Below are 243,998 nucleotides of genomic sequence, written 5' to 3'. Positions count from 1 at the left end.
GCCCCTGGGCGCAAACAATTTGTTTGTAGGACATGAAAGCGCTGAATAACACTGGAAATTACGCGGATATGAGTACCAGTTGTGATGCTTGTGAAACGTCTTTCACCTTAAAGTGCTCATATTATGCATTTTGGCTTGTTCCCTTTCCTTTATTGTGTTATATATCTTTTTGTGCATGTAATCGGTTTACAAAGTGAAAAAGCCCAAAGTCCACCCCAAAGGGACTTACCATCTCCAACAGAAAACACTGTTCACCAACTGCTCCAGACAGCTCTATTGTAGTCCAGCCTTTACTTCTGAGACAAACATGCGTCACCTTATAACATGTTATAATGCTAGCCTAGCTGCTAGCGTGGCACGCCCTCATACTTTGCTTCTGACTGACTGGTAGTCCTTACCTAGCTACTGCGCATGTGCGACTCCCAAAAAAGATGGAACAGAAGTGAGATGCCTCACTCTATAGCTAAAACAGAGAGCTCAACACACAGTGTGAAAAGAGGAGCTGCAGCAATGCGCAGTACAACAAAAACATGGTGTGTTTTTTTGAAAATTAAACCACGTAAACCTATTCTGATAAAACCTCTAAATACAATTATGAACCTGAAAATGGGCATAAAATATGAGCACTTTAAAAAGTAACGGTCTTAAGTTATTAACTATGAAAGGTCTTTTAAATTTTGAGATGATGTCGAATGTACATTGACACACACAATTTAAAGTGACCTATTAAATTATCAAGTGTTTTTCATATTTTGTTGTAGCCAACTGTTTGTTTGGCCCGGATCTCCACATGCCACCACCTGCTCTCGCAATTTCCCTGAAGGTAACAGGAAGTAAACAAATAATTACCGATAATGCTGAGCTGAAGACAGCCCCAGCGGTCTTCAGGAAAGATGCAAATTGTTCTATTGGTTATTTGTGGTGGTTTTGACAACCCTTACAGGGTTCATGTGCACCAGGACTGTGCAATGATATTGTATTGCTTATCATTTTACAAATATCTGTTGTCCAAATGGGGATTCCAAGCAAACTGCAATTAAAGCTAAAGGAATTAGAGAAAGAATTTTAAGGGTTTTTGTTTTATAACAGTGGAACACAGTTCAATGCATTAAGCATTTTGACTTCTACACTTGCTTTTTAGACTACACTTTTATTATAATATCAGAAGATGTTGCTTTAGTACTAAATCTAAAGCACTATTTCCCTTTGCCCAGACACTTTATGAAACTTCACTCTTGGTTAAAAAAAAAACTGAATATACATAGTTTTTTAAATCTTATTTTATATAGCTGAGCCTTATCCTTAGAATGAGGCACTAATAAGCTTTTGAGAACTATATTTTGGGTTTAAATTAATCTCAATGTCTTGATACAGCACTACGATACATCACTAGTCTGATTCAGGAAGGTAAGCTCATTTCCAGTAGCAAACAATGACTGTGAATCACGCGTAATATTAGGCAGGGGCTTTGGACATGAACGAAGTCACCACACCCTCATGTCCTGATTGTCCTTGGTTAACACATGCCGCTGTGATGCAACATCCGTGTATTATGAAGCAGAATAACTGTGCTGGTGACTCATTAACGAATCTTGTCGGATTCCACAAAGCTGAGTTTTAAATCGTCCACTGCATGTCTGAGGTGAGATTGACTCACTGAAACGTGCTGCTTTAAACTGCTTCAATAATGAGTCTCAAAGGATGATAACAGTATCAGAACTGTGCATGAGAGAGAACGTAAAACGTTAGATGGTTGGACCAGTGATTCATAGCAAGGATGAAATGGATGGACAGTCGGTTGTAAACCTCGACTATGACTACTCCGATAGTAGTGACACATCACTGTCTTCCCTTTAAAGTTGTATGTCAGTAAATTTTCCTCCGCAAAGAAAAAGGGAAATCCACTGCTCACAGTTCAGCTGTAGCAAAAGTCAGTTTTGACCAAAACTCGGCTCTACCTGTTGCTCTGCTGAAACACGCGGAATATTTTAGATTAAGGCTCTGTAACTTTGACTTGAACTCTGGTACCATGGTGTTACTTACTGGTGTGGGTGTTATTGGACAAATATTGCCTTGACTGTCTATAAATCTGTGACACATCCTTCCGGTTTTGTTGCCACTTTCATATTCAACTGAAGAAAATCCTGTGTTGTGTTGTGCTGGCATTTTATACTTTCCATATTGTCAACAAATCGCATGAAAATGCCTTAGTCCATCTCTCAGTACTTTCTGACTTCCTGTGGATCACAGCCCAAAGCTCATTTGTTCCTACTGTAGATGTACATTTTCAAAAATGGGTCACAAATATACAGTTTCATGTTTTTCAAAAGGCTTCACAACTTTCTAAAATAGCTGGGCACTGTAGATTTTAATGCCTAGTCAAACTGGAGTAAATAGTGCATTTTGGGGACTATTTTCAGCTGCAGATTAATACACGAGCGTTTACAGCTAGTTCTAGTATTGATGTGTTTGTAATGCTTTTGGACAACAGTGGAGCTCTATGGCACAAAGGAATAAGATATATCAATCTTTGGCTACAGACAGCACTTCTTATGTATGTTAAGTAGGATGCATACGCACGTTTTGGTCTTTTCATGGGATTCATTGAGAAGGAAAATGTATTGTTTTATCCTTTTTAAGAAGTTAATTTTTTGATGTCCGTATGGGATTTGAAAATACTTTCATTGTCTGAAAAAACTCTTTGTAGCTACAGAAAGCAGCAGGATGATTAAAAATAAAAATGTCCTCACCACCTCATTACACCTCTATTCCTGCTTGCGCTCTCGTCACAGTCCTGAGTGCCAAATTTACACTTTAGGCTTCACACTTTTTTAAATAGCATTCATTTGAAACCCTGATGTCATGCTAGACCAGAACCCCAGCTGTGGTTTAGCTGTGGCACTGGAGAGTAGTGGCTGCTGGTGGGTAGCAGTTGTTTCGGTGGAAAACGCACGCTATGCTCATCTCTGATTCAGTTATTGATATTGCACAAGCCCAGTGTGAGCCAGCTCTTGGGAAACTGTCTTGTGATGGCGTTGGTCTTGTGTGAGGATGGAGCGTAAGGTTCAGTGACTCAGCTCACCTGCCGGCACAATGACCCTCTTCTCCTCTGTGGCGCTGCTGGGCGGGGTGACCGTTGGTGGGCTGACGCGAGGCTCCGGGTACGAGGCCTGGTAGGGCATTGGGGGCCCGTCGTTGCTCATGTGTCTGGAGCGCTTTGTGACGCTGCAGTCCACAGGGGACTCGCGGCTAGAACAGGCAAAGGAGAAAGCAGGAGCATTTATTTTTTTTATTAGTTTATTTGTCAGGCACCATGCACGGTTTAGGCCCTGTACCAGAGTTAGCTATACAGCAAATTTACATCTGTGGTCCCTGTGTAAGCAAAGTGTAATTTGATCATTAAATATCTTATTGATGTATATATTCTTCAGTGTCTGTACACTTCCATTTATCCAGCTGTAAGTACTGCTATGATTTCAAATAATGAGACATTTACTATGGCGGCTGTTCTGGCAATAGATTTCACAGTTTCTACTGGGTGCAAGTTTATTTCCTCTTGCAGTGTTTGCTAATATCTTGTAGCTGACGGGAGATAAAATGAGTCCAAGACTGTTTTACACCAACACGATTCCAGTGAAAAGGTCTATAAAGAATAGACTGGTGCTAACCTGGAGCCCACTGCACCAGCTAAATAGAAGTTCAAACTTAGCCTAGTTAAAAGACCGTGTTTACTAAGTGTATCACTAAATTTTAAAAGGGTTGCATCACTCACACTAGATTTTACCTAGAGATTAGTTGTTGTAAATATTTACACACAGCAACTGCCAGTGGGCTATTTCACAAAACCAAGATAAGGGATTAAGCCGGGATTTCCCAGTTATCTTGGATGAATTTAGCCTTAACTTGGTTTCACAAAAGCAGAGGCAACTAAGTTACCATGGAGATTTATTCTGTACAGCTAGCCTGGTCCAGACCAGTCTAACAGCCAGGATTTATTTAATCCTGGAGCCTTTTCTGTTCACTCAGCAGTGGTTTTACCTTATTGTTATCAGCCTGCATTAAAATACAACCGCTGCATATTGCTGTTCAGTTAACTACTGTTATTATTTAAAGTTGTGACCATTAATTTTTATAATTATTCATGTGACATTGTTACTGTTATATTGCTGAATGAAGACTGCTGTTCATATTGTTGTTAGAAGTTTGATGAATATATTACGGCAGTTGTTGAGATAATTAGAAAAGGCTGATCAAATTTCAAATGTGTTTTAAATGAAGTCTGTTACTAAGGGCAATACATACAATGCTGTACATGTGTGTTTCTATAGTGGACCAATGCACCTTGAATTATTTTAGTTGATTCATTTTTTTAAATATTATTCTTTAACAATAAAGGATCATGTTTGTTCCTCTTCCGTTTGCATTGTATTTGGCATTCTTAGCACACAATTTGTGTTTTCCAATAAACTGGGACTATAATTTGGGAGGATTGTACAATTTTAAGAACATATCCTAATTGTACAATCCTCCCAAAATGTAGACTTAGTTCACTGGACCAGTAACTATCTAGTGTTGTATGCTACACTGTACAGTCATGTCATGTCACCTTATATTTTGCTGGGGGGAAATAACTGATGAATAGTCATGTTTACAGTGTGCATGGAATTTATCACATAATTATCTTTATAGTTTCTAGATTTTAGAGTCCAATTTCTTCAGTGTCTTTCTTTCCTAGGTCTATATACGAGGAAGCAAAGCATATAATATGTAAAGAAGGAAACTCGGCCTCTGTAAAAAAAAAAAAGAGAAAAAGCGTGGCAGATAATAGCGGACCGACTGAATGATAGGCTATATCTAAAAATATACATTTACGAACTACTGCTCTTAACTGAAAGCATTCAATGAGTCACTTGTCATTTGCAAAAACGAACAGTTGTACACTTTGCATTAAAAGCGAGCAGTGGAAGTTGATATGACTCAGGTAATTTATATTTTAGCCCATGAGAGAGAGGGAGAAAATGTTTGCGCATCATATTCTAGCGTTGTAGAAAATTGAGTAACATTATCTTCTGCTTACTTTTAAGCACCAAAGAGTACAACTGTTAATTTGTGCAAATGATTAATAGCCTAATCCTTGAATGGTATGATTATGACGGTTTCCATTCAGAGCAGTGGTCAGTTAATGTGTATATTTCGGCTACTTACGCATTCAGTCGGTTTGCGATCCACGCTTTCTCTCGCTGTTTCCTTACAGCGGCCGTGTTTAGTTTTTTTGTTTTTTTTTTGTTTCACGTTATACTTCAATAAGAAGCTGCTGCTCACTCTGTGTAAAGTATGTACAACGCGATTCAATAAATCTGTGATCGACCTCGCGGTCTGTTAAAGAAAGCCGTGAACGCGCATCTATCCAAATGTCTTCATCCTGGCTCGACCTAGTCGCTCCTCCTCAGCCTGACTTGACCTTTGTGAAACGCACCAAGCCAGGCTGCACAGACTAGACTAGGTCAAGCCTCGCTTTATCGGTTATCCTGGATTTATATATTCTGCTTTTGTGAAACAGCCCCCAGGTGGAACTGGTTGATCCCACCACTAAGTTTTTATACCTCAGTAAAACACTGAAAAAATCTTCCATGTAGCGGCGGTGGAAGAAGTACTCAGATCCTTGACTTAAGTAAAAGTTCTACCAAGTACAGAACTATTATGGCCAAAAGTAATTAAAGAAAAAAGTGCTCATTCTGCAGAAATATGGCCCCTGTTCCTGTTACATATGAGATGATTAGATTGCATGTAGCGTTTTACTGCTGAGGTGGAGATGGTTTTATCTACTTTAAATACAATTTGGTAGTTTGGTGCAGTGGTTCCCAATCTAGGGGTCGGGCCCCTCCTATGGGTCATCAGATAAATCTGAAGGGTTGTGAGATAATTAATAAGGGAGAAGACAAAACAAAGTTATGAAGACAAAACAAAGTTATGACACACTTCTACTTTGTTTTTTTGTGAAACATTGGACCATTTGAATGTTTTAACAACTCATAGAAATCTTAACATGACAAGGGACAGTGTTTTTTTTTTTGTCAGAAATGTTAGAAACCACTGGTCTTTAAGCAATCTGTGGTATTTTATAAGATCATGTTTTTGAGGTAAAATTTACTCCGAAAACGTACTAGTAACTTTGGCTCTCACACAAATGTAGTGCCATTAAAAGCACAGCATTTCTCTTTTGAAATGTAGTGGCATAGAAGTATAAAGTAGCAGAAGATGGAAATACTCAAAGTGCAATTAGCTCAAAATAAGTAAATGTACTCGGTTACTTTCCATCACTGGCGATATGTAATGTGTTGAGTTAAAGTTAAAACAGCAAAATTACCATATTTGGAATTCAAACATTTCCACCTATGATGGATGGTCATGTAAGCAACACGGTTGCATTTGGTAAGAGAACAATAAACAAACATTTTTAGTGTTTGGAAAAGCCCCAAATGTTGACACGGACCGTAAATCTACAGTCAGATAATGCGGGAACCCGTGCTCCCCTGTGGCCTCGGCCTGTTCTGACTCACCTGGTTCCGTTGACGTGTTCGCCTCTTTTCCCAGGGTTTTGCGCCGCTGACCCCACCCACTCCGGCTCGGTGGGCTCGGGACTCTGCTTGGAGGCCTGGCTGAACCCACCGGGCGACGTCATCTCGGCCTTCATGTGCACTGCGGTGTAGGGCGGCTCGAATATGGGCTGATCCTCACTCACCACGGACAGCGCTTCCTGTCCAACAGAGCCACAGCGGTCAGTGTCTAGCATTAATGTGCCGGGTCACAACCTGTGGAAACTCTTTTTCCACATACAGACTCTGCTTATTCCACCTAAGATGCTTCAGTGAACAGAAGTAAACCCTCATTAGCTATAAGAGCTGTAGGAGTGATAACAGCACAACAGACTTTAAAGATTGAAAGATTTAACTTTTATCTAGAGTTTTAAGTTGTTGTTTTTTTACAGTGGCTATAAACAAATCTCATTTTTAAAAGGAACACATCATCCAAAATTTCTATTGAAGGACTACATTTTTCCCCTTTTTAGTTGTGAATCAACAAAATCAGTAACCAGTTAGCAGAGGATGTACTAAAAGAAATGACAGCAAATCATATCTGCTTAAAATAGAGATGGAAAAAGAAAAAACATTTATAAATTGTTACAGAATGATTCACCAACAAAAGATAAAGGGCTTGTTAAAAAGACTGCCTTTAATACTTTGAGTGAGAAAATATATATGCAGTATTATATGCATATGTAGAATGCTGATTTATACCTTTCAATTCATAAATGAGTTCTATTTGCTTTTCTTTTTTTTTCTATTTGTTACTGGATGCTCTGACTTCTTTTTAGCAGTGCTCTTGAATTGAACCAGTGACTTGCTCAGACCTCATTTTTAGAGTTGGGACCATTTAGTGTTCACTTTTCTTAGTTTTCCCTAGCTTTGTCAAGATTCAAACAGGCAGTCTTCTAATCACATGCTTTCTTTTCTAGTCTCCAAACTACCGCTGCCACAAATAAATGTTTTAAGATTCAGTGGAATTGCCCTGTGGTTGATTTAAAACTTTAAAGGTATATGTTGAATTTGGACAACCAGAGATATGAAGTTATCAAAGCACTAACAAGACGTAAACTGTTCAGGTAGTCAGGTGACTGTCTAATCTCGAAGATCAGTAACCTTAACCACGGTTTTATTTTGTCGTTAGGATTGGGGTTGCAGGGGGGAGGGGTGTCAGCTCAAGGTGGAGTGTAATCAAGATTTTAAGTCAGCCTTCCTGTGTTCAGCACCTACAGTGAGGCCCCAAAACCACCCCAAGATGGCACTTTCATCCCACGCACTTGGGAGGGCAAACACCGGACCTGTTGATCTGTCTGCTGCTCCCATTAAGAGAGTGTGCCTGTGTGATGCGACCACGGCAATCTAAGTGGGTGCAAGTGCGTGTTTGTTTAGAGGAGTTGAGCATTGTCTTTGGGCCTTGTACGTCAGTGCCGTGCTTTTTCAGTGGCCTACAGGAAACCTGGCCGCCATGTGCAGAGGAACCTTTTGGCACAGGCCAAGGGAGAGGAAATGGTGGAGGAGGGGGGCACAGTGTAAAAATGTGTGTCATTTTAAAGCTGGAAAACAACCCTAAACGCTTGTGGTCAGGGGAGGAGAGGGGGTCGGGTTCATTGGACAGCAAGAAGACTATAGCCTTGATTGAAGTGCCGCCTTCGCATTGTGTTTTTCTTTTCTATTTTTTTTTTTTTGCCTGTGTTTTTTTTTAGCTCAATTGTTGCCTGAGCATTGTAAACCACATCTTAATGCATGCCACACAGTTTGGCATTTCCTCGAAGCTGCAAACAAACTGATAGAGAAGTCAGCAGTGTGAGGGATTTTAGCAACCTGCTGCCGCTGCTGCATAAAGCATTGCTGCTGTGTAAGGGATAAGCCCTTTTTTAAAACAAAACGTTTTAGTTTAAAAAAAAAGTTTCATAACAAATATAATCTGATATTAGTTGCTCAAAATTTAAAGACACAGATGTTAAAAAACATAAAATGTTGTATATCAACATTATTGGAAATATTTCAAAAGATTTAGCATTGTGCTCCACAGGTTGGAGCGTTAAAAAAAAGATATTGTCTGTTATTCTATGCATTTTTCTTCTTTGTTAAAACTTGGCACCTACATTACCCAGAATGCAACTTGATTGCCACCAGTTAATTCCGAGATCCGGGTATGTTATGCTAGAAGCAGTTAAAGTAGCCTCCAGCAGAAATGAGGAGCGCTGGTGACGTCACTTCTTTGTAACTCCACTCCCTCAAATTTTATTTCATTTTCAAACTTGTAGTCTTCAGCCCCAACCGACGCTGACTCCAGTGACATCACTTGAGGCAATTTATCAGATTTCGCGCAGCTTCCTCTGGAGTCATAAAACACCTAAAACACCTTTTGTAACATATGCAGTACTCCCCAAGACCTGTAAACAGACTTTTGTGTGTAAAACTGTTGTAGTTCCGCTTAAATGTTAAATATTGTAAATAAAAACGTAAAATGGAAGTAGATGTCACATTCTTAGACTATAAATATCTAATTTTGCTTGCTAACTAAAAGCTAGAATTTTTGTTACAAAAGTCTTTCAAAGGGCTTTCATATTGTCCTGCTCAGCTTTCTGTTGACCGCACTCCCTGTTTTCTTCTTCTTCAGCTGATTGCGTCGTTTTACTTGTGTCGTGACCTCTTTCCCTTCTTTTCCTCTGACACACTGAATGCCTTCAGAGGCCCTGTTCTCTGTGCAGAAGTGAAACAGTTGGCTTGTGAAAAAGGCTACCAACAGCAGATTATCATAAGAAGACATGATTGTGAATAGTTTTATGTCGTGGTAAAAGTGCTCAACACTCAAACTGATGATATTATCGTGACTTGCAGCCGCTCATCACATTCGGTTTTGTACATTCAGTGACAAGCTAATGCTTTCACAACCACAAACTCCCTCTCCCGCTCTTTCTTTATCTTCCCTTTGCTCTCTCTCTCTCTCTCTCTCTCTCTCTCTCTCTCTCTCTCTCTCTCTCTCTCTCTCTCTCTCTCTCTCTCTCTGCACACTGATACAAATATACCAAAATGTGGCCTGACCGCTAATGCCACGACTGACTTCCTGTTCAATGTGTTTCAGCCTGTTGCTCAGTGACACAAAACAACTTAAAAACATGACCTTCTTGACGCTGCCTCGATGTCCTTAAATTTACTCCGGTCGTTTTAAGTTTGATAGTAAACACTTTTCACTTGCTGTGAGAGCCCAAACAACAAGTCCTGCATGGCAACCTTCAGACATGGCTTTAAGTCAACAGCTTTGCAGGTTGCATCATGCAGTCTTGCCAGTCAAACCTAGAGTGTTATGTTTATGACGTGGACGTTCATACTTCTTATATCTTTAGGAAATAACTTTTTAAATAAGATAACACGGTAACTTTAACTCCAGGAAAAGACAACATCTAAGTACAACAGCCCCATGTTTGACTCAGAGCTGTTAAACTGCATATGGAGATAATCCAAAATGTACTTTTTTCCAAATAGATTTTCTACTGTATTTTGTTTTTGTAAAATATCAAAAGGGATATTGTAATACAGCCTGTACAAGATAATATAAGTTGGCAGTCATGTTATGTTTTAAAGCCCAAAGGTTCTTACTTTTGAATGCCAGGGACTTTGAATTGAATGGAATAATAACATTTGCTCAGAAAAAAAAATGGAGTGACTTGTTTTTGCTGTTAGATATGATTTTACAGTTAATGTGTATGTGGAGCAGCAGCTCGAGTGACCTATTTCTGCCTGGCCGGAGCCTATTTTGGGAACCACATAGGGCTGACACTAACTGATTATTTTTTGTTTTAACTAATCTGCTGATTATTTTCTTGATTAATCTGGTCAGTAAAACAACAGAAAACGGTTAAAAAAAAAATCTAATAGGGCCCAAGCTGAGATCATGAAATGTTTTGTTTTGTCTAACCACAACAGTCAAAAAAAAAAAAAAGACCAGATAATTTTTCTATTGGATGGAAAAGAAATTAATTCTCTTATTTGAGAAGCTGGAACCTGGAGTTTTTTTGCTTGGAAAAATGACCAATTGATTAATCAACTAAACATTTCAGCTCTACTGGTAATTTAAAACCAGTGATTCTCAAATGGGTTGCAGAATAAAGCTGAGGGATAAGAAAATAGGATAAGGTTAAAAAAAGAGCCCATTCCACCTAAATTTGGCTTTTTTCTTGTGAATTAAAACAAATGGAAACTTTGGTTCACCTGGTTCCAACATACAGCCTACCTGTGCATCTGACCTGTGACAAGGGAACTTGCTTTGTTTACAGGGGCCACAAGCCAGAAAGATTGGGAACCACTGCCCTAATCTGCAACCAAGGATGTGGTTAACATCTTTCTTGCATGCACCAATTCATTTATATTTAAAGTCTGTTTTGTGAACACCAATATATTTCTTATTTGTAGGTGTTAAAGAGGCTGATTTGGTGACTTATGTTGGTGTCATATCATCCCTCCTACAGTTGAAGTGCACCGCAGCCTTATAAATTAAACTCATTTCATTCATGCTCTTTTGTTCATCCTAAAAAAAAATTCCCGCCGTGGACTGATGGAGATTTTATTCGAGATCAATGTTTAAACTTGAACTTCTCTGACTTAACAACTTCTCATGTTTCTAGCAAATAAAATGAGCTCCTGCTTACATTTGTATTTACCATAAATTGCTTCCAGATACTTGAAGAATATCTTAATAAACATGTCAAATGGGTGTCAACTCCCATCAGGGCTATGGAAGAATATTAAAATGGATTGAAAAAAACACTAAACTCACACAAAACAAGGTGTAGCCTACAATAACAGGCCAGAGATCAAGTATTGCAAAGGCACAGCCCTCTATATACTCTCCCATGTCTGAGGCAAGTGACAGAAAGCAGAAGTAAAAGTTAAGGCAAGCTGATTTTGCAAAGGCCCGCGCAGCTGCGCCTTCTGCTACACAAACAACGGTGCGGTTTTCACAGCTCGGAGCCGGCGGTCCGCGGACCTCTGCAGGCCGGGCCCGCTTCCCCTCACCTCCCAGCCTGCGTGAGCGGACAATGGCGAATTAAAACAATGCAACGCCTCAGTTTGTCCACTTTGTTTCTTTCTAGAGAGGTTTTGTTGCCTTTCGACATTTTTCTTTTTTTTTTCTAGTCCACGGAGCGGAAGTGTGTGCGGAAAGTCTGAGGTTTGAGACAGGAAGCCTGCCGAGCTCAGATAACGACACCTGACAAGTGCTCCCGTTTGCAGCCATAAATTATACTTAAAATAACCTCAAACCCAATCTGCTGCGACACAGAACCTAGCCTAGCCTACTAGAGAATAACTATCTGAAGAATTGCGTTTAATCAACATAGAATCCCGTATGGGAGGACTGACACAGCCTACTAGGCCTACTATAGCCTATAGGCCTACGTATGTAGGCTATTGTGCGTTTTAACGGAATAAATTAGTGATTGAAGTTTTCGTTTCAGGATGTTCTCATTTTTCTGCACTGGCCCTTTAATTACTCACTCCTTTCTATGTAGGCCTACACTTATTAGTATTATAATGTAACTGGTTGTCTTTAAGCCCATCAGTATAGGCTAATAGCCATCATTTAAATATTATTTCGAAACGAAACAAGAGACATTTAGTACAAGTTCCTCAATCCACCGAGGCCCCCTTTTTCAAATGGCCTTTTTTTCTAGTCTTACAATTGGCTGAAAATACCTTTTTATTTTGGTTGAAATGTCAAGTTTTTCGTTATAATAAATCGAATCGAGAAATTAAGAATGTCGGTACTAATATTTCGTCGAAGTTAGGTGACATTCTTCAGCAGGTTGCAAGAATATTTTCATGCAGAAATCAAAAAAATAAATAAAAGCCTGCAGGCCAATGTTGCACATTAGTATTAGATGAGATTCGTTATAACGTGAATTTGTATCTTTGTGGCCGACATTATCCGATACAGATGTTTGCCTTTCGTTGCGCAAGAACCAGTTTTGAGTGTAAACTTGATTAAAAAGTATGGCTACTTTATGATTAGAAGTCCTGACATGAAGGCCTTTTATTTCTGCATTTCTTAAGAAATGAAATTGAAACAATGGCTTCTTTTTGGTCATCCGGAGAAGATAAACCGATGTAGCTGCGATAGTATGAAATGTGAAATACCAGTCATCTGATGGAAATAGATCCTCCTGATGTTTTAAAAAGGGGCTCTCGCTGTATCCAAGTCGATCCATGGCGCCTTCAGGGACACCTGCCTTGTGCGCAGCAATAAAACCCTCCAGCATCCCTTCATTAACTTATTCTTCGTTAAAGTTTGTCAACCTAAATGTTCCGAAATTTCGCTTTTTGTGCGTTCTTTTTGTTATGTTGCGATTCCGTGGATAGTGCGAGGTGATGCTCCCATTAAACACAGCAATTAGAAGAAGAAAAAACGAAACGCGTTTGGAAATCCTCGTTCGCGCCTATAACCGGCCACCAATTAGTCTTTTTATCTGAGTGTAAAGATGTAGTGGTTAGTTGTGTTATTATAGAGCCGACATACAACCACGAACGGGAAGGAAGAGGAAATTTTGTACAAGAAGGAAAGAGTGGGGAGCTCGCATCACCGCCTTGACTCTCTCACTCAGCAGTCTCTGGTGTGGGTGGCCGCCTGTCATTTTCACCAGCAGCGTTAAAAACTCAATTCTACACGTACCTTTATCGTACAGTCCATTGCAGCAGCTTCGCAGTCTTTGTCATTTAGTCGTTATTGTAAATGTTGCAGCTTATTCCTTCTAACCTCACTTCAATACATGCAGGCGTGCATTGGCTCTATGGCGCAAACCATTGCAGTAACAATTTTTTGCTCAGAGACCATAACCGGATGACAAGTTTTTTCTCTCTCTCTCTCTCTCTCTCTCTCTCTCTCTCTCTCTCTCTCTCTCTCTCTCTCTCTAAATTGGGAAGTGAAGTCACTCTTTAACACTGAAACCACCACTCACTGCACAGAAGGAAAAACAAAAAAGCTCTTAATAAACTCACAATCTTTCATTTAAAACCACAGATTCTTAGAGTTTTGCAGTATAGTTTAATAACCACAGTGAAAATGAAAGGGGTCACTGAATGCCTCTAAAGTGTCAGAACAAGAATAGCTTTGGTGAGAGAAAAAAAAGAACAAATCCCTATACAAGATTTTGGAGACATGACATGCCATGTATAGGCTATACATGTGCCTACATTAGAAACCAGCATATATGTAGCCTATTATAAGGTCACAATTCTGTGGTACTTTAGGATCTAAATCCTTTTACTGGAACAGCTTCGATAACAATAGGCCTACTGGGAGTACAGTTTTTCAAAACCTGTATAAAAACTTGAGTATGAAATATTATACTAAAAACACTTGATTTGTCTAACTCAGACATATTAATATCAGATACCCTTTTGAATACATTTGTGCACAAAACGAGATTGGTAGATTTTTGCCCCCCATCACTCTCATTGTAAACTCATTATGCATGTATCTGTTTTAGGGGCCAGTAGGAACAGAGGAACGATTACAGCAAGTTCAACCTGTTTTAATGCTCATGTGGGCACCTGACTGTTTCCTTCAACTTCCTGAATGTTATATTTACCACTGTCAAAGATAATTTTTATTTCAGTTTTGAGACAAGCTGCCTTAAAATGAACGTAAATAGATCCATTTAGTTCTTCTCCTTTCACTCCATGGAATCCTTTTAATAACAAGTGCATCAGCATTCAAAGCCACTTTTACAATTAGATTTTCAGCCACACTTCCTGTTTCATTCAGTGCTCAAGCCAGTGGTGGAAAGAATAGTCAAGTACCAGTATGGCACTTAAATAGTTACATTTTCAATGCTTGAGCTAATGATTAAAGTATCGATCGACTTTAAATTAATTCTGCTAAATATAAATAATTCAAGCCTTGGGAACAACTGTTGTGAGTGACGTAAACTCCTTCACAACTTCAAATGACCAAAGTTGAAGTCAAATTAAATCAGCGGTGTCAAACTCAGTTTCACTAAGGGCCACACTGGAAAAAGAGAATCGCACCAAGGGCCAGATAGTTTGACATGCTTTTATTTCATCGAAAAAGTAAAATATCTTTGACTCAATTATTGCATGTATCATATAGTCTTCTCACTTACAATTTGGTCCACATAAAGCCCTGAAAAAGTGAGCAAAAAAGTTCCAAAGCCATTCTAGAATTTAGCAAATCGAGCAAAACGATTACATTTTCTAAGTAGGCTACCACCCAGCTGACTCACAACAATCTCTTTCACAGCCTGAATATGCTAACTCTCTGCTTCTGTGGGAATTTCTGAGTCTCAAAGTCAGCCAATTTGCCAAATTCTGCTTTGAGTGTTGCATAATTGCAAGTTGAAAAACTGTTTCCCATGTTTTTGGTTTGGCGCACAACTAGGTGGGCCAAAATTGATCGTGAACTTAAATTGATATGCGGGCTGGATCAGAGTGTGCAAGGGGCTGGATTTGGCCCGTGGGCCTTGAGTTTGACACATGTGGACTAAATAGTCCTCACTTATCAAGACTTTCATCAGTTACCTTCCAACCTGTGGACACGGGCAGTGATCAAATGTAACTAAGTACTAACTCAAGTTGAGGTCTAATTGAGTATTTTCTTTTCATGCAGCTTTGTACTCCAATACATTTCAGAGGGAAATGTGTTTACTTCATTAGGCTACATTTAGCCTTATCTGACCGCTTAGTTAACATTTAGCATACAAAACATATGAGGAGCTAATAAAATATGTCTGATTACAAATCAAACTACACAAAACAACTATACAAGCACAGTTGAAAACTTTAGTTGATTAAAATGAATTGGCAACTATTTGATAATTGTCATTGTAAGTTTAGCACTTCATGGTTCCAGCTTCACAAATGTGAAAATTTGCTAGGCCTAATTTTAAATTATTCAATGTTTATATTTTTTAATATTTTTGAGGTTTGGACTTTTGGAATTTTTATAAACAAATCAATCAACCCATAATGAAAGCAGTCATGAATTACAGTGATGCGAGGCTTTTAGGCCTACAAAATAAAGCTCCACCTCAACCAACTACAACAGTAAAAATCCTGCTTTAACAATAATCTAATGATAGGCTATAATACTATAATAGTATAACAATCACAGGGGACCTTTTTTGTTGTTGCATTGAGTACTTTGATTACTTCAAGTGACTTTTCCTGATTAACTTACATTTTCAATGCAAGACTTTTGCTTGTAAGTATATTTTACAGTGTGATATTAGTAGGCTACTTTTACTTATTCAAGTAAGGATCTGAATGCTTCCTCCACCACAAGGTGTCTGCCGCACTGCATATTAGGTTACAGTAGGCTACTGCATGTTCAATCTGGAGACTTAAGTTTTTTTTGTTTTTAGAAAACATGTTTTCATGAAGCGTTTAGGCTATACTCTATTAAAACTTATTTAAATTTCCGGCAGATTTAGGGCTTTTGTTTTGCTCCGTGACGGTTTACTTGTAGCTGTGACCCACAGTGTAATTACCCCAGGTGGATGCTGATAGTTGGCTGCAGACGGTTGTTAATCACCTCGTGTTGTGTAACTTCATCCCCGTTGTGTCCTTGGCTTGAGGTCTTGAGGTGGGGCTCCCAATCACGACTCCCGTCTCCCACCGACGCGCACGATTTCACCCAGCTCCACTTTTCCAGATGTGTGTGTGTGTGTGTGTGTGTGTGTGTGTGTGTGTGTGTGTGTGTGTGTGTGTCAGTTGTTTGTTTATACAAGGCCCTGGGCTCGGCCTTATCTGCTGCAGCCACTCACGCCGTGATTTCAGACTTTCTTCAGCGAGCAGTCTACTTGTGTGTTTTTTTTTCTTCAGTTTTTTTTTTGTTTTTTTTTACGGCCCATTGTTTAGTCGAATGGTTTCTGAAGATACAGAAATTTCTTTTTCTTCCTCCCACCTCATTAGAAAACCGCCTGCACTTCATCCCCACCCAAACAGTGGCTCAGTTATTTAGTCCAGACAATCAGAGTGACCGCAGCTTTGAAATCTGTTGAAGCCATTCAATGATAGAATAAAAATAACACTGCTGTTGTTTTTATTCCGCCATCTTAGAAATACAGGCTTAAAATAGGTTGAAATATGCTGTTAACGTCCTATTATGCGTCCCCCTACCCAATAATAGTAAAACAATAGTTGTATGGAGATAGTAGCCTAATAACGCATTGGCTAACTTCCATGTGTAACAGCCTGCTGTGGCAGTGTGTATGCCTACACTGAACTATCTAGTGGAAATTGTTTTATATGTTGTATTACAGAAATGTAATGAGATGTGGTGTTTTTAGGGTTGCAATTAAAGATTATTTTCATGATTAGTTAATCCGCTGATTATTTTCTCTTTTAATCAGTTAATCGTTTGATCTATAAAAGTCAGGAAATAGTGAGACAAGTTGGTTTTACAAATGTCTTGTTTTGTCCGACTAACTGTCCAGTCTTTGCATAAGACACGACTTTAACATTTAATTAATTATCAAAAGTGTTGCCTGTTGATCAACTGATCGGTTTATCTTATCGACTATAGTTCCAGCTCTAATTGTTTTATTGTTTCTTAGGTGCCTTTTTAACATTGGCGTGGGACAAAAAAATACAAAATAGCCTTATTTACAGTTTTTTGTAATTATTATTATCAGTGAGCATTGTCCCTGACAAATTAACAAAACTGATCAGAAATATTATAAGGTATCGTTTTATTTGGGGGCCTGTATACAGTGGGACTCAGTGACATTATTGTGCTGTTTGGGATAAGATTCATCTACAGTATCCACATTGTTCTAAAAGAGATTATTAGAATAGGTCAGCTTTAACAGTGAATTGATTTTCCTTTTTTAATTTCCAATTTTATTAATAGCCTAAATAATACAATTTATGACATATGCCGCTTTATGAGCTATACAACATATCTGTTACACTCCTAGGGTGGAAAGTAACTAAGTAGCCTAGGCCTACATTTACCCAAGTGCTATAGGCTACTTAAAGTACAATTAGACCTACTTGTACTTGAGTATTTCCATTTTAAGATGCTTTACTGCATTGCATTTCACAGGGAAGTATTGTACTTACTCCACTACATTTATCTGACAGATTAAAAGTTTACACACAAAACATGAAGTTTTAAAATGTTATATTCTACCAAGTAGTAAGTGGTCGTTTGAAGTAGCTCCAGACAGGCTACATGTGACACTAACGTGATAGCAATAATAATCTGATAATATTATACAGCAGCATTAATATAACAGGGGACATTCTGAGAAACAAGTCAAAAGAAGACTTCTTTTTCTCAGAATTCTATTCAGATTTTTTTCCTCAGAATTCTGACTTTATTCTCAGAATTTAAATACTTTTTTACATGTGGCCCTAATCCATATCCTACTTTTACTTTTAACTCAAAGTTCTACATTCTTCTTCCACCACTAATCGATTCAAGCTCGTCGTGATGCGTCTTACTCGACAATTACGGTGTTACTGTGTTTTATGAATGAATGTTTAGTTGCTTGTTGCTAGGGGAAGAAAGGGAGGGTGCGCCTGACGTCACTTTCTGTTAAACAAACCTGCGGGTCACGACGCCGAGCTGGCACGCGCCCCTCCCACCTCTTATAAAGGGACCGGTCCGAGCGGAGACTGACCACTCGTTGTTGTACGTGTAACCGGTAAATAAAGCGTGTAAATCTCGGAGAGAAAGAGAGAGATGTACTGGGACACTATCATCAAACCTGGAGAGAGAAACACAGACGGCAAAGACTCGAAAATAAAGGTAGGTTTTCACTTTTAATTTGGACAGAAAACCATGTCATGCATTCATGACGTCGAGCCTATAACCGTTAGGCCTATCTGTAATCATTCATCCCAATTAATAAAGGCAAATATTGGGTTTCATGTGACCAGAAATGGCTGGGTTTTTAATTTTTTTTTTTTAATAGTTTCTCACATTTTATAAACTAAACTAAACAATATATATATATATATATATATATATATATATATATATATATATATATATATATATATATATATATATATATATATATAGTTTATAGTTTATAGTTTATATATATATATATATATATATATATATATATATGTATAGATATTGAAAATAATGATAAGTCACTTTTATCTGTGTGTATCTCATTGGTGGTGCATTCCTTGACTAAAGGAATGCCCTCACAAGTTAAGTTGTAAGAAATAACACTAAAAGACACTAAACAGAGGAATGGTAATCATCCTAAAAAAGATGTGAAGAATGAATTAAATGCATTATTTAAAAAAAAAGGTTGCTTTGCAGCAGCTGACCTGTGTATCTCATGTCTGACTTTTCTCCACAGCACAGCACCTAAATGCATCATAGGTGCATTAGTTGGATAACAATCTATCTAATCTATAAAAGTATATTCTAATGCATGAAAAGATATTATAATAATATGAAGTGCAAGTGCAGGCTTTTAGGGCCTCTTGATATTGATCAACAATTTTGAGTTACAACGATGATGAAAGTTGTAATCTTTCGACACAGATGGAGATTTGCCAGACTGGATTTTACACAGAAGACTTCAGGACACAGGAAGTGCCAGCTGGCTTTGACTTTGCATCTTATGGTGAGTTTTGAGAATTACTGGCACTAGATGTTGTCTCCATCACAAGTTAAACATCACTGCTTTTGATGGTACAAGGTTTAAACTCTCGGTGATGCCCAGACAGGTTTTTTTTTTCTCTGATGTTTGCTCGATCTGTTTCCTCTGAACCTGAGCAGCTGAAGGACAGAGGAAATATTTGCGCAGACTGTAGCATCACATCTGTCAGAGCTTTTTCAATGAGACCTTGACACCCGGGGGCTCTCGCTCATACTCAGGATAAAGGGGGTCTCTGTGTGTGTGTGTGTGTGTTTGTGAGTGTGCGAGGATTAGTGCTTGAATGGGCTGAGGTAGGCAAAGACAGACAGAAACAGGGTGGTCAGGTTAAAGACACTCCCCTCTCTCTCTTCCCTAATCCTTTCCTCCAGACTTCCTCCTCCAACAGATTTAGAGTCACCCCCTCCCCAGACCTCCATCACTACTCTGTCACACTCCCTCCGCTGGCGTTTCCTCCTCTCTCTTCCTCCCCCTCCCTCCCTTGTTTCCTCCTAGCTGCCTCCATCAATTGAGCTGAACAAAAAAAAAAAAAAAAAAAGAGTGCCTGCTGCTGATTTGACAGTAAACAAACTGCTTGTTCTTGTGTCAACATCCACTGTCAAGATAAAAACCCACAAACTTTAAACTTCACCCCATCTTTCCCCTTTTAAAGACTCTTTCGCTGCGCTGAGATTTAATCAACCTCCTGCTGCAAGGACCATACCATACATTTTACTACACAGTAGACATTTGTAGATCTCTGGCATAATTTATTTTAGCATGGTAAGAAAATTCACTTGCAGAGACTTGCAGAGACTCTGAAAACAGCTTGAGTTATCTTAATGTTTTAATTTAAGCAGGACAAGGTCTTCCCTGGTGGTGCATTCAATGATGTTCCAACATCTAAAAGTTGACAATCGGCTGCCAAAAAGCAATGCACTTACAGTTGTAAGAAAATCACACTAAAAAGACAAATGGTAATCATCCTGAAAAACAATAATGTACATTTATTGCATTCAAAATAAAATACTGCTTAGCAGGTGACTATCATGTCTCTCATGTCTGACTTTCCCAGCAGCACATAATGCATCAGAAATATAGAGATTTCAAAATAGGCCCTCCTCACATCTGTGCTACTGTATTGAAACATGCACCAAAATAAAACAGATTAAAAAGAAAAAAACAAGTGTCTCTGCAAGTGAATTTTCACACCATGCTGAAATAAATGGAAACAAATAGCTGCCCAGTAGGGAGGAAATCGTTAGGCGTTTTCTTTTTACAAGCATGAACTGTGCCTCTATCCTGCCGTCATCATCACTTACTGACTCCATCTGTCTGTATTGTGTTTAACCTTCAGACTACCCTGGTGAAGACCTGTCTTTTCTGTTAGACAGTAAATCGCCCGGACAGCAGCAGTACGTGGCAGAAAGCAGCTACCCAGAGCCACCTAAAGCTTCTCACACATACGACACTAAAGGTGAAACCTCAAAATACAATATAAACATACCCTTATGGTTCCTATAATGAGTCGTATGTTGGTGTTTTTGACTTATCTCACATTCTTTGCTCTTTTTTTTCCCCCTGCAGTGAGCACCAGTGACAATTCCCTCTTCAACCTGGACTCATACCAGGAGATCAACTGGTGGGCCTCATATCCACATGGTGAGCTCACAACTCATACCGTATTGAAAATAAGTTTTGTTTTTAAAAGGAGTTTCTTTTAGTGACTTTCTTTAGAACTTTCTTTTTGGACATGCAGGTGGGCTGACAGTAGACCAGTCACCAACTGGATACCAGGAGTCTCCACAGGCGTACCAGAGCCTGGTGCCCCAGAACGGACAGTTCAGCCCGGCAATGGAGGGCAGCCACAGCCCCTTCCTAACTGCAAAAGGATCCAATGCATTACAAAGTAAGACATTTCATCTGTGGATGTTAAAAAAAAAAAAAACACCCCATCAGTGGTCTAATTTGTGCAGTTCAGTGGATGTAATCCTTCTCTTTGTTCCAGGTGAGACAGACCAGAGCTACTCGTGTCACTCGGCTGACCTGTACGACTCTGACGGACAGAGGCAGCCGTCCTCTTTCTGGCCTGAATACTCCTCTCCCAGCTTCACTGCCCCCACACCACACCCGCCCCCGGCCTCCTGCCCCTCCAACCACGGCCCTCACTCCTCAGAGCAATACTGCGCCCGTGTGGTCAAACGCAAAAACACACACCCCCAGAGGCCAGACAGGGAGGGCCAGATGACGGGAATGTCAGCTTATCCAGGTTTGCTTTCTTTTCTCTTCTGAGCTAATCTTTAACTCTGATAACTCTGATTGCTGTTTACAAGATCAGAGAACTTGTCATGATTTCATGATGGGCCTAATGCTACTCACACATTATACTAATTCACTAGTATTACTAGTAGACACTCACAGGGGCTATTTAGTACTTTTACTTTTGATCATTTAGGTACATTTTTGCTAATAATACTTATGTACTTTTACAGTACAATTTTGAATTGCACTTGTTTTTTTTACGCAGCTGTATTGCTGCTTTTACTGAAGTATAGGATCTCAATACTTCTTCAACCACTGGTTATTGCCATTATAAACTCCTTCTATAAACCAATTAATATTCATTGATTCATTGATTCATTGATTCATTCAGGTTCTGGTCCAATCCAGCTGTGGCAGTTTTTACTGGAGCTACTTCTGGACTCTGCCTGCCGTACCTTCATCTCCTGGACGGGAGACGGCTGGGAGTTTAAGATGTCCGACCCCACAGAGGTGAGGAAATATCTTGTTTTGGAGTACTACATGGCAGTACAGGGCAGTAATGTAGTACATTTAAGTGTTGTAAGTGCAATTTTGACTTGGTTGTACTTGAGTATTTCCATTTTATGCTATTTTATGCTTGTACTTCACTACATTTCAGAGGGAATATTAAATAGTGATTGGTCTAACAGTCCAAAATATATTTTTAAACGTGAACAACTCTCTCCCAAAGTGCTAAAACTCAAATGTGTGATGTTGTCAAGTATAAAGTCTGGAACTGCTTCATACACAATGAGTTGGGAAAGATGTTATAGATGACACTGAGAGCACCCAGGGGATGTTCTGAGTATATGGGTACATTTTCTGTTTCAGAACTAAGCACACTAAAATAGAATGAAGCTCATTTGGGTATAAAAAAAGAAAGAAAACAAACATTCTGTGGCTCCACAAAATCAGTCTCCCAGTCATTGTCTATGGAGCAGCTACATACTTTATACTTGATGACATCACAAGTTACTTCTCAGATTTTTGGCTTTGAGAGGGAGTAGCTCACGTTCAAAAATATTGATTGAACTTTCCTCTTGTGTCTTGGAAAGGATATATTGGAATTCTGAATTTAGGTGGTGTTACCTTTTAGTGACTCTTTATTCCTCTCACATTCCCTCACATGTATCTTGTGACTTTTTGGAGGGGCCTGACCCCTAGATTGGGGAACCACTGGACTAAACTACCAAACTGTATAAAAAGTAGTTCAAACTAGCTCCACCTCGAGTGGCTACAACAGTAAAATGCTGCTTATTACATATGTTTGGTACTCACAGTACATTTTGCTGACGCTACTTCTCTTTTTAAAGGACTTTTGATTGTAATGGAGTATTTTATTATATATTTTTTTGTTTACATTTTTGTATCAGCACTTTTACTTAAAGAGGATAAGACGCACCTAAGTCCAACTCTGTGTTTTCTGTTGATCCCACAGGTAGCCAAGCGCTGGGGCCAGTGCAAGAACAAACCCAAGATGAACTACGAGAAGTTGAGCCGCGGCCTGCGTTACTACTACCACAAGAACATCATCCACAAGACGGCGGGCAAGCGCTACGTCTACCGCTTTGTCTGTGACATACAGGGCATGCTGGGAAAGACGGCGCAGGAGGTCCTGACCAGTCTGAATGTTTTGCCCACAAACACAGAGTCGTGGCAGTCGTGCCCCGGGGTACCTGCAGCGGCAGCGACGTCAGAGCACACAAGTGAGACTTGGGCGTCACATTAAGGACTCTTGGGACTCTTGGTGCTGCTGGCTGAGAGCGACCAGCTACATGTTGATGGAGTACTCCAACCTACAAAGTAAACACTGCCTCTTAAAGCCCTGGCCGAAACCACAGTATCCTCACTGGGTCATGTTGTCGCCGACAGCCAATTCGTAGATGCTGCATTTCAGGGAATAAAATAACCCAAAAACTCTCAATTCATGCAGTCAGTCAATATGTTACTTTTTCTTATCATAACTAAATGAAAGTCTTCCAATATCTGAACCATAAACAGAAAAGCAGGGCTAAATAACTGCAGCACAAGTGCATTTTAAGCACTATAAATAGATACTTGTTTTCCAACGTCAGGGCCCATATTTTCATTTGATGTTTCTAAGAAGGAATTGCTATGTAGAGTTTTGTGCATTTATATTATCATTGTTAAATACAAAACTCATGTCTACCTCTGTTGCTAATGAGAATAACAAACTGAGATTACTTTCAGGCACTCACTGTGAAAGTTTTTTTTTGTGTGTGATTGTTTTGTGTAAATAAACCATGAATGTGTAATAAAAGAAATACTCCATATATAAACATAGATTTGTGAGACGAGTTTAATTACAAAAACATTAAGAAGTGTGTTCCTGGTACTCAATACAGCAGTTTTTGTTAAATTGTTTTTTATTGCTATAGTAGCTATAGCATAATGCATATAGGCCACAGGCTTTACTTCCTATCTAACTTCCTATCTTCCTTCACGTGCTGCTCGTAAGTATCTATATCCGAGGTGGTACAGGGTGTTTACAACCCATTGAGACCTGGCTCACCTCACCAGATTTCCAAATATTTAACTTTTCACATGGTTTGCATTTTAAGTAGAGAATGAGGTTGTTACACAAAATGTTGTTCAACAAAATTCTCCCATTTATAAATCCATTGCTTCTGAGTTTGTAAAAACGTTTCCTGTTTTACCGTGTGGGACTCAAGTAGCATAGAAGCTGAGGTGATCAGTAGAGATTGATGGTATGCATACCATTTTATTCTCTGGAAAACAGTCTATGCACACCGTCGATTTTCAACTAATGGAGACAGTACAAATAGGGTATTGCATATTTGGATGTATTACATCATCCAAATAAAAATACATATCGGTTGGTCGACACAATGAAATTAATATATTAATACACTGAATTATTATCCATTAAGTATGCTGAGCATTATACATTCAAGTCCAATTCTGTGAATAGGCTTTCTATAGGCCTACTATTACTCTTATTATAATAAATGTTTGCACTAAATTTACATCTTTATTATTAATGGTTTATTGCTGGTGACAGGTGGACTGTTAAGTCAGACGTGACACCTGGGATCTTACAATTTCGATATTTTCCATCGGCCCTGAATGCCTCCTTCCTGGATGTCTATTGGTCTCAGCCTTCAGTCGGTGGAGGCAATTTACGAGTTATTCTTCTTCTCATCGAGGGGAAATACGACCGCGTTCAACCCGAACAGCAATTTAACATCCCTCCTCAGTTACGGTAATAGTTTAAGAAATGCCTCCCAAAACTATAAAAATGGCTTTGGCCGAGATGTTGGAGGACCTGAAAAAACAGGACTTTGAAAAGTTCTGTCACAGGCTTGTGGATCGCAGAGAGGAGCCGCGCGTCAGACGCAACAGAGTGGCGGATAAAAACTTTTTAGAAATCGCAGACGTGCTGGTTTCAACTTTTACAGAGCCCGGAGCTCTTCAAGTTGCTCTGGAGATATTGAGAGAAATTGACTGCAACGAGGATGCGTCGGGACTTGGTGAGATTAGCTACTGTAATTCTGTAGCCTATATTTCCGCGCATAATTGCAAAAGTGGATTATAGACTGTAGCTTTATTATAATAGGCTAACTTTTTATATCATGCTGTTTGTAAACCATAACAGTTGGCTGTAACGCAAAAAAGCCAATGATTTTTGCTCATTAACATAAAAGATAGGCTACTGTATAGGCTACTCACATTTTACTTTCATTTTAAACAATATGTCTGCTCTTACGTAAACCCTATGTGAAGAGATTACATAACAGAATAGCCTACACTTTATTTTCCCCGAGGGGAAATTTGTCTTAGATATATTGCAATCTGTTGCTTCACAACATAAACATGTAACAGAAAAAGACATTCTAAAATCAACATACAAAATTAAAAATAAAAACAACTTAAAAATGAGCGTCCAAAAACACAAAAGGACAGACATGACAGCACAAACAACACAACATCATAATAATTAACTGTAATTAATATATAATATAAATAAGAGCCAATTACTGGATAGTTTTTTTTTATTTAAAGATTATTTTTTGGGGCTTTTCCCTTTATTCGATAGTGACAGTGGATAGACAGGAAAGGTGGAGAGAAAGAGAGGGGATGGCACGCAGCAAAGGGCCGCAGGTGGGATTCGAAGCCAAGGACCTATAGAGGCCGCCCAATACTGGATTGTTAAGGCAGATATTTGTGTTTGAGAGTTTGAAAGATCGAATAACAATGTATCAGCAATATTGCATTAAACATAATCATTTTTAAGTTTGGCATCGATCTTCTTTGTCATCGAACTCTCGGCAATCCAACATGTCAAACTCAAACTGTGTCCACATGATCCCTTAAATTAGGTTGGAGAAGAATTTCCATTGCTCCTCGGTGGACTATGTAATGGTAACACTGTTTCTAATTTACCTCAGTCATGTCTTTGAGAATGACATCTATGGCATAAATTAGTTTTTTTTATTCAGCTCTCAGATAGACCAGTAGGCCATAATGTAGCCTATACGGTATGTGTGACGAGCTGATATTGACCAATTCATTGGCCTGTCTTATTTTGTCTTTTTCTAACCATGTTTGTTCATCATCCATCCTTAAAACACAGCAGGTTATTTTGATTTAAACACATCACACTAAAACAGTGGCAGCAACAATATTCATATGTGATGAAAATATTTAATTTAATCTTGTTATCTGTGCTGGTTAGAATACTTTGTTTCTGGCTCTTCTATGTGCTGTCTCTATTTGTACAGCAGGTTTATTCAGTTCCCCTGGAAATTACTTAAAGGTCCCATGACATGGTGCTCTTTGGATGCTTTTATATAGACCTTAGTGGTCCCCTAATACTGTATCTGAAGTATCTTTTATATAGGCCTTAGTGGTCCCCTAATACTGTATCTGAAGTCTCTTTTATATAGACCTTAGTGGTCCCCTAATACTGTATCTGAAGTCTCTTTTATATAGACCTTAGTGGTCCTCTAATACTGTATCTGAAGTCTCTTTTATATAGACCTTAGTGGTCTCCTAATACTGTATCTGAAGTCTCTTTCCCGAAATTCAGCCTTGGTGCAGAATTACAGCCACTAGAGCCAGTCCCACAATGAGCTTTCCTTAGGATGTGCCATTTCTGTCTATAGCTATTGAGGAGGAGAGAGGGGGGGCAAGGTGGAGGGTGGGGGTGTGCCACTGGGGACCATAGGCGGGCTGGGGGAAAGCATATTAATGTTAAAAAACCTCATAAAGTGAAAATGTTCATGCCATGGGACCTTTAATGCCAGAGTAGGCTATACCTGCCTGTTTTTCTTCTTTTTTTTTAATGAAAAGGAATGACATAAACAATCTAAGAGTATGCAGAAAATCTGTCAGTGCTAACAAATGTTTTTGTTTTTACAGTAAGGGCAACACGAGGACAATAGACATCTCGTTCTGAGAGTGAGTTGATCTGAACTGTTTTTACTACATGCACTGAAGTTCTTAACATGTACATAAAGCATTGGGAAAAGAATATAGAGTTACTATACAGTTTAAGTTTTTTCTTAAATGTTTTACAGCTGCAAGACCCTCAGCAGGAGCCATCATGGTATGCATTGATTGATTATGCAATATCTCAGAACATTTTCAGTGCTGCAGACTGTTTACGTTCCGAACAAGAACAATAAGAACAAAATGACATATGGCTTATGGCAAAAGCGTCCTTCTCAGTTGAGACATCTACCTTATAGACAAACAAGATTCAACTGAAACTTATCTCTATCATTCATCTAACATTCAACTGTTAACTCTTACGATTTTCATGAAATCAAACCCATTGTTGATATTGTTATCTTTTGTCTGAACATTTACTGTTTTTACATTCATTAATTACCACAGTGTAGTAGTGTTGTTTGTTTATGGTGGGGGGCCACCATTTCCTTGTTGGATTTAAATTGCCTTCAGACACATAAGGTGTTCACAGGGAACGATGCAACACGTAATCCATCGTATTACAGTTACAAAGGTTAAATGATCAGTTTTTTACGTCTTGCATATCTTTCACAAAGCAACATTTTTGGATGAAGTGAATTGCTGTATAATACTGGCATAAATGAATGACACTTTTCATTCATGAGTCAATGTTTTTCCTCTTTCTCCTCAGGGAAGCACCCGATGTATCGACGACGCCTACGTGCTCTCATCCAGGAAGTGAACATCTTTGTACTATATGGGATAAACTGGCCAGCAAGAATATTATCACACAAGGGTTATGTGCATAAACCAACCGGAAAGACTAATCAATGTTTTGTATTTTTTCATCACAATAAACAGTCTTTCTTGGCATCTTCTCTTTGGCTCACAGTCTTTGTAAAGCATTGGCATTTATCAATATTGGTCCTGTATGTTTCCACAGCACATGCCCCTTTAACTAACTGAAAAAACAAACAAGTATTTATATAGATGAGGGTCTCTGTGAACATTTAGCTGTATCCAGGCTATAATCAGGCCTTGCCACATTCCTGTTTTTATGCATTTTTACATAATCTTTCTATAAAGAGGCCTGCATTACAGAAAATGGTCTTTCATTATATAGCTTTATACGTGTACATACCAATAAAAGAAAAATGAATAATTTACACCATAAGAGTTGTAATAAAAGGGTTTATTAATGTTGATAAATGTATTAGTCGAGTCAATTTTATTTATAGACCAATATGACAAATTTGCATCAAGGTGTTTTACAATCTGCAAAGCATACATCATCCGTTATCTTTAGGACCCCCCCCAAAAAAACAAAAACAAAACAAAACAAAACACAACAACTTTAAATTAATGCTTAATTAGAGAAAACTACTTGTTCAAACTACTTTTGGCTCCTTTGTTATTTTTGTCCGAATAGTCTGTAGGCTATACGCCATCGGCCGCAGGATGACAGGCCTCTGACTTCCGAAGAGAAAGAGCGTTGGTCACAGCGGGTGGAATGATGTCCTCCAGTTACTTTTTTCAGCTCCCTCCGTATAGGCCTGGAGGGGAGGCAGAGTGAGCTAGGCCAATGTATGCATCACCACATTTTCTACAAGTGACACTACCGTTTGTTCACATTAAGTTCAGTTTAATTGTCATGAGTCATCAAGGTTCGGAGATGACACATTTTTAAAGAACACATTTTCCCATTCTTCTGCTATGGATGGACGGCAGCGGCACAAGGATATTTAAGCTGCCTAAAAAAGGGCCGCTTACAAAAAAAAAAATCTATATTAGCTCAAGTGTACTCCATATTTAGAAAATTTTCTCCACTTTATCTTGCCGTCAGACAGAACCTTATTTCCACAGAAGATTCCCCTTGCTCTCTTTTGGCCCATTCAGTCTCCCACTGGAAAAGTTCTTCTTCTGTACACTCTGGCTCATAAAGGTTTCCTCTTGTCTCTACGGTGACGGCCATTTCGTTGTTGCTGTCATAATCACTCATTTTTATATTCTTGTATTTTTTGTCTCTTCCGTAAACCGCTGAATGTCTGACCCAAACAGCTGATCTTGGGTGTAAAACTTGTTAACTGTTATTTTTAGGTGGCTAAAATACATGTAGCTGCAGAACATTGCTTAGCTTTTGTGTCAATACTCCTGTCTGCTTCTCCAAACTGGGGTTAAATACACTGACTACCTCATACAATGCCACTTTAAAATATCCAAACTATCCCTTTAGTAGGGATTTTCTTACCTAAATGGGGGTGTTTAAAATTGGTACATTTAAAAGCACTGTTGCATTGTGGACAAGCGCCGCATCTGCTAAGTGAGGGCTTTTGGAGGAGGCAGGACTAAAGCAGCTCTAAGATTTATACCTTGTGGGAAAACATCTTGAAAGATTTCATTGAAATTTGACATAAATGAGGCTCAGATATTAAAATGTGTCTATACCATAGCTGTAACTAATCAATTAAGTCTTTTGAGTGGTAAGTTGGAACAAAAGCAAGTCGCTTAATTAGCAAGCTCAAGCGATTGAGAGGCCTACTCACTTGGGAGGTTTAATATATTCAGTTCCGTTGTTTCCTGGTGTAGGTCATCGGTCCCCATGGCTACCAACCGCCTCTCCCTCCAACGCCGGGTCGGCCACCTCTTTTGGCTGCAACTTTGGGAGGGGCTCCGGTGCGTGTGTCGCTGAATAAAAAAAACACACAGGAGTTTACAAGAAGAAAATATTGGATAGTTAGGTTAGACAGCACATTAAATAAAGCACTATTTGGGGAATGTTAAGGACCTAATGTGAGGTGGTGAGATGGATTAGAGCTAAAGGGACAACATGCCTAAGAAATTTGAGACAAAAACAGTTACTTTAGCAAACCTGCAGTAGATATTTATAATAAAACATGCAGGATCAAAGAAGTCTTTAACAACATATAGTGCACTGCATACATAAATGGTAATCGTTGAACACAGACCTTGAGGCACGTCTCTTTCTGGATGCTGCTGCCTGCTTTTTGTCACGCTGTAAAATGTATCTGACAGCGATGTCCATTTTGGACCCTTGGTCACACGTTGACTTCTTGTTCCGGAGGAAGTTGATATAGCTGTGTACCAGAGGTGGAAGAAGTATTCAGATCCTTTACTTAAGTAAAAGTACTAATACCACACTGTAAAAATACTCTGTTACAAGTAAAAGTCCTGCATTGAAAATGTTTCTTAAGTAAAAGTATCATCAGGGAAATGTACTTAAAGTATTAAAAGCAAAAGTACTCAATGCAGAAAAATCCTCACATTTTAGGAACGATCAAAACTGTTCTATCAACCTCAAACATGTCAACAATGTCAACTAAGTGTAACTATGTGTAATTAAGTGTAACTAAGGGTAGTTGAATTTATAATAACACATTGATTGATTCATTCATTCATTTTATGAACTACATGTGTTTTGTGAGCAGACATTTTAATTCGTAAAGTAAATAGTAACTAAAGCTGCCAGATTAATGTAGTGGAGTAGAATTAGAAAGTGGCATGAAAAGAAAAGACTCATGTAAAGTACAAGTACCTCAAATTTGTACATAAGGACAGTACTTGAGTAAATGTACTTAGTTACATCCCACCATTGCTATATACAAAAGGAACAGTGGTGGCCTTCAATGTCTGCTATTGTTACTAACGTCAAGATCTACCGCAACTACGTACCTGATTTTGTCCCGGTCCTTGGACTCGTACAGATCCTCCAGTGTCTCTGATCGGTGTTTACCAAAGCCAACCAGGGCCTTTCCTTCCTGGCCTGACTGAAGGGATCTCTCGTACCCACGATGAAATCGGACTTCTTGCAAAACCTCAGGGTAAGCAATCGCATATCGGGTCAAGGAATCCTTCAAATGAAAAGAAATGTTGTGTTATGATTAATGCTACACTATTCATATTGAATTCACTTGAATTAAAAACACTTAAAAGTGATCCCTCGGGGGGCAAATTGAGACCAATACACATAAACAATTCCTTAAAACACGTACACTGTATTTAAGTGAACCAGCGTGTTAAAATGCTTACAATTACAGTTATGAAGTTGTTAATAATCTTTGATCTACTTGACTTTATAACATCTGTCCAGGGACTACAGATGAAAAACGGCCTTTTGGATAACTGTGGGACAATGACAGCAACATTTTTATGTGCACACTGTCCCTCTTAAATAAACCATTAAATAAATTAACAAAGAAGTTTAGTTTACATAGTCAGTGGAGATGCTTTGCCTTTTTGTGTGTGTGTGTGTGTGTGTGTGTGTGTGTGTGGTGGTGGTGGTGGGGGGCATTTCTTCCTTAATTAGAGAGGAAAGCTGAGATATGAAAGGGGAGAGAGAGAGGGGGGAAGACATGCAGGAAAACCGTCACAGGTCGGACTCGAGGAACAAACCTCTGCATATTTGCGCCTGCTCTACCAACTGAGCTAACCGGCCACATGCTTGTCTGTATGTACACTGGAATTAGCAAGCTCCCAAAAGTTTATATTAATGACACATAATATTAACGTCAACAACAGCAAGTATGCAACTGCCTGGATGTTTTGGAGACACAAAACAGACCACAAGGGAAGCCAAAGCGGTCTAGGACCTGAGTGGTGCTGCAGCTGACCCCACATTGTAGTCCTACGTATGTTGCAGCCTGGGTGAAGGCACACCGGGCTCAGCTACCTCATCTGTAGATTGCTGCAGGGAGACTGAGGATATCTGAGTGTGGACAATGTCAGCTTTGACGGGAAGACCTTAAAACTAAGAACTTTTGGGAGTTAGCAGATTTCAGAGTACGGACAGTATCTCCTTTTTGTTTGCCGTACCTTATTGGCCATCAGCGAGCTCTGGCACTTTGTGTTCTGGCGCTGCTTCTCATGGCAAGCCACCATTTTGGCGGCGTAGCTCAAATCATTCTCCAACAGCCATTTGAAGGTTTGATCTTTGTACTGGCCAAACTGAATCATAAACCTGCTCAGAACGAGCCTTTCGTTACGAGGGTCGCCACCCTCAGAGAGAACGCGGGCCTCGGCCTCGGCCTCCACCTCCTGTGGCGTCTTCCCCGTCACAGGAGACGAAAAAGGCCAGCGGCCGGCCTTATGGTTCAGAGCCTCCTGTGAGGGCTTTGTATCCAACTCCCCGCTCGAGGTCTTACGGAAGGTAGGGTCACCTTTCTAAAGAGGAGGAAGACAAATAGAAAACATCAATGTGAGTATCATTTATAATGACCAAAGTGTAAAACAGAATATCTGAATTGCATTGTGTAAAGTTGAACTTACTACGTCCACACAGGCTCTGGTTTCTGAATCTGTAGAAAAAAGATATCAGGAGGGAGGGTGAAAGGTCGATATATGACAGGTCATCCTAAAATGTTAACTGTTTCCATGATTGTGCCTAGGGCTGGGCGATATGGAGAAAATCAAATATAACGATATTTTTGACCAAATACCTCGATATCGATACCGCAAAGATATTGTAGTGTTGACTATTGGTGCTTTCACAAAGTATTTACACAGTGAGATTGTTGATGAATAATCATCAGTAATATGGATATAATAACTAAGTGGGCAAAGGCAAATAATCGAACAGCTAGAACAGTCTGGTAAGTTCATAAAATGACATCACTTTACTGTAATGCAGCCTTCAAAACCAGTAAGAGACAACACTTATGCTATATTACCATATTACGATATCCAAAATCTAAGACGATATCTAGTCTCATATCACAATATCGATATAATATCGATATATTGCCCAGCTCTCATTGTGCCACATAAAGTGTGAGACAGACTTCACCAGTAGCCTACTGACCTGCAGTAATGATTTACTAGAGTTTTAACCTATTAATACAGTCTCAAGAATGACATTTCATTTTTTTCAAGTTTAATTCTTTTTCTTTTCCAAAATTTTTATGTTGTTAAAAATATGTTTTGGTGTAGGCTACTGTGCTACAATTTTAGGGGTGGAGTCAAAAATATAAATAACAAAATAAAATACAAGATTTCATTACAAAAATCGTATCCAAAGCAATACATGATTACATTATATTGTTTATACCTTCCTGAGTTTATGTCTTATTTGTAAATATTATTACAGTTAGGGATCACAATGGTGGTTCTGCCAAAAACAGTAAAGCTAAATGAGTTGAAACTGAAAGTTGAATCTCTGTAAAGCTAAGGGAAGCTGCATTGCGTTTAATAGGCTACATTGTTATTAGAAATGTATCGATTTCTACAGCCGCTTTAAGGATTCCAGTAGAGTGAATTAGGATGTGGAACAGTTGGGGCTTTTAATAACCATGCATGCCAGTGCTGTTACGGTCTATGTATCTATGGTGTTTACTCACACAGCGTCTCAGCCTCCTGGTTGCAGTTTATCAGCTTGAGTATACTCAAAGCCACTGGAAGAGCTCCGCGCTCGGTGAAGGTTGAAACCAAGAGGTCTGTGATCTGCAATACGCTTTTATTCTCCACATCCCTGTAGCGGACCCGCGGCTCTTCCCTGCGGTCTTTCAGCTGGTGACAAAACTCAAGGAAGTCCTCCCGACGCAGATCCTGCAGAGTGTTCTTTAAAGCCTTTTTAATGGTTGTGTGGACCATTTTTCTTCCGCAATCAGCGGCTTGTTTTGGGAATAGTGGCGACCCAGCAGTGTAGGCCTAGTTAGCTTTACCCAGGCCGTTACGCGCCTAATAGTGCTGCGTTCACGCCTGTCGGAAATACTAAGGTTACCTGTTTGCAAAACCCCTCTCAGAAGGCTTTGGTTTCTGATATAACTTTATGGTGCTATATATATATATAGCACCATAAAGTTATTTGAATTTTAACGATGGCACTAAAAGAGTCATGTTGAGATAATATCTCTCTCAGTAGGCTACACGAACTGGCACGGCAGACCAACCTTTGGATTTGTCCTAATGTTGACTCAGGCAGTCTTCTTCCCTATAGCCTTTCGAAACCAAAAACACATCAACAAACCTAGCCTATAAAGTATTAATTAAACAGTGGGTTTTAACTTTCTAATAGGGGTGGGCGATACTGGGAATTTTGGTATCGATCCGATACAAAGTAAATACAGATACCGATTCCGATACTTTTTACTTGTAACTCACGATCATTGAATAATTTTGTGATTTTGCCTTTAGTTAGTTGATTATGATTATGACAAAACACAGGCAAATCTAAATGTTTTTATTTACTATCTAGAACAATATAAAACCATATAGAAATAATAAAATAATTTATAACAAAATATAAATATAACAAAGTCAACAACACAACCAAAAATACCTTCCATTAGACACAGATATCTGTGAAAAATAAAGTCAGTTGTGCAAAATAAGTAAACAAAAGCCACAATGTATAAATATGAATGTAACAATATAAAAAACACAACAAAAAATACACTGCACACAGATATTTGTGAAAAATAAAGTCAGTAGTAAAGTAACAAAGTCAGTTGTGCAAAAAATCTCCTCCTCTGGCAGAGCAGGGAGGGGGCAGAGAGGAAGAAAAAAAAAAAAAAAAAAAAAAAGAGAGAGAGAGAGAGAGAGAAAAAAAAAAAAAAAAAAAAAAAAAAAAAAAAAAAAAGTGCGCTGTTTGCACACTGCGCACAGAAATGGAGAGACGCTGTGCTCGCATGAACTCGTGAAACTGCAACAAAAGTATCGATCTCATCACGACAGTATCGATCCGATACCAATGGCTACTCATCTTGGTATCGATACTATCGATATTTAGATCTATACGCCCAGCCCTACTATCTAACGCAGTAACCGGGTAAGGAGCCGATTTTATTGAGACTAACATTTCCCAAACAGAGCCTTCCACCAGCCCAATCGTCATAAAAGTAGCCCATTATATGAAAATATTTTTTGCAAAAGACAACAAATGCCAAATGTAAACCATGCTTTGGTGTTTCGTCTCTTTTTATTAACTTTTTTATATATATGAGCATAAATAGGCTATGAAATAAAATTAAAATCACTCCAAACCTCTCTGATTTTTGATAGATGATAGTTCCCAGGAAGCGGATTGTGGAGTCACAGAGGGTGATGGGTTGCCTGGTTGACACCAGACCCTTCTCAGTTGTAACTGAGAGTGGCAAATCTCAAATTTGCCGGAAGTTCGTCAGGGTTTACCCAGGCTAGGTGATGGGGGCAGGTGGGGCTGAATTCTTCCTGAAGTCCACAACCATCTCCACTGTCTTTAGAGCGTTGAGCTCAAGGTTGTTTTGGTTGCACCACTTCACCAGGTGGTCAGCCTCCGACCTGTAGGCGGACTCGTCACCATCAGAGATGAGTCCGATGAGGGAGGTGTCATCCGCGAACTTCAGAAGCTTGATGGACTGGTGACTGGAGGTGCAACTGTTGGTGTACAGGGAGAAGAGCAGAGGAGAAAGTACACAGCCCTGAGTGGATCCGGTGCTGATGGTCTGTGAGTCAGAGAGGTCTTTCCCCAGCTTCACATGCTGCTTCCTGTCAGACAGGAAGTCAGTGATCCACCTGCAGGTGGAGTCAGGCACACCAAGCTGGGAGAGCTCCTCCTGAAGCAGAGCCGGGATGATGGTATTAAAGGCAGAGCTGAAGTCTACAAACAGGATCCTGGCGTAGGTTCCTGCGGAGTCCAGGTGCTGGAGGATGTAGTGAAGGGCCAGGTTGACTGCATCGTCTACAGACCTATTGGCTCTGTAGGCAAACTGCAGGGGGTCCAGGAGGGGGTCAGTGACGGCTTTGAAGTGTAAAAGCACAAGGCGCTCAAAGGATCTGACGGGTCTGAAGTCGTTAAGTCCTGTGGTCCTTGGCTTTTTAGGAGCAGGGATGATGGTTGAGGTCTTGAAGCAGGCTCGCCCGTGACATGTCTCCAGTGAGGTGTGAAAATGTCTGTGAACACTGGAGACAGCTGGTTAGCGCAGTGCTTCAAGTTGGATGGGGAGACACCATCCGGTCCAGCAGCTTTCCTGGGGTTCTGTCGCCTGAACAGTGTTGATGTCTTATTGTTTGAGAGAGTCGTCACTGAGGTGGGTGGGGAGGTGGAAGCGGAGACCTTTAAGGTGGGGGAGGTGGAGGTGATGCACTGTAGCTGGAGCTGTTGGGAGGTGTCGCAGGGGATGGTGTCAGGGAAGACCCTTTGTTGGGAGGTGTTGAGGGGGATGGTTACAGGACTGACCCATCGTCTATCAAAGCGATAGTTAGCTAGGGGTCGGTCGTTGGTGGAGTGGGGGGGCTATGGGCTTGTAGCTGGTGATCTGTTTGAGCCCTCTCCAGACAGAAGCAGAGTTGTTTGCTGAGAACTGGTTTTGGAGTTTCTCAGAGTACCGTTGTTTAGCCTCTTTCACCACCTTGCTAAACTTGTACTTCGCTAAGTCTGTCTTTGTCCCCACTCCTGAACGCCTCTGCCTTGTCCAACCTTAGCCTTCTGGGTTTGGCTGAAAACTAGGGTTTGTCATTGTTGAAACTCACCCTTGTGCATGATGGAACACAGCAGTCCTCACAGAAGCTGATCTATGACATCACATCCTCTGTGTACTCATACAGACTGTTGGTAGCAGTCCTGGGGCCTGTTGCACAAAACTAGGATAAGGGATTAAGCCAGGATATCTTGGTGATCCTGGCTCAATTGATCCGTAATCCGGTTGCACTAAAGCTGGATAGGGGGCAGGAGGATATGTTATGGTATAAATTACCATGGAGATTTATTCTGTGGAGCTAGCCTGCTCCAGACCAGGCTAAATTCCAGGATCTATTTAATCTCATCCCTAATGTCAGTCAGCAGTCACCACAAATGGAAACCAATAGTTATTTCACTGCTCACTATACATTGTTATCACATATAACTAGACCCACTGTCATTATTTAAACGTTTGTGATCATTAATTTCAATGATTTTGGATAAATAATGATTTTTAGATGATGTTGTTATCATTAGATAATTTACAGTTTCCCATAGACTATAAGGCTATATATAAAATGATAGAATATTAGGGCCACAGAGGGAAAAAAAAGACAAGTCATACTATTGTAACCAGTTGTTTTAAAGGACAGTTGCTAAAATGACAGATGTGGGGCATTTCGTGAAATTGTACTTTAGTATGGTTTCATAAACAAAGACATGCTGATGTGCCAGAATATTAAGTATCACATTGTCATAAGTATCAAAACTGTAAAAACAATATGTAGCTTTACTGCAGAAAGAACCAGCCTCATAAATTTATGACTTTATCCTTTTTCTTCAGTGTGGCCCTAGTACTCTGTCATATAAACAAATACACAAATACACATTCCATATGAATATAAAAACACAATGTGTAACATTATGTTCCTTTATTGAATAAGGACAAAACAAAGCAGGTAAACCATCAGCTCCTTTCGAAACTGAAGTCAGAGTGACTCTACAAGATGGAAAGCACAGAATCAAAAGCATATTATACAAAATGATACATACACATTCAAAGGTCTGTATATAACACACCCTGCATGTCTGCACACTAAAATAAATGCAGGACAAATCCATACACATCAACTGAACAGACAAATGAATGGATGCAGTAGCCTCCTGCAGCCTTGTATTACACACAGTATACCGCACAAACATCATAAGAGGCCAAATTCGTAAAAAAACGAACCCAAAAAACCCAAATTCCTCTGCCACCGCAGGACATATTTTACCAAAATTGAAAGCACACATACTAACTAAAATAATTCAACACATATTGGTCCCTCAGCAGCCGACCACTGTCGTCATCAGGGAAGATTGCCGGATTGTCCCAGTCCATGGCTGGTGGCACTCTGGGGGCCCTCTCCTTCCTCAGGCAGGCCACATTGTGGAGGACAGCACAAGCCACAGTAATATCACATGCCCTAACAGGGCTGACCCTTAATTTGTGAAGGCAGTGAAAGCGTGCCTTCAGGAGGCCAAAGGTCATTTCAACTCTGGCCCTGGTCCTGGCATGGGCATGGTTGTAGGCCTGCTGTGCTTCCTGGGGGTCTGTGAAAGGTGTCAGGAGAAAAGGCTGGCAGCCATACCCCCTGTCTCCCAGCAACACACCAGAGAATTCACCTGTCAACACAAAATCTCATCATTACTACCTCATAAACACAGTTATATTCTTGACACAGCCATGATGGTTATAAATAGGGGTTGTGTGGCTTACCTTGTGATAGGCACTGATAGATTTCAGAGGCCCGAAAGATTCTGGAGTCATGGACTGAGCCAGGCCATTTTGCCACAACATTGCTGATCACACAGTCAGCATTGCAGACCATCTGAAATCATAAGATGAGGAATATTACACCAATCAATGCACATCACTGGCAATGCAGAGTGTTCGTCAATGGACAATATCAAAAAGTTATGTTCACCTGAACATTAATGCTGTGAAAGGATTTCCTATTCACAAAATCGGCCTCATGGGCACCTGAGGGGGCTTTTATCCTTATGTGTGTGCAGTCCACTGCACCAATGACATTGGGGAAACCTGTCACACAAAGTAATGAGTATCCTACTATGTGTTAACAGTTGTCCTGTAATTTGTAGATCCTCTTACCTGCAATCCTATAGAACTCCTCTTTGATGTCACAGAGTCTTCTGTGGCCAGGGAAGGAGATGAAGACATCTGCTAATGCTTTGATAGCCAGACACACACTCCTTATTGTGCGGCAAATTGTGGCCTTGTTCAGCTGTTCTGCATCCCCCACTGAGTACAGGAAGGCTCCACTAGCAAAAAGGCCAAGGGCCACACAAACCATTTGCTCCACACTCAGTGCATGGCTCCGTGCAGTGCGGTGCTTAATCCTGGGACCCAGTAGTCTGCATAGATACCTGATGCCATCTGCAGAAAACCTGTATCTTTCATATAGATGGTCATCAGGGAAGGCCAGTGGGTCCAACCGGTCCCTGAAGACCCTTTCTCGCCTGAAGGCTCTCCTCAGCACAAGTGCTTCTTCATCCACCACATCTCGCAAGAATGGGCATGCCATTGTCAGAGCAGAAAGGAACACACAATTTTGGGCCTTCATATAGGCTAGTGGCCACACCTGGTGCTGGGGGGGTGGGCAAAAGAGGGCGATGCCTTATAACGATGACTTGGTTGTACTGATTGCTGGGAAAATAAAAATAAAACTTATAAAGATGCCACCGTCCTGTGTGCTCACAATAAGAGCTCATATGTCATGGCTCACTTGACTTTACGAGAATATACCTAATTCTTATTTTGAGCTGTGTCATCTTCTTGGAGCTGGGGGAGGAAAGAAAAATAATGATTAATACATTTGTGTTACAGTTAGCATACAGTGTACATTGAAGGCATATCTCACCTCCCTCTCAAGTTTTTTTATTTCAAGGTCCAGTTTCCTAATTGTCCTCTTTTTTATTTTGGACTCCAGTGCAAGATTTTCAATCTTTTTCTTCTTGTACTGAATGTCTATGTCTGCCAGTTCTATTTGGCGCCGGAGGTGGTTGCCATACAACTTTCTGATAGCTTGTGAGCTCTGTGAACACAACACAATTAGCGCAGCTGGAATTTGGCAGGATGTGGTGTCCTTTTATTTATACACACTATGTTGCCAGGCTGGTTTTCCCACTGTATAGCATCTGGGTCCTGTAAAAGAAATTTTTTGATTTTTGATGAGGACTCCTCACCATTGTAGAGTAAATAGTACTTTCACAGTCTTAACATGATACCTCATGCCTTCCGGAATCCAGAGAGATGGTCTCCTCCTCATCACGTCTCCATCATGTGCTGTTGCTGCTGCACTGGGGCCTTCACCCTATCACATTTAATCGGAATCATATTGAAGCTAGTAGACAAGACATGCCAGGCCTACAGTATGCCTTTGATGGAGTACTCACTGGATCAGCATCGCCGGGTGCTTGTGCGGGTGGCTCTAACAGGAACACAGTGCTGCCAGACCCTGCAAGGCAATAGGTAAAACCAAAGTCAGACAGTCCAAATTGATTCAATATGAATGTGGTTGTATCCCATGTAGAGATGGAAGGACATACCTTGAATGAAGCGGGTGGCATCTTGGGAGGAACCTATGCTCGTCTCTTTCCCCCAGGGATCCCCTCTAAGACGGGCCTGCCTTTTTTAGCTCCAAAGGCCATGTCCTCTGCTGGGGTGAGGTCAGCCTTTGGTGACCCACCACCCGTGCCTTGTCTGTGGGTATTCTTTTTCACTGCTAAAACAGTACAGACAATGTGTGAGCAGGCACCTTCTGGGTACAATATATGCTTGTGCTTTGTTAAATATCAGTCAGGGACCATACCATTCTGCAGAATGTTCTTGTATTTGATTTTGACCTGCTGCCATGTCCGTTTTGGCCCGTTCATGTTTAATCTACATCACACGCACACACACACATTCTTTATCACAAGAACATTTAATGGAGTGACACTGCAAAAAATGACTTAGTATTTTTGTCTTGTTTTCAGTAAAAATATCAAAAAAAAAAAAACTTAAATAAAGATGTATTTTCTTGATTTGCTAAATGACCTAGCAAAATAAGTATAGTTTAGACAAAAAATATAAACTTTAAGTAAATGTGTGCTTAAAACAAGCAAAAAAATAAAAAAAATCTGTCAATATAATAAGAAAAATTCTCTTGAAATAAGTTTACTTTTTCCATAAACACTTAATTTTAGAAAAGTTCTCTTGTTTCACTGGCAGATTATTTTGCTTATTGGTAATTTTGCTCAAGAAAATATTTAAGATTTTTTTGAGATATTTTGTTTTTACTGAAAACAAGACAAAAATACTAAGTAAGAAAGACATTTTTGCAGTGCAGTGAGCAACCGACCTTGGGTCCTTTGAAAGGCGCTATATAAATTAAAGTGATTATTATTATAGCTCATCTATTTATTCAATTAAAATTTATTTATATAGCACTTTTCACAATTGTTTCATTCTGTCAAAGCAGCTTTACATTAATAAAAGCAGGAGAAACACAAAAACAAACGGTGGACAACATAAGAAGCAGAGTACAACGGCTAAGATTAAACCGTACTGAGCGTAGTAATGTTAAATAATAATGTAAGGCTTTAATAATAATTTATCATAGCTTTATACAGTGTGATGGAGTTACTTTACACAATTTCACTCATATCTGCAGTGCATTTCAATTAAAAATGTAACCGTGTCATAATTACAGTACAACTGCGTTTTTGGAGATGTGAATTAAATATTTGAATTGTAATTGTGATGTTTGAGCGGAGCGGTGAGTGTGTAATTGTGCACTACTTACGCATTCAGGCGGTCTGCAATACTTTGCCACGCTTTTTCTCTTTGCTTTATCACTGTGGCGGTGTTGCCTTTCTTCTTAATTATATCTTTTACCTCCTCGTATGCCTCCATGAGGATTTGTGCTTCCGACGGGGAAAAGTACGCGGCTCTAGTTGCCATGGTAAATCAGTTAATCTGTGATCTGTGGCGGGGTCTATTTGAGTGAGCCGTGAGCGCGCACCTATCCAGGATTGGTTTCACCTGGCTTAATGAATCCGTGTCTGCTCATCCTGGCTTGGTCTTTGTGCAACCAATTAAGCCTGGACGCACATGTTTTGGCTTCATTGAGCTCAGCTGAGTCATTTATCCCGGATGTCTTAATTCTACTTTTGTGCAACAGGCCCCTGAATATGTCCCAGTCAGTAGAGTCCAAGCACATCTGGAGATCCTCCAGAGCTACACTGGTCCACCCCCTTGATGTCCGCACTACAGGTTTGCAGAGCTTTAATTTCTGCCTGTACGCGGGGATCAGGTGGACCATGACGTGGTCAGAAAGTCCCAATGCAGCACGGGGGACGGCGTGATAAGCATCCCTGACTGTGGTCTAACAGTGACGAAAATCCCAAACACCATACAGTGCAAGAATACATATTTATAAATGCATATGGGTTCATAAGTAGCCTAAATGCTGGAACAAATGTTGTATAAATAGTGTAATAAGTTACAATAAATATGAATAGGCCTGCTTATAATAGGCTATACGCGTTATACAGACCTTAAACACTTGACACCAAATGTAGACCTACTACATGCTGTGTTTGTTGTGTTGGGACAGGTGAGGTGAGGGATGTGAATGTGAATGTGGGCTTATCAACCCAGTGAACCCCTTTAAGTCACTCTGACTTCCTTCAGTGTGTTTCTGGCCTGGTTGTACATTGTGTCAACACATCTACACTTCCTCCAGCCTGAGTTAACCCATAAACTGCTCATACGTTACAGCAGTCTCAAAAACACTCAATTCACTCTTGCAGTCAAGCTTTGTCTCATCTCATCATAGTTTTGCAAGCTTTGCAGATTTCAGTTTCTGTCTGCAGGTCGGAAAACGATGAAACAGATTAACATCTGGATGAACTAATGGTATTAACATTTCCGAAAGCACCTGAAGGCACCATTGGTCTCGATCACCTTTTTTTTCACACGCGGCAGTCATATTCCGCTTCTGGCCGTCTTCCTTCCTTCTTCGATCTCAGGTAAAAGTTAAAGCACTCCCGGATTTCTTGGTAAGAAATGGCCCCTAAAACCGTAAAAAGGGCTATATCCGACATATTGGAGGACCTGTCAGCGGAGAACCTCGAAAAGTTCCGCGTCCAGCTTATTGACCGCAGAGAGGAGCCGCGCGTAAGACGCAACAGGGTTGCGGGTAAAAACTTTTTAGAAATCGCCGACGTCCTGGTTACACATTTCACCGAGGCTGGAGCTCCTGCAGTGGTTGTGGAGATACTGAAGGACATTGGGTGCGCCGAGGATGCAGTCTGTCTAGGTAAATATCTTAAGTCTACATGGTGGGATGCAGAATGAGAACGACCAGTCGGGTATTCGGCTGCAGAATATTTAAGTGTGCTTGGTAAACGAGAGACAACTGACAATGTTTAATGGAACGTGTTGTGCTTTTCTTAATTTTCGATAAGTTAGGCTATTTATAAAGCTGAAAATAAAAGAGAAAATAATTGAAACTAGCCCGCTTCATTTGCTTTCGCTTTCGAACATATGCTGCCTGATGCAATATAGCAGGGCGGGAACAATGCACCAAATGAATGTTGGGTCATATGTAGGGCAGCCTACACTGTATATCAGTGGTTCTCAAACTTTTTTCAATAATGTAGGCTACCCCTTTTGAATTGTTTCTTTAAGCCAAGTACCCCCTGACCCGTGCTAATCATTTTCGGTAGAAAACAAAGTGTATATAAATAGGGAACAGTACAGCAATGTTAGCGATATATTTACTAAATAACAGCCTTGTAATTTAAAAAAACAAACATTTAAATGCTAATGAGAAAAAGAGACAAAAACTGTAAAAAAAAAGACAAAAACTTGAAAAAAGACGGTAGAAAGAAGGAAGGAAGTAAGGCAAGAATAGGTCAAAATAGTTTAAAAAACTTCAAAAACAGTGACATAAGAAGAAAAAAGTGAGAAACTTAGAAAAAAAAGTAGAAGGACAGTATAGGAAGGAAGGCAAGATTAGGTCCAAAGAAGGCGACACAAATGTCACACTTTTGGTAGGAAAAAAAAATTCTACATAAAGAGGAACAATGTTCTGGACAACAGCCTTGTAACTGTTAAACATTTTGTTAAATATCTCACATACCCCCTGCCGTCCTGCAAAGTACCCCTAGGGGTACACGTACCCCCATTTGAGAAACACTGCTGTAAATGGTAGCTACTGCATCATTTTTTCTGTCTATTTCTTTTCATGCAAACATTAATAGGCCTAGGCTACTGTTTCTTCATCAGAGTCAAAATGGACAAAAACATACGGTACCCGCATCAAACTAGAACAGGTTTCCAATAGTCGTTGGAAAACTGGTTGAACAGGATTTAAAATCTATTACCAAGAATGGGAAGAATGCCAAACTGTCAAATCACAGCAGGGACAAAACGTGTATATCTTAAAGTTACAAAGATAGAAGTACAAAAAGTACCCTATACTGCATCCACCCAGTGCCTTATTTTGTTCTTTGTAAATATGTGTGCATTAAGTCATTATTAATTGCAATTTGAAATACAGGATTTATGTTTCTTTTATTTATATTATCTAATGAGTATTCTTTCTATTTTTGCAGAGCAAGAGACGGGTGGACAGTGCTCAAAACCTGGTTCCAGTGGCAGTAAGTCATCCTGTTGATGTTTTTTACCTACATTACTGAATAGCTTTTGTAGAAAATGAGTTGCATTGGTTTTGAATTTCACATAAAAGGAATACTTTCGTACTTTCCGTATCCTCAAAATGACCATTCGTGTTTCAATTACTCACCGAGTGTTGTGTTGAATTCATGAAGAAAACATTGTTATTGTTGCATGCCTCCACGGTGAAGGGTGAATCAAAAAATGGAGTAAAGTCTTGATACGTTGAAGTATTATAGGGGTCTGCCTTTAACAGCAGCAACACTATATCAAGACATTAGTTTACAAACTCTCACACAATCCATGCAGTATAATCCATAATCCATACTAAGAACTTTCCAAACACACGCATTCTCGCTAAAATCTTACTATTTGAACCAGTGGTGTAAATAGTAAGGTCTTTGCGAAAATCCATGTGTTTGGGAAATACTGAGCATACAACTGGAAAAACAAGACTTATACTGCACGAGTTAGACAAAGTCTGTACCTATTTTAGTCTTCTATTTTTACAGTGAAAGAAAGCTTTTTGTTTGCAGTAGTAGTATTATGGTATACAGTGGTGTGCATAAACACCATACCGGTCCATTATTATGCAATTTTAATTTTCCCTATGTTTGTTTCATCCTCAGCTGGAGCAACTGGTGTGAATACCGGGGCCGATGGTAGGTGCAGGTTGTGTTGGATGATTACAATAGACCAAACTTGTTCTTAACAGAGCACAGGCTCAGGAGTAATGAATAGATAAGTGCTGCATGGTGTTACGGAATTTCAATAAATAGTTTGACACTTCAATCGATACCACTCTAATGTCTGTGCATTAAGAATAGAGAGCCAGCCAGCTAGGTTAGTGTAGCTTAGCTTAGCATAAAGACGGAAAACAAAGGGACCACAGCCTGGCTCTTTCCAAAGTAAAAACAACCTGCCTCATAACGCTAGAGCACGCTAATTAATACGTTATATCTTGTTTGGTTAATTGGTACAAAAAAAACAACTTTGGGAAGGCTAACTTTTCTCATGTGCTTCTAGTCATTATGCTAAACTAAGCTGAATGTCTCCTAACGTCTTATTTTAAGTGTATCTCCAGAAATGTCGTCATAAAAAGTTAAGATGTATGAACATTTGGAGAATACCTCATTTCATAACTGTAAGTTAAATGTAGTTTGAATCTAAAATTATAAATCCACTAATTGAAAATGTTTTCTTCTGTCTAAAACACAGCTGTTTGGGTTTCATTTTACCTTAATTAGCTGTAACAACATTATGTAGCCTACTCATTCTTACCCTACTGTGAACTATGAAATCAGTGTTACAGAATGTTAAGTCCTCATTGTAGAGTCATGTTTTCCCTTTTTCCTCAGGCAAACACTTTGTGGATAAACACAGAATCAAGCTGATCGAGAGAGTGAGCAACATTGCAATCATTTTGGATGAGCTTCTCGACGAGGATGTCATCCAACAAGAGACGTATGATAAAATCAAGGTTCTGCCTACCTCTCAGGAGAAGATGAGGGAGCTCTACTCTGGTCCCCTGAAAGCTGGTGGAATACGGTGCAAAGATAAATTCTACAACATCCTTGAGAAAAGGGAGCGGTATCTAGTTGATGAGCTCAAGGAAATGAAGTGACTGTTATAATGAAATCCATTTTTAACATACCATCTACCTGAAGACACGTTTTATACAATAACAATGGGGCATTAATAATGTTAAAGCTATGTCTCTGGGGGCTTTCTAAAAAGATTTTTCCACATATGTTTAATCAGAGCTTTTGCCCTTAATTTGACTCTTAAGTTAGTAAGAAATCATTTTTAATGACATGAGATCTTATGTAAAATTTTACATTCGCAGAATCAGATTCTGCAAATATTTATCAGACAATCATGTAAGAAATGAATTCATGTTCTCACCAGACATCAAATGAGAGTATGTAATGAGTCTGTTTTAACATAGTCATTTTGTGTAAATGAAAACATGCTAGATCATAAATGATTAGCCATAAGTTTTGCATGTAAATCCCATTTGACCTTTCATATATGCCAACTTATGTTTTATCTTGTTTAATCACCTTTATTATGCCCAATATGAATAACTTTACTTTTGTTCTATTCTATTTTCTATTCTTTTTATACATTTATATAAATGTATAAAACATCTTCTGTTGCTATGTGTAGTTCTTACATTTGAAGTGATTGAGTGTCTTACAACTATGGTGACAATATACTGATCTAGGCTAATAGTGTTCAAATGCGTGCCCATCATTCCCTCCTTTTAAAAATGTGCACATAGATCTTAATATCTATTTAGTTCTGTAATTGTTCAGAGGGATCCTTACTGATATGTTTCACAAATTTGTGCTTAATGAGCCTAACCCTTACTCAAAACCTTTTCTTCACACATGCCAATAAGAACTTAGTTCTGAATGTTTCTTGCAAACGCCGTCCTCAATTTTTATGAATGAACTCTGTATTGAAAGCCGTTCCTTGACATTTGGATAAAGAACTGGGCTGGATCTCTGAAATGTTATGAATGTTAATGTGAGGAGAGGCGTGAAAACACTTCTTTCCTCTTGTCTGACAGCAACTGCGGTGAGTTTTGCCGTTTTCAGCGTTTTAGCCTACTCATAACATATGTTACTTATCTGTATCTGGTATCTTTATTTTAAATGAGAGCTGCAGCGATTTTACTCATCAAGTGAATGAGTGAGTGCTGAGTAGACTACTGAAAACTAGACTATAAAGCCTTGTGTGGCTCTAGAGGGAGCTGTCTGATAAATTATGTCGGTTGGGGGTGAAGAGATTAAAGTTTAAAAATGTAATTTTGGGTTATTTTGCTGTGTGTGTATTGTGTTGGATTTCCATATTTCAGATGCAGGGTAGGCCGTGAATAAAACATTTTTTAACTCCGCCTTCTTATTTTAAATCCTCATATTTCAGTAGAATAAATATTGTGGATGCATTTTATAAAAATGAATTAAAAAAGAATATGAGTTTGACAGTAAAATGGGCGTAGGTAGGTTTGAGGAGGATGTGCCCCTCGCTTCCTCCCCTACACGACTTCAGACCGCTTCAGACTAGAGGACCATCTGAAACTTCAGCTTGAGGGTACTGGGAGCCAACGATAGAAATGTGAATGCATTTGAAACTTTCTCTGTTTCCAAAAGTGCACAGATACTGAAGCAGAATTACTAAAGAAAGCAGAGCGAGACACTCGGTGAGTAATATTTCCGCTTCCAGCACGAACAACACCAGGACATCGGAGCACTGCTTTAAGCTCGTTTAACGGGTAATTCTTCAACTATGGTAGGCTAGGCTACTCTTTGAGCTAGACGGTTTCAGAAAATAAAAACATTTCTACAAACAGTTTTTTAGTCTCATTTGGTTTCTCAATATGTCTTGAAACCTTCCCTGAAGTTGGCTGTGATGATTTGTATTAAATAATATATTTTTTTTACCATTTTTATCTGACAGTCCAAGAAAACGGTCATTTCCATCACATAACAAAACGTGTAAGAGAAAATAATTAAATATCTTCTGTTATAAATATATTTGATTAAATAGCACACACATCTCTGTTCAAATTTGTAATTTATTTATTTTTCAGAAATGTAACTGTAAAGATTTTACAATGTTTACACTAAAAAACACCTAAAACTAGGTCACTGGAACATTTCATTTACTTATCATAGCTCAAAATCATGTATTTCTCAACGTGTATACACATATCTTACCCCTAAGTGCACAATTGTCAACACCACTGAATATAGTTGGTTTGATTGTATGTTTTTTATCTGTTTTACTTTAAAATATGTGTTGTGGTGGAAATGACATGGCGTGGCGGAAGAGACAGTGTATGGCAGAAATGACATAGATAGGCAACTTCCAATTAAAACCTATTTTTCTACTACTCTATGTGGTGAACCAAAGCAAATCAATAAGCAACAGCATTAGTGAACAACAACATAACACCAATATTTTTAAATTAAAAGCAATCCAAAAAATTAAAAAACATGAATTTGTGTTAAAAATCAGCAAATAATTTATTCACTGTTTTCTACATGCTGAACTAAAGCAAACTATATGAACTAGCGCAAACTAGAGCAAATATAACCAGTTGAATATAATGTTGAATAACAGATAAAATAGCCAATATATTTTGAAAACTGCAAACTTATATGCTATATGCCTACGCTGAACCAGAGTTCAGTACTTGGGTGATAGAATGCAAAATCAATTTTACCTTGTCATAGTTGAATAACAACAGTTTGGAGGGTAAATAGGACATACGTAGAACCTCTAAATCCCATTGACACCTCTTTCCTCTGCAAATCTCACAATTTGAAACTGCTGCTGAAAACAGGCAAATCTCAACAAAGCTCATAGTTGACATCAACTATGTGGCTCCTCCTTATTTGGCTCTAGTCTGTAGTCTTTGTCACGCCCCAACATTTACATAGGATACACAACTGACCTGAGGTCAGCTTAGTCTTCTGAATCTAGGTCACGTAGATCTCAGAAATGTTATACATTGTTCGTCTGCTATTTAATTACTAAATTCACTTCTGCGACTTCTTTATGTAGAGGTCCAATATGTGCTGTTTTACGAAAATTGATGGCTAATGGCAAATTTTGTCCGACTGTGTCGGAGTTCAGCAGGAGCTTAGCAGGTTAACGTGACAACCACCGGTGCTGCCCTGCCGCCCGGCGTGTCTTCCTTCACAGATGGATCTCTGTCACGTCCGGCAGCCTGTGGTGCGCCATACCAGCTCAAAGTCACCGTTTCTGGGTTACTGGACTACCAAATGCAGAGGCTCTGACGGAGCTCCAGGGTCTGCAGCTAGCCGCGATTTTTACCCATAGGATTGAAGGGACACTAGCAGCTAACGAAACACCTCAAATTCACAAAAAAGCATTAAATTGAAATCGGACACAAGCGTTAGCTTTGTAAGACCGTAGGGTATCTGTGATATACATGCTGTGACGAAATACATTTTCTGGTTTTTAATTATTTGATGCATTATAGTTTTGCTGCACTTTTTATGAGATATATCATGATGCATATTTTCTCTGAACAAACAACTTTGGCTTACATTTCTCTCCCTCTTTCCTCAGAGCTCTTTGTAGATAAACATTGAGTCAAACTAATCCAGAGAGTGACAAACATTGCACCAATTCTGGATGGACTCCTTTTATATAATGTTATCGATAGAGAAAGTTATGATGAAATTACATTACATTACATTACATTACATGTCATTTAGCTGACGCTTTTATCCAAAGCGACTTACAATTAAGAGCCTTCAACTGTGAAAGTTCAAACTCGAGACAACAAGTAGTAAGTGCAAGTACATTAGCTTTAAATAAGCAAAGCTACAAAGAGACATGAAAGTGCAGATTCTTTTTTTTTGTTTATCCAAGATGTAGTCGGAAGAGATGTGTTTTTAGCCTTCGGCGGAAGATGTGTAGGCTTTCAGCCATCCTGATGTCGATGGGGAGCTCGTTCCACCATTTGGGAGCCAGGACAGTGAACAGTCTGGATTTCGTTGAGTGATTAGTTCTCCCTCGCTGTGAGGGGGCAGCAAGCAATTTGGCTGATGCAGAGCGAAGTGGGCGGGTTGGGTTATATGGTTTGACCATGTCCTGAATGTAAGCTGGGGCTGATCCGTTGCTGATCCGTTCGGGGTAAGTACTAGTGTCTTGAAGCGGATGCGGGCAGCAATTGGTAGCCAGTGAAGAGAGCGGAGGAGCGGTGTGGTGTGAGAGAACTTGGGGAGGTTGAAGACAAGTCGAGCTGCTGCGTTCTGAATGAGCTGCAGGGGTCGGATGGCACATGCAGGCAGGCCAATCAGGAGGGAGTTGCAGTAGTCTAGACGTGAGATGACTAGAGCCTGAACCAGAACCTGAGCCGCCTTCTGCGTTAGAAGGGGACGTATCCTTCTGATGTTATGCAGCATGTATCTGCACGATCGGGTGGATGCAGCAATGTTAGCAGTGAAGGAGAGTTGGTTGTCAAGTGTCACACCCAGGTTTTTAGCAGTCTGGGTGGGGACTACCACAGAGTTGTCACTTGTTATTTTCCTGGAAGGAAAAGGAGCTCAGTCTTATCAAGGTTGAGTTTCAGATGGTGTGCGGACATCCACGAGGAGATGTCAGTCAGACAGGCCGAGATACGTGCTGCTACTTGAGTTTCAGACTCAGGAAAGGAGAGAATTAGTTGGGTGTCATCCGCGTAGCTGTGATAAGAAAAGCCGTGCGACTGAATGACAGACCCGAGAGAGTTGGTGTACAGAGAAAAGACGAGGGGACCCAGGACTGATCCCTGAGGAACCCCAGTTTTGAGTGGGCAAGGTTCTGAGCTAGATCCTCTCCAAGTTACCCGGTAGGTTCGGTCTGCCAGGTAAGATGTCAGCAAAGAGAGCGCAGAGCCTGTGACACCCATATTCTGGAGTGTCGAAATGAGGATCTGGTGGTTCACTGTGTCAAAGGCAGCAGAAAGGTCCAGAAAGATGATGATGGAGGAGAGAGAATTTGATTTGGAGATAGAGGGGTGAAAGAGGAAAGAGTACTGGATGTGAGGGATGGTAAGGTGATTTTAGGAGGTGTGGTGGAGAATGAAGAGCGTATGTCATCTATCTTTTTTACAAAGTAGTTGACAAAGTGGGTTGGTAGGAGGGAGGAGGTGGACTGGGGGAATCTAGCAGGTTAGAGAAGATGGAAAAAAGTTTTTGGGGGTTTGAGAAAGAGGATTCAATTTTGGTTTGATAAAAAGAGCTTTTTGCTGCAGAAATAGAGGCAGCGAAGGAGGAAAGAAGAGACTGGTAGGTAAGCAGATCATCTGGGTGTTTAGCTTTCCGCCATTTCCTTTCCGCTGCCCGTATAGTTGATCTTTCAGCACGTACTGAGTCAGATAACCACGGCGCTGGGGAGGACTATGAAAATGAAATCATATCAATCCCTGATTCTCAGGAGAAGATGAGGGCGCTCTATCGTGTGCCTTTTGAAAAGAGTTCAAGGAAAAGAAATCTTCTACAAAATCCTGAAAGAAAATGAGCCACATCTAATCCGTGACATTGATGAGAACATCATGGAAAAAGTGCAAGTAAGTAAATCTTTAGTAAAATAAAGCAATTTAAAGTAAGTGTGGATATCGCAGGTTCAACCTCTCATATAATCACTGTTTCTGAGACTCAATTGGTAAATACAATTGAGAATGAACACTTTAAGTGAATGATATTCAGTTTATAAATATATTTTGAATAAAAGTCAAACTTTTAAAAACCCAACAGATCATACAACTACATTTTGTAAAACATTTCTAAAATCCACAAAAAGAATCCTTTACTTAATTATGATATTCTATATTCTGGTCATTGTGAAAGCCATAGCTTATATATTTACATTCAGTGAACCATCATGCTCTGTATGGAAGAATTCAACTCTTTCCTTAACGGAATAAATATTTAATTTTTTTAAATATTCAATCACAGTGTATGTTAATCTTGGCAATAAAAACAAGAAAGCCACATGTCAATAACTCTGGTATTAATGAAATACAAATACATCAGTTTCCAATCATGTTAGTAGGTCACACAAACAACATACATCCTATCCTGCATATACTATATCATACTGTATGTCCTTTTTAATCTTCCAGGTAGAACCAATGACGGCTAAGAAGCTGCTTTTTGAAACATTGAATGATTTGAGTTCAGAGGAGCTTCACACATTCAAGTCACTCTTTGAATCGGAGAAAGGTTTCCCACTCTCACCAAGGAGTCTACAGGACACAGTGGAGCTGATGGTGGAGACGTACAGCCATGAGTGTGTGGAGTTGACCAAAAAGGTTTTAAAGAAGATGAACAGGACTGATCTGGTGCAGAGATTATCAGACATCAGCTCAGGGACCAAAGGTAAGGCAAAGAAAATGGACATATAATATGGAATTATGTATATTATTATGTAAAAATAGGAAAGTACATCAGTTGGGCTAAACATTTTTTTATCAGATCTTGTGCGTATTGCAATAACCAAACTGTTATTAATTCATTATTATTATGTTACTGTTATAGGGGGTTTAAGTGTCACTTTGGGATTAAATCTTTTGTAATATAAATGTTAAGAGAATAAATTACTAATAGGTTGTTTTCTATTTATTTTCTCTTCAGAGAAACAGCAGCCTTCACTGATCCAGAGAGTGAGTAATGTCACATCACTCTGACTTTAAACACACACACTGGGTTATTTTTTCAACCCAGTTTCTGGGTTATTTGTGTTGGGTTAAAATTATGGGTTATTTTTTCAGAGAGTAACCATTTTCTGGGTTATAGGGCTAATATTTTGACCCATTTCCAGGGTTGTTTGGGTTTCTGGGTTATTTTTCAAAGAGTAAACCATGTTCTGGGTTATAGGGTTGGCTTTTTTTTTTTTTTTTTTTTTTTTTTTTTTTTTCTTTCTTATTTATGTATATACAGTACAGGCCAAAAGTTTGGACACACCTTCTCATTCAATGCGTTTTCTTTATTTTCATGACTATTTACATTGTAGATTCTCACTGAAGGCATCAAAACTATGAATGAACACATATGGAATTATGTACTTAACAAAAAAGTGTGAAATAACTGAAAACATGTCTTATATTTTAGATTCCTCAAAGTAGCCTCATGAGGTAGTCACCTGAAATGGTTTTCACTTCACAGGTGTGCTTTGTCAGGGTTAATTAGTGGAATTTTTTTCCTTATTAATGGGGTTGGGACCATCAGTTGTGTTGTGCAGAAGTCAGGTTGATACACAGCCGACAGACCTATTGGACAACTGTTAGAATTCATATTATGGCAAGAACCAATGAGCTAAGTAAAGAGAAACAAGTGACCATACTTTAACAAATGAAGGTCAGTAAGTCCGGTAAAATTGCAAAAACTTTGAATGTGTCCCCAAGTGCAGTCGCAAAAACCATCAAGCGCTACAACGAAACTGGCTCACATGAGGACCGCCCCAGGAAAGGAAGACCAAGAGTCACCTCTGCTGCTGAGGATAAGTTCATCTGAGTCACCAGCCTCAGAAATCGCAAGTTAACAGCAGCTCAGATTAGAGACCAGGGGTCCATTCCTGGAAGGAGGTTTAACAAACTCTGAGTCTAACCCTGATCTCTGAGTTGATTTACCCTGAGATGGGAAACTTTGAGTTTTCGGTTCCAGAACAGCTGATTTGAGTTGGTTCAATCAACTCGGAGTAGGTTCACTCAGGGTTACGCGCGTGCACAACCACTATAAAAAGGCAGTATGAACGGAGCCATGATTCTACGATTCACCATGGTAACAACCACAAAGAAACGGGTTGGCGGAAATACTCATGCGCGCAAACAGCGAGTTTGAACATGCGTTTCGTTAAAAAAGCAAGACAGCGGCTGCTGCTGCAAAAGAGAGAGAATTGGCGTGGGAGAAAATTGCTGCTCGAGTCGATGCGTACGCATTAACAGTGTATTAATTTAATATTTAATCACAGTTAACTTGTGATATTACTGGTGAAAACTGGAATTGTATTATACCTTTAATTTAATATAGGTGCAATCCTGCGGGCGAAAAAGTAAACTATAGGCTACTAATCCCATTCTGAGGCTGCAGCACCATGATCATTAACAGAACTATAATGTATAATCATTCATTTATTTTTAATGGCTCTCACTGGTTTGTGTCCAGGGAACACTACAAAACATAAACCAATACGTTTTTTTTATTCATGCAGATAACAAACTGCATTAAAATGCACCTGATACAGACTGAATGAATGAATGAGGAAATGAGTTTCTCCTCCCTCTGAGAGGGAGGAGACTGAGAGAAACTCGAGGTTTCTTGAAGAAAACCTGCTCCCAACCAGGTTAGATTCACAGGCTCAGTTACCATAGTAACTGACTCTGAGGTTAAGTTACCTCTCTTTCTGAAACGGAAAACCCAGAGTTTCCCTCATCTCAGGGTTAACCAACTCAGAGTTTTCACTAAACCTGCTTTCTGGAACGGGACTCTGATGAATGCCACACAGAGTTCTAGCAGCAGACACATCTCTAGAACAACTGTTAAGAGGAGACTGCAAGAATCAGGCCTTCATGGTCAAGTAGCTGCTAGGAAACCACTGCCAAGGAGAGGCAACAAGCAGAAGAGATTTGTTTGGGCCAAGAAACACAAGGAATGGACATTAGACCATTGGAAATCTGTGCTTTGGTCTGATGAGTCCAAATTTGAGATCTTTGGTTCTAGCCGCCGTGTCTTTGTGGGACGCAGAAAAGGTGAACGGATGGATTCTACATGCCTGGGTCCCACCGTGAAGCATGGAAGAGGAAATGTGATGGTGTGGGGGTGCTTTGCTGGTGACACTGTTGGGGATTTATTCAAAATTGAAGGCATACTGCAATCAGCATGGCTACCACAGCATCCTGCAGCGACATGCCATCCCATCCGGTTTGCGTGTAGTTGGACCATCATTTATTTTTCAACAGGACAATGACCCCAAACACACCTCCAGGCTGTGTAAGGGCTATTTGACCAAGAAGGAGAGTGATGGAGTGCTGCGCCAGATGACCTAGCCTCCACAGTCACCGGACCTGAACCCAATCGAGATAGTTTGGGGTGAGCTGGACCGCAGAGTGAAGGCAAAAGGGCCAACAAGTGCTAAGCATCTCTGGGAACTCCTTCAAGACTGTTTGAAACCCATTTCAGGTGACCTCTTGAAGCTCATCAAGAGCTAGAATGCCAAGAGTGTGTAAAGCAGTAATCGGAGCAAAGGGTGGCTACTTTGAGGAAACTAGAATATAAGACATGTTTTCAGTTATTTCACACTTTTTTGTTAAGAACATAATTCCATATGTGTTCATTCATAGTTTTGATGCCTTCAGTGAGAATCTACAATGTAAATAGTCATGAAAATAAAGGAAGCGCATTGAATGAGGTGTGTCCAAATGTTTGGCCTGTACTGTATATATAATGTGTTTTTTGTATTATATTATCATGTCAACATAGTTTATAATATGAACAATCACACTTATGATTACATTATGATAAAACAGTATCACCAGTATTTGTAGGAGAAATAAAGTGACACACCCTCTAAACATGGATATATGTCACGCCCCTACTCTGAGAGACCACACCATAACAGAGGAGTGTGATGCGTCAGATGAGAATGCAGAGGTTTAGTCGCATATTTCATGGCTGTAAAAAAAACAATGTCCATCTGTATGTCTTTGCCAAATGCAAACCAGTACAATACATTGTTGAGGAGAGTCATCCCTTTTCTCCCATTCATTTTGTGAGGGTCATCCAAAATGTATTGCTGGTGAAGGGAGGGTCAGGTCTATTTTGACTTAAGGTCCCAAAACTTCCCCGGTGGCCCCCTAAATAAATAACAGTCCCTAAAACAAAGTTTTATTTTCTGAAATAAGGCATACTGGCATAGTAACCCAAGTTCTTTTTGACCCAACTCCTGGGTTAAAATGGGACCAACTCATTTCTGGGTTATTTCAACCCAGAAAATGGGGTTGTTCTTTTGACCGAGAAGTTGGGTTCTAGTAACTACACTGTTGGCCAACATTTGGGTCAAGTATTTAACCCAGAAGTTGGGTCAAAAAGAATAACCCAATTTTCTGGGTTGAAATAACTCAGAAATTAGTTGGTCCCTTTTTAACCCAGGAGTTTTTAATGTGCACTTTTATATAGTAGATGAAGACTGAAAATCTTCATCCTGAAATTATTGTTGATGATACAAATCAAATATAAATTTTAGTTTTCTCACATAAATAAACGGATCAAGCCACATAATGAACACGAGGTCTTAAGCATGAATGTTATTTACCAACATTAATAATTTTTGTTATATCGACCTGTACAAAAGACCGTCTATCAGGATTGATTGTGGGTGCATGTCGGAGGGTAGTCCGAACACGCGCCTTACACCGCAAGCGGGCGCGCGCGCCACACGGAGAAAAAAGTGGGAGAAAGAAAAAGGTCACTGTGTGCGTCCGGAGGATAATCAATTGAGCTCGCGTGTGTGCGTCTTTGAGAACTGTAAGTCCCATAACTTATGTTGTTAGTTCATTTAAGCTTGTTGTTGCATTGGTCTATAGTTCTTGTAAATTTAAGTAAGTTAGCTGGTAAGTTTGATGTTTGTGTTATTCACCTGTTAGCTAGTTTGCACGTGGCTGTTGATTTATAATGCAGATTGTTGGAAGCCTTTGCTCACGTTTGTATTTAGCTACATTATTGTATTATAATTGTATTATGCTGCAGTAGTTGCATTGCATTGATATCGTGTGATTAATAGTGGTTGTTATTGTCTGCTAGCCTATATGTATACTTCATATGCATTGTGTATGGTAGCCTTCACAATGTTATTTGTTTCTTTGCAGAACCACACACACAAACACACAGCCATAGCAGCGCTACCCACGCCCATGTTTCTACTGTTGCTTTCTGCAATAAAGCGTCAAAGAGATAAGTTGTCTCCGTCCGTGTTTTAACAGACACACCAGGGGCGAAGCTGGAAACCAGAATCAGCTCAAATACAGTCCTAAACTAGTCCTCAACAACACAACCTCTAGGGGAATAATATTTGTTCTCTTGATTTGTTTTCTAAAATTCACAATATTTTAAAAACAGAACAATAATAATAATAATAATAATTGGTGTGTTTATTTTTATATTAGATATCAAATATGTGCTATATATACAGTATATAGAAAATGTGCAACTGGTTAAACAGAATCTCTGTTGTAAAATTAAGAGGCTCATTACAATTTTTGTAGTAGTAGTCTCTGAAAGAGATACACCCAGGAAGTAAAATTATAGTCACAATCCTGTTTATAAAAATAAAATATTTAAGATTAAAGAGAATCCCCTTGATGTTATACACAAATACACATGATGTACTTAAGATCAATTGGACAAATATTATTAATTACGTCATCACCTTGTGCACTTTTGCCCGATTAACATTTCCTCTGAATTTACCAGGTGGAAATGCTGACGTCTGTTATAGAGATGCTTTTGGAAACACTGAAAGAGTTGAGAGACGGACAGCTCCAGAAGTTCAAGAAGGTCCTCTGTGACTTCCACAGATATTTCTCAGTCCCCCTATGGATGCTGTGGGAGTCAACCGACAGGCAGGACATAGTGTTTTCAGTGGTGCTGATCTACGGCCAACAGTCTGTGGAGACGACCAGGGAGGCTTTAATGGAGATGGAGAGGACTGATCTGGTGCAGAAGTTGTCAGACAGCAGCTCAGCTCCCAAAAGTAAGAAAATAAAGTAAAAGCCAAAACATCTCTCATATGTTTATCTTGTTCTCTTTACATCAGTATTGATTTATAATTACTTAAAATTTAGAGAAAAAAATACATTTTAAAAGACATAATTTGGTGTACAAAATATATTTAATGACTAAAATATCTGAAATGATACTGCTGATTAGATTTAAGTGTAATTCTGTGTTGACATCTTTGTAGTGTGTGTTTTTTTCTAAAAAACAGTAATGCCACATGACGTTTACTTGTTTCTATTTCTTTTCTTTCTCCTCAGAAAAACACTCTGTGGATGAATACCTGTCTGTTCTGATCCACAAAGTGAGCAAAGTCATATCTGCAGAGGGTAGCTTTTATTCAATAAGATTCAGGTTTAAAATCCTATCAAACAGAACCAAAACTGAGATACCACCTTCATTTGTACAGTAATACACAGCCTGGAAATAATTGGACGTTTTCTCTATGAACATACTTGTAATTTTCCAGGTGGCAACAATGAGTGCTGTTAAAGAGCTGCTTTTGGAAACACTCAGTGGTTTGAGTTCAGAGGAGCTAAAGACATTCAGGTGGTTGCTGCAGTTCATGTTCTTCCAGAGGGGCGTTCCAAACATCTCATGGAGACGACTACAGTGGACTAACGGGGCAGATGAACTGGTGGTTGTGATGCTGGAGAACTACAGTCAACAGGCTGTGGAGATGACCAGGGAGGTTTTAATGGAGATGAACAGGAGAGATCTGGTGCAGAGGCTGTCAGAGACCATCTCAGGAACCAAAGGTAAGATATAAAAGACAACTGTCACATTAATACATCATGAATATATGGTTAGAAAATCAGCAGCTTATTGCATAAAGCAATGCAACGCCACCATTTAGGGGGGCCATGACAGCAAACATACCAAAGGGTTGAATCAACACCTCTCAAACAGTCTCAACAAAAACGTAACAATGTAAACTTCAGAGAGTTAGTTGTCCTTTGTCTTAAAAATAAAGGAATTTGAATTAATATAACATTTTTGAAGTGGCTAATTTAAACAAATTCCATTTACTGGTGCATGATAAAAAATAAAATAAAACCTATATATGAACTTAAAGGTCCCATGGCATGACAATTTCACTTTATGAGGTTTTTTAACATTAATATGAGTTCCCCCAGCCTGTCTATGGTCCCCCCAGTGGCTAGAAATGGTGATAGGTGTAAACCGAGCCCTGGGTAGCCTGCTCTGCCTTTGAGAAAATGAAAGCTCAGATGAGCCGTTTTGGAATCTGCTTGTTATGAGGTCATAACAAGCAAGGTTACCTCCCCTTTCTCTGCTTTGCCCGCCCAGAGAATTTGGCCCACCCATGAGAGAGAGACATCATGGCTTTCAAACGAGAAAGGTGACATTTGGTCAAGGCCACACCCCCACCATCCACCTTGCCACTCCCACTCTCCTCCTCAATAGCTTCAGACACAGAAATGGCACATATTAAGGAAAGCTCATTGTAGGACTATCTCTAGTGGCTGTGGTTCTGCACCAAAGCTGAATTTCGGGAAAGAGACTTCAGATACAGTATTAGGGGACCACTAAGGTCTATATAAAAGCATCCAAAGAGCACCATGTCATGGGACCTTTAAGGCTGGGACACACAGGGCCGAAAATCGGCCATTGGACAGTCTGGCGAGGTCAGTGACTCGAATCTGTTCGGTGTGTCCCGTGCCGTCGTCAGTCTGAGGGGCTGTCGGCCTTCATTTTGGCCGACCTGACATGTTCAGTCGGAGACAGGGTAGTCGGGACTCACCTGGAAACGGGGAGTGGAATGAGCGTGACTAGAGTCTCTCAAAATCGGACAAAAATCTTTTAAACTGACCTTTGTCGATCTGAAATGAAGACAGATTCAGCAACTGCATGGCCTATTTCTCGCTTAAAATGTTTTCAGAAACATGTTTCAGTGAACTATTTTAGTACAATATGAGATCGTATTCTGAACGAGCCGCCATGACAGTCTGGCTTTGAATTTCCGGAGAAAACAATACGTGACGCGTTTGTCCAATCAGCTGCCGGTTTTCATTTTTACAGAGTAGTGCCGCCTGCTGCTATGGAGACGTATTACGTTTCTCAAGTCGGTGTCGCCTCAGTGTGTCCCGGGGCAGTTTTTTGGACCTCGGGGAGCCGACTGATCATCTTGACTGGCTTTTCTGTCGACGGTCGGCCGTCTGGCTGGTGTGTCCCGGCTATTAGACAAAGATTACTTCAGAGGTGAAAGTTTTGGATTTCAAATTCCAAGTAAAGCTGTTCTGAGGGGTTAATGAATCTGCTGACTTTGGTCCTTTTTTGTAAATGTGTTTTTTAAAAGTCTCTAAACATCTTTTCTTTAAAATCATTCTTTTTATTGGGCCACATGTTCTTGTTTGTTTATTGATCCACTGAATTTGTGCATTTGGAGCTCATTATTATCTGTCTTGTATTGTATATGGCCAGATAGGAATTTGGCTAATGTTGTCTACATAATTTCACAACATCAGTTGAAATGCCTTTTGTAAAGCTTTGATTTGACGTATACTACGCTCCACTGAGGAGTCAGATAGACAATGTATGAGGTAGATTATGACAGTGTTTTCTCACAGATTCCCTCTGTGATCTCTGTAACCATGGCTTCCTCCTGCCTTCAGTCCACAAAGCTGAAATTGAATTTGTAAAAACTACTGAAAAACTGGTAAACTGGAAACTGGCCAGCAGCAGGGTGTCTGAATGTCTGACTTTGAGGAATATTACAATTTACAATTAATCTTTATTCATTCATTCATTCATTCATAACATGCATGAATGAAAAAAAAGGAACAGGAAGAAGAAAAAATCTTATGGCACCTGTCACTTATTTGTGCACATCAAAAAAACAAAACAAAACAAAAAAACAAAAACAAAAAAAACAAAACAGCTACTTCAAGAGTGGATCAACCCCAATCCTCACCCCAAACACCAAAAATTATCAGTACTACCTATCTTTACATGTAATTATCATCATTTTAAGCATATTAGTCATCTTTTTTCTTGTAACATTCCTGTATTTTTTTCTTATACAAATTCTTAAATTTACAAACAGTATCACAGCACTTCAGTTCATAGTCCAATGTGTTCCACAGTTTAACTCCATATATGGACAAACACCTCTGTTTTTGTGTAGTACGTGCGAAAAAAGTTTTAAAATGATATTGCCTTCTATGGCCATCTTCCTCTGATACAGGAGTAAATACATTTTGTAAAACCATAGGCAAAACTCTTTGCTTAGCTTTCCACATAAAAATCTAAATCTTCAAATCAACCAAGTCTTTGAATTTTAGAAGTCCAGATTTTATAAATAAACTATTAGTGTGTTCTCTGTAGCCTGTTTTATTGATAATCCTTAATATTTTTTTCTGTAACAAAAACAGAGGTTTTGTGTTAGTAGGGTATGTATTACCCCAAACTTCTATGCAGTATCCAAAATATGGGAGTATTAGGGAATTGTACAACATAAGCAACGTTGAATAATCTAAAACATCTTTAACTTTATACAAAACCCCAATGCTTTTACAAACTTTACTCTTAATATAAACTATGTGTTCTTTCCAATTCAATTTATCGTCCAAAATAACACCTAAAAACTTTATCTCATTAACTCTTTCAATATCAATTCCTTCAATTGCTATTCTTACATTTTCATTCTTTTTACAATTACCAAAAATCATGTATTTTGTTTTTTCCCAATTTAAACATAATTTATTTTTGTCAAACCATTTCTTAATTTTTCCCATTTCTGAACTTATCTTTTCTATAATTTCTGACAGATTATTTCCAGAATAAAAAATGTTGGTATCATCGGCAAACATCAAAAACTGTACTACCTTAGACACTTCGCAGAGGTCATTAATGAACAAAATAAAAAGTAATGGGCCTAAAACGGACCCTTGTGGTACTCCACATATTATGTCTTTTAACTCAGATTTTTGACCATTAATTTGAACAAACTGTTGTCGATTGCTGAGATAACTTTTGAGCCATTTAAGAGCTAGACCCCTAATGCCATAATTGTATGATTTTGACAATAACAGACTATGATTTATGGTGTCAAATGCTTTGCTTAAGTCGATAAAGACCCCCACTGTGTGTTGCTTATTCTCAGTTGCAGATGTAATTTTTTCTATGAGTTCAATTAATGCCAAAGCTGTTGATCTTTTTGCTCTAAAGCCATATTGTTTTTCAGTAATTAATTTATGTTTTTCTAAGAAAATATTTAGTTTTTGAGAAAACCACTTTTCGAGGATTTTAGAAAACTGAGAGAGCAATGACACTGGTCTATAATTTTTAAAGTGATGTACATCTCCCTTTTTGAAAAGTGGAAAAACTTTGGTGACCTTCATTTTCTCAGGAAAAACACCCGAATGTATAGACAAATTAAAAATAAAAGTCAGAGGATTAATAATGCAGTCAATGGTCCTTTTTACAATGGTCATGTCCAGTCCATCACTATCAGTAGATGTTTTATTTTCACATTTGCTAACAATAGACACAATTTCATTTTCCTTAACCTCACCCAGGAACATGGACTGCATTATTCTACTTTCCATTCTACAGGTAGTATTTTGCCTTTGGTTAGATATATCAATTGATTTGGCAATGTTCTCCCCAATATTAATAAAAAATGAGTTAAATTCATTGGCCACATCTATGCTATTGTTCATAACAGTTTCATTGTACACAAAATATTCAGGAAACTTAATATGTTGTGAGTTTGGTTTTATTATATTATTTAATATTTTCCATGTTGTTTTCATATTACCTTTTTTATCTTTCAATTGTTTATTGTAATAATCCCTTTTGGTTTCTCTTAAAATTGTCGTCAATTTATTTTTGTATGCTTTATATTTGGCTTCACAATTAGGTGTCCCACTTTTTACAAAGTCTTTATACAATCTGTTTTTCTTTTTACATGCTTTAATTAATCCTAATGTCATCCAAGGTTTATCATTTTTATGGGATTTCTTTGACAGCTTTAGTGGGCAACATTTACCATAACTAGATATATACATATTTAAAAAAGTTTCATATGCTATATTCACATCGGTCACATAAACACCTGACCAGTTCTGTTGTGAAAGCTCACTCCTAAAGTCATTTATTGTTTTCTCGGTTCTTACTCTAAAATATGAAGGCTGATGTGAGCTCTTGTATGTCTCAGGTTGCATATCACATATGGTAAAAACAGGCAAATGATCGCTTAAGTCATTTATCAATAATCCACTTTGAGCAATTTTTTGAACATCATTTGTGACAATATTATCAATTAATGTGGCACACGAGCTAGTAATTCTGCTAGGCTGTCTAATTAAAGAAAAAAGAGATCTTGTATGCAATGCATCTAAGAAATCTGAAGTAAACTTACATTTAGATTGATTAAGAAAATCAATATTGAAATCACCACTTATTAAAAGTGTTTTCTGGTTATTCTGTGTATCAAGTAATTGCTCAAATTTGTCCTGAAAAACATCTATTTTGGATCCTTGAGCTCTATAAATGCAAGCAACAATCACATTCCTGTTTTTTCCCATATCAATTTCAACAGCTACACATTCAAAGATTCCCTCGATTGCAATAGACATTTTTTCAACAAGTTTGCATTTCAAATGACTGTCAACATACAATGCCACACCTCCTCCTCTTTTTTCTGATCTATTTACATAATATAACTTGTATCCTTCTAGTTCAAAGTCTACTCCCTTTTCATTACTAATCCATGTTTCAGAAAGTGCTATTATATTGAATCGACTTGTAAATTTAGTGATATAAAATTTGCATAAAGACTTCTGATGTTGAAATGAACAAGCGACAGACTGTCCCTTAAATTAACATTTAAATTAAATTCATAGTCAGTAAAATATTTAGAGGTGTCACCTGTTTCATTCAACCCATGGCTATCAGGGTCCAGGTCTTTATCAAAATCATGCATGCTTTGCTCTCTAGTATCAAATCTTGTCAGTGTTATACTTATCTAGTTTTAAATAATAACAACTAAAAATCTCCATATATCCAAAGATGTATTCAAAAGATAGGTAGAAAACAAAATATTGGTGATTGATGATTCCCTTCCCCCTCTTCCCCCACTCATCCCACCCCCCTCCCAGCTTCCACCGCCCCCCCATACATAAAATAAGTCAGTTTTTAGTTGTCTTTAGTTGTATGTTGTTCTGAAATAACCAATAATTAAAACATTTGATAAATAATACATTTTATTCTCAGGATTCAGTATTATATTCAGGACAATTCTATTATTACAATAACAGTTGTCATTTAATGTGTTGCAGCTGCAGGATCATCAGCTCTGGCATTGGGTGTGAGTACCACAGAGAAAGGTATGTGCCCTATAACAAAAAATAAGTTAAAATACTAATATATAACAATAAACATTATTCCTTCAACTAAGAATAACGTTTTCTCAAAGCCCTGTAGTTATTTAAATTTACATTTTAGTGTATGAACCTTTAACATTGTTTAATAGCAAGTAAGACAGTTTCATCAAGTGAAACCAATTTTTATGATATTAGATTTTATGTACATTTTTGCAATTAATCCTTTACATTATAATTGTTATAGTCTGACAGTATAGGATTATTAAGCCTAATGTTAAATCAATCATTTATATTTCCTTTCTCCTCAGAGAAACACTCTGTAGATGAACATTTGCCTGCACTGATCCCGAAGGTGAGAATGTCACACCTGTCTGACTGGTAACTAAAGCTGAAACAAACAAAAACAATAAGCTGATTAATTGATAAATTGATAATTGATTAATCGTTAAAGCACTATCTTCTACCACAAATACTGTTAGGATCTTCTGCTTTTCTCTGTTTTTGTATCATAGTAAACTTAAAGGGGTGATAGAATGCAAAACAAATTTTACCTTGACATAGTTGAATAATGACAGTTTAGTGGGTAACTAGGACATACATAGAACCTCTAAATCCCATTGACACCTCTTTCCTCTGCAAATCTCACAATTTGAAACTGCCTCTGAAAACGGGCAAATCTCAACAAGCCGCCTAGTTGACGTCAACTCGGCGGCTCCTCCTCATTTGGCTCTAGTCTCTCTCATTGTCACGCCCCAACATTTACATAGGCTACACAACTGACCTGAGATCAGTGATAGCCGGGACACACTTAGCCTATTATCGGCCGTTAGACAGTCTGGCGAGGTCAGTGATGCGAATCTGTTCGGTGTGTCTTGTGCTGTCGTCAGTCTGGGGGGCTGTTGGCGTTAATTTTGGCCGACCTGACATGTTCAGTCGCCGGCAGGGCAGTCAGGACTCACCCGGAAATGGCGAGCGGAATGAGGTGACTAGAGTCTCTCAAAATCTGACGAAAATCTTTTAAACTGACCTTTGTTGAGCTGAAATGAAGACAGATTCAGCAACTGCATGGCCTATTTCTCACTTAAAATGTTTTCAGAAACATGTTTCAGTGAACTATTTTACTCCAATATGAGATTGTATTCTGAACGGCCGCCATGACAGTCTGGCTTTGAATTTCCGGAGAAAACAAACCCATGTGACGCGTTCATCCAATCAGCTGCCGGGTTTTCATTTCTTGGGCAACAATACAGATTAGCGCCGCCTGCTGTTATAGACATGTATTACCTCTCGTCTTGTCTCGTCTTTTTGGTGTGTTCTGTGGCACTTTTTGGACCAACACGGGGAAACTGATCATTTCGACTATATGTGTAAGCAGCTTTAGTCTTCTGAATCTAGGTTTGTGCAGATCTCAGAAATTGTATACATTGTTCATCTGCTATTTTACCATTAAATTCACTTCTGAGACTTTTTTATGCGAGAAATCAACTATGTAGAGGTCAAATATGGGCCGTTTTACGAAAATGTATGTCTAATTGCAAATTTAGTCCAACTGTGTGTTGGAGTTCAGCGGCTGGTGCTGCCTGTGTTGCTGCCTCGCTGCCTGGCCTGCCTTCCTTCACAGACCCCGGCCTGCTGTGAGGTAGATTGAGCTCTGTCACGGCCGGCAGCCCACGGCACTCCGTACCCGCGCAAAGTCACAGTTTTTTGGGTGAATGGACTACCAAACGCCGCTGCCTGGACAGAGCTCCAGGGCCTGCAGCTCCCATCTTCCTGCTAAATGCCCCATGTGTGTGAGTGAGAGCGCGGTCAGCGAGCTTGTTACACCAGCAATCTCTTAACCACAGGTTCCAGTTAATCTTATAATGTTTGTAATTATAATGTGTTGAGTTATTTAAACAAACGATCGGTGAAATAAACGCCTCTTGTCCGTGAGTCTCATTGATAGAGCCTGCGGCTGGATGGAGCTAGATCTATCAATGAGAGCTAGCTAGCCTCCTCTTAGAATTCCTCTGAAATTCACAAAAATTTATAAAATTGAAATCGGACACCATTGTTAGCTTTATAAGACCTTTTTTTTTTTTTTTTTAGCTTTATAAGACCTCGGGGTAGAGGTTGTATAAGTGGCGTGACGAAATTTTAACTGTAAATATACTCTAATTACGCAATCTGTACACATAGGATTGAAGGGACAGTCGCAGCTAACGAAACCCCAAATGTTCAAAAAAATTTATTAAATTGAAATCTGACACCATTGTTAGCTTTATAAGACCTTGGGGTAGATGTTACATAATTGGCGTGACGAAATTCAAACTGTAAATATACTTTAATTACGCCGAAAATGAAGTTAACTATCCACGATTTGTAGCTACACAAAGCTAGGATTGAAGGGACAGTCGCAGCTAACGAAACCCCTAGCTAGTGTTCACCCAAATTCATTAAATTGAAATCTGACACCATTGTTAGCTTTATAAGACATTGGGGTAGATGTTATATAAGTGGGGTGACGAAATTCAAACTGTAAATATACTATAATTATGCCGAAAGTGTAGCTAGATAGCTGCGATATTTTCCCATTGTATTGAGTGGGACACATAGCTAGCTAGCTGTTCCTCCTAACAAGACCCTTCACGTTCATAAAAATGCCTTAAATTCAAATCGGATTGTTAGCTTTTGTTAGCTTTGTAAGAGCTTGGGGTAGCTGTGATATAAGTGTCGTGACGAAATTCAAACTGTAAATATATTATAGTTATGCCGGCAGCCGGCCGAGCTCCGGTAATGCAGTAATCCACAAAGGGTGACTTTGCCCTGGGTATGGAACCCAGCAGGCTGCCTCTTTCTCATCAGACTATGTGGAGCTCCTAAAGTCCGACACGTCTTACCAAATTTGCAATTAGCCATCAATTTTCATAAAAGGCCCATATTTGAGCTTTATATAGTTGATTTCTCGTATAAAAAAGTCTCATGAGTGAATTTGGTAACGAAACATTGCAGTGTCTGGAATATGAGATTCTGTCGCGTCTCTAATGTGTGTGTATGGGGTTTCGCTCAACCAATCAGCGTGCAGCTCATCTAAATATTCATGAGCATACCATATTTGGAAGAGAAGCTCTTGTTACAAATAGGGCCAAAACACAGGGATGCATAAGGGCCAATAAAATATCAACCAGGCCATTTTCAGCCCAACCAATGTTACATACCCCATAGACCTTTTTCACGGCAGACATGTTGACATTATAGGAAAAGCACAGGTGTATTCAAAACCATTAATGATGGCTGGCCTCCACTTAAGAGAGGCCCTGGTGTTGTGCATGCTGACTCACTGAAATAGCTTACTGGGACACTTGATGGAATTGAGCCATGATTATCAATTTTAGCTGTGCTTTTCCTACTATGACAAGTCAAAATGTCTGCTGTGAAAAAGGTCCATTAGGAGACCTTAAGGAACAGTGTGAAATACCCTATATAATCATTCTATCACCCCTTTAATATTTTTGGGTTTTGGGCTGTTAGCCAGACAAACCAAGACATTAGAAGATGTCACCTTGGACTTGAGGAAATTGGGATGGGTATTTTAACAATTTTCTTTATTTAATAGACCAAATGATTAATTGAAAAAATTATCATCAAATTAAATCATTAGTGTACATGTATAAATTAAGATGTGTATATTCGTACAAGCAGTTTGTAAAAACCCTTAGTATGTGATCCATTGGACAAATATTATTACTTGTATCTTCACCTTGTGTGATATAACTGATGCACTCTGACCTCATCCATATTTCTAAAACACAGGCATTGGTGAGATCTGAACAGAAAAATCATCCCAGCTGAGAAATTGCACTTTTGCCCGATTAATATTTCCTCTGAATTTACCAGGTGGAAACGATGGCATCTGTTATAGAGCTGCTTTTGGAAACACTGAAAGAGTTGAGAGACGGAGAGCTCCAGAAGTTCAAGAAGGTCCTCTGTGACTTCCACAGATATTTCTCAGTCCCCCTATGGATGCTGTGGGAGTCAACAGACAGGCAGGACATAGTGTTTTCAGTGGTGCTGATCTACAACCAACAGTCTGTGGAGAAGACCAGGGAGGCTTTAATGGAGATGAAGAGGACTGATCTGGTGCAGAAGTTGTCAGACAGCAGCTCAGCACCCAAAAGTAAGACAATAAAAAAAAAAACTTTCTGCTTGTCTCATAATTTTCCTAAGCTACGTAATAATAATGATTCTCTTTACATTATAAGTAATAAGATTTATAATGTAGAGAAAAGAAGACACATCATCTGGTGTAGAAAATATATTTTATGATGATAATTGTCAGATGTTAGATCACTCACTCATGACTTTTACCACTTTTCTCCTGAGAGAAACAATCAGATGAACACCGACCTGCACTGATCCAGAGAGTGAGTAATGTTACATCTGTCACACTTTAAACAACACAGTTTTCATGGTGAACAGATGCACGTGAAAAACTATCATCCTAAACATTTTAAATAATGATACGAAAAAAACTTATAATGTATTCATTTATTGTCACAGAACTGACGCTGCATTCAGGTCGAGCCCTTTAGCAGTAATTTTATCCATAATTAATGATAGAATTCCATTACCACTGACGATGAGATGAGGAAATAATAGCATTTATTTTTCTTTTTGAGTTCTGAGTTGAAAGTCCGAATTCTGTGATTAAAGTCAGACTTCTGAGAAAAAGTCAGAAGTCAGAATTCTGACTTAGAACTCAATACATGTTTCACATGTGGCCCTAATCCTCTTCCATATTTCTGACTTTTTTAACGGTAAAGAGAACTTTAGAAGTTGAAACCTCAAATAAACATATATTTATAATAAAGAGTTGCATCCTGTAAATTAAAAGAAAGCAATAACCAGTTTATAAGAAATAAAGGGAAGTCATCTTTTGTTTTTTACGCTGTGTTTCTAAAAAACTAAAAACCTACTAATCAGTAGAAAAAGTGAACAAACAGTAATCAATATAAGGACAATTACCAAATGAATCTAGCAGGAACACCCAAGTCTACACTAAAATTGATGAGATGCAAAGAGACACATTTGTAATTGTCCCAGTGGATTAAATATATGTCCCATTATTTCATTGTTTATTTCAGGTAGCAACAATAGCAGCTGTTAAACAGCTGCTTTTGGAAACTCTGAATGATTTGAATAACGAGGAGCTCTGGGAATTCAAGCAGTCCCTGAAGTGGATTTCCTTCCAGAAGAACCTCCCAAACATCTCATGGATGTTGAGTGACCCAGAATACAGAGCAGAGATAGTGGATCTGATGTTGGAGACTTACGGCCAGCATTCTGTGGAGGTGATCAGGGATGTGTTCATGAAAATGAACCGGACTGATCTGGTGCAGAGGCTGTCAAAGCCCAGCTCAGGACTCAAAGGTAAGACAGAGAAGACAAAACAACTGTAGCATTACATAATCTCACATGTCTCATACATGTCTAATAAATACATTTTATAATTCATAAAATAAAAAACTAAATCTGCTTGAGTACAAACCTCACCAATGTTAAATATAAAAACACTGGGAGCAGGGATCACTAAATCATTAATTAAGTCAATAACAGTCACAAAGTCTCAACAAAATCTGAACGTAATGAGTTCAATATTTGTTACAAGGCTTTTGTGTTGTAAATGCTTTAGACTGTGAATGCGTTTAAGATTTGATGGGAATTTCTTTTATTTTATTTCCTTTTTAAAGCAGCTGAGCCTTATTAAAGTCGATTATACTCTCTTGGTTAAAGTAGATTATAACCCTCTGAGTCATTTTAAATGTCTTTTCTCCTCAGAGAAACACTATGTGGATGGACATCGACCTGAACTGTCAGAGAGAGTGAGTCTGACTTTACACATTACAACTTTCATTCAATAGATGCAGGTTGAAAAACCATCCTCATGTTGATCATTATAAATGATGATTAAAAACCAACCACGTGGTTTAAATTGGATGATTCTCACAGTGTTAAGTTTGAGCTCTTTAGTAATAATGTTATCCACCACTGATGCTATGATAGAATTATTGCTCCACTGCTCCACTACTGAAGTTGAGATGAGAAAATGTCTATGAAAATGAAATGCTGAATGTCAAGTAGAATAAAAAGTTTCTTTGAGCCACTGTTACAGAAACAAGAATATGTTATGTTAGATCAGGTGGTAGTAATCAGTTTACAGGGATCAAACACTAAAAAGGTGAAGGGTCATCGTTTGCTATGATCTTGCTAAAGAAATGAAAACAAATACAATACTGAGGTAAAACATAATAAATATAACAGATATTAGTGTACTGTTGTCTTCATCATGCAGAAGAAAAACAACTCATATCTTTCAAATTTTTCAGGCAGCAGCAATGGCAGCTGGGAAACAGGTTCTTTTGGAAACACTGAAGGATTTAAGTATCGAGGAGCTCCAGAAGTTCATGTTTTTGCTGCGGTTCACGCTGTTCCAGAAGAGCCTTCCACTAATCTCATGGAGCCTACTGGATCGGAAAGACAGTGCAGACACACTTGTGGCTCTGATGTTAAAGACCTGTGGCCAGCAGTCTGTGGAGGTGACCAGGGAGGTTTTCATGGACATGAACAGGAGAGATCTGGTGCAGAGGCTGTCAGTCATCAGCTCAGGACTCAAAGGTAAGAGAAAATGACAAAAACTATCGCATTACACAATCCTGTTTCTCATAAATGTCTAATAAATAGAATTTTTAGTGAAACTGGGTTCAAACTTTATTTAATCTCCAATGACAAATGTGAAAAGATGAGGGGGCATTGTGGTGGAAGTGTTTTCGTGAAGCAGCAGGGTTTAGTGATATCAATGAAAAAAATGAAAACGAATAAAAACTGTTTGAGAATTAAACCAAAGTCTGATCTTTGAGCATTTATTATATTTTTCAAAATAGAGGAACACAGTTTCAAAGGTACAATCAGCACGTCTGAAAATGTATTTCTGACTCCTAGTCACAACATCACACATAGAGAATATAGAGAAGAAAGGAACATCGTAGAGCCTCCCTCTTTCATCCTCGGAGCTAACCATTTGGTTATGGAGTTATATTCCTATCTTTAATCAAGAGCGCATTCTTTCAATTTGAGAGCATTTCTCACTGATATTATGTTCAGATTTTGTAATAATTTCCCTCAAAACCTTGCTCTCACACTCAAATAGTCACTGCTCGCGCTTGGATTTGCTCTGCTTGTGCTCAAAGTTTGTGCTCGCGCTTGGATTTTCTCTGCTTGTGCTCAAAGTTTGTGCTCGCGCTTGGATTTACTCTGCTTGCACTCAAACTTTCTGCTTGGACTCAGATATGTTGTTGTTTGGACAGATTTCCTGCTCTCAGCTTTGAACCTTTGCGCACTCAGGCTGATTCTGCTCACTTGCAAAGTTTCTGCTCGGATTTCTCCTGGGCGCTTGGATTTTTTGTGTGTTATAACCCTATCAAAAGTCAACAACCAATAGAATGCCAGCTGTAGTGTTGACCAATGAAATGATCCCAACCCCGTTGAGGGTGGTGCGTCACTTTACTTTAGAACGTCTGTTGAGGGCGGCTGCACTGTAACCTGACTGTAACCAAGTTTATACATCCCCGCGCCGTTTATAGCTTTATTATAAGTATATGTCAACAATGTGCACAGAATGGTCGACGCACTTTCACCTGCACCGGCCAGGAAACGGGAGAAAGCTTTGAAGTGGGACGTATGAAGTTATGTCCACAACTACGAGGGTGAGTAACATAACTTAAGCACCTAGCTAGCTAGCTAGCATATGGCGCTAGCATATAGCCTAGCTTGATGTCCAGAAACAAATATATGTTCTTTATTGTATAGCTAGCTAGATTGAACGACATATGACGGACAGTGTGTGTATATGTTATGACCCTACTTTGTATTTTTTCCTCGTTTGGTTAACCATGTTCCTGGGATTTGGCTAATTTCATGTTAGAGCCAGTAGTAAAACATAAACTGTAATATAACTGAAAGAACACAAGAAACTGGATTGTTTGTGTCAGTTTTTGCATCATTGTTGTGTGTTGTTCATCAGAATTTAGTCTTCATTCCTTCATATAACATTAGTTTGAAAATAGATTCATAGCAATCTGTATAAAACATAATGTTAAGTTCAATTTTATCACTATAATAAAAACAGATCTAGAAATGATATGGTTTCTTATTTGCTCCTTAAATAGCAGTTATTTGTTTAATTAATACAAAGCAAACTGAACTGAAAAAACAAGTATTTTGTTTTACTTTCTTTTCATCCAGGTGGGGCTGAGGGGTTTGACCCCTGTTGATCTGTGTGTCATATCACCAACCCATGATAGCTAAAATTCACCCTGCTACTCCAGATCTACCTACTGTATGGCTGGCTACAGACTACAACCATCTGCTCCAGATCTACCTACTGTATGGCTGGCTACAGACTACAACCATCTGCTCCAGATCTACCTACTGTATGGCTGGCTACAGACTAAAACCATCTGCTCCAGATCTACCTACTGTATGACTGGCTACAGACTACAACCATCTGCAAGTTTTGTTTGTAGTGAACATCATCAACAGCTGCACTTAAAGTCTCCTGGGTTCATATGGGACTTGGTTGTTCTCCATACTGCATCAAACACTGTATTATTTTTTTGTTTTATATTAGTACAGACAACAGTAAGTATCATTACTTAATCACAGTATATATTATTCTGGTGTACACTGTTGACTTGACTCCATGCTATTGACTATACTTTAGCTTGCCACCTCAAAACTTTACCTTAATTGCTCTTGTATAGTTAATTTATCTTCTACTAGTTGTACATACCTCCTATTTAATTGAATTATTCTTAATTTGTGTTGCCATACCTGAATCATCCCTCTTGTGAACACTAGGCCTATCTTATCTTTATTCATAACCCTGCTCACAAACTCACCTGAACCTGGGTCATCTGTTTGCCAATATCAATGTTCCTGCTACAGTAAATCCTATAGGCACATTGTACTGCTTCACCGTAGTATGAACCATACACTTTTAAGGTTTTGTGTCAAATATTGTGCAATTTGTTATGAATTACTCATTGTTTTGACAAGGTAAATTAAAGCTATTTACCAAGTGTCAGCTCTGGTAAATTTAATTGTACTGTTTTTTTTTATAAAATGTTATGGAACATGAAAAACAATTTGCCTTGATCAGGGTTTTAATTTGTTGCAAATGTGAACATGGTTTTAATAATCTGTATCTTATTGCTCTGAAAAACTACAATGATTTAAGAAATAGCAGTGATACTTATCAACATTTATTGAATTGATTGAATATATGGACAGACATTACAGGCACCTATTTATGTCAACAGAGAAAACAATAATTTGTTCTCTCTTTTATCACTTTGATTATACGCTGATGGTGCAGAAAAGGGTGAAGTCCTTGTAGATCTCTGGCACTTTGAGGACAGACCGATCCAGGAACTCTCCACTGTTGTCTTTGTATAGTATGCTCCTATTAAAGACAGATTCATAGACATCAACACGTAATATATTAGGTGTACATAGCTTGCTTTAACATCATTACTATCTTACCTTACCTTCTCTGATTTGGTTTTGTGGACATCAGTAATTTTCTCTCCCAGGCCTGGTTGTGCACCCTGTGAATTTAAGCAAGAAACATAAGTGTATGTAACATGATTTTACTATTATATTATTATTATTTTTACAATTGCATTATTATCAGACTTGCCAACCTTCTTGGTTTGTTCTACTGCTGCCTGTCCTCTGCACACAGGTGAGTGATGTGCTGACTGGCACAGGTCCATGCACATAGTGCAGCTGTGATGCAGCTCAACGGGTACTTCAGTCACACCTGGAAGAAGAGAAACAAACCAACAAAATACTTGTTCTTTCTGCTCAGTTTGCTTTGTATTAATTAAAAAAATTACATTTAAGTTGCAAATAAAGCATATCATCTCTAGATCTGTTTTATTAGTGGTGAAATTATACTTAACAGACTGGGTCCGTGTACTTTTCGTTCATTTGATTTTCATTTCATAAACAGGTATTAAAAAACAAATGGTTATTTGATTTTCGTTTTAAATCCTGGGGATCAGACCTCCGGTGCTGGGTCTAATATTCTAATATTAGCTGCTGCAGCTAGCTAGCAGTTAGCTACCAGCCCTGTGAGCTTGGTCCCCACGGTTCGCTTCCCCGGTGCTGACTGACTCTGGTCCGTCTGCAGAGCTGCGTTACCAGCTCTCCCTGACCTGGGAATCGCCCCGCTACCGTTTATTTTTTTCATATTTTATTTACTTTGCAGTGATATGCTATGCACTGATGTCAGGCAGGCTTGCTGCTGCTTTTAGTCTGAGCCTGTGAGATAACTAAACTTCCTTTGAATATAACGTGCATATAAATAGACCGGAATAAATAAAAGTCCCTGAAATAAATATAAGTAAAACATATGTATTTAGGCTATTGAACTATAATGACTAATGCCTATATATGTATTGCCTCATTTATGTATTTCATGTTCCATTTCATAGCCATATTTATTATGTAAAGGGGGCAAAATGGACGATCAGTCGCTAGGAAGTTATAGACTACAGTTTCCCTCAACAGCAGCCGGGACATTCTAACGCTTAACGGGAAAAAGCTTAACGTGGTAACTTAATGTACCTAAACAATGATCAATCAGATATCAATCAGTTATCAGTCACATAACGTCCATAATAATTGGACTTTGGGTTAGATTTTTGACAGTTTTCAGTGGTTATGAGGAGCAATATGAGAGAGAAATTTGGTAATCATTGATCATTGTTTAGGTACATTAAACCACCTCTATTTGTTTCTGGACATCAAGCTAGGCCATATGCTAGCTAGCTAGCTAGGTGCTTAAGTTATGTTACTCACCCTCGTAGTTGTGGACATAACTTCATACGTCCCACTTCAAAGCTTTCTCCCGTTTCCTGACGGGTGCAGGTGAAAGTACGTCGACCATTCTGTGCACATTGTTGACATATACTTATAATAAATCTATAAACGGCGCGGGGATATATAAACTTGGTTACAGTCAGGTTACAGAGCAGCCGCCCTCAACAGACGTTCTAAAGTAAAGTGAACGCACCCTCAACGGGGTTGGGATCATTTCATTGGTCAACACTACAGCTGGCATTCTATTGGTTGTTGACTTTTGATAGGGTTATAACACACAAAAAATCCAAGCGCGCAGGAGAAAATCCGGAGCAGAAACTTTGCAAGTGAGCAGAATCAGCCTGAGTGCGAGGAGAAGGTTCAAAGCTGAGAGCAGGAAATCTGTCCAAACAACAACATATCTGAGTCCAAGCAGAAAGTTTGAGTGCAAGCAGAGCAAATCCAAGCGCGCGAGCACAAACTTTGAGCACAAGCAGAGAAAATCCAAGCGCGAGCACAAACTTTGAGCACAAGCAGAGCAAATCCAAGCGCGAGCAGTGACTATTTGAGTGTGAGAGCAAGGTTTTGAGGGAAATTATTACAAAATCTGAACGTAATATCAGTGAGAAATGCTCTCAAATTGAAAGAATGCGCTCTTGATTAAAGATAGGAATATAACTCCATATTTGGTCACATATCATAAACAATTAAAGTTAGTTTACAACCCCCCTTGCTACTGTTCTGACTTTAGCCAAAACACTTGGTTTCCTTGGGAGACAGGAACAGACAAAGTTCTCACTTGTCATAAACAGTCATCGGCCTTCTTCACATTTATCTCAAGAACAAAGATATCAACGTGAGGAAGCTTCAGGCTAGTTAAAGCAATATAACTTCTACTAGGCTAATCAGGTCATGGCTGCAGCTGTTCCCCTCTTGTGCTTTAAGAGTCTAATTGAAGAAACAGGATATTGTGGAAGTTTAAAACAATCTTTAAACAAATGGTTAACATCATTAATCAAAATGGTTAAAATAAAATTTGCCATCACAGCATGTAGCGATGCAAGAACACCACATTCATTACTTTAACTGCAGAAATAATTGACTTTGATTTTCATGATGTCACTACTGAGTAGATTTTAGTGTCATTTGCAGCAGTGGATTCTTTGTATTTTATTTAAAACTAACTGAACCTTATTTAGGAGGAGCAAAATATTATGCAGTTTGTAGAAGAGTTTATATGTATTAAGATTCCTATCCCCTGATTGATTTTTGTCACACTCAAGCACACTTTCATGTTATTTTGTAATTAATCCTTTATGTTTTATTCAAAGGCCACTAAATCTGACTAAAGCTGTTTATAGTCTATTTTAAATCAGTAAAAAATGATTTTCTGTTGTCCTTCTCCTCAGAGACACATCAGTCTAAACCGCTCCACAAAGTGAGTAATGTTACATCAGACACACTTTACACTACACAGCTTTCATTGAATTGTTACAGATTCAAAATGATCCTTATGTTGACAGTAAAGAGGTGGAAAAGGTTTCAGAAGCATCACATTTGCTGTAGAAGCAATGAGAACATGTGATCAGGTGGCTCTGTCACTGTTGAGTCGAGCAGGAGACTGCAGACAACAGGAATTTGAAGACATCTCTTTACTACAGGTTTAGGTCAGGCAAGGCAAACATGGTCTCAGCATAACAAAACCAAGGATCCAACAAAGACTGAACTAAAAGTCCTGACTTACAAGCACAAATACAAACTACTCTAACGAGGGGATAAAGTCGAGCTGGAGAGATGGGCGGAGAAACTCGGGTGATGGGAATGTGGGAATGATGCATGAACACAGGTGTGGAGGTAAACGGGCATGAAAATGCAAAGACAGGATGTAAAACAAGACATGACACATAAGGAGAGTGACGTTACAAAATAATACAGGAAACCGACTAAAGCAACACCCCCAAACCAGGCTGATTGCTGATTTTGGTGGCACAGAGTCAGAAAGAATTAGAAACAGTCAATTAAAGGGGTGATAGAATGCAAAACCGATTTTACCTTGTCATAGTTGAATATCTAGATCTCTGCTATTCCATTACAAAATTCACTACTGAAACTTTTTTATGCGAGAAATCAACTATGTAAAGCTCAAATATGGGCCTTTTTTTATGAAAATGGATGGCTAATTGCAAATTTTGTCCAGTGCTGCCTGGGTTGCTACATCGCCGCTCTGCCTGTCCTCCTTCACAGACCCCGGCCTGCTGTGAGCTCGATTGAGCTCTGTCAGGCCGGCAGCCTGCGGTGCTCAATACCCGCGCAAACTCACCCTGGGTGAGTTTGCCTTTTCTGCAATTAGCCATAAATTTTCGTAAAACGGCCCATATTTCAGCTTTATGTAGTTGATTTCTCGCATAAAAAAGTCTCAGAAGTGAATTTGGTAATGAAACATTGCAGTGTCTGGAAAATGAGATTCTGTTGTGTCTCTATTGTGTGTGTGTGTGTATGGGGATTCGCTCAACCAATCAGTAGTAGAAGTATTTCATAAATTCATGACATGCTCCTATCATACCAAATGTGCCTAATTTGGATAATATCAGCTATAACAAACTCACATGACTTAAATGTTTACATTGATGCAAATAAATGTATGTTTCATAACTACAGTGGAGATATTAGATTAATGCTCTCTGATTACTTTGAATCCATCAGAAAGTAACTATGACATCAGTTGAGGTCAAGCTTTTGGAAATGCTGGAAGATTTAAGTTACGGGGAACTCGAGCAATTCAAGCATGTCCTGCAGTACACCAGAAAGAAGAAAGGCCTCCCAAGAATCTCAGGACAGAGAATGGAAACAGCAGACAGAGATGAAATGGTGGAGCTGATGGTGGAGATCTACGGCCAGCAGTCTGTGGAGGTGACCAGGGAGGTTTTACTGGAGATACACAGGAGAGATCTGGTGCAGAGGTTGTCGGACATCAGCTTAGGATCTAAAGGTGTGAAAACCCCAGCATTATTCTAATATCAAAACTTTATATGCTAAGCATATTAAAGGGGTGATAGAATGTAAACCTGATTATACCTTGTCATAGTTGAATAATGACAACTATAGTGGGTAACTAAGACATACATAGAACCTCTAAATCCCATTGACACCTCTTTCCTCTGCAAATTTCACAATTTGAAACTGCCTCTGAAAACGGGCAAATCTCAATAAGCCGCCTAGTTGACGTCAACTCGGCGGCTCCTCCTCATTTGGCTCTAGTCTCTCTCTTTGTCATTATGTTTTTAGATTTTGCCTTCCAGTTGGAACCTGTTTCAGTAACATTACAACATCAACGGACATTACTTTCTTTACATGTGTGATGATGTTGGCTACTGTAATCTATATACAGTAATAATGCATAACAAAACAAATTCAAACAAAATGTGGCTAGTCTGTTCTTTAGTAGAATTTACAGAGTAGACTTCACGCAATAGTTTGTCCTGCACAACATATTGATCTCATATTAGAGAAGCGCTATGTAGCACATATTAGTGCTGAAGCATCTAAACATATGGAACGTTACAATATGAATCTTTATATGAAAAATAACATTTTAAAATAAGTTCATATGTTTCTTCACAAGGGCCTTCAACAAGAGGCGAGCTTGAGGGATGTGGAAGCACTATGGTAATCCCTTACATTCATATATTTGTTCAGTTTATGTGATGTTGCAAAAAGACAAAACATCTCCACTCATTTGCATAATGATTGTCCTCAGCAGCAGGTCTCCAGTGACTGGACTAAACTTGAACCGGAAGTTACCCTTACAGATGCAGATGAAGCTCCAACTTACAGGTAAAAATAGCATCCTAAATACTGTGTGACAGCAAGCGAACTACAGGAAACACTAACCCTTGGTATTGGGGATTTTTTTCACAGAAGATAGAAGATCTTGTAATGCAATATAATAAAAATAGTGTTCATTTTACTTTTGGCACCAAATAATATCAAGGCTCTCCAAGGTCAAGGCCATAGTAACTGACTCTGAGGTTAAGTTACCTCTCTTTCTGAAACAGAAAATCCAGAGTTTTCCTCATCTCAGGGTTAACAAACTCAGAGTTTTCACTTAACCTGCTTTCTGAAACAGGCCCCTGTATTCAGCCAACTGTTATTTTGCTGTGAACTTAAAGCAACACTAGAGAACTTTTCACGCTTCTGTCCCCCTACAGGTTGGAAGCGGAATTGTCCATTACATTACATCATGCAAGTTTGCCAGATCGGGTAGTGGAACTGTAGTTCGAATGAGACATAACAACAGCGGTAATGGACAATTCCGCTTCCAATTTGTAGGGGGACCAAAGCGGGAAATGTTCTCTAGTGTTGCTTTAAATGACCTCAGGTTCTTTTCGGCTCTGAGATAACGTTTTTTTCAACTCAAGGCCATGGTGGTTCTCCGCAATGCAAAAGCAGCGAGCAAAACGCTACACTCCTGAGCTGATGGTGGAGATCTACGGCCAGCAGTCTGTGGAGGTGACCAGGGAGGTTTTACTGGAGATACACAGGAGAGATCTGGTGCAGAGGTTGTCGGACATCAGCTTAGGATCTAAAGGTGTGAAAACCCCAGCATTATTCTAATATCAAAACTTTATATGCTAATATTAGTGCTGAAGCATCTAAACATATGGAACGTTACAATATGAATCTTTATATGAAAAATAACATTTTAAAATAAGTTCATATGTTTCTTCACAAGGGCCTTCAACAAGAGGCGAGCTTGAGGGATGTGGAAGCACTATGGTAATCCCTTACATTCATATATTTGTTCAGTTTATGTGATTTTGCAAAAAGACAAAACATCTCCACTCATTTGCATAATGATTGTCCTCAGCAGCAGGTCTCCAGTGACTGGACTAAACTTGAACCGGAAGTTACCCTTACAGATGCAGATGAAGCTCCAAATTACAGGTAAAAATAGCATCCTAAATACTGTGTGACAGCAAGCGAACTACAGGAAACACTAACCCTTGGTATTGGGGATTTTTTTCACAGAAGGTAGAAGATCTTGTAATGCAATATAATAAAAATAGTGTTCATTTTACTTTTGGCACCAAATAATATCAAGGCTCTCCAAGGTCAAGGCCATAGTAACTGACTCTGAGGTTAAGTTACCTCTCTTTCTGAAACAGAAAATCCAGAGTTTCCCTCATCTCAGGGTTAACAAACTCAGAGTTTTCACTTAACCTGCTTTCTGAAACAGGCCCCTGTATTCAGCCAACTGTTATTTTGCTGTGAACTTAAAGCATCACTAGAGAACTTTTCACGCTTCTGTCCCCCTACAGGTTGGAAGCGGAATTGTCCATTACATTACATCATGCAAGTTTGCCAGATCGGGTAGTGGAACTGTAGTTCGAATGAGACATAACAACAGCGGTAATGGACAATTCCGCTTCCAACTTGTAGGGGGACCAAAGCGGGAAATGTTCTCTAGTGTTGCTTTAAATGACCTCAGGTTCTTTTCGGCTCTGAGATAACGTTTTTTTCAACTCAAGGCCATGGTGGTTCTCCGCAATGCAATAGCAGCGAGCAAAACGCTACACTCCCATTAAAAACAAATCCAAAATGCCACCCCAGGCTGCTAAAACACTCTGTCTTTTTTTTTTTTTTTAAGATACTTTTTCTTGGCATTTTAGGCCTTTATTTGATAGGAAAGCTTAGACATTAAAGGAGAGAGAGAGAGAGAGAGAGGGGGAATGACATGCAGCTATGGGCCGCAGGTCGGAATTGAACCTGCAGCCACTGCAGCAAGGACTGAGCCTCTGTACATGGGGTGTACCCAACAGGTGAGCTACCCAGGTGCCCCAAAAACACACTGTCTGATCGGGGCCCAAGTTTACTTTTACTTTGCTGTGTTCCTTTAAGTTCATATACATGAACTCACTTTTTCCATTTACATTTTAGCCTACAGTCTGAAGCAGGAAACTTTGAATGCAGTGTCTCTGCCTTGCGCTGGGTCTGTAAGGAGAAGGTCAGCTTTAAGTACCAGTTTTGCTCTTTGGAAAGACATATGGAGAGGATGGAAAGCCTACAATACATGCCTGCAGGTCCCCTTATGGACATCACAGTCATTGCTGGGAAGTTAGATGAAGTGTACCTGCCGCACTGGATCTGCGTAGGTAAGTGGCCATGAAGAAAATAATAAAATAATAACTTAAATATATAATAGCATGTATACAAAAACTGATGCAATCCTTTTCTCCTCACTAATTGTGTGTGCCTGTCTTTTTTTGCAGATGGCAACCCTGAAATATTAGACAAGTTTGCAGTCCTGCACATAGATGACTGTGGAGATTCTGTGGAAAAAGTGTCTGAGGTCACATCGTCCCATGTCAAGCTGTCTGAACCCGTTTTCTCTCTAAAAATGGTCTTGGTTAAAGTCGGCTTTTCAGTGGGAATACACTGTAAAGTGTTAATATACAAGACCAACATACCATTCCTCACACTCCATGTTTACCTGATCCCACCTGATCCCGCTGTGCAACAGGTTATTTCACGTCTTACTGTCACCCAAAGCAATCATGATCAGATACAGAATGGCACCACAAATAACTCGATAAATACACAACACAGACAACAATATTGTTTTTTTCTACAGGAATTGGACAAGACTGAAGTATCCTGTGGATACCAAAGAATCCTAAAGCAACATCCAAAGAAGCCCCTGAAAATGAATGATCGGTTCATCCTTACAGCAGATCTGGACAGTGGAGAACTGTATCGTGATGTATGTTTTGAACTGCTTCAAAATCAAAATCTATCACAATCGATTAACAATTGCTCTAGTTTTTTTATATTTTAAACGAGAAAATGTGACAAAATGATCCAGCTTCACTTTTTTTTTTACTTTAAGTAACACGCTGTGCAGTAAGTCCCATGCAAAAGTCCCTCTGAAACAGTCTAAAGACATCAACATTTCCTAAAACATTTTCAGAGGGCTTCAAAGTTACAGGCAATAAAAAATAAATTTAAATATATCTGCAATTACGACCACGCGTGACTCCATATAATCCTACATTTGAGCCTAACATTTTACCAATATCTGGCAATATACAGCAGATATATTCATCTTTTTGTCCCTGTTACTAGATGTCTTTGATGTAAGTGAAAATGCTATGCCAATTCTCTAAACCTCATTTGAAAACCTATAAAAAAATGTGTATATATATATATAGTGCACTCACTTGTTTCACTTTTTATTTGTTCTTTTACAGGACTTAATGCTCATATATGAAAGCTCAGACCCAAATTTCTTTGAATTGTTCATGAAAAATCCAGACACAGATATTGTGCTCAAGCTTACACAAGAAAATGATCTTCAACCAGTATGGACCTGTGTAATTCAAAAAGGTCAGTTTTATCTTCACTGCCGATGTAGCTTTACATTTATTGGATATGCATCATCAGTGAAGCAGATGTCCACTGTTAGATAAAGGTAGTAAATAGCTACATGTACATATTTTCTTTACCTCTGCATTTTTGTTTTCAGATGAGTACCAAAGCAGCACTGGTCCTGTACAAGGTAAGACATTTGAAATGATTCGTTTTTAGAAGAATTGCTCTTTTGATTTCAGTGTTTAATCGTTTTCCTCATCTTACATTCATTATTCACCATTCACAACACAAAATTGCTATTTATCATTTAAGAAAAGTGGACTTAAGGGTGGAAGTAACAGACTTAATTGATCATTTATCTATTTTATTGATTTATAGCAGTGTTGCTTTGATAATCAACTGGGCTGTGTTGCTGTTTACCGTTCATCATTCACTACACCCAGCTGACATTTATCGTTTACAGCAAGCCATTTTTGTTACTTCTGCCCAAAATGTCAATCAAAAACTCTATTTTATCACTCTATTTTTAAAGTCACATGTTTTTTTTTTATCTTCTCCATTTTTATCAATTCAGTTTTGTTACTTCCACTCCTTATACTTACACACTTATTACCTGACTGTAACGAAACCACGTCGACGGATCATGTACTAATTTCTTGTCAACATTTTTTATTTTAAAATGGGCGAGACAATACAAACGACAACAGCGCCGTTCACAGCATAGTGGAGCGGCTAAGTGCTTATGTTTGGCAGAATCGTTCAGTTTATGATACAAGCGTGAAAATTGGCATGAGCAGTCTCCATTAAGGCATGGATACCCGACCTGAGGCCGACGGGTCCCGACGGTACCTGACGGGCCGGGCCGGGTTCGGACAGATATTTAGAAATTATGGTCGGGGTCGGGTCGGGCTCGGTCACATCAGCGCGATAAGGAATTTGTTGTAAAATGGTGCTGTGGCTCCTTTAAGAGAGCTCAGTGCGTGTGGGTTTGTGTGTGTGTGTGGTAAGTGGGCAGAAAAGAGATAGAGAAAGAGGAAGCAGACATGTTGTAGATGCAACCGGAGCAGAGTTAGTGGTTATTCATGTTATAACGTGGGCCCTGGAGGTAACGAGTCGCCCCTGGTTTTCTGATCACGGTCGGAAACGAAGCGATCAAGAAAGGTTAACACACTGAACATTTTAACAGCTTATTAACGTGCGCTTGTTGCCCCGTATGCGCTGATGCGCTCATCTGTTGACATTTCCGAATGCCTTCCTACAGTTGCTTAATAAAAAAGGGCTTTCCACACAAACAAACGTAGCCTACATGTGTCATTAGTATGAGAGGGAAAAAAATGAGATTTTAACTGTGTCGGGCTCGGACATAAATTTCTTAATGCCTGTCGGGCTCGGGCCGTGTTCGGACACGGCTCTGTCGGACGCGGGCCCAGAAAAATCCGGCCCAATCCGGACTCTAGTCTCCATGGGTCACTTGACAAGAAAATTGTCCGAGCCACTTGAAATTTCAAGATGGCGGCCATTTTTCAAGATGGCCGACACCTTAGTGGAGCAGTTAAGTGATATAGTGGCTTATTTGGTGATACAAGCATGAACATTGGTATGAGCAGTCTCTGATGGCCACTAGACAATAAGCCACCCACAGCTACTTGAAATTTCAAGATGGCGACCATTTTTCAAGATGGCCACCACCTTAGTTGAGCAATTAGGCTTAAGAAATCATTTAGTTGGTGATACAAGCATGAAAATTGCCATGTGCTGTCTCAAAAGGTCATTTGACAAGAAACCGCCCACAGCAACATAAATTTTCAAGATGGCGGCTGCCGCCCGCCATGTGGATCTTTAAATGATACATTTTCTCATAGAAATGTATTGGGTTCCTCAAAAGACTCTGTCAAGAGAGGTAGTTTGACTGTGTTTTGTCTGACTCCTCACCCATGACCTGTCCAGTTTGGTAAAGCCTGTCAGGAGTTGCCTCCCACCGGCATAGCTCTCAGGGTTCATTGAGGTACACAAGCTCCCTTACCACGACAAGGTAACAGTCACAAGGGAGTTATTAAACATGTCAAATTAATACTGAGAGGTAACATCTGGTGATTCGACACCAAGTTGCTGCAGTCGTTGCTTGTAGAGAGAGGCTAGATCTGCAAGCTTAAATATAACTGGATCCGTGCCGTCACTTGTGGTCTTCATGTCCGTGATGTAGATGACAAGTTCTGAACAAATAGAGGGATACCAGTCAAAAGCTGAGCTTTTGAGGCTCTGCTCTTGCTCGATGGCATTGAGATGGTCTTGCTCTCTGTTGTACAGTCCAACGAGACAGGCAGGGTGGTATTTAAATTCCTGTGCAACAACATCACCAACAATAAGCTTTGCAAGGAGCTTCATGTCGCTTAGATTCCTGGCACATTCATTGACTCTTTCATTAAGTTTCATCGTCATTGCTTCTCGTAAGGGGGACATTGCACTCTCATCTTCACATATAAAGCACAAAGCTTTCGAGGGCTGGGATCCTCTTGGCCTCTTGACATGGATATCTTTGGTATCTTCAGTGTCTTTCGCAGCAGTAGATGCTCTCTTTTGGGCCCTTTCCAGCTTTGTGTTATTGAACATAAGTTTACAGCTTGAATGATATTTTGCTCTGTTTCTTGTCAATGTGTTTTCTATGCCATCATCTTCATCTAGTCGGGTTGGATTAAGTAAGATAGGCAGAGCATTAATCTTATGAAATAATGGAACATTTCTTGCAATGGTATCATAACCAGTATGATCGTGCTCTCTGTTGAATAAACTCGGATGAATGAGTTTTTCCTTGGTGTCCTGCTGACAAATGAAACATCTGTCCCAGTTAGTTTTCTCAACTGTTATGATGGCTTCTGCCATGTCTGCAGCAAATGTATAGGCAGAGACCGAGGGTTTGTCCTTTTACCAAGCACTTTGATGTATGGGATACAACTAAGTTCATGCCTTAACCCTACACTTAGTCCGATCGTTCATCCAATGCCATTTATATCCCATGCGATCTGTACACCATCCGGTTAACTAAAACCCCATTAACCTTGGCTCGGCTCTCCCGCGCTGGCACAACCTGTCAATTCAGGTGCGGCTATCTAACTGCTTAGCTGCTCACAGCTTCACAGTTAGCAACATAAGTTAAGCTGGAGATGCCGGGGATTGAACCCGGGGCCTCATACATGCAAAGCACGCGCTCTACCACTGAGCTACATCCCCTGGCTGACAAAATCTGAAGACAGCAGACATCAAACAACACGTACAAGAACATGCTACCAGTAACCGTATCACTACTACTAGTAACAGTATCACTCAACTTACTCATTACTTGGTCATAAATTCAGCACAAGTCAAGGGAGTCATTAGAGTGACAAAACTTGAGGTGTAACGATTGCCTGGCAAAGCTTTATACCTACAAAGACAGAAATGTACTTGTACCACAAATTCTTTGAAAAGAAAATGTTTGCAATGGCCGGGAATCGAACCCGGGTCAACTGCTTGGAAGGCAGCTATGCTCACCACTATACCACCATCGCAGTACAAATAAACACATTCCACTGCAGGCTCAACATGACATGACGAAGGGATTGGGGGGGGGGAAAGGAGGAGTGGAGGAGAGGAAGGGGGAGGTGCATCAAAAACTCTGCTTGCCTTTGAGATTCAGAATCTGACATTATTCAGTATTATATTATATTACTGGTTGGTTAAATCAGCCATCCTAGGGCATCCGGTTAACTAAAACCCCATTAGCCTTGGCTCGGCTCTCCCGCGCTGGTACAACCTTTCAATTCAGGTGCGGCTATCTAACTGTTTTGGGGTAGATTAGACAGCATTTTGGATACTAACTTTACAATTAGCTGACATTGAACCCCACTCTGAGTTTAACAGCAGTGATATATCACCAGTGTGCCCTGGTAGTGCAGATATTCACTCTTGTCTAATCTATCTATAATCAACAAATCAACACAACTGTATTTTGATGATTTTGAAAAGTTGTTCTTTAGAATAATCTAAAACATATAAAATAAAATGACACCAAATCGTCCTTAATGAAAAAAAAACAATACATTTCTATCGGAAAATTTATCTTTTGAGGATCCAGGGGTCGGCCATCTTGAAAATAGAAATTTCAAGTGGCTGAGAGTGTTTTCTTGTCAAGCAACCCTTAGAGACTGCTCATACCAATTTGCATGCTTATGTCACTAACTAAACAATTATATCGCTTAACTGCTCCATTTAGGTGGTGGTAATCTTGAAAAAAAAGGCCGCCATCTTGAAATTTCAAGTGGCTCGGACAATGTTTTTGTCAAGTGACCCATGGAGACTGCTCATGCCAGTTTTCACGCTTGTATCATAAACTGAACGATTATATCACTTAGCCGCTCCACTACAATGGAAACAGGAAAAACTATTTTTTAATGGGGTAAGATACATTAGCAGTAATAAATGTTATAAAGCCTAACTGTCCCCCGAGAGCACCGCCCCGAAGTACACCTCAATAACGTGAGATTTAAACTAAATCAAACCAATAAAAGATTGAATGTTCGACTGCCCAACTCAATAAGCTCGACAGGTGTTTGTCATTTTTAAAATAATTTTTTTGTCATCTCCTCTGCCCTCAGGTCAACACTTTGTAGATAAACATAGAACCAAGCTGATCGAGAGAGTGAGCAACATTGCAGCTATTTTGGATGAGCTCCTCTACAAAGATGTCATCCAACAAGAGACGTATGATAAAATCAGGGTTCTGCCTACCTGTCAGGAGAAGATGAGGGAGCTCTACTCCGGTCCCCTGAAAGCTGGTGGAATTAGGTGCAAAGATAAATTCTACAACATCCTTGAGATAAAGGAGCAGTATCTAGTTGATGAGCTCAAGGAAATAAAGTGATTATTATAATGAAATACATTTTTAGACCAAACATACCGTCTACCTGAACAGGAATGTTTTTTGGTAACACTTGAAGGTATCTACATAAGAGTGACATGACACATGAACCCTAACCATAACCATAACTTGTCATGACAAAAACCGAATGACACTTACTAAAATAAGTGAGATGTCATAAAGGTTTATGACTTTTTTTATAATGACACGTTCATCACCATCCTTTAAGTAAAGTGTTACCAGTTTTTTTATACAATCACTGTAATTGTATAGCAATAGCAAGCAGACATTAACATTAATATTTCCCCTTTGTTAAATAACAATAGGTTAATGTTAATGCTATATGTATAATCAGAGCTCTTGTCTTTTATTTTACACTTAAATGAGTTGAAACTGGTATGGCGTGTGGTGCCTTTCCTGCCCTGATCAGTGAGGCTCATTTTTCATGAGATGAGATATCATGTCATGTTTTAAACCAGATTTGGCAAATGTTTATCAAACAATCATGTAACAAATGAATGAAAGTTCCCATCATACATGTAATGTTTTTATCAAGCAAACACCAAATGAGTGTATGTAAGGAGTCTGTTTTTAATGTAATTTATGAAAATGTTTAAATGTGCTTGATCATAAATGATTATCCATAAGTTTAGCATGTAAAGCAGGTTTGACCTCATATTTATGTTAAAAGATGGTTTTATCTTGTTTCTTGTCTTTTTTATGCACAATAAGAATAGCTTTACTGTTAGAGGGTCATCCAAAATGTTTTGTATTTTGAAATTTATATAAATCTGAGAAAATGTTCTGTTGCTATGTGCAGTTCTTACATATGGAGTGAATGGAGTGTCTTAAAACCATTACCAGTATATGGTATAATGTATATAAATATAATGTATAATGTAATAAATAATAATGTAATAGTTTTAGAAATGGGTGCTTGTCTTTACCTCCAGGTTTCTAAAAACCTGCACATTGATTTTATGTTTGTTTGATTTTATTGTTTAAATGGATCCTTATATTTTTCACTATATATTGTGAACTTTTTTTCACAATATATATATATTTTGCCTAGGAGAACATTGGTTCTAAATGGTTCGATAACAGTATTCTTGTTGGTCAACTACTCGAATGATAGGAAACTAGACCGCTCAGATTTTTTGAAGAAATGTACAATTCTTATAACAGTTAAGGATTAGCCAATCATTTTCAATGCAATTCCTTTCGGAATCATAACAATGCTGAGGGCTATAGCCTACATATCCATGGCTGCTTACTCAGTGTCAGTGTATCTGTCAATGTATCTGCTACTGCTGGCAGTGGCTTGTGCTTTTCAGCAGAACAACATAATACCAGAACAATTAGGGCTTTAAAAATTTGTTTCTAAAATTAAGCATTGCATGAGGACATGGAAGTCATAAGCCCACTAATTAAATTATCATTCCAGCCAGTACTGTGCAAAAGTTTTAGGCAGGTATGAAAAAATGCTGTAAACTAAGAATACTTTCAAAAATGGAAGTGTTAATAGTTTATTTTCATCAATTAACAAAATGCAGTGAATGAACAGAAGATAAATCTAAATCAAATCAATATTTAATATACCACCCTTTGCCTTCAAGACAGCATCAATTCTTCTAGGTACACTTGCACACAGTTTTTGAAGGAACTCGGCTGGTAGATTGTTCCAAACATCTTGGAGAACTAACCACAGATCTTCTGTGGATGTAGGCTTCCTCAAATCCTTCTGTATCTTCCTGTTATATCAGACAGACTGGATGATGCTGAGATCAGGGCTCTGTGGGGGCCATGCCATCACTTCCAGGACTTCTTGTTATTCTTTACCCTGAAGATAGTTCTTTATTACCTTGGCTGTATGTTTGGGGTCGTTGTCCTGCTGCAGAATAAATTTGGGGCCAATCATACGCCTCCCTGATGGTATTGCATGATGGATAAGTATCTGCCTGTATTTCTCAGCATTGAGGACACAATTAATCCTGACCAAGTGTGTTGAGGGTAGACGCGGTGAATAGTCGTGAGCAGATATGGACACTCAGGATGAGTCAAAAGATGGAGTTGAAAATAATAGGCTTATATTATGGTTGACCCAATTAAGGCCAGATAGGCAAAAATGCTAACATAAAAATGTATAAACTTAAGGAAAGTAACAAAAAGCACTTTCAAGAACATAAAATAAAAACTGACTTGAGAGTCAACACAAGTAGCCTAAGTTAAATATACGACCGTTCAGTAATTGACCTTAATTCAAGTCATTCACGCTGAGGACATCCAACAGACTTATGTCCTACTTCCCCTGTGTACACTCACGCCCTGTCTCCCGAGCAAATACTATGGCCACTCTATATAGCCTGACGCCGGCCCCTCAAATTCCCAGATAGCAATGAGTCGGCGGACCACCGGCGGTGCTCCAGAGGCAGTATTAGCGTCAGAATGGCGTAATCGCAAACACGTTTGCCGGCGCACCGCCGGCGCACCGCTTTTTAAAAGCGGCTGCCGCCTTCCTACCGCCTTCGTTCCGAGGCCGGCCCGCGGGCCAACCGCCGTTCCGCCGCCGTTATACCAAAGGTGGCCCGTCGGAGGCAAACGCTATTTTCGAGCGATCTGCCGCCACTTATTGTGTGTATATATATATATACATATATATATTCATTTATATATATATATATATATATATATATATATATATATATATATATATATATATATATATATATATATATATATATATATTCATTTATTTATATTTAATATTTATAGCATGCAGTTTATCAAGAATAATGATTGATCATGGAACATACCAACATACACAATACAGGGGTATTTCAGGTGAGTACACCAATAAGGCTTAATACAGCCAAAATACAGATAAGATCTAGACTGAATGATACAGCATATAATGTATACAATGGTCATTACAATTAACCACAGCCACAAGACATCTTGTTGGCTGTAAAATATAATAGGCTACATAAAATACAGGTCAACTTCCTGTTACCCCGGAAGTCACAGACCAATTTACACAGAAGGATAGCAGCAAACTTTACCCTATAACAAAGAGCACATGCTGGTAAGCCCACATAATTTGACCCTCTGTATACTTTTACACTCAATAAACTAACATCAATTACCAAAGACTTAAGTGTTGTGATGGTTCTTATAACGGGTGATGTTTGTGGCAATCTCTACGGTTTTAAACAATAAACAATGATGTATAGATGAATATAACTAGGCCTATAGCAAATCACCGCAGTATTAGATGTTATCTAATGTACACAAAACTACGGGATTAATATGGGGAATTTGATGAATGACAGATGATATACAACCAATATACAAACCGAACATATAGACTCGTCAAACAAACATATTCAGGCAACCTCTTCACTCAGTCTTCTGCAAAGTCTAAACTCAGAGAATTAAAATAGGTAGCGTATCGCTACCGTGACGGCAGCCATGCGCCCCGTCACAAAGTGCTTTATTTAAGATATCAAATGGTTTAAAAAAACTATACAGTTTAACTATAAAAGAAAATACAGTAAAAAAACTATAAAAAAACATCAATGATTTTAAATGGAAAAATAAAAATGTACATAAAGGCATATCCATATACTATGTAATTTATCCACAAAAATAATCAAGGATGTATCTCTTTGAATCTCAAACATGTGAGGCAAGTATTTGCATTTTTTTTACCCCAATAACCTCAGAGTTAATGCGTACACTACATCAGATGTTTTGAGAACCATTGGGGTAGATTTCTTTTGTTCCATTTCTGTAGTGTAGCTGAAATACTGATATGTGCTTACATTTAAACAAGATGATTCCCTGTATCCCTTTACATTCTGTAAACTGTAAACACTGTGCTGCTAAAAAACCCTGGAATGAGCCACCTGATCTGTTGCTATAAGGGAAGCTAAAAGAACTCATGATCTGTTTTCATGCTTTAAAATAGTTACAATCATTTTAAAAGTTGTTTTAAAAACTTGCAATATTCAGCTCAAGTTGATTTTCAACCATGCATGCATTGAATAAAAGCTGTGTGTAGAGTCAGACACAGATGCGCCTCTGCTCACTCTGGATCCGTGCAGACAGCTGTTCATCCACAGAGTTTCTCTGAGGAGAGAGAATATTTCAAAAATCTGATCAAAATCAGTTGCTTTTAAGTCAAACACTTCATTGCATAAAGAGTGAAGTCTACAGTCATGCTAGTGACTCTGTGAGGCTTTATGTTGGCATGATAATGCTAAGAGAGCGTTGCCATGGTAACCATCTCAGTTTAGCATCATGACATTTGCTAACTAGAAGTTCACTCAGAGTGCAGACCTCGGCAAAGGCATGCCCTATCTCGCAGCGTTAATGTCACAGTCAGAAACTCATTCATCTGATTATTCTGACACCACATGAATGTAGCACAAATGCCCCATCTTGTAATTATTTTGTTAACCAAAATAAAACATAATTAATAAAAATGATGTGCTCTTCCTTGGCAAATGCTACACTCTTTCACCAAGTTTCATGAAAATCAAGCCAGTAGCCCTCTGCCTGTATATTTGCTCTTTTCTTTTGCGGTGTTCGGGACGTTTCTGGGCGTCAGCCTTTGGGCCCTGGGTGTGTAGCGCCCAGCCAATAACAGCATGCAGGGTGTGAGGGCTGGACTCTATAAAAATGTAGCGCCAGATTATTAGCATGCATCCAAGAGGAACCTACGAAGATGGCGGACACAGCGCTGAAAAAAACGCAAGTGGACAAAGCTTGTTCCCAAAACGAGAGTGAATGAGCATGTTTACATGCACACTAAAATTACACTTTTATTCATATTTGGATTATTACCAATTTGATACGGGTCATGCAAACAGCATATTCCGTTGGGATATTGGAGATGTGTACAGCGCATTCGTTATGTGCATCCCAATTGTTTTTTTTACTGTAGTTTGCAACAGTTTACAGCCAGTTTACGGCTTCTTGCCTGTTTACGGCTTACGGTCAGCTCTGTGCGTTGCTACACAAACCAATTAGCCAACAGTTTGCAGAGAGGTACATACCAGAAGAAAAGAAGGTGAAACACACCTACTTTAAACATAATGAAAGACTTGGAAGTCTAGTAGTTAGTAGGAATATTGTCTTTTTCTAAATAAGGGCAAAACACGGAATATTGTGTGCATGTAAACGTAGTCCGTCTGAGAGCTGGCGAGCAGAGCAGGATGGGGTCAGGGCGTGTGCTCTTCTGGTGTCGTTGAGCCGGGGAGGAGGGGACAAGTTTGAATGTTGCATTTACAAACCGCAACAGACAGATCTTACTCATTCTGCCTTTAATGACCAACATGAATTTTCATCACAGTGAATGCACTAATAAATGTTATCAATTTGATCATTTATAAAATGCCTATTTTATAGTTTCTACCAGTGCACAAAGCATAAAATGAAAACATAATACAATAATGTACAGTGTTTAAAATAAAGAAATTCAAAAGCTACATGACTGACTGTCAAACTGTATTTTTGATGAAGAGATACAGTGCATAAAAAGTTTCTGATTTATAATTTAAGTATTTATGGTATAAATGGTGCCACTAAATATGCCACTACTATGTTTTTAACGCTTGTGTTGTCCTCGGATCAAATTTGACCCGTTTTTGCAAGTTTTCATATCAGAAATATGGCTTTCTTTGAACCAAAATGGCCAAAAATAACATGGACAATCTTTGCATTTAAAATTAATGATTACTTTTATTGAACTTTGGGTGTTTTATTCAAACGCTGGAAAAAGCACACAAAATTTGAATTCCCTTTTGACCTGGATGGACAACATGTTCATGGTCGACGGGAAGACAACACAAGGGTTAACAGTTTGTTTGTTCCACAACTTACCTTTGGATCATGAGCTGGTGACTGACAATATCTGCACCAGATCATTCCTGTCTATTTGCTTTAAAACCTTCATGGTCACCTCCACAGACTGCTGGATGTAGGTCTTCCACATCTGATTCACCAGGTCAAACATGTCACTGTTCTCCAGTTTGCTGCTTGGGATGCGTTCACGGTCCTCCCCGATGTCACTGTTCTCCGGTTTCCATATGAATGCTTTGAACTCGCAGCATAATCAAAATCTTGTCTCTATCCGTTGTGACTGTGGCTGCCTGATGAATACAAAGCAATAAAACAAAGGGATGTGATCTTTACCAGACATGTATAAAGTACTAGAGACCCAGACTTGAGTAAAAGTACAAGTGCTCTATCAAAAAAGTGACTTGAGTAGAAGTTGAAGTGCTCTTTAAGCACCACACTTAAGTGGAAGTACTAAAGTATTAAAAAAAATGTGTACTTAAGTATTGCAAGTAGTTTATTTAAAAATGTACTACTCAAGTAGTGAAAGTAAAAGTACAAGTATTGTGTTATGTAGTTATTAAAGAAAGCAGTCAAAAGTTTGAATATCATATTGTTTATATAATTTCAGATGTTTAGCCTAACGAGTAACGATGCAGCACATAAAAAATGTATCAGCGTAAAAGTATTAAACTCATCGAAAATATGTACTGAAGTAAAAATGGAAGTAGGAGAAAAAAATAATACTCCAGTAGAGTACAGATACAGCCTTTTAATAAGGCTGTATAAAAATTTAAATTTTGATAAATATAAATTTTAATAATTTAAGTACGGTAGTGAAGTAGTTCTACTTCGTTACTATTATACATCTCTGATCTTTACTATAGCTGAAGAGATTACTTCAATGCATCTGTTGTGCAAGAACCGTCCACTTAAAGTCATGAGTTTGGTTTGAATCATCATTTAAAATACTGGATTTTCAACCTGCTTCTTATTGAATGAAAGCTGTGTTCAGACTGATGTGATATTACTCACCTTCTCATCAGTGCAGCTAGGCGGCCATCCAGAGAGGGTTTCTCTGAGGACAAAGGAAATAGAAAGTGTTGCGTAAGTGATTGATCGCTACACCTGACTGTAAACATTTTGTATCAGACTCTTGGGTTTTATAACAGGTCATATTAGCTGCCGCTAATTCCATGAATAACTTGATAAAAGGCCCAAATTAAACTTGTCAGGTTTGTGTACTATTTCCAGTCTGTGTTTGAGACCCAGCCAATAGATCTTTTGTGAGGGTTTTGAAGATTTCTATAGTGGTTCTGTAGTTTCAGCAACTCCAACAGAGTGATACGTCTCTTCTTTATTGCCGTTGACACGGCAAAGAAGCTGCTACTATAGATCCTGACTGTCTCTCAGAAGCTCTTGCTTTGATTGATTTGTCCGTGACTTGCCCGTCCTGGTTTTGAGTCACTCAGAGCATTGGTGTCTGCTTCTAAGGTGAACTAAGACATAGTATAGTATAGTATAGCATAAAATTTACATTAAATGGTAAAAATGAAACCACCAGGCTACAGTTTCAAATGTTCAGGTAATACGGATTAAAGGTGCAGTAGGTAAGACTTATAAAACTTTCTATCATATGCTGAAACCATAGACAGTATAAAATGGACCAACAGATCCCGTTGCTCTGGACGGAGACCAGTGAAGGATATTAGAAGCACTTTTCCGGTGATAGCTGAGTGTTACTGCGCAGCCTCCAACTGAGCTTGCCGACGTAGATGTGACGTGAACAACCTGTCTGAAAGTTGGAAGTCTTCTGGTAGCTGTGCCAAGAGAAATCTCAATCATTCCAAATCTTGCAGAGACAGAGAGCGTAGGTATATGTAAGGAGATAACATAGGCACAGGCTAATTATTGCTAACTAAAATGCTAGTTAACATTAGTAATTAAACTGAAACAGCTAATGTAAGTCAAAACTGCCTGCAAGCTTCTCCTGTACTATCTGTGTACTATACGGCAAACGCGTGGTTATGACACAATTGTTAGCCTATTTTTACAAAAACGTCTGTTACGGAGCCATGACGTGAGATACAAGATAATGGAGCCTTTTACATTGTTGTGTTTCTTTAGAAATAAACAATGGACAAATAAAGTCTTTAAACGCTTCAGATGTAAAGTTATTCGCTGTCAAAATGACTTCAAAATGAATGGCAGTCAATGGAATGCTAACGGCGGGTGAGAGCTAGGTAGCATCAAAATGGTGCCATAGGATCTACAGGTTGTGAAGAGAAGCTTACCCCCTTGGTCTCTCTCTGCTTTCTTTAGTAATTCTGCTTCATTATCTGTGCACTCATTCATTAGAGTTATGATTTGTATATTTATGGTATTTTTATTAGTTTTTATTATTGATATTGTATTGTCATTATTGATATTATTACTATTTTGCTTAATATTGGCTTAGCAACTTTAAAAACAGTTTACTGTTAATTTTTAACAATTTTTAACTATTGTAAGATTCATATTTTGTCACTTTGGACATAAGTGTCTGCTAAATACTACAACCATAACTATAGCCCTTCCCAAAAGCTACAATAAAGCTGAAAGTAGTACAGTATATGCCCTGGAAAAGAGCACCAATGCAAGAGAAGCTAATTAAGCTATTCAAGGAACACTGATGCTTGTATCAACACTGATTTTATAGATCCCACAGACTTTTCAGCTAGCCAACACACACACACACACACACACACACACACACACACACACACACACACACACACACACACACACACACACACACACACACAGCCTCTCTTCCTTCTTCTCCTCACTCGCTCCCATGGCCCTGTCATGGTCACTCGGCTTCTTCATGATCATGTTGTTTCTGCTTCTCTGTATAGCCAGCCATCTCTCCTCCTCCTCCTCCTCCTCCTCCCTCTATTTCAGGTAATGCTGAAGAAGCTACTACAGCCCCAAACATGTCCGACATTTTTTAGGAATCCGCCTGTAGATTCTTAATCTTTTTCTCCTGTAATTTCTCTGCACCTCCCTTGCACTTTGGTGGTCGTTTGTCCATTTTAACGTGAATGCTAAACTTCCAGCATAATATTACAGCTTCGTGTCTCAGGGCCGGGAGGCGTGGCCATAGTGGGATTCGTAAATTTGCGGCCCGGAATGGGGAAGGGGGTTCCTGGATTTGATTGGGTCAGGCCAGTGCCAATAAAGAAAATTAACCAATGGGCCGCAGTGAGTTCTTTATGGGCCGGCTCGGCCAAAAAATAAAAAAAAGGCCTATTTATATCGGCGGTTCGGCCCAAAAGTCCGTCGGCCCACCGGGAAAATGCCCGGTATGCCAGATGGCCAGTCCAGCCCTGCCAACCGACATAATTTATCAGACAGCTCCCTCTAGAGCAGGGGTCACCAACAGGGTGCCCACGGGCACCAGATAGCCCCCAAGGACCACATGAGTAGCCCCCAGGCCTGTTCTAAAAATGAAAATTGAATATTCATATTATCTGTTTCCCACCTTGTTAAGTCATTGTTGAGAATTATTGTGAGAAATCATTAACATGATCATTGTCTTCACATAGATGAGTATCATTAATCATTAATAATCATATATAACTAAAGGCAAACTGAGCACATTTGTTATTTCAGAATATTATATCAAAATGGTAGCCCTTCGTATGACTCAATACCCATGAAGTAGCTCTCAGTTTAGAAAAGGTTGGTGACCCCTGCTCTAGAGCCACACAAGGCTTTATAATCTACAGTTTTCAGTAGTCTACTCAGCACTCACTCATTCACTTGATGAGTAAAATCGCTGCAGTTACCTTTTAAAATAAAGATAGATACAGATATTTTATGAGTAAAATGCTGAGAACAGCAAACTCACCGCAGTTGCTGTCAGACAAGAGGAAAGATACAAGTGTTTTCATGCCTCTCCTCACATTAACATTCATAACATTTCAGAGATCCCGTAGGCAGCACAGTTCTTCATCACAATGTCAGAGAACGAGAAGGAACAGCTTTCAATACAGTTCAACCATAGAAATTGAGGACGGCGTTTGCAGGAAACATTCGTTCTTATTTGCATGTGTGAAGAAAAGGTTTTGAGAAAGGGTTAGGCTCATTAAGCACAAAGTTGTGAAACATATCAGTACGGATCCCTCTGAACAATTACAGAACTAAATAGATGTTAAGATCTACTATGTTTTTTAAAAGCTGGAGGGAATGATGGGCACGCATTTGAACACTATTAGCCTAGATCAGTATATTGTCACCATAGTTTTAAGACACTCAATCACAAATTTCAAAATATCTTGTTCAAAACATTTTAGTAAAGTAAAGTTATTCCTATTGGGCATAATAAAGGTGATTAAAAAAGATAAAACATATGTTGGCATATATGAAAGGTCAAATGGGCTTTACATGCAAAACTTATGGATAATTATTTATGATCTAGCATGTTTTCATTTACATAAAATGATTATGTTATAAAACAGACTCATTACATACTCTCATTTGATGTCTGGTGAGAACATTAATTAATTTCTTACATGATTGTCTGATAAATATTTGCAGAATCTGATTCTGCAAATGATAAATTTTACATAAGATATGTCATTAAAAATTATTTCTTACCAGCTTAAGAGTAAAATTAAGGGCAAGAGCTCTGATTAAACATACAGTGGACACAACTTTTTAGAAAGCCCCCACAGAGACATAGCATTACATTATTAATGCCCCATTGTTATTGTATAAAAACATTGTTCAGGTAGATGGTATGTTTGGTCAAAAAATGGATTTCATTATAACAGTCACTCCTTTTTTTTGAGCTCATCAACTAGATATCGCTCCTTTTCCTCAATGATTTTGTAGAAGATATCTTTGCAGTCTCCAGCGGCATTCAGGGGACCAGAGTAGAGCTCCCTCATCTTCTCCTGAGAGGTAGGCAGAACCCTGATTTTATTATACGTCTCTTGTTGGATGACATCCTTGTAGAGGAGCTCATCCAAAATGATTGCAATGTTGCTCACTCTCTCGATCAGCTTGATTCTATGTTTATCCACAAAGTGTTTGCCTGAGGAAAAAGGGAAAACATGACTCTACAATGAGGACTTAACATTCTGTAACACTGATTTCATAGTTCACAGTAGGGTAAGAATGAGTAGGCTACATAATGTTGTTACAGCTAATTAAGGTAAAATGAAACCCAAACAGCTGTGTTTTAGACAGAAGAAAACATTTTCAATTAGCTGATTTATAATTTTAGATTCTAACTACATCTAAAAGAGTAAAGTCTTCATCTTACAGTTACAAAATGACGTGTTCTCCAAATGCCATTCGGTAAAGCTCATACATCTTAACTTTTTATGACGACATTTCTGGAGATACACTTATTGGCTTTCTTGCCAAAAGTGAGATGAGAAAATCAATACCACTCTCATGTCTGTACGCTAAATAAGACGTTAGGAGACATTCAGCTTAGTTTAGCATAATGACCAGAAGCACATGAGAAAAGTTAGCCTGCCCAAAGTTGTTTTTGTTGTTGTACCAATTAAACAAACAAGATATAACGTATTAATTAGCGTGCTCTAGCGTTATGAGGCAGGTTGTTTTTACTTTGGAAAGAGCCAGGCTGTCTCCCTTTGTTTTCCGTCTTTATGCTAAGCTAAGCTACACTAACCTAGCTGGCTGGCTCTCTATTCTTAATGCACAGACATTAGAGTGGTATCGATTGAAGTGTCAAACAATTTATTGAAATTCCATAACACCATGCAGCACTTATCTATTCATTACTCCTGAGCCTGTGCTCTGTTAAGAACAAGTTTGGTCTATTGTAATCATCCAACACAACCTGCACCTACCGTCGGCCCCGGTATTCACACCAGTTGCTCCAGCTGAGGGTGTTGCAGCTGAAACAAATATAGGGAAAATTAAAATTGCATAATAATGGACCGGTATGGTGTTTATGCACACCACTGTATACCATAATACTACTACTGCAAACAAAAAGCTTTCTTTCACTGTAAAAATAGAAGACTAAAATAGGTACAGACTTTGTCTACCTCATGCAGTATAAGTCTCGTTTTCCAGTCGTATGCTCAGTATTTCCCAAACACATGGATTTTCGCTAAGACCTTACTATTTACATCAATGGGTCTGCACAAGCTTCTCAGACCAGTAGTGGACAAGTAGCGGAAGTGTTATAAATAGTAAGATTTTAGCGAGAATGCATGTGTTTGGAAAGTTCTCAGCATGGATTATGGATTATACTGCATGGATTGTGTGAGAGTTTGTAAACTAATGTTTTGATATAGTGTTGTGTTCAAAATAATAGCAGTCCAACATCACTAACCTCATAAATCAAATTTTTTGGTAGAAGTGATATTTCTACATGGCAAATAATTTACTAGTAAGTGTTGTAGAGTCATAGAAAACCAACAGACTCAACAGTCATGACATGCATGCTGCTCATTTTGTGTAATTGAATCTGTAAATGAAAGGGGCATGTTCAAAATAATAGCAGTGTTGTGTTCACTTAGTGAGGTGATTGATCAGGCATCAATTATGGCCCATATTTAAGGAAGGAAGGAAGCAAATGTTGTGCATGTGCAGTTCATTTCACACTGAAATACTTAGCAAAATGGGTCATTCCAGACATTGCTCTGAGGAACAGCAGACTTTGATTAAAAAGTTGATTGGAGAGGGGAAAACATATAAAGAAGTGCAGAAGATTATAGGCTGCTCAGCCAAAATGATTTCAAATGCCTTGAAATGGCATCCAAAGCCTGAACGACGTGGGAAAAAACGGTCAACTACCATTCGAATGGATCGAAAAATAGCCAAAATGGCAAAGGCTCAACCAATGATCAGCTCCAGGAAAATCAAAGAAGACTTAAAGTTACCTGTGAGTACCGTTACAATCAGAAGAAGGCTATGTGAAGCAAAGATATCAGCTAGAAGCCCCCGCAAAGTCCCATTGCTGAAAAAAAGACATGTACTGAATAGGTTGAAATTTGCCAAAGGACACATTGACTGGCCAAAGGAGAATTCTGTGGACTGATGAGAGCAAAATTGTTCTTATTGGGTCTAGGGGCCGCAGACAGTTTGTCCGACGACCCCCATGCACTGAATTCAAGCCACAGTACTGTGAAGACAGTAAAGCATGGTGGTGCAAAAATCATGTTATGGGGATGTTTCTCATACTGTGGTGTTTTGCCTATTTATCGCATACCAGGGATTATGGATCAGTTTCAATACATAAAAATACTTGAAGAGGTCATGTTGCCTTATGCTGAAGAGGAAATGCCTTTGAAATGGGTCTTTCAACAAGACAATGACCCATAACACACCAGTAAGCGAGCAAAGTCTTGATAGATTGATGTTATGCAGTGGCCAGCCCAATCCCCAGACCTCAATCCCATAGGTGACATCAAAAATGCTGTTTCTGAGGCAAACCCAGTAATGCAGAGAAATTGTGGAATACCTGTTCACAGGTGCCAAAAGTTGGTCGACTCCATGCAATACAGATGTGAAGCAGTTCTCACAAATAATGGTTATGCAACTAAATATTAGTGCAGTGATTCAAAGTAAAGTAAACCTTGAGACATTTTTCAGTTTATACAGCAAATGTTTGCGTTTGTAAAGAAAAATCCAAATACTGCTATTTTTTTGAACAGCCTAATATTCCTTTTTCTTCACTTTCTGTAAACACAAACTTGATCAATTTTGGTCATGTTTTGATTTAGAATTGAATGTGCAGTGTTACCAATGCATTGATATTATGGAATTAAAAGGATTTTGAGCATTTGTCACTGCAATCAGTGCAATTCTTAAAAAGACTTATTATATGCAACATCTTACCTTGTGAATCGGCAGAGTTTTGATAGTCAACTGAAATAAAATACAGAACAAAAAAAGATTGCTGATATTGTGGTTTAATGTTGTATTCACAACAAAAGGTTCAATAACAAGACACTTTAGATGAATAAAACAATTGTAGTGCATACACTGGTTTCTCATTTTCTTTAATGTAATAATTTTCATTTATATTTGAATTATAAGAGCCAGTAGGTGCCATTAGTGAGACAAGGTGGAGCCCACGTAAACGCCATTCATATAACTGTTGTCGTATTTTGTTGTGTGTTTTAATTGTTTTAATCCGTTCCAATACCCATAAATTGCCTAGAGCCCCTTTATGGGCTTCTATTCATGGAATTAAGTAAACTGGAAGTTCCCCTCATTATCATGAAATCAATGACATGTAAACACATACATCAAATACAGCCAAATTATTTCATGTACAGAGCAGCAAGTCCATATTGAGTATGCATTGGAATTGGACCTAAAAATGTGATTCGGCTCTCTTTCATTTACATATATCTTTCTTTTATGCATTATGTATAATAATAATGCATTATATTTCACATATAGTGAAGGTAATATTGTTGTTTTTGTAATTGGTATTTTATTGAGTTTTTGTACATTGACATTGTTAAATTTTAGTCTACAGCTCAAGTGACATACTGTATGTACATGTATGAAGGTAATATTGTTTAATAACCACTGACCTTTTTGAATTTCACAGATCCATACTGGTTCACACTGTGGTTCACCCTTCTTGTTGTTAAAGGGTGAGAGTGTAAGCTGGAAGTTTGTGTCTGGATTCTCAATGTTCACTTCATAGAAATTTGGATCTTGGCTATCGTATCTGAGGGTTATTTTCTGTGTAAAAAAATAACATGAAAGCAGGAGTAGTTAGACTTTGACAAAGTTTGAGTCAATGTAAATCTTATACAGGAGTAAAGGAGTTCTCTGGCCAAACTAAATTGTTTAGGGATAGTGGTTTGTCTGGCTGATGTGTGGTCAACTGAACGTGCCTCTGCTCTCTGGCACACACTGAACGCAGCAAGCAAGGCCCACTCCAAACAAAGCTGCAGTATTTCCATTGACATATATATTAATGGACCAATAGACCCCGTTGCTCTGGACGGAGACCAGTGAAGGCTATTAGAAGCACTTTTCCGGTGATGGCCAGCTTTACTGCGCAGCCTCCAACTGACAGAGACAGCGTAAATGTGACGTGAGCAACGTGTCTGAAAGTGTGAAGTCTTCTGGTAGCTGTGCCAAGAGAAATCTCAATCATTCCCAACCTTACAGAGACGGAGAGTGTAGGTATATGTAAGGAGATAACATAAGCACAGGCTAATTATTGCTAACTAACATGCTAGTTAACATTAGTAATTAAACCTAAACAGCTAACGTAAGTCGAAACTGCCTGTGAGCTTCTCCTGTACTATACGGTAATTCCTCTACTGTGCGACAGTAAGTCACTTGGTTATGACACAATCGTTAGCCTATTTTTACAAAAACGTCTGCTACGGAGCCATAACGTGAGATACAAGGTAATGGAGCCTTTTATACGTTGTTGTGTTTCTTTAGAACTAAACAATGGACAAATCGAGTCTTTAAACGCTTCGGATGTAAAGTTATTCTCAGTCAAGTGACGTAAAAAAAAAATGGCGGTAAGCGGAATGCTAACAGGAGGTGATGGCCAGTTAGCAACAAAATGGCGCCATGATGGCTCGAGTTCTGAAGCGAAGCTTACCCCCTTGAGTATTTCCGACTCTCTTGAAGTAGCTAATGTGTGGCCAAAATGTCAATAGATTTGTAACTAGTCTCATTTTTGGGGCCTTAGTAATGAGAATGTTGTATTATTGTCGTGATGTGCCTTGTTTTATGCGATATTACGAGACTATAACTGCAGCATTGCTCTCATAGACCGTTTACACGTCTGTGTTCAGTCTGCTTAGTATTATTTATTTATCCAGGGCTCCCTTGTAAAAGAGATTTGACTATCTCAATGGGACATCACCTGGTAAAATAAAGGATAAATAAAAAAAAACTGATATGCCACTGTGATGTCATATATGTAACACTAGTCAGCGCACAATTTTAAATACTTTCAGAACAGCTAGTGTTGGTAAACAAACTTCTGGGTTTTACCTTTTACAGAAACTGATGATTACCTTTGTGACTTGAATGTAACACTAATACTATACTATACTATGTAATACATGACAGACACAAACTGGGGCTAGGTCTCCCCATCTGTTAATGAGTGAGTTCACTGTTCTGAGCCAATTAACTTGAGTAGAAACAGGTGTTCCAGCCTTTGCTTCAAAAAGGGACCCGAGGGTACATGTGAGTTCCCTTAATTGTATCTGTTTTTCACTTGTGTCTTTTGGCAGGTTATACTTCTAATTGCAGCAGTTAGAAAAAATTGAATCGCAACACATCAGCTGCCTGGTTGCAATTCAAAATCAGAGATGTCATGAAATGTCTGATTCCTACTACATCTCCCACTTGACAAACAGAACTATGACAGTGTCAAAAAACCAATTGCTATGACCCTACAGTATATTATATGTCTGAACCAGTATTCACTATGTACACAGATTTAATTGCTGACTGACGTTGCAAACTGTACCTCTGGGAGAATTTTTGCCATGTTTATGGTTGCTGCGAGTTTGAAACCCTGCTGCATTTTCAGGTACTTGTCTGGGCGTGGCTTTTCGATTCTTTTGTATCCTTGTTTCTCCTTCTTTTTGTCCACTGTCTGGAAATAAAATCAATATAAGCACAAAGCTGCTTCAAGGTTACAGTGGCAAATATTGCTATCAGTAATTTAAATTACATTCATGAACAAACAGTGTGATTTTAACAATAGAGTATTTGGGTCACTATTGGGAAAAAATAAAATAAATGGTCATTATTATAAAGTCGTACATCTGAGACGAAATTATCACAACAAATCCACATCAGCAAAGTGTGAGAACACACACTGCTGCATTGTTTGACCATTACCACCAGTTCAGTTAGAGTCACTTACGTTAAGGAATTGACTATTTATATCAACTTGTTAAGAAGTTAAATTTGACAGAAAAAGGTCTGCTGTTTGAGGTAGATTTTTTTCATCTCAACATACAATATAATGACTTCATTCTCATAATGTTTTTTTTTTTAATATTTTTATTCCCTCAAGTATGACCTTATTCCCATAGTTGTACAACTTTTAAAATATTAAAACATTAGAATCGCATTTCACGTTTGTTTTCATTTTAAACACTGGCCTTAATACTCCATTGTAGGCTTTGGTATGGAATCTCATTATGTTACGCATTTGTGACTAGCAGTAAGTAATTAGTAAGATATTCAGTAACCTGTTGTAGACCATGATCATGTGGGATCAGGTAAACATGCAGTCTGAGGAATGATGATTTGGATATGTAGTATATTAACACTTGACAGCCTATTTTCACAGGCAAGCCCATTTTCATCAGAGCCGCTCTTGGAGAGAAAAAGGGTTCAGACAGCTTGACATGGGACGATGTGACTTCAGACACTTTTTCCACAACATCTCCACAGTCACCTATGTGTAGGACTGCAAACTTGTCTAATATTTTAGGGTTGTCATCTGCACAAAATACAAACACAATTAGTGAGGAGAAAAGGATTGCATTGGGTTTTGTACATATACTATCAGATATTTCAAAAGTTATTTTCTTATTTTCTTCATGGCCACTTACCTATGCAGATCCAGTGCGGCAGGTACGCTTCATCTAACTTCCCAGCAATGACTGTGATGTCCATAAGGGGACCTGCAGGCATGTATTGTAGGCTTTCCATCCTTTCCATAATTCCCTCCCAAGAGCAAAACTGGTACTTAAAGCTGACCTTCTCCTTACAGACCCAGCGCAAGCCAGAGACACTGCATTCAAAGTTCCCTGCTTCAGAGTGTAGGCTATGTTGCAGAAAATAAAATAAGTGAGTTTGTGAATATGCACAAATATACTGTATTATGGGCACAATATTATTGTATTGCCACTATAAATGTCAAATTGCAGAGAAAGATTTCCTTCTGTGAAACCCCCCCAAAACCAAGCTTATGTGTTTCCTATAGTTCCAGTTTGCTGTTACACAGTATTTAGGATGTTATTATTTTTATTAATTTTTATTTTTACTTGTAAGTTGGAGCCTCATCTGCATCTGGACTGTTTACTTCAGGTTCAAGTTTAGTCCAGTCATGTAGAGGACAATCATCTATGCCAGGGGTAGAGTCCCTCCCCAGTGGATCCCAGTTCAGTGCCTCTCCAGTGGCTCCCTGTGCCTTTGATAGAAAAATTATATGGAGATGAATTGTTTTACATTTTAAAATTAATTTATTATTGTTGAAGGCCTAAAGTAATTCTTACACTCTCCATTCAGGCTACATAACATTTCAGTCAACTAAAATGTTCATCATAGCCTATGTAGGCTACGGCATAAAGAATAGCGGCCTATATAACAAATATAGAAAAGTCTTGGAGGAAAATTGAGATATTAAAGTGTGAGACAAATTAATTTGATTTCACCGCCAATGCTGCCGGTTACCATTATTGCTTGATCTGTGGCGAGAAATTAGCCAACAACAAAAAAGTAATATGAAAAGACATTTCCAGAATAAGCATACTGCATTTGCTGAAAAATATCCAGCTAGGGATGAGAGAAAGAGAGAAATTTCGGAACAGTTGTAGAAAACACAGCAGATTATTACTTTTAAGAATTGGATCAAATCTCCAAACTCGACTGCTGCTAGCTTTGTGGCAGCTCAGGTAATAGTGAGGCGTGGAAAGCCATTCATGGACGGTGAATACACGAAAGAATCGTTCACTAAAATATCAAAGCATCCATTCTTAGACTTAAAAAACAAACTGAGTAAGTTCAGAAAACATATGCACCTCTTCACAAAGGCCGTCAAAGACAAGGCCATAAATATGGCAACAAACATAACTATATTAATGAATGCTCATTTAGACCAATTAGTAATGTTTATAGGCTAATAAGACTTATTAGACGGTGTTACCTGCATGTTGTATACCCTAGTGCCACCCATAAGCTTCAAGATTTCTGAAGGCCCTTGTGGAGACACAAATGAATTTGTTTTAAATTATGTTATTTTGATATATAAAATCATACGGTAACTTTCCAAATGTTTATGTCTTACATAGCGCTGCTCTAATATGAGATCAATATGTTGTGCAAGACAAACTGTTGAGTGAAGTCTACTCTGTAAAGTCTACTAAAGAACAGACTAGCCAGAGGTGGGGACTCAGGTCTGAGACTGAGGTGGGGGTCTCGAGTCTGAGACTCGGACTCAAGTTGCACTTAAGTCGCACAAACAGCTGATTTCAGACTTGACTTGCACCTCGACCCAAAAGACTTAAGACTTGACACGGACTCGAGCTTTGAGACTCGAACAACCTGTTTTCATGCAATTATTGCTTTTTAAATCTAAATTCATTCATCTATTTCTATTTTTCTTTTATTGGCGCATATACGTTGGGGAAACGTATGATGAGCTCAGGGCCGGCGATTGCCATAGGCGACCTAGGCAATTGCCTAGGGCGTCAAATGTGTTGGGGGCGCCGTGTCGCCCTTAGGTCTACTTCCCATTAATAATATGCCAGGCGAAATAAAACGTGTTTATTAAACATGATCATCCTAGGGCGCCCCCTCAGCCACACGTTTACTTGTCAACCTTTCATTACGCGACGTTTCCAGTCTCTGTGTCAGACTCAAACACACGGAGCTCTGAAGCAGACCTGTGTGTCGCTTATGTCCACTCTCTCTGTAGAAATAGAGACGAGCAGCGGCACAGACACGGAGCTGCTGCAGCGCGCCTTCCGTGGACGTGCTCTGCTGTGGGCATGCTGCGGCAGATGTGTCCCTATTTCTGCGTAGTTTTGTGTTTCCACCGCCGATGTAGAGCAGCGTACAGCCACTTCCCTAAACTGTCTCATTCAGAGACCAGCGTCCCAAACGGGGCTCTGTGTCTGTCAGGAGGTGAGATCTACCATATCAGCAGAGATATCACGTAATGCACAGCAGACTATGGTGCAGGTGGATTATTTTCTGAAATATAGTGACTTTATTCTTGTAATAGCTTATTGTATTATCATATGGTGACTCCATTATGCATGCCTTTTGGTACTGCAAAGGTATAAAGAAGACCTGGGAGGGTATAGAGACTTGGTTATCTAAGTATACTAATAGAGAAATTATATTCTCCCCAAAAATATGTATTTTTCAAGATATAGAGGGAATAAGATATCCAACTAGTTGGCAGATACTTTTTTCCTCTCTTATCTTTAAAAAATTGATCTTGCAAAACTGGAAAAATAAGGAAGCACCTTCAATAGAGAATTGGAAGGCCCTAATGAAGTATTATCTGAGTATTGAAAGATCAATGTCAGAGGACAAAAATAAAAAGAAACAATTTGATAGCCAATGGAGACAAATTTATGATGCCCTCTAGAACCTGTCTTTAGAACCCCGTTCATTTATTTTAATTTACTTTACGTGTGTGTGGATGTGTGGGTGTGGGTGTGTGTGTGTGTGGGTGGGTGGGGGTGGGTCGATAAAATCAATAAGAATTGAGGGAAGTATACTATATAAAAAATAGAAATGAAATTTTGACAAAACTGTTTTGATGACATTTTGAAATCTGTCCTTTATTGATTTATTTTTTATTTATTTTTTTATTGTTTCGCCTTGTTTGATGTATTTCCTGGAACCGGATTATGGTGACCCACAGAAATAAAAAAAAAATAAATAAAAAAAAAAGCTTATTGTATTATCACTATATTTTTCTCAAAATATCAAGACTCCTCAAAACCTCAGAACACAGATGAATACTGTATTTTGAATGTGCACAAATTTTTGAACATGAGCAGAAATCTTGCTCAAATACATCTGAAATATTACAGTCGTGAAATATTACAATTCATTAAAATAAATTCATGTATCATTCAGGTGAATAATTTTAATATGCACATTTAAGGAGGTTACTTCCTCAACAAAAGAAGCAAAAGTGGGAAAAGTAAATGTTGCCTAGGCTACATGTGTATATATCATATATATACATATATCTGTGTCACAATTGTGACTCAGATATAATTAGCAAGGTCGATCTACATAATAGATGAAAGCAATACAGAATGCCTGAGAGCCTTACTGCAATATATTCCATTATGTTTTTATATTTGGATTGTAATCTATGTTTTAGAGAATGTGTGATGTGCACCAACAACACCAAAATAAATTCCTTTTAGATAGATATTTACAGTATAAATTGATTCAGAAAAAGGTAAACAAAAATAAGTGCATACAAATTCACCAGAAGGCAGGAAATTAAGTATTTAATGCTCATAATTTTCTGGGGGTGGACCCCCAGGCCCCCCCCCCATCATAAGTCACCATGCACACAAATCTGGAAACAAAACACTGGCCTCTGGGTTGCCAGACCAGTTATGATTAGACCAAATGTTGGTGCCATGTAACTTACATGGAAGCTAGAAACTAAAATGTACATACATTGCTGCTCTATCGCTGACACAGCGCTGTGGATATCTGGCAATGCAAGACAAGGGGGGGGGGGGCCCAAAACTCAATCTCGCCTAGGGCAACCAAAGGGCTAGAACCGGCCCTGCACGGATCCATCTCCCCAGGAACAAACACTGTGTCGGGTGGGCAAACTCATGTGATGCGTAATTGATCCCGTGGATGATTTGCAGGCTATTAAGTGAACAAGGTGTACTTGGTCCACCAAACACTGGGCCGTCTGGACTGTCTTAATTCTGCACATATTTCTGTTACTGTTGTCCTATTTACTATTTCATTATTTCATCCATGCGTGGCGCAGCGGATCCGTGCGCACTGTCACCTGCTGTGGAGACGCTGGCCTCACTAACCTCTCCTCCTCGGAGTCAGGTCTCCCTCGCGCTGGACTCACTTTGACATTAGACATTTTTATGAGTGAAAGAGACATTACATTTAGCATATATCGTCACAGGTAACAAGCTAACCATCACAAAGTGTTGTGCTAATGCTGGGAACAGGCAAATTGTATCTTTAAAGTTGTATCCATATGATGTGACAGACTTAGGTTAATATTTCACGAGGTCCGAGGGCTAGAGGGCTGTGTTAAGTAGACCCCATAAAGTTATCCTACAGCTGGTTATATACGGTATTTCATGCTGTTCCTTAAGGTCTCCTAATAGGGTATGTAACATTGGTTGGGCTGAAAATGACTCTTTTGCTGTTTTATTTTGCCCCCCCCCCAACACACACACACACACACACACACACGTTCCCCTCTTTCTCTTACTTTTGAGTCCTGAGTTGATGACTGACGATGGTAAACCTGGCCACTCCATCATGCCTTTCAATAGACCTGTCCAAAAAGATAAAGCTAACTTGATCAATGACTTCCTTTAAATCACTTCTTAAAACTAACTTTTTTATAAACTTGAAAATAAAATAAAATAAAATAAAAAATTAAATAATAAAATAGAAAATAAAATAAGTGAGTTTGTGAATATGCACAAATATACTGTATTAGGGGCACAATATTATTGTATTGCCACTATAAATGTCAAATTGCATGTGTGTAACCAGTAACAGCAGAGAGAAAGATTTCCTTCTGTGAAAAAAACCCAAAACCAAGCTTACGTGTTTCCTATAGTTCCAGTTTGCTGTGACACAGTATTTAGGATGTTATTGTTTTACCTGTAAGTTGGAGCCTCATCTGCATGTGGACTGTTTACTTCAGGTTCAAGTTTAGTCCAGTCATGTAGAGAACAATCATTTATGCCATGAAAACATACCCTCGGCTGTGGAACACTGGGATGTCCCACCACAGAAAATCCCAGTCCAGTGCCTCTGCAGTGTCTTCCTGTGATAGAAAAATTAGATGGAAAGGATTTTTTTTACATTTTAAAATTAATTTATTATTGTTGAAGGCCTAAAGTAATTCTTACAGATTCTTACGACATAAAGAATAGTGGCCTATATAACAAATAGAGAAAAGTCTTGGAGGAAAAATTGAGAATTTAAAGTGCGGTACAAATTAATTTGCTTTCACCGCCAAAGCTGTTGGTTACCATGATTGCTTGATCTGGGGCGAGAAATTAGCAAACAACAAAAAAAAGTAATATGAAAATACATTTCCAGATAAGCACACTGCATCTGCTGAAAAGTATCCAGCTAGGGATGAGAGAAAGAGAGAAATTTTGGAACTGCTGTAGAAAACAGCAGATCAAATCTCCAAACTCCACTGCTGCTAGCTTTGTGGCAGCTCAGGTAATAGTGAGGCGTGGAAAGCCATTCACGGACGGTGAATACATGAAAGAATCGTTCACTAAAATATCAAAGCATCCATTCTTAGTCTTAAAAAACAAACTGAGTAAGTTCAGAAAACGTATGCACCTCTTCGCAAAGACAGTCAAAGACAGGGCCATAAATATGGCAACAAACATCACTATATTAATGAATGCTCATTTTGACCAATTAGTAATGTTTATAGGCTAATAAGACTTATTAGACTGTGTTACCTTAATGTAAGGGTATCTACATACCCTAGTGTCACCCCTAATCTTGAAGATTACTGGAGGCCCTTGTGAAGACACAAATGAATTTGTTTTAAATTATGTTATTTTGATATATAAAATCATACGGTAACTTTCCAAATGTTTATGCGTTACATAGCACTGCTCTAATATGAGATCCATATGTTGTGCAGGACAAACTGTTGAGTGACATCTACTCTGTAAAGTCTACTAAAGAACAGACTAGCTGTTTAACGATCGAAACAAAAAAGTCCTGCCCTATGTTGTAATGTTACTGAAACAGGTTCCAAATGGAAGGTAAAATCTAATAACTTATTGACAGTGTAACAGGAGATGTGATTAGACAGCATATAGTTTATGCTTCTAATTTAACATTCAAACAAACATATATTAAATAGTTGCCTCAGTGTTCACATTTAAGAAAAAAAAGCAACATTAAAGTGAAATAATTATAAATAATAAACAAGCGGTATAAACCCTTGTTTCTCTGAGGAGAAAGAAAACAGAAAAGTATTTATAACTGATTCAAAATCAGTACACAAATAACACATTATATGAAGGATTACAATAACAAAATAACACTCAAGTTTGCACTAGTCTGAGATAAAAATCAATCACAGAGAGAGAGGTTGGAAATCTTAATACATATTATCTCCCCTTCTAACCCACGCCTCATATTTTGCTCCTCCTTGCTTTTAAATAAAAGACAAAGAATTTACTGCTGCAAAACCACATTAGAATCTACTCAGTAGTGACATCATGAAAATCAAAGAGGCTCAAAGAGAGATGAAAAAGGCAACTCAATGATTTCTGCAGTTAAAGTAATGAATGTGGTGTTCTTGCATCGCTGCATGCCCCCGCATCTTTTCACATTTCTCATTGGAGATTAAATAAAGTTTGAACTCAGTTTCACTAGGAATTCTATTTATTAGACATTTATGAGAAACATGATTGTGATTTGTGATAGTTTTTGTCTTCTTTCTCTTACTTTTGAGTCCTGAGCTGATGACTGACGATGGCAAACCTGGCCCCTCCATCACGGTGACTTGGCTTTCAATAGACCTGTCCGAGAAGATAAAGCTAACTTGATCAATGACTTCCTTTAAATCACTTCTTAAAACACACTTTTTTATAGACTCTTTTATGTGATGTTGTCTTTTTACCGTCTTTTATCCCTATCACCTGTTGATTCGTGATTCTCTCTGTCCTTTAGAGCTTCCCCATCTTTCCTTTTTCACTATTACAATATTGTGTAATTGTATGTGTATTGATGTGTAAATAAATATGTGTATTGATTTGTATTTGCTTTTATTTCCGCTGTCAAAGCACATTGTAAACTATTGTTTTTAAAGGTGCTATACAAATAGTTATTATAATTATAATAACCTCTTCCTTCCAACCTCCTCCATGGTTTCTGACAGCCTCCGCAACAGATCTCTCCTGTTCATGTCCATTAAAACCTCCCTGGTCACCTCCACAGACTGCTGGCCACAGGTCTTTAACATCCGATCCACAAGTTTGCCTGTGTCTTCCCAATCCAGTAGGCTCCATGAGATTAGTGGAAGGCTCTTCTGGAACAGCGTGAACTGCAGCAACCACTTGAATTTCCGGAGCTGCTTGTTACTTAAATCCTTCAGTGTTTCCAAAAGAACCTGTTTCATAGCTGCCATTGCTGCTGCCTGAAAAATTCAAAGGATACGACTTATGTTTTTTTCTGCATGATCCCTGAAGAAAATTATACACTAATATATGTTTTTTTGATTATGTCCTCATTTTCTTTACATATACAAAGTAGCGTATGTGTATTCATTTCTTTAACAACATCAAAGCAAAAGATGATTCCCTTCATTCTTTTACTCTTAAATCCCTGTAAACTGATTACTACCACCTGATCTAACATAACAAAATCTATTGTCACACCCGTATCAAAGAAATAATCAGAAATATGTCCATTTCTGCAAAATGTCTCAAGCAGTTCGGTCCATATTTCTGGTTCATCTCACCAACAATGGGTCCTGATGCTTCACATGGAGGTTTCATTCCCCATAGTTACAGAAGCTTTAGTATACTCTTTTTTCTTTTTCAGTGCAGTCGTCACCACAAGGCTTAGTTCTTTTCTTCGGCAAACCTTGCAAAACCAAAGTGTACCCCAAAATGACTTACAGAAGGACCCTAAACCACTTAATATGCAACTCCACTGTATAGCCTACTATCGATTGACTTAGTGTAGGCTACGTCTACATCAGAGGAAGACATAGGCACCGATACTGTGGGTGCTCCGGAGTTTGAGCACCCACGGAAAACACCGAGCACCTGCTGAGCACCCACGTGTGCCAGACATTAATTTAAAATTAGACATTGGAATTGGTGCTAAGTGGAGTGTCTGTCATAATGTGATTGGTTATGTTGCTGTCAGTGCCCTGCTCCATATCCTATCCACCAATCACAGCGTTTCTTGGATGAAAACCAAAGCCTCCATCCCCCTCACAGTGCATGCATATGCGTTAGGTAATCAGAGTGAGAATTAAATGGACAGATTTGTTATTAAAAAAAGAAAACCTAATGATGCAAGTGCATCAACGACATCCACCACCAGTGCAGAGAGTTCTAAATTTCCCACGAAGCTGATCGCGGTCGATACCCCAGGATCGGTTACTGCACACTAGATACAGAGCACCGCGAGCGGCCGGTCGTGGTGCTCGTTAGGTCAGCGGCAGTGATGCCACGTAACGTGTTACTTGTAACACGTTACTCTAATCTGACCATTTTTTTCAGTAACGAGTAATCTAACGCGTTACTATTTCCAAACCAGTAATCAGATTAAAGTTACTTATCCAAGTCACTGTGTGTTACTATTTTTGTCATTTTCCTTAGTAAAAATATATATTTTTGCTTTCTTCTTGCATCTCGGGGAGTGAAGTCACGTATGCGACAAGTCACATTTTCAGCATGTGGACAGTTCACGTGTACCACGCAGCGACACAAACGTAAACAACAATGGAGGGAGGGGAGAGATGTGCGTTTTATAGCTGGAAATACAGTCCCTATTTTGAGTTTGTGTCAGCTAAAGACGGCAATATTAAGTTTCGTTGTAGGCTACACTCTGTGCTGGTGGCGACAAAGTGCTATCTAGCTACAAAAACACTACGTCAAATTTGAAGAAATATTTGGAGTCGCAGCACTGCAGTCAAACTGTGAGCAAGTCCCACCAGGTGGTGCGAAGCAGAGAGGAGGCCCCCCACCACCCAAACAACAAAAGCTGGACTTCGGTGCAAAACCAGTAAGTGGGGGAGAGTTGAAGAAGTTGGTCGGGCAGTAGGCCTATGTTGTAGCGGAAATGCTGCCCTTAAACACGGCTGACTCGCTCTCTTTTGTGCCATAATAAACCAGATCCCTACTACTGGCAACGCCGAGCTGCCTCACAGTAAACCGGTTGTCGTTTTTATGTTGAGGCAGTGGGGGTGTTGTCGGCAGTTGCTGAATGTAATTAATAAAGTAACTTGTAATCTAACTTTGTTACTTTTAAAATCAAGTAATCTGTAAAGTAACTAAATTACTTTTATAATCAAGTAATCTGTAAAGTAACTAAGTTACTTTTTCAAAGTAACTGTGGCAACACTGGTCAGCGGTAGTTGGTGGTCTAGTTACCCCAGAATAGGTGACTGTGCGCTGGATACAGAGCACCGCGAGCTGCCGGTCGTGGTGCTCCATCAGGTCAGCGGTAGTTGGTCAGTTAAACTTCTCATCTCCAATCCTATCTGTATTTGTGAGAAGTGGCACTGTCCTGAGTTGAAACTTTACAGCTTTATTATCGAGTTAATAGTGTGTTTGTAGCCTATCGGCCACTGTTCGTTTCCTAAGGTTCTGAAATGCAAACATTTTTTGACTACTTTTTTTTTTTTAAAGGCATGCGCCCGTGAGCACCCACGGAGGAAAACATAAATCGGTGCCTATGGAGGAAGACATTGTGCTTCTATATTTACCTGACAGAGAACAATGCAGAATCAGAATGTAATCACAGAATATATCACAATTAAAATGTAATCAGACATTAGCGTCATGGACTCATGGCAGTGTGCTACCCACCCTGCCCATTATGAGAGCTAAACAGCACATATCTGCGTTCATCAACCACCAGAACCGGACTGTGTGTGTGTGTGTGTGTGCGTGCACACACAGAGAGAGAGAGAGAGAGAGAGAGAGAGAGAGAGAGAGAGAGAGAGAGAGAGAGAGAGAGAGAGAGAGAGATGTCTCTTGTCGGATCGTTAACAAATTTAACATTCCAGAATAGTTGTTCATTTCCATACAGGTTTAGTGGCTTGACAGTTAACGGTGAAGTAGGGGATTTGATTTGCGGGGGGTATTTTGGCGACTTAATTAACCCAACCAAGGGTGAGCCTGATGAAATCTGATGTAAGCTGTCTGCCCAGTTCAGCTCTGAGATTTTCTCACATTGCACAGCACTCTGAAGGAATAATCTCTGAGATTAGGCTACATTATGTTCTGCCAGCTCACAGCAATAAAACAGAATAGCAGGAAAAGAGTCAGAGGCACTGATGTGCAGGTTACCTTCCCCCCCAAACACGGACACACATATAGATACGTCTCGCTTTATAAGATAGATAGCCTGCCTATAAGTGACATCACGCTCTGTCTGCACTTGTTGTCTGGTTGTGCTTTGCATGTGTGGGATTCTGAAACGTCCTTAAATTCGGGAATTGTCGTTTGTTTATTCAAAGTCAAAGACGGTCCAAAGTAGTGCTACTTTGCACATTTTTGTGGGTCTGAGGTTTATGTCACATTTTAGCTGCCAAAGCTGCGCTGCTCTCTCTCTGTCTCTGGTCCTGCTCACTGCTCACTCAGTGTGAGAGGGGGAGTGGCCAGCAGCTAGAGTGGCAAAAGCCAATGTGTGCAGGTGAAAAACCATCTTTTACCTACAACTTGGCACTGCACTTACGCGTGCCCATAGCAAGACACCTGTCAAGTTTGAAATCCATCGGACTAACGATTCAAGAGATATGCGCATAACACACACACACACACACAGACAGAAAGACGTTTCTGCAATTATAGATAGATGTGGTTGGGATTTTCAACCTGCATCTATTGAATGAAAGCTGTAATGTGTAAAGTCAGACTCACTCTCTTTGACAGTGCAGGTCCATGTTCATCCACAGAGTGTTTCTCTGAGGAGAAAAGACATTTAAAATGACTCAGAGGGTTATAATCTACTTTAACCAAGAGAGTCCAATCGACTTTAATAAATCTCAGCTGCTTTAAAAAGGAAATAAAAGAAAAGAAATTCACATCAAATCTTAAACACATTCACAATCTAAAGCATTTACAACACAAAAGCCTTGTAACAAATTACAGTAAGTTGAGAATTTGTGACTGTTGTTGATTTAATTAATGATTTAGTGATCCCTGCTCCCAGTGTTTTTATATTTCACATTGGTGATGTTTGTACTCAAGCTGATTTAGATTGTTATTTTATGAATTATAAAATGTATTTATTAGATATTTATGAGACGTGAGATTATGTAATGCTACAGTTTTGTCTTTTCTGTCTTACCTTTGAGTCCTGAGCTGGGCTTTGACAGCCTCTGCACCAGATCAGTCCGGTTCATTTTCATGAACACATCCCTGATCATCTCCACAGACTGCTGGCCGTAAATCTCCAACATCAGATCCACTATCTCTGCTCTGTATTCTGGGTCACTCAACATCCATGAGATGTCTGGGAGGTTCTTCTGGAAGGAAATCCACTTCAGGGACTGCTTGAATTCCCAGAGCTCCTCGTTATTCAAATCATTCAGAGTTTCCAAAAGCAGCTGTTTAACAGCTGCTTTTGTTGCGACCTGAAATAAACAATAATAATAATCAATAATGGGAAAAATAAAAAGATGACTCCCTTTATTTCCTTTAAATTGGTTATTTGTTTTGTTTTAATTTACAGGCTGCAACTCTTTTCAAACACACTAAAATGAGTCCAACCCAGTCTCACGCCAGTTTGTGAAATGGTCATGTTATTTTGATTTATTGATTCGTGTACAGGTCACGATTTTCACGTTTATTTCGTGTACAGGTCACGATTTTCGAACGTGACCATTTCACAGACTGCAGTGACACTGGGCTGCTCTGTGGCACGCGACAATTGGGAAATTAAACGCTACACGCCGGCCACAACAACGGTGGCTAGGAAAAGAAGAACGGGGAAAGGAACCGTCACACGCAGGAGATGACGACAACAAAGGGACGGTTGTGGTTAGTAAGGGAATAACATGGAAAGGAACTGCAATGCGCGGGACGAGATCCCCGGTCTCCGGGTTGAAAGTCCTGTGTTGTTTGACCCATCCACCACCCCAACCAACCTCCCTGCGCGGATTTTCGGCTTCTTGATACCGTAATCGTTCTGTGATCACGAAATATGCTTCCCACTGAAATACATTACTTTAAAATTCATGCTCACCACACGAAAATAACAACATGAACGTGTCCTGAACACAAATCAATAGATTCAATAATGTGACCATTTCACGAACTGCCGTGACACTGGGCTGAATGAGTCATGGTGGCTCAAAGGAATTATCTTCATTATTTTATGTTTTAGAATTTGTTTAATGCTTTAAAAATGGTTTAAAGTATTATCAATATATGTTTCTTTGATGTTTAAACTTTTAAAGTTCTTTTTATTGTTAAAAAAAGTCAGAAATACAGAAGAGGATTAGGGCCACAGGTGAAAAATGTATTTGAGTTCTAAGTGTCTATAATAAATGATTAAAGTCAGAATTCTGACTTTACATTTACTTTTACTGCTAAAGGAGTCAACCTGAATGCAGCTTCAGTTCTGTGTGAATAAATAAATAAATTATAAGTTTGGGTCGCATCATTATTTAAAATGTTTAAGATGATAGTTTTTCACCTGCATCTGTTCATCATGAAAACTGCTGTTTAAAGTGTGACAGATGTAACATTACTCACTCTCTGGATCAGTGCAGGTCGGTGTTCATCTGAGTGTTTCTCTGAGGAGAAAAGTGGTAAAAGTCATGAGTGAGTGATCTTACATCTGACAATTAACATCATAAAATATATTTTCTACACCAGATGATGTGTCTTCTTTTCTCTACATTATAAATCTTATTATTTATAATGTAAAGAGAATAATATTATTACGTAGCTTAGGAAAAGTATGAGACATGTTAAGAACGAGTTGTATGAACATGTTTTGTTTTGTTTATTGTCTTACTTTTGGGTGCTGAGCTGCTGTCTGACAACTTCTGCACCAGATCAGTCCTCTTCATCTCCATTAAAACCTCCTTCGTCTTCTCCACAGACTGTTGGCCACAGATCAGCACCACTGAAAACACTATGGACTGCTTGTCTGTTGACTCCAGCAGCATCCATAGGGGGACTGAGAAATGTCTACGGAAGTCAGTTTGACTCACGAGGAGCATCATGAACTTCTGGAGCTCTCCGTCTCTCAACTCTTTCAGTGTTTCCAAAAGCAGCTCTATAACAGATGCCATCGTTTCCACCTGGTAAATTCAGAGGAAATGTTAATTGGGCAAAAGTGCAATTTCTCAGCTGGGATGATTTTTCTGTTCAGATCTCATCAATGTCTGTGTTTTAGAAATGTGGATGTGGTCAGAGTACATCAGTTATATCACACAAGGTGAAGATACAACAAATGGTAATATTTGTCCAATGGATCACATACTAACAGTTTTACAAACTGCTTGTGCAAATATCAGTGTTTCCCACACATAGACTATTGTGTGGCGGTCCGCCTCTCTATCAACACCGGCCGCCGCACATTGCGTTTCGTTATTATTATTTTTTTAAATGGTAAAATACGTTCTTCTGCATTTCCTTTCCCTGCTCTCCTCCGTCTCTCTGTCACTTGTGTCTCGCTCACATACGCGCACACACACACACACACACACACACACACACACACACACACACACACACACACACACACACACACACACACACACACACACAGCTCCTCCCACCATGCGGTGTTTGGGTTTTTTAACCCCCAAACATCACCTTCCAGGCAATGGTTATGTTTAAGGTTACGGTGAGGGTTAGTGCCTGTAAGGCGACGTTGGATGCTTAAAACACCATCGATCCCACTGTGCACACAGCGTCCGTCTCCATCAAGGAGAGAAGACGGCTGGCGAAATTCACAAGTTCACAAAAGGTTGGTATCTATCTCGTGAACACCTTTACACAATCACACATTCACAATCATCGACCTGACTCTTAGCAAACAAGCGATTGCGCCTGCTTTAGAAAGTTAACTAGTCGCAAGTTTGCAGTAAAATTCAGTTTTGTTGTCGAGGTCAAAACACTATATGTAGCAGCTGTGAATCAAATAAACGTATTATAAATAATGTTATGTAATTTTTTACTCTTAGCCTACACTGAATGTTTGCTGCTTCAATCCAGATAAGTAGGCTATTGAAAAGTATTTTCCGCGACTGAAAAAGGCACGTGTTGAGGATGAGGACCAGCCTGAACCGGAGGTATCAGTCTGAAACAGAGCTCAACAGTGTGACCAGTGGAATTAGTTATGTTATTAATTTGTTTTACAGTATTTTCAGGCTTCAACCAGTGAAAGACAGGGGAAAGAAAGAGACAGATTCGTTAGGCACTGAAGTAGGAGATGAGGACAGAATCCAACTGCGTGCGTGTGTCTCTCTCCCCAGTGACATGGGGCGACACCCACCCACCGCCACAAGTTGCTTCCTAATCTGTGGGAAACACTTAATATACATATCTTAATTTATACATGTAAACTTATTGTGATTTAATTTGATAATAATTTTTCCAGTAATTATTTGGTCTATTAAATGTCAGAAAATGGTTAAATATACCCATCCCAAAGTGACATCTTCTAATGTCTTGGTTTGTCTGGCTAACAGCCCAAAACCCAAAGATATTAAGTTTACAATGGTACAAAAACAGAGAAAAGCAGAAGATCCTAACAGTATTTGGCATTTGTGCTAGAAGATAGTGCTTTAACGATTAATTATTATGATTAATTATTATTATTATTAAAATAGGATTTATTTTCTGTTGATCAGCTAATTGTTTCTGTTTGTTTCAGCTTTAGTTACCAGTCAGACAGGTGTGACATTCTCACCTTCGGGATCAATGCAGGACAGTGTTCATCTACAAAGTCTTTCTCTAAAAATATAGGAAATATAAATGATTGATTTAACATCATTGACACTGTCAGACTATAACAATTATAGTGTAAAGGATAAATCGCAAAATGTACATAAAATCTACTTAATATCTTAAAAATAGGTTTCACTTGATGAAACTGTCTTACTTGCTATTAAACAATGTAGATAACTACAGGGCTTTGAGGGAACTTTATTCTTAGTTGAAGGAATAATATTTATTGTTTATTGTTCTATATTATTAGTATTTTAACTTTGATATTTTGTTATAGGGCACATACCTTTCTCTGTGGTACTCACACCCAATTCCTCAGCTGATGATCCTGCAGCTGCAACACATTAAATGACAACTGTAATTGTAATAATAGAATTGTCCTGAATATAATACTGAATCCTGAGAATAAAATGTATTATTTATAAAATCTATTATTATTGGTTATTTCAGAACAACATATAATACAACTTAATATTCCTCAAAGTTAGACATTCGGTCACCCTGCCGCTGGCCAGTTTCCAGTTTACCAGTTTTTCAGTAGTTTTTACAAATTCAATTTCAGCTGTGTGGACTGAAGGCAAGAGGAAGCCGTGGTTACCGAGATCACAGAGGGAATCAGTGAGAAAACACTGTCATAATCTACCTCATACATTGTCTATCTGACTCCTTAGTGCAGTGTAGTATACGTGAAATCAAAGCTTTACAAAAGGCATTTCAACTGATTCATGTGAAATTATGTACACAACATTGGCCAAATTCCTATTGGAGCCTATACAATACAAGACTGATATTAATGAGCTTAAAATGCACAAATTCAGTGGATCAAAAAACAAACAAGAATATGTGGCCCAATAAAAAGAATGATTTTAAAGAAAAGATGTTTAGAGACTTTTAAAAACACATTTACAAAAAGGCCCAAAGTCAGCAGATTCATTAACCCCTCAGAAAAGCTTTACTTTAAATTTGAAATCCAAAACATTCACCTCTGAAGTAATCTTTGTCTAAGTTCATATATAGGGTCCAAGCCCGAGTCTGGAAGAACCAGCGGTAGCAAAGCTACGCTGTTCGCACAGCAGGGCTGTGGAACCCTAATGTTTATTATTTTCCTCCATTGTTCTTCTCCACATAAAACTCTGACTACAGCCTAAACCGTACATGTTGAGGTGGGTACCATTTTCAGGACTGGTCCAAAACTCCGCAAGAACCTCAGGCGCAACAATTGACCCACTTCCAAATTTTCTCAATGTTTTTTTTTTTTTTTGCCTTTAACTCCCACATTACACATCGCACATTAGAAATCCTTACATCCACGTGTTCCTTGAATCAAGCTGAATCACATGATATAGGCCACGGCCATTTCCACTTAAACATTTTTCGCAATATCGCACAATACCAACTTTTTCGAACTCCTCCTAGGCCATGCAACCGATCTGCATGAAACCTGGTAAATAGCATCTGCAGATAGACCTGACCAAATGTTATTAAAAAGAATTTGCTACGTTAAAGTATGCGCATTTGACGACCAAACAAATTTTCATAGCTAGCTACCACACACATATCATATCATTTCTCGGCCAAATTAAATGTTATCAGCAAATAACTTGAGTTCCTTGTTCAACATCCCACTACGATGCTCTCTACCAAATTTGGTAAAGATCGGCCTTAAGGGGGCGCTATAGTCAACATAGACGAGATATGGCCTTTTTACTCAATCAATGTTAAAGGAATATGCTTCCGTTTGTTGAAATAGGGTTATTCACCGTCTCCTCTATATTTATATAGGTGGGCAATAGGGGTGGGATCGGGCCGAATTTTTCTGTCCGAGCCTGGCCCGCGTCCGACAGAACCGTGACCGAACCCGGCCCGAGCCTGACAGGCATCAAGCTCGACACCGTTAAAATCTAATTTTTTCTCATACTAATGACACATGTAAGCTATGTGTGTTTGTGTGGAAAGCTTTTATTAAGCAGCTGTAAGGAAGGCATTCAGAAATGTCAACAGATGAGCGCATCAGCACAGTGAGCGCGCACACGGGGCAACAAGCGCACGTTAACATAGGCGCACACAAGAGGCCCAATCATATAATTGAAATAAAATTAACATATGCCTAGACAACTATGTGGAAATACTTCCACACAGTAGACTTTCCTTCATTTTCGGTGGTTTTAAAATGTCCTGAGGCCAACTTCTTTTTAACATCTTCCATCGTTGCGCTCTGAGCGCTCAATGCGCTGTGGCATGCAGTCTGCCTGATATGCACGTGTTTCTGCACACAGGAAGACGGATGTTAGGTTAATATTTTAAATTTATTTTAATCACAAAAACGAACATTTGCATCAAGTGAAACAGGCCCATTACATAATAAGCTGTTTAAAATTTTAAATGTCCAATGCCTTAGGCTACCGCGCTGATGTGACCGTCCGAGCCCGTCCCGAACCCGTCCCGAACCCGTCCCGAACCCGGTCCCGAACCCGTCCGAACCCGTCCATCATTTCTACATATCCGTCCGAACCCGGCCCAGCCCGTCGGGTACCGTCGGGACCCGTCGGGCTCAGGTTGGGTATCCCAGCCTTAGTGGGCAAACGCATTTTTGTCTCAGTGCATGTATTGTCTTAGTCCGGCGGCGCCGCTAGCTTAGCTTAGCGTAATGAATGGAATCCTTTGTTGCCGTTAGCATGTTGTGAGTAAAAGTGACCCAACAACAACAAAACCTAATTACTTCTTTTGGCCTGCTTATTCACAACGAGTAAAAATAGCAATGCAGATTAAGACTAGACGATTTCCTAGGCAGATATTGACTTGGGACTATATTGGGTGGAAGTAGGCTACAGCCGAAGCACTGCTACTCGGGCACAGAGCCAGTGCAAAGTCAGTTTCTGCGTTACTGGACAACCAAATGCTGCTGCCCTGACTGAGCTCCGTGGGGCTCCGCGGCAGGCAGCCCGCGGGGCTCTGCGGCAGGCAGCCCGTGGGGCGCAAAGTCACTGTTTCTGGGTTAATGGATGGGCGGCGGCCCGCCGAGGGCGTGCACCTGTGAGCACCCACGGAGGAAAACATAAATCGGCACCTATAACACCATTTACAACAACCTGACCACCTCACCTGCTCCTTCAACCACCACACCTGCCTCTACCCTCTCAGTCACTCTCTCATTTCTCTCTGCTGTCCGCTGTGGTCGGGGGGTTAAGAAGTTTGTTTACTGTAGAGAAGAGTGTCTTGGGGTTGTTGGAGCCGGAGTGTATGACCTGTGATTGGTAGTAGGACCGCGCAGTGTTTAGGGTGTTTTTGTATTGGTGAAGGTAGTCTGTATATGCATGGAGGTAAACTTTTAAACCGGTACATTTGCAACGGCAATGTACCGCAGACCAGACCTGTAGAGTAACGAAGTAGAACTACTTTACTACTGTACTTAAGTACTAAAAAGCTGTATCTGTACTCTACTGGAGTATTATTTTTTTCTCCTACTTTTGATTTTTACTTGAGTACATATTTTCGATGAGTTTAATACTTTTACTCCGATAAATTTTTACTTGTTACTGTTGTGAATTCCTCATGCTACGGAGACTCTGTAGGTTACGTGTGTAGTTACGGCTACGTAAGTTACGTACGATAATTATAAAAATTAAATCCCAGAGATTGTGTCGTGTTTCTTTTCATTACGGTTTCCCATTCAGAAGTCAGTGACGATGTAAGTTTGTACTCTTTATATTTAGTTATTTTTGCAGCAAGGTTATAATCGTGAACAAAACAACAAAAACTAGGTGGGAAAAACATTGTCGTTAACTGAAATAAAAATAAAAACGAGGCATTACAAAAAACCGATAACTAAACTAAAACTGTAATGTCTGCAAAACTAACTAAAATAAAAAAAAATTATGTAAATGTCCTTAGTTTTCGTCTTTGTCAATGTCTCTCACAGAGCAAATAACGTTAGATCTTTCAGAGTTGACATTTCCGAACATAGACCTGTTTTATTCAGTCTATGCCGTAGACATATTAGTTTCCGACTGGGAACCCAGAAATTCCGACATTCCACATCAAATTGAACACAACATGTCCGTGCCCCTCGCCCATGCCCTCGCCTGGCATCATAGTGGTACTGAAAGTCGGAAGAAAGCGGCAGAGTCCTATTTGATTATGACTGTGTCAGATCTTTTATCTGACACAGTCATAATCAAATGCCTCGCAGTGGAAGGTGGTAAAATAAGTGGACAATTAAGGGAAAAATCCCACGAATTTGAAAGTACATTTGAGAAGCGTGCACAAGGAGGCTAACCTAGCTTACCTTAACAAGCAGTGACAGGGCAAGTAGAATGCAAAGCCCCCTTCCCCCCGAAACAGAAGCTAATATAACCCCGGTACAGGGCATGGATGAATAGATACAGGGCCAGGCAGTATGACGGAGACAACCGCAGGACAGAGAACACTACAGGAGGGCTTTCACCGGCGACCCGATAGCTGCTGGTTAGTAAATACGCATGAACACTAAAAGCGTGAGGAAGCGTGGGTTAATATGTGTATTGATACTGGGATGTCTAGTTACACAACTGTGGGAGTCGATTGACTTCAAAAAGTTCGCCACTTTACTCGAACCAAAGTTCAAAACACCTGTTTATGTCTGTCTTCTTTAGTCTGATGGCTATTAAGGTTTTTTCCTGGTACAGTTACTAACACATTTTGCACTTACTGCTGCGTCTTGCGTAGACTGTTTACATACAGTATCTCACAAAATTGAGTACACCCCTCACATTTTAGTAAATATTTCATTATATCTTTTAATGGGACAACACTGAAGAAATTACACTTTGCTACAATGTAAAGTATTAAGTGTATAGCTTGTATAACAGTGTAAATGTGCTGTCCCCACAAAATAACTCAACACACAGCCATTAATGTCTAAACCGCTGGCAACAAAAGTGAGTACACCCCTATGTTAAATTCCCATAGAGGCAGGCAGATGTTTATTTTTAAAGGCCAGTTATTTCATGGATCCAGGATACTATGCATCCTGATAAAGTTCCTTTGGCCTTTGGAATCATCTCTCAATGCAAATCAAACCAGCTATTAGGCTAACTGACATTAAAATCATGCCAATCTCTAGGTATGAAGTAGGTGAAGAGTATGTGATGATTGACACAATACTTTTTTCAGACCTTTTTGAATCTTGGCCCCAACAAATAACCCATATTACAAAAAAAGACTAAAACTAATAAAAACTAAACTAAAACTAAAAATTTTCAAAAAATAAAAAATAAACTAAACTAGCAAACCCGCTTTAAAAACTAATTAAAACTAAACTGAATTTGAAAAAAAAAGTCAAAACGAAATAAAAATTAAAAAACTAATGAAAAATGCTAAACTATAATAACCTTGGTCTGCAGTGATCTGTGCTAGGCTAAGCTAATGCTGGAGCCGTCAGACAGCGTTACAGCACGCACGGAGATGAGAAGGGTAGGTATCGACTTGTCTTACTCTGGGGGTTACGGTGAATAAGCTAAATTCCCAATAAGTCGGCGTGTTCCTTTAAAGAGCACTTCAACTTCTACTCAAGTCACTTTTTTGATAGAGCACTTGTACTTTTACTCAAGTATGGGTCTCTAGTACTTTATACACCTCTTCCGCAGACCTTGCGGCTCACACCTCTTGATATTTACTGACGTTTACCTCCCCACCATCAGGCTTTGGTTTCCGCTTTCGTGCGCTCCCCGGGGCGTCGGTGGCGACTGGCATCGGTGGCTTGGACCCGTCATAACTGCTTGCAGTTCTAGTTTTATTTGTTATTATGCACCAGTAAATGGAATTAGTTTAATTTGCCACTTCAAAAATTAAATATTAATTTTACAAAATAAGACGAGGGACAACTACCTCTCTGAAGCTTACATTGTTACGTTTTTGTTGAGACTGTTTGAGAGGTGTTGATTCAACCCTTTGGTATGTTTGCTGTCATGGCCCCCCTACGTGGTGTTCTTGCATTGCTTTATGCAATAAGCTGCTGATTTTCTAACCATATAGTCATTATGTATTAATGTGACAGTTGTCTTCTATATCTTACCTTTGGTTCCTGAGATGGTCTCTGACAACATCTGCACCAGATCAGTCCTCTTCATCTCCATTAAAACCTCCCTGGTCATCTCCACAGCCTGTTGACCATAGATCTCCAGCATTACATCCACCAGTTTGTCTGCCGTGTCAGTCCACTGCAGTTGTCTCGATGAGTATTTTGGAACTCTCCTCTGGAAGAACGTTAACTGCAGCAACCACTTGAATTTCTCTAGCTCCTCGGAACTCAAACCTCTGAGCGTTTCCAAGAGCAGCTCTTTAACAGCACTCATTGTTGCCACCTGGAAAATTACAAATATGTTCATAGAGAAGATTTTCAATTATTTCCAGGCTGTAACTTTCACTGTGCAAATGATGGGGGCATCTCAGTTTTGGTTATGTTTGATATGATTGTAAACCTGAAACTTATTGAATAAAAGCTGCCCTCTGCATGGTCAGACAGATATGACTTTGCTCACTTTGTGGATCAGTGCAGACAGGTATTCATCCACAGAGTGTTTTTCTGAGGAGAAAGGAAAGAAAGTTAACAGCATGTGGCATTACTGTTTAAAAAACAACACACAATACAAAGATGTCAACATAGAAATACACTTAAACCTAATCAGCAGTATCATTTCAGATATTTTGCTCTCCCAAAATATTTTTTAAGTTAGTCATTAAATATATTTTGTACACCAAATTATGTCTTTTAAAATGTCTATTTTCTCTACATTTTATGTAATTATAAATCAGTACTGATAATGTAAAGAAAACAAGATAAACGACAGATGTTTTGGCTTTGACTTTATTTTCTTACTTTTGGGTGCTGAGCTGCTGTGTGACAACTTCTGCACCAGATCAGTCCTCTCCATATTCTTTAAAACCTCCTTGGTCTTCTCCACAGACTGTTGGCCGTAGATCTCCACCAGTAAAAACACTACGGCCTGTCTGTCTGTTGACCCCCGCTGCATCGATGGGGTGTCTGAGAAATATCTGTGGAAGTCAGTTTGATTCACAAGGACCTTCTTAAACTTCTGGAGCTCTCTGTGTCTCAACTCTTTCAGTGTTTCCAAAAGCAGCTCTATAACAGACGTCATCGTTTCCACCTGGTAAATTCAGAGGAAATGTTAATTGGGCAAAAGTGCACAAGGTGATGATGTAATTAATAATATTTGTCCAATTGATCTTATGCACCTCATGTGTATTTGTGTGCATTTCTTGAGTAACATCAAGGTGATTCTCTTTAATCTTAAGTATTTTATTTTTATAAACAGTATTGTGACTATAATTTTACTTCCTGGGTGTATCTCTTTCAGAGACTACTACTACAAAAAATGCGATGAGCCTCTTGATTTACAACAGAGATTCTGTTTAACCAGTTGCACAATTTCTATATACTGTATATATAGCACATATTCGATATCCAATATACAAAGAAACACACCAATTATTATTATTGTTGTTGTTACAATTAGTTTTATTTTTCTGTTTTTAAAATATTGTGAATTTCTCTCACTGTCAAAGTAATAAAACAAATCAAGAGAAGAAACTATATTATTATTTTGATTTGTATCAAATATAATATATTTGATTTGTATCATCAACAATAATTTCAGGATGAAGATGATTTTCAGTCTTCATCTACTAAGTAAAAGTGTGTAAAGTCAGAGTGATGTGACATTACTCACTCTCTGGATCAGTGAAGGCTGCTGTTTCTCTGAGGAGAAAAGAAATAGAAAACAACCTATTAGTCATTTATTCTCTTAACATTTATATTACAATATTTAATCCCAAAGTGACACTTAAACCTAGCCTAGAAATCTAGACGCATCCTAGTGGCAGCAAATTTAATTTGCTGCCACTAGGGAGCGAGCTGGAAAAAACAAAATCTGGTCAGGCCAATCACATTGTGTATAGTCGGTGGGTGGGCTTATGGCTTCAGCTGCTGCTGGGAACAGCGGTCTTCTGGAAGACTTGGAGTTAAGCTTTTGTTTTAGAAAAGAACAAAGAACGGCACAGAAATCATTCTTAAAAAAGGAAGATGTGTTCGGAGTTTTGCCGACCGGATATGGCAAAAGTTTAAAGTTTAATCTATCAACTAGTTTCTCTTCCTTCTTCATTGCTCTGCCTGGTTGTAGTGCTATCCTATTACGTGCAGAGGGAATTTGAAAGAAAACTGTTTATCCCGCCCCTCGGATTGAGCTCCGTCAATGGTGAGTTCCCAGACCCAACATCTTGATGTGGGTCTGGCTTGTCAGGCTAACTTAAACCCCCTATAACAGTAACATATTTTTTTTAATATATTTGTTATTGCAATATGCACAAGATCTGATCAATTTTTTTTTAGCCCAGCTGATACATTCTTATTTTTACAATACATAATTTCACATATGTCTGTCTAATTTGCCTTACCTTTGGTCCCTGAGCTGATGTCTGATAATCTCTGCACCAGATCAGTCCTGTTCATCGTCTTTAAAACCTTTTTGGTCAACTCCACACACTCATGGCTGTACGTCTCCACCATCAGCTCCACTGTGTCCTGTAGACTCCTTGGTGAGAGTGGGAAACCTTTCTCCGATTCAAAGAGTGACTTGAATGTGTGAAGCTCCTCTGAACTCAAATCATTCAATGTTTCAAAAAGCAGCTTCTTAGCCATCATTGGTTCTACCTGGAAGATTAAAAGGACATTTCATATAGTATATGCAGGATAGGATGTATGTTTATGTGATCTACTATCATGATTGGAAACTGATATTTTCATTTCATTATTCCAGAGTTATTGACATGTGGCTTTGCTTGTTTTTATCAGCAAAATTAACTTACACACTGTGATTGAATATTATAAAATAAATAATAAATATTATATTATAAACAATTATTTGTTCTGTTAAGGAAAAACCTGAATTCTTCAATACAGGGCATGGGTCAATGGATGGTTTAAAATTATGTGACTCATACACTATGGCTTTCACAGTCACCCAATTTCAACTCAGTGGGACACCTATGGATGGGAGATTTTGGGCCGAAATGTTAGACAGCGCTCTTCACCACCATCATTAAAACACCAAACGAAGTAAGATCATTTGGGAGGTGTTCATCTCTCCAGCAGTCCTCAGCTTTAAAGTAGAGCTTGAAAGAATTTAGTTCTGTCACCAGGAAATCAAGTTTATTAGTCTGCCTTCACACACATCACATCGTCATGTCAACACAAGGGCTGACATTTGGACAGGCAATACAAATCTAAACATGTTATTGTATATGCAAATTTTAAAATAATATAAAATTAGATTAATGTAGATACATAAACCTAATATGATCACTCAGTTTTGTTGTTGCAGCCATAAGCCATTGTTGGATAGCATGCCTTGTCAAATGTGTCTCCCTTTAATTTCTCTGTCATTAATCTATAAGATCTATTAGTTTCTTAAAAACAGTCAATTTCTTTATGTCATGGATACACTATTTCCATGTGGCACTAGTGCTTCCTTACAGCTCCAAAGCTCCATCAGAAGAAGCATATTTAATGATTTATTGGCACAGCAACATCTTTATGAAAAATACTTCTCCACAAGTGGAGCGGTAGTGATTTAAGTTTTTATTGATGTTTTTTTGGTTTGACTCTTGGTTTGAATCCATTGTAACTTATCACTACAGCTGCTGTCCTGCACCAAGGAACAAGCTATAAACTTTTCAGAGCTACGTTTTCGGTCCTACAGTCTACAGGAGACAGGTAAATATCATTTTTCAGAAGAGGATTCCTTTGAAGTTTTTGAAACATCCCCCAAAGTTTGACAAAATATTATAAACTTTATATCATATTCACTTAAAATGTGATTATCAATTGTATTCACCAACTCAGTCTCAAAAACAGTGATTATATAAGAGGCACAACCCACAATAAACACACTTCCATTAGACTGCTTTCTATAAGGATTTACTCACTGGCACTTCTGTTGTCTTGAGGTCATTGATTAGATATGACTCATGTTTATTCAGGATTTTGTAGAACATCTCTTTTCCTTGAACTCCACTGGCTTCCAAAGGCCCACTAAAGAGCTCCCTTATCTTGTCCTGAGAGGTAGGCAGAGCTCTGATTTTATCATACGTCTCTTGTTGGATGACATTTTCACGAAGGAGCTCATCCAAAATGGCTGGAATGTTGCTCACTTTCTCGATCAGCTTGATTCTATGTTTATCCACAAAGTGCTTTTCTGAGGAAAGAGGGAAAACAATACTACAATGACTGACTGGATTTGAAGGTAACATGAAGCCAACTAGATACATTTATGTTTGAAAAGAAAAATTTTGTTACAAGATGCTACAACTTCTGCTTTCTATAGGCTATTCAAAGTACAGATGACTGAAATGTATCAAATACAAAAAACAGACAATTCATGACTTGGATTTTCTAATAAAAGGACTTAAGATTCTGCTAAATGTATTCTGCCTGCTGCACAGTATTTAGCAAAGAGACTTTTAACCTATTTCACAAGGTGCACCTCTATTTATTTAACCAACCAATGCAACCAACACTTATCTTTCTTGAGTCTGTACTCTATTTAGATTAGAACAAGTTAACTCTTTTCTAAATATAGTCAGGTTTCAAAGTCAGATTCTAAGTTTCCACACAATCTGATAAGTGACTGATCACAAGTAAAGAACAAGGCATTTACTCAGAAGAAGACATCCCACTATGTGCACCCACCGTCTGCCATGGTATTTACACCAGTTGCTCCAACCGAGGGTCTCGCAGCTGAAACAAAATGAAGGGAAAATTGAATATGATTAATGACAGATTTAGTGTCTCTTTGAAAAGTGTTTATACTACGGGTTTTTCCATACACACAGCAAACAATTTTTTTTAATTTTTATTTAACCATATATTTCACATTCAACATAGTACAAGAAAACAGAATACAATAGGCTACAAAGGTACAGAAGTAGGCAGTTAAAGCCGGCGCAAAGTGAGGTGTCGATGGATATGCGAAAGTGGTATGGTTATAACATAACATGAAATAGACAGTCTAACATTGCTGAGAAGTAGTAAATAGTCAGAGTACAGTTAGTGCAATATAAATTGTGGTCAAGATAGTGTTGTGGATCCAGTGATCAGTTATAACGCAGTATATGTTGAGAAGTAGTGACGTCACTATACAGTTTTTAAACATCAACAGTCTGTCAAAATGCTGAATATAGTAAAGAGTCATATACAGTTCGTGCAAAGTGCAGCTTAGGTAGGCCTCCTCAAATGCTCTTTCTACTACTTCTATGTGTGCAACTTCATTGACATCAAATCATTAGTTAATTTATATTTTGTGATAATCTGAATTTACGAGGTAATTTCAATAACTGTCAAGTGTAAAAAGTACAATATTGGCTTCCTGTTTGTGTGTGTGATACAAACAGTATCGTTATCTCTATCGTAAAGTCGTCTTTGCCGTTTCATTCTTTATCATTTTAAACTGGCTTGTCAAAGAACTTTAGAAACAGCCGCTGCACACATAGGCTTACTACTGACGTTAGAAAGGTATTAACACAATAGTTACTGTATTATTAGCTAGTTAACCGTGTGCCGTTTTACAAACCGCTTTAAAACAGCTTAGCTTCAGCTGTCATAAGTGAAGTCCGTCCAAATGTTGTGATAGCGGAAAACCATTTAGTTTAGGTGGACTCGAGTCGAAGTATGCTCCTTTCTAATAAGACGTAGACGGGCTTTGGCTACACCCTCGAATAGTTCTTCCCTCCCGCCCTCCTCTGTGGTTGCGTTGTACTCGGGATTAACCATTAACGAGTTTAACAGTTTTATTGCTGCATGGAAGAGGTTTCATCATGCATGGAGGGGTGTATCTACGGTATTGCCAGACGGCCGACAGAGAGCGGTAATACAACACAACTGAAGAGAAACGCGATAAGAAGTAGTGCTCAGAAGAAGAAGCTCCGGCATGTAACAACCAGAGCCTGTCTATGGAGAGCCTGTTCACTCCCTATCTCACTCCCTATTAAGCCCCATTGTACCAACCCGGAATTTTCCCGAGAGTGGAAGTTCTGCCCTTATTAGACATTCTCTGGTAACAACCATTGGTAACAACAACAAGCCAAACCCTAGCTTTCTGTAGCTAGGGTTTAAAGTTGTAGGTCATGTAACGTTAACTTACATTCACAAATGTAGCTAATACACAGGCTGGTTTCATTCAGTTTTCAATGTTCAGTGTGTTGAAGTAAAATTTCTTGTTCTGAATTATTTTACCAACCTCTTAAGTCGTAATGGTAGGCTAAAAGCTAGCAGTGAAGCTTCTTGATTAGCCTACAACTTAACCTCAAGTTGTATATAGCTAGCTAACAGTTATCGATGTGAATGAACAACGTGCGATCTCGCCCCTGGCACGTCAAAGGAAAATACACCTGAATAAAGGCATGTTTTGTTTGTGACAGTAAGTTATTATCTAGTGAGCTTTGTTACAATGTACTACCAGCATTAATGTGGTAAAAATAAGGAAAAGGAAAGGAAAAGCCCCCCCAACAAAAAAAAATCCACGAGCAAACCCAATCAACCCAGATTCCAAAAAATCAAAAGGCTGAAAAATTCTCCAGTCTGGCTAAGAAACAGTAGCCAACAATGGGAGTGAAGGCCTACTGCAAAACACACAAGGGATGATGTAGTCATTTTAGTGTAATCAGCTGCAACCCAAAAGCATCAACCCAATCTCACACAGAGAATCACAGGAATCTATAACAGCTTTTATAAATGGAAAACATTTATTTGTATAGCACCTTTCAACAACAAGGTAATTCAAAGTGCTTTATGTAAGATATAAAAAAGGTTTTAAGAAAAATATACAGTAAAAAAAAACTATAAAAAGACCAATGATTTTAAATTTAAAAATAATTTACATAAAGGCATATACTATGTAATTTATACATAACAATAATCAAGGATGTCTCTTTGAATCTCAAACGTGATGCAAGTATACGCATTTTAAGACCTCAGAGTTAATGCATACACCACATCAGATGTTTTGAGAACCATTGTGGTAGATTTCTTTTGTTCCATTTCTGTAGCTGAAATACTGATATGTGCTTACATTTAAACATTGTCAGAGCTTAAGATGGTTCCCTTTATCCCCTGTATCCCTTTACATTCTGTAAACTGTAAACACTGTGCTGCTAAAAAACCCTGGAATGAGCCACCTGATCTGTTGCTATAAGGGAAGCTAAAAGAACTCATGATCTGTTTTCATGTTTTAAAATAGTTACAATCATTTTAAAAGTTGTTTTAAAAACTTGCAATATTCAGTTTGACTGACATGAATAAAAAAAACTTACATTTCCTCATGTGTTCCTCTGTGCTAGAGATCGCAATACTGTTACATTATTGAAGAAAATTAAGTAGTGTAGGCTATTAGGTATTTAAGTGTAGTTGCTGAAGAGATAAACCTGAATGCAGCCTCAGTTCTCATGTTTGTCACGATAAAAAATTATTTTTCTTTTGTCATAGTTTATCAGCTCAAGTTGCAGGAATGATTTTCAACCATTCATGCATTGAAAGCTGTGTAGAGTCAGACACAGATGTGCCTCTGCTCACTCTGGATCCGTGCAGACAGCTGTTCATCCACAGAGTTTCTCTGAGGAGAGAGAACATTTAAAAAATCTGATCAAAATCAGTTTCTTTTAAGTCCAACACTTCATTGCAAAAAGAGTGAAGTCTCCAGTCATGCTAGTGACTCTGTGAGGCTTTATGTTGGCATGATAATGCTAAACAGGTAGAGCGTTGCCATGGTAACCATCTCAGTTTAGCATCATGACATTTGCTAGGGCACTCAGAGTGCAGACCTCGGCAAAGGCATGACCTATCTCGCAGCGTTAATGTCACAGTCGGAAACTCATTCATCTGATTATTCTGACACCACATGAATGTAGCACAAATGCCCTATCTTGTAATTATTTTGTTTACCAAAATAAAACATAATTAATAAAAATGATGCGCTCTTCCTTGGCAAATGCTACACCCTTTCACCAAGTTTCATGAAAATCGAGCCAGTAGTTTTTCTGTAATCCTGCCCTCTGCCTGTATATTTGCTCTTTTCTTTTGCGGTGTTCGGGACGTTTCTGGTCGTCAGCCTTTGGGCCCTGGGTGTGTAGCCCCCAGCCAATAACAGCACGCAGGGTGTGAGGGCTGGACTCTATAAAAATGTAGCGCCAGATCGTTAGCATGCATCCAAGAGGAACGTACAAAGATGGCGGACACAAAAAAACGCAAGTGGACAAAGCTTGTTCCCAAAACAAGAGTGAATGAGCATGAACGCTAATATAACACTTTTATTCCAAATATGACAATATTACCAATTTGATACGGGTCATGCAAACAGCATATTCCGTTGGGATATTCCGAATAAGGCCTTCAAATAAAAGCTTTTTCTGATTAAGATGTAGAATATGCCGGTGTAGCGTCCCTCAATAAGCAGCCAGTGAGACGTATAGCTAATTTACTGTAGGTTTTATTATTGACCTGAATACAGGCTACTGTGGGCCATAGCCAACGCCAAAACAAAGAACAGTTAAGCCAACTAACGTTACCTGACCTTCTTACATTGTACAGTGTTTAAAATAAATAAATTCAAAAGCTACATGACTGACTGTCCAACTGTATTTTTGATGAAGAGCTACAGTGCATAAAAAGTTTGATTTATAATTAATAAAGCATTTATGGTATAAATATTGCCACTAGATAAGCCACTACTATGTTTTTTAACAGTTTGTTTGTTCCACAACTTACCTTTGGATCATGAGCTGGTGACTGACAATATCTGCACCAGATCATTCCTGTCTATTTGCTTTAAAACCTTCATGGTCACCTCCACAGACTGCTGGATGTAGGTCTTCCACATCTGATTCACCAGGTCAAACATGTCACTGTTCTCCAGTTTGCTGCTTGGGATGCGTTCACGGCCCTCCCCGATGTCACTGTACTCCAGTTGCCATATGAATTGTTTGAACTCTTGCTGATTCAAATCTTGCAGCATAATCAAAATCCTCTCTCTATCCGTTGTGACTGTTGCTGCCTGATGAATACAAAGTGATAAAAACAAAGGGATGTGATCTTTACTATAGCTGAAGAGATTACTTCAATGCATCCGTTGTGCAAGAACCGTCCACTTAAAGTCATGAGTTTGATTTGAATCATCATTTAAAATACTGAATTTTCAACCTGCTTCTTATTGAATGAAATCTCTGTGTTCAGACTGATGTGATATTACTCACCTTCTCCATCAGTGCAGCTAGGCGGCCATCCAGAGAGGGTTTCTCTGAGGACAAAGGAAATAGAAAGTGTTGCGTAAGTGATTGAGCACTACTTCTGACTGTAAACATTTTGTATCAGACTCTTGGGTTTTATAACAGGTCATATTAGCTGCCGATAATTCCATGAATAACTTGATGAAAGGCCTAAATTAAACTTGTCAGGTTTGTGTACTATTTCCAGTCTGTGTTTGAGACCCAGACAAAGATCTTTTGTGAGGGTTTTGAAGATTTCTATAGTGGTTCTGTAGTTTCAGCAACTCCAACAGAGTGATATGTTTCTTCTTTATTGCCGTTGACACGGCAAACAGAAGCTGCTACTATAGATCCTGACTGTCTCTCAGAAGCTCTTGCTTTTGCTTCATGGTCAGAAAATAGAAAACAACTCACTGTCACTTAGACCATGTACGGGGGATTGTCCACATGTCTCTTCAACAACAAAAAAGAGATAAATGCACAAAAAAATATTAATTTAGGACACTTATATCATACAAATGTAATGAAAATATATAATATATGATATATTCATAATACAGTTGATTTTGCAGCTGCACAACATGAAATGACAATTGCAAACTAAATGTATTTGTTCTAAACTTGCATTAATAACTAAAATACAACAGCAGTAGGGGTGTGCAAAAAATCAATTCGTATTCGAATCGCGATTAAGCTCTACCGATTCAAAATCGATTCATAGAATTCCAAAAATCGATTCATATTTTAAAAAATAAATTATTATTTTATTTTAAATTGTATGTCTACTGCAATCACATGATAGATAGATAGATACTTTATTGATCCCAAGGGGAAATTCAAGGTCCCAGTAGCTTACAGACATCACACACAACATACACATACATCATAACAGGATGTTAAAATAACAAATAAAAAATCTAAGGCATATATATATATATATATATACATACATACATACATACACACACACACAGGAAAAGTAACTACATTTACATACTGCGAATTGATTTTTTAATCAAGAATCGTTTTTTAATCGAAAATCCATGTTGAATCAAATCGTGAGCCTAAAAATCGGAATCGAATCGTGATTTTCTGAATCGTACACCCCTAAACAGCAGGCAAACCAAAGTACCAGAATACTACACCAGCCCTGTTCAGATTTGTGAATTCAGACAAAGACAGTTTTTTTGTTTAAAATGTCTGACGTGTGAAGTAAAAAAACTAAAAAATAACAGCAACTCAGGATCTACGATACTGCTGAGGTACATACTAGGACACTTATCTAATTTTCCTTTTAAACATTGCATAATACACGTATTGCACCACATAGAGCTAAATCCAATTTCCATCTGTCATCCCTAAGTCTTCAAGATCCTACAGTCATCTTTGGTTTCAAAAATACGAACAGAGGCCACATTTTAAACATTTATTAAATTACAATTATCTGTATTCTAATAGAAAGAATTGTCATGTTGTGAATGAAATTTCAAAGTGCAATTCTTATAAAGACTCATTATATGCAACATCTTACCTTCTGAATCCGCAGAGTCTTGATAGTCAACTGAAAGAAAATACAGAACAATAAAAGATTGCTGATATTGTGGTTTCATGTATTGTATTCACAACAAAAGGTTCAATAACATGACACTTTAGATGAACAATTTTAGTGCATACACTGGTTTTTCATTTTCTTTAATGTAATAATTTTCATTTATATTTGAATTATAAGAGCCAGTAGGTACCATTAGTGAGACAAGGTGGAGCCCACATAAACACCGTTAATTTAACTGTTGTCATATTTGTTTTAATTTTTTTAACCAATGGGTCCATTCCAATACCCATAAATTGCCTAGAGCCCCTTTATGGGCTTCTATTCATGGAATGAAGTAAACTGGAAGTTCCCCTCATTATCATGAAATCAATGACATGAAAACACATAAATCAAATACAGCCAAATTATGTCATGTACAGAGCAGCAAGTCCATATTGAGTATGCATTGGAATTGGACCTAAATATGTGATTCGGCTCTCTTTCATTTACATATAACTTTCTTTTATGCATTATGCATAATAATAATGCATTATTTTTCACATATAATGAAGGTAATGTTTTTCTGTAATTGGTATTTTATTGAGTTTTTGTACATTAACATTGTTAAATTCTAGTCTACAGCTCAAATGACATTTGTACATGTATGAAGGTAATATTTAATAACCACTGACCTTTTTGAATTTCACAGATCCATACTGGTTCACACTGTGGTTCACCCTTCTTCTTCTTCTTCTTGTTAAGGGGTGAGAGTGTAAGCTGGAAGTTTGTGTCTGGATTCTCAATGAACACTTCATAGAAATTTGGATCTTGGCTATCGTATCTGAGGGTTATTTCCTGTGTAAAAAAATAACATGAAAGCAGGAGTAGTTAGACTTTGACAAAGTTAGAGTCAATGTAAATCTTATACAGGAGTAAAGGAGTTCTCTGGCCAAACTAAATTGTTTAGGGATAGTGGTTTGTCTGGCTGCTGTGTGGTCAACTGAACGTGCCTCTGCTCTCTGGCACACACTGAACGCAGCAAGCAAGGCCCACTCCAAACAAAGCTGCAGTATTTCCAACTCTCTTGAAGTAGCTATTGTGTGGCCAAAATGTCAATAGATTTGTAACTAGGCTCGTTTTTGGTGCCTTAGTAATGAGAATGTTAGATTCTTGTATGTGCCTTGTTTCATACGATATTATGAGACTATAACTGCAGCATTGCTCTCATAGACTGTTTACTGTCTGTGTTCAATCTGCTTAGTATTATTTATTCACTTCAGACATGTGGGGCGATTTATATTTGGCTGAACTCTAAGGCATACCTATCAAGTTTTGGATTTGAAAATAAGGGAAATTTTCCGGCGCCCACCGCGAGCAGTCCCACCACCCCAACCAAGCTCCAGTAGCCTATCCCTTACATTTTAAGACAGGTGTACAAGAAAGCTAAAATCACCACGTGATGCAGAATGCTGAAAACATTTACAATTTATAACATTGCTTGTCTTTACATTTACATTTTATTTTCATTCCACACATTCTTTTCATTTCATATTGCTTTTCTTTTACAGTTTTTCTTTTAATTTCACATAACTTTTCTTTACTCTTTTAGTGAGTTATTGTACAAATGTGGGCTGGGCCAGAGTGGTTAATTTTACATGAGAGTAGAGCGCAACGGTCTAACGTCATTCTCTGTAACAATCTTTCGTACCATGCTAAACACCCTTTCTGAACTTACATTGCTATGGGGAATGCATGGTAAAGCCTTCATAAGTTTTGGCAGCGCACCGTCTCTGTCGTAGCATCCATCATCTGTCTGTTTTTCTTTTTTTTTTTCCCCGCGTTGTCACTCATCATCTGACCTCACACACTAAACTCGCGACAACTTCCACCTACAGTACCTGTAGTAGGCTACTGCCTACTGGTGGCAGTTATCACGAGGCTAGTGAAAGAGCTCAGATTGGGAATGTTTTTTTTTTTGATCCGCTCGGGCCCGGGCTATTATTATTTTTTAATAATGCAGGTTAAAATACTAATACGGGAGGACGGCGGGAAAGATGGGTAAAATACGGTACTTTCCCGGCCAAAACGGGATACTTGACAGGTATGCTCTAAGGTGACAGTAACTGAAGTTTAAACATCTTGACTTTCTAAACAACTTGATTTATGTATGCCCACACACTGATATGCCACTGTGATGTCATATATATTATATGACACTAGTAAGCGCACAATTTTAAATACTTTCAGAACAGCAAGTGTTGTTAAACCTCTGGGTTTTATATTTTACAGAAACTGATGATTAGCTCTGTGACTTGAATGTAACACTAATACAAGAGGCACAAACTAGGGTTGGGTCCCAAAGGGACCCGAGGGTACATGTGAGTTCCCTTATGTATCTGTTTTTCACTTGTGTCTTTTCCTTGTGTCTTATGGCAGGTTCACAGCATATTGTTTAGACCATAATTGCAGCAGTTAGAAAAAATTGAATCGCAACACATCAGCTGCCCGGTTGCAATTGAAAATCAGAGATGTCATGAAATGTCTGATTCCAACTAGATCTCCCACTTGACGAACAGAACTATGACAGCGTCAAAAAAACAATTGCTATGATCCTACAGTATCTTTGTATTCACTATGTACACAGATTGAACTGCTGACTGACGTTGCAAACTGTACCTCTGGGAGAATTTTTGCCATGTTTGTGTCTGCTGCAAGTTTGAAACCCTGCTGCATTTTCAGGTACTTGTCTGGGCGTGGCTTTTCGATTCTTTTGTATCCTTTTTTCTCCTTATTTTTGTCCACTGTCTGGAAAAAAAAATCAATATAAGCACAAAGCTGCTTCAAGGTTACAGTGGCAAATATTGCTATCTGTAATTTAAAGTCCATCACGAAAAAACAATATGGTTTTAACAATAGAGTATTAGGGTCAGTATTGGGAAAAATAGTCACTGAAGAAATGGTCATTATAATAAAGTCGTACATCTGAGAACAAACCCACATCAGCAAAGTGTGAGAACACACACTGCTGCATTGTTTGACCATTATCGCCAGTTCATTTAGAATCACTTACTTTAAGGAATTGACTATTTATATCAACTTGTTAAGAAGATAACTTTGACAGAAAAGGGTCTGCTGTTTGAGGTAGACTTTTTTTGTCTCAACATACAACAATATAATGACTTCATTCTCATAATGCTTTTTTTATATATATTTTTATTCCCTCAAGTATGACTTTATTCCCATAGTAGTACAACTTTTAAAATATGAAGACAGAGTCACATTTCACTTTTGTTTTCTTTTTAAACACTGGCCTTAATACTCACTTGTAGGCTTTGGTATGGAATCTCATTATGTTACGCATTTGTGACTAGTAGTAAGTAATTAGTAAGATATTCAGTAACCTGTTGTAGACCATGATCATGTGGGATCAGGTAAACATGCAGTCTGAGGAATGATGTGTTGGGTATGTAGTATATTAACACTTGACAGCCTATTTTCACAGGCAAGCCCATTTTCATCAGAGCCGCTCTTGGAGAGAAAACGGGTTCAGACAGCTTGACATGGGACGATGTGACTTCAGACACTTTTTCCACAACATCTCCACAGTCATCTATGTGCAGGACTGCAAACCTGTCTAATATTTTAGGGTTGTCATCTGCACAAAATACAAACACAATTAGTGAGGAGAAAAGGATTGCATCAGTTTTTTTACACATACTATCAAATATTTCAAAAGTTATTATTTATTATTTTCTTCATGGGCACTTACCTAAGCAGATCCAGTGCGGCAGGTACACTTCATCTAACTTCCCAGCAATGACTGTGATGTCCATAAGGGGACCTGCAGGCATATACTGTAGGCTTTCCATCCTCTCCATAATTCCCTCCCAAGAGCAAAACTGGTACTTAAAGCTGACCTTCTCCTTACAGACCCAGCGCAAGCCAGAGACACTGCATTCAAAGTTCCCTGCTTCAGACTGTAGGCTAAGTCGTAGAAAATAAAATAAGTGAGTTTGTGAATATGCACAAATATACTGTATTAGGGGCACAATATTATTGTATTACCATTATAAATGTCAAATTGCATTTGTGTAACCAGTAACAGCAGAGAGAAAGATTTCCTTCTGTGAAACCCCCCCAAAACCAAGCTTATGTGTTTCCTATAGTTCCAGTTTGCTCTGACACAGTATTTAGGATGTTATTGTTTTACCTGTAAGTTGGAACTTCATCTGCATCTGGACTGTTTACTTCAGGTTCAAGTTTAGTCCAGTCATGCAGAGGACAATCATCTATGCCAGGTGTGGAGTCCCTCCCCAGTGGATCCCAGTTCAGTGCCTCTCCAGTGGCTCCCTGTGTCTTTGATAGATAGAAAATTATATGGAGATGATTCTATTATTTTTGAAGGCCTAAAGTAATTCTTACACTCTTTATTCAGGCTACATAACATTTCAGTCAACTAAAATGTTCATCATAGCCTATGTAGGTTACGGCATAAAGAATAGCGGCCTATATAACAAATATAGAAAAGTCTCAGAGGAAATCTTCTTAAAGGTCCCATGGCATGAACATTTCACTTTATGAGGTTTTTTAACATTAATATGAGTTCCCCCAGCCTGCCTATGGTCCCCCAGTGGCTAGAAATGGCGATATGTGTAAACCGAGCCCTGGGTATCCTGCTCTGCCTTTGAGAAAATGAAAGCTCAGATGGGCCGATCTGGATCCCCCCCTCTCTCCTCCTCAATAGCTACAGACAGAAATGGCACATACTAAGGAAAGCTCATTGTGGGACTGGCTCTAGTGGCTGTAATTCTGCACCAAGACTTAATTTCGGGGAAAGAGACTTCAGATACAGTATTAGGGGACCACTACCTCCTCTGTAGCTATTGAGGAGGAGAGAGGGGGGGGGCAAGGTGGAGAGTGGGGTTGTGGCCTTGACCAACTGCCACTTTTCTCGTTTGAAAGCCATGATGTCTCTCTCTCATGTGTGGGCCAAATTATCTGGGTGGGCAAAGCAGAGAAAAGGGAGGTAACCTTGCTCCTTATGACCTCATAAGGAGAAGATTCCAGATCGGCCCATCTGAGCTTTCATTTTCTCAAAGGCAGAGCAGGATACCCAGGGCTCGGTTAACACCTATCACCATTTCTAGCCACTGGGGGACCATAGGCAGGCTGGGGGAACGCATATTAATGTTAAAAAACCTCATGAAGTGAAATTCACCTTTAAGATGACTATGAAAACTAAATATTATTTGTGTTTTCATTTCCGTAGCAACATCACAGCACCACATGATTCATGTAATTTAATACATTGAACTGGTTTTCAGTAATTGTGCTAACTCTCTCTGACTCTGTGAAAAGAGGAATGAGGAATGAGCCACCTGATCACATGTTCTCATCACCTCTACAGCAGATTTGATGTTTCTGGTTTAAAAGATTTTGTTAAGAGCCATTTTGGTTTATGTTTTTGGTTTGGGTTTGTTTTGAACCTCCCACCACTTGGGGCAGTTGTTCACTCTCAATTAGACAAGGTTTTATAATCAAGAGGGAACTGCACTCAGGTATTACTGGTGCTGCAGAAGCAAACAGTTTTTTGATTGTGCGTGGTAAATGAACGTTAGGTTTTTGTTTTGTTTTTTAGTGGGAACTAGTAATTGAAAACACTGGACATTTGGTAATCTATTACACACGTCTAAAACAAACATTTTAATCCTGTAACAATTCAATGAAAGCTGTGTAATGTAAAGTGTGTCTGATGCAACATTACTCACTTTGCGGAGCGGTTTAGACTGATGTGTCTCTGAGGGGAAAGAAAACAGAAAATAATTTATAACTGATTCAAAATCAGACTAAACTTGATCAGAATTAGTTGCTTTTGAATAACACATTATATGAAGGATTAAAATAAGAAAATATCACTCAAATTTGCACTAGTCTGAGATAAAAATCAATCACAGAGAGAGAGGTTAGAAATCTTAATACATATTATCTCCCCTTCCAACCCATGCCTCATATTTTGCTCCTCCTTGCTTTTAAATAAAAGACAAAGAATTTAGTGCTGCAAAACCACACTAAAATATACTCAGTAGTGACATCATGAAAATCAAAGAGGTTCAAAGAGAGATGAAAAAGGCAACTCAATGATTTCTGCAGTTAAAGTACGGTAATGAATGTGGTGTTCTTGCATCGCATCAGTTTGAACTCAGTTTGAACTCAGTTTCACTAGGAATTCTATTTATTACACATTTATGAGAAAAGGATTGTGATTTGTATATTTTTTGTCTTCTTTCTCTTACTTTTGAGTCCTGAGCTGATGACTGACGATGGTAAACCTGGCTCCTCCATCACGGCGACTTGGCTTTCAATAGACCTGTCCGAGAAGATAAAGCTAACTTGATCAATGACTTCCTTTAAATCACAGCTTAAAACACACTTCTTTATAGACTTGCTTTTATGTGATGTCGTCTTTTTATCGTCTTTCTCATTGTCTCTTTTCCCTATCACCTGTTGATTTCATTATGTTTATTGAATCGTGATTTTCTCTGTCTTTTTCACGATTACAATGTTGTGTAATTGTATGTGTATTGATTTGATGTGTAAATAAATATGTGTATTGATTTGGATTTGCTTTTATTTCCGCTATCAAAGCATATTGTAAACTATTGTTTTTAAAGATGCTATACAAATAAAGTTCTTCTTCTTCTTCTTCTTCTTCTTCTTCTTCTTCTTCTTCTTCTTCTTCTTCTTATTATTATTATTATTATTATTATTATTATAACCTCTTCCTTCCAACCTCCTCCTTGGTTTCTGACAGCCTCTGCACCAGATCAGTCCTCTTCATGTCCAGTAAAGACTTGGTCTTGATCGCCTTAAGTGTTTCTAAAACCCGAAAAACAACTGCCGCTTTTGCTACCTGAAAAATTAAAAGGATACGAGTTATGTTTTTTTCTTCATGATCCCTGAAGACAATTATACACTAATATATGTTTTATTGATTATGTTTACCTCATTTTCTTTACATACACAAAGTATTGTATGTGTATTCATTTCTTTAGCAACATCAAAGCAAAAGATGATTCCCTTCATTCTTTTTTTTAAAGATTTTTTTGGGGCATTTCAGCCTTTAATGGACAGAACAGCTAGATATGAACTTTAACTCTTAAATCTCTGTAAACTTATTACTACCACCTGATCTAACATAACATATTCTTGTTTCTGTTAACAGTGGCTCAAATAAACCTTTTATTCTACTTGACATTCAGCATTTCATTTTCATAGACATTTTCTCATCTCAACTTCAGTAGTGGAGCAGTGGGAGCAGTAGAGCAATAATTCTATCATAGCATCAGTGGTGGATAACATTATTAAATAATTAACTAAATACAGGACTGATTTTAAGATTCTTTTATTTGTTTTTAAAGCCATTCATGGACAGGCTCCCCAGTATATATCAGAACTCCTCAGCCCCGAGTCAAATTCCAGGCCTCTTAGATCCTCGACTCAATAGTTTTTAACTGTTCCTCGATCAAGGTTAGTGATAAGGGAGATCGTGCCTTTTCTGTGGCAGCTCCAAAACTTTGGAATAATCTTCCACCATGTCTCAGATGTTCCCCCTCCATTGATAGTTTTAAAACTTTTTCAGATTCAATGGCCTTTGGTTGCTCTTAGAGGTTTTTCACCTATTTAATAACTATTTATTTTTATTCAATTATTTTAAAATTCTTTCGTTTTTACATGTTGTACTGTATTTTCTTGCTATTTTGTTTTATTTGGGCTATTTTATGACTCCTTTTGCTTTGATTGTACTTGTTGTGCCGTGCACTTTAATTTTGTACAGCACTTTAATCAACTCTGTTTTAAACGTGCTATATAAATAAACTTGACTTGACTTGACTAATGTCCAATGGATCATATACTAGCATCTTAATTTATACATGTACACTTATGATTTAGTTTGATGATAATTTTTCAATTAATCATTTGGTCTATAAAGTGTCAAAAAATTGTTAAAATACCCATCCCAATTTCCTTAAGTCCAAGGTGACATCTTCTAATGTCTCGGTTTGTCTGGCTAACAGCCCAAAACCCAAAAATATTCAGTTTACAATGATACAAAAACAGACAAAAGCAAAAGATCCTAACAGTATTTGGCATTTGTGCTAGAAGATAGTGCTTTAATGTCTAATCAATTATTAAAAGAGTTAGTATTTATTTTCTGTTGATCAGCTGATTGTTTTTGTTTGTTTCAGCTTTAGTTACCAGTCAGACAGGTGTGACATTCTCACCTTCGGGATCAGTGCAGAGAGTTTCTCTGAGGAGAAAGGAAATATAAATGATTGATTTAACATCAGGCTTAATAATCCAACACTGTCAGGCTATAACCATTATAATGTAAAGGATTAATCGCAAAATGTACATAAAATCTACTTAATATAAAAATCAGTTTCACTTGATGAAACTGCCTTACTTGCTATTAAAGAATGTAGATAACTACAGGGCTTTGAGGAAATGTTATTTTTAGTTGAAGGAATAATATTTATTGTTTATTGTTATATATTATTAGTATTTTAATTTTTTTTTTTTTTGATATAGGGCACATACCTTTCTCTATGGTAGTCACACCCGAAGCCTGAGCTGATGTTCCTGCAGCTGCAACACATTAAATGACAACTGTAATTGTAATAATAGAATTGTCCTGAATATAAAACTGAATCCTGAGAATAAAATGTATTATTTATAAAATGTATTAATTATTGGTTATTTCAGAACAACATACAACTAAATATTCCTCAAAGTCAGACATTCAAACACCCTGCTGCTGGCCAGTTTCCAGTTTACCAGTTTTTCAGTAGTTTTTACAAATTCAATTTCAGCTGTGTGGACTGAAGGCAAGAGGAAGCCATGGTTACAGAGATCACAGAGGGAATCAGTGAGAAAACACTGTCATAATCTACCTCATACATTGTCTATCTGACTCCTCAGTGGAGCATAGTATACGTCAAATCAAATGTAAATGGACTGTATTTATATAGCGCTTTTCTAGTCTTAACAACTACTCAAAGCACTTTTACCGTATATTATTTTTACCGTTTATCGTACAGGAACCATTCACCATTCACACACATTCATACACCATGGCTGAGGCTGCCGTACGCCACCTGCTCATCAGATAAACACTCACACACATTTACACTCCAATGCCAATGCAGGGGCAACTCAGGGTTCAGTGTCTTGCCCAAGGACACTTCGACATGGATCAACCTTCCGATTGGCAGGCGACCACTCTACCACTGAGCCAATCAAATTCCTATCTGGCCATATACAAGACAAGACAGATAATAATGAGCTCAAAATGCACAAATTCAGTGGATCAAAAAACAAACAAGAACATGTGGCCCAATAAAAAGAATGATTTTAAAGAAAAGATGTTAAGAGAATTTTAATTTACAAAAAAGGACCAAAGTCAGCAGATTCATTAACCCCTCAGAACAGCATTACTTTAAATTTTAAATCCAAAACATTCACCATTACCTTCAAGTAATATTTGTCTAAGTTCATATATAGGTTTTTATTTTATTTTTTATTATGCACCAGTAAATGGAATTTGTTTAATTAGCCACTTCAAAAATTAAATATTAATTTTACAAAGTAGGAGACAAATTCCTTTATTTTTAAGATGAGGGACAACTACCTCTCTGAAGCTTACATTGTTACGCTTTTGTTGAGACTGTTTGAGAGGTGTTGATTCAACCCTTTGGTATGTTTGCTGTCATGGCCCCCCTACGTGGTGTTCTTGCACTGCTTTATGCAATAAGCTGCTGATTTTCTAACCATATAGTCATTATGTATTAATGTGACAGTTGTCTTCTATATCTTACCTTTGGTTCCTGAGCTGGTCTCTGACAACATCTGCACCAGATCAGTCCTCTTCATCTCCATTAAAACCTCCCTGGTCACCTCCACAGACTGTTGATCGTAGTTCTCCAGCATCCCATCAACCAGTTCATCTGCCCCGTCAGTCCACTGCAGTTGTCTTGATGAGTATTTTAGAACGCCCCTCTGGAAGAACCTGAACTGCAGCAACCACTTGAATTTCTCTAGCTCCTCGGAACTCAAACCACTGAGTGTTTCCAAAAGCAGCTCTTTAACAGCTCTCATTGTTGCCACCTGGGAAATTACAAGTATATGTTGATAGAGAAAATGTCCAGTTATTTCCAGGCTGTAATTATCACTGTACAAATGAAGGTGGTATCTCAGTTTTGGTTCTGTTTGATATGATTGTAAACCTGAATCTTATTGAATAAAAGCTGCCCTCTGCGTGGTCAGACAGATATGACTTTGCTCACGTTGTGGATCAGTGCAGACAGGTATTCATCCACAGAGTGTTTTTCTGAGGAGAAATAAAAACGAAACGTAAACATGCGTAACATAAACCGTAAACGGCATGTGGCATTACTGTTTTAAAGCACACACACACACACACACACACACACACACACACACACACACACACACACACACACACACACACACACACACACACACACACACACACACACACACACACACACACACACACACACAATACAAATATGTCAACACAGAATTACACTTAAACCTAATCAGCAGTAAAATTTCAGATATTTTGCTCTCCCAAAATATTTTTTATACATATGAGAGATGTTTTGGCTTTGACTTTATTGTCTTACTTTTGGGTGCTGAGCTGCTGTCTGACAACTTCTGCACCAGATCAGTCCTCTCCATCTCCATTAAAACCTCCTTGGTCTTCTCCACAGACTGTTGGCCGTAGGTCTTCACCACTGAAAACACTATGTCCTGCCTGTCGGTTGACCCCTGCAGCGACGATGGGGCGTCGGAGAAATTTCTGTGGAAGTCGAGGACCTTCTTGAACTTCTGGAGCTCTCCGTCTCTCAACTCTTTCAGTGTTTCCAAAAGCAGCTCTATAACAGACGTCATCGTTTCCACCTGGTAAATTCAGAGGAAATGTTAATCGGGCAAAACTGCACAAGGTGATGATGTAATTAATAATATTTGTCCAATTGATCTTATGCACCTCATGTGTATTTGTGTGCATTTCTTGAGTAAAATCAAGGTGATTTTCTTTAATCTTAAGTATTTTATTTTTAAAAACAGGATTGTGATTATAATTTTACTTCCTGGGTGTATCTCTTTCAGAGACTACTACTACAAAAACTGTAATGAGTCTCTTGATTTTACAACAGAGTTGATGTTTAACCAGTTGCACATTTTCTATATACTGAATATATAGCACATATTCGATATCTAATATAAAAAGAAACACACCAATTATTATTATTATTATTATTGTTGTTGTTGTTGTTTTTAAAATATTGTAAAATTTAGAAAACAAATCAAGAGAACAAACTATATTATTCCCCTGGAGGTCGATATAACAAAAAATATTAATATTATTGGTAAATAACATTAATGCTTAAGACCTCATGTGTTCATTATGTGGCTTGATCTGTTTATTTATGTGAGAAAACTAATATTTATATTTGATTTGTATCAAATAGAAGTGTGTAAAGTCAGAGTGATGTGACATTACTCACTCTCTGGATTAGTGAAGGCTGCTGTTTCTCTGAGGAGAAAAGAAATAGAAAACAACCTATTAGTAATTTATTCTCTCAACATTTATATTACAAAAGATATAATCCCAAAGTGACACTTAAACCCCCTATAACAGTAACATAATAATAATAATTAATTAATAACAGTTTTGTTATTAGCAAATAGTGCATGCGTTTATTTTTTCAAGATTGGACTATGGTAATGCATTGTACTATGGTGTTCATCAGAAAACCTTAAACAGATTGCAACTAGTCCAAAATGCAGCCGCAAGGCTACTGACAGGCACTCGGAAAAATGAACATATTACTCCTGTATTAAAAGAACTACACTGGTTGCCGGTTTTCTACAGGATTAATTTTAAGATACTTTTATTTGTTTTTAAAGCACTACATGGCACTGCTCCGACATATATAGCCGATCTAATCCAGGTGAATAAACCAAAGAGAACACTTCGCTCCGAGTTATTAAATCTCTTGGTAGTCCCGCGGACGTACAGGAAAATGAGAGGGGATCGTTCCTTTGGGGCCGTTGCTCCCAGGCTGTGGAATAGTTTACCTCATTATATCAGGGAATGTTCCTCTCTTATAGAGTTTAAACGACATTTGAAAGCTTACTTTTTCACTCTGGCTTTTGATCATTTATGAGTGCTGTGTTAATGGTGTGATAGGAGTTTAGTAGTGTTTAGTAGTGGCAAGGTCCAGAATTTAAATGTCTTGATGCTTGTGTTATTTTATCTCTTGTACAGCACTGTGGTCAACTTCTGTTGTATTAATATGTGCTTTATAAATAAATTGAACATTGAACATTATTGCAATATGCACAAGATCTGATCAAACATTTTTTAGCCCAGCTGATATACAGTACATTCTTATTTTTACATAGTTCAATACATCATTTCACATATGTCTGTCTAATTTGCCTTACCTTTGGTCCCTGAGCTGATGTCTGATAATCTCTGCAGCAGATCAGTCCTGTTCATCTTCTTTAAAACCTTTTTGGTCAACTCCACACACTCATGGCTGTACGTCTCCACCATCAGCTCCACTGTGTCCTGTAGACTCCTTGGTGAGAGTGGCAAACCTTTCTCCAATTCAAAGAGTGACTTGAATGTGTGAAGCTCCTCTGAACTCAAATCATTCAATGTTTCAAAAAGCATCTTCTTAGCCGTCTTTGGTTCTACCTGGAAGATTAAAAGGACATTTCATATAGTATATGCAGGATAGGATGTATGTTTATGTGATCTACTACCATGATTGGAAACTGATGTTTGCATTTCATTATTCCAGAGTTATTGACACTGTGATTGAATATTATAAAACAAATTATAAATATTATATTATAAAAACATATTTCTTCTGTTAAGGAAAAACCTGAAAAAACTGAATTCTTCAATACAGGGTCAATGGATGGTTTAAAATGATGTGACTCAGAGACTATGGCTTTCACAGTCACCCGATTTCAACTCAGTGGGACACCTATGGATGGGAGATTTTGTGCTGAAATGTTTGACAGCACTCTTCACCACCATCATTAAAACACCAAACGAAGTAAGATCATTTGGGAGGTGTTCATCTCTCCAGCAGTCCTCAGCTTTAAAGTAGAGCTTGAAAGAATTTAGTTCTGTCGCCAGGAAATCAAGTTTATTAGTCTGCCTTCACACACATCACATCGTCATGTCAACACAAGGGCTGACATTTGGACAGGCAATACAAATCTAAACATGTTATGCATGACAATTTTAAAATATTATAAAATTAGATTAATGTAGATGATACTCAGTTTGCAGCCATACAAGATAAGCCATTGTTGGATAGCACGCCTTGTCAAATTTGTCTCCCTTTAATTTCTCTGTCATTAATCTATAAGATCTATTAGTTTCTTAAAAACAGTCAATTTTTTTATATCATAGATAAATACACTATTTCCATGTGGCACAATCAGAAGAAGCATATTTAATGATTTATTGGCACAGCAACATCTTTATGAAAAATACTTCTCCACAAGTGGAGCGGTAGTGGTTTAAAGGTCCGATGACATGGTGCTCTTTGGATGCTTTTATATAGACCTTAGTGGTCCCCTAATACTGTATCTGAAGTCTCTTTTATATAGACCTTAGTGGTCCCCTAATACTGTATCTGAAGTCTCTTTCCCGAAATTCAGCCTTGGTGCAGAATTACAGCCACTAGAGCCAGTCCCACAATGCGCTTTCCTTAGGATGTGCCATTTCTGTCTGTAGCTATTGAGGAGGAAAGAGGGGGGGCAAGGTGGAGGGTGGGGGTGTGGCCTTGACCAACTGCCACTTTGCTCATTTGAAAGCCATGATGTCTCTCTCTCTCATGGGTGGGCCAAATTCTCTGGGGGGGCAAAGCAGAGAAAGGGGAGGTAACCTTGCTCCTTATGACCTCATAAGGAGCAAGATTCCAGATTGGCCCATCTGAGCTTTCATTTTCTCAAAGGCAGAGCAGGATTAACCTGACTCCGCCAGATGGATTGCTTCGCATTTGCTCGGCATATCCATCTGGGAACTTACCGTTGGAGAACTTTTGGGAAGGGGCGAAAATACTGGTTAGCTGATTGGATAAACCATCTGTCTATCACCACCTATGTTGGTGATAGACGGGCCAAATCAACCAATCAGATCAACGAAGCATATGAAAATACAGCCACAAGCCCCTGCTGCTGCAGGCAAAGCATAGCTCGTTAGCTCAGCAAGCAAGCAACATGTTGTTAAAGGATATTTGCCGTTTGTGTCACGAGAATTTACGAATAAAAGGCACCATTTCAGGTTCCCGGTCCATATTCCAAAAGAAGGATCCAAGAGAAAAAAGCATTAGCAAGCGGCTAACAGAATTAGGGCTACTGCTGTCTGAAAATACTGGTTAGCTGATTGGATAAACCATCTGTCTATCACCACCTAAACCCGCCTCAAAACCAACGCTGTTTGGCGAACGGCTCCAAATTTTCTCTATCTCAAGATGCCAGACTGATCTGCGAGTGGAAAACTGGAGCTTGCGAGATCAGGATGGTCTCACGAGGTTAGAGCAGGATACCCAGGGCTCGGTTTACACTTATTGCCATTTCTAGCCACTGGGGGACCATAGGCAGGCTGGGGGAACGCATATTAATGTTAAAAAACCTCATAAAGTGAAATGTTCATGCCATGGGACCTTAAAGAAGTTTTTTATGATGTTTTTTTGGTTTGACTCTTGGTTTGAATCCATTGTAACTTATCACTACAGCTGCTGTCCTGCACCAAAGAACAAGTTATACGTTTTCGGCCTACAGTCTACAGGAGACAAGTAAATATAATTTTTCAGAAGAGGATTCCTTTGAAGATTTTAGAAACATCCCCCAAAGTTTGACAAAATATTATAAACGTTATATCATATTCACTTAAAATGTGATTATCAATTGTATTGACCAACTCAAAAACAGTGATTATATGAGAGGCACAACCCACGATATACACACTTCCATTAGACTGCTTTCTATAAGGATTTACTTACTGGCACTTCCGTTGTCTTGAGGTCATTGATTAGATATGACTCATGTTTATTCAGGATTTTGTAGAATATCTCTTTTCCTTGAACTCCAATGGCTTCCAAAGGCCCACTAACGAGCTCCCTCATCTTGTCCTGAGAGGTAGGCAGAGCTCTGATTTTATCATAACTGTCTTCTTGGATGACATTTTCACGAAGGAGCTCATCCAAAATGGCTGGAATGTTGCTCACTTTCTCGATCAGCTTGATTCTATGTTTATCCACAAAGTGCTTTTCTGAGGAAAGAGGGAAAACAATACTACAATGACTGACTGGATTAGGTCGTTTCTAAATATAGTCAGGTTTCAAAGTCAGATTCTAAGTTTCCACACAATCTGATAAGTGACTGATCACAAGCAAATAACGCATTTACAGAAGACATCCCACTACGTGCACCCACCGTCTGCCATGGTATTTACACCAGTTGCTACCGAAGTTCTCGCAGCTGAAACAAAATTAAGGGAAAATTGAATATGATTAATGATAGATTTAGTGTCTCTTTCACTATTGTTTATGCATACTACGAGTTTTTCCATACACACAGCAAACATACAGTATATATTTTATTTAACCTTTATTTAACCAGGTAAGCCGTTGAGAACAGGTTCTCATTTACAACGGCGACCTGGCCAAGAAAATAAGCATACAGACAACATATAGTTTCACATTCAACATGGTACAAGAAAACAGTATACAATAGGCCACAAAGGTACAGATTAAGCAGGCAGTTCAAAGTGAGGTGTAGGCTAAGTCGACGGATATTCGAAAGTGCTAATTACATGAAATAGAAAACCTATAACATTGCTGAGAAGTAGTGAGTCAGAGTAGGCCTACAGTTAGTGCAATATAAAATTGTGGTCAAGATAGTGTTGTGGATCTAGTGATAAGCAGAAGTCAATTTGTGCAATATAGTAATAACACTTTTTTCCTCAAATGCTCTTTCTACTAGGCTACTTCTACTACTATGTGTGCAACTTCATTGACATCATTATAATTTATATTTTGTGATAATAATCAGAATTTACGAGGTAATGTAAAAAGTACAATATTGGCTTCATGTTTGTGTGTGTGCAATGTGTGATACAAACAGTACCGTTATCTCTATCGTAAAGTCGCCTTTGCCGTTTCATTCTAGTTTCTCATTTTAAACTGGCTTGTCAAAGAACTTTAGAAACAGCTGCTGCACACATAGGCTTAACGTTAGACAGGTATTAACACAGTAGATACTGTATTAAACCGTGTAGGCCTACATTAATATAGCTTGATAGAAGGTTGAAACTATGAAAGTGAAAGTAACGTTGAGAAAGAAATGCCGTTTTACAAACCGCTTTAAAACAGCTTGTAGCTTCAGCTGTCATAAGTGAAGTCCGTCCAAATTTTGGGATAGTGGAAAACCATTTAGTTTAGGTGGACTCGAGTCGAAGTATGCTCCAAAGAATTTCTAATAAGACGTAGACGGGCTTTGGCTACACCCTCGAATAGTTCTTCCCTCCCGTCCTCCTCTGTGGTTGCGTTGTTAACCATTAACGAGTTTAATGGTTTAATTGCTAATTGCTGCATGGAAGCGGTTTCATGCATGGAAGTGGTGTATCTACGGTATTGCCAGACGGACGACAGAGGGCGGTAATACAACACAACTGCAGAGAAACGCGATAATAAGTAGCAGAAGAAGAAGCTCCGGTATGTAACAACAACAACCAAACGCACACAGGTGACCTGATTTTCTGTAGCTAGGGTTTAAAGTTGTAGGTCATGTAACGTTAACTTGCATTCACAAATGTAGCTAATACACAGGCTGGTTTCATTCAGTTTTCAATGTTCAGTGTGTTGAAGTAAAATGTCTTGTTCTGAATTATTTTGCCAACCTCTTAAGTCGTAATGGTAGGCTAAAAGCTAGCAGTGAAGCTTCTTGATTAGCCTACAACTTAACCTCAAGTTGTATACTGCTAGCTAGCCAACAGTTATCGATGTGAATGACCAACGTGCAGTCTCGCCCCTGGCACGTCAAAGGAAAATACACCTGAAAAAAGGCATGCGTTGTGATTTGTGACAGTAAGTTATTATCTAGTGAGCTTATAGCTTCAGCTTTGTTACAATGTACTACCAGCATTAATGTGGTAAAAATAAGGAAATTCATTATTAAGGGAAAAGTGAAAAACCTTGAGGTACTCTCAATCAATAACTTATAACTTATTGCTGCCAATTTGGTTTGCAGACAGATGATATCAAGACACAGTTAACATTAAACCAAAGCAAACATAAAAATGATACAATGTGAATCCACAAGCAAACCCAATTAACCCAGATTCCATAAAAATCAAAAGGCTGAAAAAAATCTCCAGTCTGGCTAAGAAACAGTAGCCTACAATGGGAGTGAAACAGGCCTACTGCAAAACACACAATTGGATGATGTAGTCATTTTAGTGTAATCAGCTGCAACCCAAAAGCGTCAGCCACATCTCACATTCTTAAACTCCCTGAACAATAGATATTCAGAGCTGTAACCAACGTAGCCCTATTCATTTCATTCCTACTTGTAGCCTATTCAAATACATCATTGATTCCTGACAAAATAAGATTTACTTTGTTATTTCTGTTATATCTCCTACCTGACAGACTAAGTAACCTTTCTTTCAAAGATCATTTAATAACTTGTTGGCTTTTTAAAAACTTTTTCAATAATGTTTTCTTTTCGAATCCACAGGAGTGTACCAGAAATGAGTTGCACTTTACACCTCCTGGTTTCCCGCAGTAACTTCTACCATGGCCGGTTTCTGCTCTTGTCTCGACAGTCCCTATTGCCCAGAGCGCTCAGCTCCAAGCTCCAGATCAGCCGCAGCCTGCAAGAGAGCTACAGGCTTCTGCAACTGCCTGACGAGGGACCCAACAGTCCTGCTCAGGTGAAAGAGGCCTACTTGCGCCTCGCCAAGCTCTACCACCCGGACTCTGGGGCTCCGACTGCAGATGCAGTGCTGTTTGCTCGGGTTGAGGAGGCCTATCGTGCTGTGCTGGCACATCAGAGCAAGTCCAAGCAACCTGATGAAGGGAAGGAAGCGGAAGATGAGGATAAGTCCAGAGGTACAGCATTTCCGCACAGACACTACCTTAGTTACGAGGGTGTGGGTTCGGGCACGCCCAGCCAGCGTGAGCGTCAGTACCAGCAGATTCGTATCGATCGGGCATCCGAGCAGGTTTTGAACTACCGGCAGAGGGAGCACGAGAGGGCAGCCGCTGCAGAAGGGATGCTGGTGGAACGGGACATACGTCAGCGCAGCCGAAAGATCAAGATCACCCAGGCTGTGGAACGGCTTGTGGAGGACCTGATCCAGGAGTCCATGGCACGAGGAGACTTCAGGAATCTGAGTGGCGCTGGAAAGCCCCTTAACAAGTTTGAGCACAATCCATACGCTGATCCTATGACCCACAACCTTAACCGCATCCTCATAGACAATGGTTACCAGCCACCCTGGGTCGTCACCCAACGAGACATCCGAGAGACCACTGCACAGATCCGAAACAGGCTATTGGAGGGGAGGGCAAGGCTCGGCGACCCCATGACCCCCAAAGAGAGCAGCCAATGGGAGCAACTGTGTACATCTGTAGAGGAGGAGTTGGTGAAACTTAACAAGAGAGTGGACAGTTACAACCTCATCGTACCGATGCTCAACATGCAAATGGTCCACTTCAGTTTGTCACGAGAGATTGACCGCGCTGTGAAGGGAGCCTGCCAACGCAGACTGGACCAGCAGAGAGAGAGAGAAAAGGAGAGAGAGAGGAGGAAGGAAGAGAGAAAAAGAGCCAACGCAGTAACTATGCCTAAAAATACCAAACAAGGCCTGATGTATTGGATGAAGCACTGGCTCAGATTAAAACACTAGAACTCTGAATCTAAGAGAACAGAAACATGATTTGATGATAAGTGTTTAATTAGTTTGCACTCAAACCAATCATTACAGTCCAAGGGGCAATTATTTCAGACAGACTTGGTCACCCGCTTTTTTCTAAACACTCTGAATCAAAGTCAGGGACAATGGTGCCATGCATTTAACTCTATGTTACTACTTTTATTGTCCAGATATGTAGGATTGTCATCAGGTTGTTAGTGGAAGAGCGGTGTTGAGCAATCATGGTTGCGTGACTGTAAAGTGTGAGAAACAGCACGTGTTGATAACGAAGCTTACAACAAGAGGCAATTTTATGATACAAAGTCAGGGGCGTAGCACAAAATTCTGGGCCCTCTAGAAAGGCATTTTCTATGGGCCCTTCCCCGCATCCATAGCTATTCATTCTAGCATCTTTTTGGGCCCTCCTCACATGAGGGCCCTGGGTACTCAGTCCCCTTCCCCCCCCAGTCCGACGCCCCTGTACAAAGTGTTTCTGTGAAATTACCGATCTGAAAATACAAACCCAGATTTGTTTGCTGTGTGACATTAAAAGTGAAGGTAAGTAAAAAAAATCTTGTGTTACAGAGTTTTACATTTTTGAACGTGGGAAATGTTGAAATAGCTGAATGTCTCATTCTAGTCTGGCAGCTGCTCCAGCGTTGCAGGGTTGCAGATGACGATGGGCTCTTTGCCGCCGGCTCCGGGACTTGCAGCTTCCCTGTGCAGAGCCTGAGCCACGGCCCTGGGCGGAGTTATCGCCTTGGTCCAGTCGTGGGCAATGTACTGGTGGTACGGATCATGAGAGCTCTCCAGCTTCTTGGAGCGAATGTAGCTGAGCATGATACCGAATGTGAAGAAGCTGAACATGCCAACCACCAGGATGATATACATCATGCCCTGAGACTGAGCGTGGGCCCGGGCTCCAGCCTGTGCAGCCGGCTGGGTAGTGTAGTTCTGAGGTATCTGTGGAGACAGTATACTGGTGCTGTTGAAGCAGTGCTGCAGGAAGGAGAGCAGGAGCGACTGCAGCTCGGTGGTGTTGATGTGTGACATTGCTGACCTCTGCTGGACGCTCGGCAAACTGCAACTGAGGAGGAAGAGGAGATGTAAGAAAAAGATTCATGTCAAAGTAAAGATCACCGTACTTTATTTCTGCATAAATTACACTGTATTTTACTATTGCATTAGGTTGCTTAATCAATAACTGAATTATTCCTGCTAACCTGCCTAAGCACCGAAAGATGTAACAGACAGATAAGAAAAAGATGATTTCTGAGTTGCAGATCACTACACTCACAAGTTGGTGAAAGATTTGACATGTTTTCCTTCAAAATTGACTTTGATAGAACAAGTGCATATTAAGACAACAGGAAAAAAAGGTGGAGGGACCAAGTGAGAAGCCTAACAATCAAGAATGGGACTCATTCAGAGTGTGAGAAAATGAACCACATCTAACAGTGATTTTAAATAAAACCCATTTATCCAGAATTAATAAATGAGTATTGAGTGACACTTTAGAATGTCGTCATTTGTCAACAGTACACATTGGAAATATATTCTTTGACTCCTACCCAACAAACTTGAGCTCGAACGCTGGGTACACATCTTTTCAGAGTTAGTTCTGGTGTTAGGAGAGTGGAGGTGAGGTAATATACAGTATATAAATAAATTCCAACAAATTATACATGCTCATAACTATTCATGCTTTGTTCAGTAGAAATAAAAACCTACCTTTTCAATGACTTGGAATCAGTTCCTGCCGTGGTTGGCATCAGCAAGTCAGGTATCTCCAGTAGTACTAGAAGCAGCTGGTCTCAAACTACACCTTGAATAGAAGCTACATCCCCCAACCCCCTGTGCTGGTCATTATGTGCCCTCCTTCATGCTCATGCTTTTACGCAGAAGAGATAAGCAGCATGTTCATCTTGTCAACACGTTTAATGAAAGGAGGAGGTCACAGGGCAAGGTGAAAAGCTCAGTGTAGCGAGGCAGTTGCGCAGCATGACTTCAACCACTGTCCTGTACGGTGCAATCAGCTAAAATGAACGGTTTAGAGTAGATGAACATGTTTGGAGTTAGGATGTTGTCTTTAAGTCAGACCTCATTTAGGAAAGTTGATCTGGCTAGATGCCATGTAAATAATTAGAAAAAATTGGCAAATTGGCATTATTATATATTATGTTATGACTAAATGTGAAAAAGTCTACCCATAAGTAATCAGGTACAAACCAATACTAAGAATAACTTAACAGTAGACACACTTTCCATCATGATTTGTGGCTCAAGACTGGTGTTTGAACCCAGTTTGTAAAGGGTGTATGTTGGTTTTAATCAATAATTGTCTCATTTATTAATAAAAAAAAATCTCTAATGTTCTGAATTTGCAGTAAGAGGAGAAGGAGGCGCCGGTGTCGGGCTGCAGCAGGAGAACAAAGCTGCTTTCAGACTGGAGGTAGTTTGGACCGTCTGCCACCCAGCTCCGACTAGATTAAGTTACAACACAATCACCTCCAAATGTCCTTTAACTCACTGTGTGTGTGTGTGTGTGTGTGTGTGTGTGTCTCCATACGTATTTTCTTAGTGGGATTAGCAGACACAGCAAAGTCAAGAGATCAATGTTTTATTTTCTCCAAAAACATTTTTTTACACAAAGTATATTTTTTAAAAACACTTTCAACAGAATTTGCACAGGAAACATCACAGGCAACATCCAGTAAACGTATGCAGTTCTTCAACAGTGAATCATTGTGAAAGTTAACATCAATTAAGTCATTTGTTTCAGAGGCAGGGCAGTAGACAAAAAGGATTTACAAAAACATTTATTTTTATTCATATTAATTTACAAAATTGGACAGCCATAGAAAATGACAAATAAGTTTAGATGAACTAAGCAGTGTTTCTTCCTGTTGACACTGTTAAATAAAGACATCTTGCTTATGCTTAACACTGAGTGATTAATCAATATTATGATTCACTTACATGTTAAAATCTCAAGATACAAAGACACTTCTTAGATACCCAGCAGGTCATATTAATGACATTGATTAAATCTCATTTGGTATTATTAAGACATTGGTTAAAATTCAGAACTAAGAGCAAATAATTACTTCATTGTATTTGTTTAAATTATGGTAAAAACATGATTTTTTTTTTTGCAATTTCAGCTTCTGTTGTATGGTTAAAAGAGATGCTATAGACATGAGTTGCTACAAAGGCCATGGGTTGCATTACACCCAGCATATCTACACTGTACACACTTCAGCCCAGTAAGACGCAGTTTGCCTGAAGCTATTTGTTTTAAAACTTTAAAAAATTCCCATCAACAGTATAAGTCAATCATTTGATCAGTTTATCAATAGAAAATGAATCAATAGCCATTGGGATAGCCGTTTGATGTTTGGCTCTGGTAATTAAATGTTGTATAGACTAAAAATAAATTATGAAATAAATATTTTTTATGATTATTAAATACTAAAAAGTCATTCAATTCCATACATTGAAGGTATTTCTTTTCAAAAAACCTTTAAAGGTCTTTTTTTCACAAATCCCCAAACTATGAAGTGTAAATATTTTAATAACAAGGAGGGAAATCTGCCATCTGCACCATCAGCTTATCTTTACAGTTGATCATACAGGTTGCGTGTATGACTGATTGACCAAGGCATTCAAAATTCAAAATCAACAGTAGTTAGCAAAACCACGGTACAGTCATGAAGCTCGACTCTTACAGAGATCTTTTTACCTGGTGGATACAAAAATGGAAAAAGCCAGTTAAACACTCTTTCATACATGTCATATTACCACATTTTCCTAAATCAGATGTTGTGCAAGCCAGTAAATTTGTATAATGGTGAAAGATAAATCTAACTCACCGGTAATGTTACTCTAGCTGCACCCCGTCACAGTTGTCTTTTGTTTCTAACAGCCTGGAAATATAAAAAGAAAGTCTTATTTAGATGTGAGAAACAGCATGAGGGAAAAAAACATCTTTGTGGAAGCATAGACTGTATAATATTAATGGACAAATCTGGTTTGACGAAGTGCTGCAAATGCGGAAGTGCCTTAAACCTGCATTCTATCTGAATTCCAGCAGGGGGTAGCAAAAGCAGATCGGTTTCTGTAGAAGTCTATGAGAAACTGACCCACTTCTCACTTGATTTATTACCTCAGTAAACATTTTCATAATGAGTTTAAGGTCTCAATCGCTAGTTTTAAGTCTTCTGCACACAGAATGATGTTCATTTTTTGAATTATGGTCTCGCTGATTTTCAAATCGGCAATAATGCAGGGGGTGTTTTAGGGCGTGGCTATGATGTGATTGCCAGTGAAAGTGTGTACTTTAACATAGAGTGTAAGGTCTCCTCCCTCACTCCTCCCTCTCGTCTAAAATCGTCACATCCGCAACCAGGATGGCTGCGCCCGTAACGGCAAACTCGGCGACTCATAGCAGATCTCCACAAACCAATGGGTGACGTCACACCTGCTCTGTCCATTAATATTATACAGTCTATGTGTAGAAGGTATTTATTTTTCTGCTAAAGCAAGTTGATTGTGATAAAGACAATTTAAAAATAATAATTTGGTCCAACAATCATATACAGTGCCTTGCGAAAGTATTCGGCCCCCTTGAACGTTTCGACCTTTTGCCACATTTCAGGCCTCAAACATAAAGATATAAAACTGTAATTTTTTGTGAAGAATCAACAACAAGTGGGTCCCAATTATGAAGTGGAACGAAATTCATTGGCTATTTCAAACTTTTTTAACAAATAAAAAACTGAAAAAGTGGGCGTGCAAAATTATTCAGCCCCTTTACTTTCAGTGCAGCAAACTCTCTCCAGAAGTTCAGTGAGGATCTCTGAATGATCCAATGTTGACCTAAATGACTAATGATGATAAATAGAATCCAGCTGTGTGTAATCAAGTCTCCGTATAAATGCACCTGCTCTGTGATAGTCTCAGAGGTCCGTGTAAAGCGCAGAGAGCATCATGAAGAACAAGGAACACACCAGGCAGGGCCGAGATACTGTTGTGGAGAAGTTTAAAGCGGATTGGGATACAAAAAGATTTCCCAAGCTTTAAACATCCCAAGGAGCACTGTGCAAGCGATAATATTGAAATGGAAGGAGTATCAGACCACTACAAATCTATGAAGACCCGGGCCGTCCCTCTAAACTTTCAGCTCATACAATGAGAAGACTGATCAGAGATGCAGCAAGAGGCCCATGATCACTCTGGATGAACTGCAGAGATCTACAGCTGAGGTGGGAGACTCTGTCCATAGGACAACAATCAGTGTGATATACTGCACAAATCTGGCCTTTATGGAAGAGTGGCAAGAAGAAAGCCATTTCTTAAAGATATCCCAAAAGTGTCGTTTAAAGTTTGCCAAAAGCCACCTGGGAGACACACCAAACATGTGGAAGAAGGTGCTGTGGTCAGATGAAACCAAAATCGAACTTTTTGGCAACAATGCAAAACGTTATGTTTGGCGTAAAAGCAACACAGCTCATCACCCTGAACACACCATCCCCACTGTCAAACATGGTGGTGGCAGCATCATGGTTTGGGCCTGCTTTTCTTCAGCAGGGACAGGGAAGATGGTTAAAATTGATGGGAAGATGGATGGAGCCAAATACAGGACCATTCTGGAAGAAAACCTGATGGAGTCTGCAAAAGACCTGAGACTGGGATGGAGATTTGTCTTCCAACAAGACAATGATCCAAAACATAAACAGCAAAATCTACAATGGAATGGTTCACAAATAAACATATCCAGGTGTTAGAATGGCCAAGTCAAAGTCCAGACCTGAATCCAATCGAGAATCTGTGGAAAGAACTGAAAACTGCTGTTCACAAACGCTCTCCATCCAACCTCACTGAGCTCGAGCTGTTTTGCAAGGAGGAATGGGCAAAAATGTCAGTCTCTCGATGTGCAAAACTGATAGAGATACCCCCCAAGCGACTTACAGCTGTAATCGCAGCAAAAGGTGGCGCTTACAAAGTATTAACTTAAGGGGGCTGAATAATTTTGCACGCCCAATATTTCAGTTTTTTATTTGTTTAAAAGGTTTGAAATATCCAATAAATTTCTTTCCACTTCATGATTGTGTCCCACTTGTTGTTGATTCTTCACAAAAAATTACAGTTTTATATCTTTATGTTTGAGGCCTGAAATGTGGCAAAAGGTCGAAAAGTTCAAGGGGGCCGAATACTTTCGCAAGGCACTGTACATATAGTATACTGTAAATAATGTATGGCATTATTTAAGACCCCTGACCCTAGTGTGTTGGTTAAAGGCTTAACGATGAATCTGAAATAAATCACCTTAGTAAGTCATCACATAAAAGACAAGTGACTCACTTTGCCTGAGCCTTGAGAGCTTTACGGGCCTCCCGACCTTCATGCTCCTCCGAAATCTTCTTGTAACAGTAGACCAGAACCACAATGAGCCACAGCTGCAGAACCACGATCAGCACGTACATTACAATCTCTGAGATCACTGCTGTCAGCTCCCGATTGGCTGGGAAAGGGGAACATCCAATACAGCATTACAGAGGAAGCATGTCCACCAGGTCAAAGACTGTGTCTTCTGTGCAGACTTTTACAAACATTTGACGGTGCAGCTGCTCAGTCAAAAATCATCTCAACGGTTGTGATAAGCGTGAACATGCAGAGTTAAAGTGTTCCATTGCACAATTGTACAGGCAAATATTTCAGAAGGACTTCTTCTAAAAATAGTATCTACTGTATTTTGGGCCCATTGTTGCATGTTTCACAAATCCATTTGAACTTAGATGGTTTCATTAAAATAACTGTTCAAGGCCTGACGAGGTAAAATGATCCAATATTTCACAAAAAAGCAAAGATTAGAGAAAAGTAGGACTGTAGGAATGTAATAGGTTTCCCCCCCCACCTTACCTACAGCCACCACATTGAGCTCGAACTCTTTCTCCACGGTGACGTGCTCGTCATACTTGGGCAGGGAGAGGGTGCGGAAGATTGTGCAGCGGTACGTCCCTGTGTCATTGAAGGTGACGTTATTAATGTAAATGGATCCTATCTGAATATCGCTGTTGTTTGATCCATGCCAGGCCAGACGCTTGCTGAAATCTTCATTGAGGATGCTAGCACTGGGGTGGTCATAGTGGAAAGTCTGAGAGATGGAAACAAATGAGAATTTTATGAATATTCTTGAAAGCCAGGGAAGGACCGAAGAGCATGCAACATACCTTCTTTTAGAGTACCTGCTTTAGAGGGATACTCTACTATAACTTCTTTTTATATGGTAGGCTTCTGTAGTAGGCCCTAATATACATTTATTCCTTAGTAGTTACAAAAGATAGACAGCGTGTGTTAGAAGTGTTCTTCTAAAACAGAAGAACTACTGTTCACATGTAAATAAAAACATTGTTTAAGGTCTACTTAAATTCAATGTAGAAGCTAATTTAAAAGAAACTTACTTATGGTGATTATATACAGTGTGTGTATATATATATATATACCGGTAGTATGTGTGTATATATATATATATATATACACATACTACCGGTCAAAAGTTTCGGGTCACTTAGAAATTTTCATTCTGAGATCAGTTGCATTGTTTTTTTAATCAGGGCAGCAGTTTTCAGATTAAATTATGTGCTTACATAATTGCAAAAGGGTTCTCGACTGTTGTAGAAAGAAGTGACTGATCTTTAATGCAATATCTACATTGCCCATTATCAGCAACCATTCATCCAATGTTCCAAAGGCACATTCTGTTTACTAATCTGATATCATTTTAAAAGGCTAACTGAGAAAACATTGGAGAACCCTTTTGCAATTATGTAAACACATAATGTAATCTGAAAACTGCTGCCCTGATTAAAAAAACAATGCAACTGATCTCAGCTGGTATTCTGTCTATAATGGAGTGGAATGGAAATTTCTCAGTGACCCCAAACGTTTGACCGGTAGAGTGTGTGTGTGTGTGTGTGTGTGTATATATATATATATATATATATATATATATATATATATATATATATAAATATAAAATGTACAAACTAATGTATTTAGTGGCTGCCTCAAAAAATGTCCAGGTAACAGCTGTGCAGTTTTCATGGAGAGCTGACAAAATACAAATAAGTACAAAAATGTATTAGTTAATGACTTTAGATTAAAAGTAATTAAAACAAGGCCTACTAAAATGTACTTCCATCTTCCATGAGTTTGGTAATACTTTATGGCACACTTGCTTAAGGCACCTTGATAGTAGAAGAAAGACCCTTTTCAATCACAAACCCGAACCAGATTTAACAGTTCCTTCAAAGACTTTGGAGGACTCACATGCCTGAACTCCTCCTCTCCCAGCGGTTTGAAGTGCCAGTCTACAGTGGCTCGGGCAGACACCTCCTCTCTTCTCTTACAGGAGATGCAGCCCAGCAGGAATCCTTCTCCTGCCACGGCTTCAGTCAGGGAGTCCACCTCCGCACAGCCGCCGTGGCACTGAGACACTGCAGAGGGACGGGAAGAAGAGCAGGAGGAAGAAGACACAGAAGTAGAAAAAAACATGTATTTTATTTTTTTTTAAAAAGAAGCAGAGAGAAAAGGAGACAAAGATGCAAGAGGGGAGAGATATAGGAAAGGAAGAACATGCAAATGTATTATCATAGTGACAACTTTTCATTTACCATTTAGACTTTGTCTCACTTGATAGGAAACATGTCCAAATTAGGAATAGCATCAGTAGCACCTTTCATTAACAAAGCAAAGTGCTAAACAAGATATAAACAGGCATTCAGAATAAAAAAGAAACTGCAATATACTGTATAGTATATATAAATATAATATAAATACTAGTTTTTAAATGATTTATTAGCCACAATAATTAAAGACATTTAAGAGATAAGTTTTCTGTAAGACAATATGTCATGTCTCTAATAACAGCTTCCCCTTTTCTCTGATTAAATCTTCTATGATGTTGAAGCTAATGTGTCTGAGATTTTCATTTCATCCAAAAATTTGTATTCAAGAATGTGTATTAGTCTTATTTAGTGCTTTGGGAAAGGCATGTGCGGGGGAAATATCTATTTGGAATGCATATGATTTATTTTAAATTAGTCCAATAAATGAAGCTTAAATCATGCTAACACATTGGGTGTTCAGAACCGTAGGTGTTTTTATAGAAATGCACTTGATAGTCTCTTATGGTGATTACAACTTATTTTGTTTATTACATTATATGACAAAGCTCTGAGGACCCTGAAAAGAAAGAAACACACTTTAAAATGTGCAGCTTCAACCACCAACATTAATGATTTTGGACTTACCGAAAAGATTGACGACGACTAAAAGAGACAAGTGGCATATCATTTCTGCTGGAGCAACTTATGGCCAACTGTTGAACAAAATATTGAACTTTCCTTTGACGTAAACCCGCAGAGAAATATCTGTGGTGATTAAGATTACATTATTGAGATAATGCCTCTTGATCCCTGAATAATTCCATAGTCTTCATAACAAACCAGTTCACCATTTGATCCAGAGTGTCAGTCCATTAGTGCAACAACCTCGCATTTCATCAAAGTGAAAAATGACTGAGAGCTTTAGAACACAGAAAATATTTACTAAAAAACTTGAGTCTCCGTGCGTTCTTCGCAGTAGTTTTAAGTCTCCCCTGCAATCCAGTCTGACTTAAAGTCCGCTATATTTAGAGTGTGTGAATCCAGGAGACGTTGTGAGTGTTGAAAGCCAGCAGGAAACCTGAGACCTGATCCATGACTACAGCATGACCGTCTGAAATCAGACTACAAACATGTTTCTTCTGATTTATACTGTAGATTGACAAAGGAAAGTTCTCTCAACTAGGAAAAGGTTTCTACATCCTAAAAAAAAAAAAAAATCTTTTTTTTGTGGTGCTTTTTTATTAATATTTAAGTTATTATGCAGGCGTTGGTCATTACCTTTGCTTGCCTTGAGATGAACTAAGCAGTGGCTTTTATACTCATTTTTAATTTAAAAAAGAAGCAGCAGGTCTGGCATGCAAAATAATCACTGACTTGTTTTGTTAAACAAATTCTTTCGGACAAACACATGCAGAGTGCAGCAAACAACCATGCAGGGCTTAAAGGGATAGCTACCATGAAATGCAATGTGTTGCTTTTATGTTTGTCTGTAAATAAATGTGTAGAACTTGTATGAATTTGTGTGTCTCGTATGTGTTTAAACTTGCTGCACACCTAATCGCCCTTCGGGGACACAAATAAAAGTTGAAGTTGAAGTTGTAAATAAATGCTCTGTTCTCCTGTCCCTCTCCATAGGTCAGAGGTCATGGTCAGCTACAGAACTCTGCCGCTGGCAGGGATTCAGTTCTTTGCTCAAGGACACTTCAGCAGAGAAGCGTTTGCTCCAGTGTTTTGAAATTAAGGGTTATGAAAAGCGAATGCTAGTTGCTTGACTCAGTGAGTCAAGCAAGGCTGTGCTATTGAGGGTTTTTCGAGGATTTCACGCTATTTTTCACAAAGTCAACTGACTTCACCTGGTGGGTTGGGTCCAAATCTCTCCCTGTTTGAGACTAAAATGCTCTAACTAGCTGTCTATCGAGTTTACCTTGAAAGCTTGTCTAGTTTAATATATACAGTAGGTGCCAAGGAGTGTGTACATTTTTTTTATTTTCACCAAATTGAGTCTAAGCCTGTAATTATTTTTGTTATTCTATTTCTGCCATATTGAGTTTTAGTTGTAGTTATTTTATGTCCTATTTTTTATTTTGTTGTATTGTAAATTACGTTTTAGCGACCTGGTGAGGTTTCACTATAAGCCCCCCACGGGTTTCTGACCTCTCCAGCATGCACTCTTTCTCTTTCCATGTGAAAGACATATGTTATGATTTATGCTGTATCGTTTTCTATGAATGTGTGCAAAACAATAAACCTAAACTTAAACCTACTGGACGTTATGCATGAGCTAAACACAGTCAATTTGTCCTCATATTTGTCCACATATCTATCTATCATCTACTCATTTTCTATTATACTTTATTGACTTGTCACTACCAAAATTATACAAATGAACGCTTCATTTTATCTTCTGTTTATTTATCTGCTTCTTGTTTTTTAGCCACCGCAATCTAATTCAATGTGCTAAACTTACAATTAACATTCTTTTTTCAGTCTTGTTTGGTGAATCTTTCATGATATCCACTAAATTTGGTATCAATAACTACTGATTTTCCTCTCAGGGTGCTGCTGCAAACTACATTCATTTATCATAACAATAAATCGTTTAACCAATAATTCCATTCCCTCTAGTTCTTAACTATACTGTATCGCTTCTCTTCTTATCAGTTTGATATATTCCATTAAAGGGTCCGACAGTTAGTCAATGCCAGTTGGCTGGTCCGAAAAACAAGGCCGCTGTCAAGGCTAGGCTGACAAAACAGACATTGACTGAAGGCCTCAGCTTGCGTGCTGATGACATTGACAAACAGATTCACGTGGTCAGTACAGTCAGCGTGTTGACGTGATTAATGTAATGACTTGTTTTTGCCTTGTGACATGCCAGGTCACATTAAACATGTTCCACTCTGAGACCATACATACATTAAAAAGATATGCAGTGTACATGGGTAGGATACAAGCTGTGTGTCTGCCAGTTTCACTGTGTGTGTGTGTTTGTGTGTGTTTGTGTATTTTGGCTGCATTAGAGGTCATTGATGTTGTCATGTGATGTAACCGGATGACACAGTGAAGCACTTAATAAGGATCCTTGCCTCTTTTAACCTTGTGGTAGCCTGAGAATGATAATGACAGTAAAAATCAGCCAGAGCAATCTTGAGAATTAGACACAGGGTGAAAGAAAGCCCTTGGGTTGGCACACACATGAGGGGGGAAATTTCAAGGAAATGTTGACATATGATAAACCCTGTGTGTGTGTGTGTGTGTGTGTGTGTGTGTGTGTGTGTGTGTGTGTTTGTGTGTTGTATATGGGGGTGGGCTGCACCTCTGTCACCCTACACACGCATACACACAGTGAGTGACACACCTTCTTTCTCGCTATGCTGGTGATGTTTTTTATTTTTAGCACAGATCGAGTTTCCAGTCCCCCGATTCAGCAGCCTGAGGTGCTCGGCAACACAACTCCCTGTATCCTGGAACCGCTTCTTGCCCGCTTGGCAGCATATGTAACACAGATGCAGTTGGTTCTCTGTTTTGAAGTGGAGTCGGTGAAGTGTTGATTGCAGGAGGCGGTTACAGGGAGTGAGAGGACGGAGGATGCCTGGAAAACCTATGAAGATTTTGAAAATGCCAAGTCATTGTGATGCTCATTCATCGATTTAAAAGGACACAGAAGCAACTGCTGGCTGAAAAGCAAAACTGGCAGGCAGGTAAAAGCAAATTCATTACAACAAAAGATGTGCATATTTTCAGGATATATGTTGTTGTTTAATACTGTATATTCCTTAAAAAAACAACCTGAAATGATACCTCTTTGACTTTATTTCTATCAGGGCTTCTAAAGTTTAGTTGTTGAAGTCTGTCATTATGTGTCTTTTTAAAAAGTCTGGTACATTGATGGCTCAACATTATGGAAATAAGATTGAATCATGCAAAGCATGTACACGTGATGGGGTGTAGGGACTAAAAATGAGATTTGAAGTTGAAGTAATACTTCCTGTGCAGTACACTAAAACTGTTAGGTTATTTTAAACTATTAGTCAATTAATCAATTAGCTGATCAACACAAATCTAAGCTGCAATTATTTTGATAATCTATTCATTATTTAAGTTATTTTTCAGGCAAAAATGCCTAACATTGCCCGTTCCAGACTCCCAGTTGTGAGGATTTGTTGCATTTCTTTGTGTTATGCAATAGTAAACTGAATATATTTGGGTTGTTGGTCGGACAAAACAAGTAATTTGAAGATGTTACTTTGGACTTTAGGAAACCTTGATGGACATGTTTTACCATTAACACAAATTATAATTTTCTCAATTAATTGGAAAACTTGCAATTATTTCCCCAATTAATCTGAAAAATAAATCAATAATGAAAAGAATTACCTAAAATCTAAAGCATTTAAGTCATGTAATTCTATGTTATTTGTTTCAGCTTCAGACAAGGTGACTTGTCATTGGCCTTGTTTACTGTGTATGTCCTGGAAGAGAAGATATCCAATCTCTTACATGCTGCATCCTACCTATAATTGTTCATGACACCATATGAAGCGATGCTGCTGCAGGAGGAGAGGGGTGAGATGAATATGTCTATTATGCCATACACACTATGCCACACTGCTTTTTTGTTGCTGCTAAAAAGTTCCATAATCAATTACTTTTTAAAGGGAACTCTGCCTAATAAGGAATCACAAACCTCACATACAGTTTAATCGCAATTTAGTGAGGTTTATGATGAGTTATCAGACTGCAAAAAATGACTGCACATAACCGCTTTAGACACAAGGGGTCGCAATGTTTCTGTCAATTCATTTTGGTCACATAACAGCTCCCTTCATATTAACTCTGAAATCTGTGGATTTACTGGATTTACCTGTAGGTATTGTTGCTCATCGTGTACTGAGAAAACCTGTCGTGGTGTCTTTGCTACGATAACCGAAACTATATGGGATTGCTATTTGTTTCTCTGTAACTGCAGGCCCAGTTCATGCATGCAACGTGGTCGATTTGTTTTAACTTAATTAATCATTAGATTGTGGTTGTTAAAGTATAATGCAAACGTTCGATGTTTTTTAGTTGTTTGATGTAAACACGTTTCTTCTTCTCTCGCCACATCCTCTGGACAGTTATTTTCCCGGACTGTACCACAAAGTTTGTCTGAGGGGTGGCCGTTTTGATTTGCTGATGGTTGTGTACATTTGATTACATATTAATAAACGTTTTTTGTTTTTATAATATGTAGAATGCCGATATTGAGAGTGTTCGTGGATGTATGTCGTATACAAATACGTAGCAGGGACAATACTTTTCTAGATATGACTTATCGTTACCCCCCACCTACTCGGCCGAGTGACTGGCGTTCCTTTTTCACTTTTCGACAAAAAAAAACTGTCTGTTACTTTAAAACCAAGTTAGTACGCCATTAATGCTAAGCTAACTTTGGTTGTTAGCTTTACATTTAGTTTAATACGTGTTTTGTACCGGGGCGTATAAAAGGGAAAATGAAAGACGTCGGCGTGGTACTTTATCTGCTGGAAGTTAAAGCCTTCTAGCCAGATAGTCATCTTTTGTGAGCTGTCGGCCTTCAGAGGCCGGGGGGCTAAGGTAGCTATACTTGGCTGTGTTTAGCGTTAGCTGGCTAAAGGCTAACTGTTAGCTGCAGCCGGCAGATGCGTCTTTACGCAGCTAAGAATGTTGATGTGTTCCTGTGAAAAAGTGGATTTTAACATTACTTCCCGCACTGTCGCTCGGCTTGTTTTCGAAGCCGAGCAAGATAACAGAAACGGAGGAAACTCATCCAATGGGAGGTAGGAGTTCCAACTTTAGTCTTCCCAGGCTGCAGCGTTTTATTCTGTGCAATTATATTAAACCCGATTTCATTCTGAAAGCCTGTTATTCTTCTGTGTTTAACTGCACGCAATAAAGTGGTGCCAACAGATATCAGTGGTTGGCGGCGTTTCACATAACTGCATTTCATTCAAGTGCTGCGTTTCTTAAGCCAAAATGAACAGAGCAACAACAACAATGTTGAGTAATGGACTTGATATCAGAAGAGCAGCTCTGTTCCTGAACACTTGCTTCACACTGCAGACATGTATTTGCTTGTTTGTGCCGTAGTGTTCCGCGTCTGAAATGGCTGTGGTCCGTGTAGTGTTGTGCGATTACATCTTGACGTGGCCTGTGTTTAATGACAAAAACGATCATACTTGTGTGAACCAAAGAGTGAAGGCTGCACGGGGATTATGGTGGATTACTGTGGACAAACAAATCTAGATGCCAAGATAGGTCTTGTTCAAATAGATCACAGCAAATACTGTCAGACGTGCTTGGCCCTTGCCTTGGAAGTGTCTGCTTTGAAGGCAAACAATGGAGTGACATACACACACACAATCCTTCCCTGTTGGAGGACACATCTGGAGTATTTTTTATTTTTTTTTATGTAGTTATGACCTTGATAGCTTATAGTGGCAATTAGACCATGTTATGAGCGGTATGAACTATGTATTTTCAAAAGGTGTTGTCTGTGTCTGCTGCACTGTCGGACAGTTGCTGTGTGAGATTGTGTGTTGTTCTTTGTGGACTGTTTTAGGACCAGCTGTGTTTTTGTCCAAGTCCAAGGTTTGGAAATTCATGTTCTTGGATGGAGTACCTGCTATTTTGCCCAGGGACTGATCTGTATGGGCTCTCCTTGCACCACACAGGGGTTCAGTTTTTCTCTTGGTGTTTAATCCTGTCCACTGATAAATGCACAGTGACTGGTGTGAGTCAGCCGGTCCCATGTTCACCCAGTTTTAGCTATTTCTGAGTTACTTGAAGGGAGACCATCTTAAAATATGGAGCTAAAGTGATTATCAGTTCTCCAAACCTAGGCAAAAATAACAAAATAAAATACACGCTTTATATACATTCTATTGATCGGCCCTCTAATGGCAACCGTAATTCATTGCAAATACATCATCATCATATGATACCTCATATTCCCAGAACTGGCAAAGCAGACAGTATCAAAGACCAGACAGCAATAACCCTGGTCATGCAGTCATTTGTTTTTGTGGTAAAAACATTTTAGAAAAGTTGCAGTAAGGCCTGCCTTTTGAATGCAAAGTTTCTGCTCTTGTCACTCCTCAGGTAGCTACTTCCAGTCACAGATCTGTCTTTGTCTGAGACTTCAACTCTTGCAAAGATGAGCCTGATTATGCAAATGCAGGCTTGAAGTCTGCCAATGGGAAGAGAGCAGGGGAATACTGAAGAAAGAGAGTGACACCAGACAGTGCAAGAGGTGCTGAGGAGGAAGGGGTGAAGCTCATAAGCTTAACCCAGAAAAGGGAAGATGGAGCATTAAGTCACTCTTTACCAACATAAATCCACATTGGACAACTGGAAATGGATTGCCCAATGAACACAAATTGAGAAGGCCTGTGAAATTATGTGACACACCTCCTCCCAGCTTCCTGTTGCATCATTTTCACATCTACAACAGTGTTGACTTGTGAAAAACGGTTTTATCTCTTGGGAAATATTTACTTACCTAACACTTCACAGAAAATATGGAGACTATTGAATCAGCTTTACTTTAGGATAGTGTTACTTTATGTCAGAGTTGATTTGCCTGGAGGGACTGTTTATTGTGTTTACCCATCCTGTTTCTAAAATAAATCAAACACAAGCATGACTAAACCATCTCGGTCTGTCATCATGGGTCAATCTTAACTTTAAAAATGCAACAAGCCCTTGTTGGTGCCCTTGATTTGACTGGAAAGCTTTGAAGATGACTATGTCCTCTCCTGTGGGACTAGAAGGCATCACTCTGGCTCAGCCCATTCCGGTTCCAACGCTGACTATCCTGCCACCATCCTCTGATACGGAGTCCTGGTCTCGCTCACCTAGCCCCAGACCTTCACGCTCTAGCCGCCATGGTCGATCCCACCGCAGCAGGACCCGAACCAGGAAATGTAATGAGGAAGAGCAATGCTGCACTCCTAAGCGACAATGGTGCAAAACACCGCATATTGTAGTAGAGGAAACTGCAGAGAAGGGCACCATTCGACATCGCAGCCCCTCGCCCTCTCCCTCTGTGGCCAGTCAGAGAGAGGGGGAAGAGCAAGGTCAGGACAGCCCTTCACAGGACCTCCTCCTGCCGCCGTCTCGCTCCTGGTCTCATAGTCCCTCTCCCAGCCGGCGCTCCCGTTGGTCCCTCAGGAGCCTGCTCAGCAGAGACTCTGACTGGGAGAGCTGCAGGTTAGTGTGCTGGATTCATCCTTAAATAACCAGCCAAAGATTAAAGAAATTATGATGAAAGAAATAATAAAATAAAGCGCTAGTATGCCGCATTCCTTCCTTCATTCATTCAGTTGACCGTTTTCTCTTTGAGGATGGGCTCACTCATCTTAAAGCACCAGCACCTCATAAGGTTCAGTGGCTTAAGCAGAGCAACCACACCGTCAGCACTGTTTGACTGTCTCATGGGTATTCCACGCAATCAGCTTTGTAAAACCTCAGCCAATTTGCATTCAGGCCTTCTGAGACCAGATTTGGCTGCAGTGACTGACTGGAGTGAGTAGCCTTTAATTTGTTCTTGCTGGTTGGGAGTAAAAAAGCCGTACATCTGACAGATTTACGCTTAGTCGACTTTTCTCAAATGTTACAGAAGGTCAACTATTTTGGATCAGGGTGGCGTTAATTAGCTAATGGCTAAAACTAGTGAGAACAGATTACACCGTTAAAATCCTGACTGAGTTGATTCATGGTACACTATCACGTTCTAAAAAAAAAAAAGCAGGCCACACTCGGGTGGTTGAATTTCAGTGATGAACAAGAAATGTCCTTTCTACCCAGAACTAAAACATACATACGTACAGTTTGCCCTGCAATTGATTGCTATTTTAAAATTATAATATATGCTTTAAAGAAGAGTTACCTGTTAAAATAAGAGAACGGCAAGGTTATTTAAACTGTAAACAAAGAAAGTGAGACGGCTGTTGTGGCAATGAAGAAGAACAGAGCTGGGTCACAGGGAGCTAGAGGCGGGGTTCATGCGCCATTTATCCTTCCTCTGAAGCATGACATCACTTTCAGCCAATGGGAACGGGCTCTTAGTCTGATGATGTCACGCGAGCCCAATCAGAGGAGGTTCTGGGGGACCACTGCAGAGGGTGATCCTCTCTTGTGCTCCATATGAACAGCTGTGCCCTTGTCCTCTTTATTTACACATAATTTTATTGACCCAGTTTAGGGCTGCAACTAACGATTATTTTCACTGTCGATAAAATGTCAGAAAAATGGTGATCAAAAACCCAAGATGACGTCCTCAAATTTCTCTGTCCACAACTCAAAAATATTCAGTTTACTGTCATAGAGGAGTGAAGAAACTAGAAACAATTTTCACATTTAAGAAGCTGGAATCAGAGAATTTTAACTTTTTTTTTTCTTCATAAAAATGACTCAAACGATTAATCGAATATCTAAATAGTTGGCAATATATTTAATAGTTGACAATTAATCAATTAATCTTTGCAGCTCTAACTCAGTTTTATTGTTTTGCTGAATATTAACAAAACTTTATATCCAGATTTTAGTTATGACCCTTCCAATGATGGTTTGACAGTGTTTTTTTTAAATTATAAAAACCGTATGTTTATAAAGCAAGGGAAAGATTTTGGATTAAATAATGTTTGGTAAATCCTAACACGCCTTTTCAGAATAATGCTCAAGCAAACAAATGTCTAGTGTTAAGTAAACCATAAATCAGATAAGTTATGAAAGAAATAATTAACCCTATTCACACTTGGCACTGAAACTAATCTTTGGTCCTCCAATACTGCTTCAAATTTAAATAAATGATGGCAAGAAAACCACAATGAAGACTTTGACTGAAGTATTTATACAGCATGACAGGCTCTCCAGACACAGTTGATTTGCATTCTTCACACAACTTGGACAAGACTAACCTCTTCCCAAAGGCGAGCTGCTGCGCTGCCATGCGGCCTTATGGCAAATGTTTATTTTTCGTGTTTAACAGTGGAAAGTTTCTTGTAGATAAAATCAGCTGTGGGCAGTTGACACAAATGCCACTCGAGATGCATTGAAGAGTCGTTGTGAACCGCAGACAGTCTGAGCTAAATCTTCTCATCATTGACTCGGATCAGTTCATTGAATTTCATCATGTCAGTGGGGACAAGGCATGCCATTACGAGTTCTTTATTTGGCTTCCTTATAGAAACTTATTGCAGCAGCTCACAGTCTATGATCACGTTCAAATATCTTTTGATATTGAGAAAAGCAGGAATTATGGTTGAGAAAGGGAGATCCTGCCAGTGTGTACTACATAGTCTTGGTAGTCTTGTAATAATTTGATAGTTACCATATAGTGATTTTATAAGTATTATAGAAAATTTTGTTCTAACTTTTAAATAAAGCAGTCTCCGATCTACTTTAAACACTGGTTGGATGCAAGGCCAGGTCTAAAGACCCGTGTTGACCTATTCAGACTGTTAGTGTTGGTCTGAAAGATGTACTGTCTGAACAGGGCCTATACGTATATCATGCCTTAAAACCAGGCCTGCTATAAAAGGCTCCTCAGACTTGTTGGCACAGTAAATTACTAAAGGAAGAGTATCCATAGAAGATGTATCAGAAGAAGAAGTAGGAAGGTATACTTCATTAATCCCGCAAGGGGCAATTACATTTTTCCACTCTGTTATATACAGCATATTCACGCACACAGGCCCAAATACAGGCACAAACAGGCCCTAGACGCATGCATTATGTATGGAGAAATGTCCGAGTGAGTGGGCTGCCTCAAAGGATGGCGCCCACAGCAGTGATAGGATTCAGAGAGGACACCAAAAGATCTTGGTTGCTAAGCTTGTGTGGCTGTAGCTTCTAAACAAATGAGATGTCAGAGGTGGCTTTAAATGGTTTTCCTGTGTTTGTAGTTGTATCTTCTGTGCCTGTGAGGCATTTTATTTGAGAACATCTAAATCAACCCAATATCTTCCTTCTTGACCTTGGCCAGAAATGACCAATCTGCTGGTGTGACTACTTGCAGCACAAGGGTGCTGATGAAACAGTCGATATCTTTGTATGTTCTATGAAAATCTCCAACACAGTGACCCGCTGACTGATTGCGATTGATTGTAATTGTGACCTCTCTTTATTTTTCTGCCACACTGTATCGGTTCAGCTTTGACTTTTCCTGGTTCACATAGTCTACATAAAGTTTAGTCTAAATTCAGTTGGGGTGTTTACATTCACTCTGATTATCAATCCACTTTTGGACCTGATTTCAGACATTCTTCTAAAGTTTATTTCACTGTTGCTGGTCTGTATCTCATAGCCAGCTCCATTGTATTTACTTTGAACCTGTGTTTTTTTTTTTTTTTTGGTAATAATCTTTTATTTAGTGGTTTCTTTTATATTATGGATTGTGTTTGCCCTAGACTCGTTGGATTCTGCACGGTGTTTATGCCAGAAGCTACAATCTCCTGATTAGCCAGAAGATATTGTTCTGTCCTTTTCCTCTTGCTCTGTTGAAATAAGAAATTTTCTGTTGGCAGAAAGGAAAAGGCATGTAAGTGCAAGTAGCACCTTTTACATCGTGTATACCCAACTCCTGAACATATATCCCGCTATTCTTCTAAACTCCATTCAGTGTCTGTCTTGCCCCTTCCTCAATTTCCACCCAGCCCATGAAACTCCACGTCATTATCATAGGCCATTGGCGAACCTCAGAAAAAACAGATTACAGAGAGGGAGACTGAATGGTGGAGATGTTGGCCTAGCTCAGCCCAGCCTGGATTATGATGTGGACTCTAATCCAGAGGAATGGCCAGAGAGATTGAGGGTTAAAGGATTGCATGGGCTCTGGGCTATGGCCAGGTGGATTCACCACAGGCAGCCATGGTCTATGTGTTTACAATGCTAGTCATGTTTAACCTGTTTTTTTTTTTTTTTAAACTTCCATCTGACAGTGTCAAGGTATTCATCCCAAGTAATAAGCAATCTAAAAACATCCCTTTTATATTTTAGACATTTTCGTTTTTGGAACATATAGACTGAAAAAAAACGGGGGCCTGTATAATCTGCCGCGTATGTTCTTGAATAATTGTTTGGTCTATAAAATATCAGAAATTAGTCAAACGTTCCTATGACAGTTTCCCAGAGACCAGAAGGTGGTCGTCAAGCTGCTTATTTTATCCAACCAACAGTCCAAAATCAAAAGATATTTAAATCACTATCACAGAGGAATAAGAAAAGGGCATTTATCTACATGTGAGGAGTCGGAACCATTGGGATTTTGCTACTTCTGCTTAAAAATGGCATACACCAGTTATCAAAATATTACACTTAATTGTTTACTCATGATCAATCTCAGTCTCTTAAAACTCACAGTACCTGTGTTGGAAATGCTACAGATCCCCACATATGAATCTGAGAATTGAATTGCTCAAGCTTGTTTTGGTCATCTGTTTTGGTAATGAATAAAAGAAGCATACAGGGCCTGCAAAAGTCAGGATTTCACATGCTAAAAAAGGCATCCATTGCAAAGATAACTATGTTAGTAAATGTGATTTGCGACCTGTTGTCTGTGCGGTACTGGTCCCTCTGAATTCAGATAAACCCCTTCAGTTTTGACTATGCCTTTATCTTCCTTATCGGTTCCCCCAGTTCAGCACTACCTCACTGTAAAAAAGCAAGGCCTCACTCAACACATGGAGCCGCCTCCTCCTCTTCCCTCCCTCCACCCACCCACCCTCTCCCTTGTTGCAAAGGGGATTACGGATGGACGCAGAGACTGCAGCCCGTTACCGGATCCTGCTAACGGCATAAAGAGCAGCGGTCCGTCCGGTACCTGGCTGCAAAATGCAGGGGAGGTCGGCAACAATGAGAAAATAACATCCGACCGCTGGACGGTGGACGATGGGCGCATTTCTACCCCGAGACTAAGCGATGAAAACAAGGCAGAAGAGCGGACATACACCCTTGTAGCGTCTGGCTTGCTTTAGCGGCATACACACACTCTCACACGCACACACACCAAAAACACCATATTGATACAATAGTGAGCAGCAGCGTGTGAGTATTCTTGTGGATATCAGTTGGATCGCAAACGCCTCATGACATGTTCGAGTAAGTGACAAAAGAGAGTCTCCTTTAGTGTAATGAATAGCATACATGCTATGCAGTGATCTGTCTGTGGTCCTCCTATACCGTCCATGGATGTTTGTCGTGGTCAGATGACTCACAGCTTTGCAAATCCCACTGATAACATGGGTGGGACAGGCATCGTCTATGTAAAAACAGGTGTGCAGTCACAGTCTGATATTAGCTGTAAACTGATAGCTAGCTGTGTGTTTATGTTCATGCTGTCGGTGCTCATTCATTCTAACGTTACTAAAGGTAAAGCCCCCTCAACACCTCCACCCCATTTCACTGACCATAGCAGTCTCCACCCTTGCACAATCGAGTGCTTCATGATTTTAACGAATTGTATAATTCGAATTTATTATCATATTTGGCGTTGTTAAGTTTCTTGCGTGTTTGTCCAGTTATATAGCTAGTGTTACTGGACTGGATTGTTTTGGGTAGCTGGACCGGTGTGCTAGCTGTCCCATTAGCTCATCTTTTTAGCTCGCTTCGCTTTATTATTCATTAAGGTTAACTACAACAGAGAGTACCAGAGGTTCGTATTGAAAATTGGGACAAATTATGCTGCCGGTTAGCCTTTTACATATGTGCTGCTGACGGATTGTAAACACATGCTGACAGTTTCACATCATGGTCACACTCAGTCGCATTTACTTACCGTTACGCACAACAACAAGCCTCTTTACAGCAACCTGCTGCACGATTGTGCGAGAAGGTGATCATTTTGACTCCCCCTTTCCCTCTCCAGCTCCTGTCACTGGCAGCAGCACAGTGTGCAATATAGAGGTTATTACAAAAGATGTGTTGCACTTTGCGTGAGTTACAGACTGACAGGGGTGGGTAAAGTTGTACAGGATGTTGACCAACTTGGACTGCATCCTCTTCTCAGTCACCATTTTTTAGAGAAGCTTTTTTGCCCAACTCCGTCCTAGCACCACTCAGTCTAGTTAAGACTCCAGATGGGCTGGAGAAAGATAAAATGGAGAGCTAGATGGAAGAAATCAGGATAAAAATTGACTGGTGGATTCACCACTGGCAGCATAAATCAGGGGTAGGGGAATTAATACAAAAATCATCATATTATCATGGAGGTAGCAAAAACTCTAATGAGGATAGTTTGAGGTAAGTGTGTATGTGTGGGGAGCAGTTTGGCTCAAAGGGAGCAAATGAAGTGATTAGATCTTGGTCTGGCATCATTAATGAATCTAGCAACTGTAGCCCAGAAGTACCATACTGTTTAGTAAGTGAGCAGAGCGCTCATCAAGTTGGAGGCTATCTTATGTGTAGAGTTTACTTGTATAAAGCTAGCACTTGGGCAGCTACATCTAATTCAAGGTGTCTGCTCGGGATAAGAGAATGGACAGTGGTAAGTGTGTGTGTGTGTGTGTGTGTGTGTGTGTGTGTGTGTGTGTGTGTGTGTGTGTGTGTGTGTGTGTGTGTGTGTGTGTGTGTGTGTGTGTGTGTGTGTGTGTGTGTGTGTGTGTGTGTGTGTGTGTGTGTGTGTGTGTGTGTGTGTGTGTGTGTGTGTGTGTGTGTGTGTGTGTGTGAAATTCTAAGATGACTAAAGGTGATAGTAGCGGTTGTTTTACTTACAGAGGAATGACATGAAACCATGGAAACTGTGCTGTGGTGTAAATATAGTCATTTACGCGTGTCACTGGTGTGAACATTAAATGCAAATGTTTTGGCGGCAGTAGGATGACCCTGATGAGGACACTAGAGTCTGAACCATTATTTTGTGGTTAAAGGTGGAGTCAGAATTTCTGGAGAGATTATTTGAATTCAACGCCCAAACAAATTCATATTTGTATACCAAGTTGGCAAATTAATAAATCCAATCTTATTTACATTTTATTATCCTGGTGTAGCTCTGTTCCTCGTTGGCGAGGCGTGGGAGAGGGAAGAGATATTCGCTGAATTTGACAGTGTATTGGATTAGAATCACAGACCATCTTTAAAGTGTAAAGCATATCAAATGTAAGATAAAATCACTGTCAATCATAAGTAAATAGTGGTCTTGAAATTGTTTAGGCCTTTTTAGTCGATTGTCTGTCATAGCTGTTATTGATCACATTTCTGTCAATTGACTAATTGTTTGAGTCCTGACCATGCTGTTACTTCAAAGTCAAGACCACTGTGCAGCCTTTTTCTGCGTCTATGTCTAATGGTGCATTTTAGTCTTAAAGTCAGATGTGTAAATTACAGCTCAAACCCTCTGAAGTTCATGATATTCCTGGTAGCGTAATTCTAAGGGAAAATGTGGGTGTTGTGTAGTAACACTTCTTGATTGGACAGTCTTCTTGATTGGACAGTCTTAAGTCCCATTACTGAAATGCTTTAAATACCTTGACTGTCTGGCTGCTGTACCAGTCAAAGTTCAGCTGATCAAACTGGCATTACATGTTTTTTTCTTTGGTCTTCAGTAGGCAGTTTGAGATGGCATGCTATTATCAAACAGGAAACGCCTGCAGCCTTTAATTTTGAAATTAAATATGAAAGAGTTTCCTTCTCTCTCTATCTCTCTCTCCTCTGAGTTAAATCTGTCTCTGTGTCATTTTTTTTCTCCAGTACGGCCAGTAACTCTCCACGTAGCACCCCCGGCAGCTCTCCCTCCCTGCGGCGCAGGGTCCTCGGGGGAGGCAGGGCCAGTGAGAGTGAGGGAGGAGGAGAGAAGAGCAGTGTTGGAGGAGGAGGAGGAGGAGGAGGAGGAGGTTCGGATAGCCCTCTGCCCTCCATACCCTCTGCCTCCTCCCTCACATCCGCCTACCCACTTGCTTCTCGCCACTTCAGCCGCAATGCCAAGGTAATATCCGTGATCAAGGTGATATGTTCTAGATGGGTGCTAAGCTTAATTTCTAAATCTACTGCTGGCAAGAGGTTTGTAGATATGCAGATATGGAGAGGTGAGGCTAAAGGCAAGAGCTTTCTACCAGTGTTCCAGTTCAATATACAGTATGATTGGTATGTAAGCTTTATGTGTTTGAGTAGAAGACTCAAATCTCTTTCATGGTGACTTTGCACAGTTTGATCTAAAACAACAGTTAATAACAAGCTAACAAACAGTTGCACATGAAGGCTTCATTCTAACAGATTTTTCAATTAGTCTGAAGTTTTAGCTGCATTTTCAGTTAGACTTTTGAAAGAAATTGATGATCATCTTAAATACCAAAATGTTTCTTGGCAGGGGAAATGGCATTCCACTTCACACCACACACACATATAGCCATTTCCCCCGGCAAGAAACATTTTGGTATTTAAGATGATCATCAATTTCTTTAATTTTAGCCGTGTGAGCTGTTACAATGCTGAGTGTTTCTGTCAGTGGACTTTAAAAGGTTGTCATGTTTGCTCTCTGACAATTTACCTAGCCAGTTCCTGTAGTTCTGTGTGCCTGACGGTTTCATACAAGCTTTCACATCTCTTTTATCTCAGGCTCTTTGTTGTGAAAAGAACAGCTTGTTACTAATGATACTAATGACTGTTCATGACAGATGGTCACTGACACGCACCTTTTTTTTAAATGGAGAAGTGCTGAAAACGGCAAAACCTCAAGGTTACATGAAACAGGCATAGCCTGTGGGCCTGCACTGGCAGTATCACATTCATACAGATATTGAAGTGTGTTACTTTACCAAACGGTTGCTGATAGATTTTCCATACCTGTGTGAAGTTTGTACTCTAATCTTTTTATTGTTGAAGAGACCTTTTAATACTGTTCACTACTAAATATGCTGTTCTTTTCTTTACAGAAAATGCAGAGCTGGTACAATGTAAGTACACATTAACAGCCACTCATTCCACATTTCCACTCCAGGCTACATGACTTTGCTGAGTTTTGTCTCTTTAAGTTCCAGTTGAGTGGAACTAGTTACCAAGTAAAATGCTTATCAATGAAAAACTGTTAATCTTTTAGATATTAAGCCAAACATTCCAGCCTAGCCCTGATGTGCTGGCTAGTTGTGAAGTGAAATAACATGCTCTCTTTCCTGTCCTCACCCTAAGGTTCTCAGTCCTACATACAAACAGCGGAACGAGGATTTTCGTAAACTCTTTAAGAAACTTCCTGACACGGAGCGACTTATAGTGGGTGAGTGAGACACATACTGTAGGTGTCAAAGTTAAAACTCTGTGTGTGCTGAGCTAATGTGGAGCGAGCCACCCCTGTGGCACCACAAACTCACAAAGATTAAATACATCCACGTCAGACCCCATTAATTTAAACTTAACCTATTGAATTGTTGAAAAGGATTTTTTGATACAAGCCAGTTTTACAAGCTCATTTTAATTTACCTCTTTTCCTGTTCCTTTCCTCAGACTACTCTTGCGCTCTGCAGAAAGACATACTGCTTCAGGGCCGCCTTTATCTGTCAGAGAATTGGCTCTGTTTCTACAGTAACATCTTCCGCTGGGAAACCACTGTAAGTCATGGACACACTGTGTACACATTTGCACGCGCAGCCTAGTTAATGTCACACCTGCCATTAGATAAGAATTCCTTTTAAATGCACTTGTTTGCAGATCAATATAGATAGGCTCAGGCCCCTGTTGAGATAAGGGTATTGTGCACAGAAATACACACTGAAGCACACACACAATAAATCTTTCTCCTTCCCTGTACAGATCACTATCCTGCTGAAAGACGTGACCTCTATGACCAAGGAGAAGACTGCCAAGCTCATCCCAAACGCCATCCAGATCAGCACTGACAATGAGAAGGTCAGACTCGAGCAGAATGAACTAGTTTGGGCCCATTTTTAAAGAACTGAAGACTTCTAATTTTAGTCCAAAAGCACATTTCTGTAGTGTGTTGACACATGATTATTAATCCTTTACGGCTTAGTTAAGCTGCTACAAAAGCATGACAAGTGTTAGCTGTTGATACTGTTCACTTCAAATTATCCGTTTTTGCTAGTGAAGAAGTATGAAATGAGCTGACTTAACTTTATCTCCTCTGAGTGTAACAAAGTAAACATCCCAACAGAGGGAAACCATCAGTCAAATGACATTTTTCATCTTTCTTCCTTCCTGTCCAGCACTTCTTCACGTCTTTTGGAGCAAGGGATCGCAGCTTCATGATGATTTTCCGTCTGTGGCAGAACGCACTGTTGGAAAAGGTACAATCTCCTCTCCCACCCTCCTGCCGGTTTATGCTGCTGCCTGGTGTGACACGACTAGTATTTATCATCTTAGAATAGAACAGTGTCAACAAGCAAGAGATGGCCTCAAACACAGGCTTGGGAGAACAGTTTAAATCACTGTTATTTGCTGCATTTGAATATAGACATTTAGTTGGACAGCATTGGTGCAGAAACACAGCAGTTTAGGATTAAAGCCCATGGCAACAGACAGCGACATGAGGCATTGACTTAATGTTGCACCTGTAAAAGGCTGTCAAATAAATATGAAATCACCGCCAAAACAATTATCAAATGCTTTAGTCTGATTAGAATCAGAGATGTTAACTTCAAACCTACTTACTTGCTGATAGGATGGATTAAATTTGTCATTTGTCATAATGGAGATCAGCAAAATTCAACATTGTCTATCTTAAGGCAACACATTTCAAAGTCTGACAACAAAAAAAGACCAAAAATAAGTTGATTGGCTATTTTAATGTCATAAAAAAAGATAAATCTGATGGGTTGTGAATTTATTAATTGTACTATCCTGTTAATGAAGAGGCTGTGGGGATGTCCCCCATCGGTTATCAGCCATTTTAATTTGATCCTTATTAACTACTGAATAACATTATTTGTTTATTTTACAGTCCCTATCCCCCAAAGAGCTCTGGCACATCGTACACCAGTGTTACGGCACTGAACTGGGCCTCACTAGTGAAGACGACGACTATGTCTCTCCCACCACTGAACACATGAACGGCCTACTGTGAGTGATTCCTGTGTAAAACCATGCTAATATATGGTGCAGTGCATTCTATTTGTGTGTTTGCAGGAATGTTAACACACTGACTGAAAGAGTAAGTAGTTTGTGTGAGGGTAGTGTGTAATTGGTAATTTCTTTCTGTGTTATTTGAGTAGGTTACAAACATAAGTAACATTTTTGGAGTAAACGATTGTGGAATACGCTTATTTTATTCGTTAATATTATACTAAATACTATTGATTGTCAAGTTTAAGAAAACTACTATGCATCATTGATTGTGCTGTCTCTTCCTTTGCTAGCGCTGGGAACTTTGTTTACTATCACTGACATTTAAGCATCATTTATGTAAATAAATACCTTACTAGTATAACAAAAGGGATGGAAAAATGTGTAATATTACTGTGTTTACTTGTTAAAACAGAAAAAGCTGTAGAGAAAACGATCATCAGGTTCTCCAGTTACATGTATGTGCAAATACCACCAGACCAACTGACATACATGAAGCTTGAGGGCTTAATTAGCTTTTTCTTTAATCAAACAAGTGGATACTGAAGACGGGAGTTTTTTTTAAGCAAGTTATTAATTTAATAGTTATTATTTTTTTTTATGCCAGCTGAGCTAGCTTAACAATTGCATTAAATGCCTGGTTGGTTAAAGATTGCTAACAACTAGTTCTAACAAGCTCTTAGTAGCACTTGGCTCTTTCTCACACACTTTCTCTGTATGTGTCTCTGTCTCACGCACTCTCGCTTCCTCTCCCTGTGTTTCCCAGGCCAGGAGACGAGTCCGTGTCGGTTACAGACCTACTAGACCTGAGCTCAGTGTCGGTTCCCTCTACGGGCAGCTCTCCCCCTCCCCTGGTGCCCTGCGGTCTACCCAGAGCTCCCTCAGCTACCAACCTCGCGGGCTCCTCTCTCCCTTCCTCTGCCTCATTTCTGCCCATAGAGGTGCCTTCGTCGTCTGGACGCAGACTCAGCTCTGACCCCCTCGAACCCAGCCCGCCCAGCTCCCACGGTTCGCTGCCATCCACCACTCCCACCAACGCCTCTGCCTCTGCCCCGGCCTCTACTGCTGCTTCTTTTGTGAGTGTTCCTCTGGACACCCACACATACACACATGCAACATTGCAAAAGCTAGTCATCAATGTATGCATACTCTGATCTCATCAGATGTCTTATTTTGTATTACTTCACGTGCAAGACACTTGAGCAAGAACTGTAAAAGACCTGCACCAGCTGCAAGGCGGTCAACGTTATGCATATTCAGAAACTACAGGTTTAGAGCTGTGGACTGTCGGTATCAAATGCTTAGAGTAGAGACGTCCACGGACAGTTCAGAAAAGTCTGCTCACTAATTCATCTGCTCCTGCTATTTGTGTTTTAAGACTGCAGCCTGACGTTTGCAGACATCTGACTAGCTAGCATTAGCAGCATGGCCAGGATGGACTGAATTAAGTAGAATCCACACACTGCTCCATTGACTCCCTTGGCTTCACCTCTCATAACCAAAGATAATACCTAGTCAACAAACTCAAACAGAGAGCTTAGATCTGTGTGCAGTCTTCTTTTCGGTCGGTCCCTCACGTAGATGTGACCGCTATATTCACTATATATAGCGGTCAGCCAGTAACCAGGTGGAGCGTAACATTTATGGGTCTGTTGTTGTGACTTAAGACAAGTTTTTTCGCATTGTGCAAAAACAAAATCTATACCTACAATATATTTTTATGCAATGTAATCAATGTTCAACTGACCGATGTGGTAGAATCTTTGTTAGTGTAATGTCAGTGTTTTAGCAAGTAAAAACTGGTATCTAGCCAGCTGTGATTTAGGGATTGACCGATATGGATTTGTTAGTGCCGATACAGATTTCTTTTCTTTTTCATCAGCCTTAGCCGATGACCGATACGGGCTGCCGATTTTCTTGAGCTGATATTTGGAGCCGATACTGCTTTTGCTCCCTCAATTTACGTCATAAAATTTTAAACCCTGCCACACTGGATTTGTTTTCGGAATCTGCTCTGCCATTTCTTTAAAAATGATAAACAAAAACACAGATCAGTGTCACTTCTGCAGTCATCTTACATTCATATCACCCAAATTATGTGTGCAATGTGCATCATATGGATGGGTGCACTGCATTTAAGTAAGGATGTGGATGATGTATTGTTGCTCCGTTTGGTTCTATGTCCAATCAGTTCTGCTCAAAAACAGCTGCTTTGGTAGTAGGGCTGGGTGAAAATCAAATATCACGATATTTTTGACCAAATACCTCGATATCGATGCCACAACGATATTGTAGTGTTGAGTATTGGTGCTTTCACAAAATATTTACACAATGAGATTTTTGATAAATAATCATCAGTAATATCAATATAATGACTAAGTGGGTAAAGGCAAATAATAGAACAGTTACAACAGTCTGGTAAATTCAGAAAATGACATCACTTTAGTGTAATGCAGCCTATAAAACCAGGAAAAGACAACACTTATGCCATATTACGATATTCAAAATCTGAGACCATATCTAGTCTCATATCACGATATCGATATGATATCAATATATTGCCCAGCTCTATTTGGTAGTTTCCCCTGCAGTCTTGATCTACGGACAGATCAAGCCCAAGCCAAGCTAACGTGAATAAATGCAGTGCTGTGTTGACTGTCTGCGGTTTCACATTAATTGCACAGCTGCATTGGCATGTCTGCTTAGGCCGCGTCAACACGAGCTCAGCTGAGGCCTCTTTCCTCTCAAGTCATATGACAATGGGGTGATTTCCCTACAAACCTCTTGCTAACTCTCCTCTTGTGTGCGTTTTCCTTCCCCCTCACTGCATCAGAATCTGGAAGAGGGTGTGGACAGCCTGTCCGAGTCAGCCAATCACATGCTGCTCCCGCCAACCACCAGTCTGGGAAACCTCTCCTCATTGGACATCACCAACGATGAGGAACTGCCCACAGATCCCAGCAACTCCTCTGACACGCAAGAAGAGAGTGAGTGTTGTTTGGGTGAACAAACCACCCCAAGAACCCAGTGAGATTTAAAAAAAAAAAAAGTGTGAATTATATGAATATTAGATTAGAATACATTGTTTTTTTTAAACATTGTGTTATTTAATTTGAATTATGTCCTTTTTTAATTGAGTGAACTACAAATCAGGGAAAACACTACACTCATTTGTTATGAACTTGCAGCCAAGCTACTATCAGATCAGGGTACCAGTGTTTAAAAAAAAAAAAAACTACTTTAAGGACTTTAAAGTCATGGGATTTTATGCTGTTCTACTACTTTGAAACTCTATTCGCTATACGTGTAGTGCCCAGAGATGGGGACTCAAGTCTGAAACTCAAGTTGCACTTAAGTCGCACAAACAGCTGACTTCAGACTTGACTTGCGACTAGACCCAAAAGACTTCAGACTTGACTCGAGCTTCGAGACTCATCAACAACCTGTTTTCATGCAATTATTGCTTTTTAAATCTAAATGTATTCATGTATTTCTATTTTTTTATTGGCACATATATGTTGGGGAAACGTATGACGAGCTGCATGTCCCCTACCCATAACACATGCACTATGCCTTATGTGCGTGCACTCACATATAAAAAAAAAAAAAGCATTGACAATGGCGACACAAAGTCCTCCCGGAGTTGTGCCTTTTGTCATTAGTTTTGCTTTCAATAACTTGGTAAACAGTGGCAGTAAGCGAACAGCTACATGCAAGGTGTGTGGGACCAAGATAAATGATGCCAGATCAACAACGTCGAACTTCATCAGGCATCTCAAAACGTACCCAGATAGGTCAGTCACTTGTTAATGTGAAAGATACGTTAACATTTAGCATACATCGTCACAGGTAACGAGCTAACCATCGCAAAGTGTTTGTGCTAATGCTGGGAACAGGCAAATTGTATCTTTAAAGTTGTATCCATATGATGTGACAGACTTAGGTTAATATTTCACCAGGTCCGAGGGCTAGAGGGATGTGTTAACAATACTGTGTTAGGGACATCAGGTGGCCAGAGACTTGAGACTTGGACTTGTGGCAAAAGACTTGAGACTTGACTTGAACTTGCCCCTCAAAGACTTGAGACTTGACTCGGACTCAAGGTCAAAGACTTGAGACTGGACTTGGACTTCCAAAAAATCTTCTGTTCATCTCTGGTAGTGCCCTCTTAATTAACTGGGCTCAGTTAAGGTTGTTAGCTTTAATCTGACTGTGAACTAAGCTTGTCTTTATAAATGGTGTTAACGGTTATTATAATTCTATTATTTCCCCTTCCTCCTGATCTCTGTGAACGATGCATGGATTAATCTGTTCTTAAATAAATAAGTCCTTTGGAAGTTAATGTAGGTTTTTTTTGTCAGATTGTCAGATGAGTAACCTAAAATTGCCTCCAAGATGACAAGATTGTGATATGCCTGAATGGAGGTTTAAGTACAGATAGCATACTTTCTTAGCAGATGTTAATGTGTAAACCAGAACTCAGTGGGCCTTCTTCACCCATTCCCTTGAATTATTTTGGCAATGAAATCCTAATCACGGCTAGAGTTAAGTGTGATTATTAAAGTGTCAAGTGTACCTTTTTAAAACAAACGTACGCATGAGTCTTAATGTTGACATACAATGGCAAAAGTTTTAATTTACCCTTTTTTTATTTTAATTTTTTTATTTTTTTAGATGCATTTCTAGAACGAGAACCTGCACAGGATTTATAACTCAGGACAAAAACGGGGATAAATGTTTAACCCTAAAAATATCGATTCAAAATCAAATCTAAAGAAGGTTAATCATTTCTGTTTTCTTCTCGACTTTTAGGTGAGGTGGAGTCGTTCTGCGCTGACCTGAGCGGGCGGCTGCACATCAACGCGGTGGTCCGCATCAGTGTAGACAAGCTGCATGACCTGCTATTCTCTGCTGACACACACTTCATCCAGCACCTCTTCTCCCAGCGACACTTTACTGGTAGGTAAAACAAACACAAATAGGATTGTCAAAACAATTTTTCTTCATGGTCAAACAACTCTCATTGATTTTTAAGGATGGAATATTAAGGCACTTTTTGTTTTGGGTCATTTAACCTGTGTTTGAAAGATCTCTGTGAGCTCTTTCTCATGCTGCGAAACTTTGTTTAGCGTTGATAATGAGGTGATCTTCCTACATTGCCTAGAACACATTAGACAGAACTTGTATTAACTTGTTTAATTTGGGCAAGAGAGCAAGTTTTTCCTGTTGAAACGGTGACAGTTGGAGCCCATTGTTTGTTGTAGGCTGTTGTCAGTGAAATAAAAGACACTTATTACTCATTCTTTGTGTCTGTCCCTGGAACCTGATGTTTGCTGTTAATGTTGATACTGGGATATTTGGTGCACTGCAAGCATCTGTTTGTGTTGTTGCCACATTGTTAGTTATTAGAGCCCGACCGATGAAGGATTTTTAAGGCCGATATCGATACAAATATTTGGTGATTTAAAAATCCGATTATTTAAAAAAAATAATCCAGAAACACGTTACAAAACAAACTGATTTCCCTAAGATTAGTTATTTGTAGTTATTTATGAGTCCTCACTAAAATAATATGATAATGCAGTTTAGAAATAAACTTGTTTGTTTTATTGTCACAACACAACAGAGGAACATCAAAATATATTAAAGTTTTGATAAATAAAATGTATAAAAATACAAACTTAAGATATGAAACTTAAAGTCCTTTGAACAATAACAACAACAAAAAATCAGATTTGCCAACAGGGACGTTGTAGAGCGTCCTCTGGTGGACAAACTATGCAACGCCAACACTCATAACATGGTTGAAGGGTGTTTCGTCCGTTTGTATTTTATTTTTTAAATATTCATTTATCGGCCATTATAAATGCCGATACCGATAGTTTGGAAAATGCCTAATATCGGCCCGCCAATGTATCGGTCTGGCTCTATTAGTTATCCAGTAGAATAAGAAGAATACACCTGCAAAAACCTCAACTTGTCATCTTTTAATCCGTGGAAACATGTTTTTGATGATGTATTTCCTTTCTAAAAAGTTTTGTTGCTCTTATGAAGCAGCTGTAGTACTAATCCGTCCAGCTGATAAATACAAATGTAGTGAAGTCCCCCATCCCCGAAAGACATGTTGTAGCCCACTAGATTGTGCCACTAATGAGCGGGCCACACTAGCTGTTCACGCTGTGTTAACCACCCTCCCTTACTGGTTCTTATTTTCTTTGCCACTCTGTATTTTCATTCCCTGCTTTGTGACTTTACAGCATTTTTTTTATTTGATAGACTGATGCTTAAGGTCATCTTTGCATAAACGCTGTGTATACTTTGTACTTTGTTCTGTAGTAGTTTAAATGACGGAAGTGAAGCTGTGGAGTTGATTTGGCCAGTGGCTACCCCAGTTGGAAGCCCAGCCCGCTTGGGAACATTGTGTAGCTCTAATTGGGGCATTTCTTTCTTCTTTTCTTTTCTTTATTTTTTTTTTTTTGAAGGAGTGTGGATCTCTGTTTCTCTCTCTCTCTCTTTCCTTTCGACCCCTCTGTCTCTCTTGGTCTCTCTCCTTTTGATTTATTACATTCTCAACCTCTCTTGTCCTTTCTTATTTTTCAAAAAATCACATGGGACTTTTTGCATCTCGTGCTCTCTTGATTTGCTCATGTTCTTTGTCTCTTTTTCTCTCTCTCTCTCTCTCTCTCTCTCTCTCTCTCTCTCTCTCTCTCTCTCTCTCTCTCTCAGACCTATCGGTGGGTGAATGGCAGCACGACAGCAGCAGTGGGAGTACCAGCCGTGTGCTTAGCTACACCATCGCCCTCAACAACCCCCTTGGCCCTAAAACTGCTCCTGTGGTGGAGACGCAGGTCAGTCCTTGACAAACACCGGCTTTTTTAAGTTGAATTATTTAGCCCATTGGCACACAGGCTTTTCTAAAGGTAAATAACTGATACAGAAACACTGTTTTTGTGTATATCATAATGTAACATCTGCTCAGACCAAGTCATTGCTGCAATACAATTAAAACTATAACTTCATCAGTCCTTCAGTTTTTTCCCCTTCAAAGCATTTAGATTTATCTTTGTTTTCAGAATCAAACAAGTTCTTGCTGCGATGCTATACTACTGCTACATTTAAACAGAGCAAAAACTGCCTGGTGAAATGTTGTGACATGTCATTGTTGTATATAATGTTCAAGTGTTTTTGCTTGAAAATGCAACGTGTTTTTTGTTGTAAAAGAAACGCACTGAAGGCTGTAAAATGGTGTCCTCATGGGGAGTAAAGGCGCAAATTTTCGAACTGTCTCTCCTGGAAGACATTCATAGTGTTTCAATCGGGTGTTCACATGAAAAGTGACAAATAGTTTTCGAGAGAAGTTCAAACCCTGCTTGCTTTCTCACCTCTACACAGCTGGCTAATCATAGTGTGAAGCGGGCGTGATCGTCAGATTGTCTGTTTCAGAAAGTTACAGAAATTGTCGTACACAGCTCCGCCAGTTCCGATGTCGGAAAGGTGTGGGGAGAGCAACAAGCCATTTTGGTGAAGCATACTGGTGCCTTTACAGCAGTTAATTCAGCCTAAGAAGCCACAACTAGCAGCCATGTCTGTCAGTAGTATGCATTTGTTATGTATCAGAGGAAACCAAAGTTTGCATACCATTAACTATGCACCTCCACTTTACCACCTGCATCCAGACGTTGCATAAAAGCAGCGCCCGGGGCGAGTGCTTCGTGGTGGACTCGGAGGTCATCACCTCAGGCATCCCCTACCAGGACTACTTCTACACTGTCCACAGATACTGCCTCACCTCCATCAACAAGCACAAGAGTCGGCTCAGGTAGGTTTGTTTTTGTTGTCTTATTGGGGTAATCACTGTGGGTGGGATTTATTTTGGGAACTTTGAGCTCACCCATTGAAAACCACAGTCAAAACAGAAGAGCCACACGTGAAAGTCATACTCTCCTCTCATGTTGAATGCTTTGCTTTCCTATGAGAGTTTGTCTATTTCATGACTGTTACTGAAGTGTTGACTATATTCAAGATATGCGTTTCTTACATGTGCTGGACTAAACAACTGTTGGCACAGATGTTGTACTTTCTGTCTTTGACTCAAAGTATATTTTTATTTTTTGATATTACAGTTGATAATTCACGGGCTAGATAAAGGGCAGAGAAAGCTGATGATAATAATGATGATTTTTTTTTTTTTTTTACTAAACACGATATGAGGATAAAGAGCAGCACCACGTGTTATAGAAGCTATTAACATCAGTGGGGGTATGAAGTGAATAGGTTTAATGCTAAATATATGCTGTAGTGTTCTGAAGTACAAAAGGAACACTAAAGTCAAACTAGAGAGAGAAAGAGATGTTGACACATAAAATATGATGCAAACTGTAGTTGGTGGTGGTTAAGTCCCTCAGCATGGGGACCAGAAACTCTCCTATGAGTTAATCCCATCAGAGCTTTCTTTCCCTTTGTTTCGTCGAACGTCCCTTCCTGATACTTAAAACAAAAGTCAGTCCTAACAATAAACACCTACTGGTGCTATGGCTTTTATTTTTATTACTTTTCTTTTCTCACTTCTGCAGACATTACTGGCTAAACATATTGTATTTTATTATTTGACTTGATGGCACATCAGCATATTTCCAGTACAAGTACAGTGGGTCTATGTATGTCAGCATCTCATGATCAAAGAGCAAGGGCATCTTTCTTGGTATTTTGTCACATGGAGAAAAGACAGAAATGTATTCACTGAAAGTAGCCTCAATAGACTATTATATAGAATATTATGCAATGATGCTGCAAGACTGTCTCAATGTCTGCTTCTCAGGAGCTCTTTCAGTAGTTTTCTTTATTTGGAGCCTTTTTCCACTAATAATCTGAGTGCAATCCAGTCTGTATAAAGGTTTTTAGGGTAATTTTGGTTGGCAGTCCGTAGGGACTGGAGTACTGATTTAATAATGCCAGAGCAAAATAGAGCAGGTTGAATTGTCCTTATGAAAAACATGAAACTTTGTAAACACATTAGATTGTCTATATGTATTTTAAGCAGGTTTTGTTTGATTGTCCTCTGCCCAGAGTTTCCTCAGACATCTGCTACAGGAAGCAGCCGTGGAGCCTGGTGAAAGCTTTGATTGAAAAGAACACCTGGAGCGGCATTGAGGAGTACTACAGACATATGGGTGAGTCACATGCTCGGCCTCTTTCAGTTTATCTCTGTATACCCACAGCTCGTGGATACTGAACTGACCTATATTCAGTCCTATTTCCCTTTTGTAAATAACTGAACAAAAGTAAAGTGAAACTGCGTAAACAGCACGCTCTTGACACGAAAGCCAAATGCACGGTTTCATGTTGCTGACACAAGATCACTTCCTATTGTCCGTTTGTGTGTTGTAGCCTGAATATGTTTGCAGGCATCATGGATCCCTATTAACAATATTTGTGAGAGGGATGATGAGAGTCTGTTCATGTGGTCCATGGTTTATGTGTATTTAGATTTGACAGATAAACCTTTTCTGTTTTGACAGATCAAGGCTTTTAAAAACTAGGAATGGTGGTTAGAACACTACCTGAGCTTCAGTATCAATACCAAAATCATTTTTGATAGCTTGATATGTATTTAAATTCCCCCTTCACTCCAACATGTGTTCTGCTTATTGTTAGTTCACTTGACTTGAGCTTTACTGTGCAGAATGAACAATCTTATATCCAGTTGTTAAACTTTTGAAATGAAAATATATGCATACTTAATAGATTATTTAAACATTTATTGTTAACGTTTATTGTTTTTACACAGTCATACAAGAACTTTGGCCACATAATACCCACACATACTTAAAATTATCTAAAAATATTACCTAATAAAGCAATTTCTGGTCAAAGAATAAAATACCAAGAATGGAACCAAGTTTTTAGCATTTTGTACAGAACTTGATACACTGTGATACTGAAGTGCTACTTTTTCCTCATTTGCTCAGTACTTACTACTTTCCTCAAAATGTGTTCCGATTGGCTATTAGCCATGTTTAGGACATGTTGGGACAGTTTGGAAAGAGAGCCATTATTTGTCCCTTCACCTGACTTTCCTGTGTATTTGAATTCCTCCATCCATTTACTTTCCCACATGCAGAGAGCGAGGTGAGCAAGCTGGAGACGCTAATGCAGACCGAGGTTTCCGTGGTTACCACAGGCGAAGCAGTGGGTGCAGACGCTGCCAAGACCCCACCGGCCCTGCGCCGGCGCAAACGCACCTGCTCTCGACGGCAGGGCGACAAGGAGCGAGAGAGGGAGGGAGGAGGCATGGGCAGCGGAGACCGAGGGGACAGAGGAGTCGGAGAGGAGAGGGACAGGAGGGACGCCAGTAAGTCAGCCAGGATACAGTTGTTGAGAAGTCACTTTTGGGACTTTCAATCTTTGCCACCAATGTTAAAGCTCATGCTCTCTAGCAAAACAAAAAGCCTGAATCGATTTTCTGTGCAATACTACCCTCTAGTGATTCTGTTTGGTGTGACTTTACAGAAACGGAAACCTCGCTCCTCCAGGGCACCCTTTAAAACACTGCTGGGCCTAATTTACTAACACTAGCACAGTTTGCGCTGCGTCTGTTTATGCGAGTTCGGTAATAGCGCACGTTATGCTTCCACATTTTGCGTAGTATTTATCAACACTGACACCCATCAGGCAATCGGCGTCTTTCTCCACCCACTATACCGTAAATTGCGCTGTAGCAAAGCGGTACTGGTGCTATGATATGGCTGAGTGCAGACTGCGATATATTCCCACTGCTGATGCTATGACTGTTTGAAATGATCCTGATGCCAATATTTGTAATGTAGCGAGGAGTTTAACAACTGCTGGAATGGGATGTGAACGCTGAGTGGGAGATTCAATTTCATCTTTGAGTACTTCCAGTAACTCTAATATTGCACGGCTGCTTGATCTGTAACGCTAAATGATGTTGTGTTCACTGACAAAGTGTGATTCTTGTGTTAAAAATATTTTCAGTCTCGTCTATGTCTTCGTCTTGCTCAAATTACTGTTGCCATTTCACCAGCGGCATAAAGGTCTACGAGGAAACTCGACTGCGGCTGGTTTAGACCTGCTTTTAAGAGGCGGAGAATTTCCCCCGCAGAATAGAGGCGCTCTTACTGACAGTCTTTGTAAATACCACAGAATATATAATTAGGTGCACTTTGCGCTTATCCTCCCACCTTTTTGGGTGGAACTCCCACTTTCCCCACGACCCTCCCACGAATGCATATTGAAAGCGCAACTTGTCTCTTCTCGCTCATGTGGCAGACAATCTGCGATTTTACCCAAGTGCGCCCTGTTTGTAAATAGCCCGCATCGGTTACGTCGGTTTTGCGACCAATTAGCGCCTGGAAACAGGCGCAAACGGCTTGATAAATCTAGCCCTGCTGTGTCTTCATCAGAGTCAACCTGGAATAGGTGTACTTATCACTGGATACTCGGTTGAACAGGTTTTTTAAGGGTGGGAGTTGTCATAGTGAATCAAACAGTCTTTCATCCTTGAACATAATTGGATTTCAAAGAAATAAGAGGAATTTTCAGACAATGTCTTGGACTTAGAAAGAAGGGGGAACTGGTCAAATTCATAAATAACATTTTTAATAAAGTTTTTTTTTTTTTTTAGCTGTTTTGCCTTGTGGAACTTTGAAATGAAAATGACTTGGAAGCAGTAGTTGGTTATCACTGTTAGAAATCAAATATACATTAAAAACGCACTGATCACTAAAAAACCTGTCCTGTATATTTTATTTTTTAGGTGCTCCATATATAAAGCTGGGAGAACGTTCACGTGGTGGAGGACCTAACAGTATATCCACCATCCTCCTCATCGTCAGCTTCATGTAAGTTCAAGCATGTGTGTGCGTGCGTGTGTGTCAAATCATTTTACTAGAATGTTGAATAACAACAATAAAGTTGTACAATCTTTTACTTTGTGTCAAATCAACGAAATATAATTTCCTTTTAAAAAAAACTTGATCTATCCTCCCATCTTTTCATAACAGTTAACTAGGTAATACAATTGTGTGTGGGTGTCATTGAGTCCTTGAATAACTGCAGCCTTTCTAAATCCTTGGTGTCGCTTCTGGTTGTTTTAACTCAAGGTTGTTTGCAGCATGTTTTATTTTCTACTGTACGCTGATCATATGAATCTTCATCGCACGCACAATAAGTTACTTTGAACGGAGAGGAGCGTTTCTAAATAGAGATTATGTTCTATAAAAGGTACTTTCTGAGTGTATGGAATGAGTACAGTTTACACATAAAAGCATGTGTGTCCTTGCATGTGGTTCTCCTCCTTGGTAATACAGTATGTGCTTTCATCTATTGTGTAGTCAAACTAAAATGAAAGGAGTCTCTGTCTGTCCTTCGATTTTCTCGACAACCCTTCTTCCGATCGACTTCACACTTGGCGGGTGTATTGTTAAGGAAGTGCAGTCTTGAGAGGGGTGCTCTTTGGATCTAAGGGACATTTATTAGTAGTGTGTTATTTACACACTGTGTAGTGTATTGAGAGGGGACCCCCTTTTAACTGCCGCTGCCGAACGACAGGCTGGGTACAGCTCACGCTCCGTCGCTCGCTACGGTACATTCAAGATCAAATGAAGAAAGAGAGACCGGAGGTGTTACATTGTAGCGATGTCGAACATTTGCAGCATCAGTGATGTAACTTTCAGAATGAACCATTTTCTCCCCAGAAATAACCTGGTCCCAAATAGCTAGCTGTTACCAAAGAAACATATACTAAATGAGGGTCCATGTTGTGTCCATTGCTGAGGGACACAACTATGTCATGGGCCGGTGTGTTGCTCAGGACTAGGGCTGGGTACCAAATTCAATACTTTTTTAGGCACCGACTGAATTGCCTCTGAAGTATCACGTGTCAAAAAATGCCTCGTCATTCAATACCTAAGGAGTAAATCTCATCAGCGTCAGTGAGCCAATAGGCATGCAGCAGGCTTCTACCAAGATCTAATAATGCTGGTGATTGGCTGTCTAACGTTACATGTCGTAGAGGCAGGCAGGAAGAACTCTAAGTTACACACAGAGACTGAGCTGACGTACAGTAGTGGGAGCTGAAAAATAAATAAAAAGATTTATGTTGAAAGTTCTTTTTTGTTTTATAAAATTGGTATTGAAAAAAGTATCGTTTAGGAACCGGTGTCAAAGTCACGGTCGGAAAATGTTTTGAACGATACCCAAGGAAGCGCAGTTTTGAGTGTGAAGTTGTTTGGATGAGCAGTTCTCGAGAAAGCTGCAAGCGACAATACTGTAGTCCAGGTAATCGGCCCGTTCCAAACTGCCACATTTTGAACAGGCACTGCACTTAGTTATGTGCAATATCATGAGTTACTTGATCAAATCTCTGGTTTGATTTGTATATTTTTTTTACTTTGGGTTTCTGCTGTCTTGGTTCTATCCACGTCTGAATGCTCCCTCATTCAGACACGTTGGATATCGATCTTCTGCATACTAACAGCATCACAATGCCTTTCTTGCTATTTCTCTTCTTTCTCCTTCCTTTCTGCAATACTTCTTGAATAGGATCTGTATCAGGTTCGTATGAGAGGCTTTGATTTTTTTTACCACTGGCTGCAAAAATAAGAATTATGTAAATGATAAAGGAAAAATCCACCCTTTTAAATACTCTTCACGTGCACTCTAATTAACCATGAAGCACATTTTTTGTTTTTTAATTCTTTCATACAAATGTGACTGCTGGAGTGAATTTTAAATCCGTATTTTGTTGTCACCAACATCCAAAGGACTTGAGAGACATTTGCTGTAGTTTTATATCAACACACAACAACTTCCATGTGTATGTTTGCCACTCTGCCATTCAGTTTTGCTTTGTATTCAGTCTACAAATCACCTTTTTAAGTCATCTTAACACTTGTAGTTTGGTTAGTTAGTTTGGTTACTTGAGAAATGAATCAAATTCCGGTGACTGAAAGCAAGTAATGCAGCACTTTACTGTATCTTATGATTTAGTGTGTGTGTGTGTGTGTGTGTGTGTGTGTGTGTGTGTGTGTGTGTGTGTGTGTGTGTGTGTGTGTGTGTGTGTGTGTGTGTGTGTGTGTGTGTGTGTTGTGTGTGTGTGTGTGTGTGTGTGTGTGTGTGTGTGTGTGTGTGTGCACGTGCAGTAGGACAAAACCTCACCACATCTCTGTTTTTAACTTTTTTTTTTTTTTTACTTTCTTTTCAAAAATCTTTTTATTGATTTTCAACAAAAAGGCATTGCACAATGTTCTCGCAATGGCAGGTCATGTTCTTCCGCATACAGACCACGAACTTCCACTCCCACCCACCCTAGCCGGTCATTAAGCAAACCAAAACTTAGCACACAGTAACAAACTGAATGAAAGAAAAGCTGGTTGCAGATGTGACTACAGTGACCATAAGAGATGGTAATCTGGTAATTACAATAGCTATATGAGGAAGAAAAGCGTAAATGACTACATTACAAGTGTCCCTGAGCAAGACACTGAACCCCTGAAGTTGCTCCCTGGATGCTGTATGTATAGCTGTCCACTGCTCCTAATACTTAAGATGGGTTACAATGCAGTAATTGGATTTCACTACATTGTACTGCGTGTATGTGACGAATAAGAATAAGTACTTACTCCAGCACCAAGATAGGTGTGGCAATGCAAGACTAAGTGTAAGCCGTAAATGTAAATGGACTGTTTTTATATAGGGCTTTTCTAGTCTTAACGTCTTTAACATAGTACAGGAACCACTCACCATTCACACACACTGTTAACGTTACTTTCATCGAATATAAGTGCAAGTTCATCGAGATCTGGCTCGAGAACAGCAAATTTAGTACTGCCCTAAAAAGCCACCAGCGTGCGTGCGCGCGCACACACACACACACACACAGTTCTGTGTAGTCATATTTAGTGGAACGTTCATGTTATATGTGAATAAATTCACTTACTTTGCAAATAGGCCAATTCTGGAATTTTCCTTCATACCCTTCACACTTTTTGGTATGTGAAATAGGTCTTAAATTGCATCCATAATGGTCTTAAAAAGACCTTAATTTCACTTGTGAAACCTGCAGAAACCCTGTACAGTAATGTGTGATTGTTAAGTCTAGAAAGTACTTCTTATTCATGTATTAAGTTAGAAATATTTATACTGTTATGAACAGGAAACAAAAAATACAAGACCAGTAAAATATTCCGCTGAGGAATGAAACATGTACAGAATGACCGGAATAGTTGTTTGAAACATTAACATTTGTGACGGGGTGGATTTCTCCTGCAACGAAATAACATTGTGTTGTGAATAAGTGCTGGGTTGTGATTGAAGTGACAAACACTGAAATATTTCCGTCTTACTGTTGATATCTTACTGTTCTCTCTCTTGTTGAAGCATTTTCACTGTTTTTGAGCCTTTTCATAGCAGTCTGTAAATTAGACACTTGTCTTGTCTCTCTGTCCCCGTCAGTCTGGTGGTGCTGGTGGCTCTCAACATGCTGCTCTTCTACAAGCTGTATGCTCTGGAAAGAGCGGCCCATACACTGGAGACATGGCACTCCTATTCTGTTGCTGACAGGTAAAAACACCGCACTCTTTTCCATACAAATACAGACTCTGTTGTGGTGTTAATTGGCGTGTGGTCTGAGACTGAGTTATTCTTGTGGGCTCTGAGGTGGGAAATATCCCTCAGAGTATTAAGTTATTGCATAGCAACAAATCCTCTCTTGCCCTTTTTGTAAGGCAAGTTGATGAGTAGATAAAATGCTAATTATTTTTATCGATATTAACAGCAGATCGCATGATATGTGAAAGGCGAAGAAGAGCTATCCCGCGACTCTACGCAGCATTTTGACGTCTTTCAGCTCACACCTTTGGTTTTCACGGCCCGCAAGTTCACTGTTTTGGTTCACTCTTACTTGTTCTCCTCAGCGTTGTTTTTGGCTGTTTTTAAGCAAAACCGTACACTACCTGCTCGGCACCAAACAGCAGACAGACACAGTTAGCTACTAGCTGGTGAGCATATTGGAGCATTTAGCAGCTAAAAAGCCATATATTTCCCTCAGGAGTTGGTGGAGACCAAAAAACAGCTAAAAGATAGTGAAAATAGTGGCCAAGGAATCGGTTATTTTCAAGTTTAAGAAAACGTGACTACACTGTAACTAATTTGAATAACTCTGCTCTTTTCTTGTTCTCTCCTTTTCCGTCTTCCACCTTCCTCTCCTCAGTCCTTTGCCCCAGACAGCTGGAGAGTGGGCTCAGGTCTTGCAGCTTCAAAGGCAATTTCACCAGGCTCAGCTCAGCAAGTGGCAGCAGATCCTGCAGTCCTCCGTCACGCTTCTCGACCAGGTGTGTGCGCGTGTTTTGTTTGTGTGTTTTTATGTTACTCATGTGAAGTGAAATGCTTGAAGTGCACCTCTGCCGGGACCAGTCAACAAGAAAACTCATGCGTCACACAAACCGCTTGCGCTCAAACTGTGCTGGGTCGTCACTGCATTATGTAATCTGGTATTTCTCACCCGACCCCTCTCTCCCCCTCCCCCACCACCCCCTCCATGTTTATCTCCCAGATGAAGCAGTCTTTAGAAAAGCTCCACCGGGGCATCGTGGTCCCAGAGGTGCAGCAGGATCCCCCCGATGACACCCTCACACCCTCAGAGTCCCCGACTGAGGCCTGAGCCGCGCCCCCCCCACCCCCGACTGTCTCCCATCTCTGAATACACCCTGGTAGACTAGAAAAGGGGCACACAGTTTGCTCTTTCCCTCATTTCCAAATCGAACAAAAAACCAGGAGTGGGGACATGCAGGGGGACTGCATTACCCACAATTCTCCTCGCCTGACTGACTTGAAATGGCGACGTTCGCCTTCCACCTCAACCAGTAACAACTTCGGTGAACTCATTCAGACTGGAAGCTATCATGACGACAGCAATAATTGACCTGCAGCTGCAAGTCCCCTGTACGTAGTGAATGGAAACAGGCCACTGGTGGGCCCATTCAGACCATCCACTCTTCAAGAATCATAGAGACATTTCAAAATGGCTAGCCGCTTTTCAGAATAACTTTAAATCAGACCTCCTTCATTTTCAGCACCCCACGTTTTATGACTATCACAGACTTCAGTTCCTCTTCTGACATTGCAACATTTCATAGGGATCAGTGATTCTGAAAAGTGGGAGCTCTTCTTCCTAGTCCTGGGAACAGTTTAGATACCTTTGCCTCTATAGTGAACGCCTGCTGAAACAAAAAGTGTGGGGGTGGTGGGGGGGGGGGCGCCACCTGCTGTGTGGATGTGACAAACACCCGAAAAAGAGAGAGGAGAGGGAGCAGGATGCCTTTTCTCACTCTTTCCGTCAGGGATTTGTTCCTCCATGTCCGAGTCGAGCCCCAAAGGCTGTGAGTTCTCCACAAAAGGGGGATGAGGAACATTTCAACACCAGACACTTGACACTAGTTTTAGATGTAAGTTATTCATCTGAAGATGAATCTCAAACACCATCCCACTCCTCCCAGTCCTTTCGGGGGGGTTTTTAAATCTTTTTTCAAAATCAGTGCGTTGGGTCATTTGTTAGGACAGCAAGCTGCGTCTGACTGGACTGTTACAGTATTTATTATTACCATTGACTTTTGATCTGAAGTCCTGTCCTGCTCTGAAGAAGTCATTCGGTGGGTATTTTGTGCTCTGATTTGCTGTTGCAGTGCGGACCAAGAGGAGCTACACGAGAATGATTACTGGTCACAGCAATAATGACAATAGTGATGCTAGTACTTTTTGAATGTTTCAAACAAATTAGTATATAATATTAATAATGTTGAATTGTTGTGTGAATGTGTGTAGAGGCAAGTGGGGGAAAAAAAAAAACAAGCAACAGATTTTGACTGACAGATGTGTGCGTGCGTGCGTGTTCATGAGGAGTCCTCAATGTTTCAGATGTTACATTTTCATATTTCTTGAGTTTTTTTTGTTTTTTTTTGGGGCGGGGGGAGATATTTCCTTTTTGGTTTGGTTGCTCACTCATTGTATCACAGAGCCAGACATTAACAGTTCAGGATTTACCGTAGACTTGATCAGGTGGAAACCCGAAATACCAGAACAGTTGGCTAGTTCGTTGTCCAACAGGGACGGACGCTTCAAAACAAAAGGACCAACCAGAACTTTGTAGGCCCGGGTGAAGAAAAAGGGAATCAGTTTTGCAGTATTGTTTTTTTTTTTTTTTTGTGTAAGATTAATTTGACTCACTCTCTTTTTATTCAATTCATTTTCTATCTTTATTATTTTGTCATTTATTTTCAGCCTTTCCTCTCCATCCACTCGACTCTGGCCTCTGAAGATGTGAAAACATCTCATCCATCTGTATTCCCTCTTTGTTTTTTCTCCTTCTCATCACTCAACCCCACTCTTCCTCTCTTTCCTCTATGTGCTCTTCCCCATCACCCCTCTCTCTCTCTCTCTCTCTCTCTCTCTCTCTCGGTTTCACTGAAAATGGCGGCTACAGAAGCATGTGGGCCACGCTGTGCATGGCCATCCGCGGATAACAAAATGGTGTAATATTTATTGCGGGAGGGGGGAGGGAGCGGGTCTGGGACAGAATGAGAGAGAGAGATGGAAGAGGAGCAGGGATGATAATGTACTGTAAAGATGTGATTGTACACTGCACCATGGAGAGAAATGAAAAGTTCTAAAACATGCAACAACTCCTCGCTCATCTTTGAGTCTGTGTGTCTTTAGCTTTTAAAAGATTTGGGTCAGTGGATTGTGGTGGAACTGTTAACGTTCGCTATTAATTTATCTGTTATTTGTTACTGTCTTTTACAATATCCCAAAGCCCAACTTGACATTTAAATAGCTTGTTTTGTCCAACAAACTGTCTAAAAAATAAATAAATAAAATAAAATCATTTTTATATAAAAGAAGAAAGAAATCTTCACAGTTGAGCAGCTGGAACCAGAGGAATGTATTACTCAGGTAATCAAATAATAAAATAGTTGAATTCATTAATTGTTTCAGCTCTAGTTTTTTAATCAGCATTATAGTCAAGTTTGAGTCTGGTAAACCTTTAAAAAAAAAAAAATCTGATTTCAGACACCTCTGATGTTTGTCTTTTTTATTTACTAAATGACAGAATTGTATTACTTTATTTGCGACTATGTCTAGAGTCATTGTTTAGTCTAGGAAATGTCATAAATAATAATAATAAACATAATGTTCAGGCAGTGTCCTCATTTAGGATCCTAGTGGCCCTGAAGGTAGAGGCTCCTACTATTAAGATAAGATGCTGAACAACATACCAGGTTAAAACAAACAAGCTGCTCCTAACTTTGACCCCTCTGTTAATACCTTTCCAAAGTCAAAACAGGCAGGTAACCAAATGCTTGTATAGTTAGAGCTTTTATAAGAGCCTGATAGGATACAAGATGTGTTAAATCATCAGAAGTGTTAAATCAGCAGTTCTTCCCCACTCAAGCTTTTTCAAAAACAGCTTCTGTCTATTTTAGTACTTCACTCAACCCCCCCATAACATGCCTTCTTTCAGACTAGTGGAAAGGAAACACATTTAGGAGTTTACAGTATTTACTACACTTTTTGTCTATTTGAGTCTGTATATTTCTTTTATATTTCTTTAAAGGCTGTTTACTCAAAAGGATTTTGAGAATTTTTTTTCTCCAGACTCTGAGCCAGAAATCTCCACTTCAGTAGCACTTACATGCAGCAAACTTTCCAGTTTTTTTCATACCTATATTCTGAAGGTTTTTACAGAGGGGGTTTGTTCATGTATAAATGGATTAATATAACATGTTATTCCATAAAACATATTTATGGCTGAATTTTCTGATTTATGCAGTGATAAAAAGAGATATCCAAAGTCCCCTCTGTAAAAATATTTGACTCTCATATGTCAGCAGAATGAAATAAGAATTTTGAACCTGACTTTTGTCAACGTTCAGATTTCTGTTCTGGAAATGTATGTAAATCAGCGCATATTTTATTAGATGATTTAAACCTAACATTTTAGAAAACCTGTGATACAAAAATAATTGTCTTAATGTAGGTAATCAACTGGGGAAGTGTCATGGTGATATATATTAGTTTAAACTTTCACCATAACTTAACCAGATGGCTTACTATGTGATCCCGTGATTCTCGCCAGCTGCCAGGCAAGGTAAGTAGTCTTGCCTTGAAAAAACTAATTTGCTCATTTGTGTTTTTTAGACTAAATCTATGTATTGCCTACTTTTTAAATAAAAAAAAAGTGAAGGCTGTGTGAAATTTAGAAAAATGCAACTAAAATATTTTTTTTCCCTCTGATGTCTGGACATCATTTTTTGAGGGGAGAGAAGGGATGGATTGGGGTATTTCTAAAATCTTGGCTACGAGCCTGACTGTGATCAACACTTTTCATCACGTAGTAAAATGCGTCCATCTGATTGTCCTGTACAAGTTAAAAAATATATTTGTTAATACTTAATAACCATAAACCCAGCTGAGCAAAGATAAAAGTACAGGTGTTGTTCAGTCAGAGCAAATGAATATGTATTATGTATAAACATATAATTGCTGGTGTTAAATAAAAACATAATTTTTTTGCCTTCAATCAACCGGTTTTACAAACATAGATGGAAATGAACTTAAAGTGTGAACTGAAGATTCATCAGGCTGAAGGTCCCTGACACCAACACATTTACCATTTATTTAAGAACAAAATAATTCAAGTGAGACATGGCCGATTTTTCTCATGAATTTTATTTTTTCCTGGGTGAATCGCTTTTTATTTTGTGCCAAGCAACATTTCGACACCTACACATGAAGAGGAAACTGCAGTTATATCCGTAGTAAGCAGTGTGTATCACTGCTTGAATGGAGGAGGTGTTGCTTGTTTTATATTTTTCTTTACTTTTTTACTTTTTATTAGCTTGTATCTCATTGGACATGTGTGTTGGTACTGTACTGTGCTTCTTCCATCAGTATGGAGTATTCCATAGCATGGAGCTATTCTGTATTAATTCATGAGTTTGTCTGTGTTCCCTTCTTCTCAGTGTCTCAAGATGTATCAAACTTACTTTTGGTAAGAAAGAGATTAACAGTAAAGATGCAGAACGGCAGTCTTTGGCTGCCATGTGGTGTTCACCGACCATCTCTGAAAGAGAAGCAAGGACAGCTGTTTTTACAAACACTTAAGGTTTGTAACGAAGCTTTGCCTTTTTTCTTTTTGGTTACCACTGGCTTCACCCTGGGAGGCACACTGGACAGGTTTTGTGGTACGTTTGCCCATGGCAGTTATAGGCTACATATATACAGAGATTTACCAAGCCCTTAAGACATTTGTGTGAAACATCAGTGGGAAAGCTAAAGGTGGCATGTTCATATCACTTCAGGTAAATTGGTGAAGTTGTTTTTTTGGCAATACTACAAATTGGTCATCAGAGGGCTTTCCATACAGTATGTCACACTTGGCTTCTGGTGCCATTTTTGCTCCTCACCATCCAAGTTTTTTAACAATACACAGCCAGTTTAAACAGCATAGTGGTCTGCTGAAAATGCTTTAATTAACAGGGAATCCCACTGAAATATCAATAGATAGAATATAGAACTATAAATATCTTTACATTGTTGTTGCACAACATTATTTTATGAGATTGTAGGAAAATACCGTTAAAAAAAAAAAAAAAAACATACTGTTGTCTGAGAAGTTAAGATAAAACAGTCCGAAAACATTAAAAACGTGAATGGATTCTAATAAGTTTAACCTATTTATGATGACTAATGATTGTATGTTCCTTTTTTTTTTTAAAGCGGATAACTCAAAACTCCCCAGACAGTCCAGTCAATCTAACTCAAAAAAGGGCCCAACCCAGGAGAAATTGCAATAGTAACGTTTCATAGTTTTTATTGATCCTAATACCCTCCTACATCATATATTAAAAGTATACCCTCATGGATTTAGTGGAACATAGTTTTGATGATTTAGAATGATGTGGTTTTGGGTAAAATACAGTAGTGCAAAAGGGTAACTTTGGTTATTTTTTACTAACTTGCATATATATATATATATATATATCTTCAAATGTTGATGTATAATTAAAAGCTGTTTTTATGTGCATGACAGCTTCGTAAACCCAAAAGAGTGAACACTGACAGCTTTTAGTTGGCTTTATAAAACCCTTATCGGTTACACACAGTGTGAAATAAATATGACACAACTGATTAAAAACTCTTAAAAACATGACTGAACATCAGAAGCATGATGTTGGTCATTTTGGTTAGCTCATAAGCATGCAGACAGTGTATATGCAATGTAGGCCTATAATATCTATACAAAATAACCTGTGCATACACAGTTCAACCCTCTTCCTCTGTCCCGTTGGACCACGACCTCATGCATCCCTCCTGACCCTCACAACCGGATACATTTCAGTCCTTTCCATCCTTCTGCCGAAAGTTACTTGAAAAAACTTCCATCTTTCTCCATCGTGTGGTTTGATTTTTCCATCATGTGGAAAGGATGGCAGGATTTGAGTGACGGTAAGAGGAGAGGGCATGAAAGTGTCAATGTGAGATTCCTCAAGGAAGCTTTCTTGAATTATTCCTCAACTTGAAGTGAAAAACATAAAACTGTCAGGAAAATGAATAATGTAAAAGACAGAAAGAAACATGCAGTAACACATCGTCAACTTTCTCAAAGCACAATTACGCTGATTTGGAAAGAACGCAAAACTTTATTTAGGTTCTAAATAAAATGTATTAAAGGTATGTCAAAGACAACACAACATAGGTGGGAATGAAAACTGTTAAATAGCAAGCGAAAAGCTTAAAATGCATTGACATGACATGTCATATATATATATATATATATATATATATATATATATATATATATATATATATATATATATACAGTACAGGCCAAAAGTTTGGACACAACTTCTCATTCAAATGCGTTTCCTTTTATTTTCATGACTATTTACATTGTAGATTCTCACTGAAGGCATCAAAACTATGAATGAACACATATGGAATTATGTACTTAACAAAAAAGTGTGAAATAACTGAAAACGTCTTATATTTTAGATTCTTCAAAGTAGCCACCCTTTGCTTTTTTTATTAATAAAGGAAAAAATTCCACTAATTAACCCTGACAAAGGGTCACCTGTGAAGTGAAAACCATTTCAGGTGACTACCTCATAAAGCTCATTGAGAGAACACCAAGGGTTTGCAGAGTTATCAAAAAAAGCAAAGGGTGGCTACTTTGAAGACTCTAAAATATATGACATATTTTCAGTTATTTCACACTTTTTTTTAGTATACTAATTCCATATGTGTTCATTCATAGTTTTGATGCCTTCAGTGAGAATCTACAATGTAAATAGTCATGAAAATAAACACATTGAGGTGTGTCCAAACTTTTGGCCTGTACTATATATATATATATATATATATATATATATATATATATATATATATATATATATATATATATATATATATATTATTTTTTTTTTTTTTTTTTTACTTTCAACCTAGTTCTCCCTTAGTGGTAGTAACAATAAAACAGGAATTAACACATTGTGTAAGCTCCATCTTTGTAAAATAAACAAGAAAGTACAAAGGAAAGCACAAGAAGAAACCGAATTCAGACATGAAAAATCCAGACTTACCAATGCTATTCTGCCACTTGAACACCTGCACAATTATCTTTACTTTCCGATGCTACAGCTAAATACTCCGCCCTGAAGGAAAGAGAGTGGTGGAAAGGAAAAACGGGTGGTTAAGAACAGTGAATCAGAATCATAAAAATATATCTATACAGTGAGGAAGAAGGAAAATGTTTGTTATTTTGAAAATAGCAGATTGATACAGATTCTGTCTCTGCTTTCTAAACCGTGTCAGAAAGGAAAAAAACAAAGGTGAAAGTGGTTGGTGGGAAGTAGGGGACATTTGGATGGCCCAGCAGGATATGGGAATGGACTGGCTCTGAAGAGAGGCTGGCTATGTTTTTGTTTGACTGTTTTGTGTTACTCACGCGCTCTCTCTCAAAGCTTCCTCTCCTGCCGCTGCAATCTTCCTGTAGCAGTAAATCATCTCAATTACGAGCCATACCTGCAGCCCGATGATGGACACATACATCATCACCTCAGACAAGATGGATGCCAGTCCCCTGGTGACTGCAGAGACAGAAAGGGAGATAAGGTAAGTCATGATATATCTGTGTGCTTATAGAAAGGAGGTTAGATTCAGTTGTACCATTAAAAGGATGAGTCAAAAGTCATGACCTCCTGTCCTGAATTACAGTGTCATAATTCATCTCTTCCTGAATCCTGCTGCTGATTAAGTTTATCTACAGTTAACGTTCACAAGGGTTTAATGTCCTGTTCAAGTAATAAAAATTCAGAGGACCGAGCATTGAACCTTGTGGGACACCTCTGTGGTAATTTAAGCACTTGTCACTAAAAAGCACCCAGTTTAATTAACAGTAACTACACTAACCTGCATTAAAACATTTCTGGGCAGCAAAACAAGCTCTAAAAACAACCTTTTACCACCTGTTAAGTTAATGCAGCAAACTTGTGGCCACCTGGTGATTGTCCAATATTCACTATCGTATTACCTCTGATTTTGGTCTTCTCTAACTCCTAAGGGCAATATCTGACAGTTTATCAGTTAATGCTCCACTATATTCAGCAGCTAGTTGTCAAGTTTCCTGTCTGCGGTTTGGTTACGTATAGCGTACATTGGAGTTTTTGCGTTGTTTTTTTTTTATGAACTTGATGCTATGAAACAAAATACTAAAGTTGCTGGACAAAAAGAGCTTAAGGAGGCTCTGTAGAGCTGATGATAACTTCAAATAGCTCACATTATTATTTTAACCTGCATTAATTAACTGTTTTGACCATGGAGGCAGCACAAAAACCATATAAACACAACCTTGACATAATATCACGTCATAGAGTTGATTTGGTGAACTTGCTAGCCTTTTTACTTATTCAGTAGTCCCAGACCAACAATATAATTCCTTTGGACGTGGCGAGTGTAAGTCTGATATTCACTTGATTTTCACCTCCGTTTTGGTATTTACCATCTCCAGAAATATCTGGCTCTTTAGCTGCTAAATGTTCCACTATGTTCACCAGCTAGTTGTCAACTTTGTTTGTCTGCTGTTGGTTCTCAGCCAGTAGTGTACAGTAGGCGTATTAATGACAGCGTGAGACTGAATCAAAACAGTTTAAATTACATTTATTTGAGTAAGCTGGCTAATTTAGTTTCCCTCTTCCCCGCTCAAACAGACGGTACAACACCCCTCCTCTTTGTTCTTACCTTGTGGCACCACTTTCATGACGATAGTCACGCTGGGTTCAGTTGAAACCTCGTAGTTGGGATACTTGAGGGTGCGGCTGAATATGCACTTGTAGGTTCCTGTGTCATTGAAGGTCACTTTGTGGATGAAGATAGAGCCATCCTGCAGGTCCTTGCTGCCCTTGGTGCCGTTCCAGTACAGGCGCTTATAGAAACGTGGGTCTTTGATAGAGAGTTTTTCATTTTCATTTTCATAGTGGTATAACTGGAAGAGAATTACAGAAGATTTCTTTAAAAAGGAGACAAAGCAAAATAGAGAACTTGGACATTCAGCAAAGCAAACAAGGGTTTCAGGCTAGGGTTTCCCAAATATATAATTTATTATTATTATTTTTTAGCAAACTTTACACGAACAGGAACTAGTATATTTCTCTGTCACAAATCTAGTGGGACCTTCCACAGATTTTTGGTTAGCTTTGTTGATTGATTAATATCCTTCCCAAAATGTCATGTTTGCATTTCAGTCATCCTTGAGCGAACAGACAGCTAGTCTCCATATCAGCACTGCTGCTGTTTTGCTGTATCGACCGAGATGCATCACCTCTGCACTTACTGGTAAATTAGCGGATACAGAATCTTAATGGCAGCTGAAGGCTAATGGGATCTCTCCTGCTATGGGAATACACTGTAATGGCCTCTTTGCTTTGCCTGGTGAGGGCTGCTTAGTTCAGCAAAAGCATGGTCTTCCAGGGAGGGAAAAGCCTATCATAAAAATGCAAGACTGCTCTGCTCTTCTGCTCTCCTCTCTATCATGATAAATGCATTGCAGCCGTTTCCCAGAAGAGAAGACATACAACCCTGTTGTCAGGCTGTTGTGATGGATATATTTGGGGCTTTATGCTGATTTTATATATTGCTTTATATGGACACATGATAAGGTATTACATTAAGGAGAAAACTGGCTGCATTGCATGTGATGGACATTAATCTAACGGTGTAACTAAAACATTTTCTTTAGTCTTGACTATGCTGATTTTGTTTCTGATCAACACCACTACTATCTGTGGTGTAAATAAATGATGGATAAACAGGGCTGAAACCTTACCTTCAATCTTAGTATTGAAGCTAAGGTTTCAGCCCTGTTTATCCATAAAGAACGACTGTATAAGATATACACTTTTAAATATTTGTAATATAATTACTTTGTGTAGAGAATGCGGCTTGTTCTTTTCTCTTGCTTGTTTTTTAAGGCCTTAAAAGGCAGTAGATCATGCTAAAGATAAAGTGTCCCCTCCAATTTTAGCATACTTGCATACTGGCTCCCAGTGGATTTAAGAACGTATTTCAAAAGCAATCAATCATTTTTATTTGTCCACCCTCTCAACTGAGGACCTGTTGATATTAAGGGGGGCATAGTTCTTCCCAAAGTCTACTATCATCTCTTCAGTCTTACTGACATTAATGAGTAGGTTGTTGGCCTGACATGTGGGTCCAAGTTTTAAGTAGGCCTTTATGTGCCAGACTGTGGCCAGACGCAGTCATTTCTTGGACACTACACTGGTTGTCTGGCAACCTCATGATGTCGACAAGAAAAATTCTGCCAAATAATGACCAGAAAAAAAAAAAGAGAGGTTGTCATATTTGTTTTTGTTTGAATGGAATGAGATATAAAGTGCTAATGGGCGAGGTTTAGAGGTGCTTGTAGGCCCTGACTAGGCTAGCTGTTTCTCCCTGTTTCCAGTCCTTGTGCTAAGCTAAGCGGCTATCTGGCGGCTGTATTTACCAAACAAACTTGAGAGTGGCATTGATCGTCTCATCTTAATCTCTGCAAGAACATAAGTTTATTTTCTAAAATGATGAACTATTCTTTTAGGTCGCAACTGAGGACTGCTTTTCTCCGTGCTTGCCTTGTCATATATCTTATTATTACTCACGTGGGTGAAGTTGGTCTCATCTAAAGCCTTGAATTGCCAGTCGACTGAGGCCGCGGCGGGCACCTCACTTCTCATCTTGCAGGAAATGCAGCCAAGTTTGAAGCCTTCGTTGGCCACGGCCTCTGTGTCCGATGCCACTTCCACGCAGGCTCCATAGCACAGAGACGCTACAGAGTGAAAATGATGAAAAAACCCAGAGTTAGAAACCTCCTGTATCACTTTATTGCTCTTTGTCTATTTGCAGGTCACAGGGTTCAGAGGTAAGAGCCGTGGGAGGCCATCATCCTCTTTTTCATGTACCCGAGACTCGATAGGTTGATACACGAGCAGAGCTCTGGTGTTTTCCAGTATCTCAGTACTTGCAGGCACTGTCAAAACATTACTAAACAATGTTAGCTACTGCAACTTTTTGATTTTGCGTGCTTGCTCCCAGTGATCATTGCATGCATGTTTTTTTATTCTTTTGTGTTGGGCATGGCTTTTTTCTTGCATTTTTTTTTTTATTTCCACTCATCATTTCAGTACTTAGATTATTCTGAATATGATTATTCGTTTTTTTGTTTTATAGTATTTACATTTTAGGTGTTTTTGATCTGTGAAACAGAGGGGAAATAAAGAGGTTGCAGTGTGCGGTAGTAGTTTCTTACATTCTGTCATTTGGTGACTGAGCTAAATTCATATATAGAAGCGTGAGTCTATATATGCCATCATCATCATGACACGTATGTACTTCTCGTCGGCCGGGAGTTACACACCTGTAACTTCAAATGTTTCTTTCTCACACTGCACCTTGCAGTTTCCACTGAGGTCTCAGCATGGCCCTCAACCAAAGATGTTGTGCTATTCTCAACTTTGACCTCTGGGGATGCGTTTGTTTCGAATCACAAGGTGGGAGGAGGGAGATGAGGGAGAGGACAGGAAGCACAACTCAGATGAACTGAAATCATTAAACGTTTGGTTGAGATTTACAGAGACTGCACATTGTCCATAGCCTCAATTATACAAATATATATAAAAGAAAATAGGGGCAGAACTGCGCAACAGCTAAAAAAATATTTTACTCCCTGGGATACAAATGCTGCAGCAACAAAGTGTGACTTTTTAAAGGAATCGCACAAATAGAAATGCCACCACACTGCAGAGACACATGGAGGCGAGGAATGAGGGAGGAGGGAATAAAGAGAATGTTAGCACAGGCTTCAGTAGTAACAGTTTATTTCTGCAAAAGCATGGAGAGCTGGGGAAGCAGGAGGGAAGAGGCCTAATGCCGGCGGATGCACTGCAGAGAAGGAAGAGGGAGGGAAGAGAAAAAAGGGAAGGAAAAGGAGAGAACATTAAGAACATAATGTAAGACTTCACATGCCCAAAAATATAAACCCAAAAGTAAATAGACCCATTGCTATCATATATAAAAAAGAGAGATAGAGCCGTGCATATAAAAACAAACAGACCTGAACCCAGCTGACCCAAGAACGACTAAACCAGAGCCTGAACGTGAGTGAATTCATTCCAGATTCAGTGGTTTTAGGTTTTAGTGGACCTGAACAGATTTCAAACATTTGGTATTTTTGCTGATCTCCAGTCCTAAATTTGCTGAGTTATTGTACCAAAGCCACATTTAAACAAGTAATATATTGCATTTTGTTGAAATGGATAAAAATGCAGCATGCATTGATGAAAACCTAAAGGTTAATGCTGATTTGTACAACTTGTTTTCATAGTTTTGGACATTGTTCAGTGATAACATTTGTCTCACCAGCTTAATTGCTGAGATGAGGGAATGCAGCAACCTCTAATAAGAGACACCAGAAAAATAATGTTTGTCCTACTTGTAGATGTGTGCACACAGTTTTTCCTGTGCAATGAGGTATTATTACTGATATTTCTGGTCTCAGTTTTAGATATACTTCATAATAAAGTAGTCTGATCAGTAGTTCCCATCCTATTTTATTTGACGTACCCCCACAATCCTATCAGATGAGATCAAGTCACGTCTCATCTAGTTTCCAATGTATCTGTTGGAATTTATTTTAAAATGGGTGTTATTTAACTCTGCAATGTTATAATCACCGATAGAAACAATAGTCAAAACTATGTAAATACAACCAAAGTTGTAGCAAACCAGAATTTAAGTTAGAAAAAAGAAAGTATTATTTACACTGAGACCCTCCCACGATAAACTTGAATGTCTGAACCTACAAAACAGGGTTCGGTTAAGGCTGGGGGTCTTGGGTTTTCAGGTTTTCTGGGAGGTAGGTCTGCTTAGGATCTGTAGATCAGGGATCTTCAACAGGGGGTCCGGGGCCCCTAAGGGGTCCTCAGAGTCACTGCAGGTGGGCCTCCAAATTCTTGTTCATTTTTGAAGTTCAATTAAAAAGTCTTAACATGAATATATTAACAAATATAAATCCCCACTGATAATAAGCATACTAGTCTATAGGTAAGGTAATCACTAAGGCCATCCACAGACATAGTAAATCGTCACATGTATGTTTTAACATTAAAACTGATTATAAAATCATGCGTATTAGGCTATTTTAATAGCTTAGTATTCTATGTAAAAAAAAAAGTTATGTATAAAGGCTTTAGGCTGCCCTACACATTATTGTAGGCCCAGTTTAATATGCAACTCAATGTATACAATATATGTAGTAGGGGGTCCCTGCTCTGTCTCTCTTTAAGTTTAGGGGTCCTTGGCTTAAAAAAACGTTGAAGACCCTTGCTCTAGATTACAACAGACCTGGGTCAAACAGTATTTGAAGCTTCTTCTCCTCAACTGCTTGGAGAACTGGTTTCACTTACAGTTCACAGAAAGCACAAACAAAGCTCTAATTAGCTTTGTCTTGTCCGTTCCAAATGTGACCTGATTGTTTGTGTTGATTATCGGCTGCTGTAAGATGAACCAGCTGTCTGTGCCGCAGCTAATCCTCGGCTGCCAATTAGCGGTCGATCATTCATCAATTAATGCCAATGTACAATCTCACAGGAAAGCATTTGGAAATCACCTTTGTGTGTCTCTTTTCCCAAAAAGACACGCCACCAAATCTTTTGTGTTTAATTAAACATTAATATGCAGTGATATTTTGACTCAAGTCTGTATCACACCAGCTTCTGCTGTGTAGAAAAGACGGGGCCTCATTTATAAAAATCTGTTACGCAAGAAAAAGCTGCGGGAAGCAGGGTGACATTTGCCGTCGCAACATTCCTGCAAAAGTCGGGATTTATAAAGAATTTCCATGCGTAAAAATGTGCCAAGTTTTCCGCAACCTTTTGACCGTGCGTGTGATCATGCGTAATGCTCCCAAAGTTTTGTAGACTGTGTTTTAGTGAACTCCGATGGTAACACGAAATATCACATGGATGAAGTACTCTGGATGCATAGCGCACAGCATTTTAATTTAGTTTTCGTAACAATCAATTAGGTCCATGAATTATAAAAATGTATATTTATATCCAAAAAATAAATCTATTTAACCCTGGTGTGGTGTTCGGGTCTGTGGGACCCGTATACAGTGTTTACTAAAAGAAAAATTATGCTATTTATTATTTCTTCTAACTCAAACTCATTGGCCTTGGCTCATTTTCTGTGGAGAACATGCATGACTGCACACGGTACACCCCCCCCCCTTACTACACATAACTATTACATATGAGGTATTCTGGTCTACTGGACCCGAGTGTAATAATTGTAGGTGCTATGAAATTTAAATGTGTCCTCCTAACTGGGCCTGCTGTGTGTGTGTGTGTGTGTGTGTGTGTGTGCGTCTGTATGTGGGCGTGTCTGAGTGTAGGTGTCTGTGTGCGCGAATGTTGTCTTTCTGTACCTGCTATTCCCACACAAAGTTACAAAATTGTTACATTTCAAGCACTTTCACCTGTTCTGATTAAGTTCTAAGAAATAAAGCAGCAATAATGATCAAATATCTTGTTTCTATTTTTTTTTTTTTTTTACCTTTTTTTTAATAATTGAATTTCCTTATTTTCTCACAAAAAAACCCAAAAGTGATCATAATGATTGATTAACATGGACCTTATTAGGACAAATATGGGACGACCTTGGGAGGAGCGTGAGGCTCGTGCACGACCGCATAAGGTGTGCGTAGCGGTGTGCGCCGCAAGGTTTTATAAATCAGAATTCTGACTTTTTGGCGCACAAAATCTTTCAGAATAGAATCTACGCACAGTTTTATGAATGAGGCCCGACCAGGCAGAAAGAGACAGGGTCACACAAGAGCAAGACATCCCGTGCAGAGAAACACAGAAGGGTTTGAGATGGCCGGCATGTTGACTGCTTTGAGAAAAGGAGGTGAGACCAATAAGACAGAGGACACATATTACAACGACAACAAAGCACGTTTGACGGACAGAAGGACATAAATTAAAAAGCATGTCTGAAGACGGAGGAGAGCTCTTCAGTTGCAGGACATGGACACAAACCGAGGCAGATGAAAATGTTGCAGGACAGCACACACAGACAGCGTGAGGCCATAATCCTGAGGGAGGTTAGTGACGCAGCGAGAGGCGACATTGTGCAAGGTGGGCAGTGATGATGCTGAGTGTCCAAAGCTGAGACAGCGAGTTAAGAAGACAGCGAAAAGACACACACAGAGAGAGAGAGAGAGAGAGAGAGAGAGAGAGAGAGAGAGAGAGAGAGAGAGAGAGAGAGACGAAGATGCAAGCAGACACAAAATAAACTGCACATCCAAAGTGCAAGGTAGACAGAGCCACCAAACTACCTCAGCAACAATTCTCACCAACAGCTGCAGGACACATACACACAGCATCAAAAATGCAAATCCATTGCGTAATCGGTGGACTGAGGTTAAGGATTATGCAAACAGATATTCCAGAAATTGCAGATTAGGAGTTTTTTTTTCCCCTAACAGGGGTGCTGGCTGCTTAATCCCTCATATCAATTGCTGTATACCCCTGAGGCCTACAAAGCAAAAAAAAAACGGATTTATAGCTTTAGCTGCACATTAGACCATCCACCCACTGAGGTACCTAGTTTAGCATGTCGCTGAGCTTTTAAAGGAAATACAAAAAGGGTCGAGGTTATTTGCTGAACTGAGCATAAGAGAGATGGAGAAAGGGAAATTGGATAAGCGACAGCAAAAGGGATGAGGGAGAACAGCATCTGTTTCAGTGGCTGGGTTCCAACAGACATAAACACACGCATGTACTGTAGGCATACGTAACCTGGGGAAATACCAAGAATCCATTACATTTCCTTTGAAACCAGGCGAGCAATAGACTTTCCACTGGAACAAGTAGACCATTGCAGCTCACTGCTCTGAGAGTGTCTCTTTCATTTCACTCCACAAAGCTGTCATATTGTCAGGGCTGGTAAAGCGACGATGCACAAGTTTATCAGAATAGAAATCCCTGTCTGCATCTCAATCTTTCAAAAGCTGCTCTATTAGTTCAAGAGCAGAATTTCTATTTTTTTGGAGTGCAAAAACCAGAACAAGACATTCAACATTTGATTTACAAACAAAAAAAACACAAAAATCAATGAGTCAAACATAAAAAGTTAAGAAGACTTAAGAGCTCTCAAGGTGATAACATTACAATTATAACTAAATCCAACTTTAGAGCTTTGCCACATTTCATTTACGTCTTCTTCTACCAAAATGTAGCCCTTTCTACTGTGGAAAATAATGTATGGGCAAAAATGCAAAAAGAAGTAAAAAAATAAATAAAAAGGAAACCAAAAAGTCTGTCTGCTGTCTAGTACATTGATCTCACTTCATTCCTCTCTGTTGCAAGCTCTGTTCTCTGCAATGTATTCACAACGGCTCTTAGTACTGCATGTTCAGTGACATTTTGTAATAATAGATCCAAATCTGTTTTGAGGAATGAAACACAAGGCGAACGTTGATTCTTTTTCTCAACAAATCCTCGGCTTACTAGTCTATTCAACTTGTTGATGACCCTCTGAGCTTCTCTTGTCCCACAGCAATCTCTACAAAAGCTTATATGGGCGGACATTTTGACTTGTCAAAGCAGGAAAAGCACAGGTGTAGCTAACAACACGAATGATGACTTTGTTACATTTAGGTGCTCCAGTTCTGAGGCCCTGCTGTTGTGCATGCTGGCTCACTAACGTACCTAAATGGGGCGAGGCCCCATTAATGTTATGAATGTTTTTTTCTGCTGTAACAAGCCCAAATATCTGCTGAAAAAAAGGCACAGGAACAAGAAACCCTAAATGGGATGCAGCCATTACTAATATTATTAGTTTTTGAGTTGTGATGACAAAACGGTGAAGAATTATATTCCAAAATGCAAGGTTAAAGATGCACGAATCAGTAATTGTGGCTGTTTACTGGCAGAACTGCACAACATACCAAAAATTGCATAAGTCTGACATATTATTGCCTTGTAAGTTGATATGGCTAACATGTTAGCGATCTATCGATTGTTTATACATCCTGCAGACACGCAGCAACATAAGCATGTATTTATTTATTTTGGTATGTGTCCGGCCACGTGACAAATGTAAGTCCCATATTCATTCTCTTTTAAAGTTCATAGTGACTTGAGGTGAAAACAAACATCAATTATTATTAATGTCTGTGCAAAAATATGTAACCATTTTTGATAGTGTTCACAATAATAATTGAGAAACCGATGGGTTCCAAGCTCTTATATAATGCAAATATAAATCAAGCTATGTGGAAGGTCATCTCGTCCTTCAAAGCCCATCTCATTCCCCCTCACCCCCCCCACCCCCCTCTGCAGCTACAGGGCACCCTGGTATTACAGACCTCTGCCACACAGCTGGAAGAACAGGGGCTCAGGTGTGTGTATGGGCCTGTTCTGACCTGGTATTAAAATACGATCTGAGTGATCCGATCACAAGAGGACAGCTCTGTGTGTGTGTGTGTGTGTGTGTGTGTTTGTTTGTCTGTCGTGTGTGACACAAGTTAGCAGGACACATGCAGCCAGCCGCGGTATCTCATTCCAGATTTAGAAAGCAATGAAATAAGCCTCAAATAGAATCAAAATAATACTCTTTTCAGAATTATATCCATGCAGCTTTGAGGCTTCAGAGTCTGACCCCGGCTGCAGATTGGGCACAAGTGAAAAATCTGTTATATAGTTTCTACAATCACGTTCATGCAATGCCGCTGTGATGGAGTGCATCAATCAAGAGCTCCTTGTTTACAACGCCTACTGTCTGTACGAGGCGATAAATATTGATCCAGACATCCTATATACTGTGCTGTAGCAGCTATTGCACGTTTTGTAGAACATGCTTGTACAACCTGATGATGTAATATATTATCAGGGGGTTGAAAGTGCACTCAACCAGGAGAAGAGTTGACTTTAGTTGTTACACAGAAGCTTGAAGAGTACAGATTATGTTAAAGTATTAAACTTTTATGGGAAGATTAGCTATAAATAGTTTTGAGCTGTTAATGTTGAAAAATCTGCCAAAAAGCAGAAAATTCCCCTTTCACAACAAACATCCTTCATTCTAATGCCAGAAAAACTACAAACAGCAACAAACCAAACCAAATGCAGACCATGAATCAGCCTTTATCGTTTTCTTGCTGCAGTGCATCACTTGAGTAGTTCTTAAAGCTCCTCTGTGATGTGATTTCCAGTTTGTGCAGATTCTGTGGTTGGAGTGGAGAGATGAATGGACGTGAATCCAAATGGCTCGGAGGCGGATAAGATGGCGTGGTTGTTCAGACATCCCCTTGACAGTAATCTCCTTTGACCATAAATTTGTGTTCGAGCCATTTGCAGACCTAATGGCTCTGTTCTGCAAAAGAGCCTCTCTGCTGTATGCATTAGTTAGATTTGCCATTGAATCCATTAGGTCTTTATTAGCCTCTGCAGTCTGGCTCGAAAGCAAGAACTCACAACTCTGTCAGTTGAATTGTTATGCTTGTGAATGATTCTGCCCTTACAGTTGGAAAGAGAGAATTTCTTTTGGCATTTTGAGCATAACAAACGGTAAAGTTGAGAATATCATGGTAAGCTAAAGGTGATATCAAAGTCTGTTTTATTGTATTTTCGGAGCAAGCTGTCCCTTTATTTCTCCTATTTCTCCTTTTTCTGATTGCATTTGCCCTCTGCAGCCGTCACCAATCCCAATTCTGATGAAGCTAGATATGTTTGAAGTTTGATAGAGCGTCAGTGGAGCTTGGGGATCATCATCCTAGTTACGAACTTGTATATATGTTTTTTTCCCCTGCCTACCAGAAACTTGAATTCCATCTCATGTTTTTTTAGCACATGCAAATGCACAAAGAGCACAAGCTGCTATTTTTAACAGCCTCAGTCTGTTCCTTTCCTCTTGTTTTGGGAGATTCCATCCAATTTCCTGTCTCATCTTATATCCTCATCCTCACTGCGTCCGGCTCCAGATGTGCTCACATTCAGTCCTCGACTAACCCGCTGGCTCCTCAACCCAACTGTGCGTTTCTTTTAATCAAGGTTGTGTAACCTTCTTACTTTTTTGCCAAGTTTCACTTCTCTGCTCACTATCTGCTTCCTGGCTTAACTTTCTGCAGCTCTGCCTGCTTGTTTCAATGTGATGATAAACCGCCACTTCATGTAAGCTAAAGGAACAACACCTTTCCTATAATGTTTTATATTTCTTGAGATTATCAAGCTTTGGTTTGTAGTACTGCTGTCAGCGACTGAGTGCGAGACAAAGAGCAGCTGGCTGACAGTGATAAGTGCTCAGTAAATCTCTCTTAATGCTTTGCTTTCTTTTTGTGCTCAATTTTAAATCGCAGTGCTTAAAATGTGACGACAACATGCCTACTCGGAAAAACGTTTTGACATACGTATGTTCTTCTTCTTTGAGGATCATATTGAAAACATCTTTTTTTTGTACCAAAAACAATTCTTAAAAAAAGGAAAAAAATGTGATGTGTTTAACATCTACATCTTGTTTAAATTGCCTACCATTGCCTGCCAGTTGATAATTTTACAGTTATTTATGGTTTGAAATAAACCAAGAGGCCACAAATAAAGAGACATGGTTGTGTCATAAATTTCCTAAAACAGATTTGTTAAAGATTATTTCCTTGCGGAGTTGCTTCTCCTCCTGTGGGTGTCGGCAGACTCAAAGCTGATGGAGATAATAAATGCCGATAAATGGCTTCTTGTGAAGGTGGGACAGTGAGTCGTGATATCTCAATTAATACAGACGGCAGGAGGAGAAAGTTGAGGGCACATATTTAAAAGAACTTTTTCTCTTTTAAAACACGTGTGTGCGTGTGTGTGTGTGTGTGTGTGTGCATGCATGCATGCATGCGCCTGTGTGTGCCCACCACATGGCCTCATCTCATTACTCTTACAAAAACCTGAACAGCTGGGCTTTTAGCCCAAAGATGAAACACACACACACACACACACACACACACACACACACACACACACACACACACACACACACACACACACACACACACACACACACACACACACACGAAGACTGCCAAAGCATTGTCTACAAACAGAGCAGACAGCGGTAGAGTGGTCAACATCAGACAACAGGAAACACCTTAACAACAGTAGCAAACTGCACAGTCAGCGAAGTGGGGAGGTGGGGGGGGATTTGATGGTGACTCGTGTGCATGCCAGGTGTTGCCATCGCGGCGTAGCCATGGTAACACAACAGCTGCCAACTCACCTTGAAGCACCAGGAGGGCCAGAGGCAGCAGCAGCAGCTCTTGTATTGCAGACATCCTGACCAGAGAAAAAGACCGGTGGTGACTCTCACACGAGTCACAACACACAGAGACACACACACACACACACACACTTCGGAATGGGGGACAAAAGACTCTAAAGCAGCTATTCCAGCTTGGTGGTTAAACCTCTATGATGCCAAAGATGTCCTGACTTAGATTAAAAGTCTGGGTGGTGAGAAGAGGAGACTTTCTTGAGGCTGTTGGGACTCTGGATCTGGTCCGCCCAGTTGTCTTCTTCTCCTACTTTTTTTTTTTCAGCTCATACGAGGGCCGGAAGGAGGGGTGGATGGGTCTTCTTGCTGATCTGGTCTTCTTAAGCACCTAAAATAAACTGCAGCAGTGTGGAAGGCGTGTGCCCTAATGTCTCTTCTCTTCACCCTCTCAGGATCTAAATCACTCTTTTTTACAGGAGCGTTTGTCCAGCCTCTCAGTGTGTGAGCGTTTAGAGTTACCAGAGGGGGGGGGGGGGAATCACTCCCAAGACTCAGGTTTCAGCCTCTTGTCAGCTTGAAAAGGGCTTTTGTTCAACTATTTATACTCTGTGACACACCTTGAGGGCTGTTTAGCCCCACAATGAGACTGTGTGCACCAAATAATGCAGGTACACTGACACACAGACTGGTCGCTAAATGTCACCGTCAGTGATAAAGGCTAGCCTACTGGGGGACTGATATAGGCCTGTTAGGGGCCAAGCTGAGCAATTTTTGCTAAATAAAAAAAGGAAGACAGCGTGTGATTGGTTCAATAGAGGAATTGCAGTTCAAAAGTCTGTCAAAATGTTGCATGCATAAAGGCCTTTGACAGGAAACATTTAGATGTTTTCCTCTCAGATATGACCTGGGCATGGGAGGGTCTGAGCTTGATAGAGCCACAATCTGAGTGAAATGGCAAATGGAAACACTGTGAAGTATCCTCTTGCTTGTTTCCACCTCTCTTTGGCTTTGGAAGAAATTACAATTTCACCTTTTTGTTATTGCTATTGCCTCAAGTCGGTGTTATTTCTTTCTTTCTGCAAATCTAATTTGCAGTTTCAAAACTATTAACTACTAACCCTAGCTCTTCAAAGATAAAGTTCCATGCACAATCCAGGACAGCCATGTGGTTTGTTTAGCTGCTGTCAGCGGTCAGCGTAGCGTAGTTAGTGCTCACAGGCTTGAATGCAACAGCACGGGACTACAGTCTGAGGTGGGATTGAAAGGTATGCATTGGACAGCTAAAGGAGGGGTTATTTACACCGCTGCCCGCCCATCTGTGCGTCTTTGGAGGCTATACAGAAAAGGGCGCTATTCTTTTGGCAGTGTGGCTATACATTTATAATATAGAGTTACTGTGTTTCCTACAATCAACTAGTCACAAATCAGTTAATTTAAACGCAGCGTCTGTCTATCTGTCACTTCCTACCTACCTTTTAAAAAAAAAAAAATCCTTCGCTTCCCCCCCCCCCTCCCTGGTAGCCTTAAAACGTCTCGTCCTATTGATGGGTCAGAGGTGGACGGCTTCCATCCCGCGTCAGGCAGTCAGATGCTGGAAGTCGCTCTGCTGTCACACCGGGGACAATCGGATTTTGAGATCAGAGCGTGGCACAGAAAAAAAGACAAAATCTCCTACTTCTTCCTCTTATTGCCTTCAAGGAGAGACGCGCGGTGGAAAATGTCATTTGGAGAGCCGCATATTCCTCCTGGAGCAGATGCTGAGAGACGTCAAAATGATACAGAAAAGCGGAAGGAAAAAAAAAAAATCAATAATCTGCAGAAATGACATGTGTGTCAGTGGATGGGTGCTGCGCTAATCAGTCTTTAGGATGGTTTAAGGCTGGGGAAGGGAGGTGCATGCAGGAGGAGGAGGAGGAGGAGGAGGAGGATCAGGAGGAGGAGGGAGGGGAGGAGGGAGGGTGTGATGAACTACAGCAGAGGGATGGAGAAAGACGAGGAGGAGGAGCAGAGAGAGAGAAGCATAGCCGTTGTTATGGCAACAGGGATTTTATGTGATGTTTTCATCTCTTCCATAAACCACCACGTGTTGGCAAAGAGAACAGCCACTGATATAACAGACAAACTGTGTAGGCTATTATATTAGGCTATAGGGGAATTATATATGTGGATAGCTATTTTATATAAACATTTAGATTATTTTTTTTTTTATTTGATTCATGGGACTACAAAACACGTATTAGGCCTAAATTAGGCCTAATACCTACATGTGGTTAAATGCAAGGTTGTAACCTACTAAAGTGTAATCCTATAGGGTAAACATTTCCGTCATGAATTACAACAGACCATAGCAGTCCTTTCCAGGTAGACAATGCCCCCATTCACATGACATCAGGGGTCACTAAATGATCATATATGCATGAAACAAGAAAATCAAATGTTTTTGCCTTTACACCACATCTCAACTGAATTTCAGGGTGACGTGTTTAACATCGCTCTCAAGCCGAGCACCACCATCAACACAACATTGAGGATATATGTTCCTCTTCAGTGTAGCTCGTCTCAGGCTTGAGTCCTGTTGCAGTCATGCCCTTTTGCACTTGTAAGGAATCCCTCTGAAGTGCCACTACAACTTAAGTGATCAGATCATGTGATCAAGTGACATCAAGGTCTAACAGTTGCAGTTCTCTATGACTTCTTTTGGGGGACCCACTGAAAAGATTTTATAATTTGTAATTCAAAAGGCAAACTTGCTGTGTCTTACTTTCTGTTTGAACTGGACCCACCATACAGTTATTACTTCCATATCCTATGACAGATTGAAAGATGCTTAGCAGGCCACTTCAGTGTTTAACAAAAAGACCCTTTGGTGCAACGGTAGCGCATGTTCATACCTATTTCTTTTTTTTTTTTTTTACAGTTTATGGTTAAAACAGATGAAGCTCTTTCTGACCTCATTTTAAGTCAATGAATGGTTTAGACTAAATATCATGAGTATGTATTTGATAGTGATTCTTAAGGAACGTTGTCCCCAAATTGACCTGACATTTCTTCTGTGCTTTCAACCGTGTTTGAGCTGGGTAGATTGGGGCTTGATATGCCATGTTTCCCCCAATATCCGACTGTTAAAACTCGGTTGAAATTGCAATGTAAATAGATCCAGTGTGTATGTCACCCCCAATCTCTTTCTGAGATGTTGCTATTGGCTCCTGCTAGACGAATAGCTGAGGTTTGATCCACCTACAGTAGCTGTCTGTCGTTAGCTCCCTAAGCTCTGATTGGTCAGTGCTGATCTCTTGCAACACTTATAAACCTCCACATTTGCCAGGTTACCCGGTGGTGGCTTTTAACATGACAGCGCAGTTCTTCGCTGAGCTTCTGAAAATGAATATTTTGTCAAATCTGAGATTGGGGGTTGTCTTAGTACTTCTTTGTTGTAATATAAATGGATAATGTGCATATGTCACCCTATAGTCTTAATTAGAAATCCAGACTTTTGTAAAATGTGGCTAAGGAGGGGACATGCATTCTATGATTAAAACCTTGTATTATTTGGAACAAAATGCAAAACCTTCATCTCTCAACATGAACACATGTTCTGTATAAACATTTGTTTAGATAAAGTAAGACAAGATGACAAACATGTGCATATATAACAAACAACAAGCACATAGTATACATTTCTCCACAGTACATGGCTTCTTAGGAGCCCTGCAGAAAGCTTGCGTACTTCCCCATTTTCTAGAATAACCATTCAATCTTGCAAACCCGTTTATGACATCTCAGAAGCCACTCCTTTATTGAAGGCACCCCTTCATTCTTCCATCCTCTGGCTTAACCAGTTTGGACCCAGCTTCTTATGTGCTTATATATAATCACGCTTAGGACTGACCCATCTCTCAGAACAAATTCTTATTGGGCAATCAGACATAGGTTATCATGTATCCCGGTCCAAAATTCCTGGACATTACACAGGACACAGGACATGAAGTGAGGGGACATGCATGTTAAAGTTTACATATGTCTATGTCCTCATAAAGGGCACATTTTGTTGGGTAGGTGCAAGGAATATTGTTTATGGAAAAACTGTGTACCACCACCTGAACAATAGCTGCCTGGCCATAGAGAAACTGAGCATTGCTACTGAGGGCCAACTAAAGATATTTAAATAATATACTCTACTTGAAAGCATTACCTGACACACTTTGTACTTAACAGACAAAAGTATCAGTGCTACAATTAGGGTTTCAAAATTAAGTTTTTCTTCCACCAGCCAAATGGCTAGTGAATGTTCAAATTTTACCAGACGGCCAATAGATTACCATTTACCATTTTTGGCTGGTGAGTGAAGCAAATCTACCAACCAATTGCGTATTTTTCAAGCATTTGGCTGGTAGATGGTGCTAATTTTGAACCCTGGCTACAATAGATTGCAATACTAATAGAATCATTCATTCCTACCCCCAACATATCTGACCATGTTGCCTCATCCCTGATCTGCTAAGCACTAATCACACATGACCCAGATCATCCACTTAACCGCCATGTAACCCTGCCCCCCCCCCCCTCCCTGCTGGACACAGGTATAGACGTATGTGCAGAAAGGCCTGAAGAGCTCTGTCCCTACAGCCATATGAATCCAGTCTGTGGTATATAGGATGCTAATACACGTATGTGTCTCTAATGAAGCTGATTTAACCTCATGGTCATTTTGGAGGCTGTAGTTTGTGGTGCTGTTAACGCAGCCACATCATTTATTGTCGTTTTGGGGCTCTTTCAGTCTGGGTGTCTTGCTCCTATGTAAGAGGGTGGGTGGCCGTAATCTGTCCTTGGCTGTAGGCTACTTGGAGTTACAAGTAGCAGTTTTTTTTTACGTAATTTCATATTAGAATATTTAAAGTTGTTTATTTGGCATTCATTTATTACACTAAATAAACAACGTGCCTTTCATTATAAACTTAAATGAATGGAAAATGGCAACAACCAGGGCTTTACATTTTTTGTCAATTTTATTAATTTTACAAATGCCCCCTTCTTTAAAATTGCCTCTCATTCAAATGTTTCTAACACCTCAATCTTTAAGTCAAATTCACATCTGACATCTGGTAAATGTCTGCTTTGTCTTTGAATCACTCATAACCACGTGGAAAGTTTCTCATTTACTCACTTGTCCTGTTCACAGCCTGCTTATTTGACATTTCAATTGACTAACTACCAGGTTCCAACCCCACCTTCTTTCTAGCCACCATTGATCTCTAAACCCCCCCACAGGGGACACACACACTCACACACATGTAACATTACCAAAGGTGCACCTACTCTCTTTCTGACTCAGCTCAGAGGGAATTCAGTGTGTGTGTGTGTGTGTGTGTGTGTGTGTGTTGATCTCTCATTTTGGCCATTTCATTATGCCAGCAATGAGGATTACTCTGGTGATTGCATGCCTGTCCTCGCCCTGGAAAATACATCGTTCCTGTGTGTGTGTGTGTGTCTGTGTGTGTTGGCAAATGCATCGTTTCTGTGTGTGTGACCTTTCTGTCCCTAATTCCAGTAACATCCCTCTTGATTTTTTTTTTTTTTATATGTGGATTAACTTTAATCTACGGAGCCCCCCTGGTCCCACTTTGTCAAAAAAAAAAAATTTATTATAACTATCTCGTGGCCACGAGATAATATCTCTATATCTTCTTCATATTTTATAGCCTATATTTATACTTTTTACATGTGTATATGTCACAAAGTGGAGCCAGGCACCCAGAGTTTTCTTATGCTGTATATAGTGTGGTGTTTTGGGTGTTTTATTTTGTATATAGTGTGGTGTTTTGGTTTGCCTGGCACAGAACTGAAGACTCCTCCCAGCGCACCTGAGGCAGATCTCATCAGGACACCGGGTGCGCATTTTGATAATGAATGGCTGTGACAGAAGGAGGAAAGATGAGCGGATAGAGAGCGAAAAAGAAACGTTGGGGACGCGACAGGAGTGCAGGACAGAGCACAGATAGACGGGCAGGACAGCGGAGCCGGAGGACAGCTGTGGATGTTTGGAGGATCGGCGCGTTGGCGTTGGCGAGTGCGATTTGGACAAAAATAGAAAATCTGATTTCAACCAGTCTATAGAGAAAGGGACTACAGTCTTTACTCTTTTCTGTTTGAGGGAGGGGGGAAGAGGGCCAGCAGCACGCAAAGTCCACTCTGCTTTTCCCGTTCGGGCCACAACGCCAACGCGCCGATCCGCCAAACATCCACAGCTGTCCTCCGGCTCCGGCTCCGCTGTCCTGCCCGTCTACCTGTGCTCCGTCCTGCACTCCTGTAGCATCCCAATCAAGTTTCTTCAAGATACGGGGGCTCCGTATTAATCACAGCAACAACACAGTGAGAATAAATATCCACTCATACAGTAAGACGTATTGACGATAAACTTGTTTATATAAACATATCTTCAGTGATTATTTTATAAAAAGACAGGATTGATGCATCGATAGACGATACATTTTATTCTCTGTTTCAGCCACAGATTTGATTGCTTGTTGTTCAGGTTAATGCTTAAAATTATGCTGCAATATGATTGGATTTCTAGTTATCACATCATAGAAACATGTTTTAATATTTAAAGGAAAAATGGGTCACTGTCAATGGCTGCCCCTTTGTGCAGCTGCCCTCTGTCACCTTTAAAGGGGGATATACCTCTACAGGGGAACAGAAAAGATTGTGATGCTTAAAACTTAGAAAAAAAGAACCAGACGTTTACATTTCTGAGGAAGGAGGAACCTGTGGGGGGGGCGGGGGGGGGGGGGGGGGCTGGGTCATGGGGGGGTTTACTTAGATTTTCTGATTCAAAGTGAACCGTTCCTGGGAAATCAAAACCACACAAAAACATGACTAGTATCAACATGAGATTGTACATTCAGCTAAAGAGCATTAAGAATGACTAAATATGACTAACAACTTAGTAATATATCATATAAGCACCTTGGTATTCTGTCGATGCAATATTATTTTTAACAGTCAAATACAGTTTACGTTGTGAATTAGTAGACACATAATTCTTAGGCGGTCACATTTGTAGAATATCAGAAATTATTTGTAATTATGTCCTTAAATGCATATACAGTATGTTACAGAGACATACAGTAATCCTATAACCCTGGGTCTCCATCCTCTCCGTTCCCGCCAGATGTTGACAAACTCATCTGTATCTGCATCTGTACATCCGCATCAGCAAGGCACTTGTGAGTCCCAGCAGGATAGTGATGGGCACCAGGAGGAGAGCCATATACAGAGGCCATGGCTCTGGAAACACCACCACACCTGGCTCGGAGAAACACAAAACTACTGATATGAAGTGTAATCCAAAGATTGTCTCACACATTGATACAGTGATTGATTTGATGTAATCATTTCTCCTGTAAAAGCAAATCAAAAGTTCAGCCCAAACTAAAACAAAACCAACTGCATTTCTAGATACCACTAGGTCTACAAATGACTTTTTGTAGTGTGTGTGTGTGTGTGTGTGTGTGTGTGTGTGTGTGTGTGTGTGTGTGTGTGTGTGAGTTGATAATTTAAGAACAAAATAGGAAACATTTTTCAAAAGAAAGTGAGCGCTTTCTGCGTGTTAGGACAGACTCACCGGAGACAGTTGTTGGACATGTTAGCGAGACATTTGTTTGAGCATCTGCATCATCTGCAGCCACTTAGGAGAAAAGATCAAACAGGTCTCCACTTTAATGATGACATATTACATGAAGCCTTTTAAACTTCACACTGTCTAGTGCCGCTTTAAAATTATATTCACTGATGTTTCCATGCTTAAAGCGGTTCTAGTTAGGAGAGGCAAGCTTTTCACCAGATGTGGGTAGATATCAATAACAACTGGACTGATGCTACAGCAATTATGTCAGGGCTGATGTTGAAGATTGTGTGGAAGCCTGCGGGACATGTAGGAAACCACGGGCCGAACATTTGCAATAACAGGGTAAAAACAGTGTTTCCAAAGTGTTTAAAATCTATAGTACAGCTAAAAACTAATAAATTAGAGAGCAATTTAACACGCTGTTTTAGCTTGAACACTCTCCTATCACATATTTAAGGGATGCATTTTTGGTTAAGAGGACACTCGATTTTGTCTGGTGAAGGCAAAAACAGTTGACTGGGACCAGAATGAATTGATAATAAAGTGACTGTACATACTTATTGACTAACTCAAAAGAACAGACTTACTGTAGTATTAAAGAATAGGCTTATATTTTTTCAATTTTGTCTTACAATAACAACAATTCTCATAGTGTTTAACACTCAGTGCAGAGCGGCAACTTTTTAGTGCGCATGCATGAAAACTAGATCAGGAGGGAGATTATTACCAGGCGTATGGTAGTTGAAGATGCTTTTTGTTACCAAATCTTCGTTCAGGTACAGCTGACACTCATATTGCCCTTTGCTCCTCAGAGAAATGGTCTCAGAGAGTGTGACATAGGGAAGAACTGCGTCAGCATCTCCCGGGGCTGTGTCAACAGGTTGGAGTTTGAATCCGTCATGAAAAATGGACAAAACGAATCCGGGATCCCTGGTCACGTTTACTTTACACCCGAGCAGAGAGTCATTGTGACCGGTGAGCTTTAAGATCATGGTATCTGAAAAGACACGCAGACAGAAATATAGGTGTGTACACGGCATGTGAAAGTACACAGACATTTGCATCACTGTTTTTTTTTTTTGTCCAGTCACTGCAACAGCCATGCCTACGGCTGGTGTTCATATACATCTGCACACGAGAAAGCTGGATAGTGGTATAGAATTTTTTTTTGTCAGCTCAATGGCATGGACTTTGAAAAAATGGTTCATATTCTGCAGCAACCTTTTAAACGCTTATTACATGCAGGTTGTCAGCAGTCAGATTTCTCCCCTTTACAGTTTAGAACAAAATCTGGCATATTTTTTATGTGTCTGTGATATATAAATAAAGTTCTATGACAACTGTCCTAGAGGAAAAGATTAAAGGAAATATGTTACATAAATATACATAGTTTGGTTCCAGATGATGCAGGTCTGCAGAGAAGACTGCACAAGCACATGTGCACGAAGCATATGGGACCCTTACCCTGTCATTTAGGCTTTGTCTATTCAAAAAGAGATCCTAAATCTGTCATTTTCGTGACTGAACGTGATTCCGATCCCATTTTCTTAATCCTCCTGGCAAACCAACACTTTAATCCCAGTTCTGTCTTTAAGTTGAGCCAAAACCCTTGTACAAACTTATAGATGTAAATGCTGGTAAAGTGTCCTCATGATCTGTATCTCCCTGTGAGGACATTTGATCCAGAAATATTTGGAAAGGAAAACTCTAAAACCTTGTATTTACCATACACCATCAGTAAAGTGTCATTTCCTCTCCTCCTGAAACGATCACCCTCTGTGATGACGGAGACTTTGCACTGGTACTTCCCACTGTCGGCCCACTGGACATTCTTGAGGAGTATGGACTTGCTTGAAGTGTTCGGGTTATTGTCCAGAAGCTCAACACGTCCATCGTATTTCTCAGAGGGGATCCACACTCTGGGATTGTCAGTGCCGTCCTGTGTTAAGTACACCCAATACAGAACCGGTGGGGTCATCATTTTCTCATTTTGGGAAAGATTGAGATGGCACGGCATTATAACATCATGACCCAGAGCAGTGGTAAGCACAGGAGGCTGGTGGACTGTAACCAAGGAGTGAGTACCTGAAAAACAGAACAATGACAGGATGCTGGGTAACTTTCAGAGTGTCTTTCACAGAAATTCTCAACTTCTGCCTTTTTGTAATTCTTTTCAAATGATGGTAAATATAGCTAAAGGAAGTGTTTGACTGGGTGCTGGAAAAGACCACAGTGTTTGCACATGTGAGTTTATGGTTTTATTGGGACACGCGACCAACTAATGTTCAGCTTAATAGAGAAAATTGTTTTGGATTTCTGAAGCACATTGAGTCTACGCCTGTCGTATAAAATGTGCTATCTAACTAACTTGACTTGATCGTGTGATAGTTATGGAAACCCTGAGAGACAAGTGAGAAAAAACAATTCTGGTGATCCATTTTCTAAGTTTGATCTAAATTGTTTGAGACTTTTGTTTCTAAGTTTTTGTTGTTTGTTGTTTTGAGTGCATGGAGAAATTAAAACTCACCCTGGAAGAAAACGTGAATGCTTTTAGTCCTATTTAGAACATGGGGGGTAGTGGTGCACTTCAGCCTCTTGTGGTCAAAATGAGTATTACAACAACAACAAACACTTCTGTGTGATCCTGATCCTGTTTCACTGATGAAAAAACTATTTAGGAACTTAGAAAGATTTTCTTGGCAAAACCTTTCTTCACCTGTTCTTGAATCATTGACATAAGAGAGAAAACAATTCAATCAGAATTAGAAAGTGGATCACCAGAATAGTGCAGTACATTTTATATTTCAGATTACTGTCTGTTGAGCACTTCAGTATCAGACCTTCAATTATTACGTAAGAATGGGTCATTCGGACAAACCGCAACAATGTAAAACAACAGACATCTGTGACTTTGGCCATAGATTTCTGAGGTTATGTTTTATAACCTGAAGTTTGGGGTCCTGCCATTTTGGCAGTTACTGGACCCGAAAAATTAAAAATCCAAATTTAGCCAAAGAGATGCATAGCACCGGAGCTGAAATGCAGACAGAAACTGCATGCTCCCACACTTCCCCAAACTTTCCAGACTCAACAGCTAATAATCACTATTCAAAGCATCAAGAAGAGGTGAAATTAGACTTCTTCTGGGTTTTTTAAACTTCCCTTCAATGGAGAAGTAATTGGGGATTTTCCAAGCAGTTTCATTACAATAAAGGTATAGGATATGTCTTTCCCTTTGTATTTTGGCTTCAGCTTTCAGTTTTCGAGGTTGCCAGTTCCTAAACATTGCACACAAGCATTTACCAACAACATGCAGGGGCGATTCTAGGATCAGACCTTTAGGGGGGCTCAGCCCCTAATGAGAATGTGACACAGATACAGTGCGTTGCAAAAGTGTTAACCTCCCCCCGCTAAATCTGTAATTTCATTAGCCGATAATCTCTGAGCTACTGAACAACAACGTCCACTAACGTTTTTTGACACTATGATGGAACTAAACCTGACACTTTCTAAGTCTCAGTAATTACGACCAATTTGACACAATGTTCTAACATTCAGCAATTTAAGTTGCTTACTAAATTCTAATCTGCGCCATGAAATTACCAAATTCTTCTCTTTCTCTGGAGACTACCAAGGTTAAACTTTATAACCGCTCTCCTGCTCTCCCTCTGACAGATTAGATAGAGCGAGACTCAGCATCACAGGATATTAAACCTGTTTCAAGCCCTTTGAACCTGTAATTGTTTGTCCAATGTCACTACAACAGACAAGTTTGCAAACTCTCACTTGAAGCACCAAAATTGATTTAAAAAAAATTTATATGTTTTTTATTATCTTATCTTTTAGAGGGGCAGAGATGAAATTTAAGGGGGCTTGAGCCCCCCTAAAAAGGGTCTAAAATCGCCCATGACAACATGTAAAGTAAAAGTTGCAACCTGGTAAGTTGTTTTAACTAATGATGTCAGGCCAGAGAAAGATATTACCAAAATTGTATAAAGCTTTATAAAGGGAGACAACGTTTTGAGAATAAAAGAACAATACAAAGAGAATGTGAAGGACAAATGCTCAATCAGTCTAACATATAATGATAATAATAATAGAATGATCTGATTTAAAAAAAAAGTCCAGAGATGGAGAAGAATCTACTGTGGTAAAAATAACATAATTCAAATCCATGTTGCTTTTATCTGTCTGAACAGTTTTTAAAAGTTATGACAGAATAACACAAAATACTCCATAGTCCCCTACCCCCATTAGTGCTCCTGAGACAGTATTTTGCCAGATAAAAAAAATATTTTTAAAATAAATTGAAATTGCCTGCAAATGAGCCTACAAACATTTATGATTAAACACAGTGTTGAATTGCAAAATGAGTAAATGTCCCTGTAGCTTAGAATCCCTATCACAAACACACATACATTTTTCATCTACAAATCCAAAATTGTTATACATTTTACCTGAAACCAAAAAGTAGAGAAACATCTGTTGTGCCCACCCCGATGTCTTCACTATGAAGCTGTGATGCATCTCAGAAAAAAATATCTTCAATATTACTCTCTTAAAAAGACGACAGTACCACCTTTGAGTCCTGACAGATAAAGTACATGCAGGCGTTTGATACACCACTTCCTCCCAAGCTGAAAGATATTAATCCAGTGACACTCCCACTATTGTATCATTATTTTTGACGGTACTAAGATAGCATTTCTTAACTTCGGCAAAGCAATTAAATAAATAAAAAGGCAGTATATAGAACATTTACTCACATTTATACACATTTACTAACTTTTTTTCATGGGCTTGGAAATGAAAGCACACTGAAAGGATGTGGTTTTTTGGTTTAAAGTCTGAATAGGACTTATTTTACATGTGTTTTGTTGTATTGAATATGAGAATAACATAGTTGACAAAACAGACACTCCACTAAAGGTCCTGTTACTTGCTTGTTCTGGAGCTTTCAACAGTCACAGTCTTCATCAGCAGATTAAGTTTGTTTCAATTGTCTTAAAACTGTCCTTTATTCTTTGCACTTTTTTATTTTTTTTTATTATTTTTTTTGGGGGGATTTTCCGCCTTTAATTTTTGACAGGATAGCTAGTTGAGAGAGAGGGGGAAGGCATGCAGGAAATTGTCACCGGTCGGATTCAAACCCTGGACCTCTGCGTCAAGGCATAAACCTCTCAGTATATGTGCGCCTGCTCTACCACTGATCCAACCCGGCCACTATTCTTAGCACTTTTAGGGCATCTGTTAAAGTTGAGCTTGACAGTTCATTCTTGATTTTGGGAATACAGCAGTCAGCCAAAACAATCTCAACTCAAGGTCCGTTAACTTGCTTTTTCTGGAGCTTGTGATTTTATCAAAAGCAAATAGGTAAAGAATGTTGTGACGACTGTTGTTTCCAAGATCAAGAATAAACTGTTGAGCTCAACGTTTTGGCCAATGTGAACAAGAACGGCTGATGAAGACCGTGTGATTGCAAGCTCCAGAAAAAAAACCAAGTAAGTGGAGATTGTTCTGTCTGCTGCTGTTTCAAGATCAAGAATTACTTTATAAATTTAACTAAAATAACAAATTACTTGCTGACCGTTGTTCTTGTGTTCTCCCACACAAGAGAAAATATGTATTTTGAGTAAGATCATCTATAGCGTTTTTCAGTTGAACCTTGAATGGAAACCTCTGTGGTGAATGTGCATACACCCTCTTCACACAAACATTGCAGAGGTGTAAGGACCCTCGCTCTGCAACAGGATATACATAATAACGCTCTCTGCACACCCACTTGCACAGTTAGGGCACACAGTGAATGAAAATCCTAAGAATCGTATGCTATTCTTTAGTATTTGACATATACACATACATACGCACGCACGCACGCACGCACGCATGCACACACACACACACAACACACACACACACACACATAGCTATGAGGATTGTAAACAGTAATACAATCGGGCAATGGAAAAGTGCAAATGGTACTGGAAACCCTAAATAATAATTAATGTAACAGGTTGCTTATATGAGGTAGGTGGATATGACAATATATACATTGTATATTTAACAGACATGTTTACAGTTTTTTACAATCACTTTGGCACTAATTTCAGAACCTTGATGTCATTTTTCAAAACTCTAGACACAAAACTCACAAACAATGATCAAAATGCAAATTTTTTTTAAACTCTAACACTTTTTTCAATTGCTTGGATACAATACACATAAACCTAAGATCATTTGTACATTTAACAAAGATCATCTGTTCAATATGACACAACTTAACATCAAAGTACTACTATTTCAAAAAGCAATTCACACATTACATTTCAGATGATTGTCTATTCATTTCATTACAATCATCTAACTATCAATTGATACAACTACTCAAAATGATAAGTAACTGTTGCATTACTCTTAATGCATAGTTGTATGGAAACAGACAAACAATATTCCATGTTTAGATCATGAAAGTTTCAAGATAACAAGATTTATTGTCACCAATTAGCGTAGAGCATGAACCAATTAGACTACATGATCTATGGATGTCATATTTCATCATCATTCTTTACTGTAATGTATTACTGTTTATCAGACACTGTTTCTATGCTCCCAATTGACATCAAGGTTCTGAAATTAGTAGCAAAGTGATTGTAAAAAACTGTAATTTATGTGTTTACAGTAACACTATAAAATATATATTAGGCTACTTGAAAGGTGGATGCTTGGAGTTGTAGGATGGGTAAAAAGCAAGGACCGAAAAGACCGACTTATTTCCAAACCATTACTTCTGCACAATAAAAAAATCATGTTTTGTAGCCTAAAACAATTAAATGCCTGCACTCTGCGATAAACTACATTACCCAAACAACCCTCTGCAAACGTAATACGTCATTACGTCAATCGGTAGACATATTTCAACATGGAGGACATCGTAGCTGTAGAGAAGAACCCGGTATGAATTAGTGAGATTGTTTCCTGTTTTCCTCTTAAAATCGACAGAGTTTTTGTGGTAGGCTTTTGTAAATTTAAGTGTTTGAGTGTTGCTTTTCGTGTGTGTTTGTCGCAGTATTTGACTATTTGTTCACTCTCGTTAACACTGCTGAAACGTAAACCTGCCAATTCATTCTCTACCCTGTGTAACGTAACGTTAAGGTTAACGTTAGTTGCTATGTCATGCAAGTTAGCAGCTATCGTTAGCATGGTGTCTGTAGAGCGCAAGAAAAATGATATGCTTTAGAATCGCTGAGGGTTTATAAAACTATATTCACCAAAGATTGATGTTAAATTATGTTTTCACCGGTGCTTCGCAAATGCCTTTAAATAATCAGTTTTTGCTTTTGCGAACCGTTTAAGTTAGCTAACGTTAGATGTTAACGAGCTAAGGGTAGCTAACGTTAAGCTAACTAGTGTTTGTCTCTGTTAGGTACAAGCTAGCTAACCGAGCATACAGTTCTTGTTTATCAGTGAGTTTTTGTAAATTTAGTTTTTTGCTGGAAGTACTCTGTAACGTTACCATAAATATATCTGGTTATTTTATTTTTGTTTATTTATATTTCTGTTGGTTTGGGTGAAATACAATACAAGCCCTTCACTAATGTGTGATGTCAAATATGAGATTTTCTGTTTATGCTAAATGTTTTTGGGTGTTGTCACATTCACAGGACGACATGCCAGCAGTACTGACCTCCAGACCTCAGACAGGCCTGTCCTTTCTGGCACCAGAACCAGAAGATCTTGAGGATCTTTACAGCAGATACAAGGTCTGATACCGGTTTATAAATTTGTGATAAAAGTGATAATCTACCTAAAATGTATCTATGAGTATGACAAACTGTAGGCTTCAAAATTGAATGTTATGTTTTATTCTGTCTATTCATGTATAACAGAGGGCTGTGGTTATAATGGATTCGGGTTAAAGGCAAATAAAACAGAAAAGGTTAAAGTGAAATTCTACAAATTACCCTCATGTATAAAATTACAGTCGGGTAAAGGTTTCAAATCTCTGAACTGCCGCCCATATCTCAGATTTTTCTGTGATTTTTAAAGACGTTGCGAAAAACAAACTCAAGTCAGTCTAATTATCAGGATTACATTACCAAGGTAGAGAAATACATTTCGCACATTGCATGTATACATAAGATTCACCTTCTTCTGTTGACATTGAGACTTTTTTTTTTTTTAAATATATCAGTTTTTTGATATTGGTGCACCTGTAAAGTAAACTAGAATAAGCTCCATAATAGTGATATGATATGGAATATAAAACAATGATTGAATAGTTTATTTATAGTATACGGAGATCCGGGTTTGATTCCCACTGTGATACATCAACCAATGTGTCCCTGAGCAAGACACTTAACCCCTAGTTGCTCCAGAGGTGTGCGACCTCTGATATATAGCAATCGTAAGTGGCTTTGGATAAAAGCGTCCGCTAAATGACATGTAATGTAATCTCCAGCAGGATCTCAACCCTTCTTTCTGTTTTTTTTTTGTTGTTGTTGTTTTTTGCAGAAGCTGCAGCAGGAGCTGGAATTCCTGGAGGTGCAGGAGGAGTATATCAAAGATGAACAGAAGAACCTGAAGAAAGAATTCCTCCATGCTCAGGAGGAGGTTAAGAGGATACAGAGCATCCCACTCGTCATTGGCCAGTTCCTGGAAGCTGTTGACCAGAACACAGCCATTGTCGGCTCCACTACAGGTACGTCAAAAGAAAAACCTGCCTAAATGTAAAAAAACAAAAACAAACCTACAGAGTCTAAAAATAATTATGTGCTGCCAGTGTTAACTTTAAGTAATAACAACATGGACTGAAGTGCTCAAAGCATTGTATTAAAAGATCTATGGGAAATTTCAGTGGGGAATTTTTGATTCATAGCATGATAGCATTTACAGACACTCTAGATTTGGAACTGGGCTTGACTGGTCCTCAAGGTTTTGGAAGGGTAGTGGTCAGATGTTACACCTGCCCTCTAATATGCACTTAAAAACACTAAAATAGAATCTGTTGTTTCCTGTTGATGTTTTATATTGTAGGGGACATTTTAGCGTGTCACAACTTAATGTCAAGCTTAATATTAAGGGGATATGTTCTATGCCGAGGAGCAATTCTTACTAGCTTTAAAATTACAAGAGATAATTGGAAAACAAAATGGTATGCATTAAACGCCCAAAACGATGACTGTAAAAATAAATAAATAAACAGAGCTGAGAATAAAAAATTAATGAAATGGCAGATGATGCATACACGCTGTATATTTTAATTCTTTATCATGTTCAGGCTTTCAGAGTCTCGAGAGAGAACTTAGAAGAAATGTTCTGTAAAAAATTGAATTATACAGTTTGAAGTACATGTTTAAATTTGTAATAAGTTATGTTCCTGTGTTCTTTCTTCTTTTATTCATCTTTGTTCTGCTTTCAGGGTCCAACTACTATGTGCGCATCCTGAGCACCATTGACAGAGAGCTGCTGAAGCCCAACGCCTCAGTGGCTTTACACAAGCACAGCAACGCCCTGGTGGATGTGCTCCCTCCTGAAGCTGACAGCAGCATCATGATGCTGACGTCAGGTACAACACTCAGTACTACTGCTTTCTGGTCCTATTTTAATAGCTCCTAAACAAAGATGACCATGGTTGTATCTGGAGACATTTTTTTCTGCTAGTGTCGCAGAAAATTGTATTCATGATTTCAAATCAGTGAAATTTTGATCAGTCATGGCCATTCATAGCTGATAGTCTGACAAGCCAGACCCACATCAAGATGTTGGGTCTGGGAACTCACCATTGACAGGGCTCAATCCAAGGGGCGGGATAAACGGTTATCTTTCAAATTCTCTCTGCACGCAATAGGATAGCGCTACAACCAGGCAGAGCAACGAAGAAGGTAGCAAAGCTAGTTGATAGATTAAACTTTTGCAGTATCTGGTCGGCAAAACTCTGAACACATCTTCCTTTTTTAAGAATGACTTCAGTGCCGTTCTTTGTTCTTTTCTCAAAGGAAAGCTTAACTTCCAAGTCTTCCAGAGTCGCGGGCGTGGCCAAAGCCGATTCGAAAGACTGCTGTTCCCAACAGCCATAAGCCCGCCCACCGACTCTATACATGATGTAATTGGCCTGTCCAGAGTTTGGTTTTTACAGCTCGCAAGCCAACGGAGAGTGGTTATCCCCCCTGGCTAGATTTCTAGGCTACATAGATGACATTTTTCTTGAAACTGTAAAGGGAAAGTCTGAGATCTTAAGTAGTACCAGTATAAAGTTTACAATGTTTGAACAGCAAAGCTTACTTTCCTTTTCACTGTGTTTCTGCTCCCAGACCAAAAGCCAGATGTGATGTATGCGGACATCGGTGGGATGGACATTCAGAAGCAGGAAGTCCGAGAAGCTGTAGAGCTGCCGCTCACACACTTTGAGCTTTACAAACAGGTCAGATATTGAAGAGAAATGTGACATTTTTGCATTGACAGCAAGTACTTTTAATGTATTTTACACTCCCACTTGTCACAGTGAGGGAAATAACATGGATTTGCTCTCTCCAAAATGTAAAAAACTTTCACTAGGTACTTAACAACTTTGGTCTATTTCCTTTCTCAGATTGGCATTGACCCACCCAGGGGTGTCCTTATGTACGGACCTCCAGGTTGTGGTAAGACCATGTTGGCCAAGGCTGTGGCACACCATACTACAGGTACTTACCATATCAGAGTCCTGTATGTGTTTAATGTAATGCGATATCTTGTTTTTATACCAAATTAGATTTTCCTTTTTTTTTTCTTCTTTTTTTTATCTTTACAACGCAAGATGGATTCAAACCCTTTAAAACACATTATGACCTTTTTATATAAAACACCACAGATTACTACTGACTTCAACTGATGTCTACAGTACACACTGTATTTTAGTTATGGATTATTGATAATGAGTATGTACAGCAGTGAAAATGAAATAACTTTTTCCAATGTCTCTGTTCCCAGCGGCGTTCATCCGTGTGGTGGGCTCTGAGTTTGTTCAGAAGTATCTGGGTGAAGGCCCTCGTATGGTGCGTGATGTCTTCCGGCTGGCGAAGGAAAATGCCCCGGCCATCATCTTTATCGATGAGATTGATGCTATCGCCACTAAGCGCTTTGATGCACAGACTGGAGGTATGAACGTGTGTGGCTCATGTGTCACTTGCTGTGTACAAACCAACAAGTTTTGTTGTAGATTTCAGGTTTTTAAGGACAAACATTGCTCCAATTTTTCTTATTGAAATCAAGATTCTCATTTCAAGATGTTTGTGTTCCCTCGAAAACATCCTTGTAAATGCAGTAACATCATGGTAGAAGAAAAAAGGAAAAAAAAAAAAGAGTACCCTTTTGACCTTGTTTTCTTTCTTCTGCAGCTGATAGGGAGGTGCAGAGAATCTTACTCGAGCTGCTAAATCAAATGGACGGCTTTGACCAGAACGTCAATGTCAAGGTGAGCCAAGTCCACCTGTCTGAGGAAGCTCTTAACTTTCCCCTCGTGACTGCATCATCTCTATATGTACTGACTCGTGGTGTCGGTGATGGCACTGGAGCACTGTCAAACCAGCCATTCATTTACTAAGCCATTATGTTCATTCATTCACCTTAGCAAGCACCCAAAGTGTTTATTTTGTCAACCTTCAAAACCTTAAATGGACATTTTGCTCTGAAGCAAAAGCAGCTCAGACTTGCATGTGCATTCTTCCTATAAAACAATTAGTTTGTAGAAATGTCTCATGATATATTGTCTCTGGAAATGTATTATTTGACTTTTGTTAAAGAAGGAAAAGAAAATTGCAATACTCAATACTATTCGATCGCAAAAAAATTAAAATAGAAATTGAATTGCCACCCATGTATCGTGAAAGAATCTAATCGGGACAAAAGCATATCGTCCCAGCCCTAAAGTAAAGTGAATTTTCTGAACTTACCTTACATCTAGCTGTTCTCTTATTTGCCTTTCACCACCTAGTCGTTATATCCATGGTACATATGATTATTTGTTAAAAATCAAATTTTGTAAATGTTTTGTGAAAGCACCAATAGTTAGCCCTACAGTATCGTTGCGATATCAAGGTATTTGGTACAAAATATCAGGATATTTGATTTTCTCCGTATCGCCCAGCTCTAATGCTCACATTTAAACCCTACTTAGGTGATCATGGCCACCAACAGAGCAGACACACTGGACCCAGCCCTGCTACGTCCTGGTCGTCTGGACAGAAAGATTGAGTTCCCCCTGCCCGACCGCAGGCAGAAACGTCTCGTTTTCTCCACCATCACCAGTAAAATGAACCTCTCTGAGGAGGTCGACCTGGAGGACTGTATCCTTTTTGATGTGTGTGTGTGTGTGTGGTGTGTGTGTGTGTGTGTGTGGTGGTGTGTGTGTGTGTGTGTGTGTGTGTGTGGTGTGTGTGTGTGTGTGGGGGAGTCTAGTCCTTAATCAGTCTATTTGGGTGTATAGATGAGTGGCTAGATAGATATTAAGCTCATGCTGGGAAGTCGACTAAATGTCAGGGATGCTAATATCGTATTATTGCCACTGTAAACCATACAAAACCGGGTAGAGCTTGTGTTAAAATAAAGCCAGTTTGTACAGAAACAAAATGATAAAGCCACAATTTAAGTCATAGTCAGTTGGTAACTGGATGTAAGAATATACATTTTTAGTGTTTATCTTCCAGTCATACGAGTGTAGACTTGCACACTATCTAATACACAGAGCCTGCAAGCAGGAACTCATCTGTGTTTTTGTTGAAAATTCTCTTGCTGCTGATGTAGTTCTTCTGTACTTAATGACGTGTGATGTTTGGTGTAACTTTCATGGTTGCATCAGTATCACATTAAACACCTAGTTTGAGTGAGTATGAGATGGAAGAAGTCATTGTTTTATCGTCTTAGTGTCAAAACTGTGGTTATGTAGGGGCATTAACATCCCATTTGACTGATAACGACTTTCTGTGGTTGCAGGACAATAGCGTAGATGTTGTGGATCGTTTGTACGGCCTGCAAACTGACAAATGTGCAAAAAATGTCAATCAAAAAGACAAAAAGAAAACTAATCGAAACACAACAGCCGGTGCGTTTGCAAATTGCATACAGTGTTGAGGCTGAGAGTCTGCAACCTGTTAACACCGCATCATTCCAATATTCATTTATGTTTAAACACAGCTTCGAAACGCGGATGTTTTGTTGCTTGTATTTTGGCATTGCTGTGCTGTTCACTCGTCCTTAACGAATGTACAGATGTGGCCAGACCAGACAAGATCTCTGGAGCCGATATCAACTCCATCTGTCAAGAGGTGAGCTAGAGAACCCTAACCCATTTTTGATGTATTTTAACAGTGCGAGAAAAATGAATGGAACAAACAATATTTGATGTCTTTTTTTTTTTTTTTTCTGTTTTATTTCTTCCTCTGCTGTCTCAGGCTGGCATGTTGGCAGTGCGTGAGAACAGGTATATCGTCCTGTTCAAAGACTTCGAAAAAGCTTATAAGACCGTCATCAAAAAGGACGAGCAGGAGCATGAGTTCTACAAGTAGAAAAAAAATATAACCTCCTAAAGAAAAAAAAAAAAAAATGGTGTCCAGACACACGTTTGTCATTGAGTAAGTCTCTGTGTCTGTATCAACAGTGTGGATTTGCAGTCCCTGACTTGCATTGATTTTTGGACTAAATGTACTCACTGCAGCACAAGGCCTAATGTCAGATTAGCCCTGTGTCCCCAGCCTTGAGAAGACACACTACCATGTGAAGGGAGTGTTTTTTTTTTTTGTACAGGCACTCTACTGGTTCCTAAAAAATATCTGGCCCTGACTGTAGCTAGGATAGAACATTTGTATCTATATGTACTCACTTAACAAGACATTACATAAGAAAAATCCATTAAAGATGTTTTCCATAAAAAAAGTAAATGATTGTCATTGTTTTTCTGTCTTGAAATACATGGCTTCTAATTGAAGACAACTAGCATAATTGTGTTAGGATTTTTCTTGCCATCAGCTCAATGTTATGATTAGAGCTGCAACAAATGTTAAATGTATTGATAGACCGAGAATTAATTGGCAGCTATTTTGATTGATCGATTAATTGCTCCAATTTAATTTTTAAATTCCTGATTGTGATTATTGTAGGTACGTCATGGATGCAGCAATCACCTCAACGATAGTCTTGCACTGCCTGACCTTTATTCCCCCTACTTACTAGCAAAACATTTTTGAGAGATTTTGCCAAAACATCTACTCGGACACTGTTGCCCAACATTTTGAGGCAAGGTAGATGGGAAATGTTGCCCTTAAGGATTTGAATATATACAGTGATCACCATGTTGTGCCAACATGAGTTAATAAAAAGCATACTATTGCTATTATCGGTGCAACATTTGTATGTAACAGCGCTGTTTGTGTGAGTGTATGTCAGAGAAATGCAATGAATTGAATAAAAATAAAATGATAGGATTAGGATATTGGCCTAAACTGGTAAAAAATAATGTATTTATTTTTTTAAATCTTGGGGGTAATTTATACCCATCAATCACATTTTATAGGAGCGTTCTGAGATTTCCTGTTTTGTTTTTTATGCCCCCCTTAATTTCTAACACTGATGTGAATAAAATATGAATTAGCCTGATAATTATTTGTAAAATATGAACCATATCTAAAAAAAACACACACCTAAAACGTGTGCTGGTATCAAATCACACATTAGACAAGTGTTCAATATTCACATCTGTAATGAAGACAGATTTTAGTTACAGCTATTAGACAAAAGCTTGAGGTTGTTGGCAGTTAGCTGCGGTAGCCATACATCATATGAATATACTGTTTTGTGGATAGACTCCTGCCAGTGTTACGATCTTGGAGTTGACATAGTTGACTCAAGTGGATGGCAGAGCTGGGCTGGGCCTTTCGGTTGGCGCTTGAATGATGTCTTCTGTGCTGCTCTGTGGCCCTCTGCCGCTCTTGCTTTAAGCTTGCCCAGGAGTCGAACAAGGGCAGCCTGAGGTTGCACCAATCCCTTTAGGCCACAAGTGGGTGCAAGATCATTCATTATAGCATCCAAGCGCCAGTTTCAGAAAAACAAATGCACAACAAGCTTCACAGCAAATTTGACCTTTGTCCACCAATTATATGGATTTACATAGACATGTTAAGGTCTGAAGTCCATATGCGATCATAGCTCGGACTTTAGCGTAGTACATTAAATTAAAGTTAAAATAAGGACATAATCTAAAAATTCTCATTGTTCTGATCAGAAATTTCAAGGTAAATGCTGTTTTATCCCAAACTACAAAGTAACGTCCATGAAAGTTTGGGAACCTCCCTGCCAATGACTTGATGTTGAAATTACAGTGGAAATCAAAGTAGTGGTACCCACTTGTATTTCACTTGGTCTCTTGTAGGAAGGCTGTAAGAGACCTGGTCAAAGTAGAACGGACAGAGTGGCAGGGTTGCCATTTCTGGCCAGTAAGACATCCTGGGAAAGATTACATCCAGCCTGTGGTTTTGTCCGTAGTACTGTCCGGGGAAGAGTTTCCGCCACAAGGCTGACACCAAAGCATCCATGCTGGTTTGAGCTGCTGAGGGCCTGAGATGAAATAACTCGTACAGATGTGGTTGATCAGCCATTTTTGCTAACTCTGTCCCATCAAAAACATATAGGCAAGATCAAATTCAGAGTACTGGCAGCCACAGAATACATTGTTTACATATTTATTGACATTTTAATGTAATTACAAAGTATTTCTGCTTGGCTTTTATTCATCAGAACTGGCATTGGCCAGTATTAACGTTACTGTATGTTTATGATCAGAGGTGGAATAAGTCCTCAGACATTTTACTTAAGTAGAAGTAGCAATACCACCGTGTAGAAATACTTTGTAACAAGTAAAAGGCATTCATTAAAATGTTAAGTAAAAGTACAGAAGTATTTGGCATCAAAATATAAATGTACTTAGTTACTTTCCACCACTGATTATGAGTCAAACTGGATAATCAAGTAAATGGTTATTTACCTTAACTGTGAAATGTAATCTCCTGTATGAAGTGTTTTTGTTTTTGTTTTCTTTTCTTTTTTTGTCCTGTTTTGGAACCTGAGGCTTTATTTAAATGACTCAGAACAAGCATCAAGTTAATGAGTAATTCATAAATACACAAAATCAAGTGCTAGAACTATAGAACTAAAAATAATAACATGCAACAAAGAGAATGCATTGTTGAATGAAGCATGACTAGCTATATATTTATGCTTAGTCAACATTTGTTAGTTTTGGAGAGATAAAAATGTAGGTGTTCTTTTTGTGGATTTTCTTTATTTCTTCTGGTTAAAAGCCACGTTCTATGTAATAGGCATTCCACTACACAAGTTATGTGGCACAGCTACCCAAGGCCTGCTTGGTGCTGTCTCATTTTTCATTTCTCAGGGATTTACCAGGTCAAATTGATCATATGTTGGCTTTAAAATCTCATGTCATATCAACTAAATTTGACAACAAGTAGATGACCAACAAGTCCAAACTAAAGTCCTCAATCCACAGCTCTAACGTTTAAGAGATTTGA

General features: G+C 39.2%; 15 protein-coding genes, 2 long non-coding RNA genes and 2 other non-coding genes across 50 annotated transcripts in view; 7 read left to right on the top strand and 12 right to left on the bottom strand.

Annotated features, from left to right (window-relative positions):
* Nucleotides 1-13,410, bottom strand: part of fli1rs (Fli-1 proto-oncogene, ETS transcription factor-related sequence) — a 19,237-nt gene extending 5,827 nt beyond the window's left edge. For 3 of the 4 annotated variants that reach the window (XM_039806238.1, XM_039806241.1, XM_039806242.1), the window contains exons 1-3: nt 13,255-13,410; nt 6,561-6,757; nt 3,083-3,249 (exon numbers count right to left, since the gene is read on the bottom strand). In XM_039806238.1, coding sequence (XP_039662172.1) covers nt 3,083-3,249; nt 6,561-6,757; nt 13,255-13,272 — 382 coding nt within the window. In that variant the 5' untranslated portion in view covers nt 13,273-13,410. Of the gene's footprint in view, nt 1-3,082; nt 3,250-6,560; nt 6,758-12,722; nt 13,082-13,254 lie in introns of those variants that run through there. The other variant, XM_039806240.1, reaches the window with a different exon arrangement.
* Nucleotides 13,411-18,220: 4,810 nt separating this feature from the next.
* On the top strand, nt 18,221-23,627 carry LOC120562523 (ETS1-related protein). Of its 2 annotated transcripts, none has more exons than XM_039806237.1 (8): nt 18,221-18,357; nt 19,117-19,198; nt 20,601-20,687; nt 20,798-20,872; nt 20,970-21,119; nt 21,219-21,479; nt 21,864-21,982; nt 22,950-23,627. In XM_039806237.1, the coding sequence occupies exons 1-8, from the start codon at nt 18,292-18,294 to the stop codon at nt 23,238-23,240; spliced, it is 1,131 nt and encodes a 376-aa protein (XP_039662171.1). In that variant the 5' UTR covers nt 18,221-18,291; the 3' UTR covers nt 23,241-23,627. The 2 variants fall into 2 exon arrangements, with proteins under 2 accessions (XP_039662171.1, XP_039662170.1); XM_039806236.1 differs by having other exon boundaries at nt 20,568-20,687.
* A 1,001-nt stretch (nt 23,628-24,628) lies between these two features.
* On the top strand, nt 24,629-27,843 carry LOC120562585. Its single transcript, XR_005639794.1, has 4 exons — nt 24,629-25,023; nt 26,915-26,953; nt 27,073-27,101; nt 27,657-27,843. It is a non-coding gene; the product is annotated as an uncharacterized LOC120562585 (long non-coding RNA).
* Nucleotides 27,844-28,139: 296 nt separating this feature from the next.
* LOC120562583 lies at nt 28,140-33,853 on the bottom strand. Its single transcript, XM_039806372.1, has 7 exons — nt 33,316-33,853; nt 32,249-32,277; nt 31,796-32,143; nt 30,656-30,834; nt 29,932-30,060; nt 29,509-29,650; nt 28,140-28,518 (listed from the first exon to the last, which is right to left on the bottom strand). The coding sequence occupies exons 1-6, from the start codon at nt 33,566-33,568 to the stop codon at nt 29,569-29,571; spliced, it is 1,020 nt and encodes a 339-aa protein (XP_039662306.1). The 5' UTR covers nt 33,569-33,853; the 3' UTR covers nt 28,140-28,518; nt 29,509-29,568.
* A 3,672-nt stretch (nt 33,854-37,525) lies between these two features.
* LOC120562582 (putative nuclease HARBI1) lies at nt 37,526-41,887 on the bottom strand. Of its 3 annotated transcripts, XM_039806371.1 has the most exons (8): nt 39,648-39,814; nt 39,523-39,564; nt 39,281-39,454; nt 39,166-39,201; nt 38,512-39,066; nt 38,327-38,442; nt 38,119-38,230; nt 37,526-38,024 (listed from the first exon to the last, which is right to left on the bottom strand). In XM_039806371.1, exons 5-8 carry the CDS (start codon nt 38,981-38,983, stop codon nt 37,654-37,656), a joined length of 1,071 nt encoding a protein of 356 aa, XP_039662305.1. In that variant the 5' UTR covers nt 38,984-39,066; nt 39,166-39,201; nt 39,281-39,454; nt 39,523-39,564; nt 39,648-39,814; the 3' UTR covers nt 37,526-37,653. The 3 variants fall into 3 exon arrangements, with proteins under 3 accessions (XP_039662305.1, XP_039662303.1, XP_039662304.1); XM_039806369.1 differs by having other exon boundaries at nt 39,166-39,454; XM_039806370.1 differs by lacking the exons at nt 39,166-39,201; nt 39,281-39,454; nt 39,523-39,564; nt 39,648-39,814 and adding an exon at nt 41,207-41,887.
* Nucleotides 41,888-42,354: 467 nt separating this feature from the next.
* pycard (PYD and CARD domain containing) lies at nt 42,355-46,236 on the top strand. Its single transcript, XM_039806374.1, has 4 exons — nt 42,355-42,724; nt 44,025-44,069; nt 44,715-44,747; nt 45,444-46,236. Exons 1-4 carry the CDS (start codon nt 42,472-42,474, stop codon nt 45,707-45,709), a joined length of 597 nt encoding a protein of 198 aa, XP_039662308.1. The 5' UTR covers nt 42,355-42,471; the 3' UTR covers nt 45,710-46,236.
* Nucleotides 46,237-50,383: 4,147 nt separating this feature from the next.
* LOC120562581 lies at nt 50,384-87,729 on the top strand. 6 transcript variants are annotated; one of them, XM_039806362.1, is made up of 26 exons: nt 50,384-51,178; nt 51,734-51,989; nt 52,245-52,273; nt 57,078-57,357; nt 57,641-57,684; nt 57,850-58,138; nt 63,683-63,730; nt 64,036-64,079; nt 67,604-67,883; nt 68,090-68,130; nt 68,851-69,136; nt 69,545-69,588; nt 70,093-70,381; nt 76,039-76,067; nt 77,333-77,618; nt 78,252-78,295; nt 78,387-78,463; nt 79,048-79,217; nt 79,362-79,405; nt 79,497-79,573; nt 80,567-80,781; nt 80,899-81,149; nt 81,261-81,389; nt 81,877-82,012; nt 82,152-82,184; nt 86,629-87,729. In XM_039806362.1, the coding sequence occupies exons 1-26, from the start codon at nt 51,164-51,166 to the stop codon at nt 86,892-86,894; spliced, it is 3,702 nt and encodes a 1,233-aa protein (XP_039662296.1). In that variant the 5' UTR covers nt 50,384-51,163; the 3' UTR covers nt 86,895-87,729. The 6 variants fall into 6 exon arrangements, with proteins under 6 accessions (XP_039662296.1, XP_039662302.1, XP_039662299.1 ...); XM_039806365.1 differs by lacking the exons at nt 50,384-51,178; nt 51,734-51,989; nt 52,245-52,273 and adding exons at nt 56,032-56,132; nt 56,474-56,558 and having other exon boundaries at nt 57,075-57,357; XM_039806363.1 differs by lacking the exons at nt 50,384-51,178; nt 51,734-51,989; nt 52,245-52,273 and adding an exon at nt 56,032-56,132 and having other exon boundaries at nt 56,474-57,357.
* On the bottom strand, nt 85,154-85,225 carry trnaa-ugc. Its single transcript has one exon. It is a non-coding gene; the product is annotated as a tRNA-Ala (tRNA).
* trnag-ucc lies at nt 85,471-85,542 on the bottom strand. The gene has a single exon. It is a non-coding gene; the product is annotated as a tRNA-Gly (tRNA).
* Nucleotides 87,730-90,442: 2,713 nt separating the features above from the next.
* Nucleotides 90,443-94,396, bottom strand: LOC120562350. The gene is made up of 3 exons (XR_005639754.1): nt 93,765-94,396; nt 92,775-93,043; nt 90,443-91,019 (listed from the first exon to the last, which is right to left on the bottom strand). It is a non-coding gene; the product is annotated as an uncharacterized LOC120562350 (long non-coding RNA).
* Nucleotides 94,397-96,568: 2,172 nt separating this feature from the next.
* LOC120562342 lies at nt 96,569-131,287 on the bottom strand. Of its 4 annotated transcripts, XR_005639746.1 has the most exons (26): nt 130,993-131,286; nt 130,113-130,160; nt 129,350-129,618; nt 127,820-128,075; nt 127,096-127,124; nt 126,225-126,513; nt 125,887-125,930; nt 125,421-125,709; nt 119,655-119,702; nt 119,331-119,374; nt 117,426-117,714; nt 117,161-117,201; nt 115,752-116,037; nt 115,322-115,365; nt 111,566-111,858; nt 111,168-111,241; nt 105,637-105,689; nt 104,756-104,901; nt 104,321-104,535; nt 103,955-104,208; nt 103,222-103,350; nt 101,303-101,456; nt 100,596-100,625; nt 99,638-99,714; nt 98,597-98,644; nt 97,767-97,809 (listed from the first exon to the last, which is right to left on the bottom strand). XR_005639746.1 is itself a non-coding variant. In XM_039806048.1 (25 exons), exons 2-25 carry the CDS (start codon nt 130,120-130,122, stop codon nt 97,547-97,549), a joined length of 3,564 nt encoding a protein of 1,187 aa, XP_039661982.1. In that variant the 5' UTR covers nt 130,123-130,160; nt 130,993-131,286; the 3' UTR covers nt 96,569-97,546. The 4 variants fall into 4 exon arrangements, 3 of the variants coding, with proteins under 3 accessions (XP_039661982.1, XP_039661981.1, XP_039661983.1); XM_039806048.1 differs by lacking the exons at nt 99,638-99,714; nt 105,637-105,689 and adding an exon at nt 109,405-109,506 and having other exon boundaries at nt 96,569-97,809; nt 104,756-104,819; XM_039806047.1 differs by lacking the exon at nt 99,638-99,714 and having other exon boundaries at nt 96,569-97,809.
* Nucleotides 131,288-131,795: 508 nt separating this feature from the next.
* Nucleotides 131,796-166,173, top strand: dnajc28 (DnaJ (Hsp40) homolog, subfamily C, member 28). Of its 8 annotated transcripts, none has more exons than XR_005639748.1 (5): nt 152,991-153,068; nt 154,062-156,370; nt 157,629-157,693; nt 163,655-163,783; nt 165,546-166,173. XR_005639748.1 is itself a non-coding variant. In XM_039806062.1 (2 exons), exon 2 carries the CDS (start codon nt 154,075-154,077, stop codon nt 155,233-155,235), a length of 1,161 nt encoding a protein of 386 aa, XP_039661996.1. In that variant the 5' UTR covers nt 152,991-153,068; nt 154,062-154,074; the 3' UTR covers nt 155,236-156,753. The 8 variants fall into 8 exon arrangements, 1 of the variants encoding a protein (XP_039661996.1); XR_005639752.1 differs by lacking the exon at nt 165,546-166,173 and having other exon boundaries at nt 154,062-155,799; nt 155,882-156,370; nt 163,655-164,211; XR_005639753.1 differs by lacking the exons at nt 152,991-153,068; nt 165,546-166,173 and adding an exon at nt 131,796-131,819 and having other exon boundaries at nt 163,655-164,211.
* On the bottom strand, nt 132,241-152,793 carry LOC120562344 (NACHT, LRR and PYD domains-containing protein 1 homolog). 3 transcript variants are annotated; one of them, XM_039806058.1, is made up of 23 exons: nt 152,683-152,793; nt 151,758-151,802; nt 151,325-151,593; nt 148,743-148,998; nt 147,800-147,828; nt 146,915-147,191; nt 146,552-146,595; nt 146,084-146,372; nt 144,807-144,854; nt 144,491-144,516; nt 142,985-143,118; nt 142,502-142,575; nt 141,977-142,005; nt 140,419-140,564; nt 139,978-140,192; nt 139,610-139,863; nt 138,885-139,013; nt 136,901-137,063; nt 136,209-136,238; nt 135,092-135,130; nt 134,666-134,709; nt 134,181-134,466; nt 132,241-133,029 (listed from the first exon to the last, which is right to left on the bottom strand). In XM_039806058.1, exons 2-22 carry the CDS (start codon nt 151,765-151,767, stop codon nt 134,188-134,190), a joined length of 2,784 nt encoding a protein of 927 aa, XP_039661992.1. In that variant the 5' UTR covers nt 151,768-151,802; nt 152,683-152,793; the 3' UTR covers nt 132,241-133,029; nt 134,181-134,187. The 3 variants fall into 3 exon arrangements, with proteins under 3 accessions (XP_039661992.1, XP_039661994.1, XP_039661993.1); XM_039806060.1 differs by having other exon boundaries at nt 140,419-140,558; XM_039806059.1 differs by lacking the exon at nt 152,683-152,793 and having other exon boundaries at nt 151,758-151,870.
* Nucleotides 155,878-156,306, bottom strand: LOC120562348 (potassium voltage-gated channel subfamily E member 1-like). Its single transcript, XM_039806066.1, has one exon. It carries the CDS (start codon nt 156,292-156,294, stop codon nt 155,878-155,880), a length of 417 nt encoding a protein of 138 aa, XP_039662000.1. The 5' UTR covers nt 156,295-156,306.
* si:ch211-225p5.8 (uncharacterized protein LOC555567 homolog) lies at nt 158,340-164,942 on the bottom strand. The gene is made up of 6 exons (XM_039806065.1): nt 164,556-164,942; nt 163,573-163,739; nt 162,163-162,397; nt 161,605-161,764; nt 159,114-159,167; nt 158,340-158,983 (listed from the first exon to the last, which is right to left on the bottom strand). The coding sequence occupies exons 1-5, from the start codon at nt 164,596-164,598 to the stop codon at nt 159,122-159,124; spliced, it is 651 nt and encodes a 216-aa protein (XP_039661999.1). The 5' UTR covers nt 164,599-164,942; the 3' UTR covers nt 158,340-158,983; nt 159,114-159,121.
* A 1,256-nt stretch (nt 166,174-167,429) lies between the features above and the next one.
* On the top strand, nt 167,430-200,323 carry gramd1a (GRAM domain containing 1A). Of its 7 annotated transcripts, XM_039806050.1 has the most exons (22): nt 167,430-167,611; nt 168,337-168,476; nt 171,030-172,139; nt 179,616-179,850; nt 180,797-180,817; nt 181,050-181,134; nt 181,362-181,465; nt 181,668-181,763; nt 182,081-182,161; nt 182,815-182,933; nt 183,703-184,012; nt 185,770-185,923; nt 187,749-187,895; nt 189,663-189,784; nt 190,613-190,755; nt 192,003-192,106; nt 193,057-193,287; nt 194,713-194,797; nt 196,500-196,511; nt 198,411-198,518; nt 199,168-199,288; nt 199,510-200,323. In XM_039806050.1, the coding sequence occupies exons 3-22, from the start codon at nt 171,670-171,672 to the stop codon at nt 199,615-199,617; spliced, it is 2,856 nt and encodes a 951-aa protein (XP_039661984.1). In that variant the 5' UTR covers nt 167,430-167,611; nt 168,337-168,476; nt 171,030-171,669; the 3' UTR covers nt 199,618-200,323. The 7 variants fall into 7 exon arrangements, with proteins under 7 accessions (XP_039661984.1, XP_039661987.1, XP_039661989.1 ...); XM_039806053.1 differs by lacking the exon at nt 196,500-196,511 and having other exon boundaries at nt 167,431-167,611; XM_039806052.1 differs by lacking the exons at nt 167,430-167,611; nt 168,337-168,476 and adding an exon at nt 169,606-169,708.
* A 3,339-nt stretch (nt 200,324-203,662) lies between these two features.
* On the bottom strand, nt 203,663-221,300 carry scn1ba (sodium channel, voltage-gated, type I, beta a). Of its 2 annotated transcripts, none has more exons than XM_039806064.1 (6): nt 219,822-221,300; nt 210,164-210,330; nt 208,251-208,494; nt 206,959-207,100; nt 206,594-206,665; nt 203,663-205,550 (listed from the first exon to the last, which is right to left on the bottom strand). In XM_039806064.1, the coding sequence occupies exons 1-5, from the start codon at nt 219,874-219,876 to the stop codon at nt 206,599-206,601; spliced, it is 675 nt and encodes a 224-aa protein (XP_039661998.1). In that variant the 5' UTR covers nt 219,877-221,300; the 3' UTR covers nt 203,663-205,550; nt 206,594-206,598. The 2 variants fall into 2 exon arrangements, with proteins under 2 accessions (XP_039661998.1, XP_039661997.1); XM_039806063.1 differs by having other exon boundaries at nt 203,663-205,529.
* A 5,310-nt stretch (nt 221,301-226,610) lies between these two features.
* Nucleotides 226,611-232,037, bottom strand: LOC120561727. The gene is made up of 5 exons (XM_039804942.1): nt 231,900-232,037; nt 229,168-229,527; nt 228,170-228,439; nt 227,440-227,502; nt 226,611-227,120 (listed from the first exon to the last, which is right to left on the bottom strand). The coding sequence occupies exons 1-5, from the start codon at nt 231,967-231,969 to the stop codon at nt 226,999-227,001; spliced, it is 885 nt and encodes a 294-aa protein (XP_039660876.1). The 5' UTR covers nt 231,970-232,037; the 3' UTR covers nt 226,611-226,998.
* A 2,275-nt stretch (nt 232,038-234,312) lies between these two features.
* psmc4 (proteasome 26S subunit, ATPase 4) lies at nt 234,313-241,355 on the top strand. Of its 2 annotated transcripts, none has more exons than XM_039806890.1 (11): nt 234,313-234,394; nt 235,104-235,202; nt 235,954-236,140; nt 236,861-237,007; nt 237,753-237,862; nt 238,031-238,124; nt 238,411-238,578; nt 238,818-238,894; nt 239,597-239,765; nt 240,688-240,743; nt 240,870-241,355. In XM_039806890.1, exons 1-11 carry the CDS (start codon nt 234,362-234,364, stop codon nt 240,981-240,983), a joined length of 1,254 nt encoding a protein of 417 aa, XP_039662824.1. In that variant the 5' UTR covers nt 234,313-234,361; the 3' UTR covers nt 240,984-241,355. The 2 variants fall into 2 exon arrangements, with proteins under 2 accessions (XP_039662824.1, XP_039662826.1); XM_039806892.1 differs by having other exon boundaries at nt 234,340-234,451.
* The last annotated feature ends 2,643 nt before the right edge of the window (nt 241,356-243,998 follow it).

The sequence above is a fragment of the Perca fluviatilis genome, chromosome 7 (assembly GCF_010015445.1).
Source record: "Perca fluviatilis chromosome 7, GENO_Pfluv_1.0, whole genome shotgun sequence".
Lineage (NCBI taxonomy): Eukaryota > Metazoa > Chordata > Actinopteri > Perciformes > Percidae > Perca > Perca fluviatilis.
Note: the sequence above shows the minus strand (reverse complement) of the source record. Positions and strands in the feature narration are given on the sequence as shown.

What these genes read in the sequence shown, in the direction of transcription:
- LOC120562523 (XM_039806236.1), top strand. Translation starts at nt 18,292, where the DNA reads ATGTACTGGGACACTATCATCAAACCTGGAGAGAGAAACACAGACGGC. An exon ending in CTTTGACTTTGCATCTTATG is followed by an intron (nt 19,199 to 20,567) that starts GTGAGTTTTGAG and finishes TTTAACCTTCAG; the next exon opens with ACTACCCTGGTGAAGACCTG. An exon ending in GGGAATGTCAGCTTATCCAG is followed by an intron (nt 21,480 to 21,863) that starts GTTTGCTTTCTT and finishes TGATTCATTCAG; the next exon opens with GTTCTGGTCCAATCCAGCTG.
- LOC120562583 (XM_039806372.1), bottom strand. Translation starts at nt 33,568, where the DNA reads ATGGTCCACACAACCATTAAAAAGGCTTTAAAGAACACTCTGCAGGAT. An exon ending in CCAGAGCCTGTGTGGACGTA is followed by an intron (nt 32,144 to 32,248) that starts GTAAGTTCAACT and finishes CCTCCTCTTTAG; the next exon opens with AAAGGTGACCCTACCTTCCG. An exon ending in AAGGACCGGGACAAAATCAG is followed by an intron (nt 30,061 to 30,655) that starts GTACGTAGTTGC and finishes TCTGGTACACAG; the next exon opens with CTATATCAACTTCCTCCGGA.
- LOC120562582 (XM_039806370.1), bottom strand. Translation starts at nt 38,983, where the DNA reads ATGAAGGCCCAAAATTGTGTGTTCCTTTCTGCTCTGACAATGGCATGC. An exon ending in GGAGTTCTATAGGATTGCAG is followed by an intron (nt 38,443 to 38,511) that starts GTAAGAGGATCT and finishes TTTGTGTGACAG; the next exon opens with GTTTCCCCAATGTCATTGGT. An exon ending in TTCACAGCATTAATGTTCAG is followed by an intron (nt 38,231 to 38,326) that starts GTGAACATAACT and finishes TTATGATTTCAG; the next exon opens with ATGGTCTGCAATGCTGACTG.
- pycard (XM_039806374.1), top strand. Translation starts at nt 42,472, where the DNA reads ATGGCCCCTAAAACCGTAAAAAGGGCTATATCCGACATATTGGAGGAC. An exon ending in CGAGGATGCAGTCTGTCTAG is followed by an intron (nt 42,725 to 44,024) that starts GTAAATATCTTA and finishes CTATTTTTGCAG; the next exon opens with AGCAAGAGACGGGTGGACAG. An exon ending in AAAACCTGGTTCCAGTGGCA is followed by an intron (nt 44,070 to 44,714) that starts GTAAGTCATCCT and finishes TTTCATCCTCAG; the next exon opens with CTGGAGCAACTGGTGTGAAT.
- LOC120562581 (XM_039806362.1), top strand. An exon ending in GCCGCACTGGATCTGCGTAG is followed by an intron (nt 80,782 to 80,898) that starts GTAAGTGGCCAT and finishes CTTTTTTTGCAG; the next exon opens with ATGGCAACCCTGAAATATTA. An exon ending in CAGCACTGGTCCTGTACAAG is followed by an intron (nt 82,185 to 86,628) that starts GTAAGACATTTG and finishes CTCTGCCCTCAG; the next exon opens with GTCAACACTTTGTAGATAAA.
- LOC120562342 (XM_039806047.1), bottom strand. An exon ending in AGCCTTCACTGATCCAGAGA is followed by an intron (nt 126,514 to 127,095) that starts GTGAGTAATGTC and finishes TGAATTTACCAG; the next exon opens with GTGGAAACGATGACGTCTGT. An exon ending in GACCATCTCAGGAACCAAAG is followed by an intron (nt 119,703 to 125,420) that starts GTAAGATATAGA and finishes AATGTGTTGCAG; the next exon opens with CTGCAGGATCATCAGCTGAG.
- LOC120562344 (XM_039806058.1), bottom strand. An exon ending in CATCAGCTCAGGACTCAAAA is followed by an intron (nt 142,006 to 142,501) that starts GTAAGAGAAAGA and finishes CTTTCCCCTCAG; the next exon opens with AGACACATCAGTCTAAACCG. An exon ending in GATGAAGTTCCAACTTACAG is followed by an intron (nt 140,193 to 140,418) that starts GTAAAACAATAA and finishes TCTACGACTTAG; the next exon opens with CCTACAGTCTGAAGCAGGGA.
- dnajc28 (XM_039806062.1), top strand. Translation starts at nt 154,075, where the DNA reads ATGAGTTGCACTTTACACCTCCTGGTTTCCCGCAGTAACTTCTACCAT.
- LOC120562348 (XM_039806066.1), bottom strand. Translation starts at nt 156,294, where the DNA reads ATGTCACACATCAACACCACCGAGCTGCAGTCGCTCCTGCTCTCCTTC.
- si:ch211-225p5.8 (XM_039806065.1), bottom strand. Translation starts at nt 164,598, where the DNA reads ATGATATGCCACTTGTCTCTTTTAGTCGTCGTCAATCTTTTCG. An exon ending in AGTCGTCGTCAATCTTTTCG is followed by an intron (nt 163,740 to 164,555) that starts GTAAGTCCAAAA and finishes GTCCCTCTGCAG; the next exon opens with TGTCTCAGTGCCACGGCGGC. An exon ending in GAGAGGAGGAGTTCAGGCAT is followed by an intron (nt 162,398 to 163,572) that starts GTGAGTCCTCCA and finishes TCCATCTCTCAG; the next exon opens with ACTTTCCACTATGACCACCC.
- gramd1a (XM_039806050.1), top strand. Translation starts at nt 171,670, where the DNA reads ATGACTATGTCCTCTCCTGTGGGACTAGAAGGCATCACTCTGGCTCAG. An exon ending in AGAACGCACTGTTGGAAAAG is followed by an intron (nt 182,162 to 182,814) that starts GTACAATCTCCT and finishes TTTATTTTACAG; the next exon opens with TCCCTATCCCCCAAAGAGCT. An exon ending in CTCTGACACGCAAGAAGAGA is followed by an intron (nt 185,924 to 187,748) that starts GTGAGTGTTGTT and finishes CTCGACTTTTAG; the next exon opens with GTGAGGTGGAGTCGTTCTGC.
- scn1ba (XM_039806064.1), bottom strand. Translation starts at nt 219,876, where the DNA reads ATGTCTGCAATACAAGAGCTGCTGCTGCTGCCTCTGGCCCTCCTGGTG. An exon ending in GGCCCTCCTGGTGCTTCAAG is followed by an intron (nt 210,331 to 219,821) that starts GTGAGTTGGCAG and finishes TTCACTCTGTAG; the next exon opens with CGTCTCTGTGCTATGGAGCC. An exon ending in ATGAGACCAACTTCACCCAC is followed by an intron (nt 208,495 to 210,163) that starts GTGAGTAATAAT and finishes ATTCTCTTCCAG; the next exon opens with TTATACCACTATGAAAATGA.
- LOC120561727 (XM_039804942.1), bottom strand. Translation starts at nt 231,969, where the DNA reads ATGCATCACAGCTTCATAGTGAAGACATCGGGGTGGGCACAACAGATG. An exon ending in CTTCAACTACCATACGCCTG is followed by an intron (nt 227,503 to 228,169) that starts GTAATAATCTCC and finishes TTTTCTCCTAAG; the next exon opens with TGGCTGCAGATGATGCAGAT. An exon ending in ATGTCCAACAACTGTCTCCG is followed by an intron (nt 227,121 to 227,439) that starts GTGAGTCTGTCC and finishes TCTCCGAGCCAG; the next exon opens with GTGTGGTGGTGTTTCCAGAG.
- psmc4 (XM_039806890.1), top strand. Translation starts at nt 234,362, where the DNA reads ATGGAGGACATCGTAGCTGTAGAGAAGAACCCG. An exon ending in ACTTTGAGCTTTACAAACAG is followed by an intron (nt 237,863 to 238,030) that starts GTCAGATATTGA and finishes TTCCTTTCTCAG; the next exon opens with ATTGGCATTGACCCACCCAG. An exon ending in CTTTGATGCACAGACTGGAG is followed by an intron (nt 238,579 to 238,817) that starts GTATGAACGTGT and finishes TTTCTTCTGCAG; the next exon opens with CTGATAGGGAGGTGCAGAGA.